Source organism: Varanus komodoensis, unplaced genomic scaffold (assembly GCF_004798865.1).
Source record: "Varanus komodoensis strain SLA01 unplaced genomic scaffold, ASM479886v1 scaffold7_3, whole genome shotgun sequence".
Lineage (NCBI taxonomy): Eukaryota > Metazoa > Chordata > Lepidosauria > Squamata > Varanidae > Varanus > Varanus komodoensis.
The window spans coordinates 16,173,792-16,421,708 of record NW_025336480.1 but is presented as its reverse complement, the minus strand read 5'-3'; the positions used below and the strand labels follow the sequence as shown (position 1 = coordinate 16,421,708).

Genomic DNA, 247,917 nt, shown 5'->3' with positions numbered 1-247,917 from the left:
GGGCAGGTGACATGTTGAGACAGCCCCATGGCCGTCATGGAGGCCATGAAGTCCTGAGCTGCCCCGGTCAGACCAGTCCCAGCATGGAGATTGAAGTCCCCCAGGACCAACATCCTGGAGGTCCTCAACACCAGATCCGAGACGATCTCCGTCAGCTCAGGCAGGGAGACTGTTGGGCAGAAGGGTGCACGGTACACCAACAGAATCCCCAATCTGTCTCGGTCACCCAACACCAAATAGAGGCACTCCAGCCCTGGCCTCGAAGGGACCGGAAGTCCCGTGAGGAAGATGGAGGCTCGGTAAACCAAAGCGACCCCCCTCCCCTCCCCTCTGGGCGTGAACGGTGCTGAACCAGATACCCGGGCGGGCACATTTGAGAGGGCGCGACATCCCCCCTCTCTCCCGCCCAGGTCTCCGTTATGCAAGCCAGGTCGGCCCCCTCATCCACAATCAAGTCATGGATGAGGGAAGATTTATTGTTGACCGACCTGGCATTGAGCAGCAGCACCGTCAGGCCCAAGGGGCGGTTGACAAGACTACCTGGCACCCTCTGGCTGGGGGCAAAACCAGAAGGAGGGACAGGTGTCAACCATCTGTCCCTCCTTCTTCTATGCGGACATGTTAAGCCCCCACCGCTGTTACGTTCATTGCCCATGACCACCCCAATGGCAGCGCCCCTGCGCTCCCCAGGAAACACAAATGTCGACATGGCCAGGGACGACTCCATAAAAACAAATTAGAACAGATTAAAATACAATAAAATTATAAAAACAATCAAAAACTCCCCAAACTAATACTCAACCCACTTGTATTAAGTGGGTTTTAAAAAATTAGTTCCAATTCCAATCTCCAATTACAAAAGTCCTCCAATTCACTAGTTTCGCCAGCAGCAAAGCCTGGAGCGAAGGGTAGCATGACATGGGTTGCCATACTGTAACCTCATTATTGCTCACCCCATTATTGGCTTAACTTCATTCTTCTGGTTTTGATTAGCAGTGGGGGCAGGTGCAAGTAGTTAGCCTTACCTAGGATGGAAGAAAGCCTGGCACCAGCCCTGCTCACCCTGAACCAGGAAGATCTGTTACCAGGACCTTGGGGAGGCAGGAACAACAGGCATTCAGGGAATTTTTTATAGTACAGAGGCAAAAGGAAGCATGTCCTCATGCAAAATTAACACTGAAAGAAAACCACTTTGGACTACAACTGCCTTTGTCCAGAGCTAATCAGACTAGAAAGTTCTCCAAAACTGCTGTATGGAATGGGGAATTCTTCCCAAACATACTCAGTGGTTCCTTGTGGGTACTCTCCACCTGGAACTTCTTCATGCCCATTTCCCGTGTCCAAATCCCATCATGAGGCACTACTTTTTAGTGTGGCCAGTTAGGTCCTATTAATGGATTTTGTCCTGATTATAGAACCAGAGACAAAGAGGTGATGCTCAGCCTTCTAGCCCACTTCAGCTAGAAAGTGGCTCATCGTTACACTTGATGCCAGGCCGGACATCTTCAAGCGCCTACTCACAATATCCGAAAATGGTATTGCCTCCTCTTTAAATGACGACACGGCACCACTGCATCACGCCATTGATAACATTCCCTGAAGCATTTGGGACTGATCACTGATGACTTGTGATAATCAGGTTTTGGCCTAAGCCACTATGGCTTTTCTACCCCAGGGAACAGAACATGCTTCAGAAGCCAGCACAGGTGGATGGGTTAGAACCACCCTGAAACCCTAGAACAGGGGTCCTCAAACTTTTCCACCAGGGGGCCAGTTGAAAGCTGCCGGTGCTGGCTGTGGGCCAGAAAGGTGGTGCCGGCAGGGGTGCCGGCGGTGCGCTTGGGCCGGTGTGGGGGCGGGGCGGGCACACACCACGGGGCGGGCGCACAAGGCAGCGGCTTGCTCCCTTGGAGATCGTTTTCTCCGAGTGAGCAAACCGCTGCCTCCCCGCGCATGGGGCAAGGTGAGCGGTGGCGGGCACACATGTGGGTGTGCGCACGGCAGGTCCAAATGGGCATGGCGGGCCGGATCCGGCCCCTGGGCTGTAGTTGGAGGACCCATGCCCTAGAACAAGCCATGGATTTGTAAACCCTCCCCACTACCTACCCTTTCCAGGTTTGGACGTTAAGAGGTAAGATAACCCTTACCCTGTAAAAGTAGTTATGCTAATTAGGCTGCTCACAACCAGCAAGTGCAAGGAGGAAAAAAGAACAATTGTGCCTTATTTTCCCTCTATGATAGTGCAAAGCTTTCTGTCTCCTTACAGGGAGATATGTTAAATTTGTGCATAATAAACCTGATTGTGGGGCAAGAGGAGCCCCCTCCATTTCCTTATTTATGGAAGAATTCTTTTGAAGTACAGTAAACAGTTTAACAGCATTTTTTGAAGCTGTCAGGTAATGCTGAATTACTGTGGCCAGGATCCAAAAACTAACAAGCCCAAACGGACTTGAGAGTTGTTTCTTAAACAGCAGACCCCATGCCGGATGGTCAATGTCTTTCAGACCGCAGGTTTCCCAATGGATGTAGGAAGAGAATAAAAATCCTAGTGGCATAGTGCAAACCCAGTCTTTTGTTTGGGAAGTTATGCCAGTCTTTGGATCCCAGCTTCACATTGCACAGGCTTCAGCCTATACTGAGGCCTTTTCTCTATGTAGGCAGCTAAATTTACATCCAATCCACTCTCCTGTGAGTCTACTTTCTTGAAAGCACAACTTGAACAGCAAGCAACAAGCAAATGCAGAGGATCAAATGTAGAACAATGGAAGTTGTTCCATTGTCATGGAAGTCATTATTTGTTTTTCAGCGCCAGGCTAAGACCTTTTTATTTAAAACTTATTTTAATTGCTAAATTATTGTATTTATTAGGATTTTAAATTAGCCGAGAATGCACCAGGAGTTTTAAATGTTTTTTTTTCTTTTAAATTGTTAAATTGTTATTGTTTATGTATGTTTTTTGTATTTTTTTGTGAGCTGTCCCGAGGCTTTGTTGTGATGTGGGCGGCATAGAAATGTTTTAAATAAATAAATGAATGAATAAGTTGAAGCCGGCTGAAAATAAAATACATGATGGGGATGGGGTGAAAGGGCTGCCCAGAACCAGCCATCCAGGCTGCAGCTCAGCACAGAAGCAGGGAACTAGGCCAGAAGGAGGCTTCTCCCTGTTGAAGAACAACAGAACAAAAAGTTATCCCTAGGAACAATCCATCAAGGCACAGTAGCTTGTAAGAAGGCTGGTGCAGTGAAAAATAAATGCAGAATATAACAAATAGCACTATGCCAAGCTGAGGCAAAGCACATGTTTTAGGATCCAGACAGACAACAAAAAGTAGCTGCCAGCATGGTGACTTTGGTTCAAGCTTTGTTTCTGAGGTATGTGTACCTGTCGCGTCTCAGCAAAGCGCATGTGTACATCACACTCTGGCGCCTCTTTCTGCCAGGTCCCCCTCATGCTGGGGAGTCCAGCTGGTTGCTTCCACCTCAGCATGTTTTCCTAGGGGGAGGGAGACACCAGGGGACAAGGGGCATAGTCGCCCACCAGTCTCCTCGCTCCCACCACATCTGCTTCCCTTTCCTCTTACTGGGACAAAGCAGCCTTGAAAGTGACGAAGCAAGATGGAAGCGGAGAATCGGAGGGAACTGGCTGGGGGCACCTTGCCACCCAGGCTGAGTGGAGGAGAGGAGGTGGCAGCAGAGTGTGGCCTGCCAGGAGCTGTAGCGTTTACCAGTCTCGGATTTGCAGATGTCTTGAGGCACAAGCTGCAGGCGTGACAGCTTTTTTCCCCTGGCAAAATGCAGCACTGAGGACAGAAGTGCAGAGATCTAAATTAGTGCCTGGAAAGCTGTGCAGATTGGTGCCTTCTGGACCGGGGCCCAAACCATTTAAGTGCCTAGCAACACCCCTAGAAGTAAAAACAGGTTACCATCTCTGGTGGCTGCTTCACAGCCGGGCTGATCTAATGCAAAGTAGTGGAAGGCCGCTTCCTTCGAAACAAGTGGCAACCTTCCGTTCGCCACGAAGCATGTGCCTGCAGACGCCCAGCTCCTCGCATCCTCTGGCTCGGAGGATGCAGTAGGTGATTGTATGTTTTCACCAAGGCATCCCGGGGACAGCTGCTTTTGGAAAGACAAATAAAGGCCTGGTACGAGAGACTCTTGTGGCTGTTTACATGATTTTTCATCTTCATGCGCTGAACATGCTCACCTTCCGGGAACCAGCTTCTTCAAGGCTAATGACAGCTCTGAGGCTTGGCCTATGCCCGCCTGCCTTCCGGTGCCTGCAGGCATTTTTAGTTTCCGCTGAGCCGCGGGCCACTCGGCATTGCTTGTGCAGGAGGACCCAGGGAGACGGTCTCTGGCAGTCCTGGAACACAGCTAGCTCCCTTGCAGCCTGCTGGCTACAGATGAAATGAAAACAGAACAGCAAAGGAGCTGTTTGTTTGAGATCTCCTGTGGGGAGGAGAAGAACAAAGTTCCTGTGGATGTTTTGTCCACGTTCAGGCCATAAGAAAAGGCGAAGACAGTTCGATTCAATGGAGATGCTGGCTGACCCACACATATGCTGCCATGGGTCTAAACAGCAAATCTGACCACTCCGCAACAGCAGAAGAGACCTTCCCTTTTCACTTTGCGAGGGTTTATTGGCTGCACAGTGATCTAGGTGAGCTGTTCTGCCTAGATGATTCTTCTGGCTGTTGCACACACAGCAGCTCATTCAGAACCGTGTGTCACAGACACGAAATCAACTCTGCAATCTGCATTGCCGCAGTGCACTCTCTCGTAGGGTTTCCTCCTCAGGACACTCTGAAAAATATTATAAAGCTTCAGACAAACCAGATGAGGTCTGTCTCTACTTCCACTGGAGAAAGAAAAGTGTGTTACATGCATTACACTAAAGGGCTCATTTATACATATGAAGTGGTTTGATTCTCAAGAGATGACTTGCTTGTGCGAATATCTCACTGACTAGAGTGCTCATGTTCAGGAATTTGTTCAGGCAACTGAAATGGCCTCCAATTGAACTTTGGAAACAACTAAGAGTGCAGTTGTTGACCTTTGAATACTGAGAGGCTTAACTCCAGGATCACTTGCTCTAATATCAATTTCCATGTCTTTAGTTCATCTCCAAAGGAGGTTCTGTACTGGATGGTGACGTCTTAAATGGGATGGGGAACCTTTAGTCTCCCACATGCTGTTGGGAATTGGAGTCCAAAACATCTGGAAAACCACATCTTTTCCATCCCTGCTTCAGTCTAACAGCTAACAGGGCATGTTTTGTGTAGCACACTCCTTTTCCTCCTTAGAGAAAGCCATCAAGCCGGTCCTTTTTGCTTCCAGGAGGTTGTTTACCCAACAGAATGCGGAAAAGCACGGCCACAGGCAATGCTTTCCAATGAAACCATAATCCACATTTGAAAAATGCATGTGTGAAGCTGCTCATACAGCCAAATGGCCAGTGGCTTGCAATACTTGTATTTAGACTCAGAGTACTCCCAGACAGTGCTATTAATCAAAAGGCACTATGTAACTCTTCTGGCTGGTCTTCTTAAGTGGACCTTCTCCTGATTTCTCAGCTCCCTTCCTCCATTGTCTGATCCCCTTTTATCCCTTTAGGAAGTTCCAGGTGTGCTTTTTTAGTGGTAAGGTAGAACCACTTGTGGTGCAAATTATTTAGAAGGAAAGATCAGAATGGTGATGGAAGAATTAAGCTTCTCCAATTAAAATTGCCTTCTCCCAGAGCTGCTTTTCACTAGGTGAAGCAGCCACTAAGTTTAAATACACATTTGGATGTCATGTGTATTTTGGTCCTTGGAGAGTAACACCTGTTCAAGCAGGAAATGCATGGTTGGACATACTGTTGTGTTACTCAGACACCACTGATCTCATTAATAACATGGTGCAAAGGTGACCTGACTTCCCAGTTCAGGGTAAATGCCCTACTGGCCAGGTCCAGCTTGGAAATGTTCTTCTTCGCAGTGATATTCTGTTGCTGCCCCCACCTATCTGCTCAGCAATTCTGGGAACAACAATAATTTGCTCTCTAACAAACTTCTCTGGTAAACCATTTCCCCGAGTGTCCCCACCACCACCAGCATTCACATGACCTCTCATTTGCCTGTTCAGCTCCCCTTGTCTCTGTCCTGCCTCTGTACTTGCTGTCTGCCCTTGCTTCCGTCTCTCAGCCTCCATGCTTGCTTGAAGAGCTGGAGTTAGCATACATTTCTGTGGAGTAGAAACATGGGCCTTGGACACGTTTGCCAGTGGCACAACATATCATGGGAATACCTACAAAATAAAAACAACTCCAAATTGTTGAGAGGCAGTTTTTAAAAATTGGAAATTACTTGTATAACTTACTTTTATTGAACACATGCAATTCTGGACAACTGTAATTTGTCCCTAAAATGACAATTTTCAAGATGGTGGCGGAACTGAAGAAAAGAACAACATCATTTCTGCACATTACGCCTGGTCTGGGTGATGGATTTCAGAAGGCATCATTCCAACTCCCAGCATGCACGCCTTTCATTCCCTCAATATGCCCTTGACCCATCTTCCTCCTGTGCAAGGAAGGGACTTGCATGGGTCGAAAACGCACCGTGGGTCAGGAGGAGAGGAAGCACATTGAAGCCCCTGCTGGGGTCACTGTCAGGAAATGAATAGCTGACAAGCATTTCAGAGAAAACCTGAACCTGTCAAAATGTCCGTGTATTCATTTGTTGACCCCAGGTAATGCCATCATCCAGGCCATATATTTTGTTTCAAAGCTGGCAATGTGGGTGCAACAATTATTTCATGTGCTCTGTGTGTGTAGAGAATGCTATAGGTGCAGCTAAAATCCTGTTTTTATTTCTGTGAGATGATAATGGACAGAACAGGACCTAGTAAAACATTCAGAAACAAGCACTGTTGTTGCACATTTATATATCACCTCGTCCTTTTCTAAAATGCATTTTAAAAATCAGCTAAAGAGTTTGTGTTTTTCCATAGCTTGCAAATGTTTTTTTTTTTCCCTGTTAACATGCTATTCACAGAGGTATCATGGAAATATTTTCTTTTTCAAAAACAAAAACAAAACCCCAACAGAAACAAAGGAAAAGAAAACAAGATGACAGTACAGGTCTGTGAGTTCTCATGTTTACACAAGCATTGGCAACCTCATTTTGAAAAGGAAAGGATTGTTGTAATATTTTTTAATGAGCCTATGTTTGAACAGTTTGGATTTTGCAACTCTGAATTATCAGTCTGAAGTGATGGCCATGACAAACCTGCAGCAGAAAAATGAAGTGAATGATAACAAGACTGTGAAAGGAGGAACTGTTAGGTTTTCTGTCAAATATGCAAGTATTGTAACAATAGGTTATCACAGGAATGCAAACAGGGAACTGCTCAGAGACTGTGTGGATCTTATTACTGGAAACCTACTTTAAGACAGAGTATGTCGTTCAACAATAAAATTAGACACAGCATTATCCTGTAATATCATGTACACAGCAAGCTTGGAATTTATTTTTGTAAGCCACCTTGGGAGGGTGAACACCCTGAAAGGCAGGAGAAAATCTGCTAAATAAAATAATGAATACATCATTTCTGTCAAAAAGACAGAAACAACTGGACAGCGCCAGCGCAAGGTTTTGGGGGTCAAGGCATCCTCAGTGGACCCCTCACTCAGTGACCTTCCTCCCTTGCCACCCTCTGCTGTTGCCTCTCACCCTCTTGCTCATCATTTCTCCAACTTGGTAAGCAGATTTTAGCTGAGTATTAGGAGAACAAGTATTCACAGGAAAGGCTGTTTGTCAATCAAATACGTTATGAAGGGTGGATCTTCCGCCACTGGAGGATATTACATAAGCATGAATGCTCCTGCTCTGACATTTCTGCACTGAGTAGGTGTTGAACTAGATGGCCTACAACCCCCTCTCCCATGCTCTACGGCACTGGATGCAAGGCTGTGTTAGCTGAGCTTGATTTCCATTGAAATCAATAGGACTTCAGTTGTCACGTCTACCTTGACCCACTGAAATAAACAGGAATTAAGTTCAACTAACTTAGTCTGGAAACAACCCCATGATTCTATTATTCTAGACATGGAGCACTGGGATTGTCTTAAATAATTTGTTTCACTTTAAAAGCCTGTATTATATCCATTATAAAACTTCTTTGGTATGTTGAGACAACTCTTATCCTTAATCAAATAATTCAGAAAGAGATTGTATTTTGCCAAAAACATATTAAACATTTGCTTTGCTTTGTTTGTATAGAATTAGCCAATGTTGCCTTTTTAATATATCATTCCTCTGTGTGTGCAGTTCCTGCCTCTCTCTCCCTCTCTCTCGTTTTGCTAACCTAATTCTAGCAATTGTCAGTATATTTAGCATTAAACTGTCCTCCTAATCAGCTCCTTCAAATAGCCTAAAAGGCATAGGTTCATCTCTCACATGGCTCAGCAAGAAATCAAGTTGCCTTTGTGCATTCCTTTGGCTTGTGCTTTTCACTGGTCTTGTGGCATTTGCCTGTGGGGAGGGACTGAACAGTATTCAGGATCACAATAGCTGAACCAGGATTCTTAGGTTCCTCTAGATCATAACAATGAGCAAGCAGTTCCTGTTGTTCACTGATTAGCCATTTATCTGTGATAGGAAGTTCTCCCTCAAAGGCTTACTTGTAAATAAAGTCCTATTTCACTTCCCGCCATTAGATGGCAGTGTGGTCACCGACGGGCATCAGACACTGGCCAGTGTCACATGGCATGGCGTGGGATTCAGCCATGCAGTGACAGATTCCAGTACCAGGTGACAAAGAGGGTCATGACTCAGACTGTCCCTGTTCTTCAGGTACCACAGAGATTTCTCCCCCTCCTGCCTGCTATTGAAGCTCAGATGTTACTCACCCCTCCAGGGAGTGCATAAATATGTGGAATTTAAGCCAAGGTCTCCTGATTCCCAGACTTTGCTTCCCTCTGCCATCAACGCTCTTTTAAATAGAATGACACTGTATTTCCTTCTGCATTAAATATATGTCCATGCCTCTCTCCATCTGTTCTTCTCTCTGTCACACTTCTGTTGCTGTCATGAAGATGAGGAGCAGGCCCGTAAGTCTTTATCCATGGCCCCATTAAACGATCGACACTCAGCAGGCTGCCCAACCATGCCAGCCCTTGATGCTGACTATAGGATCCACTGAGTATTACTTTCACCTAATTAGGCATTATTTTACCTACTGCAATGTCTGTAAAATTTTTCTTTCCCATAGTAATTTTCATTCCCATCTCTCTGCTATAGCATTGGACTAATTGGTGATATGGTGTCAGCCAGTATCCAATCTGTAGACAAATTAAGAAAAATGTATTTGAGTTCTGGTAACATAGCAAAGACATCACCCTGCCAACAAAAGTGTGTATAGTCAAGGCTATGGTTTTCCCAGTTGCAAAGTATGGCTGTGAATGCTGGACCATAAGGAAGGCTGAGCACCGAAGGATTGAGGCCTTTGAATTGTGGTGCTGGAGGAGACTCTAGGTCAGTCCTAGAGATCAATCCTGAATGGTATTTACAAGGCCAGATACTGAAGATGAAACTCAAGTACTTTGGCCACCTAATGAGAAGGAAGGACTCCCTGGAGAAGAGCCTAATGCTGGGAACAATAGATGGCAAAAGGAGAAGGGGACAGCAGAGGATGAGGTGGCTAGATGGAGTCATTGAATAAGTTGGTGTGAGCTTAGGTGGACTCTGGGGGATGGAGAGGACAGGAAGGCCTGAAGGAATGTTGTCCATGAGGTCACGATGGGTCAGACACGACTTCGTGACTAACAACAACATAGCAAAGAAGGCGCTCCTGCCTTCAAAGTTTTTGCCCTCACACCAGTTCAAGGAAATAGTATCATAGAATCATACAGTTGGAGGCCATCAGGTCCAACCACCTGCTTAATTCAGGACTCAAACAACCCATCATTTAAAAGGGGTTGGACAGTCAGCGATGGGAAAGTGATCTTCCAGAGACCCCAGAGGCACTGCCGGTCAAACGGCAGCTTCCTATGTGTTACAACTTATATGAAAAACATTAAACCAATTTTGCCAGACAGATTGGTACATGATCCTAGTGTACTCCCTGTAACCCCAGTATTGCCCAACAACAAGTAAAAGCTACTGCATGCTTCTGGTTTAACTTATGTGCATTGCCTATATGCCTCTTAGGTTAATTTCACTAGGAGGCCCAAGGGTTCTGAATACTTTTCCTTCTGAATACTTTTAACTCTGAGGTACAAAAAAGGAAGAGATAAGAACCTGCTGTAGGATGACAGGCAATTATGTAATAGCACACATGCTTGTGAACACTTGGCTAACCTTATGTTAGAATTACTTACTGATGGTGTGTGAAAATATCTGTATTCTTTTTAAACGATAGACAGGCACCGGAGGACCATGTTTTGCTTTAGGTGTAGATTAGAGAATGCTAAGAAGAATGGTTCAACTACTAAGTACGGTGACTAAAACTGGACCTGGAACCAGGAGACTGAGATGGAGGTGTAAGTCCGATCTCAACAAATCACAGATTCAAAACCCATTTAAATCTCTAAGTATTGCAGACGTTATCAGGACCAGCCCTACCACTAGACAGAGTGAAGTAGCAGCCTCAGCCAGCAGTTTCTAGGAAATGGCAGTCAGATGTTGGACAGAAATGTGCACCATGCTGCCTTCAGGCGTGCTGGAAGTCACTGTCCCAACATCAGTATTCCATTTTCAAGCCCAGTATTTGGGTATGGGTCAGGACAGGGCACTATTTTGTTATCTGCACTGGGAAGCACAATGTCTCTGACCAGTTTTGGAGGCAATTCTTTTGCATTTCTGTTTAACTGCAGACACTACCGAATCTACAAGCCATTAATAAAAGACTTCAACCATGGTCAGATCTGTATCTTACATTGAATTTTGGAAGTCCTCAGATTTGGCCATGAGTGAAACAGGTGGCCTGGTCTGGGCCACGGATGATGACCAAGTTCCATTTTAGTAGGTAAAGGGAGGCACAAGCGGTTCCCCCACCTGCTATGCTATGTTAAAAATCAGCTTTATTAGCTGGTAGAACTAAGGCCCACCACCTGTTCTTTCAACTTGTCTCTTCTGAATATTAAAAGCTTCCACAAGAAGGCTCAGAAGTAATTACCAACATAGCTGATTATGGTGTCTGCTGTAGTGGTTTAGGGTGTTGGAGTGGGACTAGGACATTTGAGTTCTAGTTCCCACTTGGTCACGAAGCTCAATGCATGACTTTGGGCCAGTCATTGATAACCTACCTAATCGGGCTCCTGTTCTAACGATAACATGGAAAGAAAAAAAGGATATAAATGTAATATTAATATTAGCACCACCTTGAAATCTATGTCTGAGCAGAAAGTGTTTTATGTAGCTATTTAAAAAAATTTAGGTACTGGCTTTTAAGTTATGCTTTGATTATACTAAGCTACTTTGTAAACTGCTTTGAGGAAAAAAAATGCTTTGAAAGATGGCATATACATTCTTAGGTATATAAAATGAAGATACATGATCAGACTTCCTGCAGCTGCAGAATGGAAACAAAGTGAACAGGCTCATTGCCTAGAAGACGTGGCCCTGAGGCTGGGGGGTACTATGCTCCCATACATGTTATGCTTGGCTTGAGTGTGACTTTGTTAAGCGGCTGTTTGTTCATGACTCTTTCCTTCCCTCCTTTCAGCATTCACACCCCTCTCTTAGCTGGTCAAGCCAGGGCTTCCTTTTCCCCTATATTATCTTATTGCTTTGCTCATTCACCACTCTAGCACATTATGCATTTCAGAAAGGAATGTTTGTAGCTTTGTACTGCTATTCTTTCATTACTCCTCTCGTGCCGCCTGCCTGTGACTTAGCATTGCACGGTTACTGTGAGACAGAAGATTGCAACCATCGACCTCATTAAACATAGATGGCTAACAGTAAGAGATGGCTTGCAGGATGCCTTCCAATTCTGTCTCTTTGATGAGTAGTGCTGAAACAGCATCCTGTCCAGCTCATGATCCTATGGCACTGTCCAGGAATACAGATATCTGATTTAATGTGGGAGAAACGGCAACCAGGCAATATCAGAATGTTCCAACTGGAAATGAATTCTGGTACATTTGCCCCTGCTAAACTGGTAAAGGTACTTAGAACAGAGAAGACTTCTGGTTTACCTGGAAACACATTTCTGAGAAATGGCAAACTTGGGTCCCCTCCGTTCGAGACAGCTAGTATCTTTTCCTGTGTTTGTGAAATTAATATTGCTTCTTTGATCCTGCTGTCTGCCGAGCTGCTCTGTTTTTGTTTTTGTACAAGAAACATCCCAAGAGACACATGGCAAGCAAGTGACCTTTGTATAATTCTTTCATGAAACATATGACAGCAGTTCCCTGCTAACAGGCATTCTTCCAGACTGCGGAGCTTCACTGCCACTTTGATTCACGCAGCTCAGACCCCCACCAGCAGCTACATACTGAATTAACCTGGGCAGGGAAGAAACATGCTTTCTTGCCCATGGAGGCTGCCTTGACTAACGGCCTGGAAAGGGAATGAATGGCTAAGTGGCTGAAATGCAGAGAGAAGGGTCTTTTCAGACTTGGAAAATGACCTACTAAAACAACAGCAAAACCCAAACCTAACTATACTTAGCACAGTTCTTGGTTCTAAAGTGGGAATTGACATGGAAAATATATTAGGATTTTCTTGTGTGTAGTTCTTTGAGCACTTTCATGCAATGGGCTGAAGCAGACAAATAGGCAGACGAGAGAAATTAGGAAGAAAGTACCATAAACAGGGCTTACCTTAAATACCATTCAGCCATCTCACATTAAAAAGGGATATAATAAGCTAAAACGGTGCAAGGAAATGCAGCTAAAAATACTGGCTCAATGAATACTTCCCATGTAAGAAGGGACTTGCAGCTTAGAAAGAAGGTGAAGGGGGACAACACAGTAACATAAAAATCTTAAAGAGATGAAGAAAAAAGCAAACAGGGAAATAGTTTCAATATTTAGGAATGTACTAGAACTGGCTGGAACACAATGATATTAGCATGACCCAAATTTTAAATGATGAACAGGAAATATTTTTCACATTGTGTACTGTTATTCTTTGGGTTACGTATTTCTTGAAGACAGGAACTTCAGTAACTTTAAAACAATGATTACTTAGGCATATTTCTTTTCACTAAGGACAACTGCTCCATGTTAGAATTGATCAATGGTGATTGGAATTCACTGTTATTACGACCATATTATTTTATAGCAGGTAGGAAAAGGATGTTCTGGAGGCCAGTGTTATGCCTGGTAAAATAAGCTGGGGAAACCCTCTCCTCTAAGGCTGTGTATTCAGTAGAAGCACCCCCCAAAGTTCTGCCTCTTTCAAGAAGCTGGAAACACAATTAGGTGTCCATGATAATTTGCATCAGTGAGAATATGCATCATGTACTGCTTTTGTATTGCTATCCATCAGCTGGGGGGGGGGGGACGACTTTTCCAAAACATTCAATCTGATTAAAACAATGAAATGTCTCCCCTCCCTCCTGTAATTGTGAGCCATATTTCGCTTGTCAAGGCTTTTTCTTTCTTTTTGATTTGGAGACTGCATTTCATGATCTCAGAGGTAACAGCCCGTGACAACCCATCCAAAGTGACCAAGTGGCAAATTGGATGGGCTGTTACCGGCTTGCCCTCCCAACTCTATTTTAAGTGCAAGACACTTAAGCACACAAATGTTTTCATCTTTTCCAAGAAAAAAAAAACAGTTGGTCTTGTGGGGTCTGAAATGGGACACTTCATCTGGACAATGTCTTGAGTGGTGTCACAGTACATCAGGCACCCATTACGGACATGGACCCAAGAGGCTGCAAGCAGGTCTAATGTTCACTTTATGTTCTCTTGACATCAAAAAGCGAGCAAAGAAAAGCAAAACTGAGTGATTTTTCCTCATGAAAAGGGGTGGTAAGCCATTCATCCACTTCACAGCAAGAACCTCTGCTCTTTCATTTTGAGTTAGACCTGGCCCTTCACAACTTTTCGACCTTGCCCTGAGCTTCTGGGTGCTTGGGAAAGTGAGAAAGCGCAAGCAACCCCATTTATGGGAGACATCAGTTTTGACAGAAGCTATCAAAACCCAGGCTTCCTTTTAAAACTGCTTTTTTGAGAGCGGGAGCAGAGACATGAGTGACCATCACTAGTTTGGTGTCCTCATGTGTTCTCGGGGAGTCTTGTTGCTCTCAGACAAACCACCAAGCAGGAAACAGTCCATGCTCACATGACACAACAACATATTGAGGCTTGTCACCCATGCCAGTTGTCACATCACATGAACCCAGTCATTATTTTGATTGTACAACTTTATGTCACGGGCACTTTACCAGTATACAAGTTATTATTTATTTATTACATATTTAGATCACCCAAGAGCCAAAGCTCTTATGCTGCTGTTGCTGCTACATCTATATCCTGACTTTTTTCCTCCCTCAAGAAAGCTAAAGTGACTTAGGTGGTGCACCTCCTTTCCATTTTACCCTCAAAACAACAACCCTCTGAGGAAGGTTAGGCTTAGTTAGTGACTGGCACAAACTCACCCAGTGAGTTTCATGACCAAGCAAAGACTGGAACCTGGATCTCCTGAGTTCAAGTCCAACACTCTAACCTCTATGTCACACTGAATTGCTGTAAGTTTATTTACTATTTATGTCTGGTTTTATAATAACTTGCATTTAGTAGAGTACCTACAGAACGTGAGCGCATACGTGTTGAGATCAAAGTTGCCTTGGGATTGTCTATACTCCATTTGTCAAAGCTGAGTTAATGAAATGTAAATACTGAAACTAATATGAAATGCACACACTTGAACTGAATGGATAAGAAGCAGACTTGTTTTTAAAAAAGGGATGAGGCTGCAAAGCATACATACTTAGAATGTTTAATAAAGGAAATGAAAATGTAGGTGCCGAAGAAGGTTATTCAAGTGCTGAATTCAAAGAAAGAGATTAGGATTCAAATGCTTGCTTTACCATAAGATCACTGGATGGAGCTAATCACTCAGCCTTGGTTCCATGGGAATAAAAATTACCAACCTGAGAGAATCATTGAAAATCTAAGTCAACAATGGTTAACATCATATATGTTGTACAAGCATAAGTGACCTCTAGCCCAATGCTATTAGCATTAGTCAGCATAGCAGTATTTCCAAGGACTCTCCATTATGCTAGCCAATCCTTTTGGCATTGTGCCAGAGGCCCCTTACATAAATGCAATGTAATTTAAGTTAGCAATAGCATCCATGCCAACCAGGATACAAATCACCATGCACATAAGTGCAAAATTTTGGTACCCTGTGTTCTAATCCTATGTCTGAGCACAGGTCCCACCAACTTCAGTAAATCAAGCATAAGTCCAAAGCTGTTGAAAGAAACAAGTTTGAAATATATAATTAATAGGAGCTGTGAAACCCAGTTTGCATCTCTCTCCAGTTCATCTCACATATACCTTGTTGTTGTATACCTGGGCTTCTGAATCTGAAAACAATTCAGGTGCATGGAGCTATTAGCATCACTCAGCTACAGATGAGTGCAAACTATTAGGACTGTGCCCCAGCAATGGTCAAGATCTTATAGACAATGACAGCAATAAAGATATTTTTGTTTCTGCTGAAGAACAACAAAGCCAACTAAGTCATGCAAATTTATACGTACACAGAATTCTCTCCCACTTTCTCAGGGTAGATTACAACACTTTAAAATCAGAACATCCTTGGGACTCAGACTCCAAAGACCAATATCCTACCCTGCCCCCTTGCAGCTGCCACAGAAAGGACCCCATCAGCTGCTTCCCACCAGGTTGCAAAAGGGCCTTGGAGGGGAAAAAGGCGGTGTGCTGGCAGTGGAAAAAAAGGCATGCAGAAGAGACAGTGGCAGTGGCTGAGGCCATGGAGTTGCACTGTTTACTGGCAATGTCCCAGCCTCCTTCCCTCCCTCATCTGGCTCTAAACCCAAAAGGCAGAAAATGGCTGTCTAGAAAATATCCAGGATGTGAGGTGCGGTGGCTGCAGAGACTGCCACTGCTGCGCCTCCACGTCACGAGTCTTATAAGCATCTGCAGCAAGGGCAATACAACTCTGTCCAAAAATACATTAAGAATGCAACAACAGCATAAACCACATACTAAACATAACCTTTAGGGAAAATAGTAGTTACTTAGTAGGCAAAAGCCTGCTAGAATAAAAATCTATTTACCACTCAGTGAAAGAGAGCTACTGAAGGGCTATCCACACTCGGTGGAGCCACTGAGAAAGTGCAGTCCCTTGAAGCGATCCACTGTGTACTCATCTTGAAGTTCTTTGTCACCAATACAACATAATACATATAGATCCTCTTTCAGAAAACACATCATAAAATGCATTTGGGAATCTCTGGTCCATTAATCTAAAATATGAATGGAAGAGAAATCAAATGTGCAACCTAACTAATTCAAGTCTTACACTCGCATTATATTTATCATATATTAAATTTATATTCACTAAATGTATGTTGTCATTAAAAATGGTGCAGAAGGCACCTAGCAGTAAAATACAAATAAAAAGCACAAAGGTTTATATATATTTTAAAAAAGTAACACCAATTAAACCATGCGGAATAAAAAGACATCAATTTAAGAAAAGGTGGGAGAGAAATAGCACTGAACAGATTAAAAATGTACTTAAAGAAACTGATTGAAGGCTTATGTTTGAAATGTGGGCAAATTATTCAACTGATTGTTCAAGTGTTTAACAACACGAAAATGTACAGAAGTGAAGAATTTGCCATTCTTCCAGCAAACTCTGCATTTCCACGAAAACTTCTCTTGCAGAGTAAAACAGAGAGGTGTCATGTGGCTATTATTCAAAAAGTACTTTAAGATTTTAGCAGCTCAGACAAACCGTCAAATTTAGGTTTGTGGAAGTAGCTAACTATTTCAATCTATCCCTGTCGGAGCTAAACAATTCCCAAAAGGCAGAACACAATCTGACTCCAAAGGTGGCTAAATTGGTAGGTTGGCAAGACAACAAGCTAAAGAACAGTTCAAGTCTCAGAAAGACCTGTTCTCCTTTCTATGGTCAAGACTGTCCATAGTACCTGGAAGCCAAATGCTGGGCCAGGCTGTGCTCACAGAATTCTGTGGAAGCAGCAGCAGTTCTATTGTTCCTAAAATTCAGAGATCCAAGCTGGAAAGGGGCTCTTATCAATAGTATTCCAGACTTTGGCACCTAGATTTTGGAATTACATTCCTAAAGAAATCTATTGAGCCCACTTTTTGTTAAGCATGCTGTAAAAATGTTTTTATTTCAACAAATTCTTGTTTAATTTCTGCTGTGTTGGACTAATTTTAACCAATAATTAGCTTTTACTGCTTTTTGACAGTCTGCTTTGATCAGATAGATAGTCATATATTTGGACTTTCATTGTATTGTTTTGTTTCTGATTTTGAACACTGTGCATATTTTTCTGTACAGTGACTCTTTTTTATATTATGTTTCAAGGTGATACTGCAATGTCATTCCCATTTAGGAAATGATGTGTTAACAATTTCAGAATGAAGGATTTGTGAAAAACTTCAAAAGGGACAGCATAACCTTCCTTTTACTTGGGGATGCCTGTTCTCTAGAATGTGCCTGGCAGATAACTTACGATGGCATTGCTAACCTAAAGAGGAATCTGGAATTGCTCAAGCTATGATTAAGTAATTAATAATACAGAAAAACAGAGAATAGACTGAACAAAATAAATAACAGAACCTAGAAATCAACTCCATCATCACATCACTCACATGTCATATCAGATGTCATTTCAGAAATGGTTTTTCTCCTTTTTCCACAGAGCAAGTTAATGTCTGTTCTAATACGATTGCCATATTATTTGTATTTATAAATTTATATTTTTACAAAATCAGCTGCCTAGTTTCTTAAGATAATTTTAATTGTTCAAAAGAGGTTTCTATTGATTAAATGACTCAACTAAATGTTACGATCCTATAAAATTACATCATTTGTACAACTATTTTAGACCTCAAAAAACTTCACACAGTGTATGTATAGCTCAAACATCTCCAGTAATATCTTCACTCTCCTTTCATCACCATTTGGGATTTCAGAACTAGCACATGATGGGTATATGAAATGGTTTGGAGAGGAAATTGACTACATATGTTATTCATGCCCTTTGGAAAAATGGAACACATGTTCCTCATTCCCATCCTCTTTTTTGATGTCTGCAGCATTGTAAAATTGATAAATTTTTGTAGCAAAACCAATCCTATCTACCTATTTTCACCTCATGCTAGGTACAATATAACCTGTAATGCAAGGGCTGGTGTCCAGATTGCCAGGCCTGAATGCAACTTGAATCTGGAAATTATTAAACTGTGCCTATTTATACAAAGCAGGAACTCTATATTTACAAGCTGATAATTTAACAGTTTCTGTGTATGGTTCTTTAACATTTGTTTTTTAATTTTTCCTCTCCTTTTTTAAAAAAGAAAACTAGTTTTTCTCTAACGCAGCTCTTTAGCTGCTACAGGTTCAATGCAAGCCTCTGCCTTGGTATCACTGTGTCCTGTGGGTGGCTGAATGAAATCTGAAGGAGAGGACATGATACACTGACACAGCAATACTGATCCACCCTGCTGTGCCAGGCTAATGCAAACCACAGGGCTATTCCAGGGTGCTGGACTCACACTGCCCTCTACTCCCCCAGCATGGCCACAGGAACTCGGATGGGCACAGGATCTTAGGTCCTGAGTGCAACCCACAGCTCTATGAAGCAAGTCTACTATTTAACTCTCCTTCATGGATCACTGCCTTGTCGTGGCGAAGGGGCTTGCGTAGCTCAATGAAGCTATGAGCTATGCCGTGCAGGGCCACCCAAGACAGACAGGTCATAGCAGAGAGCTCTGTCAAAACGTGATCCACTGGAGAAGGAAATGGCAACCCACTCCAGTATCTTTGCCATGAAAACCCCATGGACAGTACCAAAAGGCAAAAAGATATGACGCCAGAAGACGAGCCCCTCAGGTCGGAAGGTGTCCAATGTGCTACTGGGGAAGAGCGGAGGGCTAGTACTAGTAGCGCCAGAAAGAATGAAGCAACTGGGTCAAAGCCGAAGGGACACTCAGTTGCTGATGTATCTGGTGGTGAAAGGAGAGTCCGATGCTGCTATACTCCATAGGAACCTGGAATGTAAGATCCATGAATCAAGGCAAGCTGGATGTGGTCAAACAAGAGATGACAAGACTGAACATCAACAGCTTAGGAATCAGTGAACTAAAATGGACAGGAATGGGTGAAGTTAATTCAGATGACCATCAGGTATACTACTGCAGGCAAGAATCCCTCAGAAGAAATGGAGTAGCCTTCATAGTCAATAAAAGAGTGGAAAAAGCAGTACTGGGATACAATCTCCAAAATGACAGAATGATCTCAGTTCGAATCCAAGGCAAACCATTCAACATCACAATAGTCCAAGTCTATGCCCCAACCACTGGTGCTGAAGAGGCTGAAGTTGACCAGTTCTATGAAGGCCTACAGCACCTTCTAGAATTAACTCCAAAAAATGATGTCCTTATCATCATGGGGGATTGGAATGCTAAAGTAGGAAGCCAAAAGATAACCGGAATAACAGGCAAGTTTGGCCTTGGAGTACAAAACAAAGCAGGGCACAGGTTGGTAGAATTTTGTCAAGAGAATACGATGGTCATAGCAAACACTCTTTTCCAACAACCCAAGAGACGACTCTACACATGGGCATCACCAGACGGTCAACACAGAAATCAGATTGACTATGTGCTCTGCAGCCAAAGATGGAGAAGCTCTATACAGTCAGTAAAAACTAGACCAGGAGCTGACTGTGGCTCAGATCATGAGCTTCTGCTTGCAAAATTTAGGCTTAAGTTGAAGAAAGTAGGGAAAAGCACTAGGCCACTCAGGTATGACCGAAATCATATCCCTGATGAATATACAGTAGAGGTGACAAATAGATTTAAGGAATTAGATCTGATAGAGTGCCTGAAGAACTATGGATGGAGGTTCGCAACATTGTACAAGAGGTGGCAACTAAAACCATCCCAAAGAAAATGAAATGCAAGAAAGCAAAATGGCTGTCTGAGGAAGTTTTACAAATAGCTGAGGAAAGAAGGGAAGCGAAAGGAAAGGGAGAAAGGGAAAGATACAAACAATTGAATGCAGAATTCCAGAGAACAGCTAGAAGAGATAAGAATGCCTTCTTAAATGAACAGTGCAAAGAAACAGAAGAAAACAATAGAATAGGGAGGATCAGAGTTCTCTTCAAGAAAATTGGAGATATGAAGGGAACTTTTCATGCAAAGATGGGCATGATAAAGGACCAAAATGGCAGGGACCTAACAGAGGCAGAAGAGATTAAGAGGTGGCAAGATTACACATAGGAACTATACAAGAAAGAGCTTAACGTCCCTGATAACCACGATGGGGTGGTCACTGACCTCGAGCCAGACATCCTGGAATGTGAAGTCAAGTGGGCCTTAGGAAGTCTGACCAACAACAAAGCTACTGGAGGCGACATTATTCCAGCTGAGCTATTCAAAATCCTAAAAGACGATGCAGTAAAAGTGCTACACTCAATATGCCAGCAAATTTGGAAAACTCAACAGTGGCCACAGGATTGGAAAAGGTCAGTTTACATTCTGATCCCAAAGAAGGGCAGAATGTTCAAACTACCGCACCATTGCACTCATTTCACATGCTAGCAAAGTTATGCTCAAAATTCTACAAGCTAGGCTCCAGCAGTATGTGGACCGAGAACTACCAGAAGTACAGGCAGGATTTTGAAGAGGGAGAGGAACTAGAGATCAAATTGCCAACATACGCTGCATCATGGAGAAAGCTAGGGAGTTCCAGAAAAACATCTGCTTCATTGACTATGTTAAAGACTTTGATTGTGTGGATCACAACAAACTGCGGCAAGTTCTTAAAGAGATGGGAGTACCAGACCATCTTATTTGTCTCCTGAGAAACCTATATGCGGGTCAAGAAGCAACAGTGAGATCTGGACACGGAACCACTGATTGGTTCAAAATTGAGAAAGGAGTTCGGCAAGGCTGTATACTGTCGCCCTGCCTATTTAACTTATATGCAGAACACATCATGAGAAAGGTGGGGCTAGATGAATCACCAGTTGGAATTAAGATTGCTGGGAGAAATATCAACAACCTCAGATATGCAGATGATACCACTCTTATGGCAGAAAGTGAAGAGGAACTAAAGAGCCTCTTGATGCGGATGAAGGAGGAAAGCACAAAATTTGGCTTGAAACTCAACATCAAGAAAACTAAAATCATGGCATCCAGTCATCTCACTTCTTGGCAAATAGATGGGGAAGAAATGGAGGAAGTGACGGATTTTATTTTCCTGGGCTCCAAGATCACCGCAGATGGGGACTGCAGCCAAGAAATTAAAAGTCCCTTGCTCCTGGGGAGGAAAGCTATGGCAAATCTAGACAGCATACTAAAAAGCAGAGACATCACCCTGCCAACAAAAGTGCATATAGTCAAGGCTATGGTTTTCCCAGTTGCAATGCATGGCTGTGAAAGCTGGACCATAAGGAAGGTTGAGCGCAAAAGGATTGAGGCCTTTGAATTGTGGTGCTGCAGGAGACTTCTGTGAGTCCCTTGGACCGCAAGGCGATCAAACCGGTCAGTCCTAGAGATCAACCCTGACTGCTCTTAGAAGGCCAGATACTGAAGATGAAACTCAAATACTTTGGCCACCTAATGAGAAGGAAGGACTCCCTGGAGAAGAGTCTAATGCTGGGAGCAATACATGGCAAAAGAAGAAGGGGATGGCAGAGGATGAGGCGGCTAGATGGAGTCACTGAAGCAGCTGGTGTGAGCTTCAGTGGACTCCGGGAGATGGTGGAGGACAGGAAGGCCTGGAGGAATGTTGTCCATGGGGTCGCGATGGGTCGGACACAACTTCGCGACTGACAACAAAACAACAACTATTTAACTGAGGCTGTTCGTGAATAAAACGTAGATCGAGGGCTTACGTGCATGCAGTGTGCAACTCTGCGCACATGAAGCCAGATGTAAGCAACATGGAGCTTTGTGGAAGTTACAGAGCAATTCTACATGTGAGGATGAGTTTTACACTTACCCATCCCACAGAATTCATTTTAAAGCATTATTTTCTTCATTTATTTTCACATTCATATCCTGCCTTTTTCTTCTTGCAAGGAGCCAAGGGAGCTTACAGTCTTCCCCCTCTCCATCTTATCCACACATTAACCCTGTGATGTTGGTTAGAGTGAGAATCAGTGACTAGCCCAGCATCATTCATTGACTGGGTTCAGACAATACAATAACCCACTCAAGGGGTTGATAATGTGTTGTTGTTGAACAGTGCGTTAGTGACAAACAGGTAACCTTGTTGCTTGAACTCAGTTGTAATAACAAACCATGGGATGGTTTGAAGGGGACCCACTCATGAAGGGGACCCATAGCCTGTTGCTGGGATATGAACCAGATTGTTAGTGCTGTTGGGTTCAAATAACAGAATAACCCACTTTTCAATGATAAAATACTGAACCCTTGATTGTCTGAATCCAGGCAATGGTTCATGGCTGAGTGGGGCCTAGAACCCAGGTGCCTCAGGTTCCAATCTAATTCTAACCACCATGCTGCAGTGACCCTTTTTTTACGCATCTCCCTCCCATTGGAACCAATAAGGGAAGGAATTAGGGGTACCAGCCCCAGGATGAAGGTCCCAATCCTGCTGCCTTTACAGAATATAAAGGAACTTTGAACTCAGCCAACCCAAGACCACTGCTGTCCAACTCAAAACACCATGTTTCAGGGCTTTGAATCCTCTCATACTAGCATTAGCAGCAACAGAGCAGTGACAGCTTTGAACCTGCAGAGATTTCCAATGGTTGATGGGCTTCCCCACTGACAGAGCTTTTCTCCACCAGTAGGTTACTTAAACATCATTTTAGCTCCCTTTGAATGCTTTGGATGGGAGCTTTTGATACGTTAACAGCAGCATGGTGAGATTTTCATTAGTACCACTGAGGAGGATGCAAGGCTTCCAGTCCTGATAAATCATCTCTGTCTATCCACACGTTTTTGTCTTAAAACTGGAACTTGATTGCTAATGACACATTTAGCCTTGTTTCTAATTTGGTCCTAATTCTGAAAATCAAATGCACCCATGTGCAAATTATACCAAATCAGACACACACAATATGACAAATATTTAATCCATATTGTTTTAGTCAGAGTTTGACAAGTTTCTCAAGAAAATTATGAAAAACCCATTTTACATAATGGCTTGTTAAGTATCGTTAATGCTGAACTTCATCAAAGCAAAATATGTATATAAATTAAACAGAAACTCAGATTTTTACAAAACCATTTTAGATGCAGATGAGATGTAATTTCACAATGACGTTTTACACTAGCTTTCTCCAACTTGGTTTCCTCTAGATGTTTTGGACTACGACTCCCAGTATTACAAACCACTGGCCATTCTGGAAGGACAGAATCCTACTAACTGGGTACTTCACAGGGATGTATGGATTTTGTTCAGTCTGTTCTATTTCATAGATTGGCAGATGTCTTCCATCCCATCTTCCACTTATTGATAAGATCAATTTTAACTGGAATTTGATTCTAACAGTGATAATATGCATTAGTATTCAGACCTGCTTAAGCTAACCTGCGTTGATTCAAATTAGTGCTACTGTTCATTAGGTAAAACAAATTAGTACTACGTGCATTAGTTAATGTAAATTAGTGGTTCATCCATCCAATGTGGTTGCAACACATGGTGGCACATGGGGAAATATGCCTCCATGTGAAGGTGCAACTACCTTTAATCCTTGGGCAGTGCAATCCAATGTGGTTGCCCATAATCCCATGCACTCAGAGGATTATGGGCATTCAGGCAAGGATAGGAGGAGCGCAAAGGTCACCTCCACACTTTTCCCACCCTACGTCTTTTGACCTTGCTCTTCAGAAAAGGCTAAGGTACCACTGGTATATCTTGTAATGTGGTGGAGCCTCACTCACTCCAAGGGTGGAGAGAGGGCACTTTGAATTCTGAGTCCCAGCTCCGACCTGGAAGTACATTTCCAAGGTTGAACCTGGGACTCCAAATTTTTCTAAAGAGCATCTACTGGTCATAGGATTGCACCCTGCTTCTAAAAAGTCAGAATTCCGTTATCTGTCATCAGACAATATTTTAAGAATGTTAGGCATCCATAAAAGAATGCAGGCAAAGCTAGCACTTTACAGAACATCAATGATTCTAAGACCACAAATAGTCAGGAATAAAATTCTTTATCAAAATGAGGTGCATATATTCTATGCTAACTAGAGTACTAGGCTGCCAATTCATTTCATAGCTGCTTTTGCAATACAACTTGCTCCTAAAAAAACACAGCACAAAAGCAGCTTGGCCCTGGATGCCAACAGCTGATTCTGATCCTTGGCACACCCTGGCTGCCTTTGTCCTAGGCTGTGCTTTGAAAGATTCATTATGCACTTATTAATGTGGGCTTTGCTAAATTTTGAAAAAAGAGACAGAGGAAGGGAAACAACAAACAGTTGGAGGAGGAAATAGCAGGTCAAGTTTCCAAGGCGCTGATTTTTGCATATGGAAAAAGATCTTTGTGTCTATTTACAATGTTCTTGCACTTCAGGAGACATTGTATGTGCTTATCTAGAAATGTGCATACACAGATATGAATGCAGATTTGTGTTTTATATGCAGTAATAATGTGCATTCTATACATGACTTTGGACATGTTTGCATTGACTAGGTCTCTTCTCATCCATGTTTGTAGTTAGCATGTGCATAAAAATGAGCATGAAAACTTTCCTCAAGGTGCAAAACAGTTTGCCATATTGGTCCATAAGAAAAATCCAGAATCTACAGTTAGGCAATACCACTATCAGACCCATCAAATGCAGTTTTGTGGGCAAACTAGAGGACTCAAAAGCTTGTTTACAATTTCGTACATATTTGCTTGGTCCTTTTAGAGATACTGCCTGACTGTAAAGGATTCCCCCCTTATATATGTGGAAAGCACAACAGCATGATTTTATAGGATCTCTAGGTGCCTGTTTGGTTCCACAAATACATGCATGCATATTCAATTGTTTTAGGCCTAGTTTAGGGAGGAAATGCCTTGGTTGCCCTGAGGAATGAGCTCTCTCAGGCAAAAGACAGCTGGAATGCTGGTTGGTTGGTTCTCCTTAATCTCCCAGCTACTTTTGATACCATCTTTTGATTGGGTATTCATTGGTGGAGGATATCTGAATTGGGGACACTCTTTTAGTTGTTTGACTCCTGCTTGAACAGCTACTGCCAGAAGGTGCTATTTGCAACTACGGTTCTGCCTGAAGGAAACCCTGCTGTTGTCCCTCAGGGCCCCATGATGTCCCCATCCTTTTAAACATGTACATGCTACTGAAGGGGGAGTTATGTGCCTCTGTGAGATGGAGTCAACTTCACTAGCTGCCAGTCAGCATCTGGGCCCTATTCAAAAGCTTGGTACAATAGCTTTACGACAGCTCTACTTTGGGAATACCTTCTGTATGTTGACTCCTGCCTTACTGTGAAGTTCTCTGAACCTCTTCTCTGGATGTTGCCACTTTCAACTGTGGGACAGGTGGCCACCAAAGAAAAAACCTTATCCGCAGCAGCTCCATCTGTATAATGCTGTTCCCAGGGAGATTTGCCTGACATCTTCATTTAGACAAAAGGTTAATGCCTTCTCCTTCCAGCTGATTATTTACTGTTGGCTCATTCATATTTTTAACATTTTAACACTTTGATATTTTCACATTTGTGTTTATTGCTTTGATTACTAGTGTTTGGTACTTTCTTCTTATAATTTTCTACTGATTTTAAGTCACCCTGAGGGAGCCTGGTTGGGTGCCTTATAAATTTAATAGGCAAACAAATATCATTTCACTTTGATTAATAGAAAAATGCAATGATTTTTACCAAATAAAGGGTTCTTCCTCTCAGAACTTTATTGTAGTACATATGGTCAGTATTATTTTCACAAGCACCCTGAGAGTAGAGATTGAGAGATCATAGCTTGCCCAAGAGTCACTCAGTCTAAGCAGAGATTTAGACCTCAGGTCCATTCCTCCAAGTCTGCCCAAAATTTCATTTCTTTCTTGTAAACTGTCTCTTGTTTTAGCTTGACTGCTTCTCAGCATCTGCATAAGGTTTTAAGCATTCAGATATCCTTTTTCAACTCGTTTACCCCTTGCAAGCAACTGGGTCCCACAAGATGGGCTCTATTAACATCTTGCTCATCCAGACCGAAGCCCATGGAGCCAAAAAACCTGCATGCTTCTTTGCTTTACTGGTTTGCTTCCAATAAGCCCTGCAGCAAGAACACGCACAACTTACAAAAGTGAAATGTATGTAGGAGGAAATATATGTGGGAGTTCATTATGCTGTTTGCCACTTTTTACTTCTAGCACAGCGTCTGTGTCTTACACAGCAGCACGACCAGCAGGCATTCAACAGGTGAAGCTTGCCCGTCACTGAATTCCCATGTCATGAAAATCTTCAAGTGTCGTATTTCTTTTTGGCTGCTGCCTCATGAAAGTAGAGGGCGCCTGCAAGAAGAAAAGACCCAACTCATCCCCTTTGCCTAAGGAAACAAACCATTTGCACTGAGAACAGCGGACGTGAGGAGCCTCTCACACCTGCTTCTTTTCCTATTTTCGTGGCTGGCCCCCACACCCATTCACTCCAGCACCACTCCCTCCTTTCTTCCCCTCAGCCTTGCCAAGAGCCCTTGTCCTTTTATTCTTGCCGGGATTCATTCCTTCCCCATCTTTCTGCAAAGTTCACTCTACCCGCCGCCACTTCCACGCTCGCGCCCAGCGTCCCCTCGAAGAATCTTTCTCGCTCTCTCCCCCTCTCTGACGGACCCATTATCCCCTGCCCTGGGCTCAGCTGGCCCCACCCCACGTTTGGGGACCGCATCCGCTCTTCCTTCCACTTCGCCCCTCTTCGCCCTTCCGCACTCAGCCCCTCACTTCGTCCACCAGTGGCTGTCTATTCCCCCTCTCGCCGCACGCACACGCACACACTCCGCCGCCCCGACCGGGCTTCCCGCCTTCTTCCTTGGGCTTCGTCCCCTCCCTCCTGCTCCTCGCAGTGGCTCGGCTCCTTCCCGCAAACCGGCCGGCCGAGCCCCTGAGCCCCGGCAAACTTGGCCGAGCCGCCCAAGCTGGACTCTCTGGCAGCCGCGAGCGGCAGCGGGAGGAAAAGGAAAGGGAAGCGGGGCCGAGCCATCCCCCCGCTCGCGGAGCGCGCCCGTTCGTTCTCCTCGAGGCGGGCAGAGGCAGCGCTCCGCTCCGCTCCGCCACGCGGGGGACGGCAGCGGCGGCGCCGGCAGCGCGGGAGCACTGCTCCGGCCGGGACCGTCCGCCGCCGCCACTTCGCGACCAGCCGCCGCCGCCCACTTGCCCATACGTGGATTCGCCTGCTGCTGCTGCCCCTTCCCAACGGGCCCGCGCCCCGGCGCTGGAAATGAAGAGAGTTTGCACGCTGTCGCTCTGGCTCTGGATCGGCATCGTCTCGGAAGCAGGTGAGCGAGCGCAGGCGCGCCGTCGACTGAGCGCACGCTGGCGCCAAGTGCGCCGGGCAGCTGCTATTGGCGGCGGCGAGAGAGCAGGACGGCGGCGGCGGCCGTAGGTGGCGGCCGCTGCGGGGAAAGCTTTCTGACCGCGGGTTGGTGCCGCGAAGGGGAGGCGGACGGCTCGCAGCCCATTTACGCCTTTCTCCGACCGCCGCCCCCTTGGGCAGCGCGTTTGCCCACCCGACCGGCGGTCGTCTAGCTGGGCATCGCCTTTTTTCGCCCTGGCGCTTTGGCGTTGCTTATTTGCCGCTAAGCCTTCAGCTCAGCCCCGCCACCTGGACTCTGCTGCCCTGCTTCTCACCGCCGTCTGCCTTCTGTCCAGTTTGCTGCCCCGCCATGCCCTTCTGCTTGCCACTTCCCCCCTCTACAAGCAGGGATGAGGAATCGGTGGTCCTCCAGATGTTTATGGACGAAGGCTCCCATCAACAGCAGTAAGCATGGCCCATGTGGGAGTTGCAGTCCAAAAACAGCTGCAGAGCCGCAGGGTTCGCACCATATTGTACACAGTGGACCACCACCTTGGATTTTGCAACCCGTTTGCTGCCCGTTGTTGTTTTCCATTTTCCTTTCCTCCTGCATTTCCCCCTTTTGTTCAGTTCCAGCGCTCCGGGCACAGCATCTGCCAAACACCCGCTTCCTTCAGCCAGTGCATCTTTTTCGGCTGAGGTTGTACAATCGGCCTCTTTCCACCACCAGAGGGCACTCTCAGGTGACTAATAATTCCTTTGGGGCAGGGAAAGGGGATTTAACCCATCCGCCTGGGCCAGCCTCGCTACAGGGATTTCTTGTAAGGCACAAATCTGCTTTGGTTCCTCAAGAAGTGTTTACCGGTTGCAGTACTAATTTTTCCTGCCTATGATTTAAAACAAACACTGCTTTTTGCTTGTGATGAGTGCAACTTTGGCAAAACTCAATGGAGTAAATAGAAGTTGGTAAGGGAATCCGTGAGCACTTCCGTTCCTCTGTTGCTGTGATCACTTCTATTCCTCTGGAAGGGGGGTATTTCACTGTGTAGAGATGATCCCTAATGGAGGATTGTAGCTACACTTAGTTCAACTTGGAGTAGACCTACCAAAATGAATGGGACTTAAGTTAGAGGAATGTTGGACACAACTCAGAATCTGTGCTTGGTAGGTACAGAGACTGGTGGAGCAGGGGAGATGCAAGAGAATGAATCATTCCTCTGTTTGCTTTTCATAAGATCATTGTTCATTAATACATAATGACATAACTATGTCATTGTGTCATGTAAGCACTACCATTTTTGAAAAAAAATCCACTCCAGTTTCCTGGTGAGGTGTTCACACACACCAGTTTCCTGAGGTGTTCACATGCATGTTCTAGACTAATTCTGGGCAGAAAGGTTTCTCAGCTGGCAAAAGCAGCAGCAGTCACTTATGAATGCCACATAGCCTGTTCCTACTTAATTTGGTTCAGGCATTTATCAGCAAAGTACACTGACTCTGCACTGTCAGATTAAATAAAAATGGCTAGGGAGGCAATCTTGTATATACTTACTGGGAAGAAAGTACTAGTGAGCAAAGCGGAATGTAATTCTGAGTAGATATGCACTGAATCAGGCTGTCTGAAATGCCAGTGAGACTTTGAAGTGGGGAGATAGTCTGTATGTTTAGGGGCAAATAAATAAAAAGGCCACATTTGCTGAGATGGAGAAAATGTCTATGTGGAGGAGTATGATACATGGTTTTCTAGAGTTCAGATGGGAGGCTATAAAGTACCAGAGACCACAGGAAAATCTTTGTGCAGGAAGCTTTACATGTGGTAAGATCAATTTTTGCAACATACGAGGATTTTCTATAATCCCAGCTCCATAATTCATCGTTGTTTACTGCACAAAAAATGAGGTAAAAGCAGAATCCTTAGTGAATAATTGTGGTATGGAATTCTATATATAGGTGTATATAGAATTCAGAACAGCAACACTGCAAGCCTAGAGCACTATAACATAGGAACAGTACTTTTAGTTCATAGTGCTCTGCTATGGTGACGGAGCATACTGCTTTCTGATACAGTGCGCAGTACTTGGATTCTTGGTCTCTTTTCCATACTGGCTTAGTGCATTAGGGTTGATAGACACTGGTTCGGAGTGACCAAGTTGCAGTGTTACTAGCTCAGGCTTTATGCAGTAATACAAAGAGAACCAAATCAGTGTGATGCATCCTTCTTAAGGGCCAGAGTTTCTGTGAGGAATGCAAGTGGTGTGAACTAATAGTTGGAAAAGAATTGAATAAGCACAACAGCATAAGAAGATATGATCAATAAACTGTGAGGGGTATGAACTTCAGTGAATTATAGGGGCGGGCAAATTTTGACCTTCCATATTTTTTAGCCTGCAACTCCTCAACTTCAGTATTGGCTATGTTGGCCAGGGATGATGACAGTTATAGGTGAAAATTTCTGCGGGAGGAAAGGCGCCTACCCCTAATTTAGAAGACGGAGACCACATTTTAAACTCTTACTCAATCCCTCCCTGGTGAACTTGGACCAGTTATTCTCTCAATGTAACCTTCCTTACAGGGCTCTTGTGAGGATGCTAAGACAAGGAAAGTTTCCAAGGCAGGGGAGAGGACTGGATAACAGTTAGGCATATTGTTTGAAGCATAACTAAATGATGACATGGGTCCTGAGTCACGTAAGCCTGAGTCACGTAAATTTTGTACAGAAATCATCATGTGCCCATAACTGGGTACACAAACAGCGATATTTTACCTTCCGGAGGTGTTTTCTGGAGTTTGTGTGGACTTCCATTTTTATGTACACTGTAGAAGCTGCATTTTAAAATATTCACATTTTATTATTTTAATGCTGCACTTTAATATTTTTATTATTTTAGACTACCTTGCAAATGGAAACAAAGGCAGAAAAAGAATATATTAATACGTATAATCACATGTTACCCTATATCTTTCCTCATGTGGCACAAGTTTTTTATAAGTCGTCCAGAAAATTTTAGTATTGGGACAGCATGTAAAAACTTTAAAATAAATAAATAATAAGTTCATTATGCACCAGTTGTGCGATAGGCACTGTGTATGTTTGTACTTGGCAGTATGTGCTTGGCCCTGAGGATTAACATGGTTTGGGTCATTTTAAGAAATGTTTCTAATGCTTTTAAGATGCAGCCCAGGCAGTAAAAAAATGGCCTACAACTCCCAGCGAGCCCTAGCCAACATTTTATTATTCTATTCTGCTAGCTGATTAAATTTGTTGTTATGAATTGTGATGGTTTTATCCATTGCTCCTTTATATTTTATGTTGCTGATGTATTGTGCAGGACCTAGGAAACTTTGGTTATTGGGCATTTTAATAGTAAGTAGTCAGATACATAAGACAAAAGGACTAGAGTTCCTTAGCTCATTTACTCAGGCAAATATGTGAAGCATCAGGATATCCAGCACAGTTCACCTTGCTGACCCAGCAGCAGTGACACCCTTGGTATTCTAGCTGACCATTCTCTTATTAGAGTATCTTATAACCACAGAATCATAGACTCTTAGAGGTGGAAGGGGCCTACGCGGCCACCAAATCCAGCCCTCCGCTCAGTGCAGGACGCCAAGTAAAACATCCCTGGCGGATGGCTGCCCAGCTGCCTCTTGAATGCCTTCAGTGTGGGGGAGCCCACGACCTCCCCAGGTAATTGGTTCATTGCTGTACTGCTCTAATAGTCGGAAAGTTTTTCCTGTTGTCCAGCCAGAACCAAGCTTCCTGTAACCCTCTTCCATTACACATCAATAGATTTTCTGCATAAAGGTCCCATTCCCCACTGCAGTAGGCATAACCAGATTTAGGCAGTGGTTCAGCAGGAGGAGCAATCACTCCTTGGACGTAAGGCCTGCTGTCTTCACATTAGCATCAGATTGCAGCACAGAAACAGCAAAGAACATCATGCAACTATGATGTGTGATAAAGGAGCTTTTCTAAAAACCTGGCAGATTTCTTAGCTGTGAGATTATTCTTTTTTAAGAAACCTAACCAAAGGAGGGGCATTTAGCATTATTACTGGAGTGTGCATTTTTATGAACCTGAAGTCGTGGGTATTATTTGTATTGTATTTATTTGATCATTTGCCTTCTGGGAAATGTAGTTGGAAATAGTGGCATTTTATTTGCCTATATGATGATGCAGGTGAACCACAACTTCACTCCAAATATATAATCAATGTGGTATAGCTTTTGAACTTAAGCAGGTGGGAAGTTTTACAGATTCTTTGTTCTGATTCTTTGTTTTCAGCTCTTTTGGCAAAGACAATTCTATGGAATCTCCTTAATTTGTCCAATGCAGCACAGGCTCTTGATGTACAAGCCTGGTGGCCTGTGCTTTTTGAGGGAGGGAAAAACCAGAGTTCCCAGTTTGTGTATCACAGTGAGCAAACCATGGCTAGAAGACCTAGCCACTTCTGTTTTCATGCTGCTCATAAATGATAAGCCAAGATTCTTATGGAGCTCTGGTTTATTATTATGTGCAGACCAGACTGTAGTATATAAACAAGTAAAAAGAAAATGATGGTCAGCCGCAGCATGGGTTGGTCAACATCACTCTTCCAAGATCTAGAAATGTAGTTTTTAAAAATTAGACTCTCAAACTTGCCTAATGGGAATCAATATGATAGAAAGAAAAGGATTAAGGAACAGAGTGCCTCTGAGCATATGGATTAGATCAAGAATTCTGGTTTCAGTGTGAGAACATGCTCACAATCTTTCCAGGCAAAAATCTACTCCTTATCCCCCTTGCACCCTATTTTGTCACTTGAGCAACCATATGTAGGTGGGAAAAGTCATTTTACTGTTGCTTCTGAAATGTTTGAGAGACAAAACCCCTTGCTGACCTACTGCAAATCACCCAGTAGATCCCATTCTACCTTGTGTCTGCCCTGATTTACAATCCAGACTCCTCAAGCCCATCTAGCCACTTCACCTGGTAAACTGTTTTCCAATTTATTTACTTGTAATACATATTGAACCTCATCAGACTGACTTGTCCAACTCTATGGCTCATGTCTCCATTTACAACAAGAGCGCTAAAAGCGTCCCTCTGGCGAAAGGCCAAGTAAACCCCAAACCCACCACTTCCAGGAATGTAGCTGAGAAAGGCAGACAAATCCTTGTAGCAGACGCAGTGGAGCAGGCTGACACGACGACAGAGGGCATGTGAGATGTATTATTGCCTCACTTGTCCCCAGTAGATTCCCAAGTGCTGTTGCACCTGCTGCAGTGTAGGCACTTATCACAATGTGCTGAACACACACACACACACACCCCACCACCCGCACTGGCACCCTGTAGCTTGTGCTTTGGTGCTAGGCATACCAGTGGATTGCAGCGCAGTCCTAATTTCTCCTTTGTGGACAGAGAAATACTTTTGCAGCTGCTCTGCTATCCAGTGACTGCAGAAATTAATCCTTGCATTTTTATTGCCTCTGGAGCTTTGTTTCTTATTTCAAGCCGATAGTCCCATGGACATATTTCCCTAAGGTTCAGATTGTGATGGTGCTTCAAAATAATATTAATGCTCCTCAGTCAGGCTTAATGGCTATTAAGTCAAGATAGTAGATTCTATATTTTAAGCCAGGCTGTCTACGCCCCACCCATAAAAGTAGTCTTTTGCAGACTGTCTGATATCCTTAGATGGACCAATAGTTTGACCCACTGGAAGATAGCCCTTGCCTGGTGGAATAGCTCAGGGTTCACATGTGGAAGGTCCCAGGATCAAATCTAGGTTATGTCTTCTCACTAGGAAAGGCTTTCCACACAGCCATATTTGAGCCTGTCAAGAATAATATTGCATAAGCCATTAGGCGCATTGCTGGGCCTGGGTCCCAGTCTGAAACCTATTTCTCAGGGCCCCAGTCCTATTCCACTGAGCTCTAAATGTCTATTAGAACCAACAGAAGGGTTTTTCTCAGCTTAATTGCTAGGCAGGGGTCAATTTCCAAGAGGGATTTCAGCTAGAGGAGCACTTTCCCTCTCTCAGATGTTGCTCTCCCACAAAAACCCATACACAAACTCTTTCCCCCACACAGCAATTAAGGTTAAGAGAAATCCTTTTTTCCAGTGGTTTGGCATGATTTGGGTCATGATACAAATTAACCGATTTTATTTGAGGGGATTTGAATAAGAATAGGCTTGTTTTGCCACCTGTGGAATATTTAAAAATCTTAATAATAATTTTTAAATGAGCACATGTACCAATTCTGTACCCATATGGGGAGGGCCCTTCGTCTTTTAAGCATATGGCAATTCTTTTGGCCAGTTGCTTGGCTTCTACATGCCGCTGGGGGAAAGACTAGAGTAGCGCACAAACGCAACAGACAACCTAGGTCAGGCTCCCTCAGTCCAGTACCCTCCAGATGTTTTGGACTTCAACTCCTGTGAGTCCCAGCCAGCCGAGCAGGTCAGGAGTGCCAGGAATTGTACCTGTAGGGCAAAGATACTTGGAGGGCGTCAGGTTGAGGAAGGCTGGAATCTCCTGGTATGGCTGTGAAAGACCCCTCTCTGAATCCCTGCCAAGCTGCTGTGAACCAGCGTCGATCGATCCATAGGCTGGGTGGAGCAGAGACCAGACCTGGGATAAGGCAGCTTCCTATTGCCTTTTGTCGCTTACCAAGGAAGATTTCCAGTTCACCTATTTTTTCTCTTTCAGTCATGTCTGTTGCGTTGTGCCAACACTCTTTTCATATGATACTAATCTTATTCAAGGCCATCGCAGTTCAGATGTGGCTACTTGGCAGTGAGATTTATCCATAGGCCAAAGAAAGAGATCAAAGAAAACCTAAAACTACCAAGTGGAAAAGCTGTTATGCTACAGTCCATGAATGCTCCCCTCTCCCCATAACACATAAAATACATTATCCTACTGCAAAATCACACAGGTGTTCAAAAACATCAGCCATGGGAGAGCAAGAAAACATGCAAGATGGTGCACTGCAGATGACAGGGCTTGATGTTCGAATAGGGATAGGGAACCTTTGTCCTGTGGATTCAATGGCCTGCAAGATTTGCGCAAGTATGCTGCTCATAAATAAGTCAGCTTTCTCCTGGAGCTCTGGTTTACCTTTGTATGCAAACCAAGCTGTAGTATACTAGCAAGGAAGACATAATCTGTGGTCATCAACTGCAGCATAGGTGAGCAGACTTAAGGCTTTTGGAGTCTAGGGCTTAACTGTTCTTAGTACTAAATTTAGAGTTGGCTAGATGTTCTTGAAAGGCAGTTTAGTTCCTTCTGGAATTACAACAGCAAACAACAGGAATCACAACAGGATTTAGTTCCTCCTGGAATTACAACAGGAATCACAACAGGAAAGAGTCTTTTCAATATCTTGGAAATGTGGGAGTAGTTGTAATGTAAAGAAGCAACTGTAAACCTGGCTGTAAAGAGTTAAAATAACTAACTCATGTCCTATGATGTATATACTTAGATTCCTTGAGTGCACTTCATAGATGTAAATAGCCATCAGTAAGTGGGTTACGTGTATGCATTGCTGAGACATGCAAGTACCAAAACGAAGTCATCTGAAGTCATTTCTTGAAATCAGACTGTGCAAAGTGTTCCTGTTTCCCAAGCTGGTGTAATGCCAAGTGGCGCACTGTCCTTTGCACAGTAAAACCAGGTATCTGCATTTTCCTGGAAATAATAGGTAGCCTCCAAAGAGTTAAGTGAAGATGTGTAGCTGTGATGCCAGGCACGAAGTCCAAGCCCTTGCTGGTGGAGGTCAGCAGTGGTTCATGGGAAAGGAAAAACTGGCAGCTGGGCCGGATGTCCTGCGTTTCCCCACTTCCTGCAGCCGCCTGAACGATGTTCCTTATTTAGCTTTCCTAATGGGCAGGAGGAATCTGACGGCGGAAACTGTCATAGCCTGATAACAACTCAGAGACCCCTTCATGATGGGTGCCATGTCAGGCAATGGGTCAGTTCTGCTTCTCATGAGGGTGGGGAAGGAGGGCCGCACGCTTGGCCGGCCACCCTTCTCATTTAGGAAGGGTTTGCAGTGGCCATTTATTAAGCAGCATTTTAAAGGCATCTGTGCGTCAGTGTGCTGGTCTGTTTGCTCGTTTGTAAGCAACTTGTATTGCATTCTACCCAGAAAGTCATCAAGGCTGTGAAATGATGACTTCCTTCAGGGAACTTTTGATGTGGGCGGCCAAGCCAGCTGATGCAGGGAGGAGTTCATGGGGAGAGGAGAGGGGGATCCTGGAGTGGAGCCTCCTGGCTGGTGTCCAGGCCTGGGCAGAGTTTTCCACTGACTTATGGTGACAATGTGTCAGCAAGGCCAGCAATAACAATGGCATAGTACATGGTGACGCAGAGCTTGTCAGCTGAAGGTGGAAGGCAGTCAGGCAAAAATCTGTGCACAGGCAGCATTAACCAAACGTTAGAACATGTCTGTTCATCATACAAAATGCTATAGCGTGATCTGTGTAACAGAATCCAGAAGGATACTAACATACAACAATCCAAAACTAGCAAACTTAATGTAGTATTTATTTCACTTGTATGCCGCACCCATGGCTGTGAGGTTCTCTGGGCTTACATTACACTCAACAACAATAAGTAAAGCAATGCCGTATGACCAATACAAAAAATTAATAAAATAGTACAATAAAAGCAACAAAATCAGTATTAACTTAATAATAAAACCATATGAACAATCACGTTAAAACAATAATGTAAAATAGTCTGGCGGCTTAAATACTAACATGGCAGTAGCAGCAATAAAAATACTAGAATGTGTTATAAATCATTCTACAACCCACATACCAAAATATTTGCAAACAAGAAATGTTTTCAATTGGCATCTGAATAAGAGAAGATGCTTAGCGGATCTCAACTGGAAGCTTGTTTCACAAGTGGGCGCAACTGCAGAAAAGGCCATTCCCCTAGCCATCTCCCCCCACATCTTCATTGTGGGGAGGAATTTGGAGAAGGGCCTCAGATGAAGACCTCAGTGATCGGGCTGGGATGCATGGAGACAGGCGTTCCTTCAGATATCCTGGCCCCAAGCTGTTGAGGGCTTTTATGTTATCATAAGCACTTTGGATTGGGTCCAGATGGCAACCAGCAGTCAGCATAGCCTGTGCAGGACTGGCGTGATGTGTTCGCGAAAGCCAGTCCTCGTCAGGAGGTGTGCTGCCCTATTCTGGACTGGTTGCAGTGTCTGTTTTCAAAGGCAGCCCCACATAGAATGAAGTACAGTGATTCTGTATTTCCAAAAAGCGTGTCTGCTCTCTGTGTCAACTTCTGCACATGGGTGTGCTCGTGGAGGGTTAGTTGTTTACAGAGCAACCCACAGTATGCCTGATCAGGCTTACTGACTCTTGTCAGTGTCCTCATTCAACATTGTCCTGAGTCCTCAGTAAGTCCAGAATGGGGAGATTATAGTCCCTCTGCTGTTTCATGGTTCCCTTTTGGAGTAGTTACACCCCCTTGCAACAAGTGTTGTTATTCTCTGCCCCTGGGTGAAGGGGCCTCCTCTTCAGAGGCCCGGCATATGTGCAGCTGAGGATGGCGATGGGATTCTGACGGGAATCAGCATAAGGCAGTCAGCGTAGTGACGGGTAGGTGGAGACATGGTGTTGGATGGAGAGCTAACCAGGTAAGGGAAACACAGGCCAGGCAATTAGTGCCTGGGCTGCACTCGGGTCCTGTTCCCAGCCATAGCTTCGGTGTTGCCCTGAAAGGCTGCTCTCTGGTCTTGGAATGTTACTTTAAATGCCAGATTGGTGCACAAGAAGACCAATTGGTGTTCATCCATGACTTAGTAGTGGATGAGGTGTTTGATCTGGCATGCATAAGACCTGGGTAGGTGAATAGAGTTAGCCCCTCCCAGGTCTCACCACCTGGGTACTTGGTACAGCATCAAGTTAGACTGGAGGGCTGGGAAACAGGGGGTTGCCATGGTCTATAAGAATTCTATCCCTCTTCCCAGGCTCCCTCTCCATCTGAATCTTAGTCTAGAGTGTTTGCATCTTGTGCTTGGCCAGCTGGACGTATCGGGGATTCTGTCCTACCCACCCCATGACACAACAGTCCCCCTACCTGAGCTGACAGAGGTTGTCTCAGCTGGGAGATGTCAACATCCATGCTGGGGGTATACTTTCTGGGGGAGCTCAGGACTACATGGGCTCCTTGACAACCATGGAGCTGTCCCAACATGTTATTGCCCCAACACATGTAGCAGGACATACTCTGGATTTGGTTTTCTCAGCTGGGCAGGGAGATAGTGATAGTGGGAGACTTTGAATTGTCCCCTTGTCATGGTCAGATCACTGCCTGCTGAGATTTAGGCTAATGGTGACTTTTCCCTTCTACAGGATAGAGGGATCCACTAAGATGGTCTACCCTCAGAGGCGTATGGATCCAGATGCTCTGGAAAATTCTCTGGAGAATTTGACTCTGGAGAATTTTCTGGCTGATATGGCTTGTGGTCCTGTCAAATCCCTAGTAGATCTCTAGCCTACAGAGATGACCCAGGCAGTTGACATGATTGCTCCTGAGTGCTTCTCTGTAGCAGAGCTTGTACAGTTCTGTGGTATACCCCAGTTCTGAGAGCAATGAAACAAATCAGGAGACGAGCTGAATGCAGATGGAAAAAAAAGCTCATAGGGAATATAGTTGAGTCCTGCTATGTGCTTACAATCAAATGTACTTTGGTTGCAAGGAACGCTTGCTCCCATATATGCCCTCCCGCCCCTTGAGGTCAGCAGCAGATGCCCTTCTCCGGGAACCATCTGTGAATGACATCAGGAGGGTGAGTACCCGGAGGAGGGCTTTCTCTGCGGTGGCACCCCATTTATGGAATGCGCTCCCCAGAGAGGTCCGCCTGGCGCCGTCGTTATTTGTTTTTTGGCGCCAGGCTAAGACCTTTTTATTTAAAACTTATTTTAAGTGTTAATTTATTTATTTAACTAGGTTTTTTTTTTAATTTTTAGCCGAGAATGCACTGAGGTTTTATTGCACTGGGGTTTTATTGTATTGGGGTTTTATTGTATTGTTATTTATTGATGTTTTGTGAGCCGCCCCGAGGCTTTATTGCGATGGGGTGGCATAGAAATGTTTTAAATAAATAAATAAATAAATAAATAAATAAAATTTGGGGGTAGTGAGAGCAGCAAAGAAGCAATATCTGATTGCCTCCATTCAGCCTTTCATTTGCCACCCAGCAGAACTCTCCAGGCTTGTCCGGATCCTTTTACATGCTGACCCCAAGCACATCTTGGAGCCATCTGAGGCCTGCTACAATATGTTCCAGGACAAAATTTTGTGCATTTGCCAGGACTTGGATTCCAGCGTCATAGCAGTAGTATTGGGTGAGATATCCAGAACACAGTCTGGTCTACCTGTATTGGACGAGTTCCAGTTAGTACAGCCTAAGGATGTTGACGGGATGTTTGGTCAGGTTTGTGCAACCACATCCATACTGGATCCTTGCCCCTCTTGGCAGTGGGGAACTGTTGGCTAGGCCAGGGAGGTGATGAATGCTTCTTTACAAAGAGTGGTCCCTGGGCTTCTCAAACAAGCAGTGGTGAAGTCCTGAACAACCCTCCACCGCTGCCCCCTGGACCCAGAACTCAACAGTTTTACGCTGGTAGCAAACATTCCATTTCTGGGCAGTGTTCTTGAGCAGATGGTGGCCAACCAGCTCCAGGCACTCTTGGATGTGACTGATTATCTGGATCCATTGCTGTCAGGGTTCAGGCCTGGTTTGCACAGAAGCAGCTTTGGCCACTCTGTGCTGGGAGAGAGACAGGGGAGTACAACCCTGTTGGTTTTCCTGGACCTCTCAGCAGCTTTTGATACCACTGACCAAGGTATCCTTCTGAGGCAACTGTCTGAGTTGGGTGTAAGAACTACTGCATTATAGTGGTTCCAATCCTACTTGGATGGTAGTCTCCCGAAGGTGGTTCTTGGAGGATATTGCTCTGCTCCTTGGACTGTGTGGGGTTCCTCAGTTTTGTCCCCCATTTTATTTAATATTTACATGAAACTGATGGGTGAGGTCATCTGCAGTTTTGGAGTATGTTGTCATCAATATGCTGATGACATGCAACCCTGTCTTTCCTTTTCATCTTCAGTGGGTGAGGCTGTGGATATGCTGAACTGGTGCTGCCTGCAGCACTGGACTGAATGAGAGCTAACAGATTTAAGCTCAATCCAAACAAGAATGAGATGCTGTTGGTGGGTGGGTCTTCTGATTGGGTAGAGGGAATCCAACCTGTTCTAGATGGGGTTACACTCCCATTGAAGAAGCGGATTTGTAGACTGCAGATGTTCCTTGCAACATCTTTGTCACTTGAGGCCCAGGTGGCTTCAGTGGCTCGGAGTGCCTTCTACCAGGTTTGGCTGGTATCTCAGCTACGTCCCTACCTGAACAGAAATAGCCTGCTATCAGTGATCTGTGCTCTGGTAATCCCTAAACTAGACTACTGCAGTGCATTCTACATGGAGTTTCCCTTAAAGACTGTTTGGAAGCTGAAGCTTGCGCAAAATGTGGCAGCCTGATTAATAACAGGGATCAGACTGTCTGATCATAAAGCTCCAATTCTGTCCCACTTGCACTGGCTGCTTGTATCATTTTGGACGCAATCCAGGGTGCTGGTTTTGACCTATATAAAGCCCCACACAGCTTGGGACTACCATGCCTGATGGAACACCTCTTCCAGCCTCTGCCTACCCAGGCACAACAATCAAGTTTTCGGGCCTTCTTCTGATTGCCACCTCCAAGGAAGGCTTGGATCATGGCACAAGGAGAACAGCCTTTTCAGAGCTGGCCACCCCAGTTATGGAATAGACTTCCCAGTGAGGCCTGTCTGGTGCCAACTTGCTATATTTTCGGTGCCAAGTAAAGACCATCTCCTACTGCAGGGCATATAATTAGTTACTGGGCACTGCTGGTTGTCAGACAGGATTTAACAGGGTCTTTCAAACACATAATTTTGTTTTTCTGTTTTTTATTTACTTTTAAATTTTGTATCACTAAGTTTTATGATGCTTATTATTCAAGGATAGGATAGGCATGCACATGGTGGGCATGTCATGAGTGGAGCTGGCTAGAGCCAGGGGTCAGACTAGATGGCCCGGGAGACCCCTTCTGACTCTCTCTGTTTCTATGTTTTTATGTTATCATTCTTAAATAAGTTGCTGTGATTCACGCAGCTTCGGGTGTTGGACAGTATAATAAGTAGGTAAGTAAGTAAGTAAGTAATAGGTCATGGTGGAGGTAAGTGATTTCATCCTCAAAGTGCCTTGTAGAAGATTTTACTCATAATAGACTTTAGAGGGTTCCAGGGCTAGAGCAGCTGTCTGCATCTTATGAACCATGCTGAACAATTCTGTTGGATGGCTTCCTGAGGATATAATCAAAGCGGTGAAGTAGGACTTCTTCACTGCTCCCAGTGTCCTGAAATTATGGCATGATTATGTGTTGCAGTACAAGGGTAGGTAGAAGGTACATCTCCAGATGTTTGGGGCTTCGATTCCTAGAAGCCCCTGCCAGCATAGACATTAGAAATGCTGAGAGTTAAAGGTCCATACACCTGGAGATCTACTTTCAGTTCACCACAACCTAATGTCTGTTCAGTCAGCTTCACAAAGACTTAACATCATTTGCACTCCAGATGATGTCTGTCCTTTTTCACTATTCGCTGCGCCTTGATTCCAAGGGGGCCATCTGGGCTCCGCAATCATGACAATGCCCATTGCATTTCACAGCCTTCCACAGCAAGGCTAGGGCCTCAAGATGATCCCCAGTTTGGCCAACGGCAGGGGTGGGGGAATTGACTTTTTTTTTAAGGAAGAATTACACCAAATAAGGAATTGGATACTGCTTAAATTTCTACATCAATGAAAAGGGTAATCTTATTCTGGTTTCAAAGCACAGCAGAATAAGGCATGCAATTATGCAAATATATTCAATTAGCATATTGAGTATTATTCACCAAATTTAAGTTTTCTGGCTGCAGGCAAAGGCATGTTTCCAGTGTCATCTTTGGTTTGTAACACTAATTTATGGATAAGGATGTAGCTTAAGGGAAGTATTACACAGTGGGAGTGAGTTCTTACATTTTTCCAGCCCACCAAATTTTCTCCACAGTCTTTGCTCCTTGTCAGATTTTTGTTTTGTCTTGTGTTTACACATTTTTTTGTTTTGTTTTGTTCCACTTAGCCCAGTGGTCAAGCAGGAAGCTTGGGGAAAGATTGCAGGGAAAGATTAATCAGCTCCACACACTCATTCTCTCTTGCAAATGCCTGTTGCTGCACAGCTATTACCTGGCAGATTTTGCTGAATAACTATGTACTAACAATATCTATGAAATTGTGCACAGTAATGTTTTGTCTACTGCAAGAAACTTCCAAAAGGAAAATCTGTGGCTGCTAGTCAGACTATGCCTCTTTATAATAGCCTCCTGCCTTCCTCTTTATCTCAGTTTGGTTTCCATTCTGTTTTTGTTGCTGATTTCTGCCACAGCAGTTAGCATCTGCAGGAAGGAATAAGGATAATCTAGCAGATGGCAGCTCAGCTACCCAGAATAGCTGATAGTTCTAGTCTCAGGAGAGGTAGACAGAGTAGAAAGAAACATAGCAGTGTCCTGCAGAGTATGCCACAGAAAGAAGGAAGGAAGTTTTATTACTGGGCTAAATCCTAAATTTGTTGTTCTGCTCTTAATGACTTCCGAGGGAATGTTGCCTGATTAAATTTGGGAATAAAGATTCCAGGAATCACTCCAAATGGCTTGGGCAATGTAAAAACATTTGGATTACAAGAAGTTTAGAAGACAAAGGGATAGAGAAATATGGCAAAAATCATACTGAATCTGAATAATCAAGAATGTATAAAACTGAGATGTATGGATAGCCATGATGTGATAAAGATGACAGAATTAACTGAATATGGTTATGGACAGGCCCTAATCAAGAAAGATGAAGTTGTTGTTATGTCTAAGTAGGGATAAGCTTAAGTCTACTGTACATAGCCTTATGAGTATTGGGGCCACGGTTTGCAAGGATTTAGTGGTGCTTCCTTAACATGTTTATAAATTGTACAATTCTGACACACATAAAACTGATGCAACAAGGGAACTGCACACTCTGTATAACCAACCTTGCTACAGCATTCTGGACCAACTGAAGTATCTGTTCCGTGTATTTCAGGTGCTTGCTTTGTTTATGGATCCACAGGTATTTGCTTACTCAGTGTATGAAAATGGATGGTTTTCCAGATTGCATTGAATAAGCACAGGATTCATGGGCTTATATGCAAACTTACCCTCTGTAGACAATACAGAGGGGTGCAAAAGTAGGTATACAGTTTTTATTATGAAAAAACAATAGCTTTATTAAGTCACAATAAGGATGACTTACAAGGATACAAATTGCAATTAAGTACAATCTCTTAAGTGCTCAAACTGCTGGCCTTCAGCATTTACACATTCCTGTAGTCTAGTTTCTACACTCACTTTGGCACAGAGGTTTTTATTGTTATCAATTTCTTGGCATGCCTCTCTTATGAATTGACTCATGTCATCAACAGTGCATGGTTTTCTTGAAAATACTTTATCTTTGATAACACCCCCAAAGAAGAAGTCCACTGGGGTGAGGAACTCTGTATAACTCTTATAACTGTATACCTACTTTTGCACCCCCCAGTATAGAGTTCCTATTCATGAAAAACAACTCTCCCACACTGCCGTCGCACTGTACCCCCCTGAAAATCTGAATCTTGAGGCCAAGGGACTGTTGTAAATGGTATGGGATTTGCTGAGGGAGGAGCAAATAACAATAATCCCCCCAAATATTAGCAACTTTAAAGCATCACAAGAAAGGCCACTTTAATTAAATGCATTCTGGAATAAAATAGTCTTTACTGCCACCGAGAAGGTGAGCAGTAACATGGGAGTAGGGGCAACATACCTTCCTAAACAAGCTGCTGCATAGTCTGAAGACCCTAATCTAATCTAAGAATGTGCACCAGTCTTGGGTCTACCAGTCATACCTCAGACAGTATATCTCCTACACAACACAAACATACACCCATTGAGTTCATGCCAAATCATGGGTTCACTGCATGTTTGAAATCTCAGCCAAACTTAAGGCAGCTAGGTTTGTGCCTGCCTGAGTGCCGTTCAGATATCTACATAGTAACTGCATGCCAAGGTGTCCTCCCTGAGGGTATTTCAATAAGAAGCTCATTTCTAATTATTTCTGCATGGGGCATTAACACTAGTAATAAGAATGCTTGAGGTAAGAATACAAATGAAAGTTTGTGAGTAGGGGTGGTATTTGAAAGAGAAAATGGACTTTGACTTTTAACTAAAGCATTATCTAAAATTTGAAATGCTCTTGGAGAACAATAAAGTGACTGCTGGTTTAGTTTGTAGCCTTCCGTATCTCTTTCTCAACCCCAAAATAATGAGCATCCTTATGAAGCTTTAACAAGCCCTGACTTTGCAATTCCATGGCAGTCAAAGAAGGCCTAAACTCCCAGGGCCTGGCATTTCCCAGTATTTACAGCCCCTTTCTGCCCCCAGCTGCTTAGACAAATAAAATCTAATGCTGACTGAAGACCTGGTGCTCTGTCTGTCCTCAATAGCAATAATAACAGGACCTGGGTGGCATTTCAAAGAATGTATCAGTAGGAGAGGCTTTGAATTAGCTAGCATTAGAATATATTTTAAATTGAGGGCTGGCAAAGGAATGAAATACTTTCTGTATAATAGACTAGAGCCTCTGGCTTAGCTGCTGTTTAGCTGTTACTGCTCTGAATAGGAATGCAACAGATAGTTCACAGCACTGACCTCATACTAACCCTCCCAAAACAAAAGCAAGTTTTATTACAAATGTAGATAAAGGGAATAGTTAATGTGATTTTGTGCATACCCTAGAAACCTTCACCAGTGTAAAATGATACATTAGCACTGAAATAAGTTTAGATTAAAAAATCAGCAACTTCCAACATGTTCACAGTTTTAGAATGTTTAAAAGAAGAGGGACACTGAATCATCAGCTTGTAATACAATCCATAGAGCTTTGCCCCAAAACTTCTGCTTCAGATTTAGATCCCTTGCTGATACATCAGGTTGGTAAGTAATTTCCTATCCCCATTTTACAAGGACTGGTTTATATTTTATTTCATCTATTTTATCTCTGTACTTCATAATAGCCAAAGCTCTCTGGGTGGTTCACAAAATACAAACACAAATGCAATAAAATACATCATACCATCCTACATAATAAAATAGATCATGAGTGGCCAATAAACTCTAAAATGCAACTCAGCGTAACAGGGCTTGTCATGGCTTGAACCACATAGCCATCCCCACCATTTCTTATTTTCAATATTGGTATCATTGCATTTTTTAAGAGCCAGTGCAGTGTAGTGATTAAGAGTGTGAGACTGGGGATTTGGGAGCTCTGGGTTCTAGGTTCCCAGGCAGTCACGGAACTTCCCGGGTAACTTTGGGCCGGTCAAAAACTCTCAGCCCAACCTACCTCACAGAGTTGTGAGGATAAGATTGAAAGGAGAAACAGAAAAATGTAAGCTGCCTTGAGTTCCTTCAAAGGAAAATGTCAGAGAGAAATATAATTAATTAATTAATTAATTAATTAATAAGGAAGCAAGCAAGCTGCTATCCCACATTTCCAGAAGCACTTAAGGTGGTAAATCTGTTTTCCTCCCTCCTCTTTCACCTTCACAACAAAAGAGTTGAGTGTGAATTTGAATCTGGCTCCCTCCAGTCATAATCTGATACTATTGCCACTTGTACTGCATTATCCTAAATAGTACTTTCTTTGGAGCTGATGTCCATCGTTTATCAGCTCATGATGATGTGAAGTAAGTCTGGGTCAGAGGATAAAACAATCATCTCTCCTATGTGCCATTCCCAAGATTCAGGAGCTGCCTGAGCCAGGGACCAAGCAAGAGCAGCAGAATATTACCTTCACCTGTTATTTGCATTTCTGCTTTTCCTATATGCACTATGACAGAGTTGGAAAGGGCCCTTTAGGCCATTGAGTCAACGCCCCTGCTTAGTGCAGGTTAGAACATCTCGGACAGATAACTGTCCAGTCTCTTCTTGAATACCTCCAGTGAAGGCCACCATCTCCCTAGGAAGCTGATTCTATTGTCTGACTGCTCTGCCCATTAGGAATGTTTTCCTTGATGTGTAAGCAAATCTGCCTTTCTATAATTAGAACCTGTTATTCCATGTTCTATGGTCTTAGATGACAGAGAAATTGTTCATAGCCCTCTTCTGTGCAATCACCCTTTAGTTACTTGTTACTTATGTTCCTCCTCAGTTTTCTCTTGGTAAGGGTAAACATACCCAGTCCCTTCAAATTTCCTCCCAGGACTTTGTTCCCAGTCCCCCGATCACCTCTGTTGTCCTTTCATCCATTCACAGTCACTATACCTGGATGGGCAACTTGTTTTGGCCTCCATTTCTCAGCAGCTCTGAACAAATAGCTGGGTTAGGGGTAGGTAAGGGGTAGAATATGTGGCGGCCTGCAAGTGACCCTCTCACTCCTGGTGTACACCAATAGAAAGGGTCATGGCTGTTCCCAAGCCTCTGAACATGTGCCCTCATTTTGTAATTGAAACTGCTGTGAGCACCGCTGCAAAATGGCTCCCACAAAGGTGCGGCTAGTCATATAACTGCTTGCATGGGAGCCTGGCTAGTCTAAAGCAAGTTAAAGAGGTGTGGAGAAGAGAAAGTGTTAGGTTAGGGGCTGGGAGGGAGGGGAAAATAGCAAGGAAAGTGGGGACAGGGGAGGGGAAGCATTAGACTAGAAAGAGAAAGAAGACCTAGTGATCCAGGCTTGTTCTTTTTTTTTGTTTTGTTTTTGTTTTGAAGGGGCAGGGAGGAGAGCTTGTGTGAGTTGCTGAGGGAGATCCCACACCGTCTAAGCTTTCATTATTGGGCCTGACTCTTTTCTGCCCTAGCTGTGCTTCATTTTCCCATTCCTTGAATGGAGCTGGTCTTGACAGAGAGATAATTTCTGGGAGCCAGATGGTCCCACAAAAGCTTAAGTGTTTTGTAAAGGACTGAAAGGACTGAATGTTTTAAAACACAGTTTGAGAAGCCTGCAGATTTTTTTCAGAAGTTTGTTGGGTCATGGAAGCAATGGCTTGTATGAAAATATTGTACAGTTCAGGGATCGCCAACCTTTCTGTTCCTGTGGGCACATTTGAGGATTAAAGAAACTGCTCTAGGCCCCACCACAAAATACCTAATCAGTGGAACACTGCTTTGGCATCTACCTGTTCCACTGATGGATCTTAGACTGCATTTTACCTGGCAAAAACCTTTGTGTCTACTGTGCACCACAAGATCCCTTTAATAAGGAATTATCTAATGTAGCTTATTGGTAGTGATGCAAATAGCTTAAATTCTTCTTGTGCAAAGTCCAGAAATTGCTTCTTTTTGGCTGCTGCACAGATAAATTTTGTACTGAAACAGTCTTTAATATTCACTAATGTACACACTCTTTCAAAGTATTTACCTGTTTAATGGAAATTAACAAATGGAAATGGTGATGGATCATCTGTGTTCTTGCATCTGCTAAAAAACTGATATTACAAAACTGGAAGGATAAACACTCACTTCCATAATGCAATGGATCGAAGAACTTACAATACTGTCAATATCTGAATTGGTGGTGTATAGATGCCAACTTCAAATAGATACTTGTTTGGATATTGGTCTTCTTTTGTGGAGTCTATTTAAAATTGCTAGAACATAATATGCATTTCATACAAATCCACATATGTATATTAAAAAGCTGGAAAATTAAACATTCAGAAGACAACTCCAGTTGCCCAGAGCAGGTGCCTTTGAAGGTGTTATATCTGCCATGGTGCCTGTCTGTGCCTAATGTAGCTCATTAAAATTGAGGATTAAGAGGCCACAGTTTGTAGATCTGTCTACACCATTTTGCTAGGTCATGAATGCATTTGACCATCTATCTCATGTGATTTTAACCCCTCTCAAGCTTAGTTATTACATGCAATGTCTTTGGTAGTCATTGCTATCCTTAAATTGAAGTAATTAGCATATCTAAACATCACCCTGCTGTTGTCTTCTAGTCGACTGCACCCCTGGGCTTTGAATTACTGTGTGTGGGAACAATTTTAAATAGGAAAACATCAATCAGTAGATTTGGCCAGGACTTTGTTTTTGGGGGGTTTTTTAAAGAAGTATTTGGAGGTTTATGATGTTCTGCAAATTCTTTCTGTCTTGTAGTTGTTTATTGCAATTCTGACTATGAATATATGATTGACAGGAAGACAGCATAGATAGCCAAAGTATGATATTTCTACTGGCAACTTTTCTTGACTGGAAAAAAAAGAATTTAATATCATTACTATCAGTGTGATTCATTACTAGTTTTAAGATGTATGCATTGTCTGTGTAGATCCTTCTCTATCCCGTTGGACTTAGACTAGGATAGTTAATTTGCAAAGATTGTGTGTGTATGTGCACACATGTGTAACATCTGTAAAGGTTTTTAGCTCATATCAAACATGGGAGCCTGCAGAGAATAATACATTAATTTCATTTAGGATTTAATAAAATGACCAGTGCCTTTTCTGTCTCAAGATAATGCTTTATGTAGCTGTATTATCTATTATACTTCAACACTGTCAAAGAATTATAGGAATCTACATGAGATTATAACCCTAAAGGACTATAAATCTGAATAAGACATTCATATTTGGGAAACATCTTATGTTTCAAACACAGAAAACAGAGGTTCAGCCAGAAATCCCATGGAGTAACACAGAGATTTTAAAATTTATTTATTATATTTATTCCCCAGCCTTTTTCCTTTCACAAGAATCCCAAGGTGGCTTGCATGATTCTCCTCTCCTTCTTGTTATCCCTAGAGCAACTCTGTGTGGTGGATAAGGCTGAGAATCAAAATTATCTTTTTGAGCTTAATGGGAACAAGAATCCTCAACTTCCAAGTCCCAGTCTAACATTCACAACTGCATCACAAAAAACTAAGTATGGCTCACTTGCACCCTTTTAATTCTCTCTTTTGGCCATTAAGAAGAAATCCAACAGGTGGTGTTTCCAGTACTGAAACGCTTCACCTTTTGAATCTCTTTCAGGCAGCAGTTAAGGTCAGAGGAGCGCTGACAGAAAAGCAGCACAGACAGTCCTAGAGAAAGAGGTGGACCATTCTGTTGCTATCAATTATTGGCAGGCCAGATCCAAAGGGAAATGAGTGCTTTTGGATGAGCAAAGAGCACCACTCCTATGACTAAAAGCAGCAAATATCAAACTCCCTAGCAGGATGAAAAGGCTGCTGACAACCCAGATCCGAGAGGAGGTCTGCAGGGTGGCCCTGGCTGACCTGCTGGCTTTAAGCCGGATGTGTGGCTACCTGACAGGCTAACTTTGGCTCAGGACATCTCCTCTCGGAGAGGATGGAGCAAGGGGAGAAAGGGCACTGGGGGAAGGGGAAAGGAAAGCTGTCAGGAGAGAAATGCAAACATGGCCTAGCAGTTATGGTGTGGGGGAGGTGTGGAGGAAGATGAAGGTAAACCTGGCAGGAGAATGCAGGAAATCAGGCTGGAGCAAAGTAAGGGAATGACAAGATAGAGTTCGTTTCCTGGAGAGGGCCAGAGAAAATGCGGACAGATAAAGAGAGAGGAGGATCAGACCAAAGAAAGGGTGCTCTTCCCTCAGCAAAATCTTAGAGGGCGCTATACAGCTGGCAACTAACCAACCTACTTTCCGGCCCCCATTGTGTCTCCTTGGGGCTTGGGGCTTTACTTCAAGGTCTTGAACACATGGTGTGAGCATAAGAAAGAGAAGATGCCACTGTCTACACACCCACACTTACTCTACTTCTTCCTAAATACTAAATATGGCTCCTGAGACCTGGCAATATGCCAAGAATACTGTGCATACTTAGCCTGAAAGCAGCATCAAGTGGTATGAATGCAAAATTATATACCCCAGGCACACCCCAAACAGACTTTTAAAAGGCTGACTCTAGTCATGCTGTCTCACATCATAGCAGTACAATATTATTCTTTCATACCCTGTGTTTCAGAACCTCAAAAGCTCCCACCCCTTTCTGAGTTGAGTCAATCCTTGTAGACATGTGAAGTAAACAGAAGGAAACTGATCTGACAAGTTACAGGGTCTGATTGTGTAAAACTCTGAAGAGCTGAGTTGGTACATACTTGGTGGGATTGCTAAAAAATCTATGACTACTCAACAGATGTTTGGGGAGTTATATATAACTCCCAAATATAAATATAAAATAAATAATATATAAATAATATATCTATATATTATTATAAATTTATAAAAAGATACAAAATATCAGTGAAACTACAAGTGATATTACTATATAGTCCACTAGTACCACATTGATAATGGCAAACATGCAGGCTGTCACCAAATGGAAGTCTGGCGTGAATCTGCCCGTTAGAAAATTGCTCAATAAAATGTAACATATGGCTAAATTCTATAAAGCTAATTAATTTTGTGCAGTATGGATACAATGCTTTCTAGGACTTTCCTTCCACTATCCTCATATCAGGACTCTTTCTGAAATAATGGAAAAATTATAATGCATGTAGCATAGAAACACAAGAATCTTGTGATTTTATAGTGTTATGTTTTTAGTAAACCTTTCCCTTTTTGTGCTCTTAGCTGTTTATATTAATGTTATGAAGAATGTGTAGATTATAACAACTCTGTATGGCTATTGTAAATCAAAAATGATAATGATTAAAACACACATATATCTCTGCAAGTAAAACTCTGTCATCTGTAAAATATTAAAATTATACTCCTGACCTATCTCATAGTGTGAAAATAAGTGTGGCTCACCATTTTCCTTCTCGCCTGGAACTTTTCTAACCCTCAAGGACTGCTGCAGGGAAGGGTCTCCAGGATTCGTTTTTCTTTCTTCAAGACTCTGGCTGCAGCATTTTTCTAGGAATCATATTATCTGGGTTCAGTAATACTCTCTACAAATGCTAAAAAGTCAGCAAAGACACACTAGCCTAGCTGGAACATGGAGTGACAAACGATGGAAGATTCAGCATTTTTCTGCGTATGGTATTTTAAAATGTTGGAAATTGGGTTGTACAAGTGAGACTTGCAACAAAACATTGCAGTCATGTGGCCCCCTAGATGTTGTCAGGCCACAACTCCCATCATTATTACTGGCTATGCTGTATGGGTCTGATGAGAGTTCTCATCCAACAGAATGTAGAAGAAGTGTGCCTGAGTGCCAAGCATTCCTGCAGGCTGCTATGAACTGTTTGGTGCTGAACCCTGTGAGTTCACTCTCACCCCGTGCTGTTAATTGCCCCTTCTTTTCCAGCTGACACGCAATATTCCACGGCCCCTGGTGACCACTGGGCAAGCAAAATTCTCATTATGATTTTTTCTGTGTGGGGAGTTGTCCCCTTTTGATATTTCTGGTTTTGTTTTTAAAAGTACTTCTGCAAAGTTTCCCCTGAGCATGCTAATATTTGCTTTTTTTTTTCTTTTTTTCTTTTTTTTTCTTTTTTTCTTTTGTTGGCGGTCCATGTTGTCTTCATTTCTATTGGCATAAGGAAGCAGAGTTATTAGAGGAGGGGATGTCAGAATCTTCATTCCAACTGGCCATGAATCCATCTTAATCCTTTTCTTAATTATCCTAGTCTGTTCTCATACTAGATAAACAAAAGGAGATGCATGCTAAAGCAATAACTGCAATGAGTTTTATCTGAGTGTGGTAAGAATACACTCTGTGTGAGGGTTGTAAGAATAAAAATTGCTTGAGGGGGCGCTGTTGTGTTACGATATTGAATGATTATTGATGAAAGCAGTTATTCTTTTAAACCAAAGCACAAAAGGTCCCACACCCCCTTCTGAGACACTTGGCACCAACAAGGTTTTTTCAATTCTGTTGATCTCCCTAGATGGTCCCATGAGTTTTTTTGTTGTAGTTTTAAGGAACCTAAACATGCAAGCTGATTCAGGTCACTCTTTCCAACTATAATAATGTTGTCTCAAGGAACAATTTAGAGTTGCCAGATCTCCTGTGTTATTATATCATATTTCAAAATATTCCAGCTTCATAAAACAAGAGTATCTTGGCGTCTTGGCATCAGTGATTATGATCTAGCAGTTCTGTGACAGTTTCTTGTACAGCATTAAAATATCCCCCTCTTCCCCACAACAGTATTCATTGCCGAGGCCAAATGTTACCCTCTTGTTCTAGTAGCTATATGCAACCAATAGTTTTACAGCTTTTCTGGTGGGATGTTGGCCTCCCTGAAAAGACTTGAGAAATTGGTAGGTTTGAGAAATGTGAGATACACAATTCCAGTAAGCGATTCTTTTCACTTATCTTGGCCAGCTTAATGCAGAACACGCTTTGGCACATGTTTACTCAAAGTAAACCCTGTAGAATTCATTGGGGCTTATTTCCAAGTAAGTTGGTACTGGATTTAAGCAGTAGTGTCCTCCTCCTGTTTACATCCCAGTCAGTACATCTTGTATGCTTTCTGTGCAGCGTGGCTGCTCTCAAAAAGATCCTGAAGGCCAATGAAGCTGTCAATTGTTTCAATTATGAATGTGAAATTTAGCATCTATGATTCACCTTCTTTTCTTCTCTTAAAACCAGCACAACCTATGTCTTCCTCTTCTGTCACTTCTGTCTGAACAGCTGTCATCCTCTTCTCCCAAGCGGACTGTCCTTGTCTTTTATTTTCCTTATCTTAGAAAAGTTTATTCATGACAAACCTTGGGGAACCCTGCTTTAGGATGCTGTGTCTACCCTGCCAAATCTTAAATGTTTACATCTGTTTGGGCTCCCATGAAATTACAGTAGCATAGGACTTCTTTTAGACTAGTTACTTGGTCCCATATTCTTCTTCCAGATACTTCAAAATAAAACTATATACACATTCTGCATTTGCTCATCCATTATGATGATCCTTGTCTTCCACTCTTTCTGTTGTCTACCTCACTACTGAAAGCTCCTTGGGACAGCACTTGTCATTGTTGTATCAGTTATTCTGTAAAGCATGGTGCACGCTGATGATAAGGTTATGCAAGTAATAATTTATGTTACTCAACTGCAAGTTGCTGAATATTCTAGCTTCTCTCCCATAGTCCTTTGTGACACTTTTCCTGCTGCCTCTTTTATCCCTGAATAGTGTCCAGTTCATTTTCTTGATAGCTTACCTTGATAGCTGTTTGTTTCTGTGGCCTAGTTCTTAATGTGGGGGTAAATCTGCATCTTAGCCAATACTCTGCACAGTGTAGGCAGGACACACATGACTGAACACTCCTACATACAAGGTAATCCCCCCCCCACATAGAAAGCAAGCACATCAGAGAGAAGGCAGTACAAAATGACAGCTATATTTCTTTAGAGATCAATATTGTTTTGTATAGAGGACTACGGAATCATGGTAGAGAATAGTCTATAGTCTGAACTGCAGCCTCAGCTAGTAAACACAGATTTACTGTCCCAGTGAGAAATACACCTTTTGAAAACAATTTATAATTTTTCTACTTTCTGTCATCAAAGTTTATTCATTAACATCTGCTGTAAAAGAAGACTAAATTTCAATAATCAAAATTTGCATTCTAGACTTCCTGAACAGGGAGTGAAGGTTGTAGCTGCTTACAACTTATGACTAGTAGGTGTTTTGAAGTTCCACCACAACATGTGTTTTCCTTTATTAGTTTATTCAAGCAATTTTGGTTCTTCATATAACAAATTATTTCTAGGTGTTGCTTAGCTGAGATAATCTCTAATCTTCATTGCAAACCCTCAGAATTATTGCGATAACAAATAGGCTTATAAGATTCCAGTTAATTTTTCTTAAAACTTCAAATTAATAGCAGCAATTTATCTTAAAACTATCATATACTATAGTAGATCATAACTGGGAAAGGAGCAGACATTGTTCAATGTTATGAATCATCTTAGGGTAGGCCTGGGAGTCTAACCATTTAATTACCATCATGTGGGATAGGTTGGAAGACATAAACTAATTCTTTATTTATTTTATTTATCCCCACTTGGGATAAATAAAATTTCTGGACTAAGTCACAGGGTGATTAATTCTGGATAGGTGGGCAGATGTACCCATGTTACAGTCAACACCTTGTAAATTATAGCAAAAATGTAACTAAAAATAGTTGTGATTAGCTGTACATTTCTAAGGGAGAGGGCATTGGCTGAAATCATGCAATTAATCTTGTAGGAGACAGGAGCAAGACAGTGATTGAAGACTTAAAATTAACCCCATGTGGAGCACACATGGGTTATTGCTTGGTGCCCTCATGTGAAAAATGGGAGGATATTAGCATTGATCCTATCAAAATAACACATAGTGTGAATTCTGCTTCTGTTCATGGTGTGAATTTACTTGTTTACATGTGTATTTAGTATACTGGAAAAATGTTCCCACTCTTATTGCAAAGGTGGTTTACTCCCTAAGAAGAGAAAGAATCCAGATCCAGGCAGACGGGGAAAAGAAGTAAGAGAGTATCTCCTATGACAGATATGACCATGGAGCTGAGATGGTTCTCTAACTCTGATTGATTGATTGATTAAAAGATTTTGTATGCCGTCCTATTATAGAAGATCTCAGGATGGCTTACAATTTACTGTATATTTATAAGGTGTATTAATTACAGAATTATATTTGTTATTCTTCATTTGCAATTTTTTTTGTTATTTAAATTACACACAGAAATGCTGTGTTATTTTCCATCCACAATAAAATGTTTTACACCTCAGAAAGTTTTTCAGTGGAAGCAAACCTCAGAGTTGGGGAGTCAAGACAGGATCTGGCTCCCCATATTTGTTTCTGACACAAGGAGACACCATCAAGAGGTCAACCCTGTCTAACCTTTCAGATCATAGAGATACATAAGACATATTCACCTAAAACAAGAAGCCAGATAAAATCTTACCTTTAAGAGTCTGTTGCATCATCTGGACCCTGTTCCATAATTCCTGTGTGGTAGGATTAGTTTTCTGAAACCTCAAAGAGAACCCATGTTTTGTTCCAAAGTTTCCATGATTCACTGTGGCTTTTCCAGTCATCCATGGAAAGGATAACCATTTAACTATGTTGGAATGGAAACACCATAGCGTCCTTTGGCAAGAGCAGCCACACTTGGGAGGCGGAAAGAGGAACCCACCTCAGGACCATGGCAGAGCAGTCAGGAGGATGTTGCTGTCATGTGGTGCAGTGGTTAAGAAAGTGGGACTGGGACTTAGGTGATCTGGGTTCTAGTCCCTGCTTGACCATGGAGTGAACTGGGTGACTTTGGGCCAGTCACAGACTGTCAGCCCAATCTACTTCACAGGCTTGTGGTTGTGGGGATAAGGTTGAGAGCAGGGAGAGGAGAATGATGTAAGCCCTTTTGAGTTCAATGTAAGAAAAAAGTGGGATATAAATCAAATAAGTAAACAAACAAATTGAGCCCTTTTCAAACCCATCTTTCCCCTACTCCACATTCCCTCAGTTGCTACCAATGCCTCTTCCTCACAACTGATATTGAAAGCACTGGTTCCTGAGTACCTGAGACGGAAAACTGCCCAGGGGATGTATTGTTAACTGTTTGCAGCTAAATGCAGAGGTGGAAGCAGCAGTGGGCAGGTGAAGGAGGCAGCAGAAATGAGGTGGGTGAGGAGGATAAAAGAACATGGGCTCAATTTGTTGATGTATTTGTCTGTTGGTATGATTGCTTGACAATTGAGTTGTGAAAGCAGGCTCAGAGCATCGAGAATGCACTGAGAACGTGCCTTGCATTTTACTTTAGCTTAGTGCATGTATAGCCCAAATGATATAGATCATTATAGGTTTATAATAGCAGCTGGTTCTTTGGAAAATGATACTGGAAGCTGGAAAAGTGATGGTGTGTGTGTTCGTGAAGTGCTGTATTGATTTGACCCTTTATTTGCCCCTATTAATAAATCTGGACCATGCTGCATTTGTGCAAGTGCTTGAGAGCAATTGCAAACATTACCATTAGAAGATAATTGTTTTTCCTCTGCCAGGATTGACTCTGTGCTTGTAACACCAATTGATTGGGTGCAGGACAGGATAGAAGCACCGCTCCAGCTACTGCATTTGTGAAGGAGAAGCAGAGGAACACACAAGCTCAGAGCCAAGGAAGCAAAGTCTGTGGCCTTGCCCTGACTCTTCTGGTGCTGACATCACTAGTCAGCAATAACCTCTGCTCTTGTTGACACAAGGAACTAACCCAAAAGGCCGTCTAGACATGGAGTTTGCTGCCAACTTATTCACTAATATCTGGAAATGCTCAGAGATCAACTTGAAGGCAAACAAGGGGGAGGCAGAGGATTGAGAGGGGAAATGCCATTTCCGTTGCTTTTGTTTTTTTTAATAGATTTGATTCCCCTTCTCAAAAAACAAAAAATAACACCACCTGGTGCTTTCTACTCTCTCCCCCACCCTCTGCTAACTGAGACTCAGAACATGGGACAGTTTAAAGACCATACATCATGTAACTGATATTCGTCTCTTTTGTAAAACGTCCTACACTGCCCCACCAACTGCCTATGGATGAGACATGAATTAGAATCTAGCTACAAGTAACTGAGACCTTACAAGAGCAGATGAATTCAAACATGCTGCACAGCCATGTAGAATAATAGACAGAGAGCTGGTATCTCATCATATTAGTCCTATGTCAAGTGGACCTATCGAAATGAATAGGATTTAAGTTAATCATGACACAATTCCCACTCATTTCAATGAGTCTCTTCTGTGTAGGACTATGTTGACGAGTACTTGGAAGCTGCTTGTAAGTGGCTCGGTTTATTTGTGTATAAAAAAAGGCTTCGTGTATGAGCAATAAATGGCAATAAATTAAACACTTGTTTATGGTGCTCTTATGGTGGCTAGAATGGGAGATTTGGCAATAAAAGTTTATACAAAGAATTTTTAAATGTCATGTTTTTGTCTTTCTTTATAAAAAATCATGACCCCTGTGGTTTAGTACTACTTGAATGAGCTTTGGGCTCATGCATTTCCCCGCTGCCCTCTCCTCCTCTTCCTTCATGGCTCTTACTAGGTCCTTAGAAGCTTTTGTTTCCACCCTCAGCTGACCAGTGTGTTTATTGATACATTCAAATTAGGCCAAGGAGTGTTTCAAATTTGATTTAAACAAAAACGCTCGCTAAACTGATTTATAATTCTGACTTGTTTAAATAAACCATAGTTGAAATTAGCCACAGTTTCCAGTTTGGTTAATTGGAAATAGGAGCAGCATAGAAGGGAAGGTAGGAGGCGGCTTGTGCATTTAACACTTCAATTTAAATTTGAAATTGCTTGAAACAGGTCTTAAGATTTATTTGTTTTCAGCTGTTGTATTTTTATATGCATTGATACTAGTTTTAAATTTTGGATGGTGAACTTTGTATGATGTTTTATACAGTTGGTAATATTTTGTACTGTATTTTTAATGTGTGGTTGTAAACTGCCTAGAGAGCTTTGGCTGTTGGACAGTATAGAAATATCATCATCATCAGCTATGGTTTAGCTTAACATTCTGTCTGAATCATGAACATGTATAAAAAGGAAAGATTCTGAGAAAAGGGAGAAAGGTAATGTGGAAGACATCAGAAATGGTACATGAGTGGGATGTGAGACCAATTAATTAGAAATTTTTGACAATAAGAGGAAAGGGGGAAGTTACATGGAGTTAAGCAGAATACTGTGAGGTAAGCAAATAAGCTATTGACATTCAGTTGTTTTTATTTTTAAAAGCTTCACATATCTATCTCAGTAAACACTGATTGAAGGCACTGGTGATAAAACAAATTATTTTCATCAATTTATTAACTGAATAGATTATAAATATGAAATGTTTATTATTTTAGGATTTACAGGCTTCTTTCAGAACAAGCTCTGGCATAGTTCACATCAACAGAACACATATTACTTAAAAGCAGGCAGAAATAAGGTTTTCTTTGCTTCGAGTTGCAGCTGGTCAACCAGTCTAGGCAGAGAAAAGGCATGTCGGGCCTCCGATGCCACCTGCACCTCCATAGAGAGTGCCAAGTCCAGGAGAAACTCCATGTTGTGAACCTGGTACTTTTTCAAGCAAGGGCTCATGTGGGCTTGAAGAATAATTAAGAAAGGGTTTGTTCTTCTAACCCTATGTCAAACGCAACTGGCTGTTTTGGTTGTTTTTCAGACTACAGAGGAAATCAGCAAAAAGGACAGAGTGTCAACTGAGTACTTTGCTGGGAAGAACCCTTGTTAATCAGCAAGTCTGACAATTTCTCTAAGGGAAAGGGAGGGAAATGCAAAGAATGCCAGAGCATTCTGGGAGCTAATGATGAGCAGGATGCAGGAGAGGATTTCCTGCTGGCAGGACTTTCAAAAATGTGTCTGAAAGGTCTTAAGCATTCCATCCTCACCTTTGAAATTCTACTCACCTCCCACCTTTCTTCAGTGATCTTCTCAGGTTGCAAAACAGGAAGATCACTGTGTCCTGCACCTTGTAGTAGTGTGAAAGGGGATTAGTGCCAGAGAGGTCAAATAAGATGCCCCTACAACAACCAGAGGAGGAGTGGGAGGAGTCTGGACATCAGCAGATATTATCTAGCTAGTCAAGGGTATGAACACTGTGGCTGGCAAGTGAACACAGAAAGGTATACATTTACCATCCTGTAAGGAAAAGCAGAAGAACTGCAGTTATAAAGGAGAGGTGAACAATGCCCCGAAAGAGTGCAGTGAGACATCTTGTCAAGCCCGTTATAGTGAACTGCCAGCATGCAAGATTGCCAAGTACGTTTGGGTCATCTCTGTAACGGAGTGTTTTTTATCTACACTTCAGTTGGTACCTAATGCTCAGTTGTGGTACAGAGATTTTTCCACAACAGGTAGAGTACAAACAATCACAGACCACAATACATTGGACAAGCTCGTTGTATAATTTTCTGCAGCAGATTATGTATTTGCTGTCAGTTTGGACACACCCTTGTTATCCAATGCAGTTGATTGCCAGTCTGTGTTTTCCTCAAGCCCCTACTTCTAACAAGCACGTGTGCCTTGTAGCACTAGGAACACATTATGCCTCTTTGAAACAAAGACAGGATAGGACACAGTGTCCAGTAGAAAATTGTAGCCTCCACATGAAGGGTGGACAGCATCCAGAGTTGGAGGCCACACACCTGCCTGCACTGTTTCTGAATTTGCTGCTGAAATTCAGTGGTGTCGCTGGAGAGGGAGATCTGGAAAATAACACCTTTTAGAAGAGATAAAATGGAAGTTTCTTGCCAAAAGGTAGTACAAAATAATGCTGGCAAAAAGGGACTATTTTAAAACAAAAAAATTTGCCTTAGCCAATCTATTCTTTAAAACAGGGTTATTTTGCCATTCTCTCCCTGTATCATGTTAACTCTATGTTCTATAGTAAACCCAAGGAATCAGATTAATGTGGGCAGAGAACTGTGAGTGCCAGTTTAGAAGGGCAGAGAAAGGCATCCCACTCTCCTCCATAGTGCTTTAAATTATATCTATTTTTTTCAGAAATATCTTTAATTATTATGAGTAACTGAAACATATTGTCTGAAGATAGAATACTTCCTTGTGATTTACCTATGTTAAAGAAGAAAAGATCTGCCATGTTGGGATTTGTATTCATCATCATCATCATCATCATCATCATTATTATATGACATTTATACCCCACCTTTCTTCCTCTTGCAAGAAACGCAAGGTGGTATACAAGAGTCCTCTTCTTTCCATTTATCCTCACAACAACAACAACCCTGTGTGGTAGTTTAGACTGGTAGTCTGTGATTGGCCCAGAGTCACCCACAGAGACCCATAGCTGAAGGCGGACTAGAATCTAGGGCTCCCAGAGTGCAATACTCTAATCGCTATGCCACACTGGTTTTCTGTTCTCCTCAGCTATAAAATCTAACCATGCATAGGATTGCATCCTTAATTTTTAGTATACTTAAGAAGTTTACTGTTTGCTGTATATCTTGACCTCACCTCTATCATCAAAACCGGAAACGCACTGGGGGAGGGGGGAAGGTTATGGTTCTTCAAAAATTTCACTCATAGCATTAACCCTATGGCCAATGGACAAAATGTAGAGGTTCGTTCCCAAGAAGCTGATAAATCGATGATCTCCACATTCTCTTCTACTCATCTACAAACCAAAAAATGGAGCTAACCTATAATGGAGCACTGATCAGGAGACTTCTCAAAAATAATTTTAAAATGCAGTGGGTTTTTCAGTTTTCCTTCTCTTTCCATTTGATACATTAGAGTAGTCAGGTTGCATGGTGTGTGTGTGTGTAAATGTGACTGTGTTTCAAAAGAACTAGAGCCCCAGCCAGAAGATTAACCCAAAAGACCTGCAATGTATTCTTTTTGTGTCTTATAGTTTGAGTATCTGATTTGCATTTCTAAAACTCAGACCTTAGTATTCACTGTTTTCCAATAGCTTAAAAATATAGGTGGGGCTCTTTGTGTGCTTGTTTTGTTCCTTTGTTTTAGCAAGAGCAAATTATGCAGAACAACATAGCAACTGCAGTGAAGCACTGGTGCATGGACCACCAGGCACAGTTTTAGCAATCTGTCAGTGCACCAAGGACTTTTTTCTGAGATATGCTGCAAACATGATTAAATGCTGTTTTAGTGAGATTAACTAAAATAGACATATCAGGAAAAAAGAGGAATGGACAAACTGGGAATTACATCTCAAACTTGCCAATAAGGATATAGTCACTGCACATTATATGCCTGAATCAGCAATCTCAAAGACTACAAGAGGCTTGGTGACAAGTTTGTTTCAGCAATGACAGATGATAAGTTCAGTCTGGATGAAGTCCCTTGTTTGCAGCTTATCCCTTTAGAACTATAAAATGAAAGGTTCGGGATAGGAAAACCAATAGGAAGTAAAGTTTTCCAGAAATAGACAAGGTGTAAGTGCCTGTGGAATCCTGCTTCCTTTTTCAACATCCCATCAGTCCAGTACTGTTTATTTTAATAGCCTGCTGCCAACTCTCTTGGAAACCATCTTGAAAAAGCAAATATTAACTGAAGTTGCAGCATGCCTTTTTAATTATACTAATTCTTTCCCCTTGTCAGCTGTGTGCATATTAGGATAATATATGCACATATGAGACACAGTGCCTGGCTAGCACTCTTTATAGGCACACATGATCATTGTATGTTAACACATGTCATCTCATATGCTCAGGAGCCCACTCTTCTAGGGAACTGAAGAAAGACCCGAAGTGTGAATGTGACAGGATATAAATCTTGGGGAAAGCAAGCCTGATGTCCTGAGAGAAGGGTCTCCCCTCACACCTTGGGATTTTACTAGAGACACAAACCATCTGTGCATCAGTCAGAACAGATCTCATTGCCAAAATCAACAGGCAGGAGAGGCAAGTTGTGCTTTACAGGCACCAGTGAGAACTCAGCTTTAGAAAGATCCTATGTAAAAGAAAGGGGTGATTTGGGGCAAGTGGGAATGAAGGTAAAAAGAGGATATGGGGGTGCATTGTATTTGGGACCGCAATGCCTGTTGGACGCCTCTCCCAACCCTGATCTACCTGGACACTGTGCTTTGCTGCCTTCCTGCAGGTGCCAGCCCCTTGAGAGACTGAAAGGGTGGGAACTAGGGAAGGGCCTTTTCTGTGGTGCTCCCCCATCTTTGGGACAAGCCCCCCACTGTAGCCAGCCTAGCACCAAATTTTCCATCTTTTCTGTGCCAGGTTAAGACAGCTGTCTTCGTGGAGGCCTTTAAAGATCTCCCTGGTCATTTTGCAGCCAGATATGATTAGCCAGGTATCTTTTTTTTTAAACTCTTGCTGGGTTCTTTTTCAAATTGTCTTTTAATGTTCTTTTATATTACTTTACATTGATTTTTAATTCTTAAAAGTTTTTATCCAAAGAGCTTCAGCTACAGGTGGTATAGAAATCAGTCAATCAATCAAAGATATTTGAAAGTGAAATCCTGTCTTATTATCTCAGTATAGAAGCTAAAATCACAAACGTGGGCCCTTTGGAAAGTAACTGCAAAATGGCTACCTGTGATATTGGAAGACTGCTAAAGTGCCATCTGCCACTTGCCAAATGACCTGCATGTTTCCGCCCCTCTCCTCATTAAAAGGATTGTCTGTCACTGAAGCAGGGAGTTAGCATGTTCCTGTCTTGGATAATGTGTTTGAATGTGGAAGATCTGAGTTAATTTATGGGAGACTTGATCCTGCTTCAATTTGCTGTTGTAAAATTTTAATAATTGTGAAGATGTCTGAGATAAAAGTATTTTGCACATAAACATTGTTCTGTAAATTATAAACAATAATTCTAAATTGTGCTGGCATACAGGATACAATAGAATTGATTTCTCACTTTATCCTCCCCCTTTTTTATTTTACACTTTAGCTTTACAGACCTCAGTATCAATGACTGTTACTTTTGGTATTGTCAGCTTTCAGTGTCACATCATTGTACTAACAGACATCATGATGAAATTTACCTCAGATGTTACAGAAGAGGCAGAGGCACTTGGTATAACGAAATCAGAAATAACAAGTTTGTAACAAAGAAATACAAATAAGTGGAAAACTACATGAATCTGAAAATATACGAGGTATAATTCAGCATTTACATGTGACCTCTAAATAGAGAATACTCAATTTTATAGTAATCTTATGTCTTTGAAATACAGACTTTCATATTAAAATGAAAAGTGGTTCAAGAAGATGTATTTTAGATAGTTCTCTAGAATACTTCCAGTATGAATCGCCTTTTTCAAACGGTACTTTTAAAATGCACTAATTAATAATACCAGGAGCACTGTCCACCTTTCAGAAGACTATGTGTCTCTTTGGACTGTTCCAAAGTTTTCTTCAAACTAAAAATTATTATAGATAAGATAGAAACATGTACACAGTGCATCTTAAAAATGCCAAATGTTTCAACAATGTTTCAAATGTGTTAAATGTACATATTGAGGGGAATTTGTAAAGAGCCATATAGAGGAATGGAATTCTTACAAATGTCCCATTAAAATGTTCTGTACATGTTCACTCCTTTACTTCCTAATTGAACCTTGGTCATTTAGCTGACTTTCCCTCACTTGAATTCAGTGGTGTTTTAACTTCCTAGAAAAAAATGTGAGTGCTTTAAAACTGCTGCTCCCCAGATTGCATTACAGCAACACATGGAATACTCTAAGCCACGTGTGCATGTGTTTGCTCTGTGCCTGCTGATCTGGCAATGAATGGGAATAGGGGGTTAATTTTTAACGCTAAAGGGAGTACATGGGAGACACAAGTGAAACCTGCCATTCCCTAATCTTGTGCCATGTGCTCCACTGCTTTAAGACCTCCCCCACACACAAGTTAGCTCACTTCTGATAGCGGAGCCATGCTGGGATGAAAGTCTTAAAGAAATACAACAGAGTGGGAATGAGTGAGAATCGCCTATCTCCAACCCCTCTTCTTTTGATCTTGAAAGCCTGGCTGCTTGAGAGACTTCTTGGTGTGGTTTCCAACCAAGAGATCGAAGCCGTAGGGAGCACTCAAACCAATTTCACAGTCTTGATTTATGGCAGACTGCAGCTTAACAAAGTAGAAGGCATATTTCAAACCTAGGTATGTGAGATGAGGAGAAGAGGAGAAGGGAGTGTTCAGGTTTATTGCTTGGCGTGTTGGTCCAGGAAAGAGATGTCTGAATTGGAACACTGTCTACATGTCAGCTCTGAATAACTGTAAATGCAAGTGCTTTTTCAGATTAATTCAAAGATGGGTTGGTGGCCATTCAAATGTTTTGGCCTACGCCTTCCATCAGCCTGCACCAGCTCATGCTGAGATATGATGGGAATTGTAGACCAAGTTGTCCACTCCTGACCTGGAGGGAGAACCTAGACATTGTGTTGGGATTATTTTATAATTAAAATAAAAATCCTGAATAAAAAGTCATTACTATGGTCCTTTAAAAAACCCCTTTGCTGCTTGCAAGGAAGAATTGAGGAATTTTTGTAAATGGGAAGGATGGTACCTTGCTGACTGGTCAGTGTGACAGACATTTCTGTCGTCCTCCCCATCCCCCCCCCCACCTTCATCCCCAATGCAACTTGTGGTGTATTCCAGTAGAAGGTTTCTTCCTTTTCCTGTTGTACTTGTGGAGAGTGTCAAACAGGATACATCTGCAGGAATCCCAAAAACTAAACCTGCACATTTTTTCTCCCCTCCACCCTACAACTCTGCTATGGTGTTGTTGCCTATCAGGTCATAAAGTTGAGAGAGATGGCTTCATTTTTGTTAGTTTGCATCCTTCCTTGTATCCTCCACCCAGTTCTGTGTCTGTCAAGAGTCTGTACACAGTCATCTGATTGTCTCTCCTTGACAAAATGGAGAGGCACCCATCTCAGTCATCTACCATTGTTTGCAGGCATTGCTGTTACCTTAGAAGAGCAATAGCTGGCTTCCTATTCTTGTCCTATAATTTAGTTTAGGAAAAGCACAGTAAAGGCCGTATACAGAATAAATTAGGGAATGGTATTCCAGTGTGGAAAAAAGTCTGTACCATCACCACATCAATCTCACTTTAAATTCTGTATCCAGCTGGGAAAGGGGAAGACCAGTTCTTTACATCAATGTTTTCTTTATTTAAGAATGTATATGCCACCTTTGAAAACAAGCATTTTCTCAGCCTATGGTCTCCTAAGCGATACCCACATCTTGCTAGTGTAGCATTCATCTTTACAAGCATCACTGAGAAAAGTAGAAACATGGAAAGGGTATTACATCTCAGTTTCACATTTAGAGCTTTTCTACATGTGGCTGTTAATTTTGCTGTACAGCTTTTTGGGTTCAGCTTTTTGGTTATATCACTTCCGGGTGGCACTGTGCGATAGCAGAATAACACAATTTTTTAAAGTAGGTAAATGTGATTTCTTTTGCTTTCAGAAATAATACACCATTTTCCCAGCTTTGAAATAAACCAGGCGAGTGATGTTAAAAATCAGAAGCAAAATGGAAAGGTCACAAACCGCATTTAAAGAAACCTTAAGCCACCATAAGACATAACAAATGCACAATAAATATCTCATGTAGAAGAATTGTAGGTTCTGTACATCAGTGTGTTAAGGAATGGGTTGAACCTTAAATATGAGGACATAAATCATCACATATTTGTCCCTAGAGAGCATTTATATCAAAATTGATTGTCTTGACATATACATTCCCTCAGTGTGGCACACACGTGTGCATATACATATACATTCATATGTATGGTCAGTGCTGTCTTATGTGTGTTTATTCAGAAGTGCCCCAATGTTTTCACTTGGGACTTTATTACTAGTGAGTATGTTTAGAATTGGAACCATATTTTATTATTTATGTTTTATTACATTTCTGTACTAACATATAGCTGAAGCTCTCTGGGCAGCCCATAACCCAATCTTGCAGCCTCATGTTAGAGACAAAGAGTACTCTAAATTTTTGTAAGTTCATGTTTCAGTTTGGGATGCTTAAGTCTTTAGATGCTTCCTCATATCCTCACTTCAGTTACTTTCATGTTTAGCTGCAAGTCTTTCCTTGTTAGGCATATACTGAGGGACCGTAAGACTCGTATTTCTGTATCAAAAGTTCCCAGCCATCTGGACACCAGAGTTTTGTACTAGAGGCAGACATGTCCAGCAATAAATTGAAATACAGATTTGTATTCAGGATGGATCAAAAATACTTTTTGTTTCAAATTATTATATTTTCAAGGGATTTCAGAAAAATGCTTTCATTTATTTTCATAACCACAGGATGTATTTTTTGTTCAACATCCAAAAGTTTTTCTCTCTTTTTCATCTAACACTTGTTAAGTGATAGTTTCAGTAAGAAAATGATACTTAACCCTTTCCATGTGTGCCTCTCCCACAGGTTTTCAACTTGCATGCGCTGTTCCAACTTTGGGGCTTGAACTAGGAACCCCTGTTCCCAAGTCTAGGAGGACTTAGTTTGTGTGCTCAGGCCTTAGATTATATAGGAGCAAGGAGTGTGCAACCTCAGCTTGGTGGGCAGGATAGATCCTTTGGATGCTGGGAGCCAGAATTTTTGCCTTTGTCTGATCTGCATCGTGGTGCATTCTGTTTCATAGCCTTTTAGCATTTAATCTTGCAGGTCAAGGACCTGCAGTATCACTGCAGTATCAAGGACTAGATTTGGATGTGGCTTTCTTTGCCACATCCAAATGATGAAGAAAAAAGTGTGGAAAACAACAGGGGAAGTCCATGTGGCTCCACAAAAAGTCTAGTGATAACCTGAAAAGGAAAAAAAAAGAACATGTACAGAAGGTGGAAGCAGGGCCAGGTCACAAAGGAAGAATATAAACAAATAGCAAGAAATTGCTGTGACAGTCAGGAAGGCTAAAGCAGGAAATGAAGTGAGACTAGCAAGGGATGCTAAGAACAACAAGAAAGCCTCCTTCAGATACATCCAAAACAAAAGACATATGAAAAAGAAAGGTGTCCAGCTACTTAAAGTGGATTACCAGACAAGAAGGAAAAGGCAGAGATGCTCAGTTCCTACTTTGCTTCAGACTCCTCCCACAAGAACATATACAACAAAGAGGAAGTACAAGCTAAAAGTGAGAAATGGCAGCCCAAGACTGACCATGGTCAAGGAATATCTAGATGGAATAAACATGTTCAAATTTCCAGGGCCAGCACCATAAAAGAGCTAGCGGAGGAACTCTCAGAACCACTGTCTGTTTTCTTCGATAAATCTTGGAGAAGTGTCAGATGACTGGAGAAAGGCTAATGTTGTCCCCATATTCAAAAAAAAGAGGGTGGGGGGGAGACAAACCAAGCAAATACAGACCAGTTAGTCTGACAGCAATTCCTGGAAAAATTCTAGAGCAAATTATTTAAAAAATCAGTCTGCAAGCATCTTAAAGAAGAAGCAGTGATTAATAAAAGCCAACATGGATCTTTCAAAAATAAATCCTGTCAGACTAATTTAATCTCAGCTTTTGACTGGGTAACCTCCCAAATGGACAGAGGGAACACTGTGGATATAATCTACCTAGACTTTAGCAAAGCTTTTGACATACTGCCACACAACTTTCTGATTAGCAAATTGGCAAAAACTGGACTACATAGAAAAACTATTAAGTACATCCAAAATTTACTGCTAAAGAGTGCATATCAATGACTCCTTGTCAAACTGGATGGAGGTAACTAGTGGGGTGCTGCAGGATTCAGTCCTAGGCCCAGTGCTCTTCAACATTTTTATTAATGATTTAGGTGAGGAAGTAGAAGGAACAATGATCAGATTTGCAAACAATACAAAACTGGGTGGAATAGCAAACACCCTAGAAGACAGAATGAAGATCTAGGGGAATCTTGATAAACTTGAACACTGGACTGAAAGCAATAAAATGAGATTCAATAGGAACAAGTTAACCAACCTTTACCTAGTTAGAACAGAATGTTCCTGCCTCTCACATTCCAATCAAAGTCTGATTCAAAGGATACCTCTCCCTCATCATTGTTGCTTCTGGCCTGGTCCCATGCTCAGCTGTGATGTCTGTCATAGGAAACCAGTCTGGTCTGTCTTGTCTGAACTTGTCTGTCTCTACTTTTTGGAATTCTGTTTAATCAAGAGGTCAACAGTGTAAACCTAAGGGCATGCCCACATAGTAGTTTCCTATGTTCCAGTTTTGGTGGTGCAGAACACAGCTGGGAGTGTGATAAGCATCCAGGAAAATATCCAAATGTTTTATCATATTTTAGCTGTGATTACATCTATATTGCACTGACACTCAGAGCATCTTCTGTTGTTCTGACCAGCTAGGTCTAGGTAGTCTCCTCTTCTTCTTCTTCTTGTTGTTGTTGTTAGTCACAAAGTCGTGTCCGACCCATCGCGACTCCATGGACAACACTCCTCCAGGCCTTCCTGTCCTCCACCATCTCCCGGAGTCCACCTAAGCTCACACCTATCAGCACTGATTAGATAGAGATGTGCTTAGCTTTAACAAAAGAACAGCATAGTACATTCTCAGGCCATTTGGCCTCTATGGACAAACCCACATTCACTGTGGGAAACTAGCATGCTACATATCACTTCCATTGTTCTGTGTTGGCCCTTGTCAATCATCATCCAATCTCCTAAATTGCAGCAATCAGAACATGTCCTAATATTTGGCTCCAGTATAGCAGAGAAATTTCAGTCTGTAGCATAGAGAAAGGTTGGTGTCGTTTGTTTCTTTCCTCTTTAGGGAATTCTACTTCACACTTTGGAAATCATGATGCTAAATGCTACAAGCAAAGTGGAAAAAAAACTTCAGGAAGAGTCTAGGGGGCTTGACTCCATCCAGTCATTCCATGTCGCTGTTGTGGCGGCTGCCACTGCTGTTATTACTGCTGTTACTTCAGCCAGTACTACAGGAAAAGCATGGTTGGGGCTTGGGAGACAAGCATGTCTGTCAGAGGTAGAAAAGAGAGGTGGCTGATGCGAACCCAGTTTCTATAGATACACCTAATCAAATGGCTGCTGTCTGAATGATTTCTCAACAGGAAGGAAGTGTAAAACAATTAAAAGGCTCAAGGATGTCTACACTGAGCTACATTTTGGGCAGGTCATTCTTATGAACTAGATGTGACTTTACATGTTTCTCAGCAGTATGTGGGGAATCTGCTCTCTAAATGCACTTTTTTTCTGCTTCTCTGGCATTTCTTACCTGCTTTCCAGATTGTAATTCAAGCTGACGGGTTTTCAGTTTCTTGTTTCCATTGTCTTCCCCTTAGCTTCCCATCATTATTAGAAAACATAAACATGTACTGGGCAAAGAGTGCAAATGTATTAACTTTTTCTGGCTATGGTGTGACTGAAAAGTAAATACTGATTTACACGTAAAGTAGCATATACAGAGATGTTCAAATAATTTTTAAAACGAGTCAGAATGTGCTTGATACTTGAATCCTCTAAAATTTAAATCTGCACTGACATTTTTCTCCTATGCAAATAGTATGTAAATACTAAATAGGAATCTGTGAGTTTTGGTTGAGAAAACGTAAATACAAAAAGTACTTCCTCCCTTTGTGATTTTTGCTTTTACAATAAATCTCAATAAGCCCCAATATTTTGAGGATTTTTAACATATGAGCTTGTAGGCCAAAGGGATCCTCACCAGTATCATACTATGAGATGTCCTATGATAAATAGATTCCAGAATGTGATAAGACTCATAAAGAAAGTGATTTGCAAGCCAGGATATGTAAAACTCTATGCCAAATGTATTTCAGAAGCCCAAATACCCCCCAAGTTGCTTAATCTAGTACTGTAGGAGGTTTTTTCCCCATAATTTTCATATCTTTTGTTTCCTACACCCCAAGGGCTAAGCCTTCCAAGACTTGGCCACCCCTGCTCATATTTTATTGTGTAGTGGTTAGATGTGAAGTGTTGCCTCTGTGGCTCACTAGTAAAATAATTTAGGGCAGCAGTGTAGTGATAGAATATGCAAAGAGGGTCCATAGCTTAGGTATAGGACACCTGCTTTGTAAGTAGAAGGTCCCAGGTTCAATCCTGGGCATCTCCAGGTAGGGCTACGAAATAATCCTTCCTGAACCTTGAAGAACTGCTGCCAGTCAGTGTCAACAGTACTGGGGTAAATAGATCAAAGCAGTATAAGGCAGCTTCCTATATTCCTAACCAGTAAAGAAGCTAATCTCTCAACCACCCCCACAGCAGACTTTATACCATGCAAAGATAAATAACGTATGTTTCTGTTATCAGGCTTTATATTTTGTATTATTTTTAGAATATTAATGTAGTTGCTTCTACACTGTGTTTTCTTTGCCGCACATATCTTAGATGATTTGGGTTTCTTTTAGACACTATATTAAGTCCTTCATTCTTCTGTATACATTTATTTTGGACCATTAGAACCTTAAATTATGTGAATGCATGTGAGAATGAATGGATAGTTTGCAAGAGGCCCTTTGCCAGAAGGACAGAGACTGCTGCTGTTTCCATATCTTACATAAAGAGCATAAGCATTGGTTACAGGCACCTGCCGAATTGCTAAGCCTCACTGAGGCTTCTGCTTCTAGGTTAGGAGGAAACAATGTGCAATAAAGAAATGGCTGAAGAACAATTGTGCATTTCCAGGACAAAAATACCTGGAAATGCACAACTTCAGAACAAGAACTGCACTGAGAGCTCTTCTCAGTGTAGAGCTGTATCTAACTTTTAGTTTAATTGCAAAACTGAAAACTCAGTTTTACACAAAGAACTTTCCCTTTTCTGCTTTTCTGCTACATAATCTCTAGGTGGCATTGTGCAATAGTGGAATAACGCAGGGACACAAGTAAGAAAACACTTTTCCCACTTCCAGAAATTATGTTTAATTTTCACCTCTCTTTAAGAGCAAGAGAAATGCTCTTAAAAACAGATGTGAAGCGGAACGATCACATCATCATCTAAAGAACCCTAAACAATTGTGAGTAAGGAATAACAAACACACAGAATGCATCGTGTAAAAAAGATCTGAGTAAAATGACACAAAACTGTGCAACCTCCCATAAGAACACCCCAAGGCTCTGCAGCACAGAGCTAACCTCTCTGTCCATGTGCTCACAGCTGGGGGTCAAGAGAACATAGACTATTAAAGGAGGGGGGTTGAGCAACCAGTTCTCTGATTGCTGCGAAAAGAGTGTAGGAGCCAATATCTTGGGGGTTACTTTGGAGCAAGACCAGTGCAACCTTGGAGAACTGATGAAGTTTTCATCAGCAGCCCCATTCCCATTGTGCATCTAGCAGTCAGAATCCCTGCTGGCAGTAACTAGAACCCCTTCTCACTTGCAGAATCAGAGTACGTGTGTGAGTAAGGATTTGGTAATGGTTATTTTTGTATTCAACACACCTGGTGCTTCTTGCCTTATATGTCTTGTTATGTCTCAGATATAGGTAAATATGCAACAGTTTTAGTTTTTTTTCAACTCTGAAACAAAAATACTGACCCACACACACATTATGATAAACCGAATTAACTATGTCTGAGATGCTGGAAAACTGCCAGGATGGCCTTTTCAGATTGCTCACTTTTCCATTATACCAGCAAATGAAAGCACATGGAGTGACTCTTGATATGCTGTTACTCATATTTGCAAGCGGTTTTAAACAGGCAACCATGAAATATCAAGCCAATTCAGGTTATGACAGGTGCTTGAGAGAACAGTTGCAGTAAAGAATAACTCCTAGGCAGGATATGAACTTGTTTTTTGTCTCTTCTTAGACCTCACAAGTGGCTATTCTATGACCCCGCCCATTCTCAGCATCACAGAAGAGGAATATGTGATCAATGCCAAGGATACATTGAATATTACCTGCAGGTAAGTGTGAAAAAAGAACACTCTTTATTTTTCTGAGTCGTCTCAAAGACAATCTGTAGGCGCTTGATGGCAAACCTCCTCCTAGGTTCCAGGAACTCATTGTGAATACTTGAACTAGGATGGTGATAGTCCATTTCTGATCGAAAAATTGGTCTAGGACCACACCTGGGTGGAGAGTAGGAACAAAAGGAGCTGGCTAGAAAGGTGAGGCATGACAAGGTTAAGTATCATGCTCCAGTCCCCTGCCTGCCTCCTGCCTGTGTTAAACTCTGTGTAGAAGCAGGAGAAGGCAGACTTTTACAAACCTTAGTGCAAGGATACACAGACTATAGCCTGCATCCCATACCCACTTTTAGGGATGGCCAGGAGCCTCTTTGTTCATCCCCCAGAGGGCCTCATGCGGATTCCCCATTTGGCAGCAGCAGGGAAAGAACAATCTTTATCAGGAAATTGGTGGGGGAGGAATTCCTGTTTATACATGGAGTTAGTATTCTTTTCATGCATGTTCACAAAATTTAGAAAGTAACAATAAAAAGTACAGGAACATATAATAACTATGGCTGGAATCCATAGCACATTCCCGCTAGCTCCACAAGCTGAAGGGGACTCTGGGTTTGTATTTCTTGGACAGCAGTTCCCCCAGTGTCACATAGCAAATCGCTTTTGAAACTAAAAGGGTTTACAGAAGGAGATTTTGAAATCACAAAGAACAATCTCACCTTAATAATATTTTCTACTGATTTACTTGGAACAGAACTTGGGTTTACAGGACATTGGGAGGCTGCCATGCAGGCGAGGCCTAAAAGTCAGTGTCCATTCAAAAATAAGCAGACATGTTTGGCCACTGCAGCATGGTCAGGCAGTTGCCCTTTCGCCGGATTTGTACCTTCCATGAGAAACTTATTACCACATCTTTTCTTCTATAGGAAATCTTGATGTACATCAACAAAACAGCAGCACAATTTGTTGGGTCTGAGTATACATTGTACCTGCACACACATGTCCTGATTCTAAACAGGTTGAAGAATGCTCTTTACTTAATATCTCCTTCCAGGGAGAGTAGAGCAGTTATTTTAGATTGAAAACTTTAGTCCAAATCAGATTAAACATTTATTTATATGTGAGAGACTCACAGGGAGAAGGAAAGTATCTTATTTCCAGTCTGGACTCTTACATGCAAAGCTGCCCATGCCAAAGCAAAGATTGGATCTGTTCTCTGAGTTATACAAAGGAATCTTGCCAAAAATTAGTTGACTATCCCTTTATACCTTACTGTTGCCTTGTACCACCTCATCTTTAGTTCTCAAAATGAAATGACCTAAGACCTCCCATGCATTAGCATAAGAGCAGTTGGAAGGACTCCGTATGTATCCCCTGAAAGAGGAAGGTGCCCCTGTCCTTGTGCAAGGTCATGGCTGCCATGCCCACTAACTGCTGCCTCCCCCAAGGTTCAGCTTCCTCTTTCTGTAAACAGCTACCATAAAGGACCCTCAGCCTTTATGGATTGGTAGGCACATTTCGCATGTTGACAGTATCCACACTTCTCTGCTCCATCACCCATTTCACAGATGAGGATGGACTGATGAGTCTCAGAGAAAAAGAACGTTGGCAAGAACTTGGGTACAAATAAGAGATGGGGTTTGAGCCCCAAATGCCAAGTCATGTACTTTCATCCATAAAGTACAACAAAATATCCATTTTACAGAATGCAAACTGGTGATGCTCAGAGAAACATAAACACACATGGGCAAAATATCCATCCAGGCAAAAAATGCAAAATACATGCAAACGCACAGCATGGGCAAAACACCCTCCTTGTTGCAGGGTATGGTCTGAAGGCAACCACCATGCTGAAGCTAAGCAGGTTTGGGTCTGGTCAGTGCTTGGAGCATGGCTCACCCGGGAACCACAGACATCTTGAGTTCCACAATGAAGGAAAGCGGAATATGAATGTAATAATTAATACAAATATGAAATAGCCATCTGTAGCTTCCCAAGATGTTTCCTACCAGACCATCTAATCCTTCCCTACAATCCCTACCACCATGTTACCTTATTCTTTTTTTTTTCTGAGTTCCAACCATCCACCAGTTTTTCTTTCCTGTCTGGGGCCCACATAGACATTGGAAGTTAATATGATGCTGGAAGACAGCAGTTCATTTTGCTCTATGTTAGCCTTCCGGTTTTAAAGATATTTTAATTAAAATGCAATTAAAATATTTAAGGAGATGTAAAAATGAGGAGAGCAGAGAACTTAGCACATGCCAAAACAGGCATCTGTGGGCACTTCAGTGCTATGGTCACAATACTGGAGATTCAGTCCACTGAGAAATGAAAACTAGTGCAAGCCTTTGTCCTGGATTCCCCTGCAAAAATTACTGTCACCTTATTGATTGCATAAGTCATACATAGACATATTTTCTTCTCTTAATTTAGAGTTAGTATTCTGTCCCTCTTCCCTTGTAGGTTGTGGGCTATTATTTCTGTAATGTCTTGAAGAAACAGTTTCACCAAAAAGGAGGTTCATCTAATGAATCTCTTTTACCTGCTATCACAATCTCTCTTCAACATTCTAATAAGAAGCAAATTCCTACTTGTGCATGCATCTTTAATCTTGCCCAGCTGCCTTATTTCATAGTGTCTCCTGTGGATCATAGACCACCCGGAATAGATATGGCTTATATTAGTGGGAGCTGGGGGAGTTGAAATATAGAAATATGCAGCATCCAGGCCACAAGGGAAAAGATGGTGGGGAGATGCTGAGGTGGCCGGTAGGTTTCTGAAATGGAGCAAAATTGTTTCAAATGAATATGAAGTAACATCTATTTTCAGATTTCGCTGGAGAATTGGAGACAGGCATGTTTGTCCATGCTGCTGCATGTAAGCAGTGTAAAAATGAACCCTCCTCTTCCTCCCAGTTCTTTTTCTAAACCTGCAAGATTTTTTGCCTCCTTGCCTAGATTCCACTAAGTCCCAGGAACATGGATGTCCTTGAAGAACTTGCTTTGATAATCACAGAATGAAACAAAATGCATGTAGGGAAAATAAAGAGAAGCATCATTTACTAGTTCCAGTACAAACATTGAATTACAGACAAGTGGATGACCTCTATTCTATTTTGTTCTGCTCCATATTTCACTCCACATGCATACACATTAATTAATTTCAAAACTTGTGTGTGTGCAGTCTGCTGTGGTTGTCCACTGCTTTTTTCCTTGCTTGCTCCTCTGTTGGTTGTGGATGTGAACAAGCTTACTGTATATTCGTATCGCTTATATCAAATCACAAATACACACACACACACACACACGATTGCACAGTTGCATCAGAATGCATGGACACATGTGCATTGATGAAATCACACTGTAAAAGGAATCTTCATGTGCTCATGAATTGTGCTATGCCTTCAACAATGTGCACATGCCATGTGCAATGTCCTGTACACCCATTAAAGGGTAAGAAGCTGTAACATGAAAACTGCCACAAAATGGTTCTGCCCAGAGGACTAAAGTCTGGAAATCAAATATTGATAATTAATCTCTAATTTATCAGTGCTGAAGCTGAAAGCTAGGGTTTTCAGCACAGATAAAAGGAATTCCTTCTTTACATAGAATATAAAGTAAGGAATTTTCTACCACAGAATTTAATGATGACCACAAATCTAGATAGCTTTACAAGGAAATTATATACGTTCATGGAAGATAAGACTGTTAGTGGCGACCAGTCATGATTGCTGAATATTACCTCCTGTGTTGCAGGCAGTATCTCTCTGAATACCTGCTGCTGGGGAACACACTCATGGATCCTCATGGGCCATATCTGCTTGTCCACTGAGGGAATAGATGCTGAACCTATGGTCTGACCCAAGATAGTCCTTCTTGCTCTACTAGCAAGATCAAGCCAATTGGATTCCCAGAATCCCTGGAAAAGTTCAGGTGGAGATAACCTCATAAGCATCCATTAATTTTATAAGCATCCATCCAAATGTTTTTCAAATCATGATTAGCAGATCTGCGCCACAGACCTAATCTAAATTAGAACCATATGCATTTACCCTGAAATAAATAAGCCAATCATGCATAGCTCTTCTATTTGTGATTTGAAGAACATTTCGTTTGGCCCTGAATGAAAGGATTTAAGACAAATTCCTTAAACATGGCCTTGGCACATTCTGGTCTTTCCAGTATAGAGAATATACAAAGAATTTCTGCAATTCTTATTCAAGAACTAAGAAGCAGACCATGTGGTATCTGGTGGCAGAACTCCAAAAAGGGATGTATGAGAAACTGGTACTACCAGCTTTTACATCATATACAAGCTTGAGCAAGCACCAACCAACTTAATCAGTAGATAGTCAAAAAGAAGTGTGAATTTCTGCTATCTACACTTTGATAATGTGACTCCAATGGATGCTTGTAACTGCCCCTACAGAGAAGAAGAAATCTGACCATATCTTTTTGGCCTTTCCTGGCAAAGACAGGCAGTAAGAAAATCTTATTTGGGGCAGGAAAGATCATATTAAGCCTGGTTTGTAAAAATGTCTGGAAGAATTTAAACCTTGTGGATTGTCATTGTTTCAAACTATCAGCACCTCTTGAAGCAGGAACCTTCCACTGGGATCTGTCTAGAAGTCAGACTCCAGTAGTTACTTTGTCCAGGTTGTCAGACATAACTTGGGGTAACCACCACCTTTGTTTCCACCTTTGGGTGATCTTGGGACTTGCCTGTGATGTCACACCGAATGTTGGTAGTGCCACCACACCTCAGAGACCTAATACAATCAAAGGAGCAAACCCAGTCTCCTTTCGCAGCAATTACTTGGGAAACAGACTTAAACCTCTACACACTAGACCATGAAGAAACTTGCAAAGCACTGGGACACCTTGCAACTTTACAAGTTCTCCATGGCCAAATTCCTAGGGTCTAGAGAAAGAAAGAAGGGATCTTTTGGACATTTCATGGAGCAAAGCCACATAGAGGCTTCAAAAGCTAGCAGGTGATGGGAAAGACTTCCCTTTGTCTGGGACCCCAGAGAACTACAGCCAGAGAAAGCAGTCAATACTGGGCTAAATGGGCACTTCCTATTTCCTCAGGATCCATCAAACTACTAGAGCCCCCAGAGGTCTTGGAAGAAACTGTGATGTGATGTGAAGTTAAAGTGATGGGACTGTGATTACAATTTTGTAGTGGAGATATTTCCCATCTCAGCCTTTCCTGACTTAGTGCCCACAGGTCTGGAGGCAAAAGCATTTGGAGTGCACCAGGCTGGGGAAAGCTGTCCTGTCCTGTGTGTTCTCAGTTTCCCCTTCCTGACCACAGGGCAAGCCCTACCGTCAGGCAGAGTGAGCAATCCCCCTTGGGGAGCAGGTGATGTGGGGCAGCACTGGCAACCCTCAGCCATGCGCCTCTCCTGGGGGATAGAGATGGGAGCTACCTGGCTTATCCTGTGCGCGTGCGCGCACACACACACGCACACTCACACTTCACTTCCTGCTGGCCTCAAGTGTTGCAGAGGATGCTATCTTGTTACCGTTATGAAGTCGGATTGAGCTGCCAGGTCAGTCAGCTTCTGTCTGTGGAGCAGAGGGGCACACGCTTATTCCTTGCCTCTTGTCTGCAGCCGCAGTCAAACAAGGCGCCATGCTTTGTGCTGTGGGATCTTCCTCAGCCTCAAATGCTCCCTCACAGTGCTTATTTTGAGATGCCAGCTTGATGTGATTTGCCAGGCAGGATCATTTCAAAGCATAGTTTAAGGTTACTAGTATACATTTTAACCATAGTTAATAACCACATTTTAGGCCTTTAGACATAACAGGCAGGTTTGCACGTCGCAAGGGACCCTGCCTGGTTACCATGGTTTCTGGGTTTTGTGATTTACCCAAAGATAATCAAGTGGTTTCTGTGTTATTGTGGTTTCCATCCTCCCTGCTCCAACTTCCCAGCGTTCCTGCATATCCCATGTCCTTGCATAATTCAATCAAGGGCATTGTTCCTTGCCTACATCACCTGCCTTCTCTTCACAGGTCCCTGGGTGTGTTCTCTCTCTGTTCCATTCCCCCTTTTTTCCCCTGCATCCCTCAGCCAAAGCTGCCTTTTAATGAATGAATCTTCTCATAGAAATCACCTTTTTGCACCACAATTCTTCTCCACATCAAAGCATCTGTACCCACATCCAATCCTGTCCCCCAGCCTTCCTTCACTAAAAATGTTCTGATGCTTGACTTTGTGAAGAAACTACAAACACCTCAATTAGGCACCCCCTCTGCCAAGTATTTTTTCCTAGATAAAGCATTTATGTATGTATATATGTATGTATTTATTAGATTTATTTCCCGTCTTTTTCTATAACAAACTCAAAGCAGTTTACATCATTCTTCTTCTCTTCCTATCAATCTTATTCCCACAACAAAAGTCCTGTGAAGTAGGTTGGGCTGCAAGTCTGTGACTGGCCCAAAGTCACCCAATTGGCTCCATGCCATGGCCAAGCGTGGGCTAGAACTCGGATCACCTGAGTCTCAGTCCTGTGCTCTTAACCACTATTCCACACTGGCTTTCATATATGAGCAGGCTTTGCTTTCCATCTTCCTGACCATGCCTGTAGGCTTGTTTGCTTGTTTCCCACTCCACCCTCAGCTCTACCTTAAGAATCAGCCATGAGGCTTGTCTTTTTTGACAGCCCACCCAACACCATCTTCTATGCCCCCTTCTCCAAGACCTTTTGCTTTCAATCATTTCATGCACTGCCCCCCCTCTCCCCCTTCTGTATTATTGCCCCTGGTCCAGGATGCTCCAGAAAGTCCTCATTCCCAGAGACAGTAAGATGGAGAGGGATGGGAACAGCCTTTAGGCAAGTAGTGACACGTCTGTTATTAGGCCGAAATGGGTAGTAGATGTTGAATGCCTGGGGAGGATCACAATCCCAGGTTCAGACATCATAGGAAACCACCATGATAAACAGAAACCATAGAGCAAACCATTGTTTCTTATCATGGTTTATACACATATACAGTGCTGAAATACCATGACTGGATTCAGATGACATGACAAACAATGCTTTAAAAAAACCATTGTGGCTTGTTGTGTTGTGTGAACCCAGTCAGTATTATACTATGGTTAATCTAAACCATTAACAGAAACTAGCGGTCTCCTAATGGCTTGGCTGGCGAAAGAAAGGGGAGGAGAGAATACACAAGTCCAAGATTCCATGTGGTTCATCCCCATAATGCTAAACCACCATTATTCATTGTGTGTGAACCATGCAATTCTTTAAATTGTTCAGGTGTTTTTTTGCAAGAAAAAATGCTTCTGTTATAGGAACAATACACACAAAGGAGAGATGTCTGTGGTAGGACAGGTTAATGAATGTGTCTTAAAATTATAAGTAAGACAGAAAATGTAAGAGGAGCAAAAATAATTGATTTACATGCTGTAGGAATCCAGCTGGCACTCTAAAATTGCTATTTAAAATGCAAGATGGATCACGATGAGTCAGTTAATCAGCCATCTAACCCAAGGTCTGTTATTCCTTTTTATCCTGATAAAGAGGACAGCATCCCCTGGAGTGGTCGTGGCCTGGAGGCAAAGTAGACACTGTCCAGATCGAAAAGGAGAGTGATTCAGTGGTGTCGGTGAGTCTCAACGGTATCCGCTCGGTCAAGGAAGAAGACTGTGAGGGCACTGACACAAAGCCCTACTGCAAGATCTTGACACTGACAGGGACCCAGGCTAACGACACAGGCTACTATCGCTGTTACTACAAGTATATCAATGCCAAAATTGAGGGCACCACTGCAGTCAGCACCTATGTCTTTGTGAGAGGTAAGAAGGGAAATAACCTGCACAGCAAAAACAGGTTAAACTCCAAATGAAAGTGCTTCATGGGCCGCATTGTATTACAGCCTTTTGGAATGTTATTGTCATTCTCTATCTGATAGTGGGTTGATTGAATGAGAAAGCTATATGGAGCTAGAATTTATTGCAAAGGAAGAGAGGTGAATTTACCTTTCAAAAAAGAAACAGTAACAACACAGGCTCGAACCATTTGCCGAGCAATGTGCAATTTGACCAGCCTTCCTCTATCCTGACATACTCCATTATGGCACTGCTCAGCATGCAGTGCTGTTGCTATTCTCCTATTCCACCATGCTGAGAAAAGGGTACCCGATTGTCTGGGTAAACTAGAAGTATTTTAACTGCATATTCTAATATGGCTGCATATGCTGACCTGGAAAGACACTAAGGAAGCAATTGTATACACACATACCTGGGAAAAAGTCTTGTTGCAATGTAAGAACACATTTATGCCTCAGATAGATGTATAGTGTTGAGAGAAGCACCACCTGCACAGCCAGAGGACTTAGTCATTTGTAGCGCAATTCTGTGCTTGTTTACTTGGAATTAAGTCCTATTGTGTTCAATGAGGCACTGACGCTCAGAACTGCTATGCTGCCTTTATAGATATATCATATTTAATGGGTTCTTGTGTTTATTTTTAGTTTATTTATATAAAATATTTCTTTACCACCTTTATCACATGAAGTTCCAGGGCAGCACACAGTATATATAAGTTAAATTAGTACATTAAAATTAATATCCATCAGCCATTATAAAAGACAACAAAAAGAAATCAATTATGATTTGCTGTAAACCCCAAAGAGCTTTAGTTATTGGGCAGTATAGAAATGAAATTAAATAACTTTCAGTTATAAAAGAATACATGGTTATACACATTATGGTTATACACATTAAAATACCTAAAGAAAAAGATAAGTTTTAACCTGATATGAAAAATGGTTGCCTATTAAGTACTAGGTTAACTCTTTTGACTTCCAAGCCATTTAGAGCATTAAAAAAGTACCAGAAACTTGAATTGGACCTGGAAAGAAAGATGAATCAAAGCAGTTCTTTTAAAATGGGAATAATGTGAACCAACCTGGCAGCAACTGTTAAAATTATGGCAACCTAAATCTGCACTAATTGGAACTTGCTAGTCATCTTTAAGAGCACTTTCATGTATGAAGCATTGCAATAATCCATGCAAGTGGTCGGCATTATTAAACTGTGGGTGCTGTTGTAAACTGTTCAGATAATTTCAGCTATGGGGCAATATAGAAGTGCATATGTACATATTTCCATACAGAATATCCTTGGAGGATGAGTTGAAGCTGGTGAAAGGTGCTCCAGGGCTCCAAGGTCTCTAAAAGACCTGTAATGACAAAGCTGCCTTTAGCAGTACTTGGAAGCTGCAAACCTCTTCTTTCAGAGGCAGTGCAATCTCATGCAGAACAGTTTGAGTACCTTTGTCCCAAACCCAAGAACTGGTTCCCCATCGTGCCTGCATCTTGTCAGGATTCAGCCTGAGCATCATCCAACTCATTACCAAATGGACCAAGAGAAGACTCTCAGCTTTGCGTCCCTAAGCTGCTCTAGGTCTTCCTGTGCCCTGGGCATTAGAAACCATGGGACTGGATGGTAGCAAAGCGTTAGAGGCTGCTGATTATGCTGAGGATATAAATATAAGAGAAAGTTTAAAAAGAAGGCTGCCCTGCCACAATTATACACATCTCTGAACGTCAGAGACTGCATGGGGTGTTTTTTCCTCCCCACAACACCTGGTCTGAGTGGAGTTCCTCCTTCATGCTTTCCAAGTGTTTCTCTGTGCATGCATGCTGGTTCCCTCCCTCATTGCACGGGGGCTGATTAAATCCAGAGGAATTGTGAAGCGTATGGGTGTCAAGCCCCCTCCTGCTGAGAACAAATCAGTGTTCATCCTCTTATGTGGGGTTGCTCTGTCTGGGGGATTCAATTACATTGGTGCCTGGAGTGAATGTTTTGGTTGGACTGGAATGCAGACATTTTCACTTCCACAGCACCCTCTACCCTACCCTACCATGGTGGCCCTGGCTAATCATTGTATTTTTAAAAAAGAAATTAAATCCATTGTTTGAGAGAGAAGGGTGAAATGTAGGACCTGGTTTGAATAAAACCAAAGCAGGGAAAGATAACAGATGTATTGCTAAATATAGTGCTAGAAGTGGATGCCGACTATCTTCTCCCCATTCATATATTGTTATGCCTTTACACCTGAATTTTAATTTGAGATAGATTTAGAGCTTCCAGCTCCCTCAGTTTTTGCCAATATGCTAAGTCTTAACATACAGCATTCTGCTTTAAAAAGAATTTACCTATCTAATGAGCTTTCAGTCAAGGGAAATTCAAATTTAAAATTAGGAAAGCCTGCCAACCCACTAGGGATCTGATCAAGAACTTTTTATCTCAGATGTGTGACTCTGTATGAGATTGAGTTAAAGACTTGTAATGTTTTAATAAGGCTTTACTACTGTGTCCTTTTTCTGTTTGTGAAAATGCCCCCATATTACAGCCAAACTAAGTGCTCCTTTATCTACACATTGTTAAACTGATTGTTTCCCCATCTCTCCTGAAAGCATACACAAATTAGGAGCCTGGGTTAAGTTACCTCCCCACATTTTTCATCCCAAAATTCCACCCTTCCATTGAGGGGGTTTAAAAAAAGGGAAAAGTCTCCATTGTTTCCAATGACCATTTTTTAAATCATCACCTGCGTTGGAAGAGGGTTGAAATTTCAACATGAAAATGTGGGAGTGGCAGCTTAAACCATCCGCCTCCAAAGCACCATGTTCCCAGTCCAGATCAGGGCTGTGTACGCTTAGAGAGGGGGAACAACCACACAAAACTCAGCTATGAGTGATTAAGGAACATTTAGTTTAGTCCTCAGTTATCTGGATCTTTTAAAAATAAACTTATTGGAAGAATCTATTGATGCTTTCCAAAACTTACGTTCATGTGATCTGAAAAAAACAATTGTTATATTTTTTCCCATTTTACCGACTCTGTTTATATAATCACGAGTAGTAAAGGCATAGCCCTATGCATGGACATAAAACTGTCCATCAGCCCCAGCATTTCCCCAGCTTCCATAATTTGGTGATTTTAAAGCAGTAAAAGCCCTGTTGGCAAGATTGTCTGGTACAGCCTTCCATAAGCTAGTGTCTTCCAGATGTTTTGCGCTTTGGCCCATATCAGCTGCAGTCAGTCGTTAGAAATGGACAGTTGTTAGGAATGCTGGATGGTGTAATTCAAAACATCTGAAGGGCACCACCTTATAGATGGCTGATCTGGTGCATGGTGACTCTTAGGAATGTTCTGGCACCCTGCCTGTGTTGAGCTGGTCAAATGCATCTGTTTTCAGCATATGTTAGAGAGTATCAAAAAATGACAACATAGCATGCGCTGTCTCTGCACCAAAATATGTCTATATGAGAGTTTACTAGAATTTCTACTGAAATGAATGTATGATGAGAAAAGTGTCTTTCAACTTGGTCCTCGTGCTTCATAATTCATGATGTTCCCTCGTTTCATTTCTATATTAGTGGCAGTTTTAAATATCAACAAGTATCAGTCTTAAGGAAGGGCAGCCTGTGCAAGCCCTGCATGCATTCGAAGGTTGTGCATGAGTTCCTTTCACTATTGCAGGAACAGTGCAAAAAGCAACAATGCAAAATGTATTTGCTTCTCATAATTTAGCATTGTAACAACTGAAGCACAGCTCCCTAACCATCACTCCATTGACAGCCTGATGACCCACGTTCAAGGGGCGGTTGTCACTGAACTGTGTTGTGTTGTGTTGGCTGAACCCAGCTGAGATAATGAACCATGGTGAATGCTGCACAATGGCTTCCTTTCAGGGGTTGTTCCTGATTAGCAGGCTATGGCTTGCTAGTGCAACTGAGTTCAAGCCACATAGTAAGGCACCTTTCAGGAACAAACCATGGTTGAATGACAGCCCTTTCCCAATCCATACTCCGTCCTGGAGTGTAGATTATTGTGTGTTCTCTGCTTTGCTGCTCCCCCACCACAGCCCCCAAACACAAAGCTTCACCTTAGCCTTCTGATGCACCATCACAGCTATTCTTTCTCGGACATATATAAGCATGAATCATCTCTTTCTCTTAAGCATGTTTCCCCATCAGCCATCTCACATGCGCTCACATCCTTCGGGTGGAAGCAGCCACACACTTAGAAAACAAGGAATTGGGTTGCTGTTTAAAGGGAAGTTGCAATTGCTTTTAAGTTATGTGGGTATTAGTGTAGATCATGGACTTGGGATATTTAGGATCCAGTCTAAATATAATATGGGCAATTAATAGTGAGCCCCTGTGGTTTGCCAGCTGAGCAACTGTTGCTGGTATTTTAAAATAAATCATTCTCCGATAACAAACTCAAAATAACAATAGCCAGAGGCATTAGAAGTTTGGCAGGAATTTCCCCACATGAATGTTAGTTCTCTCTTAATCTAATCTTCCCTTGGTCTTTGCTATGAACATCTGTGGCTGCTCTTCAAATACATCCTGGAGGAATATTTATATAAAAACACAAGAGATGGAATAAAATCCAAAACCTCTAGTCAGGAGTATTTAGCAACAAAGAAGCTGATGTACAACACTGCCCATGAAAGCAAGTCTCAATCATGACCCTGCAAGTGAAATCCGTAAGACTGGGTTTCTGTTTTGCTCTCTGGCAGCATAATAGGAGATTTTGCTGGGCATGTCTAAATGTAATGAGCCTCTGGAGAAGGCCTGGGAAAGCCAGTGGGTGTAGTGGTTCAAGCTGGAGACTGGGGTCAGGGAGATCTCGATTCAAAACCTATTCATCCGTGAAGCTTGCTTACTCTTTCTTAGCCTAATGTACTTCACAGGATTATTGTAAGGATAAAAGTGAAGGGAGGAATAATTTTCTTGTAGGCTGATATCAGCTTTTTAGAGGAATCACAGAATATAAATGTAATAACTGGATAAGCTGTGGTTTGCGAGGGAATGTGGGATACCTAATTTATCTAGAATCTCTGCATTGACTTCCTCGGATATCTGCCACAATTTCCTCATATCTATACCTCATTATGTGGGTGGATTTGTAAAGTAAGCACAAAGTGCTTGTTAACCAGCATAATGCTGATTAGACTGGATGACTGTATGGATAAATGAACGGAAAGACAGATGAGCTAGAATCCTTTCCTCATTTTAATACTTTTTTGCCACCTGGCTAGTTTTAGTTAGGGTGCCATCATGAATCAGGTGGCTTTGAACCCATCCACAGGATCTGCTGGGAGCTAGTGAGAAGTGGCAGCTAGCAGTGCGCTCAGCTCGAGAGAGCCCTGTCAGTCATCCTCTTGTTCTGGGGGATGCCACAGTAGAAGAGCAGTTGATGGGGCTTTCCAGAGCCAAGTGAGGAGACGGTGGTGGGCTCTCCAGGCATGGTTAGGGTGGAGAGTCATGCAGTTTCCCACACTTCGCCCTCTGTTGTCTGATGCAGCCAAATCAGGCTACATCATGGCAGGCCTTGACCTGTTTACAAACAACTCTGGTACCTTTAAAGAAACGGTGAGTAAGCCATCCATTCAGCTATCCTCTCCAGAGTCCGATGTCACAGCAACCTTTGTGCAGATACACTTTTCATCTGGCTATATTGGTATGCCTGTGAAATCAAACACACATCTGTCCTCCTGTGTGCAGTACTTCCCTTTCATTAATCTGCAATGCTTGCACGTCTGTATCTAAAACACAGAGCACACTGAACTGGCATTCTAAAAATTTGGACAGGTTTGCTAAACTGAATTATTTTTTACTGTTTAAGGCACAATCCTACTATGCGAGTTTAGACAGAGAAAGGGCCTACAACTCCCAGCATGCTCTGTTTAAATTTGCAAAGGATTGCACCCTTGGTTGTTTTAAGTGGTCACAAAGGGTACTTCTTTTCATTCTTGGATGGATGTTCATTGTCTCTTTCTAGCTCTTTTTGTTTGATTTTGCTCAATCTGGTCATTTTTAATTGCTTATATTAATTAGTAGCTTTCTGTACTAATGAAGAAAAATGGGATATACATTGAAATGATAAATATATGAGAAGTAATAGTTTATAAACAAGCTTAGTCTCCCATGAAAATTGGTGCATATACTTCTTTTTCCCTGTTCTAAAATTCTATACTGCAGGATTATTTTTAATTCTAAATATGCTGAAGGAAGAATATATTTTGAATGATATTAGAAAAACCATTTCCTTTAATAGCAGAAAAGAGAACAACCCAAGCTTGAATGCTAGTGGGTTAGACTAGCTTTCTCCAACCAGATGTCTCCCAGATGTGTTGACCATGTTGACAGGGATGATGGAAGCTGTAGTCCAACATATCTTAATGACACTAGGTTGAGTGAGGCTGGATTGGACTAACAAAACAAAGATTAAATGCTGTTTTTACTCCACGAATAAGAATATAAGATTTGCTTAGTCATGATCAACTTAGCCTGGAGAAGAGGAGACTCAGAGGGGATATGTTGGCAACATACAGGTATGTGAGGGGATGTCACATGGAGATGGGTAGAGACCTGTTCTCCCCTGCAGAGGAAGGCAGAACGCGCTCCAACGGAGCAAAGCTCAGGGAGCCAAGGTTTCGTTTGGATGCCAGGAAGCACTTCCTGACAGTCAGGACCCCAAGGGTGTGGAATGGGCTTCCACGAGAGGTCGTGGAGGCCCCATCGGTGCGGGTGTTCAAGGATAGGCTGGATGTCCACATGGTGGGCATGTCATGAGCGGAGCCAGCTGGTGCCGGAGGTCAGACTAGATGGCCCGGGAGATCCCTTCTGACTCGCTCTGTTCTATGTTTCTATGAACTCTATAAAGTATAGAAGAAAGCATAGTTATCTATGTTCAAGAAAGTTGGTGTCCAAATGAAGACTTTTATTTCTCTTGTTGCATCCTGCACTTCCTCCAAGGAGCTTAGGTTGATACTATGAGTGATTATCCTGTTATTCACTCAGCAACACCATGATGTACACACAACTAAAGTTTGATCCCAGGTCTCCCCTTTTCATGCCAAATACTTGGTCATTATAACACACTGGTTTGCAGACTATTTGAACTGATTTAGGACCAATACTAAAATGAACTAAAACACATAATGTAAAATGAGAACCAAGCTAGTGACTCAGATGAATTGAAATGGTATGTTTTGATCCAAGGAAAAAGTCCTGTATGCATGTCTACTGCCTGGATTAGTTAGAAAGGGCTTTTCCTAACCAGCCTTGCTTTGTCTGGATAAACATTTCCTTTACTTTGCTTTTTAGGTGACCTCTGGCTTTGAAGTACAGGAGAGATATGGTATATAAGCCTGCAATTCTGTATGACCTTGCAAGGATATAGGTTTGACTGAATTCAATGGGAATTGCTCCTGAGCACACATGCCATATATTATACCCTAAGGCTATAATCCCATACCCGTTTACCTGGGACTAGACATGTATAGAGTTTGACATATTCGTATGCTTCCCATCTTTGCCTCAGATTTATGTTTGTGTCATGCTCAGAATTGTTCGCTGCAGATTTTAGCACCTGCCCTCCACAGAACTACCTAGAAGAAGAAGAAAATAATATTGTCCTTGCTTCTTTTTTCTCCACTTCTTTTCTTCTCAGATTTTGAACAGCCATTTATCAATAAACCAGAGACTCTTCTTATCTACAAGAAGGAAAATATCGGCGTCCCATGCCTGGTATCCATTCCAGACCTTAACATCACATTGCTCTCGGTAAGAAGGCTCCCTTTGGAATGGATCTGGACTTTGCCTTGTTTCAATCTTGCCAGCCTGAAGAGGAGCAGAGAGGAAGAGAGAAACAGAGCTCAAAGAAAACCTGCTAAAGCTGAGATCTGTGGAAAAAATATCTGCAGTGATGTTTTCCAGTAACTTCTGTGTTTTTTCCCTTTCATTTTGATCTCTGCTTTCTCTTGAACTGTTGCCTTCTGGATCCCTGTGGGTTACTGCGCAATATTTTCTTTTTTCCTGAGGTGGTATGAACTACAATACATGACTTCTAGAAAAGGGATGAAAATTCTAGGAAGGAAGAGCATTTTATGCGTATTTAGTTCTCTCTAAGGGTTCTGTATCTGGCATATCAACAGCAACTTACACTGTTCTGAAAGTTGCACACCCTTTCAGCATACAGGGAGGTGAGGGCTTCTCACCCATGCAGTGGAGACAGACCCAAATAGGCAGCTGCCACCAGTCTGTTCCCTGATAAGTGTACTTGTATGAGCAGTGCCCGGAAGGTAACATTCCAGATGACTTCAACTCCCAGAAGCATCTGCCAGCATAGCCAGTAGTCAGAAATACTGGGAGTTGCAGTTTAAAATATCTAGAGATCTACCTTCTCTCTACCCCATGAATGTGTTTGGAAACACATTTGTTACATTCATGTTGTACAGCCTGAACACTTCTTAGGATGAAATTGCATTTGGTTAAATTCCAGGCATTGCTATCTCTTAAGGGGATTACCAGTCCTAGATAGGAGTTGTAGGAAACTGTAGAAAGGGCCCATTCACCAGGGCATACTGCTGCATCTGATCTTCCCATCAAATGCAAATGAAAATGTTACTCTTGGATGGCCAAAACCAAGTTTATATCCTGCAAATTCCATGTCTCAGGAAAACAGTAGTTCCTAGGCTCACACATTTACCTTTCTGCTCAGGAATTAGTGGGGGCTTTCTGGACAGAATAAACCATATTCTATATCCTTTCCACTGCTATTCCTGCATTCTTCCCACATGGAGGCCCTCCAGAATTAAAATAATTGTATGAAAACAGTCCATTTGAAAGCAGATTGTCAATGGGATTTATGTACAGAGCTGTCTGGAAACTTATGAAGAAAAACCAAGCAAATGTCTGTGATAACATACCATAACATGATGGTTTTTGTTCGTTTCTCTTTTCAGTGGATCTGAAACATTACATTGTAACTGACCCTGAGAAACCCTTGGAAGTAATAGAGGATGGAGAAGTAGTGATATCACCATGCATTTCTAAAAAGTGTTTTTCCAAATTTTTTGTTTTGTTTCTAGACAACCTCTGCCATCTATCCAGATGGGAAGAGCATTTTCTGGGATAACAAAAGAGGAATGTTGGTTCCTACCCTACTGATCAAGGACTCCCTATTTGTTCAGTGTGAAACTGTCATCGATAAAAAACCCTTCAAATCCAGTTTCTTCCTTGTCCATATTGCAGGTGAGCTTCAGAATAGAGTTGGTCAGTATGAAATTGACTGGCCAGCACTAGTGAGAGAAGACCTTCTCCACTGTGGGCCTACTTCAAGGAATTTCATTCCAAGAGATACACATAGCTGACTCCATCTGTGGCTAAGGGACCTCTCAAGAGACATTTTAAAATACATCTTTTTCATGGAAATTTATTTGAAAAAGTGTTGTGGTATTTGCTACTGCTAAACAATTGAGATTGTATTTTGTTTTAACTAGCTTATTTTAAAACTGTTAACATTTCAAAGTGTACTAATAGCTTTACATTGAGTCTTACTGCTTTATAATTTAAGCCACTGTGGGAGGACCACAGTCTTGAAAGACAGCTAAGAAATATATTCAGTCAGTCAATATTTATGGGATATAAAACCATTTTCAGACTTGAGTCTCAAAATGGATTGTGCTTCAAAATCACAGAGAAAAATAAAGCACGTGCAGCCATGTTGGCCATAAACCAACAACAAATCCAAAAATTATAATATCTTGTGTAAAACCAGCTAAAAGTCACAAAAATATTATTATGCTACATTTATGTCCTGCCCTCCTTCCTCATGCAAGCAATCCAAAGGAACTTACAAGGCTCTCGTCCTCTCCATTTTATCCTTATAACAACAACCATGTGGAGTAGTCTGAGCGTTAGCAACTGGCCCAGCATCTTCCATTGAGTTTCATGGCCAAGTGGGGACTCGACCTGCATCCCCTGTGTCACACTCCAACACTTTTAGCCACTAAACCACACTGGCTTTTGTGTGTTTGGTGATCATTCCTTTGATCTAACAAATGTTAGAATCTTCAGTGTTTTTGTAATGTAAATGTAAAATATATTATGGCAAGAAGGTTTATTTTTCATTATATTTGTCCCCCCCCCCTTCAGATCTTTTTGCCACATCAGCAACAAACAGAGTATTTTCATACATTAGGCTTTAGTTGCCATGTTCCTGATTTCAGTGTGGATGATAAATCTCCTTTAAGTGTTGTTTGAGCTCCATTTCTTGGTTTCTTCCTGCAAGAAAAAAAATCTTTAAAGGATCTTAGCTCTTAGCAATTTTTCCTCTTTGTCTCCTTTGTAATTGAGCATGTTTCCTGTAGGTGCGTAGGTGGGAGATGCTAAAGGAACAGGAGAGTTGAGCATGCACCGCTGCCCTGCCACTTGTCCAAACTGGAAGATCTTTTCACCTTTGGTTGAGAGATGTAGTTGTCATTTTAAATATCAAAAACAAAAGTGCTCATGCAATTTCAAGAGTAGGCAGTTGGTACAAAGAGAAAGAAACCATTTCTGTATTAAATTGAATCAAGTGAAATGAAATTAGAAGAGAAGAGAAGTTAGTCAAGTCTGTGGGCAAATATAGCCTCAGATTCTATCTTTCCATCGAATATCCTTGCATTCATTCATTTCTCTATCGAATAGGTACATCTTATGAGGCATATTTCTGGTCCAGAAGGCATATTTTTATGCAGTACAGCAGGGGTGCTTTTGACCGACTGCTCTCATAAGCGCTAGCCAGGGCAACCAGTGGTGAGGCATGATGGAAACTGTAGGGCCACATATCTGGAGAGCTACAAGTTGACCACCTCTATAGTATACAGGCAGTCCCTGGGTTATGAATGAGTTCCATTCTTCGTCTTTAAATTGAATTTGTGTGTAAGCCAGGTCACTTATAATTGTCCCTTCACATTTACAGGGGTTAGGGGCGCAGGACCCCCACGAAAGTGGAAAAACTATGAATATCTTTAGCCCCACCCACCCATCCGCCCAAACTCACCAGTGTTTCCTCTTTGCACCAAGGAAATGCCAGAGAGATTTCCCTCTCTGTATGGGTGGGGCAAGAAGGCCTTCTTTGGAGGCTTCCCTCTCTTCCCTTTAGCTTCCTTTCTTTCAATGTAATAACAGATTTGCACAGTATTTTTCTAAAAATTAATAGGCTCTACCACAGTTCATTCGTAAGTACAGGTTGTTTTTAACTTGGGCATTCATAAATCGGGGACTGCCTATACCTTTTCAGTTCTCTGCTTGTGGGCCACTAGATTGTGTAGGACTTTTGTTAGTCTAGAATAATAAGATAGCTTCAAGGCTGGTGGGTTGGACCAGCCAGCCCTAGAATACTACAGTGACGGAGACAAATGGCCAAAGAATTAAGCAAATCCAGGGAAGAGGGCATAGATTGCAATGAGTCTGTGATAGGTAGTTTTATTTTAATTTTTACAGTTTTGGACAATTCTAGCAAGAGTTCTGTTTTCTTAAGGAAAAGACTGGATTGTATTTATTTTAAGCAGTTGTCTCTCTTACTACTTTTTACGTTAGGAAATGAACTTTATGACATTCAGCTGTTTCCAAGGAAAGCCATGGAGCTATTAGTGGGAGAAAAACTGGTTCTTAACTGCACAATATGGGCTGAGTTTAATTCAGGAGTTGATTTCCAGTGGGATTACCCTGCAAAACAGGTATGCATCAACAGCAGTAGTGTGTAGTATGTGCTGACTGCTTTTTTATTTGTTACTCTTGTTTGGAAGCAGAATCACACTTTCCAGTAGATTCTGAGAATGCTATTCAGCTTCCAGACAAGGTGTACACTCTATGCATGCCTTATTTTTAAGCAAAACTGTGCCTTTTTCTGCCACTGCCACCACAGCAAATTCTCCAGCCTGGGGCAGCGAGAGCTCCAAAAATGGCCAGGATGAGTTGCAAGTTGCCCACCTCTGTGCTAGCTCTTTACATGTGCAGTACCTCTTAATAGAGATTGATAGTCTCTCCATACAAAATCTCATTAAAAAACTAATGTGTCAGGGAGATGCCTTCTTGAGCCTTCTCTCCGATATGATAGTTTTTTACAAGGAAAAAATGGCAGAAAATTCCATAAAGAGTACAGTGCCAGCTTCCACCTACAGTTTGAAGCGGTTTAGTCCTGAATGGAGGCAAGTTTGCCACACCAGTGAGAACTGCAGATTCTGAGGCAAGGTTATTCTTGTCTTCTCCCTTTTAAACAGGAAGGCCAAATATTTCTGTTTGGGGAGAAATGACTGTTTGGGGAGAAATGTGGCTTAATCTCACCTTTTATCTTACCTGTTTAATCCTTTCTGCGTATCACCACTTTCTGGCAGATGAATCGGAAAGTCACAGAACTGCCAGAGAGGCGGTCCCAGCAGACACATACTGAGCTCTCCAGCATCCTGATCATCCAAAATGTGAGCCAGCAAGACCTGGGAAAATACACGTGCAAGGCCAGCAATGGGGAGCAGGACTTGACGGAGAGCATAGATGTCATCGTACATGGTAAACACCATTAATACAGGGTGAAAAACCCTTTTAGCTGCTGCTGTGTCTTCATGTAGCAGAAAGCAATGTAACGACAATGAAAGAACGGCATGGCTCGTATCAGCTAAGGCTCCGGCGATGAAGCAATCCCCAGATAAAGGGGGCAGAGAAGAGCACCCTGTGAAGGTGTCACTTCTGCCCTTTACTGCTGGCCATACCAAGACTTTGGGCAGGTTCACAGGAACCGAACCCACAGTGGCTCATTTTCCTGCCCTGTGCATGCTGGTCGCAAGTTGCCTACTTATCCTAATTGCCCACACCTGGTGCCCCCTGTCATGACGGACTCTGTTACGTTGCACACCAAGCTTTCTAGAAGTGTGGTCTGGCACACTTCTAGGATCCCGTGTCCTTCATGGAGTGGCCAGGAGTGCTCTTGGAAGTGGACGGACATGATACAACTTAGACTGGTCAGGAAACCTGCTATTATTTATAGCATATAGACCATGTGATTTATAATGGAAATACCCAACCACTGAGAAGTCAGGGCAGGCATTCCTTGTATAACTGATTGGCAAGTATAATATTGGTGAGGCTACTTATTTTGCCTCCTTACTCCTATAGAGATCTAAGGTTGAATCCAGGTTTACCTTGGATCAGCTGTCTTAGTAGAAATTGGACTTCCCCACCCCTTCCTTCCCACAACAATGTCTCCTGAAAATGCTACGCATAGTCAGGGGACCTTGGTGTAGAAGGGAGGGCATCCCCAAAGTTCCAAAGTGGAGACCTCCCTCTCACAGAAGTCCCTTCTCACAGAGAAGACAGAACTTGGATCCAAACCTCAGAGACACAAGGCAAGAAATTTGCTTGGGCTGAGATAATTCTGGCAAAATTCTTGTCCCGTGGAACATTGTTTACTGAATTAGGCTCCTTAACATGTAAGAAATTACTCTGTGTCTTTATGGCTTAAAATGTGAGTTGTTCTCATCTCTCTGACTGTTCTTATGTCTGTAGAAAGGCAAATGTACATGAATCCAGTATTTAATGGGTGCCTGTGCATAAGTGCTATTTATTTTTGCAAAGTATGAATGAATGGTGTCTCCATCCTCCATTGCTTTCCCAGCCTGCTCATTTAACAGCTTTCATTCAGCTTTTCTCTCCACCCCACCCCCACCTTATCTGCCTGGTTTTACAGAGAAACCCTTCATCAATGTGGAGTGGAAAAAGGGTCCTGTGATCGAAGCCACTGCAGGAGATGAAGTGGTGAAGCTGCCAGTGAAAGTGGTTGCCTACCCACAGCCTGAGTTCCAGTGGTAATGCATTCCTCTTGGCACTCAGACCTCTACCCTTTGTATTGCAGGGGAGGGGGGAGGGGAAAGACCACTCTCATTAAGAAGGATGTCACTGAAATCTATTTTTGAGGGAAGAGAGGCCACCCCTCTGCAACGGGAAAAGTTGGCTTCATAGGCCTGTTTCCAGACCTGAGCAATTTATGTTGACTGCTAAGGTTTTTAAGCTCACCTCATTAGCCAGTATCTTCTGGTGCAGAGAAATGTGCTACTGCATTCACAAGAGGCATAAAAATTCTTCCTCATCCATTTTGCTGCTTCTTCCAGATTTCTGGAAGACATTAGACACAGGGCGAAGAGATCTCCCGCATCATTAGCTCTGTTGCCAAACACATACACGTTATCCACCCACACACAAGTGCTGTTTTGCATTCCCCATGGCTGTGTAACACCTGCTGTACTTTCAGATGGGTGAGGCTCTTCTGACTGAAAGAAAGTCATGGAATCTGCTATTAAGGGAGCAAATGTTCTGGCCTGGACTTTCGACTCTTCTTCTCTAGCCAGAGAGGATAACAACTAAACCAGTTCAGGGCAGATATGCCAATATCATTCTGATCAAACAGTTTCTTTTTGTGTACATTGGGTTTGAAAATAAGAACAACTATGAACCCTTAAATTCACTCCCTTACACACTCAATTGGCAGTGGATCAGCATAGGTAAAATGTCTAAACATTTCCAGGGGTGATTTTTGGCATGCTTTTCTTCTGGCCAGTAAATCCAGCATGTACATCTTTGCCTCCACCCACCCTGGTGGCTTCCAGATGTGCTGTAGTACAACTCCTAGAATCCCCGACCATTGGCCATGCTGGCTGGGGCTGGTGGAAGCAGAAGTCGAATATCTGGAAGGTGCTAGCTTGAGGAAGGCTGCAGTAAGCTTTTCCTAGGGGACTATTAACAAGTGAGCCTTCCTTCAAGATGTGCCTCACCACATTGGCCAAAGCTCTTTCCAAAGGAATGTGCTAATCCATACACATCGCCTCTTTCTCTGCTTCTGCCAGGTTTAAGGATGGGAGGTTAATCTCCAGCAGGCAATCTCAATATTCTCTGCAGATCAAGGACGTAGTGGAGCAGAATGCTGGCTCTTACAAATTGGTTCTGAGGAATGGGCAGGCTGGACTGGAGAAGAGCATCAGCCTCCAGCTGGTGGTCAACGGTAAGGAGGCTGCAAGGCAGGGAAGGCCCTGCGGCACTCGGCAACTTGACAGCCATTTGTCCACAACGGAGTCATATCAAAACATGTTTGAAACAGAACGAAACTAGACAGGACGTGGTTCATGCTGCTCGGCCTTGCTTGGCGGCCGCTTCTCAGCAGACGGCGGATGTGGGGCAGCTGGACTGGATTAGGGCAGGGCAGCAAGGAGGGGGCTTTCACCACTTGCTTGCCTGTGGGCGGGGACTGACGACTGGAGGGAAGCCCACACAGGTAGCAGGAGCACGCAAGAGGAAGCTGCGTTCCAGCTGGGGCTGTGATGGTGGGGCCAGTGGGCTAAAGCCCCTCCCCTCTCAACCATGCAAGGCCAATCCGTGTGGATAACCTCGTACCTAGAGAGCAACCCTGGGCTTGGTTTCTCTCCTTCCTTCTGTAACAGCAAGAAAAACATACATATAACTGAATGTACTTGGAGCAAGATTAAGGATCATTGGTTTCATTGCTGAGCAGGGGAGCAATAGAGTGCCAGTTTGGACTGGAGGAACATGGGTTGGAATCCCTCTTAAGTCATGCAGCTGCACTTGCCGTGTCTTCTGGGAGAAATAAACGTCGTCAGAGACGTGCAGCGGCCACCACTGCGTGTCTCTTGGTCCTGCTCCCTCGCAGTGACTACAACAGTACAACACGTGAGGCATCACTGGAGTGCTGCACGTCTTCCTGCCAGTACCTCCTCCCACTGCCTGGCAGCCATGGGGAGATGCTGTGTCACACATTCCCTTGCCGTGCCTGTTGCAGGAAGCAAGGGCTGGCAGGCAGGGCTGCTCCAAACCCCTGGGCTGCCTGCAGAAAGCACAAGCTGATGTGTATTGGGCTGGCTGTGGAATCTAGTTGGACACTGGTGGTAATGCAGACCCCACAGAGCAGACAGGTCCACCCTCCAGCACCAGGGACCACGCTCCTGGCATCTGCTGCTATTGTGCCTGATGGTAAGGTTGGCCCTGACAGAGACACAGACTAGTGAAGCTTTGTTGCTCTTGTAACATCTAGTTCTGCCCTTAGCCTAACCTCCTCACAGGGTTCTGGTAAGGTTGGACTGGATAACCCCATTCCTTGTTGGAAGAAGGACAAGAGCAGTAAGTCTCTGGAAAACCAGGAGTGAACCCCTGCACCATGGGGGATTCTAGGTTGTAGTCAGATCACACAGGGAGCCAGTGATGCCAGCAGTAACGTGACTGCCTGGACTTGTATGCCGCTTCCAGTATAGGGCGCATCCCTTCAAAAGTGCTGCCCCAGGTGGCTGTCAAATGTGCATGTGAGGTAAAGGAAACCAGGAACACAATCAGCCTATTTTCCAGGCATCTGGCACTGAGGCTTTGGCCCATGCAGCCATATGCCACAATCAATGTGTTGTTGTGCCCCAAGACCACTTTTGGTGGCTTTTCAAGAACACTTACCCACTGACTGGCAAGGCTGGATCTGCAGTTCGATCTCTAATATATTTAACCTATCAATCAATTAATTAATTAACTGCTGGAAATAAATACAGTATAAATAAATAAAAATATGCAAAAAAAACCCCCCAATTCTGACTGAGAAGCTCTCTCTTAGTAGGGTTGCTTTACAACAAAAAAGTGGCTAAAAATGTGACTGCAGTAAGAACACAACTGAGAGGGAGAGTTCGACTCTCCTCCATCCTTCCCTCCTTTGTGAGGTTTCTGCGCAGCCCAAGTTGGGTCATCAGAAGTTTCATCCTCTGCCAAACTACAGCTCCCATCATCAGTGGCCTTGCGGACCAGGGATGATAGTCACTGAAGTCCAGCACACATGATGGTACCAGGTTGGGGAAAACTGCTTTAAACATACATATAACTCCAGTACCTGTATCTCCGATCACTTTACCCAACACGATTCAGTGGCTAATTTTTAAAACTATAGCTGCCAGATAAGTATATGTTGCCACCTGGTACATTAGTAGTTGCTTCCTCAGTTGCAGCAAGAAACAGGTGCTCTCATTCTCAAAATAATATTTTGCAGCAATGTCAGCAGGGGAAACCCAATAAGCCCTATTTAGCAGCAGGGAGCACTATGAAAACTGCAACCATGTTTCTCCCATTCCCCTTAGGAAGTTGCTGTTACCTGGAATGATTCTCCAGTGGAAAGGAAGAAGGATAATTACTAGCAGCAGATTGAAGTCATGGAGGGAGGGGAGGAGATGGTAGAATGGCATGTGTGGATATAGGATTGGCAGAGAAAGCAGTGCAGATATTCATTTCAGTATAATCATAATTGAGAGTGATACTTTCACATTCCTTTGATTACAGTTCCTCCACAAATCCATGAGAAGGAAGCATCTTCACCAAATATTTATTCTCGTAAGAGCCGGCAACTGCTTACCTGCACTGTCTATGGCATTCCAGCACCAGAAAAAATTCAGTGGCAGTGGAGGCCTTGGACACCCTGCCGGATGTTCCCCCGGCACAGCCTGTAAGTGGCTTTCCTCCTCAGCTCTCTGCTGAATTCCTAACATGGCATTAGTGTGGCTCTTAAAGCCAGACTAACCCAGCCTGGAGACCTCTAGAGGCCTGGCCCTTCAGCTGCCATCAGTCAGACAGCATGGCCCGTGCTGAGAGTTGGTGTTGGAGAGCACCAGGTTGGGGAAGGCTGTCTCAAGGCATTTCATAGGATATGCTTACCATATTCAGAGCATATGGAGGACACTCTAAACTACATCACATGATCATGTGGCTCCTGTCTTTGCACAACAAGCTGTGTGGCTTCTTGCATATCCCGGGAGATTTTTCCTGCACAACAGCACAGTCTTTTTGGAGAGCATTTGGGGAAAGCTGCTTGTCTCTGTGGTATATGCCATGCAGAATACCGGTCTCGGTACCTTGTCCTGCTCAGGGGGAAATGAGAATGTTGGCCAGGTTCATAGGGCAGTCTGCTCATTTAAATAAAAGGCGCAGTAAGAAGCAACTCATTCTTTATAATATGCTGGCATTGCTCCCTTATTCTCAGAAAACAAGAGATACAAAACAGGCAAAGTTGGGGCAATGTTTTTAGATCAAAGTGCAGCTGGTGGTCCAACTGCATCAATTTTTAGCTCATTTTTATGAGATGAATTATGAAGTTGAATTTTATGCCAGCACTTTTCAGCTGCAGAAGAACAGGAAGTTTGGCCTAAATAATACTTTCCATCATACAGGCATGAGAGAAGTGGCAGCTTTCCTCTGTATGTTAGACTCCTCATGAGCAATACAAGGCTGTGCACCAAAAGCAGACTTCTTGTGATGATAGTGTGTGCTGCTGAAATAGCCTGCATGGGATTATCTGGTTGGGCTTGTCCACACTTTCATGACATTTCTGTGGCTGCAGAAGGACCGGTCTGAACTGCTGGCTCACGTGCAGACTAGACGTGACCTGGAAACGGCTAGCCTGCACATTTCCATGAAGCAAAGCAGCCATCCCTAACCTGGTGCCCCCTGGATGAAGTAGACTACAATTCCCAGAGTCGTCCTGTAAGGCACCGTGTTGGAGAAGGCTGAATTAGATCATCCTGGAGTGCTTTTGAAAAATAAAGCCGCCTCAGATGCCTCTGATACGGATTAGAGTTGTGATGCTGTGCTATGGATTTCAATTCCCCCTTTGCCTCTGAAGTTACCATTTTCTGAGAGGTAATGGGTGGGAGGGAAATATAGAGGCACCATATTTGTATCACTGTGACTTGCCCCAAGGGGAAAAACAGCACCTTTGGGGGCAGGTATTAAATCTGAAAAATGGCACACTGCCTTGCTACAGCATTTCATTTTTTAGTCCAAGTCATGGCTTTTGGGCTATTTTTGTAGCTATTGAAAATGTGGAAGGATATTACTTTTTAGCCAGCCCTGTATCTCCTGCATCTCATGTCTAGGCTGATCTAGGATTGACTTCTTGTTAGTCTGTAGATCCAGCTTAATTCAGAATTGAGATGCAAATACAAACAAGATGGCCTAGGCCAAACAAGCAGTTTGAGAAATGGGCTCAGCTCAGCTGTTGTTCAGACTGAGCAGTGGAAGTGATGCTTCAGTATGAGGAATAAGCTATTAATAAGTAGCCTTTTCAGCCATCTTTATCGAATCCAGGAAACCAGGTGCTGCTATGCTAATTGTGCCTGCTGCCATTTGTACTGCTACAGAGTTTTACTGTCCTCTAAAATGTTTTCCGTTCTGATCATGAAATGGCAGAAAGAACAGAAACCTCCTGTCTGTACAGGAACAATGCAAGCAGAAATTACTGCACTGGCAATTTTATGAGGTGTCTGGTTTGTTTTGCTGCATAAGTTGTATGCAGCTGGCAGAAAATTACAAGTTAGGAAATTGTGGCATCGCCACTTAAAAGAAATAGACTCAGAAGATCTATGTGAGAGTAAGGTAAAGTTTCTGAAAATGTGATTCATTGCCTTTATCACTTACTAGAACAGTATGTCAACACCCACCCACCGCACCCCCCAATACATGGGTACATGTTTGTTTCTGCTCCTCCTTTCCACCAGACAAAATGCTGCTTAAGGTGGAATATGCTGAAAAACAAGGGCAATCGTAGGACTTCTGTCAAGAGGGTTAATGTGTGGGGGTGGAACTGCACCCTCTTCCTCCACCGAGGACATTTGACAGAGAAAGTCCATTATTATTACTGAGACAGAAAGATAGAAAGAGGCCGCCAAGGTAGAGAGGAATGTGACAGGGACTCTAAAGGAAGCGGGGTGTCTGTAAAAATACTGATGCCATAAATGTGCTGTTTGACTGGTTGAGGAAACTAGAGCATTTCCAGTCCCATTAGAATGCTTTGTGGCCCTGTCAGGAGGAAGAGGAGTTGGTGAATTATGAGCACTGTCTTCCAAGGCCACAATGTTTCTGCTTATCCCAGCTCCAGAGGACGCAAGAGGCTTCATCATGATTTCCTGTTTTTAAAGCAAATTTTCACCCTAGCTACAGGACACTTATGCAGTAAAGTTATGCCCATTCTTCACCTTTAGAGAAGCTTGTCTAACCTCTCTATTCTTGAACGGGGTCAGAAGGAGTACTCATGTTAGAAACATGCTACTCTTACCCACAAGAAAGACTCTTGCCTGTTACACCTGTGCTCTTTGCTTCTCTGTACAAGATGCTCAGATTCCTCCTATAAGAGCCAGTGTGGAAAGCCAGTGTGGTGTAGTGGTTAAGAGCATGGGGCTGGGACTCTGAGGGTTCTAGTCCCCACTCAGCCATGGAGCCAACTGGGTGACTTTGGGCCAGTCACAGACTCTCAGCCCAACCTACCTCACAGGGTTGTTGTTGTGGGATAAGATGGAGGAGGGGAATGATGTAAGCTGCCTTGAGCCCTTTGTAGGAAAAAGGCAGGATATAAATCAATCAATAAATAGATGGCACGAATAGTCCATGTGGCAAAGCCTTCTACTTCCTGGAGTGGCCAACTGAATGCCTCAGAGAAGCCCATCAGCAGGACAAAAAGACAATAGCCCTTTCCTGCTTTTGTTCTCGAGAAAGTGGCACCCAGTGGCACACTGCCCCTAAGCATGACAGTTCCAGAATGACATCAAAAGTGGGCACTATCCGGAGGTCAATGCTTCATGAATGCGTCAACACACTTTAAAAGCTGGCTGTGTTTGCAGCCATTATCACATCTTACCAAGTAAATTACATACATGTGCTTGTGCAAAGGAAGATCTCATTTATCTATTCTGACTCTCCTGCTACCAGTCAGTCTCACCTAATGACCCTGAGTTTTAATATCATTGAAGAAGGAGAAAGCAATCTCCAGATCAGGAATGATTTTATAAACTTCTATGATGTCTTTACTACCACTTCAATTACCCTTTTCCCTGATAATTATATTATATGCAGCACTGTCTGCTTGTCCTTCACCCTTCTCAATAGCTGCATCCTCCACTTACAAGATCTCCTGTTTCTCTGTTTCTCTCCTCCTCCTCCTCCTCCATCATGGCTTCTGAGTAAACAGTAGCAGGAGGAGGGCTGTAAGACGACATCAGCGGGACCGGATGCCTGAATGTAAGGACTGGAAGGATGTATCACAGCTGGATGCTGTGAATCCCATTGAGAGTATTGACACCTGGACAGAGTTTGTGGAAGGAAGGAACAAGGTGAGGCCATTTCTCTGATTCTTGTCTGTGTTGGAAGAGGCTGATTTAACACCTCAAATGCATGAGATAGCATTTTGAACCAGCTCAGGCTTGTTTTGAACATGAAATCAGCCTCCATTGGCTGTCAGATAAGCAGCTATTTTCATGCATCTCCAGTGCATCTCAAAAAAAGTTTGCAGAAGTGAACTTAGCAAGGTTGTAGTGAATTTTGGTTTGGGAAAACAATTTCAGTTTGGTATGGAAAAGTAGCATTTTTGCTGTGTAGTGAAATGATATATTGAAAATTATGTACAGCTTCAGCACATGATACTTCAACTGCACCATAATAAAAATGAACCCAAAATTCTTTGGTGTGGTGGCCCAAAGAAGATCTGTATAAGACTTTGATTTGAAAGAAGCATTCTTCTGATTGTTTTGTCCATTCATGGCTCTGGCCTTAGTTTTTCCAGGGGTTCTTCATATTAACCTATCATGCCAATGCCCAAGGTTGCACGCAAGGTAAACAGGAGGCATTCAAGGTGCTTGGAACACTTGGATGGGCAATCCTTGCCCATCTTGTTACATAAGGAGAAGATGGCTGGTTAGGTTGAGGAGATGGGAAGTGGCGCCAGTCTCTTTGAAAAAGGCTATACTGATCACTCCTGAAGAAACCTAAACAAGACCCAGAAGTGGGAGATAACTGTAGACTGAGTTGCTAATATCTTTTCTTGGACAAGGTGCATGAACATATAGTTGCTGATTGAGCACTCTTGGATGAAGTTAATTTTTAGATCTGTTTTGGTTTGGCATTGGCTCAGGTTTGCGACAGAAACTTGGGCCACAGTGATCTTGGTGGATGACCTTAGCTGAGTAGCACAGTCATGTTGGTGCTCTTGACCTCTCAGAAGCTTTCAGTACCAAGACCATAGTATCCTTCAGGATTAGCTGTCTGATTTGGAGACTGCAGGTCTTCTCCATTTTGATGCACCATTTATGGAAAGCCTTCTTCAGCGGGGTTCACCTGGCATTCACTCTGGTTAATTGTTCAGTGTCAGGCAAAGACATTTCTCTTCCCCCAGGTATTCTGGACTTTTATTATTGTGATTTGATTCTAAGGCCTTTTACTTATTTAGTGTATTATTTGTTTTTAACCTGTTTTACTGAGTGAGCTTTTCTGAGAAGATTTTGTTACATGGCAGTATATAAATAACATTAAATAACCACCACCTCAAGCTGGAATCGATCTAACGAAATTGGCTGAGCCTGCAAACAAGAGCTTAACTTAAAGGCACAAAAGTCCTGGAAGGCACTAAACACAGTTTACCAGTACACAACCAACAATGCTGCAATTGCAGAACTGCTGCAGCTGCATTTTTTAACAAAGAAGTCACAAGTCAGTACTGGAAAAAAATACTGAAAACACTTGCCTACAGCAACATCATTTGGATGAAAAATTAAAGAAACAGAAAAGAAAAGAAAGAGTGGCAGTTACAGAAAAGAAGGGACTGTGTGAAAGGAAAGACTAATTCCTCTTCTTAATGAGTTCACAAAAATCTTTCCACCCATCTCCCATATTGTTAACAATCTATAATGGCACATTATTATCTAGAGTTAGATAGCACTGGAAGTTGTTACTGAAACATCCATCAAGCACCAAGCTAAGACTAAGCAACTGAGATCTTACCCAGATTGCCCTGAGAGGATCTTAATGGGTGAGGTTGCACATCATGCTAAGCTACCCTGTGAGTAAGCAACCATGGGTTGGTTGGTTGTTCACTAACCCAACAGATGATCAAATATTCTGCAGCTTTCTGTGGCTTGTTTCCCCCATCAGTCTCCCAGGTGCCTTTGACACAGAGCTCATTTCCACTGTCTGTACAACAGCAATTGGTAATTGCCAGCTATCAAAGGAAATTCCCTCCGCCACTCCATCAGATCACCAAGTTGAATTAATTTTCAGAGTCCTTGTGGACACTTTTTCCTGAGGTCTTGTGCAAGAATTCATAACCACCTGCCTTCTGTTTAGCCCAGCATATGAGAATCTTCCTTTTATCAAGTTGCTTCCTTGCATGGATCTTCCATTTATCAAGATCCATGTCAATTTTATCTTCCACTTTAGTGTTTGTCTTGCCTTCAGACATCCTTTTTTTTTAAAAGGATGCTTTGTGTTGCATCATTATATCCTCTGGAAAAGCTTCTTCTGAAGCTGCCAACTGCTTTCACCTCTCCCCCATTGTCTCCTTCATACTTATCTCTTCCCTCTGTGGGTTTCCATTGTGGGTTGTCAGATATATGGGCAGAGCAGGGAGTGAGGGGAATCTGTAAAGGTATGCAAATTTCAAGTCAGACAAGTGAGAGGACTCTTGCTCCATGAACAGTAAGTGGGATTGGTATATGTATGTACATTTCATGGTAGAGCAGTAAAGAAGAGGAAGAAATTGTGCAAATTTCATAGCCACAGACTTTGGAATGTGCACACTTATGGAAGACTGAAAAAGAAAGCTAGCAGGTGCATTTGGGACACTCTCCAATGCCTTTTCTTCTTGATTGTTAGGAACAAGGGGCAGAGGTGCTTATTGGAGTCCTATTGGCAGAAACACTACTCTTCAAATTTTGTGCTGTAATTTGATAAAACATGCATTCCTCTAGATCAGGAATAGACAGCCTTTGGCCCCGAGGGTGGCATGTGGCCATAGCATATTTTCAAAAGCCCTCTCCATGCAATCAGTTCAAATTGCAAAAGTGGCAGCCACACTGCATAGGAAAGAAGAGGGAATGAGAGAGTGAAAGTGGGTGACAGAAGGAGAAAAAGGCTGATCCACCCACTTCTGACTTTGATACGCTTTACTGCTGGCTTCATCCCCACTCACTGCCAATATGGGGCCCTGACAGATTACTCATCAGCGACACACAAAAAGATGGCCACCCCTGCTTGAGATCATAGGGAATGTGCTAACAGATTATCCAAAGCTGTGTTAGACTTTTCAAATAAACATGTGGACAGGTCAAAAGGTTATTAGGCCATTTGTCTGTCTGGAAAGTATTCAACTACGTCTGCAGACATTCAAAAATAATAAATTAATAACTGCAGGGTTGGCTCACTAAGCATTGTCACCTATAATTACGAAGCTAAGGATCTGTTGAGCACTATGTTATTCAAAGGGTAAGAACACAACAAACCTATGAGATGGGCACTCCATCCATGTAGGCCGGGTCAGGCTCCACTTTAAACCAATTGAGGGGTAAATCCAATGGCAAGAAAGTAAACAGGCAAATTGTCAAGCACTGAATTAGCAGGCAAGAGGGCATGTTCCAAGAGGAACGCCTGAGCAGCAGTCAAGGCACAAATAGGCAAGTAGTCAGATACAAACACAGAAACAGAAGAATCTTCTGCAGAAGAAGCAGAATCAGGCAAAGGGCTAAAGGCCAGTAGCACAATAGTTCCTTCACAAGGCAAGGCTGGGGAAGTAAGGGCTCAAGACACTAGAAGCTGAGATAAGGTGTTGCTTCAGCGGCTGGCAGGACCAAACTGAAGGGCTGGATGCTGGAGCTTTCTGGGCTGCTACCCAGGACTCAGCCGCATCTTGTCGGCATATGTAAGAAGAAGTTTTAGTACTACATTGCATTCATAGCCTGCCTTTACAGCCTCTCCCAGAGCCGCTGTGGGTGTCAGCATTTGACACACAGGGTTGGAGAGCTGCACAGATGCAGAACTGTCATTTGACAAGTTATCCTGGCCTGGCTTAGGCATGCAGAGCAGCCAGAAGACAGACACTCGGGCAAATTTGCAGTGGAATTCTTGGGATGGGTAAAGGGAGACACAAATTAATGTAGTTACTTACAAGTTGCTGGCAATATTGAGTGAAATTTGACTTGTATCTGAATGCAGAATAGTAATTTAAAGGATCAACATTAGATTAGAAAGTACTGTGTGAAGAAGTTATTCAAAAACAATTCCACAAGTAGACTCATAAGCAAATGATGCACTCCTCGGAAACATTTTCCTGTCATGAATGTGCAGGCAGCATTCCAAAGGCCATTCCATCAGACGGGATACGAGAAACATATTTGAATCAGAAATATCTGCAACATTTCCCTTCTCAGAACACCTCTGAGTGGAAAAACAGTGGAGGCAAAACATTTAAGGGGTGGAAACGCAGCTTGGCTCTCTCATCTCTCCTGCCTATGCAGTGCTTGAAATTTGCTCCCCATCCACCTTTCCACCCTACTTCATATTGATTTAGCCACAATCCTGACTTTAACTTACCAGTCTGCTTTTGTCTCTCTTAGCTTGGCCCTAAACATGATGCCAGGACAAATATGTGAATTAAAGTCTGTCAGGTGTCACTCTGATGTGTGAGAATCTTACACTGTATTTCCTTCTGAAAGGCACCTTCTCTCTCCTGATACATAGTCCTGCCAAAGATCAGCCAGCATTTAAAAGCAGTTTCTTTTCATCCTCCCTGGTAAATATAAATGTCAGAATCATGTGAGCTTTTCTATGACTAGCTTCCTGTTCTAGGTGACAATGTCAGTTACCAAACACATGCACATAATAGTGATGCAGGCTGAAGAAAAACAAATGGTTCCCGTTTCCTGAAGTCACTGCCTGTTTTCATACGCCCCTTAAAAACCACTTCCCGTTCCATTGCCACTGTCAGGGAGTTCCTCGCAGAAGAGCCAAAAAGGATAATAGGAAGGAAAGAAACATGCTTCTTGTTGTTCGGGTTCAACCTGGGCTAATGGTTTGCAGCAAGGGACAGACTGCTTTCAGAGCCTCCTAACAGGCCAGTGCCACTTGGGATAGGCATTTTGCATCCATTCCTTTCTAAAGTTTCTCCACCAGTTTTTTTTTTTCTTCTTTGAATGACCCTCAGAGCTGTGTTGCCTTTCATTATGTGTTACTGATTTGGGAGGCTATTCATTTTATTGTTCACCATTTTGGGCACACTTACCAAAAAGGCATTTATCATTATTTCATTGAATTTATATCCTGTCTTTTTTTCTCTTGTGCGGAATCCAAGGTGGCTTACATAGCTTCATTTTATCCTCACAAATTCAACCCTGTGAGGTAGTTAGGCTGAGAGCAAGTAACTGGCCCAGAGTCACCCACTGAACTACATGGTCAATTAAATTAATTAATTAATTAATAAGGCTTTGCTTCACAAACCTTGTTCTTCGTTGTGGCCTCTGTGCATCACACATATGGGTTCTGCGCCTGTGCCTGCGCAGTGCCTTCGGTCGGAAGATTAACAGTTAATGGTTTTTGGCGGGAACTCCCCTCCCCCTCCCCCCTAGCATTATATAAGGAGCGGATGTCTGCCATTTTCCAGTCTTTGCGACCGCCATTCGTTGTGCCTCATGCCGCTTCGCTTTTGCTAAGATTATTACTTACCTTCTTGCTCGTTCGAAAATCTCTCCTTTTTCCTACCAAGTTTGTATCCCTTGTTCTTGTTGTTAGTACTTCACTTATATTTCTTCTTAACTTTGCACCATTTTTTCCTCTTTATTGTTCCTATAAAAAAAACCCCAAAAATATTACTTTTCCGCTTTCCTATCTCCTTTTTTATTCCTTCTACGATGGCGCAACGGGCAGCGTTCCGCAAGTGCGGAAAATGCGGCTCCAAAATGCCCACCACGGACCCGCATGATCTGTGCCTCCTTTGTTTGGGGGAAGGGCACAGAACCGATAAGTGCGGCCATTGTTTGGCCTTCTCTAAACAGGCGAGGAAGAACAGGAAGAACCTCTGCAAACTCTTATGGGACCAGGCTCTCCTCCAATCGGACCGGCTGGTGGCTAAGCCTTTCATTGTTGTGGCCCCACCCGAAGGCCGTCCAACTTCGGCTGACCTGCCGCAACGCCCGGCCTCTTCCTCCATTGCTCCGCCCTCACGCCCTTCTGAAGAAGGCACTCATACCATGGCCGACCAGTCTGTTTCCCTGCCAAGGAAACAAAAGGAAAAAAGAAAGCACAGCAACTCAGATAAATATCCTGTGCATAAGAAGGCCAAGAAAGATAAGATGGGCAAGCCGGTTAAGAAGCCGAAAAACCCCGAGCAGGCAAAACACCACCCGGGCTCTGCCTCTTCCTCAATTCCGATCCCTGCTTCGGAACCGACCCCCTTGGTCCTGACCATCCAGGTGGCTATGAGGGTTACCCCACCGGGTTCACCGCACCGACAGCCAAACCCATTCTGGATTCAAGGCGTGGTTCCATCTCTGATGGGGAAATACGAGATTCTCCACCTAGAGCTCGATCACCAACCCCGATGCCTCCAATCCCGATGGATACTGAGATCGCCATCTCTCCTCCGAGAAGCCGTAGGAGTCATTCCTCGGATGCGAGGTCTGATGATTGGTACCACTCCAGGTACTCCTCCACTCCGAGACGGGAAGCATACCACTCCGTAGCCTATTATCCGACCTCCAGGGGACAATCTTCACCACCAGCACCTCGGGAACGTTTCCATTCAACTCCCAGAGACGCCCCGAGGGCCCCATCTAAAGAAAGTGGCAGATCAGAGTCACCAGGAGATTCTTCTTCCAGTGTACGACCCCCCTACTGGATGGAATCCGACGAGCCTGAGGCTGACTCGACCTCTCCGGATGCAGCGGTTGCTTCTCAGGGCCCAGGGTCGCCCAAGGAACCGTATATATCGTTTAACAATCTGATGGCCAGGCTAGTGAGATCGCTCGATATAGAAGCCCACCAACAGCCGGGACCGAGCACTGATAGTTTTTATGATGTGGTCAGGGGCGCACGATCCACATCTATTGCCTTGCCATTTATTATGACCTTACGACAGGCAGTGACCCAGCCATGGGACCTCCCAGCTCACCCACAACCGACTTCTCGTAAATACGAGTCCATGTATCGGGTGTGGGAAGAGGACATCCCGTTTCTTCTCCGTCACCCCAAGCCGAATTCGGTTGTTGTAGAATCCTCGCAGGGTCGGGAAGCCCATGGACACACCTCGCCTCGTGACAAGAGGGCAGAAAGGTTGATTCCCTCGCCCACCGGGTATACGCAGCTTCGGGCCTTGGTTTACGAATTTCTAATTATGAGGCAACCCTGGCACGTTACCAATATTTCCTTATGCAACGCCTAGACGCCATCATCGATACCCTCCCGGGAAACCAGGGCGAACTTGCTAAGACTTTTGTTAAGGAAGCTATGCAAGTGGCGGTGCAACAGCTTTCCACCGCGAGGCACCACGTGGACTCTGATTTGAGGTCGCTGGTCGGTGCCATTTCCCTCCGCAGACACGCCTGGTTGCATAATTGCAATTTTCCGGATGAGATGAAGCGAAGAATTGAGGAGATGCCGTTCGATGGTTCCAGTCTCTTCCACGCGAGGACGGATAGCAAATTGAAGAAAATCCATGAATCAAGGATGATGGCCCGTCGTATGGAATTGCAATCTCTACCCCAATGTAAGTGGTCATGGTCACGTCCACAGTACCATCAACAATTTCCGCCTCGGCAACAGCAACCGCATCAATGTCAGCAGCGTCGCAGGCAACAACCACCCCAGTGCTTCCAATAGGGCCACTGCCGCTCTGATACAGACAGGCGACAGCGCTGATGCGACGAGCGAACCTCTCCTCTCATTCCAACTCTATCCTCCCCCTTCTAATTTGGGGATCAACTGAAGAGTCGGCTCTCCATTTGGGAGTCCATCACATCTGATGGGTGGGTGTTATCTATCATTCAGCACGGATATGGAATCGAATTCGACGTTGTGCCATCACCAAATCCTATCCGCTATACTCCGACTTCCTTGGTACTGTTAGACGAGATTCACCAACTCCTTGCTAAAGGAGCTATTCGTCGCCTGTCATTATCGGAGGGATTCCACGGGTTCTATTCCAGATATTTTACGGTCCCGAAACGAGATGGGGGTCTCAGACCAATATTGGACTTGAGAGCTCTCAATAGATTCATAACACCAAAGAAGTTTCGGATGACCACACTTAAAAATATTCTCCCATTGCTGGGAAGAGGGGATTGGTTCGCCTCATTGGATCTGAAGGATGCCTATTTTCATATTTCAATACATCCAAGTTATAGGCGTTTTCTTCGTTTTACGGTGGACTCTGAAATCTTCGAATTCAATGTGCTACCGTTTGGATTAGCCACTGCACCATGGATTTTTACAAAGTGTATGGCTCCTGTTTGTGCACACCTTCGATTACGTGGAATTCGGATATACCCGTACTTTGATGATTGGTTGCTGGTCTCCGACACAGAAGCAGGACTTTCGTCTGCTGTTGAGTTTACATGTGCTCTATTGCACGATCTCGGACTCTGTTTTAATCAACAGAAATCTTCCCTTCTCCCTACTGAATTTGATGTTGGCAAGAGCCTTCCTTCCTCGGGACAGACGGCATGAGATTGCTCAGTGCATTGCTCGGATTCGACAAGCAAGAACCGTCCCCGCCCGGTCTATTCAGAGCCTGTTGGGACACATGTCTGCTTCCATCACTGTGGTTCCGCATGCCAAACTCAGGCTACGTCCCCTTCAACTGTTCTTCAATGGAATGTTTCGACCACAGACAGATCCACCTACCAAACGGATTCGACTCCCGGCTTCCGTTCTTCAGTCCCTGTTATGGTGGATAGACCCAGCCAATCTGACTGTAGGCGCTCCGTTTCGACCCCAGAACCCTACAGTAACCCTCGGCACCGATGCGTCCCTGCTGAGATGGGGAGCAATTTGCTCTGATCTACGTACCCAGGAGATATGGAGTCACCGGGATTGCAGGAATCATATCAATTTTCTGGAACTTCTTGCCATTTTCAAAGCCCTGCAATCATTCGAGGATGTGCTTCTACACCAGGTCGTCCAGGTGACCTCAGACAACATGGCGACGGTCTTTTATTTGAACAAACAAGGGGGAACCCGATCCCGGAAACTAGCCCACCTGGCCATGCAGATTTGGGACTGGTGCATACCGAGAGGTATCACTCTTCTAGCAGTTCACCTTGCGGGCACAGAAAATACAGACGCGGATCTCTTGAGCAGACATATGTTGTGGTCACACGAATGGGAGCTAGACCATCGGATTCGCGACATGCTATTTCACCGATGGGGCCAGCCAGACATCGACCTGTTTGCCACACAACAGAACAGGGCATGCACGGCCTATTGTTCCAGAGCGGGGATGGGTCAGGACTCGCTCGGGGACACTTTCATGATCCCCTGGACAAATATGACTTTTTATGCTTCCCCTCCGATCCCACTCATCATGAGAGTGTTGGCAAAGATCATTCACAAAGGGGCCACAGGGATACTGATCACCCCCTGGTGGCCACACCAACCATGGTTCTCAACTCTCCTTCACTTCTCCCAAGAGGAATTTCTCCAATTCCCTCTTCTTCCTTATCTCATTACCCAGAGGGAGGGCACGATCCGCCACCCACCCAGACTTGCTGTCACTGAAACTGACTGCATGGAGGATACGATGACCAGCTGCGATACATCGGTATCAACACCACCAACCGTCCCGGCCATTCCTGCTCAGCAGAGTCTACATCCAGACCTACAGTATATTCTCGAATCTGCGCTATGACCATCTACTAGGAAGTCGTACGTGGCAAAATGGCAGAGATTCTCTAACTTTGCCAATTTACACTCGTTTCCGGCCCCCTCAGCTTCTGTTTCACAGATACTTCAGTTTCTCTTTGAATTGCATCAGTCTGGACTCAAACCTTCGTCCATAAAAGTTTATACAGCAGCGATTTCACATTACCGGGGAACTATACATGGTCTCTCCATTTTTGCTCAACCTCTGATTAAAAGATTTTTGGGAGGATTGAGTAATCTGTATCCAACTATAAGACCTCTAATGCCCACCTGGAGTCTTTCGGTGGTTTTACAAGCGCTGACTCGATCACCTTTCGAACCCATGGCGACGATCGATCTACGCCTTGCTTCATGGAAGACTGCCTTCCTTGTTGACTTCAGCCCGTAGATCCTCTGAACTCTGCGCCCTTCGGGTAGACCCCCCTTTTCTAAATTTTCATAAGGAAAAAGTGGTTCTTCAGCTGGATCCATCTTTCCTTCCGAAAGTCGCTACTTCGTTTCACATGCAGCAGGAGATTGTTTTACCGGCATTCTTTCTGACCCCTTCGAATCCGATAGAGCGATCTCTACATATGCTGGATGTTCATCGTTGCTTAGCCTTTTATAGGTCCAGGACTGAGTCTGTTCGGCGTTCCAATAGACTTTTTGTGAAATATTCAGAACATGACCGAGGCTGTCCAGTCACTTCACAATGTCTTTCGAAATGGATAGTAAATACAATTGTCCTGTCTTATCAGTTAGCTAAGTTGGACTTGCCATCTACTCCAAGAGGTCATTCTACAAGAGCTGTTGCTGCTTCTTCGTCCTTTGCATCAGGGGTCCCGATAGAAGATGTGTGCAGGGCGGCCATTTGGGCTACCCCGTGTACCTTCGCCAAACATTATAGACTCGATGTCCGTACCAGGCAGGATTGCTCTTTTGGCAGAGCTGTCCTTTCTTCTGTCCTTCGCTGATGACACCTCCCTCCTCCATTTGGGGTAAGCTTGTTATTCTATCCATATGTGTGATGCACAGAGGCCACGACGAAGAAGAGCAGGTTGCTTACCTGTAACTGATGTTCTTCGAGTGGCCATCTGTGCAGTCACACAACCCACCCTCTGACCCCGCTTGGTGTCATGGGTGGTCCGACTATTTCTTTCGATACTATGATCTCTTTGCTATGTGTCATACCACTACTGAATTTGGCTATCTTGTCATACTGACAAACTTTATTATAAGAACAAACGTCGGTCTTTCAAAGACTGGAAAATGGCGGGCACTCCGCTCCTTATATAATGCTAGGGGGGAGGGGGAGCGGAGTTCCCGCCAAAAACCATTAGCTGTTAATCTTCTGGCCAAAGGCACTGCGCAGGCGCAGAACCCATATGTGTGACTGCACAGATGGCCACTCGAAGAACATCAGTTACAGGTAAGCAACCTGCTCTTCCACCAGCACAAGAATTCCCCTTGTGGAACAAGATATCTGCATCCTCCCCTCCCCAGGCAGCCCTGTCCTGCCCCCCACCCCTGAGCACTCGCCCTCCGAATTTGCTCTGGGGGGGTTGGAGGGGGTGTGGGGAGGGGACTACAGTGGGGAGGCAGGTGGTATTCTTCTGCTGGTGGAATGCGAATTTTGGGTCCAATCCTAAATAAATATTCCTATGAGTGTTGTGTTATAAGAAGACTGACCTTCTTCTGGCCTTCAAAGTGAGCTAGTATATACTGCTGTGGTGGCAAGAGGGCTTCTCTTGCTGAAACCATTGTTTTAGTTTGATTTGTAGCAGATAATTAAAAATTAAAAGCTGAGGAAATTTGAACTGTATCATAGGAGTCAGTGGGCAAAATCTCACTGGGAATTTAAGATGTACCATGAATTACTCCATATTCCATCTATTCCCAGAAAGGTAGGGGAATATTAAAGTAGTAGGAATAAATGAATGAGTTTTCAGGTTGAAACAAATGCAGGCATGATGTCAGGTTTTGATTACTTGTGTTATCTAGAGAGAGTGCATGTATTACAGGTGGGGCCCCTGTGTGGGATTGAAAGGCAAGATAACAATGATCTTATCAATACATTATGTAGATAAATTCTATTCTTTGTCCCAGGGTGGTCCCAGACAATCCCTCATCCCTGTGTTTTCCGGAATAGAATCACCATAGTTGCAATAGCATTGTGCATTTGCGGCCCAGTCTCTGGGTTTCTGTGTATTGTGCATGGCACTGGCGTTCTTAGCCATGGAGCTCTGGGCCAATGTCTGGGCCTTCCACAACCCAGAGGACCCCCAAGTGGCTGCCCAGAGATGAGGGTGGCATCCTCCTTGGGGAAAAGGCAGTTCATAGGTGGCAGGTATATCGTCCGGCCAAAGGCTTGTTGAGCTGGCGCAGCCATGCTTGCCACCAGCTTGGTTTCGAGAACAGCTCTGAGCAAGGGGAGTACGCTAGGAAGTGAAGGTGGTGACAGGTGCTTCTAGTCGCAGCTGGTCCATTAGGCCTTTTGCTGACATGTGGGACAAAAAGGAATGCTTTCTCATTCTGGTTCCAGCCTGGTAAGTGGTGCTGGGATGAGTGAAGATCAAAGCATTCATCCCACCCTTTCTTCCCTCCAGCTTATGAAATGGCATTGGGATAGGAAGGGAATCCCTTCTTTAAAAAAAAATAGTTGTGCACAGCAAATGAGTTGCTCAGCCAGGCATCTTGATAAGCTTTCTGCTGCACTTGGATGGGTAGCATGTTTAGCATTGCACAGCTGTTTTAGTCCCTTTTCCCTTCCCCACATCACTTAGTAAGCAGCAGGGGAAAGAAGAGTAGGAGCTGATACTTCTCTCCCCCCTCTGCCTTAGCAAGCGGCAAAGGGAAGAAGATTCCTTCCTTCTTTGCTTTCCATTTTCCCATGGTTGCAGGTCAGCCTGCCAGCCAGTTCCACATGAGTCTGTTGCTTAGCTGAGTAGTGCACCTTGCAACTGATTTTGAGAAAGGAGGAAGGGATCTCCTTTCGAGCATGCTTGGTAAGCGAGGAGGAAAAGAGAAGCAAGTAAGGGGAACAGTGCAGGGAGGAGAAAAAGGTGAGCCATCTGTGCACGTTGGCTGAATAATGTGGCAGTGGCAGCTCTGGGGAGCACAAGGCAGCCTTGCCTAAAAGCCCCTTCCCCAAGATCATCTTGCCCAGAGCCACCTTGGAGATAGCAGGGCCATTGGCTTATGCCCATATAAATTGATTAAATCAGTTCCTTTTGTTTCCAGAGAAACATTGGGCAAGAACATTAATAAAACTGGCTTCAATCATTGCACAGAAGTAGCAAAAGAAGCAGCACAGGTTAAATCTTTTCACTTTTCATGTGCAATATGAAAAAGGAACCCATATATTATCTCAATGGTGAGGAGTAACACTACGTCAGAAGCACAGGAAGAGGATGAAAAGTCACTTGTGCTTCCTCTTTTGCTGTGGATGAGTTACCTCAGTTGTCTTATTATCTGATCTCCAGAGCAATATCTCACTTCTGCATCCACACAACTTCAGTGCACATCTGCAGCAGTACAGTTAAAATTGAATCTAAATGATGCAATGTGTGCTTATGCCACATGTGCCTGTACTGCAGATTTTGTTGAATATGGTAATAGTTTGGTTGGACTGGTTATAAGCTGTGCTAACAGCTTTTATAATTAAGCAAGTACAATTTGCCTATGATCTATCCTGCCAATGATCTGAAGAAATCAGTAGAGCAGACACAGTGTAGAGCATGTACCGACCAATTGTTTTTCATGCATTTTGTTGGATTTTCAAATGCAATGAGCTTACTCCGTTTGCACTACATCTGTACACCCTCTTTAAAAGGATGGTATTTATCTTATACACACGTTTATTTGTCTGGCCCATATTCTCTGTTGGTTCAGTATGTTCTCTCTGTTTGTATAAACCCTTTTCCCTCTGAGTTCCCTAGGAGGCAGCTCATAAATAAGGGGCGCTGCCCCCTGTTTAACCCTTTATATTGAAAGGAGTCTCTTAATGCAGCAGCAGCATCTCAGCAGCAGGAACTGATGCTTGGAGATCATATTGTACAATTCTTAACAATGAGCAAATGATTGGTCAAAGTCCAGCAACACAAGAAACTATTTAAATTGGAAGCAAATTGGTATGAACTAAATGTCTCCTTAGGCAGCTCCCACAGGGTAGAGATGCAGCTAGAGCAGTTTTCCCTAATTTGGAGCCTTCCAGGTGCTTGGATGACATTTCCCATCGGTCTTGGCCAGCATGGGCTATGATCGGGGATGCTTGGCAGTATCACCCCAGACTTCCTGATGAGCAGCTGGCTGGGAAGGCTAACTGGAGAATCATCCTGACTCCTGGGAGGTTGGTAAGGAATGGCAGAAAAGGTCTGGCATCCGTTCCTTTTAACTATCATTCATGTTGTTATTCTCTTTTTTTAAACCAGACGGTCAGCAATATGATCATCCAAGAAGCCAACGTTTCTGTCATGTACAGGTGTGTAGCCTCCAACAAAGTGGGTCGTGATGAACGGCTGATCTATTTCTATGTTACTAGTGAGTATCATAATGCAAAGGAGCTCACTCCTTTATCTTTCCGCATGGCATTTGCTCAAACTGGCAATTCACACATAGGTATTTGAGGGAGTCATAGTAATGTAAACATGCACGTGCATGCACAGGAGACCATTGAATTAAGAGTGTCCATCACAGCATTACTGAGATTATGTGCTTGCGGTCAGCCCTGTGTTAGTACAAGTGTAGTCTTCCCAGAGAATGAGGAAACAGACATCATTGGAAGATACTGCTTATTCAATATCAAAAGCTAGTGCTGAACTAGATATTTGCCCATTTCAAGATCATTCAATGTAAAATTTATATAATATTCCATTCTATTATTATATATAATAATAATACTGAAAGAGAGAGAAAAAGAGTCTCAAATGCCAATAAATTTTCATTTTAATGGCAAAACTCTAATTTTGTTACTCACATTTTATTTTTGCAACCAAAATTCTGCCACTAGGACCATGTATTTGCCACCTAAAATCATGCTTCAACATCATGACAAAAATTTGAGATTATAAACTGAAAAATGAGTTTTCAACCAGACATTTCAAAATTTGAATTTGGCGATACTCTACTTGCCCATGTTGGATTTGAATTTGCACCATGTGAATTTCATATTGGTTCCATGTGTAGTGAAAATGCAATTTTTGTAGTAAACTTTATATGAAGGAATCAATATTTGAGTTATTAATAGCTAAAACCCAGCTTGAATACTGCTGCAGTTTAAAATGGGGAAAGCTGTCCTGAAACTGCAAAAATGAAAATACAAGTCCAGTTCCCCTCTCACCTTTGCTGTAACTGAAGAAACCCAAAATCTCTTCTACAAAAAGCTGGAGTATACAATTCCCCAGTGTTTTTGGTGCAGTAGCACCCCCTAGTGCCCTCCTCCATGAATTGATAGCATTATTTAGGTGTCTGGTTTTCTGGAAAGAGTGTATCATATCTAGATTTACATTAACCCTGCTTAGCTGTTCTAAATTCAAGGTTATGGCTTCCTTTATAGAGTCACTTCATAGTAGAAATACTTATTTGCTTACCAGTGGGAGCCAATTTGAAACCCAACCGAGCTGACAGTGAGATAGTGAAACTTGATCTAAGTTTGAGCTTAGTTTTCAGCATGCTGCCTATTGTCTCTCTTCTCTTAAGTATTGCATCAGTTTGTCATCATATAAATGTGAAGTCATTCTTGTATAATAGTAGCAGCTTTGTCTTGCAAGTGTTTATATTGCAATCTTATTCATGGATAGATGGCTTCTTTCATCCTTCTCTATGTCTGGACATAGCTGTAAATGCAAAACTTGCCTTGGGGCCAGAATATTTGAAGTCCAGACTTCAGGAAGCTTCTTTTGTGTATCTATTTAAGTAAATACATACAAAATCATTGGCTTTGCACAATTCTTAAGCACAGAGCCATAAGGACATAGATAAAATAGTATCCCATATGCACAATTAGAGTCTGAAGCATACATTGTCTCCTTATCTTGCTTTTTTGGTAGCCATCCCAAATGGGTTTGAAATTGAGTCACAGCCTTCAGAAGAACCCATTGAGGGTCAAGACCTCAGGCTAAGCTGCAATGCTGATAATTATACCTATGAGAACCTACAGTGGTACCGGCTCAACCTCTCAACGCTGCATGATGAGGAGGGCAACCCACTGGTCCTGGATTGCAAAAATGTCCACCACTATGCAACTAAGATGCAAGGCGAGCTGCACTTCAAACCCAACTCCAATTATGCTGCTTTGACACTTACCATCCCGAATATCTCACTAGAAGATGAGGGAGACTATGTGTGCGAGGTGCAAAACAGGGAGAACAGTGAGAAGCACTGCCACAAAAAATACATCTCTGTGCATGGTAAGGATTCCAGGGAAACTGCTCATCAGGTGGGTCAGTGGGACTGCTTTGATACTGAAAGATGTATAAGGAGATCAGATGGCCAGAACAAAGGCAGAGCGACATGGGCTTCACAATTCAGACACTCAGATTTATCCTAAATTGGGGTGATCAGAAGATAATCTCTTGTGCCGCAGATGGATCTGCAAGGCAATTCTTTGCGGAGCCAAGGTTCTTAGAAATGTGCAACACAGCTTTCTTTTGATAAAACAATAATTGTTGGGACTAGTTCTTACAGCTGTAACAACACTGGAAAATCAAGGAAGAAATGGCTGTGTTGGCAAATTAAATGCTCCCCAGCTATATGTCTAAATTATTACTGCTCTACAAGGCTTGTGCTTTTGTGAAGTAGACTTGTGATTTTAAATATCTAGAATTGGCAGTAACTGAGCTTATCATTATTTTACTAGACCAGCTAGTAACAGTAGGAATATTGCTAAACCTCTTATTAGTATTTCAAATACTCTTTGATGAAAATTAATTGCCATAACATTTTATTCTATGGATATGGGGCAAATATATTATGTTTGAAGTTTTAAGAGTCATTACAAAGTTAAAATTCCTAACTGGATATCCATAATAACTTGATCTCTAAAGGAAACCATGACTAGAAGTATACCAAGTTCCTGCATACCAGTCCTCTCATTTCCAGGCAAATAGATGGGGAAGAAATGGAGGTAGTGACAGATTTTATTTTCTTGGGCTCCAAGATCACTGCAGATGGGGACTGCAGCCAAGAAATTAAAAGACGCTTGCTCCTGGGGAGGAAAGCTATGGCAAATCTAGACAGCATACTAAAAAGCAGAGACATCACCCTGCCAACAAAAGTGCGTATAGTCAAGCCTATGGTTTTCCCAGTTGCAATGTCTAACTGTGAAAGCTGGACCATAAGGAAGGCTGAGCACAAAAGGATTGAGGCCTTTGAATTGTGGTGCTGGAGGAGACTCCTGCGAGTCCCTTGGACAGCAAGGTGATCAAACCGGTCAATCCTAGAGGAGATCAACCCTGACTGCTCTTTAGAAGGCCAGATCCTGAAGATGAAACTCAAATACTTTGGCCACCTAATGAGAAGGAAGGATTCCCTGGAGAAGAGTCTAATGCTGGGAACAATAGATGGCAAAAGAAGAAGGGGATGGCAGAGGATGAGGTGGCTAGATGGAGTCACTGAGGCAGTTGGTGTAAGCTAGGTGGACTCTGGGAGATGGTGGAGGACAGGAAGGCCTGGAGGAGTGTTGTCCATGGGATCGCGATGGGTCGGACACGACTTCGCGACTAAGAGCAACAAAGTTCCTGCACAATCCAAGATCATAGTTCGAAATGGATTACAGGTTCTAATATAAAGGGAGACTCCTGCTTAATTCTAACTATTGTTCATGTTAGTGCTGCTAACAATTAGCCTTGGCAAAGAAAATTCACACTTTCAGCAGGGACAAGGGAATGGAGTGAGTACACAGCTGTCTCACTGTAGACAATTCCTAGTAGCTTAACTACTGTGAAGCATTTGGGAATGTAATATTTACATTGACTTTGAGAGGGAAAACTAAGATCTTTATCACATTAGGCCACTTCTACCTGGAGTGCTTCTAGACAAGGAGTTTTATAAAGGATAAACAAGGAGTTTATCCATTGCCTTGCCTCCTTTATGAATGTTTACATGGGAGGTCCAAATAACATTGTCCCATCACTTTCCCCATCTTTTTAATACAGAAAAGCCATTAAGGAAATAAAAATGGAACAACTGTACAAAGTCTTATTGGCAGCACTAGGAATCAACTGTCTGGAAGCAGGCTAGGTTTCTTTTGTCATTTTGTTTTGTTTTGTTTTATGGGAGCCAATATCACATTCTGGAACTCAAGAAATGGCTTTTTCTTTTAGTCGCCTACCAAATTGTTTTCTCAATGTTATTCCTTTAGCTCTTGAAGTCCCCAGGTTGAAGCAGAACCTGTCAAACATCTTGGTGAATGTGAGCGATTCCATAGAGATGCGCTGCAAAGTGGATGGCACATATATTCCAAACATCAATTGGTACAAGGATGAGAAACTTGTAGAAGAGGTCTCAGGTATGATGGATTGAAGAGATCTTTGTGTGGGAAGATGTGGGACATAAATTGTACAAGCTCTGAAGCTTCCAGTCTGGACTGGAGAGTGTGTGCAAGTGATGGTGTGTGGATGTGTATGGTTCAATAGGAAACAAAGGGCTATGGCGCATTGGTGTAACCAGTGTGGTGTCATAAGCAGAACATTAGGCTTGTACAAGGAAGAACTGAATTCAGATGTCCCTATGCAGCCATCAAATTCTTTGGAAGATTTTAGATCAATCGTGGTCTCTCCGCCTATCATTTGCAAGTTTATTGTAATGATATAATGGGCAACTGCAGCATGAACTTACTGAAGGGTGTAAAGTTTGTGGAGATGCTTCTAAATGACAAGGAGGCAACCCCAACTTCACTTCTGCAATTTTCTGGAATTCCCTTTTCTCCACAAAAGTTAATACTTCTGATGGGCAACAATCCAAAGGAGCCATTTCCATGTATGTAAAGGAACCATAGTCAATGCTTGAGGTTTCTGTTGTTTTCACCACTGAAGTTCTTAGAGTGGTATGGCAGCATACTTTTAGGATTACACAATTTGCCTCATCAGTTCCAGGATCAAGAGTTACAGGAAAATCTCTGTTGGCATACACTGTCCCCTCACCCCCCTGGATCATTTTGGATATTTTGGCTCCTTTGGATAATTTTCATTTTGGGAACCTGCAGCGGCAAACCAGGGCATACCAGAAGATGTCTTTAGAAAGATTTATTCCATTAAGCAAAAATCTGTGAGATTAGTTCAAGTGTCCCACTGGAAATGTTTTCAAGCTTCCTCTGGCTGTGAAACTTTTTATCTGTAGCAGCAAAGACTGGAACCTTGCTTTTAATAACCCAGAAGAAAACTGTGAATTCAGACTTTCCAGGAGTAATTAGAATATTCTGCATTAGAAGCCACATTCTGTAATTTATTCCATGCATGCTTCTTTTAGTTTGATGCTGACATATTGTCTTCCATGTGGGTTCTGTCTTCTTGTGCTGCAGTTGGGTGTACCTGCCTTCACAAATAATAATTTTATGTCTGGAAGTCAGGCATGTCTCCCTGACAGGGCCCAAATGCCGACAGCAATGGTGAGATGATGGATGGTAAAAAGGGGCTGATATCGCTCACATGACAGCAAGGTTTTCATTCCAGTTCAGGCTTTTGCATTCTAGAAAGCTTCCCTGTCAGGCCATAGCATGAGAATCTACATATCTTCTCAGCACTGCTAGTTCACAATTGAAGATTCCTTCTTTGTGTTTCAGGGATTGACCTGGCAGATTCCAATCAGAGGCTGAGTATCCAAAGGGTGAGAGAAGAGGATGCTGGCCTTTACCTGTGTAGTGTCTGCAATGCCAAGGGCTGTGTGAACTCTTCTGCCAGTGTCTCTGTAGAAGGTACTGTTACTCAGTTCGACCTTTAAACCTAAGTAGAGGGAAACGCCTTTGCAAAGAAGACAGACAGAGAAGAAAGAAAGGGCACATCCAAAAGAGCATCTCTTCATCCTGTTAAGGCAACGTCTTCCTCCTTACTCAAACACAAAATAATGCTTTCCTATAAATGGCCTAACCTTAGGGAAATCTAAAATATTCTGAGCCACCTTTCTGTAGTTCTTTCTCTTGATGTGTCTTTGGATTTGTTCTGTGCCTATTTTAAGATGTCATCTACAGCTAATTCTACCATTGCTGTTCCTGACCCATAGGCTCAGATGACAGGACCAATGTGGAGATTGTGATTTTAATTGGGACAGGTGTCATTGCCATCTTCTTCTGGATTCTCTTGATCCTCATCTTCTGTAACATTAAGAGGGTAAGTCCTTGTTCATCCTGGCTTCTTTCAGAGACTGATCTGGGGAACAGCAAACAGCCTCATGAACAAATTATGCCCCCACAGCACAGCCCCCTTAACATTCCATTCTGATCTGTTTGTGCCCCTTGAGGTACCTAGTTTTCGGCATAACCAAAACATGGCATTAGTAAATGCAGTTGAGTACAGCTGGAATTGTACAGCTGGTAAAAGGAAAACCAGTCGTGCCTAGCTAATCAGATTCCTTATGTCATTTGCCCTCAGGAACTAATCAAGAGAAAACTGGAGAGGGTGGAATATATGCTGTCTCTTGTCTCTCAAAAGTTGACATCTCTCTGTCTCTTTCTCTCAAAAGTTGTCCCATTTCTGCTGGGATGGGACATAATCTTCTTGCTCTGTCAAGCAAAGCCCAGTATTAAGATTCGTGTCGGGAGAACTGCACAGCAACGTATTTCCATTGCAAAACTACAGAGATGGATTAGGTTTCTTTCTCTCCTCCCCTGCAGCCTGCACATGCTGATATTAAAACTGGCTACCTTTCCATTATCATGGACCCAGGTGAAGTTCCTTTGGAGGAGCAATGCGAGTATCTGCCATACGACTCCAGCAAATGGGAATTCCCCCGGGAACGACTTCGACTAGGTACAGTGAGGCATATGGTTTGCTAATGAGTAAGGGATACGTTTTCTTCTTTTCCAGTTTACCCTTGTCATTCGGATTGCCATTTCAGACAGCCAGTCTGCACTGCAAAATACACTTGCACAAACAGTTGCCCAGTCAGTCTCAGGATGCAGTGTTTTCCCTGTCCTGACAAAACACCCCTCAGGTTCCAGAGGAGTCTGAGCATGCAGCAACCACGAGACTGCCAAAATGTCGAGCGGCAGTGGGCAGAACAGTCATGGCACGTTCATCCTTTTCCAGCCTAGTCCAAGGAGATTCCCTCACCTTTCCCACGCGCTCCACTCAAGGGCCATAATGGCACCTCACTTTAGCTAGCTGTTTCCTTCCGCTGTTTTGTCGACACTGAGTCTGCCTCATTTCCTTCTTTCCTGGCCCTTCCTCTGCAAATGCAGCCACCTGGAGATGGTGAAAAAGCCATTCCTTCCTCTTCCTTTTTCACACCTTTTCTTGTTTTTTCCCTCAGTTTCCTGTTTTGTTTTGGTCCCATTCAAGTTACTGTTTTGTGAGTTCTTTGAATAGTCATATAAAGTGAGTTTCTCGTATTGCACCCTGGCCCTTTTTTTACTCTGCTTTTGCCATTGGAGCTATTACTTTTTTACCCTGTTCCTGGCTTCTTTTCCAGGTAAAGTCCTGGGCCATGGAGCCTTTGGAAAAGTGATGGAAGCCTCCGCATTTGGAATTAATAAGAGTAACAGCTGTGAGACGGTAGCAGTTAAGATGCTCAAAGGTAGGCAAGATAAATGGCTTTTGTAAACATCTGAGTGTTAATTACCTGTCTGGAAACATCAATCCAGTTAATGTTTGTATCTGGAGGACAACCTTCTCATCATTTAAACAAATCCCTCCTCATCTCCTGAATGCTCTCTCTCCTTATACTAGGAGTTTCCACACACCTAATATTTCTTCATTGATGTCAACAGGGATTAAATTATCTTCTTTTCTGTACACTGTTTCTTGACTTTTTTTTATGTATATTTATAGGCCACCTATAATTGCCAAGACCTTCCTAGGCAGCTTACAATGTAAAACATACTGACAGTAAAAACACATTAAAAACCAATTAAAACACAATAAAATAGATATCTATAAAAACAATTAAAAAGGACTTTTGACTCTGTTCATCTTGCCAGTATCTACTGAACCAGCCTTCTCTAACATGGTGCCCTCCAGATGCGTTGGTGTGCAATTCCTGTAACTCCAGTGGCCGTGTCCCACACACCTGGAGGGCAGCAAGTTGGGGAAGGTATTCTAAACAGTGTTTTATTTCTCACATAGCTATCAACTGCTTTGGAGCTGGCTCTTCAGCTTCATTATTTAATGGGATGGAATGAATAGTTTGAAATAGAGACTATGGCAATTCAATGATAATTCAATATTTTGAGAGTTTTCATTGAAGGTAAGTTTCACTATATAAGACAGAGCCTGGCCCTCCAAGTCTTTAAATGTTATGTCGAGGTAGGGAAGAATCCAGCCCCTGAGTGTCAGGGCAGGCAGCAGTATCAGCCGTTCCTTCCAAGCATAGCCTGATTCCCCACAACAAATGAGCAGGAACAGCCGTTTACCAGGCAATAGCTTGCTCTGGTATGAATGGGATCACCCTGCAAGGTGGCTGCTTGTCTGAATAAAAACAAGAGGTGAAAAGAGCTTTGCGGTCTTCCGCTTCCACAGAAGAGTGATAAAAATCTTCCTCATTACCTGGATGATACAGACGAGTGCTTCCTAGATAGTTACCTGATGCCAGGGTAAGTTGCTGCTAAGTAAATGGCCCCCTTTTTCTGAGCCTGCTAGGAGGTGGGGCCAGTAAAAGCAGGGCAGGCCAAGCTTGACCCACCACTGGCTTCACTTTTAAACTGTGTTCTACAGTTTAATTTGTAGAAAATCTGATTGGAATATTATCCTCCAATTTTTCCTGAATCAAGGCAGTTAGGCAAATGGTTTAGAAAATCAGAAATGAGGGTACCACCACAGAGGATTCTGCTAATTAAAATTCTATGGAAAGCCTATAGTTTTTCTTTGCATATTGACTTTTTCATTTTTAATTGGATTGACTGATCTGTTAGCAGGGCCTGCACTAAATTTAGATGCATCTGTTTGCCTCAGAGCTACATTTTACAGATGGCAGCAATTCCTGCCGAACATGAGGGAAGGACTTTTCTTTTCAGTGCCGCTTCGAGACATCATGCATGGTGTCTCCCTAAAGGCTGTCCAGGCAAGGTGGAACAGGAAGGCTTTTGTGGGATGCCAAACTCCTGGGATGAGTACCTGAAGGACAGCAAAAGCCAAAGGGAGATTTTACACAGTTTTCACCCCTCTGTTTAATAAGGAAGCAAGGCAATTTAGAAGTGGGGAGTAAGGAAGAATACAGAGAGGAAGTGAGAGGTGTGAACGAATGTTTGTGGGCCCAGCACTTACTGAGGGGCTTACAAATGGGAGAAAATGAAGTGAGCAGGGGTGCCTAATTAGACCTCAGGAAAAAAGGGAAGCCGTCTTTAGCCGTACAAGGTAGTGCCAAGGAACGCAGGGGTGGGGATGGAGGAGTAGGACAAGATTTTGATATTTTGCTCACAGTACAAAGACGCCTAAGGCTAGCTTTGGCTGTTAATAATGCTGATCAATGCTTTCAGCCTTTGTCAGTATACTAGAACGTTGATAGCCCGGGAGAATATTGTTTAATAAAATGGTTGAAGGCACATACAATTAATAACAGGCATACCTAATCAATGTAACATATTAAACTGCAGCTTTTAAATCTCTGCTTATTTTAATTCAATTCTGGGATTCTTCTAAAGTTAGCATCAGCACCAATTAGGGCAGGGAGAATATAGGAAATACTCCTTTTTCTGCTTATTTCAAAAGTCTTGAAATTTCATAATGGCTATTAAAATAGAATCAGAGTCCTGGACTTAGTATTGGTAATGGAAATCTGCATTCATAATCATTCTCTTTCCAAAATGCCAGAAAGCCTGTTAAAACTATAGAGAAGCGGTTGCAGTTCCAAGGAATGAGCCATTTTTTCTGCTTACCGTTATCCATCAGGCATGTTCCTCACATGGGCAGAGTGAGGCAGTAAAATGCTGCAGTGTGCTGTGCTGGACTGCGGGAAGCTGAGTGCACCTTCTAGTGCTGCCCTGTGTTAAAAATGCCCGGCAAAGGGAAAACCAGCACTGAGGACAGGAACCCAGCCTTCCTCCCTGATGTGCTACTTCCTTTAGAATGGATATCATAAAACAAAATTGTGGCAACAAAGCCAATGTACACATTAGCCAAGCTTTTAATATGAAATGGGCAATTTTATTCTTAAGCTTGAATGAGCTAATACACTGCAAACCATAGTTTGTTATATTACAGTTATTCTTATTATATTACACTGCATTTGTATCCCAACCTTTTTGCCCTTGTGAAGAACCCCAGATGGCTTCCAGTTTATTCCCCCAACAGCAACTCTGTAAGTTAGGTCAGGCTGGGAGTCTGTGACTGGCTCAGCTAAAACTGAGTCTTTACTTGACTCTCCTTCTCTATGGCCCAACGTGATCAAGAGTCCTTTAAAATGCATGGCATGGGTGGTATCTCTACTCGGGATTTTAGTCTGAACTGTAAAGGAGCTATCCATGCTGCTGAACCCTATCCCCAAAACTGCCAGGCATCCTGGACACTTCCTCTATCCCTACCTCTGCCCGGGTTCACCCCATTCAGCCCCTTGCATGGGACAGCTGTAAGTTAGGAAGGATATGAAAGAACCGGGGGCAGCTGTGTCTTTGGCACTTTGGCTAAGATTGGGTTTCTGTACTGGTACATAGGATAGGAGCAACTGCTCTCCTCTGCTTGACTGATCTGTGCTGCCTTATCCTATGACTTCATAACTACCATGGCTCAAGAAAATTAACAGCAGTGAGCAAAATAAGCTTAATACCTGTATTGTATTGTAATCATCTTCTTAAACTTTTATTCTTGAGGGTCAGTCCTGTTAGCTTGCTCCAGCAAACAAAATGAAAGATTCTGCATTCAGAGTATTGTGCAATTTTTAAACTCTTTTTAATGTGCACTTTAATGGTTAACAGTTGCTGTTAGTGAGACCATGTTTTTAGTTTCTTCATGCCTTTAAATGCCACTTGAAACCACATTTCAGCAAGCCTCCCTGTGGGCTTACAAGTTCCCCATTTTCCTCTCTTCTTGTAACAGTGCCCCAAGGATTGCTCAGGAACTTTCATGTCTGCTTTGATTTGCCACAGCTTGCCATGCCATCTGAACTGGGCAATCTGTGGTTAATCTATGGTTAGCTTCAAGCAAACCAGCTTTAAACCACTACCCACTATAAAGAATAACTGCAATTCCAATTCATATGACTTGGCAATGGAAATGAACAATTCTAAATGTCTTATCTCAACTATGCAGGCAGTAACAAGAGGAAGTGGGAGCCATGAGCTTGGAGAAGTTTAGGCTTGTGTTCATTTGCGAAACCATCTTTTAGCATTTTATCCATATGTTACCACTGGTGAAGAACATGGAAATGGAGCTTCTATTTGTAAATTAATTCTTTAATTAAATGCATGTTCATGCAAAGCCTTACTAAGTTCTGAGATTGAAACATGTGTATAACTTCTATTAAAACCAACAGACCACATTTGGTTGTATAATTATTATTTTTTAAAACCTACGCATGTCTGACTAACTTGGCTGATAATTGGATTTTCAAAATAAACCTCAGTTTAAAAATAAATAAAATGACCCCCCCCTTTAAATACTTTAGTTATATTCCTTATAGACAAGTAGTTTTTCATAATGCATTCCTATTGCTGTTGCAAGCCCAAGCAAAGAAAGCAGAAAATAGTAGAGGAAACTGCAAAATGTTACAAATCCCAATAGCCAGGATCATACAGATAATGACAATGAGAACACAGTAGTGAGTGACATATTCTAATGGAGCAACAATGGAGCAGTTATCTCAGTGGACATCTATCATGTTGCTACGCAAGTTCTCCAGGTGTCAACCTTTGTACAGCAGCTGTTCAAGCAAACCTTTGGGTATTCCGTATGCTTTTTATCAAAATCTCTGGGTTGTAATCCAGCAGGAAGCTCTGATCCCATCTGCTTCAACCACAGTCAGGCAAATTGAACTCCCTTGCAATTCTAACCAAGCAGAAACATTTGCAGTCAGAATCCCAGGTAGCCTTCAGTGATGCAAAGGAAGGTGGGCAGAGTAGTCACCTGGTACCATTATTCCACCTGTAGTGTTCAGTGAGGGTTTCCTCCTGAGTAAATGTGACTGAACTTGTTCTGCAGGAGGCAAATGTTGGAAGGAGAAGGTTCTGTTATGCTGGCGTGAGATCCATGTAATTTTTTTAGGCATGCAGTTACTGTTTAGAGAACTTGTCAGTGCTGTGGTGTTGCAAAAGCCAACCTCTCCTGTCTTAGAAGACAGGATGTTGAGCGAGGACCAAAATCTTTCATTTATTGTGGATCATGTTAAGCTCTGCCTTTGCAACAGCATGTCTGGTTTTTGTTTAGTTGCCTGCTTGTTTGAAATGCAAGCTGTTAATCATTTAGTGTAAGGAAGAAAGAGAAGAAACCCTTGGAGTGGCCAGAGTGCAGGACTGGGTCCTGGATTCAAGTCCCCATTCAGCCCTGAAGCTCACTGGGTGACTGTGAGCCAGCCTTGCCTACCTCACAGGGTTCTTGTGAGGATACAGTGGAGAAGAGCAGGGCTCCATGAGTTGCCTTGGATTCTGTGAAAGAAAAAAGCAGGACAAAGTGGGGGAGGGGGAGCAGGAAATAAATGTAATAAATGAATAAATAGCTATCATCGTCACTTCAATGGTTTGGGGGACTAATGTGGATACGGCTGGCTATGAGGTGAGAAATAGTCATTAAGTGACCGTTGTGACATTGCTTTCAGAGGGAGCTACTGCAAGTGAACACAAGGCTCTCATGTCAGAGCTGAAGATCCTCATCCACATTGGAAACCACCTGAATGTGGTTAATCTGCTGGGCGCCTGCACCAAACCTAATGGTAAATATGCTTGGCCAGCTTGGATGGCAACTTGGGGGTGCAAAAGAAACTCTGGTATCTGATTAACCATGGACTCTCCTCTACTGTCACACATGGAACAGTTGCTGGTAGTGTGTCTGTGTCATGAAGATTGTACAGTGTGGAAGTCAAGGCGTTTCCTGGTCTGTAGAACTCCTTCTTTCTTCTTGGCCTCCCTTCTGCAGGTCCCCTCATGGTTATTGTTGAATTCTGTAAATATGGAAACCTCTCCAATTACTTGCGGACCAAACGGGAAGGATTCAGCCCTTACAGGGTATGAGACTTACTTTGGTAATATTCCTAACACTGCTTTCCTTGGATAGGGCAGATGGGATAATAACAACAACCAGAAGGCCGTGATGGATTTAGTTCAGATCAGACTCAACTTGACCATCAAAAAGTCAATCCTCTGCTTATACTACTGGCGCTGTGACTTGGTGTGTAAAGAAGCCAGATGAGCACCTAACAGGATGAGATGGGGACATGATGTGTACCTTAAGAGCGGTTCTTCTATACAGTGGAGGAGGAGGCAATTTGAAGCAGGGAAGCAGTCCTTAGAAGCATGCTGTCACTTCCCCCAGCCAGGGGGAAGCAGGGAAAAAGCAGGAGCGATTGTGGATTGAAAGCAAAAGGCAGAGGCAGAGAAAGCAGAGTAGGTCTGTCCCCATCAGGTCCTGCAGCAGAGGGCCTTTGATATCAGTGGCCAGGAAACAATACTGCATAAAGGACATTGCCCTCATGTCCTGCCTGTGGGCTTCCCAAAAGTACCTGGCTGGACGCTGCGGGAAGCAGGATGCTGGAACAGATGGATCGTTATTACAGTACAGCAGGGCTCTCATTACATTCACACCCGGTTCACAGCTCTTTGGCAGATCTGCATTCTGGTGCTGCTTCCAGGCCGCATCAGTTGCTGAATTTCCTTCTACTAGCCAGAGTTAGATTTTCCACACTGCTTAAGCTGAACTAAGGCATGTTCACAGTGCCTGATCCACTGCAGCAGCTAGTCTGCCTCATGCTAACCTTTGTGGTCTGGCCTGCTTCCTAGGAAAAATCCCCAAGATTGCGCATCCAAGTCCGTTCCATCGTGGAAGCTGTCAGAGCAGACAGGAGGAGCCGGTCTTGTACCAGTGACAGTGCAATTCTTAATAGACTCCTGATGAACAAGAGCCAAACAGCGCCGCCGCCGCCGCCTCTTATACAAGAGGGTAAAGAACTGTAACTACCCATTTCTTCCTCTTTTGGTTGCTTCCAGATGGAGAGCTCCTAGCACTACCAACCAGAAGGCACAGTGCAGCTATTCCATCTTCTCTTTATGAGCAGATTTTCTGTGATAAGAGAAAAGATGGGTGAAGCAGTAGGGATATACAGGAGAGTTGTAAGTGAAAGATGATATTGTCTGCCTTGCTTTCCCCTATCCCCAAATGTTGTGATTGAGAAGGGGCAACAGAATGATAAAAGCCTTGCCTGGAAGCACCCTTAACGTATTAACTCATTGAATTTTGATGGTGGTATTGAAAATTCAGGGAACTTGGACTGAATTAAATTGTACAGGATTTCTTTAATGTTGCATTAGTGGGACTCCAAGTATTTCTAAAACTAGTTCAGGCCAGTGAATGAGTGGATGGCATTTCCTTTCATCCTGGACTTGGAGGCAGAAGAAAAGGAGAGAAAGCAAGGCACTGTGGAGATACAGCACACTTTACATGCCAAGTGGGAGAACCTCAAGGAACCAAAGTGAATATAGCCACATTTGTAAAGCCTTGGGCCTGGGTTGATGACCCTTAGCAGTATGAAAAGTGAAAGGAAGTATATCTGGAACAGCAGCTTACATGGTGGTTACTGAGAAGTGGAAAGGGTGAGCCAGCATTCTGCCTCCTTATTCAGGCAAAACAGGTTGCATAGAATGGGGCAAAGTCAAGAAAGGGCTGGGATCCTCTCATGGAAACATCAAGGCCTCTTCTATGGACTGTGCCACCGAATAGTCTATTGTGTGCCAGCAACCTGAAAATGAGGGAAAGTATTTCCTATGTAGGAAGTTTCATGGGAATTTTTATTATAAGCTTTATACCATGGGGTTTACAGTCATATACCTCAGAGAAGTGCACAAGCATAAATTAGTATTATAATCTATGTACAGAATAACAAGCCGGGTGAAAATCATTCAAAATGTATGCACTTTGGTGTCCATTAATAAATACAGGCATGACTTTTGGACCTTTCTCTGTCTGATTCTCTAATGTTTTGAGTCCAAAAAATCCCTTTGCAATAATATGATCTATCTCCATCCTTTACTAGTAGGCAGTTGCTCTTCACACCAGGACTACATCAAACTTTCCACAATTGGTTACTGTTCAAGTTAAGATCAACCAGCTACAAAGGCCAACATCCTGCAATGACTTTGTCAGTGCCTTGGCAAAAAGAGAGACAAAATTATTTTCTTGGAGGTAGACAGTCAGTTTCCCTGTTTGTCTGATACTGGAATATAATTTACTTCATCAGAAAAAAGATGTAGAAGCCCCACTGAGGGACATAATAACCCATCTTTATTCCTTTCTGCAGGCCTAACATCTGTTTGTTGTGTCTTTCACAATTAAATGTGTAACTCTTGGCAGGTGTCAAGCACCACTTCCCCTCTAGGTAGAGACAAGTTATAGCACAAAGGGATCTGATCACTTGTCAAAATCAAAGTGTGCTTCCAGCAACATACATGATAAATACTGATGGTTTCTGTCATTGCAGCTCTGGTCCCACTAAGTTCTCTTGAACTAGATTGTGCCTGTTGATCCTCATTAATCAACTAGATCACACTATATGTTGCCAGTAAATCTAAGCTTTCCCTGGGATATTCTCAAGTAAATTTGCATTAATATAGTCTGTTATCTTCAGAAATTCACTTTTTTTCCTCTGCTTGTAACCTTCAGTTTATTACCTCCTTTCTTGCACATTTGTACAGTGGATGATTTGTGGCAAAGCCCACTGACAATGGAAGACCTGATTTGCTACAGTTTCCAAGTGGCCCGTGGCATGGAGTTTCTCGCTTCCAGAAAGGTGAATACTCCTTTTATTTATTTAAGTATGCTTTTGCTGTCAACAGCCATGGCAGAGAGATGATAAAGGAGTATAAAATTATGCACCATGTGGAGAGGTTTTTCTCCCTCTCTCAAACCAGAACTGGAGGTCATTCAATAAAATTGGTCGGCAGTAGCTTTGGGATAGTCAAAAGCAAATGCAAGAGACAGTGCATGATTAATTAATGGAAATTTCTGCCACAAGATGTGGTGATGGCTTCAATAGAGGACTGGATGAATTCATGGAAGAATCCATCAGTGGCTGTTAGCTATAATTACTATTTAGAACAGACAGATTCTAACGGCCTGAAGGAGTCTTCTACACTTTTTCCACTTTTCTGATTCATTCTTCCTTCATCGGAATCCATCTTTTTGATGTTTCTCCCAACCACTTTCATTTCTCTTTAGTGCATCCATAGAGATTTGGCAGCTCGCAACATCTTACTATCGGAAAACAACGTGGTGAAGATCTGTGACTTTGGTTTGGCCCGGGATATCTACAAAGATCCTGACTATGTCAGGAAGGGCAGTGTGAGTACTGGATTCTGGGGATGGGTGAAGCAGAATAGGTTTTACAGGCCTGCAGTGAGCCTCTGTGTCACAGATTTGTTTGTGACTGGTAGTCATTGCAACACAGAGGAAAAGTGTGTAGACTATTCTCAGAGCAGACATACAGAGGAATGAAACAGAGAAATAAAAAGGTCAAGAAGCTTTGTCTAAGGCAATAGCCTGGTGCAAAAAATACATTTTGTTCAGAATAAGTATCTGTAGCATACACCTTCCTGCTTTCACCCATCAGCTGCAATAATCATCACATGTTGCTAACCTGAAGGACCATCGTGCTTCCAGTGTTTGGCAGCACTTACCTGCAGTCCTTAACTGAACCAACACCTACATCCATTTTCTCACAATCATCCCTTGCTACCTTAATAGACATACTGTGTTAAATTCAGCAATGAGTGAGCAGACTTCTGCTTGTGTAAAGGCACTTCCCCTTGCTCTCCCTATAGCCTCCCCCCACCTGATCTGGAAAAGATTTAAGGAAAGCAACAGGTGGGGGAAGTTGCAGGAGGGAAGGGAACCATCAAGAAAAGGTGTTGAACCTGCCTCCAAAAAACCCTCTGTCTTGAAATTCTGGTCATTTTGCCACAACAAAGTATAACTTATTTTCAGATTTCTGATAATCTGAGTATTTTGAACTCAGAGGTTCAGCTGTGTTCATTCCAAGATGGATGTTGTATATTTCCAAGCTTTATATCTTACTGCTTGCCATTTATTGCAGAAATAGTTTGGATGAGCCATTTGGATGAATGTGTGAGCACAAGAGAACCCACTTGATTAGTGGGCGGCATACAAATTCAGAAATAAGTAAATAAATAAAAAGCATTCACATCAATCAGTAACACCAAACAGCGGTTTCCAGTGTTGTTGGAATATAGTACTCGTTCACTTGATTTGCTGCCTGACTGTCTGTGTCATGCTAGGATATTGGGAAGCATTCCTGTGCTTGCCTTCTTCAGTTGCTGTTAACCTTTTTCAGGACTTTATCCACCAAACATGTCTGCTTTGTTCCTACAGGCCCGCCTCCCACTAAAGTGGATGGCCCCAGAAAGCATCTTTGACAAAGTTTACACCACCCAGAGTGATGTGTGGTCATTTGGAGTCCTCCTTTGGGAAATCTTCTCTCTAGGTGAGCTGAACACTCCACTGAACCACCCCTACTTTTATCAGCATTGGATTTTGAAGGCAGGTTGCTGAAAAGGCTCTCTAAATCTGCCTTGCTTCCTCCCACCCTTATATTTCACACCCAAATATCTCAGTGGTTAGAGTTTTGGACTGGGACTTGGGAGATTTTAGTCCCCACTCAACCCAGAAGCTAACTGGATTACTATAGACCACTCGCAGTCTAATTAAATGGAGAGGAGAGTCTTATTAGCTGCATTAGGTTCCTTGAGAGAAGGAGAAAGATGAGGAATAAGCGCAATGTAATGATAATAAAAACAACAACAAACTTGCTGCATGGGACACTGGGGTCCTCCTGAGTTACATATTACAAAGTTTGCTGTTGGGTCTGAGCCACACAATTTTCCTGGCCTCCACGCATACACCAGCCATCTCCTGCTTCAAATTCACTAGCTTTTACAGAGCCTTTTGCAGTACTCACACACACCATTTGACTTTGTTGCCTTGAACAGAAGTACAGTTTCTTGCAAAAGAATTCACCCATTCTTTGACTTTTCCACATTGTGTTGTGTTACAACCTTGAATTGAGATGGATTTCATTGGTGTTGTTGCACTTGATGTACACAAGATACCCAGTGCTGCAAATGCAAAATATTAGAGCACAAAAATTAAACAAGCAAAAATAAACTGGCACATAAGCACTTCCTTTGCTGTGACCTACCTAAAGAACCTCTGGCGCACCCCACTGCCTCCAGAGAACTAGAAGTAGTTGAATGGATATTTGGATGTGGATAATGGTGTGCAAATCCTGTGCCATGTGATCTCAGATTAATCCCTGTTTCTGGAAAGCCCTGGAGTTTATTAGAAAGCGTATCTAAACAAACAGCATCATGAAGACTAAGGAACTGTCAAAACAACTCAGGAAAAATGTTCTGCAGCAGCACCATCAGGGTTCAGCTATAAAACAAAAAAAAATCCCAAACTGTGCACAACCCCCAGAGCACCACTAAATCCATTATTACAGAAGGGAAAGAATATGGCTCGACCGCATCTCTACTTGGAGAAGGCCATGCACCAAAACTCGGTGATTGGGTAGGGAAGGCATTTTTCAGAAAAGCAACCGAGACATCAATAGTAACTCTAAGGAAGCTGGAGAGATCAGCAGTTGAAATGGGGGAAAGGGGACAGCTGTCATCCAGGCACTCCACAAACCTGGGTTTTATGGAAGAAAAGTGAGGGGAAAAGCACTGCTAAAACAAAACCATATCAAAGCCCATTTGCAGTTTGCAGGATGGGAAACACAGCAAACATATGGGGAAAGGTTCTCTGGTCGGATGAGACCACAACTGAACTTTGTGACCTTGCTGCAAAAAGCGGGTCATGCTAGAGTCAACGGTATTCATTGTTCATTGCCCAGAGAAGAGCATTCCCGCAGTGAAGCATGGTGACAGCAGCACCATAATGTCATGTTGTGGGGATGCTTTTCCTTGGCAGGGACTGTGAAATTGGTCAGGACTAGGGGCAGGTTGGATGGAGACAAACACAGGGCACATCTAGAAGAAAACATGTTTCATGCAAAGGACCTGGTACTGCGGCAGAGGTTCATGTTCCAGTGGGACAATGACCCTAAACACACAGCCAAAGTAATGCTGGAGTGGTTTAAAGACAAGAACCTGAACCCAATCAAAGCCTAAATTTCAATCCTATTGAAAATCTGTGGCAAGACTGAAAGTTGCTATTCCCCTGTGGTCCCCATCCAAACAGACAGAGCAATTTTGCCAAGAGTGGGCAGTATCCAGATGTGCAAAGCTGATAAAGGCTTAGCCAGGAAGACTCAAGCTGGAATTGCTGCCAACAGTACTTCTACTAAGTATTGACTTGGAGGGCTAACAAGTGCCAGTTGGTTTGGTTTACTTAACTTTTGTGTCACCTTCATAGTGTTGAGTATCTTGCGAATATCATGTGGTAACAAGGCCAGCTAAATCCTTTTCTGTTCCAGGCTTCAGGACAAAAATGTAGAAAAGTCAAAGTGGGTGAATATTTCTGTAAGCAGTGGAATTTTGTTAGCCTTTCCTTACTAGGCATGCCATCTGTTTTGTAGATAACTGATCTTGACTAGTTATTGAACACCACCTTGGACTCCAGTCCTTGCATTCTAGCCCTCTCTAAATAGCTACTTGAGAATCAAAGAGGATCCTGAAGAAAGAGGATCAAACGAATGAAAACAAGTTGCTGTACATGTTTTCGGAGTGTTGAAGGCAGATGGGGGTTCCTTGCAGAAGCTTCTTTCGTTGCTGGCCCTCCTCCCTCCAGACTATTGCCTAATAAAGCTATGGATTATCTTCTTCAGGTGCCTCCCCATACCCTGGAGTCCAAATCAATGAGGAATTTTGCCAGAGACTGAAAGATGGCACCAGGATGAGAGCTCCAGAGTATGCCACTGCAGAAATGTGAGTCAAAATACTTGAAAACATAGCCAACCTTGAAAATACCATAGCTCAGCAAAATGGAGATCCAGAAGAGGGTCCATATGTCTGTACGTCTTCCCTCCTCTCCACTTTTGCTGGTGTATGAAAGGCATTAAATGCTGCAGAGTTCAAATGTTTCATTTGCTGCTGTGGTAAGTCTGCTGGCGCTTCAGTACAGCACCTACCTTAAGGAATTCCCAGACATTGATAGTTAAGGGTGAAGAAGTTGATAGCTCCATGCAAAAACATATGTTGTTTTCTGCAGTTACCGTATAATGCTGAGCTGCTGGTATGGTGATCCCAAGGAGAGACCAACATTCTCTGACTTGGTGGAGATCCTGGGGGACCTTCTTCAGGAGAATGTTCAGCACGTAAGTCTTTGTTCATTAATTCTTACAACACAAGAGCCAGCTGCAATAGCCAGCAATGTCTGGCAAGTTATTTCTTGTTGTAGTGCCATGTAGACTTTTAGATCTAGTATTGCCTTACATGTCTTCAGATACAATCCAACATCACTCTGTTGTTTTCATTCCGTTCATATCAGCTTGTATGGCCACCAAATATGTATTATGTGAATAAATGACATGTCCCTCAAAAGCTTTCTTGGGAGATTTTAACATTTAAGCCAAGGTCACCTTGACAGAGGTGACTCAGGATTTTCTGGCCTCCACATCAACTGTGGGCCTGACCCAGTTAATACTTGACCCGCCACATATGACAGGACATATCTTGGAGTGGGGCGGGACATAAAGGACTCCTTTGGCATAGACAGATTACTATGTGATCAGTTTCTGACTTTTTGACACAGTAGTGTCAGATTGAATTTGATGGTCTGACCCAGGATACTGATGAATCTGAATGGTTTTCTGAGGTCTCCTGGGGATCTTCCTACAAGCTTAGCTAGTAGTTCTGCTGAGGTTCTGGTCTCCACTTGCAATAAGAGGATGACCCACACTCTGAGTAGGGTCACTTCTGAATGGTGGAGCAGCTGAGCTCAATGATATGCCAGGGCCAGTAACTAGAGCACAAATGGGAAAATACACATAGTAAGTATGACCAAGCACATTTAAGAAACAACCCATCTTAAATCCTTATCTATAGCAGTGAGGATGGCAGAAAAGACCGCATTTCTCTGCAAGTGTACTGAAAAGCCTTCTCTGAATAGGCTCTGAAAAGCACTTGAGTCCTCAAAAACCTGTGATCAGCATGGGACGTCTTACAGGCAAAGTCACTTGTATCCATACAGTTTTAGATGCTATTGTTTTAACCAAGCCAGAGCTGGATGTGACCAGAGTGCTGTCTAGTCATGTTATCATGAGCAACGTACAGCTTGTACAGCCTGAAGATAATGGACAAACTGCTTGAAGTGGTAACTTCTAGTAGTGATGGACAACACTTGGATCCAGTTGGATCCATTCCAGTTTGACTCAAAGCCCAGTTTGGGGATGAAGATAGTTTGGTCATCTTGGTAGATGACTTACTGTGGGGAACAGAGGAAGGGAGAGCAATCCTGTGGGTTCTCCTGGAGCTCTCAAGCAGCTTTCAGTACTATCTGGATCACGTACCTGAAGTCAGTGCTATGCTCTGGTGGTGTCAGGCTTTTCTGGATGAACAGGTCCAGGAGGTGGTGCTGGGGGACTTCTGCTGCACCCAGTGGCCACTGGCCTGTCAAGTGTTGCAAGGCTCCATCTTGTCCCCTTTGTTGTCAACATTGCCATGAAACCACTGTGGCAAGTAATTCAGAGGTTTGGGATGAAGTGCCGTCAGTAAGCAGATGATTCACAGCTCTGCCTCTCACTTCCATCAGATAATCTTAGGAAGTCTGAAAAATGCCTGAATGAGTATCTCCAGGTTGTCCTGGGATGGATGAGGGCAATCGAGCTGAGGCTTTGTCAAGAGAAGGTGGAGGTACTGTGGGCAGAGAAACTGAGTAACCTGAGTAGAAGGCGATATGTGGTCTTTGAGGGGTTGCACCCCCCCCAAAGGACGAAGTGAGCACTTTGAGAGTGCCCCTGGCCTTGGTGCCGACTGGGAAGTTCCGATGAGGGTTGTCAGTATATACCCTTCTCACTAGCTTATTGCTGAGTCTGGTTCAGCTGGTGAGTACAAAGGAGAGGGCATTCTTAGTGGTGGCCCCACACATCGAGAAAAAGTTTCCATCAGAGGTTTGTCAGGCCTTTGTTTTCACTGGCCTTTCTATAAAATTCTTGGGCTGCTGGTTCAAGGGAACTTCCATTTGTATTGATAGTTTTATTGGCAACATTTGTTTTGATTGGATTTTAATGAATGTGCAGTTACTGGGCTTTAATGTATGGGCTTTGTACCATTTTTATTGTGTACTATTTTTGCCTTAAAGTGGCCTAGAAATACACAAACAAAGATAAATATATAAATGGCCATTGCAACTAAGGGTCCATAGGTCAGACACAATTTGATTGACTCTTCCTATTTCCAATGAATGCCCCTATTTGAGGAGTGGCCAATGTGAAGCAAACAGCTTCTCCCCAGAGATGTGGGGCGTGTGCCTCCCGCACTGTGTCATGATCCTGCTACCAAATAGCAGTTCAAATAGGAACGAGAAGCAAAAGCTGTGTTTCAGTTGTGTTGTTACAACCTATGCAGCAGCAGCAAGACTTGTAGAAGCCCAGTGGTTCGTTCTGCAGCCCCTTGCTCTGAAACAGCTTTGTTGACAAAGCCAGACGACCACATTGCACAGGGAGCCCATGCAGAATGCAGGACAGCACGTGTCAGAACAGGAGTGGGTGACTTGTGCACAGGTATTTGCATCAGCAGCCCCTCAAGGTGGTTCAGGCCCCTAAGCAGGAGATCCTCTAGGGCTTTGCCTGTGTGATTCGTGTGGGGACATATCCTTCCCACTAAGCAAACACAGAAATCAGTTAGACCTTACACAACCAAAACCTGTGCACCAAGCGAAAAGGCATTGACTGCACCAACAGACTGCTGCACTCCGTCGGTAGCGCCTGGCTGTAGCAGTTCCTGATGCTTGGCAGGGAAGTGGGAATGAGCTGGAAGAACTCCAACCAGCCGCAGTAAAGTGATCTGGGAGAAGATTGCATGACCCTGGCTGGGCTCAGACAGCACGGAAGGGCTTGTTATTGTTGAGCCGGGCATTTGTCAATAGGTTACCCAGGCAGGGTCCTCCCCGCACTTGGGGGCTTATTTTGTTCTGACAAGCCAGCCTGAGAACCGGTGGCTTGTTCTAGAATTGTGAGCATGTGGAGAGGAAGGGCGTGTTCCTTGAATTCAGAGGAGCAGCATGGTCATGGGTGGATGAAAATTGCCCCAGGGCTGTGTGGAAGGAGGAGGAGAAAGAAACAGCTTCTCCATGTGAACCCTCCCTTCTCCCCAGCCCAGCAACAGGCAGAGTTGATCAGGCCTGCTTTTCCTCTTGCTATTCCACTCCCCTCCTCCAACACAACCTTGCAGCTGCATTTCTCAGAGCCTTTTTTTGCCTCTCCCTCAAGAGAAATTGTGTGCAATAAATACTGCAACCTTGAAGGAGTCTGTTCTTCTCCCAGTTTAACCTTCTCCGACTTACTGGCATCCTGCCACCACTCGAAGCAACTGGGCAGAAGTGCTCTTTCAAGCCCTCACCTTTTAACTGAAATTATGTGGGGAATACTTTTACAATTCAATTTCTAGTGTAACACATCTTGAATTTGAAGTCTGAATTAACTTAAGACACAGAGATGCACCAATCTCCTCGACCCTTCCTGGCCTCTTCCTCCTTTCCCACAGCCCCAACCCAACTACTCCTCCATCCGGTATCCTAGAAAGTCCATGGGAGCCCAGGGTCAGTCAGCTGGACCACAGATAAGCCCTGTCCAGCGGCTGCAGCAGGCTCAGTGACCCCCTCAGCCTGCTCTGGAAGGGAGTGCGAGCCTGGAGCCACCCCACGAAGGAGGCTGGCATCAGGGGTCCCTCCTGCCCACTCCCAGTCCCTTCACCCCAGCATCACAGGGCTTGCCATTTCTCAGGCTGGGGAGGGAAGAAGGGAGAGAGGGTGGAGTTCAGGGGAGATCAAGCTGTTTCTCAGTGTGCAAAGGGAGAGGGCTCAGGTGCATCGATTTTATTAATCATGCAGCTTCCCGCTGGCCAAAGGCAAAGACGAGTGGGAAGAGTTTCCATCGTAAGCTGGCAAAGTCCAGTCAGACTCAGAGCAGTGAGCAGACCAGTTGTGCAAAGGCCGCTTACATGGGAGAAGGACAAAGGATAGCAAGACAATGATTTCCGCACAAGGGCCCCAGGATACTAACCTGTGGTTGGACCCATGAATCATTCGGAAACAATCCCTCTATACCCTTGCAAAGACTGATCGTCTGTCAACACTGTGAAGGGTTATTAAGTGAACAGCTAACTCGCCGTGGGCAGCTGCAGTCCAAACAAGGTCACAGCCTGATGGCTGGAGTGTATTTCCCCTCCAAGATTGTTGTAGAAATCTCAGTTTTTAAGTGTTTCGAAACTTCCTCAAACATGCCTGCTTTGTCACCACTGTCACCAATAGTTACTACAGTGTAGGTTACCAGGCTCACTTGAAGACCTTCTTATCCGGGGTTCATGAGCAAATGTATAAGGATCATCTTGTGAACTTGCAAAGTATCTTCAGTATTGTGGAAAAATATTGTGCAGATCTAGGATAGATTCGGTTTCACTATTTGGCAGCTTTTTGTCTTGCTCTCTGCTGTTTCTTCTTTTTTAAAATTTCAAGTAACCTTCAGCTGAGACTAGCTTATCTTCTGTGTTTTATTCTAGACATCTGTGTCCACACAATTAATGCTGTGAATTTGACACAGTTTTAATCAGGTTCCAGGCTTGTGAAATATATGAAACCACTGACAGTTCAAAAGAGAGTGTCTTCCTCCAGTTCCATGATTTAGATGCCTCTGCTCAGGCAGTATTTGTTTTGTCAGCAGTCCCTTGGACTCAAGAGAGATGACTCTCCGGCTCTGCCAAGTTCTTCCTCAGCGGTGTGGAACTGCAGGGACCAAATCTGACCATGCCCCCTTTCCCCAGCCATAGATCATTGACTGTTTGGCAGGTTTCGCACAGGTTTTCCCCCCATTCTAAAAAGTTGAATGCTTAGATGCTGGAGGTAAGACCTGTAGGTTATGATATGCTGGTAGGTGATGAATTTGGCCTTGCCCTCTGCCCCCTCCCCATTTGCTCACTGTTGAAATGTGGTTCCTGAGAGTATCTGCAAGATGACATTTGGCATTGATCTGGAAAAGGTTCTGCTAGTATGTGGTCCAGGCAGGATACACCTTATATCAAACTACTTCCTCTCTTCAGAGGGGTTTCTCCATCTCTCCCACCTCCCACTTTGCCTTAGGACTCTTGTAATGGTTCTGGAAGAAAACTGTGCTGAAGTCTGCAATCCAGAATTGGTCCAATACAGTGTTTGTGCTTATTTGTGCCTCTTGCACCTTGGGAACAAGATCATGCAGGTGGGCACAATGTATTAAGGAACAAGAAGATACTGCAGCCTACAAACCATTAAGTGGGATGAATGATAACAGAGGGTTGCACATCTTATCTCTGCTATTTGAGAAATGCTGGGAAAGGCTAGACACTGAGTTACTTTCTGAGATAAAAAGATTTAATTTACTTGCTTTCTTCCTGATGCACCCCTGCCCATGATTCCTTGCAAGCATGTGCATGGCTTATAGAACCATTGATTAGACATTCTAAAAACAAAGCTTTGACAGGTTTTTCCCCTGAAGGAGAAAGGAAATCTGAAAATCTGCATTCACTTCAGTTGTTGCTGTTTCTTACTTGTTGACTCTTCTACTCTCCTTGCCAATAACAGTTTATTTACATTCCCATTAGGAGGGGAAGGACTATATCCCATTGAATGACTCTCAGAGCTCAGAAGATGATGGCTTCTCTCAGGTGGCTTCCTCCATCCAGCAGAACTCTGACGAAGAGGAATTTGACATGAGGATACACTGTCACAATATAGCGGCAAGGTACATCTCTGGGGATTCCTGGGACACATGGCAGGCAGAACAGCCTAGCAAAGAGCCAGTTGGCTTTTGAGCCACCACTTCTAGAAGGTCCATGTGTCTCCTAGAGGATCAAAGGTCTCTGTCGAAGTAGACTGTGCGGGACGTTTTCAGTGTTGGGGCATGCACATTGAGTAAGGGAGTCTTTACACCAGTCTTGGGTGCCCTCCAGAAAATATTGGACTGTTCTGGAGGACACCAGGCTGGGAAAAGCTGCTCTATACTCTTGAGTCAGATCAGGTTAGTTATGCAGGGCGGAACCATGGGCTGTATCTGTACTCATCCCAGGATGCATGTTTCAGCCTCGCTAGATGCTGCATGTGGATGTGTGCAGCATTCCCTTGAACTTTCCGTCCCGTCCCACCCCTGGTCTTAACAAAGAGCTCTACTCTTCCAGAGGCTGTAACTGGAAGTGGGAGAGTGCATGGGGAAAATGATATTCAAAGGACCCTGTGCAGAAGAAGAGAAAGTAGGAGATTTTGATCTGTTCAGTGAATTTTTAAAGACCCCCTTGCTCTGCTGATCTTCTACTCCTCACTGTCTCGTGAGGCTGTTTTTCATTTCTAAACAGAAAATGCAAGATAGGGATATGTGATCTGTTGGCGGTGGGTAGGGGGAGACTTGATCAGATTTGCTGGGCTTGGCTGCCTGGACTCCAGTCTGCTTTGTCACAGTCCTGCCTCCGAGTTCCTGGTACGCACAAGCAGCATTTGCAGGGTGCTCGCCAGGAACAAGCCCCGTGTTCTGCACAAGCCCTTTTGTTTGTGCTGCTGCATCTGATGCAGGGAAAGGTGGGCAGTTGCACAATCTCCACTGCACAAACATTCACAGACTTTCTCTTACCTCAGCTCCCTTTCTCAGGCTGGGCTGAGTATTAGAGGAAGACCACAAATGTGGGAGGGGCAGGTTCCGCTGTGTCTCGTCCCAACCCTGACATAAGAAACTTCCTCCAGGGCCTTTCGCAAGAGGTGTTTTGTGTCAGCTGCTCCCTAATGCATGTCTTAACTGGACGCACGAGACGCCAAGTCTGGGACCTCCGGCATGCAAAGCAAGTGCCCCACTGCTGAGCAATGGCCGTCCACCGTGCCTCCACCAGGAGGAGGACAATGTTACACACATTCCTAGGCTGGAAAGTCTGGTTTGGCTCTTAGGCTAACCTTGCAGAGTGTAGCATCTGTTTGAATAGGCTAACACGAAGCAGGGGGCAGGATTCATCATGTGAGGCTTTTGCTCTTCTCTGTGTGTCATCCACATAGTTCCTGTCACTTCACAACTCGAGGCTGCAGGCAAATGTGGTGCAGCAATTTCCCTTTGTTTTTTAGTAATTGGGTGGTATCCTTCATAACCTTTCCTGAGAAAAGTACTGCCCTGTAGGTTATGCTTATACCATCCAGATATGTATAAAGCAAAACTTGCTGGTTTATTCCAACCCCAAACTGGGAAGGGCTTCCAGAATCAGAGGGTGGAAATGTGCATGAATGATGTCCTGGATATGAGAAGTAGATGGGAATTGCGTCTGGAAGGCACCAGCTTGGGGAAGGCTGACTTAAAGGAAGGACTCCCATACTTGGAGCAAGTGTCCTAGCTATATCTTCTCTGGCCTCTTTTTCCCCCAGATACTACAACTGTGTGTCTTTCCCTGGGTGTTTGACTGGTGGGAATCAGATAAGGTGTCCATCTAGAATAAAGACGTTTGAAGAATTTCCTATGACACAAACCATGTACAAGGCACATCTGGTGAGTAAATCAAGATTGTTTGATTACAGGAGGAAAGCGGGGGAAAAGTCAGCTCAATCTGTCTTCATTTGGCACTGCAATTTAAAAACTTATCTAGAAGACTAAAAAATATACACCACACTTGCATTTTCCACCATGGTGTTAGTACTCGCAAAAGTTCACATCAGAAACCAGATGTATTGATGAGTTGAATGAAGTCTTCTAAATATAGGATATGGGTGCTGTCCAGGCTCATAATTTTATTTATTTACTTTTATACATGTAATAACTGAAGCTCTCTGGGAAGTTCACAATAATTAAAACCATAAAATACAACATAAGATACACTATAGACATTTACAAGTTTAAAAATAGCTTATAAAATAGAAGTAAATGCCAAAGTAAAACATAGAGCAATGCAAAGATTCAGTAAATGACAGGAACTGAAATACTAAAATGCCTGAAAAAAATAACATCTTCATTGGCACTGGAAAAGCACAGCAGAAGTGTCAGCTGAGCTGCTTCTGGGAAGGTTGTTCCATAACGGGAGTGCCACAACAGAAAAGACCCTCTTCTTCTTAGCTACACATCTCACTAATTATTTCTGGCTCTCAGCTTCAGGGAACTTGAAACCCAGATTTGGACAACCTACAGACTGTGGGCTGCATGCAGCCCTCAGAGGACTTCGTGTGGCCCATGACAGGCACCCAGGCTGCTGTCACCACCTTCACAACCCAGTTCCTTTCCCCACCCTGCTTCTACCTCTATTGCTCCAGTAGAACTGAAAAAGAGCAGGCTTTTCCAGTAGAACCCAAAAACCAACAGGAGGCACACTTGAAATGGGGAAGGTGGCACGAGGTGATGATCCCATTCTCCATTTTCCCCCAAGCAGTCCTGTTCCTGACAGCCCACCAAGCATCTCTCTGGCAGGCTGTTTCGATCATGATTTCCATGGGGGGCGGGGGTGGGGAGGCACCAGCCTCAGGCGTGTTCGCCCATGCAGGCTCAGGTGGGGCTTCCTGGCCCATGGCTATCCATCCTCACGTGTCACAAGCAGAGGCGAAACCTAGCCTTGCTCCAAAAGCTACTCTGCTCCAGGACAAGGATCCTCATGCCCACAGAAAGCCCGACACAGTGTTCCTGTGGAATTAGAGTAGAGCTACAGTTTATGCGCAAACCTCTTTGAACCCCTTAATGGCCCTGTTTCTACTATCAGCAACAGTAGGTGGGAATCTAGGCTTTAATCAACGGCAGGGACATGCACAGTACATGCGATTCCTCTGGTTTCCAGTTTCCCAACTCCATGCCAGGCACTTGGGCTTGTTCATGGATTAAGCAGCTAAGCAAAACCTTGGTCAACCTTGGTCTCTTTAACCCACGAACAGCCCCAAGCGCACAGGAACAGACGTCATACTAGTTCACATGCAGTGGCAATGCCAGAATAGAATAGTCACTGCCATCATGATTAAAGAGCCCCAGTGTGCCTGCAAGGGTAGAAGAGGGATTTTAGGAGAGAAGCGCAGTGAGGGAGAGCTTCCATACCACACTGATACCCACCATCCCGCTCAGCGTCTTCCCCCAGTCTTTTTTCTCATAACCTTGCTTGCAGTTGATTTTGGAGGCTGCTTGGAGTGCAGGAGAATATATTGAAAAGAACCTTTGAAGTGGAAAATTGGTGGGCAATGGAAACAGTAGGCACCTCCTACTTTCTATTCACTTTCATCTGCATCTTCCCCTCATACCACTCTGAATTTATTTTGCAATTTCTACCCACAGGAAAGGTGATTAATGGTACGAACATTTCAGTATTATTTATTTACTTACTTCATTATACTTCTATGCCATCCCATAACCTGAAGGTTCTCTGGGCAACTTACAAGATGGTAGCCCAGCATATAAAAATACAGCAAATAAAATAATTTAAAAACAATAACATTAATAAAGTGTTATACTAGTTGATACAGAATAAATGGTAATAAAGGATCATGCACAAGCACAACCCAAGTACAACCAAATAATTGAAAACAAAACCAATCAAATCAATCAAGAACAAAGCACAAATTAAATTAACCAAATGCCTGTCAGTGGAAGAAAGTTTTTACCTGGCACCTAAATAAAAGAAAGCAAGGTCAGCACCAACCGCAAGACCCTGGGGAGCAAACTCCAAGTCTGGGCACCACTGCAGAGAATGCCCCCTCCAAGCCCTCTCCCCTCTAATCTCATGGGGGGCGGTATTTGAAGGAGGACTTCAGAAGATGATCTAAGTGGGCGGGTGAGCATGTCTGGAGAGGCGCTCCTTCGGTGCCCTGGTCCCAAGCCATTTAGGGCTTTCTGCGTCTACACCAACACTTTGAATGGGGCCCAGACAGGAGCAGGGAGCCAGTGCAGCTGGCTCCAGAGCAGCATCCTGTGTTGTCGACAGCTGGTCGAGTGTATTCTCTACAGGCCTGGCTTTTGTAATACGGCTTCTGTTTTCTTGCAGGATAATCAGACAGACAGTGGGATGGTTCTGGCATCTGAAGAGTTTGAGAGGATAGAAAATAGACACAGAAAAGAAGGTGCATTCAGGTACTTCATTGCTTAGCTCTCCTGTCTGTGTCTTGCATTCCTTGGTAACATACAATAGCCACCCGGGCTCTCGGCAGCAAATCTCACTGCAGTCTCCTGTAAATGTGCTGGAGACACAGAAATGCAAGCACATCCATCCTCTTGCAACCTCCTGCTGGCGGCAGCATTCCTGAAGGCATTTGCAACAAAACGGGCTGATTGAGCTTAATGGGTTTTGAGCAGAGCCAGTTGAAACCGTGCAAGAAAGGAAAAAGAGGAAGCATCTTACGTAGGGACGAAATACAAAAGAGGATGAAGGGACTTTCTGAACAGTCAAGCAAGGAAAGCAGACTTCTCGTAAGGCAGCACATGTCCTGTAGAAATAGGGCCTCTCTGCAGTGCTCAAACTGGAGTATGTTGTCCCTGGGAAAATGCCGCGGTTCCCCGCAAGCAGGACAGCTGCATGCCAAAAGGAATGTGGCCGAGTGCCTGCAGGAGGCACACGCTGGGCAGGGAACGTGACAGCGCTGATTAACGGCAGCCCTTCTCGACCCCCAACGCAGCGTTTCACTATGTGCCTCAGCCTGCTCTGTCACTCTTATGGGACAACGCTACGCTGCGTTCTGTCCGTTTCAGCGGGGAGCGTCCCTCTGCCTCTCCCACTGAGGGAAGCAAGAGTTAAAATGTGTTGGGTCATGCATTACTGCTGCCACTGTTGTTCCTGCTTTAAAGGCTGAGCACGTCCCTCCTGTATCGCTAAAGAAGGGATGGGAGAGCCACTCGCTGATGGGGTGGCTTGACCCGCAAGGCCTCCATACTCTTCCTGCCAAGGCCCCGCCACCTCCAGGCCATCCGGCACCTCCCAGAAGAGTGCGCTGGCCTGCTGATGGAGGAAAAGACTTGGCTTCTTCCTCCTTGCTCGTTTGCCATCATGCTTCTCTGTGTGAGGAGACGGGCTGCCCCTTTCCGTGTGCAGAGAGGCATGCATAGGAATTGCCTGTGCCTTGTAAAGGGACGCCTGGTTGAGGGGGAGTCTCCAGGCTGCTGGCACGTGGTGGCCCAACATGCTTCCAAGGTACCCGTGTGGCTCTCGGGGTGATAAAGCTTCCTCACCACCACACTACAGGACCGGAGAGCCGAAGTACCTGCACAAAACTAAACAGCCTAGACCTGTGCAAACACTCTTCTCCTGCTCATATCTGTGCCCCTCTTTTGTTTCATAAAACTCACTTTTTTGTTTAAATGACTGTGACTTTGAGGGATGTGTGTGATTCCACTCTGGCACTAAAAAGCAGCAAATGGACTAAACCTCCTTACAAGGCCTCAGCGACAGTGCTGTTTTTCCACACACAGAAAGAAAATGCATGAGGACAGGTTATTTTAATATTGTTGTAGGGCAGGAACCAGTGAAAACATAACTATATGCCTGATCTGTTCATTTTTAAGCAAAACTAAGTTGAAACCTCTGGTGTTCAGATGACTGTGTGTTGCACTCCCCTGCACACTTACTCAGAATGGGGGCTTCCTCCCCAGCACGTGTTTTTAGAAGTGAGCTGTCAGGTGGATTCACTTATTAAGCTCTTGATTGCAGCTTCAAAGTTTTATATAACATCTCTGTGAGCCTCCCATTTCTGGTTCACTGCCTTCAGTTTCCCATTGGAAAGTTATTTTTGCTTCCGAACATCCTACTTGCCAGGTAGCTTCACACCTGGTCCCTAATCGCCACCTGCTAGATAGCTTGTGCTGCTTAGACTTTTCCTAGACTATTCATTAGAGCAATTCTTTCTCGGAACTGACTTCCGGCACTCTCTGTTCCTCAACAGCAGTAAAGGATCCAGTCCAACCGCGGACTCGATAGCTGAGCAGTCCGGTCTGAGGGGCAGATGTCGACCATCATTCCCTTCCCAGCTCCGGGGCCAGACTTTTTACAACAGTGAATATGGGGAACTGTCAGAACAGTCCGAGGAAGGTAGCTGCACTCCTCCCACCGAGGGTGCCAGTCCCTCCCGCCTGCACGCATCATTCTTTTCAGACCAATGCTGAAGGGGAGCAGGCCGTGGAGACACCCCACCAAGAGGCACCCCCCCTTTCTGCAGCATCGCACCTGTTCAGTGGGGCCCGCAGCACCTCCGACCTGGAAGAAACCACAATAGGGAGCCCCCGTGGAACAGATGGCGAACTGGCGGCCTTGGAAGACGCGTGCCAAGCACTTTGAGGCAGGACGCCATTCTCACATTTGGCATGAGCACAAATTCTCATCTCATGCTGGCTGGTGTTGTGCTTTGTTTTGTTAGATTTTGGATGCAGTTCCATGGGTGAAATAGAATGTTTCTGCCACCAGATGGATGTCTGTGTCGATAGCTGCAGCCACCACCCAGAATTCAGCTTCCATCCCAGTCGTTCGCCATAATAAGCTTTGTTTCAGGTCAGATAAAAATAGATGTGTCTTAGCTGAGTTTCTTCCTGATATGCAGCTCTGCTTCTGCTCTCATTTCCACTCAACTAGCAGTGGAGGAATAAAAGAACCCAGTGCATGAATTTGGGAAAAGGAAGAACTGCGTTAGTTCCAAACATAGATTGTCCTGCTTCACTTGACACAGGTAGTCCCGGTAAACACGTCAGCACATAACTATATATTACAGGCTTAATTCTTGTACAGTCTTACATAATTTTTTTTTGTAGGCACAAAAATAACCCCAGCCTTCTCTAGCTTTTACAGACAGTGCCATTCACATACCTGTGCAGACACCACTAGCTGCTGCTGTACAAAAGAGAATCACTTATTTGCATTGTTAAGGAATCTGGCAGTAACTAATTCCAGGAGGGCATGAATTTGCTCCTCTCTCTGCTGAGAGGTAGAAGAGTATGTAACAATAGGAGGCATGACTAACAATGGAAAATCATTGACTTAAGCCCATGTTTGTGGCCAGACTAATCTTTTTTTCTTATGTGAGAGGGACTGGCATTTCCTAATAAAATATAGTATACTTTCCCTTATAATTTCTTTATAGGCAATCATTTTTAGGGGATAAAAAAATTAGTATCCTCCATGATTCCATTGTGAAATATAGAAGTTTGTCCTTGTGGGAGTGGATGTGTCACTATTATACCGAAGCAAAGAAATATACTTACAGGTCTTAAAATCATAGAAAAAAACATGATGACTGCAGAGATGATGTGATAATGCTCTAAACTCTGCTCCTTGGTCTCTGCTTCCCAGCCCCTACACACTTATTTGCTGTTCCCCAGATATCATATATTCCTGATAGCAGATTCCAAATATTCTGAAGTTAAATTTTGCAGATATATCTAATTTGTGTTCTGGACATAAATATACATACTCGCCCCCTGCTCTAGACACAACCAATCAATCTTTCTGTTTCTAGTTGTAAACCACTGCATTTATGTTTTTCATTTTGCTTTGTTTGTTTGCATAAATGGGGGAATTAATATGGATGGACTCGATCTGAACCATTGGTGTCATTGCCCTCCAGTCCACCCTGCCTGCCTGTCTTTTCCTGCTCTAATGCTGATGGACACTGTCAGAGCAGCGCTTCACAAGAGCATCTGTGAAGGTTTTATGACATGGCTTTGACTCGCCTTGTGAACTTCCCTTTGGAAACCTGTACTCTGGGGTGTCAGAAACTCTCGCTCTCCATGGTGTCTCCACATCAAAGGATTTCTGCTTGCAGGCCAGGCTTCTGTTTATAGAACTGATTATTTCATTTTGGCTTATTTTATTTTTCATATCAGGCATATATTTTTCCCAGATTATATATTTTTCCCACCATAAGAGGACTTTATGCATTTATACATTTGTATTTGTCATTGTTCATGCCTTTTCCAGATTTGTTTGTACCTTGTGCAAATACACACAATGTCTTGCCTTTTTTATTACATCTCTTACCCATATGAGTGTTGTGCTTTAATTATTAGAAGATGTGGAGGGGAGGTTGTCCTTTATCTATAAAATAATCTTTTTCTGACAGAAAAAGGTGGGGGGAGGGTTAATGGCATATAAGTGATGGGCATGTGGAATGTACTTCTATACAGAAGATCTGTGATCTCATTTCTGTCATCTATGGATTTTGGTAGCCAGGTCGTTCGCACACTAGCCCAGTTTCAACTTTCAAGTATAAATCTTTGTCACACCCACAAGCCAATAAAGCTTCCCCTGAACAGTGTTGATACTGGTATGCAAACATTTGCACACATGTGCATCGTGTGCGGCCTCCAGGCTAAATTTTGAGCCTGCAGTGCGCCGGGGAGGCTGAAGACTGCAGCTGCCTTGGTTGCTTTAGCTTCAAAAACTAGTGCCTGGTCAAAACTTTAAAATAAGAGGCCGTGTGAAAGCAGAGCGAAAAGCATCTTCTGTGAGAGTCAGCTTGTGACTTGTTTGTCCTGTGCTACTGCCACTGGCTTCAATTGATCTTTAAAAGGAAAGTACTCAGGATGAAGTAATTCGAACCCTGCAGCTGCGACGTGCAGGACGTCACTTAATACTAATGTCTGAAGAAGCCACATTCATTTAAACCCAGAAACCACTTCCATTTTTGTTCACGTTTTGTTCCACTTCCTTAAAAATCTCTTTATTAACCCTGTCTTCTCCTGGTTGTGCACTTGTTTACCCATGCTACTTCTAAATTCTGCAGTTTCTGTTGTCAAAAAAGTTTGAAAAATACACACCAATGTAGTAGCAAACCCTGTAAGAACATTTACTTAAAAGCATGAAAGTTTTAAAACTATAAATCCTATTAAAATAATGCAGTATCATAAATACACAAATAACTGCAAACAGGTTTTAAGCAAATAACCAGTTACTCATATTACAGAGTGTATAGTGAAATACTTTACCTATATTAAATCCAAGTGGCTCAGACCTTAGAGTCAGTTCTTCCCTGTTGTAGGGTGTGCCCTTTCCACAGCCCTTTCCCAAACAGCAAGAAATCATGTATCATAATTTGATCTGTAGGGAGCAGGTGAAATTAACAGATCATTCACATTAAGGAGTTCCCAGTTATTGCAATTCTACAGGTGGAGTACAGTGGGATTTACTCCTAATTATATATGTATACCATAACAGTGTTTTAAAATTCTGTAGAGGAAACTTATCCATTAAGTATGATTGTGAAGATGGATAATGGCTGCTCCTGTACTTCTGCTACAAAACCCAATGGTATTGCAAAAATATCTGAGGCATGTTTTCAGGTACCTTGTGCATACTTGGCCCCAGCTTGAACAGCTGGCCCTCGTTGGTACCTTGTGGTGGACTGGGGGTGTGGTATGAACACTTGCCTAGATGTGTGCCTTGTTAGTGGAGAGAGGCAGTGCTGGGAAACCTGCCACCAGTGGAAATGTGCTCACCGTTACTACTTTCTTCACCAAGGAACTCCCGATAAATAACATTGCAGGACCTCTGATAAATGGACTATAGCACCGAGCAGAAACTTGCTGGTTCATCTTGTTCTGAGCAACAGCTGCCTTTAAATTTCACTTCTGCATGGCTAGGGATGTCAAGCCTTTACTTCTTTGTCCATTACCATCTGATGGGTTAAGTGGATGATGCACCCCCTTAACGGTGCACTTTAAATGGCACCATGTCTTGCTAAAGTGTAATTCAAGACACTCACAGAATGTACAGATTCGCAGTCTCCAAAAAAGATGGCTGCCCTGGTTCTCAATTTCACTTGTCTCTATTCTGGGACGCCAGCTACTTAAGCAAAATTATTGCTTAAGCTGAAAATATAATTGAGTTACAGAAAAAATGGGAGAAATCAGGGTGAAAATGAAAGCAAATGCTGATAGAAATGCAAAATATAGCATTCACCTGCTCTTCTCACAATGTGCTATTATTTAAATAATATTATTTAAACTTTAAGTACATGCCATCTTTTGGGTTAAGGGGTTAGTCCCTCACATGCTTTTAGGAGACTCAGTTATGTTGGCAGAATCGATCAACCTTCAAGAATATATCTTTTTGTGGAGGAAATAGATGGCACAGGACAGCCTAGTTCTGACACTGCTATTTGCTTTTCAGGGAACCCCAACATCAGAATTACATTCAGGGACACACCTGCCTCTAGTGCAGATTACACAATTTGTTTGCACATTGTGCATTTGGCCCATGAAGCATTTGCTTATCCATTATTAGCCAGCTCTTGAATTGATGCTATGTCCCAGACACAGCCTCAGTTTCTTCCATAAGAAAGATACACTCTCTGAAACTTTGCACTCATTGGTTTTCATGTTGTTGGGCCATTAAAAGCCTGGCTCACTTTCCTAATGTCCCATAGATACACAAGGTTTTGACATACTTGGAATTACTTTGTTCTTTGCACAGACAAATATCTAATCTTAGCACAGGGGCCAGCTCTCAGATAGCACAAACATATAGCAGACCTTTACAGATTAGAACAGTGCTATGAGCTGAAACCTCTGCAATGTAGTTTCAGTATCACCCCTGAAAGTTTCTTTTTACAGCATTCCTTGACCAAATTAGTAGAGGCCCTTTATTGGAGTGACTGTTGTTTAGAATGCTGGAAGCAAACCTGCACAGAACTGTGCTTTGACATAGACTTTCAAAGCAAAATTCAGTAAATAAAGTATGATGTTAGCATCAGTAGAAGAATACATAACAAGAGGTGTTCTTTAGACAAAAGCAGGGAGGTTAAGGCTGCTTTTTTATGAGAGAATATGCCAGGAGCCACTCCTAACATACAGTTCAGAATCCGTCAACAACTCTTTGTATAACAAAGTGCCTGGGTGTTCTGGACCTGTTTCCTGAAATAATAATTATCTGATGGAAGTATGTATAATTTCCTCATTCAGCTAAGCTGTATGATGGTCCTCTGGGTGAAAAAAAATACATCTAGCATTATTAAAGTTGGCTGGTAAGAATTAAAAATAATTTGGGAGGTTCCAAATGCACTTCGGGACAGAGCATGAGCTATTTATAGTATTTATCAAAGACCTGTAAAACCTTAGTTCAGTTCTCTTCCACTTCAGTGTGATTTCAGAATCACTTCTGCTTTGGACATTCTTTATATCCTGATGTTCTAATTGAATCTAGACACTCTACAAAATGGAATAGGGAAGGGGTTTGCTCCGGATCCTCTCACAATGCACTCCTAGTCACTTTGAGAGGATCCACAGAAGTACCTATGTCCCATTGAATTCAGTGGGACTTACTCCCAGGTAAGTGTATATAGATAGGATTGCAGCCAAAATTATCCCACAACTCCAGCATCGCCTTTCATAGGATTGTCAGTGGCTGGTGTGACTGGTGCATTTTGGAAGTGACTAGTCTAGGGATCTTAGCACAGATAGTCAAAAAAAAAAATGCATAAGTGTTTCAGCTGTAGTAAAAATGAGGTCATTATGAAATATAGGTTTCTTGCATTGGGAGTGCAGGAAATTAGCTGGCAGAGAAAATAGAAGGAACTTGTTCACTTGGGATCTATAAGAAAGTCAAGGAAAAACCAGATAGCTTCTGATGAGGAAAAAAATTAAAGCTACAAAATGATTGCTATTAACTTCCTGCCTAATAGTCTTAACAAATTCTAAGTTGAAGAACCATGTTCATACATAACATGAACCCTTACCACATTTTAACTAGTTTTTATATACCAAATCAGATCAGTTAAAGAGTACTAATTCTATGGATGCTTTCTTCCCTTTCATATCTTCTGGATGGACAGTGAGATTCTCACTTGTAATTCATTTAGTAACCTTAAATATAAAATAAGTGGATGCTAACATTAATTAGTTAATAGTAGAAGTATGCCATCAGATTGCTTTAGACTGCATTCCTATATTTACTTATCTAGGGGTAACTCCACTGGGTAGATATTTATAGGATTGGTGACAAATCAGTTTATGATCAGCAAGTCTCTGGAACTCATGAATCAGTGCTTTGGAACCAGACCTATATTTGCTGCACAATAAACTTCATGACTTAATCTCTCATGGTTAATTCCATCAAATTTAAATAAATGAGATTTAAAAGGGCATGACTTTCCCTGGAATGTAGCCATTATTGTTTAAAAGGAAAAAACCCCTCAGAGATTAAAATGATACTTTTCAACATACTTAACCGAAAATACAATTTAAATGGGTTGAGGGAACTCTTCTGCTTTTGGCTGGTTCTCTTGAGTGTGCAAAAGGCAGTCTGAGACCTGATGATGGATCCTTCCATCGCACCTGCAGGGCTGCGTTCAGCATTCTCATTGCCAGATTCATCACACCACAGATTTCATTGCATTAATCACCAGGTTCAGGTGGGATAACGCAATACAAACCCCACATCTCATTTCTTCTTCCAACAGGTGAGCAGCTGGGATCAAAGCTGGCAATACCAACGATCCGTTTAGCTCCACCAAAGTAACTTCTTGGGTGGAGCATAATCTTGAGGATCAGAAAATGTCAGATATGTGAATCAAATGATTCATAAGGCTATTTTAGACTATTAGTGGCTGAAAAACATTAGAGCTACTCATGGCTCAGGATCAGGCAGACACTAAAAGCAGTTTTCTTTTGCATTTACTGCATTCTCAGCTTGGACATGTATGAACCAACTTTATAACATAGCTTGCAGGAAGAAATCATCTGGCCCATCATCAATATTTGCCCATTATGCAGAGCTCTAAAAGGGGATTATACTTACAGAGTCATTGTAACGTGCCAAATTGTAAAGCATCCTGATAGCGGGGCATTTTGGTGCACTCATATTCCACCAGTGAAAATGATACCAAAGATGAGGCACAGATAATCTGAGCTCATGCCGCTCAAGAAAAGATGATTAAGTATAAATGCCCACAGATAGATTTGTGGATGACAAGGTCTTAATGGAATTAAAAGCTGTGCGTGGGAAGAAGGAGAGAAGCAGGTAGAATAAGACATCACAGAAGAAATTGGATCCAAGAGTCCAGCATCTGCTTTCCTTCCCTGGAATTAAGAGGGGTATCTAAGAGTAAATAACAGGGAATGAGAGGGTCTAGGAATTTAAACTATTGACCCCTTCTGCCCTTTAATTGAACTATTGTCCCTTTAATGAAAGGGTAGAAGGAGTCAATACTCAGCTTTGTTCTAGCCCTGCTCTCACCACTGATTTGTGAGTTTTATTACCTGACAAGTTCTACCTAAGGACTTGTTTTATTAGCCAATTAAAGTCCTGTACTTAACACCATTAGGCAGACCTACCCTCAGAAGACAATTTTGGGTGCCATGAAATGGCAGTAATTTGTTGTTGTTGGAAGGTGCAAAATATTTGTTAGATGTTCTTCCTCAGGTTCCAAAACAACAGGGCTCACCTTAGGTAGGATGGTCTTTGGCTTGTAGTGAGGATACCATATACTGTTCTGTTTCAGGCAGCAAAATATCTTAAGCAAATCCTGGTTTCTTGATGGATTTTTTGAGGCAGATAAAATAATACCAATGTGAGCATTTACTCCGACTTCTCTATGTTTGTCCAGGAGTGCTTATGCTTTGCTTAGCTGAACTATCCAGGAATGAAGTATTTACCTCTGAAAAACAGAAGCACCTCAGATTATCTACTTTGGTTTGTGCAAATGCACTCTGTGTTTCTGAACATGCTTTTCATTATTCATTCTTAATTGATGACTTGACTATATGCAGTCTGAATTCCTTTGGAAAAAAATAGTCACCACATTGACTATTTTATGCAAGCCTGTATATTATGAACCACATATGGGTCACTTTGAAAAATTCCATGTGAAAAAAGAGAATTCCCTGTTGCAAGATGTTGGCAGTCGAAAGAGCAAATTCAGTTGGAGAGTGCTGCCAGCCCTGAAGCCAAGATGGGGCCACCGAGGAGCAAAGGGTCGCATCAGCCCCCTCAGGAGAACTCCAAGGCAGCATGTAAAAACAAACTTTACAGCAGGAACTCCCACGTGGGCAAAAGGCACCAAAAGCACCAAAGCAGCCTGGTGCAGGCTGACCAGGTGGCTCAGTGGCCACAGAAGAATGAATTACTTGTAGGGTGGGAAGAACCAAAGTGTGGGGGAAAGAGAGAGGATATTCCTGAAGAGGGCCTTGCTGTCTGGCTGGAACATTGAACAGCAGCGTTCCATGTTGTGGCTTTCAATTACAGGTTCCAGTTACACTCCAATCCTCCTTTTCTGTGTTTTTCTCTATCATCTGCTAGAGGACAATGGACCATATGAGTGATCGTCATGGATAGAGACTCAGTTCCCATCAGGCTAATCTTTATTGAAAGCCCACGGTGCAGCAGCATGGAAGAATTGCTGGATGCCAGCTGGTTGGGGTGTTTTCCATGGAAAAGGCAACAGGCCAGGAGGGCAGTGTGCATCACTTGAGGCCTGAGGAGAGAAAGGCCTTCGTCTGATCAAACTTGGAAGTTTGTTTATGTGTTTGGCGGTGCAAACTACCAGCTTTGAAACAGTGGCAGTGATGACTGAATCCTAGACAAAAGAAGAAGTGTGAGCAGAGAAAGACAAGCAGAGGGAGAGGGTGAAAATGGATGCGCAGAAGCCACCCAGCACTTTATACCTGAAAGCTCAGAACTAAGCTCAGGTATGGAAAACCTTTATAATCTTTATGTGGACATTGCAATGGCAGGTACTGATCCAATAAAATGAAACTTTTTCTATATTTGATTGGAGAATGAGGAGGAGCAAGGAGTAAAACACTGTGCAAACATTCCCCAAGTCCTGTGTATTTTGGCTAAAACAACAGGGTGTTTTGATGTCCATTTCAACCAGAAAAATGGAAAGCTGGATAGTGGAGTGGCGGCAATTTCAGGTGAAGCTGAAAGCTGGAATTGGGAATGGATTTAAAGGGAACTCAGGGATGTGCTTTTAGCTGGACAGCTAAACTGAGTTTATAAACTAGAGATTGATAGGAATGTGAAGCCAGTTAAGTTACTTAAGACAAAAGTACTGGCAGCTTCAGTACAGCCCCTGAAAGTGTACAATGACAGGGAAATATGTAACCAGTAGAGAACAGTACAGACTGGATTCATAGTTTTGGTGGTGATCTAAAAACCATCAGAGAAACTGAGAATATGCATAGATGTAAAGCCTTTAAATAAAGCATCTGCATTGCCTACCACTGAAGATAAATTAACAGATCTAGCAAAGGTTAAGACTTCTCTGACTGTGATGTCACAAATGGAATCTGGCATAATTATCAGGATGAAAATTACCGTTATTTGACATTTGCCATAGTCTTTGGGAGATACCACTGGCAGAGAAGGCCAGTGGGCGTCAGTCCTGCTGCAGGGGTATTCCGGAACCATTTGACATGAGTCCTGGAGGGTTTGGAAGGAAGCTGGGCAATGGCTGAGGATGTTCTGATAGTGGGAGAGGGTGATGACCTACAGAAGCACAGCAGGGCCAAGATTATAGACTAATGGCATTTCCAAAGTCATGTGGAGAAAAAATATCAGACTGGATAAAGACTAAGTAGACTGACAATCACCAAAGTACCATTTATTGGCCATTTACTGACTCATGGGGCCTGAAGGCAGATCTAGAAATATTAAGAGCTATTTCAGGCATGGCAGGACCCCAAGATGTCTAGGGAGTCCAGAGATTTTTAGGAATGACTATCTATTTAGCTAAAATTTGTAAACATCTCTCAGAGAACCGTGAGATCCTGAGGCACTGAGAGACACTGTGGGATGGAGCGACATGAAAATGCTTTCCAAATATTGCAGGAGGCGACTGAAACAGCACCCATCTCGAAGTGTTACAAGCTAGAAGAACCATTAATGCTTCAGTGTGATGATTTCAAAACAGGTCTAGTGACTACAATGCTGTGAGGAGGACAGCCAGTTGTACAGGCAAGCAGAGCCTTATCAAAACCAGAAAACAGCAATGCCCAAAAAGAACTACTAGCAATATGTTTCGGAACATATACATTCCACCAGTACATCTATGGATGCGCAATGTTCAATGGGTGTTCAGATTCACCGTCAACCTCTGGGAAAAATACATTAAAAAAACTTTCCTCAGTGCTCCAGAATATCCACCATGCATGACAATCCATCTGTGTGAGTATGGTATGATGTACTAGTCAGCCACTGCCATGGCAGAAAGCTGGCTTTAGCAAATTCCCTGACGTAGGCATAAATATCAGATGCTACTCAGGAGGGATCAGTAGGCACTGAAGTAGAAACCATCAAGAGGCTCTAGTGTTTATCTGAAGAAAGGCGGAGATAGATTGAATGAGGAAAAGAGGAAGACAACATCCTCCAAAGTCATGATGTGTAAAGTGATGCATGCTGGGACAAGACATTCCAGCGTCCAGTAAGCTGATGGGATCTCAGCTGGCAGTGACTAACCAAGAAAGGGATGGTGGCACAGTGGCCGTGGACAGCTTGAGGGGAAAGCAACCCGAGTGCGTGGCTGCTGGGCGGGAGGCAAATCCTATGTTGGACAAGGAAGCAAATCATTGAAAATCGAAAGCCATACTGTGCTTATACAAATGTATTGCAAGGCCATTCTTAGAATGTCGAATGCAATTTTGATTGCTATATCTAAAAAGGGATGCTGTTGATTTAGAAAAAGTACAAAAAAGGGGAGCTAAAATGATTGAAGGCTTTGAGCAACTCCCATATGAGGAAAGGTGAGGGTTAGGGAAAGGCAGAAACAGCAGGGCAGATTCAAATCTAAATTAGAACATTCAGTTCCAAGTCCTAAAAGTAAGTCCACCACAAAGGTTAACGCCTTAAAAAGAGGCACTTTTACCAAAGTGGGAGGTTTGAGCCAAGGAATGCAGGAGCACGGCTTAGCGAATGGAGGAGGGAGCAGCGGCAGAGGCAGGTCCTGTATTACAACTGATCAGCAAGAGATCTTACAGGCCTAGACCAAGGGGACACAGTGGAAGTCCAACCCCTAACAAACAGTTCAGGGTATGACACAAGGCAACTACAGGCAAGTACAGACGGACAGCTGATGGATCCAGGGACATTAACAGCAGATATCTAAGAAAGGAACAGACAAATCGTGTGAGGATATGAGTTCTAATATAACCAGCGGAGAGTCCTGTAGGACGTTACGAGAAGGCAATCCTTGCCATGTGCTATCCAGGGCAGAGATGCAAGGGTATAATCCAGGGGAGATGAATGCAGAAGAGGAGACTGCAGCAAGGACACTGCTCATAGCCTGGATACGAGGTGCTATCATGCACATTTACTCAGCTACTGTACAGCTGAGCTGTCAATAAACCTGCACTTGATCAGGAGATATTATTCACTGCAGAACAACTGTGAAATTCTTCCTCAGTAGGATATTCACATGGCCTTTTCAAAGTAACTATGGAGAAGCAAGAAGGGTTTTTTTTTCCAATAACTGGCACTTTATTTTTTGTCTGGGACATACAGACTACGTGTCATTTTTCTATCAGGGCTCTAATTTTACAACTTTTATGTTGGCAAAGTCAGTATAAAGATAGTGCCAAGCCAGAAAAAGGTGGTTTCATCTTCTAGCATATGGAACTGTTTGGGGAAGGGGCCAAAGCTCAGTGACAGAACACACACTTGAAATGCAGAAAGTCCCGGGCTTAGTACCTGGGGCAGAAGAGGTCTTCTGACAGATGATGGAGAAAGCTTTTGCCTGTGAGCTTGCAGAACTATTGCCAGTCAGAACAGAGAAGTGGGTTTACATCAGAAGCGGTCCACCTGGAGTTTTCCAGACCTGACTGTACACCAAGAGCTGCTCTGCATGAGACGTTTATTGTAGTTTCCTGATTCCTCACTTCCAGCTGTTTGCAGGATCTTTTCACAGCATAACCACCAAAGCGTCTCCCATGTTTTCCAGCCATTTTTAGAGGAAGTCTGATATTAAATTTTAAATTGTGACAAGCTGGAACAATGCCTGGTGTGTTGCCACAAATCTACTCTAATATAACACAGCATCACCTTATGGTTGCTTAATAGAATGTATAGAAAGACAGTGAAATACAAGCCTCTGGGGAACAAAACTGTCTAAAGCAGTGGTTTTCACCCACCGGTCCCAAGGCTGGTGCTGGTCCATGGGAAGTTTCCTGCCGGTTCGTGGGAGGGCCGCATCCTGCTTGTCATGGACCAATGTGGGGGCTGGCTGTGCTCCACCACCTCTTCCTTGGTTGGCATCACATTCACGGGGGATGCACTGGTGCCACGGCGGAGGGAGGGGACACGAGTCAGTGTGAGCCAGCTGGGAGCCACACCACACCACACCAATTTTGGTATTTTGTTCTTCTGTTGGATTTTTTTTGCTCGGTTTCTGATGGTTTTGGAGTAATTTTATTTTCTCAGCACTGTGTTTAGAAACTAATACACAGAATACTGTATCGTGTGTGTGGTGCTTTTTGTTTCTTCCTCAGCACTCCCTGAGGTGGTTTTCCTGTTTTTGCCAGTCCCCAGCAGTGGAAAGGTTGAAAACCACAGGTATAAAGAGCATGTATATCTTCCTGCAATGAAAATGGAAGCAGTGGGTTAAATCCCTCATGTAGGGAAGCCCCCAAATCCTATCAGCTCCAATGGGCATGCCCAATGGTCAAGAAAGATGAGAATTACCCTCTAGAGGCCCACAAATCCCCCCCCCACACAATGAGATAGACAAATAGCTTCACCTGGTGTAAAGTAACAGGTGGGGAAACCTTGTAGGCAGTCAGAAGGATCTACATGACAAGCCTGGATTGGGTCGGGACCATGATTGGGATGGGAACTGTGAATTGAGAATAAAACCTCCAAGATTGTACTCTCCTTAGACAAATCTTCAATGTAACTGAAGTTAAAATACTGTGTACCGTTTGGTTCTGGTCACTGCACCTGAAAAAGAACATTACTGAGTTGGAAAAAATGCAGTGAAGGGCATCAGAAATGACCAAGGGGTTGTAGCAATTCCCCTATGAAGAACGGTTGCAAGAACTGGCTCCAACGTTTCTGCTTGGAAAAAGGGTGAGTAAAGGGAGACGTGGTAGTGGTGTTTAAAATTATGCATGTGTGGAAAAGGTGGAGACTCCCATAGTACTAGAACCCACTGGGGACATCACACGGACAAAGAAAAGGAAGCCCTTCTTCACACAGCACACGGATCAAACTAAAACTCCCAGAAATTCCCTGCCCGGGAAAGAGTGATGGCCACCATCTGGATGGCTTTGGAAGGGAATGAACAATCTCAGGGAAGTGGCTAATAGTCTGGGGCAGCAGGGCTGCTTATACCAGTTGCTGAGGAGCCGGGTCAGACAGAACCCTTCCGCCCATCCGTCTTGAAGGTGCCTGTGGCAGTTGATTTGCCACCATGTGAACAGAACCGGACTGGATGGACCATTGGCTTCTTATGAGCACAAGCAGTCACCAGGTGAGCCACCGGGGAAGGTAACATATGCAGCATCTCTCATTGACTGTAGAAGATGGAGCAGTGAGTTACAACTCCGTATTCCCTTCCTATAGCTTAAAGTCAAAGCTCAAGTTAGAAGCTTGGCTGGGCTTTCCTGTGATTTAGTAAGGCTGTGGAATACATTTGTCTTCAATATTGTCAAGCCATCTGCCCATCTAAGTAAGCTCCTGTCCCTATTCCAGGCATGGTGAGACACAGCAGTAAATATTTCCTGAGAAGGACACTAGTGAAATGTGTATATTTCTCATTTTTGTTGCCACATAGTCCTTTGGGTAAAAGATGAAGAGTTTTGCAAAATGCTAAGAGGCCATTAGTGAAATCATTGTGGTTCCTCACCCAGCATTTCCCAAGCAAGAGAGGGGGAAAATGTGATGTGAAAGCAGAACATTTGGCTACTGCTTCAAAAACATTTCCTGTATTGTATTGACATTTCTATAGAGCTTTTCATAAATGACATCTCTAAGGATTTTACAGATCCACAAGTTACCTGCCTTTGGTGTGCTCTGCAGGTCAAAGCCCCCTCTCACACGCACACGTAATGCACACTGCTTTTGTGGAAAGCCTCATAAAAGGCGAGAAATTTGGTTTTCATTAAAAAAATGAAACCAGCATGCTGGTGATCTAGTATGTCACAACGGTTACATCAGTTGCACTTGATGTAACTACAATAACCAGGTTTTTGAATGTTCACCATTGCTATCAACATGGGGCACCCCATTGCTGCTAACAAGGGAGCATCTATTTCTGCAGAATTGCCAGACAATTTGCTTAGCAAGAGTTGCCATATTTATGTCAGTTGTTTTGTCATAAGAACAATTGGAAGACTTCCCACTTTTGAGTTTCCTTTTAGGTTATTTCTGTGGCATTTATAAGAACAGAAGTGATGATTTAGAGTAGTATCATACATTTTCATTTTCTTTACTGATATTTATTTGGCTAGTTATACCCTACCTTTTTAAGAGCCTTAAGAAAGTGGCTTACAATATTAAACTTATATAAAGCTACTATTCAATACAGCAAATACACAGAAAATAGAAAATTGCCATTTAAATTAGGAATCCAATGCAACAAGGAGGAGCAATCTTCCTGAGGAGCAAGTTTCACAGTCACAGGGCTATGTCCAAGATGTGCCTGTCTCTAGCCCCTGTCATGCAGAACTTAATTAATGGCAAGACCAAGAGCAGAGTTTTAGATGCCGAGTTCAAGACTCAGGTAGGTTGATGGGGATCGGTTCACATTATATCTGAACAAAATGGCAAGAGTTTAACCATTATCTCACAGATAATACACCTATCGGGAAGGATCTGTCATATCCCTTGCTTTCCACCAAAAGGAATGACATGACAGTGGGCAAGACTGGTCAACACGATTGGTCACCCTACCCCGCAATATACCAAGTAGTTGACTGGGCGCATTCTGAGTAGCAGGACCTTTGTCCCCACTCAGTCCCCCTGCAGGTATCCCAGGAAAGGCCACAGGAGCACCAGATGTCCCCACTCATGGCCAGAATCATGCGTTGTGTTAGGCTTGGTTTGGTACAGCTTTTCTGTCTCTTGAAAAAAGGTTTTTTTCCAGTCTGCAAAAGTAAGTGGCCAAGCTTTCATGATCCTCTTTTAGACAGATATAAGCCTTCCCTGTGGGGCTCCCCATGAGCAGCTTGGAAGGGCTGCCCTATGGTTGCCAATTTTTAAAAATTTTTCCCTCCCCTAACTCTCAAACTAGTTACATTTTAAAGAAAAGATCTTAAAACACAATTGCAGTTACAGGGGAGCAGTAATGGGAGCCTAGAGTGGGAAATAGACAGGAGGGTGCCTGCTGGCAAAGTGCAGCAGGCCCTCACCCTGCCCAGTGGGACCCAGGGGGGTGCAGGCAAATTAAGCTCCACTTTGGAAGAAGCTGTCCGCGTTTGGAAGGCGGCCTGTCAAATGCTTCCAAAGCCCTGCATGCTCCCTGTGAAGGGGCGGGGGAATCTCAAACCCCTTTTCATAGCAAGATCCTCTTTTGTTCTCTTCTTTCCTTTTTGGAGGGAACTCATGTGTGCCCAGGGCCCTTGAGTTTTGCTAGCATCTTAGGAACATGAAAATCTGGTAGGAATTAAATTTACAGGGATAATACCTTTTGGACACCTTAGCTGACCTGTCAAACTACAAACCTCTGTTTTTAATGTGGAATGTCTAAGGAGTTAAACTTTTTTTTTCTTTTTTTGGCAGAAAACAATACAGGTATGTTACAGGTATACAGACTGCCTAAATAGTTGGCAGCGTAGAGAGCCCCTCCGAGATACTATTAATAAACCTTTGGAGGGACTGCCTGTAGCTGTCAAAGAGGGATTCACAGCCCATTTTCACAGTCTGAAGATTTTTATTTTTAAGCAACAAGCTATGGTAAGCTGGAAAAGGCTTGTGAACATGATTGGGAGGGGAAGCCTCTGCCACCCACCCGCCCGCCAGTGTTGCTTGGGCACTGTGGAGGCATCTGGTAAAGGTAGTTCTCTGACAGCTGCTTAATAAGGTGAACAGGCACTACAAGAAGCTACCACTTCTTATAAACAAAACTTAAGCCATCCTGATAAAACCATGATGGGCTTGGATAATGTGCTAAGCTACCATTGTTTAGCATGTCATGCAAAGCAAGTCACTAGAAACCATAAATGTAGCTTTAATTAATCCTTGCTTAAATAGGGGACCATTCAATCATTCAAGCAGGAACAGAATCCTTTCTTGGAGCCTAAAGTAAGTAGCTGCCAGGTAGGGAGGCATGCCCTGTGGCGATACTGGCAAGCAGAAGCAGACCCAGGAGGAATATGGGTGGGGTGCTATGGCTGCCTGGCAGTAGAAAGACTGTCCACAGACCAAGAAGAGAGTTGCAGGATCAGGGTAGATGCCCCTCTCTCAACACAGGTAGGCATGTAGCTGCAGGATCAGAATAAATGTACGTGTAGTGGTGCAACTTGTAGGTAACTAGTCCTGGGGTCACAATGGTCTGGTATTGACTTTGCTGTGAGGGTGAAAAAATTCTGTCTTCTTGGTCTTTTATTTTCCTGTCTGTAATCTGTACTGGGAGGTCTCTTTTACTGTTCCCAGCAGCCAATCCTCCAACTTGGTCCCTTGAGCTTCTAATAAGATCAATAGCCCCTTTTGCTTCTGGAGCAGGATGGCTAGGAAAAAAAACGGGTTTGTATTCCCCCACCCCACCCTTTGTGTTTCTGCCACACCTCCTCCTCCTCCCTCAAAAACTTTGCTCCATTTAAAAAGCCCTTCCTAGGATTCCCTCTCCTGTTTATTCCAGCCTACCTGTGACTGCTACTGTTGCTGGGCAACCCAGGAAACCGGAGGGATTGTAAGGTGACCCCTGATGACTCCTGATTTATGATCTCTAAGAAGATCCTAACAAACTTTAACTTATGTAATCTCTCCCTTGCACTCTCACTCCCTCTCAGAGAACTCCGCTACTGAGTGGTATAAAAATGAAATTAATAAATAAACCCTGTGAGGTAAATGAAGCTGAAAAGCAATGATTTGCTGAAGGCCAGTCAGTGAGTATCACAGGAGAGCAGAGATTAGAAGCTTAGCTTCCCAGTCAACATTTCTACTGCATGTAGGATAGTATGTTGATGATCCAGGGACTGGAAACAAAGCCCTGTGAGGAGAGATGGAAAGAACTGGGCATGTTTAACCTTGAGAAGAGAAGACTGAGGCGAGATAGGATGGTACTTGAAAAGGCTGTCACACGGAGGAAGGCCAGGATCTCTTCTCGATCATCCCAGAGTGCAGGACATGGCATGACAGGGGCTCAATGACAGGAAGCCAGATTCTGGCTAGACATCAGGAAAAAACATCCTGATCGTTAGAGCAGTATGAAAATGGAGCCCACTATCGAGGCAGATTGTGGGCTTTCCCACACTAAGGGCATGCAAGACACAACTTGACAGCCATTTGAGGGGGGGTGTAACTTGGAGTCCTGCGCTGAGCGGGGCTAGGACCTGATGGTCCTCTGGCCCATCCACCTCTGCTGTTCTAGGATTCTTGATACGATTCTTGCTTGGTATTTTGAGAGTCTTACAGGGACTCTTACAAAATGGCTGTCATAAGGTGAACTTGATAGGCAAATATATCCTAATCCAGCTATCCAGGCACTCCAGCTTGTCACGTATACAGTGATGGCTGACCCCTGAGTAAGCTAAGGAAGTGACCTCTCCCAAATACCAAGGGAGGGAGGATGGGGCAGCTGAAACTAGTTGGAGCCAGACTAGACTGGAACAAGAATGTGCTACTAGAACAACCGGAGGAGCAGAGGGAGGGAGAACAGATCGCTTAACCAGCTCTATGAAAGTTAGAAACCTGCACTGTTTGGGTGGCTGCTGCGTGCAACCTTGCTTTGCTTGCCTGTGCAGAGTCCCCTGTATTCCTGGAATAAAGCCGCCTCCTTCTAAAGACCCATCTCAGCTGGTTTGTTACTAGTCCGGCACACCAGGCACACTTACCACCTTAGGAGGTTTCCAAGATTTGGGTAACAAACTTACCATTCTCAAAGCCTGTTCACAATTCACCCATTTTGCACAAGGCAGACTGGCAAGACAAAACAAAAATAACTTTCCCAAGAACCTAAGTACAAGGCAGAGGTGGGGTTTGAGCTTGAAATCACAAACCACTCTCTTCTCTGCTTCAACATTCAATTTGCAGAGGCAAACAGATGAAGCTTGGAAACAAGTAACAAGTATGCTTAATCACATATTTGCCCCATAAATCAAAACAAAATACTCTTTTCACAGAATGTAAACTAGTGATGCTCAGAGAAACACAAAGACACACAACCAGAACAGCCACCCAGATAGTGGGGAAGCATCTCTCATAAGCACGGCAGAGGCAAAACGCCCCTCTTTCCTCTGCATCCCTCTACACCCCCTGCCCCAGCCTGGGGTGCTCTCAGGCACTCTTCTCCTCCTGAGGAAACTTTCTACTATCCCAGATTACTTGGTGGCTAGGCTGCAGTTACCCACCATTTTTATTTTCTAGGAATGTCTCTAAGCCCATGTGGGCCTTTTTGTACATAAATATGGAGCTGGAAACCAGCACTTCTTCTGCAGTATGCAAGCCTCCCAGTTAATTTTTTAAATTAAAATATCTTAAATCATAAAATATAAAGGAGGAGGGCAGGGAGCCTGGCAGGTGCTAAGAGAAGTGTCTGTGGACACAATAGCAGCCATGGGCACAACTCTGGGGACCCCACTCTTATACAGATACAGTTCAGAAGCACCAAGCAAGTTTTTGTGAAAGAACACTGGCCTGATGAATACTTTTGTTAGAAAATGGAATACTGTATATCAATGGCCACATATTGTATCACATCAAAGCTTTTTTTCAGTCCAATTTGTAAACTTTTCAACATGCTTCTGGTTTTTCTTCCGCTGCATCCACATTTGACAGTTTGGCAAATGTATGGGCCAACCTGAGGCATCCCAAGACGTTCTTGTAGGGAATGAGATAGAAAAGTGTTTAAATAAATAAATAAATAAATAAATAAGCAAGCAAACCTTTCTCACTCCACTATGGAAAAGCATTCTAATAGCACTAGTCCCATCCACTTTTCATCCTACAAGCTCGGATCTTTATGGCTTCATCTGTATGTTAATCCATAGTTCTGTTAAGCAGATATACTATTATTTTAGATTGTTTTAGGGCACAATCCAATGCCCTCTGCTTTAGGTGCATATAAGCTTCCAAACTCTCAGGCTTAGGTGCATACAGTGCACAGCACAAGGCACACGGATGCCAATCTGCCCTGGCACCACTTCTCACCCCCTGCATTTCATCTGGACCCTGGTTTCGGCTCCCTAATGAAGCGCTACAGAGGGGGAAGGGAAGGAGGCAGGATAGGATAAGCCCTCAGCCCCAGCCTCCTCCTCTCCCTGCTCCAAGCCTGTGTGACACACTCCTTTTCTTGCATGTTGAGGCAATTTGCAGCCTTTCAGAGTCAGCTAGCATGTTTCTTTCCTTACTGACAAGTTGGGGACTCAGCCTTCAAAGTCCCAGGCCTGAGTTCATACAGGCTCAGAGTTGGGGCTCCAAGTGATCCTATGGACCCTCAACAACATGAAGAGTCCATAGGAGGTGGGATCCAGTGCATGCTTGAACAGACAACGGTCCTACAACTCCTAGGCCAGCATGGCTGGCTGCTAAATGTTCAGAGCTGTAGAACTTTTCTGTTTGAAGAAAAGTCGACCCCATACAGCAAGCTGCCTTGCACCAGATCAAATTGTTGGGCCACCTAGCTCAGTTGTCTAGGCCAGTGGTTTTCAACCACAGGAAAACCACCTCAGGGACAGCTGAGGCAGAAACAAAAAGCACGGCACACATAATACAGTATTCTGTGTATTAGTTTCCAAACACAATACCAAAAAAAGAAAATTCTTCAGAACAACCAGAAACTGAGCGACAAGAAGTGTCAACAAAAGAACAAAATTCCGAAATCGGTGAGGCATGGCTCCCAGGCGGCTCCCACTGTGCTGTCTGTCCCCTTTTCTCCCCATCCCACGGCACTGGTGCTCCCCCTTGAACATGATGCCAACTGAGGAAGAGGTAGGTGGTGGAGCACAGCCAGCCCCGATGCCAGGCCATGGCGAGTGGGATGTGGTCCTCCCCACAGACCCACCGGAAATCTCCCATGGACCAGTGCTGGTCTGTGGACTGGTGGTTAAAAAACACTGGTCCAGATCTAGACTGGGAGCTGCTTTTCAGTGTTTCGGACAAGGATCTCCTAGCCTCACTGGAAATGTTAAGGCTTGAACCAGAGCCCTTTCACGTGCAAAACATTTATTCTACCAATGAGCTATTCAATAGGCCTGAACATTTAAAGTTTATTTCTTTCATTTAGTTCAATGGCTGAGACTCTGGACGATTAACTATTTTGAAATTTAGACACATACAAACACCCATAGCAATTGATTCAGTATGGAAGCATTATTTATTTATTTAGAAAATTTCTATGCCGCCTCATTCGCCGAAGCCTCGGGGTGGCTCACAAATATATCAATTAAAATATAATACAATAAAATATAAAACAAGTTTACAATATAAAATCAGTCGCCCTGGCTTAGAGTTGCAAAGTTAAATGCTGTAAATTGTAAATGGACATTATCTGAGGACTATGCCTAGAATTTGAATACTGATGAGGGAAATTATTCGGCTACGGGGGACGAGTGGAAGGGGAGCCCCCTCCACTCTCAGGAGAGGACCGCATCCGGCTCGTTTAACGAGAAGCACCCGCTGCTTCGAATGGCTGGCAACGCCGGGGAAGGGGGGCGCCGGAGACGTGCTGCGGGAGGACGCATCCGTCCTCGTGGTAGGCGGTCGTGTTACACTTGATCCAGGACTGTCAGGCATTAACGGGGCTTCGTAGCATCTGCGCTGGCCGCTTTTTCCTGCTTCGCTTGTGATGCCCACAGGCCCGCAGCAGCAGCAGCTCCCTCGCCGCCGCCGCCGCCGCCCTGCCTTCCTGCTCGGCTTGCCACCATGAGCCAGCTCTTCTCGCCACGCCACGCCACGCCACGCCACGCCACCCCTGGCAGGGGAAGGCTCGCTCCCGCATCCTCACTGACTCTTACACGCGCGCCTTCCCTCCTCTCAGGAGTGGGTGTGACTTTTCGCTGGAGTTCCCGCCCACCTCCTCGTGGCGGTGGGGGAGGGGAGCAGTGGGTTGGCGCAGTGCGCCTGCGCACTCGGCGCTAGAACCTAGCCGGCAGGTTGCAGTTGGTGGTTCCGCCATCAGATTCCGCTCGGGCGCTGGCGGCGGCCGTTGTTGTAATTGAGGCGAAGGGAAGGGAAAGGCCGGCGGTTAGTCGGTGGGTGGGGCCGTCGGCGCCGCGAGTTGCCCCTTCGCTTTTGGGCTCGCGACTGGGCTGAGAGGGGCCACGAACCGGTCGGAGCCGAGCCAGCCTCCATGGAGCTCTTGCTGCTGCCGCCGCAGCCGCAGCCGCTCGTCCGGGGCCGGGGAGCGTCCGTGGAGGCTGCGTGCGAAGTTGGGCTCCTCCGCGTCAGCGCCCAGCTGCAAGCCTGAGGGTGACCGTCGGCAGCGAAGCCTCCGGGCCGAGTCGCAGCAGCCCTGGTGGCGGCGTTTGGCGTTCCTTCCTTTGCTGTGCCTCGAGCAGGGCGACGACGCTACCTAACCACCACCTTCCCGTAGTACTTCTCTTCTGTTGGACTGTCGGTGACACCTTTCCCTTTTGGCCGGCGCTGGAGAAGGAGAGCCCCGCTAGAGCGGCCGGCGCCACTGGCCGTGCTTCCTTGCTTCTTTCGTCGCCGTCTTGACTGTAATTCAGAGGAAGCCCCAGGAGAGGCGCGCAGGCTGGCAGGCCCAACGCGGCGCCCCTTAAGAAATCCGGAGTGAAGGGCTGTTTGGCCTCTTGAGGTTCATCTTCTGCTTAAAGCGTTCGGATACGTGTCACCCCCACCCCCCAAATAAGCTGTTTCCGTCGTCTGTCTTCCAGCAGTTGTATTGCTTAGACTATATCGGCTTCTTCGCTCTGATTCGTTTGCACCGTTTAAATAGAGAGTGTTTCTTTCTGTCACTCTCTTTTGCCCTTCTCCAGTGTAATTTTAAGCTTCCTCAGTAATCTTAAATGGTTGAATGGATGCAAAGGGCCAAACATCCAGAATTTCTTAATTGCCTTTTCTTGCGGTTACAACTCATTTTGACACTGGCATGGAATAACATGCATTTACGCACACGATAGACATAACTATTTTATTCAGGAATATTTTTGGAGGTAATAATTTTTAGGGCTGAAAATGATCTTAAAGTGGGCTTTGCCTTACTGGAACTGTTTGTCCTCTGTGCCCATTTTGGTGCTGTTTAACTGTTATGCTCTTCTAGCTAGTGCAGATAATACCAACCAAGCATATTATACAGCTCTCATAAATGTGACTGTATTGAATCCAGATCGTTCAACACCTACTTTGCTAATACTTGAGCGTGGACGCTATGGACAAGATTCTCCCAAAGTAGCTGTTAAAGGCCTGCTTCTGGCACCTTTACCAATCAATGGAGGTAAGACTTTTCTGTTACACTTCTTTATTGTGTGATAAACTCGGCTGCATCTCTGGATTGTACAGCTTTGTTAATTGTTCATGTTTTAATGTTTACAGAAAGGAACTTTCCTACACACCACATTTCAGGTTTCACATATTTCTTTTAATTCGAAGTGCTGTAATACTTTGGAAGTTGGCTGTGGAATAGATTAGGATTACAATTTGGGCTACTTCATGCATGATACCCTTTAGATGTGCACTTAGAATATGTGACTTCTTAATTTACACAGGGTTGGGAACACAGATCTCATATTCTTAGATATTTCCATAGACTGCTACAGGAAAACCATCACCTTAATGTGGCACTTTAAAGGCTGATAAATGTATTACAGCAAAAGCATATCATAGGTATTCTCATCAGTCAGCTGGAATTGGATCGAGTTTCCTGTCAAATTGTCCCTCAGAGGCAAGTTTTGGTTTGCTCTCTTAGTATGTGAAATGGCATTTAATGGACATTCACTGGCATTGAACAGAAACCTTCCATATAAAAATCTAGCAATGCACTATACTGGCTTCTTCACAAAGGGAAACAAGTTCCTGAATATTATGTATTTGGAGAACATAAAATAAACTAATATTTCTTTTAGTCATGTAAACATCAGTTGGTGTGGATTGTATCTTAATACTATCATCCACTGATCTGAGTTAAATCAGCTGTATCTATTTAGAGTGCAATCCTATGCTTATTTAGACAGAAAAGGTCCTACAAGCCCTGGTATTTCCCAACCAACTATGCTGGGACTCACAGGGCATTTTTCTGCCTAAAAATCTATAGGATTACTCCCTTAGAATTGCAGATTTTAATTTCTGATTCTAGACAATAGAATGAAATTTCTAGGAAAGTGCTATTTTAAGTAAATTGAAGAATGTTGTGGTGTTCAAAACTTTAATTGTTCTCTCTTTCTCAACTGATGAGAATTTGTTGAGTTGCTTTGTGTAGCATTGTTGGCTCGCATATTAAAATTGGCTTGTTTATAAAGTTCCTACATGCTTCATCCTATGTATTAGAGCAGGGGTGGGCAATTAATTTTCCTATGGGGCCACATGAGAAACTTTGACAGTTGTTAAGGGCCGGACCAATACACTTAACAGCTCTGCTCAATATATATCTCTATAAAAACTGTAAATGAAACATTACAATGATACAATGAAAATGTGGAGCACAGAACAACACTATTTAATGAATATTCACAAAAACATTAACATTACATGAAAAGCAATAAATTCAATTTTACTTATATAGCGCAAATTTACAACATATGTGATCTCCCAGCGCTTAACATAGTAAGGTATAGACCTTATGAATTAGAACAGAGAAACAGAAAACTCAACAATCCAAGTTGCCTTTGGATTCCCTATAAATGCATCCAGCTTTGTTTGCATTACCTCAGTTCTTTTTTTTTTTTGTTGTTCAGTGAGAGAAATCTAGTCTGGTTTGGGCTTCAACAAGTGCACTGAAGTCAGGTTGAATATTTGCCAGTGACCTCATGTGGGCCAGTCAGGGTCAGCCATCGGGCCAGATGTGGCCCGCGGGCCGTACAATGCCCAGGTCTGTATTAGAGGATAGTTTGAACTTACCTGGTGCATTAAATTATATAGGAAGTTTAATTAGGGTTCTGCACTTAATGGATTTGGATCCATATGTGCAACTGGGCTGATTGAAACAGATTCCTCTCCTCCCTGTGGCTGCCTTTCCAACCTCTCCAAAAGCTGCATGAAAAGTTGGGGGACCCTGCTACTTGGCATAGGCTGCAGTGCAGGAAGAAGAGGAGATTGTGAAAAATTGATCCAGGGCACCTTCCATTCACATAAGGCAGTTCCTGATTCTAACCCAATCTGTATAGAAATGGTTTTGGATTTACATAAGCATGCATAATAAAGGAACACACACAGTATTTATACATTTACAAGATATATATACTCTTTTTCTGTATAAATTGAAACAAAATATAAAAAGGCAGAATAAGTTAATATAGCCAAGGGTGTATGGATACCTGTATTGGACTTGTATTCTGAAAGTACAACATAAGGTATTAACTTTGTTCGATAAAATGTTGCCAGATGGTCCTACTCCAGGTGGTCATCTGAGAGTTCCAGGACCATAACAGTAACACCGCTATGACTCATGGAGGTCATCTGGCCTCCACATACATTATATCTGTTTGGTCGACAACATAGTAATTGCATGTTACTTCTCAGTTTCATTCCCCATTCTTTATAGGTAAGCTTCCAGCCTCTCCTGATATTATGTCCAAACCAAATAATCCCATGCTTAATATTTGTTGGCAATAAGTTCATTTGTATTACCTTGTAAAACTTCTGAACCAGTTCTGAGCTCATTAATTTTACAACATATATAAAGGTAATCGTAGGAGAGATGTTCCAATGATCCATTGGGTCCAGGCTATGTAGGGCTTGACAGGCAATAGCCAGAACTTCTCATCAGGAAGAAAACTGAGTTAATGCAGTTGGAAGAAAATTAGAATAATATGGTAGTATGTCGTGCTCAAGCTTAGCAGGCAAAACTAATGGTTTTCTGCATCATTTGCATTAAAGTTTAGATAATGGTGGCAAGGGCCTTGCATTATAGGGCAACATCCAGAAGCAGCTAGATTTCTTCTCAGGTAATAGGATTCCTCCTTTTCTTTCCCTCCTAATTTTTTTCAGAGGCTCTCAAAATACTCCTGAGCAGTTTTTTGGGGGTGCCCAAAGGGCTGCAGGAGACGAGGGAGAATCTTTTCCACCAACAGTATTCATTTCATGGAGGACAGACACTGTTGGATTTCATCCTGAAAAAGTAATCAATGCATACTGTAACTGATTATAATTAGTCTGCCTGTCATGGCCATCTCTGTCTCAGAAGCAAAACTGAATCAAGGAGCATTCAGTCTATAAACCTGTTCCATCAGAGGAACTATCTATAGCAGGTAATCTAATCTACCCCAGATAGCAGGTTGCTGTAAAATAATAAAATATTGTATAAATTGATCCATTAATTATTATATTTATTTAAAAACTCTTGGGTAAGACTGAAAAGAGATTGTCTTAGTTCAGATTATGGATACCTCACAGTGTCTTTGGGTATCTTGTGAATTTTGAAAGAACTGGGAAAGTAAAGTATTCTATCTGAAGTATTATTCTGATGCATTTTGTAAAAGCTGATTTTACTCACATAAGAGTGATCCACATAGATGGATGCAGATTCTGGTATATAGTACCTAGGATTTTTATCACATCAAAACCTATTTAGAAGAACAGGGAAGCTTTTTCCACCTGGTTGTAAACATAAGGCTCAATAGCCTGAGTGCACAATAAATGTCATAAAATTCTCTGAAAAGAGTTATAGAGACAGTAATTTAAAATGCTTAATAATATTAGGGTATCCTTAACCATAAGAATCAAGGGAACAATATATAAATTAGTATATTTATGTGGTTTTGTTTTTATAACTTTCTGAGGTTTAGACCTATATTTTTCTACATCCTAATTTCATGGGGTTTTCTTATTTCTCCTTTTTGTCTGTAACGTCATTGTGCTCTTTGGCTGTAGCAATTGTGTTAACCAGTGTGATCCAGGATTACACACTGTTTTGATCCATTGAAATTAACCCTATATGAATATTTGTATTGGCTTGTACTGAGCATTTGACATTGGATCAGGATCAGTTTTAATATTGGAAGCATATTCATCCTGGAGTAATTGTTTATGGTTATCAGTAACATTCAATATTTCATAGTCTTTTCTGAAAGTAATTAATGAATTTTAAGAAATTATTGATAAGGAGAGTTTAGGCGCAAGTGCATCTTGAATCCCCTAGAAGTAGACCAAGGTCAAAAGCATTTCATTATTTGTCTGAATTCAGCTTTAGTCAGCATGCTTTCATCCAGGCAGAGTAAATGTCCAGGTTGCAGAATATGGGTTGAGTGACACTAACTTACTGAAAGCCCTAAAGTTTGTCTATTTATATCCTAGTGGTTATATATGCAAATTGAAAGGTAGGGACATAGTAGCATAAATAAAATAATTAATGGGTTACAGCCTGCATGTTTTCCTACATTGTACCAGTTGGGATGAGTGGAGTGTGAGACTGCATTCTACCTTCTTCCCTCATCTTGATGATATATACACAGATAAATCATGGTGGTTGGCACTAACAGGCAATCTTTGCCTCTTAAGGGAGGCTCCTTCTACAATTTGAAAATCTTTCTCCTGCTTTCTACTTCTCTTAAAAACCAGTGATGGAAAAGCCATATTATATATTTCTGTATTCAAGCAGATCAAAAAGGGCAAAACATGAATGCTTTTTAGGGATATTTCTTTTGACTAAACCCGTTTCTCAAACATTCTGATCTAAAAACATTTATGACAATTTGTCCACTATTTGTATGTAATATTTTGAATTCAAAACAATAATGTGGCCAAGACGTGGATTGCTTGTTTATTTGTTTTTAGCACTCCATAAATAGGTTTACATTTCTTTCCACTAATCAACATGATGGATCATGAAACTCCAGTCCTATAACTTATTGCATTTTTAAGATTGCATTTTCATTAAAATTTGCTGTCATCAATTGCCTAGGTAGTTTAATAGTTATTGGAAAAGATTGGTATACATCAGCACTTACCAGTTTTCCCTTATTTTTTCTTTTGGAACTGATCCAGCTCGTTCTATTTTATACCTGATGCATTGTTGAATAGTTCATGTGGCAGAGAAATAAAATCTGTAAATTTCAGACATGCCAAAGAAGCTCAGTGGTGCATGTGGGTGATCTTTAATATTTTTTGTATGTTCTTGGTAAACCTTAATATTTGTTGTGGTTTTTCCTAAACTCTGCAATTGCACCAGATGTTCTTTGACATTACATTTTCTCTGCTGAGTTAATTATGCAGATGTGCTCTCTTAACTCAGTGATTGAATGCTTCTTCACAAGTTGCACTGTTAAATTGGGACAGGTACATACTAGAAAATCTTATCTGCCCCCACCCCCATTTGTGTACATCTGCTCCTAAAAGTTCAGCCTTCTGTATCAATGAATACTCAAAAAGTGAAATATTTCAAATAATCCGAAAATGCTGAATCCTGTACATGCGTTCTAGCAGTCGCCAGCAGAAAATAAGCTGGAGTTGGAACTTGTAAGATTTTAAATCTGTTCTTGCATGCCTAATGGCTGTGTGAATAGTATCTGAGAAGAGAGAGACTGAGAGAGAGCCCATGTGGTATAGCGGTAAGAGTGCTAGGCTGAGAGTTGGGCGATCTGGGTCCTAGTCTCCACTCAGCCATGGAGCTCACTGGGTGACTTTGCACAAGCCACAGACTCTCAGCCCAACCTGCCTCGCTGGGTTGTTTGAGGATAAAATTGAGAGGAGAGGGGGAATTATCAGCCACCGTGAATTTCTTGAGAACAGAAAAGGTAGGATATAAATATAAGAAAGAAGAGAAGGGTGGATCTTCCTCTAGTAGTATGATTGAGAGTTGTGTGACACCAGCCAACTTATCTTTTTTTGTCTGGGAGGTGCAGGTTTCATGGTACAAGTTACAGAGGTTAATGAAATTGCAATTTTATTAATTATCTCTAAGTTTAGGAGTTGTAAAGATTATGCCTTTATGAATTCATGTTCTGGTATGTTGAATTGTCTTTTACTCATTAAATACTGAATTACACTTCATGGACACACTCTAGTTTTGAAGCCATGTGTAATCCATGAAACTAAAGGTACTGTGTATGGTGCCATTTCCAGGTGAGGTTATAAAATAGTTTACTGACAATATTTTTGAAGGCACTCATTCATGGGGCTGCCATAAGTTAGAGATGACTTGACAGTGCATAACATATTTTTGGAATGATGGGGGGGGTGACATAGAATCCCCCCCCCACTTGTAAACTGAAGTGCTTGATAGGTATCTGCTGCTTGTTTTTGAAATAGTATTTTGGTATTTTTAGTATGTCACACGTTATTTGAAGTACTTTTTTTTCCTGCAAAAGCAATCCCACCCCACCCCCAAAATCCTAGCATAAAGTGTTGAATCCTAATCCATAAATAATCTGAGCCACTGGTGAGAAATTAGCAAGTGCCAGAGACAGCACCCTTTTGTGATGGCTGCATATCTTGGGAATGCCCTTCCTTGGCAAATGCAAATAGCCCCCTCTTTGCTGCCCTTTGGGAGGCTTTTAAAGACTTTTTTATTTCATTCTGTATTTGATTGTTTTGATGTACTGTTCTTTAACTATGTTTTATCTACTGTTGCTGTCTTATGCTTTGTTCATTTATGTGTTGAATATGGTTTACTTATTTGTATTTTAAAATATTTTATAATTATTTTGTGAGGGGTTTAATCTGTAAAACAAGTTAGTAATCTATTATTCTTTATGATGGTATCACAAAAATCCCTGATGGAATCAGTGTCATCTTATAGAATAAATCTAAGATTGCAGGACCATAAGTGGACAGCTACATTAAAAATACATTGTAAATCAAAGAACTGCATTTGATTTATAAACACCAAAAACATATTGGTACTCAGTATGGTGATTTTTATTTTATGTTATTTTCTCCTGGAGATAGTTTAGGGAGATAGCTGGAAAACCTACAGCTGGCACTAGATTTGGGTTAGCCTGGGTGTAACTGAAGATTTTGCCAACAGTGGGCAGTATGACAGTTGAACTACCATTTGTTCTTGGACATTTGATTTTTAAATTATTGACAGCTGTTTATGAAAATATTGTCTGAAAGAAACATAGTATATGACAGAACACAGATAATGATATGTTACACACTTTGTATAACATAATTTGTGTAATAACTGGTTGGAGGGTGAAGTCACAGTAAAAGGTTGACCTTGAGTTATCAAAATCTGGGGTTTACATTTATTACAGTTAGAAACAGAAATGTCTGTACTCAGTACATTGACACACACACAAAATCAAGTTAAAGTATTTTTGTGTCAAAAGCTCAAACTGCAAGTTCGGTGGACTTTTTTTTTACCCTACCTTGATTGTCTTTTAAACAAAAAGTAGTCTCAGGCAAGTCTCTGAGTGCAAAACTGTGGTCAGAAGACCACTTTAGTACTTTTCTCTCCAGTCATCCTGCTCAAAATTGCTCTCCACCACCTGCTTTTTCCTAACAGAAGGGAAAGAGCTACTGGCTACTTATTTTTCCTCTCATAACTTGGCAAAAGAAACTTGGAGTGCTAAGTTAAGCCACCCTCTTCCCCACCCAATTTAACTTGAAAGTGTAAATTAATAAGATCTTGTACGAGATTAATTTGTTAACTATAAAAAACACATGCTAAGCCAGTCTTCACCAACTTGGTGTCCTCCAGATGTTATAGAATTCCAGTTCCAGGTCTCCTGACAGCTTTCAAATTGACTGTGCTGTCAATTATGGGAATTGTAGTCCAGTACATTAGGGGATGCTAGGTTAGGGAAAATCATCAGCTGAATAAACACTGCTGCTTCTTAGAACTAACTTGATAGGAATTGTGGTAAGAGTCAAATTTTCATTCTAAACATAACTTGCCTAATTGCCCCAAGTACATATAAGTATAAAGGAAAAGACTCTGGTGTCTATTTGGCATTGCATTCACAGTAAGTCATTCAAGTTGCAGTAACTACTTTAATTTTATACTGAAAAGAACCAAATATTCTCATGAGCTATAGTGACTTTCCTATGGAATGAGTTCTCAAAAACTGAATCAGCAACTTCAAAGGAGACACATCTAAGTAAATGTAATATTTATGTTCTGTTTTGTGGCAAAAATGAGAATGTGAGAAAAAGAGGCAACACACTTGTCTATAAGGTAGCTGAGTGTGTATGTTTATGTGAGATTGTTAATTTGATATTGCAGTTGAAATATTAACTCCTGAAGATGCATGCTGCTAAGTGGATAACCAGTGCTGCTGCTTCCTTTCTGTTTTTATTGATATAGCAGCAATTGCTCAACAGAAGTGGGATCTGCAACAAAATGTTTCAGGGTACAGTTTTATTTAGGTTATACCATTTCATGCCATACAGTATTTAGTTTATACCATTCCATCCCCTGATGGTCAGCTTTTTGTGTATATTAAGCATGCTCAGGTCATAAATTACCCCCTACCAGTGTATATGATGATGACTCCTTTAATACACTAAGTGTTCCCAATACATTTTTTAATATGCTTTCAGATCATCTCCAACTTAGAGCAACTCTATGAATGAATGCCCTACAGAATGCTCTGTCCTTCACAGCTTTGCTCATCTCTTGTGAACCGAAGGCGTTGGCTTTGTTTAAGGAATCTATCTTACATTTGGTTTTCCCCTTCTGCCTAGCATTATATTGTTTTTTCCTGTGAATCTTTCCTTCTCATAATGTGCCCAAAGTATGACAGCCTTTCTTCTTGTTTGGACTTGAGTTGATCTAGGAACCTCTTGTTCATCTTTCTGTCAGTCCACAAAACTCTTTTTGCTGATGAATATGAAGGCATCTTTTGTATGAACCAATTCTATGACTTGTGCAGCTGAAATACTGTAACAGGGACCACTAGAATCACACAAACCATAGTGACCATATGGGCAATCCCACATGAACACATGAATTTGTACAAAAGTTTTCCAATATGTTGGTTGGCTGAGAGCGCATCAGAAATTATGAGCTCTAATAGGCAGCATATAGGAATTGAACTTATGGCAGGTAGTATACTCAGTCTTTGAAATGGGAAGCTCTTGGGTTTTTAAAGGAGACTATGAGTAGAGTATCCTATTTTTCGTATCTTTCTTTAAAGAACTGATACTTCAGAGTCTTCAGGGATTAAATTAATTTTTTACAACAGTTTTCCACTGAAAGTAATCTATTACCTGTTTTAAACTATATTCATTTATTAAACAATGACTATCTGGAAATATACTTGGTTTTTATTTGTTAAGTAGGTATGGCTCAGTAACAATTCTTTCCTGAATATTGACTTTTCAGATTTTCTGTAGAAGCTCAGTTCAAAATAGATTTATTTCCAAATATGTATGAGATGCATTGCGGTGTTAAGGAAATACCTATACTGAATATGTAACAAGTTAATCAGTACTTGGGACCGCAGGTGGCGCAGTGGTTTAAACCACTGTGCTGCTGGGCTGGTAGATCGAAAGGTCACCGGTTCGAATGTGCACAACGGGGTGAGTTCCCATTGCTCTGTCCCAGCTCCTGCCAACCTTGCAGTTCAAAAGCATGCAAATGCAAGTAGATGAAAAGGTACCACTTCGGTGGGCAGGTAACAGCGTTCCGTGCACGTCGGTGTTTAGTCATGCTGGCCACATGACCACGGAGACTGTCTGCAGACAATGTTGGCTCCCTCGGCTAGGAAACGGAGATAAGCACTGCCCCCTAGAGTCAGGCATGAGTGGACTTAATGTCAAGGGGAAACCTTTACCTTTACCTTTAATCAATACTCTCTGCTAACTAGCTGTTCCAGTGTTATGTAGACTTTTTAAAAAATGAAAATGATTTTTTCACATTTCTACAAATTTGCATAATACAACCTTAATTGCGTCCAGCACATAAAACAAATTTTGCTTCTAGTGTGCACAGTAGCTACTAGGAGGCACACAATTACATGATTTTTTGAACACCCAAAGATGCAGGAGGGTTGCTTATTTGAATGATAGAGACACATGTTTATGTTCCGTACAAACCAGTTTCTGCAGATAATCCAATACTAATTGACTATTAGTATCAGAAAGAATAGTTTGAACACCACTATCAAGTAGGAATGAATAAGCCTATTTGCAAGATATGACCTTGGCCAGCAGTTCTGCATGTATCAGAGAGAAATGAGAGTATAGGTAGATTAATTCTGAATATTCTGAGCCTGATAAGCTCTGGAATAGGGATTTGAATAGGTGCGAAATATGTCCATATAGCTCTGCCCAAGAAGTTTATGGTCCATTGTGAGTGAGCTCTACTTATAGTAATGCTGAAATGACTTTGAAACTGAAATAGACCAGGTAATAGAATTTTGTACCTTATTAAAAAGGGAGAAACCCATTTATATATTGAGTTTTTTGTACAATTGTGAAATGACATAAATGACATCAGGTTACATCTTTTTTAATAAATGATTTGTATAAGCTGGAAATTACTCTTAAATTGCTTTTCATTATGTTATGGAGACTTTCCAGCATATCTATCCATTGTCTTCGGCTTGGAAAAAATATATTTTACAAATGGATTCTGAATAACTGATCATAGATGACAGATGGTAATGGACAACTATTGACAATTAAACTTGCTGACATGGTTGTCTGTGTCCTTTACAAAGCTATTGATATGTCTGGCACTTGAGGTGTATTGTAGTCTTTCCTAGTTTTGGCAAATAATAAGAGGAGCTATGAATAAGTCAGAGATTGCTATCCTAGTTATCTTTCCTGGCTTCCTGTTACTTGCAGAAATGCAACTTTGCACATTTTAGGTTTTTCAGATAACTTTTATGGGAAATTGTAACATGTTTAGGTCCCAACTAGTAGCATTTAACAGGTAAGATATGTTAAATGACAGAATTTGTGTTGTAATGTGCCATCAAATTGTCTCTGACTTGAAGCAACCCTAAAGATGAAAGCCTTCCAAAATGACCTATCCATGAAAGCTTCACTTAGCTTTTCCAAGTTAAGGTGCGGCTTCCTTTATGGATTGAATTAATCTCATATTTGGTCTTCCCTTTCATCTTCTGTCTTCAACTTTCCCTACATTATTGTCTTCGCCAGGAAGTCCTGTCTTCTCATGATGTGTTCAAAGTATTTGAGCCACAGTTTTGTCGTTTTTACTTTGCAGGAAGGCTCTGGTTTGATTTGAACCAGGACCCACTTGTTTGTCCTCATGTCAGTCCAGGGTATTATCAAAGTTGTCCTTCAGCACCATGTTTCAAATGGATCAGTTCTCTTCCTGTCAGCTTTCTTCACTGTGCAGCTTTCAAACCCATAGATTGTGGTTGGGAATGCAATGGTTTAGCCATCTTGACCTTGGTCTCCAATGAAATGTTCTTATGCTTGACTATCTTTTCTAATTCCTACATTGCTGCCCTTTCAAGTCTCACTTGTCCTAGAATTTCTTGGTTGCAGACTACCTTTAAAAGATGTCTGAGCTGCTGTATGTGGAAAACATTCACAATTTTGAATGTTTTGATTTCTTAACAGTAAAGTTAAAGAATTCTTCTGTTGACATGCTTTTTGCTTTCTTAAAATCTGAAGTCCTGAAGTCCTGCTTTTGTACTTTCTTCTTTCACTTTTAGCAGGATTTGTTTCAAGCCATTGCTACTTTCTGCCAGTAGTACGGTATCATCTACATATCTTAAATTAGTGATGTTTCTTCCAGCAAATTTCACTCCTTCCTCTGATTCTAATCCAGATTTATGGTGTGTTCTGTGTACAGATTGAATAGACAGGGAGATAAAATACATCCTTATCAGACACCTTGTCTATGGGAAACCATTCTGTTTCTCAGTATTCTGTCCTAACTGTAGCTTCTTGTGCTGATACAGGTTACACATCAGGACAATCAAGTGCTGAGGCACACCCATTTCTTTCAGGATCATCCATAGCTTTTTCTGATCCACATATTCAAAGGCTTTGCTATAGTCTGTAAAACATAGACTAATCTTGTCCTGAAATTATTTGGTGTACTCCAGTAGACAATGCGATTTGCAGTATGATCTCTAGTGCCTCTTTCTTCTTGGAATCCAGCTTGGTTGTAGTATTCTTGGGGAGCATTCTTTGTTGCAACACTTTGAGCATCACTTTGTGTGGGAAATTAATTCAGTGGTGTTACGGTTGCTGTACTCTTTGGCATCTCCTTTCTTAGGGATAGGAATATATATTGAACATTTCCAATCAGTGGGCCATTGTTTTTTTTCCATATTTGTTGACATTTTTTTTTTTGGATTTGGACTGATTAATTTCTGCAGCTCAGAATAATTCTTTGCAAGTGCTTTCAGAGCAGCTCTGACTTTGCTTTCTCATATTGCAGGCTCTTCTTCATAGTAGTCCACTTGAAGAAGTCTGTCATCCTTTCATCTCCTCTTTATAGTTCTTTTATATATTCTTTCCACCTTCTCTTTATTTTCTCCTAGTCAGATAGTATGCTCCCTTGTTTGTCTTTTAGCATTCTCAAACTATGCTTGAATTCTCCTTTGTTTTCTTGGATCGTCTGGAAGAGGTCTCTTGATTTTCCCCTTTAGTTGCTCTCTTCTATTTCTTTGCACTGATCATTGTAATAGTTCTTTTTGACTGTATGTGATAGCCACTGTTGCATTCAGGAATGTGACACTATTTCTTTCACCTTTTGCTTCTCTGCTGTCCTTTGCAACTCTGAGTACTCTTTCTGCCATCCATATAGGCTTTTTCTTTCTTGTTGCTACAGGAATTGTCTTTGGCATTCTTCTCTAATAATGCCTCAGTTCATGGTTTTCTGGCTCACAGTCAATTAAGTTGAGCAATGCAAATCTGTTCTTTATGCAGACTTTGAATTCTTCAGAGATGTTACCTAAGTTATATTTTGACACTGTACAGTGGTAGTTCGGCTCATGAACACCTTGGTTCATGACCAAATTGGGTCACGAACAAAAAATTCATGAAAATTTTGACTTGGGTTGTGAACTCCGCATTGGGTGGTGACCAAGATCACAGCCATCTCTCCCCCCCCCCCCACAAGTGGGGAGATGGCCACGATCGCAGTTGCATTCATGCAGAGAAGATGTGCGTTATCATGGGCTCCTGCAGGAAAAACGGCCGCAATCTCAGGCAGCCAGCATGATCACGGCCCATCTCCCCCTCCCCTCTGCAAGTGACTATACAAAAAAACAAGTGACTATAGACAAATTTTCACCAAAATTGACCCTGCAGCTAAGAGACAGAGAGGAAACCCCTGAAAGAGATCTCCCCAATGTCCTTATGGAGGGGGACTCTCCCTCAAAACAATAACCTCCCCCCCCACCTAGGTTAGTGTTCTCCACTGTACTGTACAGTACTTTGTTGTTCTTTGTCACTTTGTTTCAATTTTTTCTGATTTAAAAAATAGTTACAGAACGAATTAACCTTATTTACATTGAACCTTATGGGGAAATTTGACTTGGCTCGTGACCAAAAATTGGCTCACAACCACTTTCGGAGGGGCCAGAACAGATTAACCTTATTTACATTGAACCTTATGGGGAAATTTGACTTAGCTCGTGACCAAAAATTGGCTCACAACCACTTTCAGAGGGGCCAGAACAGATTAACCTTATTTATATTTAATCTTATGGGGAAATTTGACTTGTGTCACAACCAGTTTGGGTCACAACCAGTCGTGGAACAGATTAAGTTTGTGAGCCAAGGTACCACTGTATTTCTTTTGGTGATCTTTTTTAGCTTGACTCTGATTATTGAAATTAAGAGCTGATGGTCACTCCTGCAGTCTGCCCCTGGTCATGTTTTGGTAGAAAGAATATAGATTCTCCATCTCCGCTTCCAATTACACAATCTAGTTGATTTCTGTATTGGTCAACTGGTGAGATCCATGCATACAATTCTCTGGGTGGATGGGTGAAGTATTTGTTTTCAATGAATAGGCTGTTGGCTTCACAAAATTGTATGAGTTGTTCTCCTACTTCAATTCTTACCCTAGGCCAGGGGTCAGCAACCCGTGGCTCTGGAGCCGCACATGGTTCTTGAACCCCTCTGCTGCGGCTCCGTCGCTCAAAACACGTGCTGGCAGAGCTACTAATCTGCTTGAAGCTCCACTCAGGAATGCACTAGCTAGTTAAGTAAATCAGCTAGTTAAGTAAATCACTACATTCCTCTGCTAAACAAGCTTCCTGCAGGCTCTTATGTTACACCAAACGCTGCTGAAAAGATTCCAGTGTAATGGAATCTTACATGTGCCAATGTAATCTCCTTCATCTGAATGTTAAAAGCAAACCAAACGTTTAATGATACGTGGGTAGATTCATTTGCTTTTACTGCTGACAAACTTATAGGGTTTGCTGTTTAATGCATGTAGCTCTTTAGCACTGACTTCAACTCTTCAGGAAGCTGTTCTCCTATTCAAAATATATGAAAGGAGTCCTACTAGTTTGTAATGTAAGATTAAAAATAACAGTTTTTAGTGACTGAACAAGAGCTGCAGCTAAATCATATGAAGATATACATAGCATTAAGGTAAAAAACGATATATGCAGTGTTATCTTCATTTTAGATGTCAAAAGGGTTTTGCAGCGCCCGGTGTTTTCTTGTTTTCTTTTGTGTGGGAAACGGATCCAAATGGCTCTTTGAGTGTTAAAGGTTGCCGACCCCTGCCCTAGGCCAAATATGCCTACAACATTTGATTCTGCTTTGTTTCCTACTTTGCATTCCAGTCGCCTAGTATTAGCAGCATGGCTTATTTTGGTGTGTTATCAATTTCCTCTTGAACACCTGCATGAAAGCTTGTGTACAGCAAAATATAGTATTATTCTTAAGGATGGTTATGCATAGACTTCAACAAAGGCAGCCCAGATAACCATATGTTTAACCATTTATAGATTACACGTAAAGATCACCCATTCAAAAATTGAAAGCTTCATTAAATCCTTAACTCACTGTGTTACTGCAGTTAACTGTATGGCCTTTTACTGTGGAGCTATTCGCCTTTTAGCTGTCACAAGGGTGCAAAGATCCATTTGCAATGACTTTGCATTGAGTTCCAAGAAAAGGTTAGATGACAGGGAAGAACAAATAAATATTAAACAACTTTCCATCACAAAGTTTATCTTACCCTCCCAAAAAGAAGCAGCCATTGGGAATTGCCAAAATATGTAAGTGAAAGAAGCAGTAGCTGTATTATACTTCCAACAACTGGCAGATTTAGATAAACCTTTATGAAAAAGACATTGTCACATCCAGTTTACCAGAAATATCAGTTTTGGCCGAATTAAACTTAACTGGAGAGCCATTACCCCTTCTGAGATAAATGCCAGCAAAGCAATTCATTCATTTGTCAAAATAGGATACTCCATTCTTCCATAAGACACTGTATATCATATTTATCTACTGATAGTGGATATTTATAAATGTGGACTGTGGATCAGTACAGTTGTTTGGCCTCAATCAATACATCCAGTAACAAAGGGGGCTGTTATGCTGTACAAGTAGTAGCATCAAACCTAGATTCTGGTGAAGAATTCCACTGGGATTCCATTGAGTTGTGCTTATTTGCTGCCTGCCTGTGTCCTTAGCAGAGTAGGTTGTACTCAGCATGTTGTGTGCAACATGGATGTTGAAGCAATGTAGTGTGCCCCCCAAAATATGGAGTGCCTCTTGGGAGTCTCCCCTCTTTCATCCCCAAAGCAAGCAATCTAGGTTTTAGTGAAAACGGGGTAAACATTTATTAAGGATTCAGGAAAAAGTAAAGAATGAAATAAAAGTTGGCCAGATTCTGAACATATAGCAGTAAGCAGTTTAAAAAGGCAAATTACTTTCAGAATGGAAAAACACCATCTGGCTCTCTCAGCTGCGTACTAAGCTGCCTGCCTGGTTCCTTGGATTCACTATGTCTATGGCAAAATTCTTCTTGTGCTTGTAGGAGGGTTTCTCCCCTTTACTTGGGGGAAAATTTCACCTGGGTGCCTGTACTGGAAAAACATCGGGCAATCTCTCCACATGTATGCCTTAAGCTCCTTTACTTCCTTGGGGTACTTCATCCTGACATCTGTGCTGGCAGAAAATGATCTTGGTGCAATCTCCTCTTGGATCTGTGTCAAGTCATTTCCCTTCCTGGGAGAGTTGCTCTTAGCACTGATATGGAAGTAGAACCCCCATTTCCTTTTAAGTGGTGGTTGGGGGAGAGTCTCCCCTTCACCTGGTTGGAGATTTCAGAAGAATCTCTTGTTTTTATCTATTGACTGTCCAGTAACGATTTATCCCCAGGTTTCATGTGGATGCTAGAAGTTGAGGTATCTGGACAGTTTAGTGTTAAATAGATTAGTTAAGTGGCAGGGCTTGGCCTATAAGTATCCTCAGTCAGGTTGTCTGCATTGCAATGCTATGGCTGGGCGACCTGGCCTTTCTCTTAAGCAAAGAGTTGCAGTTGCTTGCAAAAGGGAGCTGAGTTGTTTGTACCTTTGAGTGATGCAGATATCTTTGAATGATACCCGATTTGAGTGATGACTCTAATCTTATAATCTCTGTAACTTCAATATATAGGTTTTGCATCTGTGCAGAGCATTGTTTAGAATATTCTAGAGTTGAGTAGAGTTCTGATGAGCCCATCACCTTTCCATGGTGCATGTTCAGGGTGCAGTACCTATTGTTCCCACTTAATTCCTTTTTCTCTCCCACAGAAGATTAAGAAAGTTCTCTGGCTCTTAGAGAACTTCTTAGGTCTTTTGAGGCCTGCTAAATATTTAATGATTTTCATTTGATTGTTCCTTCTATTTCTTATTATATCTTCCATTTTTGAGTTTTTATTTTCCTCAACAGGTCAAGCCCACTAGCCTCCATAGTGGGCTTACAACCTTCAAGACACTTTGCAAAAAATGCATGAGATTGAGGTAGAAAGATTTTCTCCCTCCCCCCGCTCCCATGTATGGTCACTCTCCAGAGACTGCTTTGCCTGGAATTGCTTGGCATTGCCAAGCCTTTATGAAGCATGTATGAAGAAATAGATTCTGAGGGTCCTGTTGTGGGAGCAGGCCATAATTAAAATCTCCATAGTTCCTCATTGTTGAAGTTTAAAACTGGCCCCATCAGTGCTCCTGGTATCATCGACTATATACCCTGCTTGATTCACCTTGTCCAGAGAGATTCTGCCCCTTATGTGGTTCCTTTTCTTGAACCTGATACTTGGCATCTGAGTCAGTGAAAACTGTGTAGGCATGGCTTGCTGTTACGTGTAAAGCCACCATCCATGGTACAGCATGGCCTGCTTGATTTCCATGAAAACATGAAGAGTTACAACAGTTTATTGTAAGATGTTCATGCTTCATTTTGGTTTATCATTATATGTGGTCCCAGTTACAAGGGGTCTCCAAAATTTCTAAATTTCCACCATTGAATTTGGCGGCAGGAATGGTCATGGCTGCTGCAGACTCCCCAGCCAGCATTTTTCATTGTCATGTTCTGCCTAGCAACTGCTGAGTTGCTGGGAACAGCATGGCGATTGGCTATCTCCACACAATCTTTCTTCTCTGCTGGCATGCAGCTTTCTAGTGGCCAGCTGTGGCAGTGGAATCTTGCCAGCAGTGGGGCATTGTGCCACGCCACCTCCAAAAGTGCTGATTGCGGAGATAGCCATGCTTAGCATTCCTGCTTAGTTGCTGCCCTGTGTTGGAGCAACACATTGAAGTAGCACTGCTTGTGCCACTCTATCAGCCAGCAGTCTCCTCATGTAGAAGCTAACCTGCACACAAGGAGCACATAGGCAGCACACAGGACATTGCCAGCAAGGTGAGTGTCCCAAGAAACCCACGTCTCCTGCCTTCTGTCCCACTCCCATCTTGTCCCTGACTGTCTATTTATTAAAAGCTTTTGTATGCCATTCCATTATACAAGATCTCAGGATGGCTTACAGTCCTCGGAACACCCTCCCCACAGCTGCAGGACTAACACTGTCCTGACAGCAAACTTTCCCAGGCAGATGTCCAGAAGGGCATCCTCAGGAAAATCTGTCCAGCAGAATGCACTCCATCTGTCCCTGGCATGGTTGACCATGCTTATGCCCTCCATGCACCTGGCTGCTGGGAGGGGGGAAGCCCATGGCAGTGTGAGCAAGTCCTGTGCGTGAGGGAATGTGGACACATGTGCAGGGAGGGATGGGGTGTGGGTGGGTGCACTTGTACATTTGCATGCTGTGTTTTTACAACAGGGAATATTCCTGTAGTACTACTTTGGAGCAATCGTGCTACTCTAGCAAATAGGCAGTTTCTAAACTGAGCAGCCAAAAAAAGGCAGGGGGCAGCTAGCTAAGGCCCAAGGTATATGTGGGCCAATGAGGGAGAGACAGGCAGGATCATTGCACCCTGGGATTGATTTTTAGCAACAAAAGCTGATGGGACATGTGCCTCCATTTGGAGGCAAGATAAAGAAGCATGGAAACCATGCATGCATAGATACCATGTGTCTGTCTGAACCCAGGACATAAGGTAAGATACTTTTCATTGAGTTATCCAGTACACCAAAGGTGTTTACCAAATGCATGATAACTGTAATCGCTTGTCTGGGGCTGGAGGATGTTATTATGTTCCAGTACATACAGAACATTCCAGTACATAGGTGACTGGTGCTCTCTTGTCATGTACTGGATTGCAATATGTGTACCACCTTCATTCTGTTAGAAGAAATTGGCCTCCAGGTTTTCATATTTTCATCTCTTGCAATATCTTCAATTTATTGGTGCATATCCTGGCTCATCCGTGGGATGCACTTACCTCCTTCTCAGCAGAGCAGACACATTGGTGAACCTTGTCTTGTGAGTATAGTCTGTTTGTTTATTATTAGCAGTCATATACTGCACTATCTGTTAAAACAACCAACAGTTAAGGACAAAGTAAAAACATTTAAGCAACACATTTTAAAAGACTAAAAATATGCATCTTTACACTGTAGTTTTTGAAAGATCATCTTTCTAGTTTTTGAAAGATCAAATTAAATATTTAGGGGACACATTCCCCATCTGTCACAGGCATGCTAGGTCCAGAGTCATGGGACTTATGATAATTACCACAATCTTTTGCTTGTCTCAGGACCACTCCCAGGTTGGTTTCTTCCTAGAGATAAACAATGGCTATTGTTTCCTGTGTCCCCTACTTCTGTTCTGTCAGCTTCAATTTAATCCCCCAGGTTCAACCCTGATAAGACACCCTTGTCTTTTGAGGATTCTTACAACTGACTCTTTTCCTGTGAGTTGGGGAGTTAACTGCAGAGTCTTCTGCATTCATGTGAAACAGTCTGTTCTAGGGTTATGCTAGGGTTATTTACATAACCCTTGCTTGTTGAGTTCACATGACTCAACAGCCTCCGAGCAAGAATTGGATATGCAAAACAGTAGCTGTACCCACCACAGGCTCATCCATGATGGACTGACATGATGTATAAACTGGCCTTTTTGCTTCCTCCCCCACCAGCCAATTCTCCATGTCTCTGTTTTCCTCTTACCGCTATCCTGCACCTATACACACACACTCTCTAGCTCTCCCACATTCAAGCACTATATTTATTATATTTATCATGCATACAAATATATGCACACAGATAGTTCCTTCTCAGTGCAACACATGAAAATCACACCCCTTCAAGATGCCTATAAATCCGGGGTCCTCAAACTTTTTCAACAGGGGGACTATTTGAAAGGCAGTGGCAGTGGGTGCGGGCTGGTGAGGTGGTGCAGGCTGGCGAAGCAGTGAGGTGGGGGTGGCGGGGGTGGCAAGGCGGTGGCGGGCCCACAGCGAGGCGGCGGCAGGTGCATGTGGGCGCGGTGAGGCAGAGGCTTGCTCGCTCGGAGATCGTTTCCTCTGAGCGAGTCCAAAACCTCTGAGGCAGGCCGGATCCAGCCCGTGGGCCATAGTTTGAGGACTCATGCTATCAATTCTCACTTTTCTCTCCCTCTCTTTCTTGTATACAGGCAGCAGCCATCCATTAAGACATACAAGCATCCAACCCTATAGTTTCTACCTAACTAGTTTCCACATATCTGCTGGTTCCTGCTGCTCTCCCTATCCACTTGCCTGTTGGCTTCCTGTTGCCTTCACTGATCCTCTCAGCTTTTTTACTGCTGCCCTTCCTAGTTTCCACCCAAAATTTACCAGAATAAAACTCATTTTCTCCCCTGCTACTCTTTCTTGAACATGAACATGCTGCAGAAGAACGTATTAGCCTGCAGCTGCTCACCATCTTCATTACCTGGAAATATCTTTGAGCTTCACACATGGCCTATCAACATTCATGAGAAATGAAGTGGCAGCTGCTGGAGGCTCTCACTTTGCTTTGAAGCAGTCCCAGCTGCCAGTAAGAACAACTTCCCCTTTGTCATTGTCTTTGTTTAAATGGGAAGGGTAGAGCACTGTTGTAGGTGCCAAAAAAGGCATTCTGGGTCACAGTGGTGCCTAGATGTACACATTGTAGCTGCCCTGCAGACTTGATACCAGGACAACAGAAGATGCATCATTTGGCCAGGGTGTTGTCCACTTCTGGCTTTTACCTTTCTAATCAGCCATATATGCAAGTCACAGAGAATATTAAGGCTGATAGGTTGCTTACTTGCAACTGTGCTGATTTTGATTAGATATCTATATACCCAGTCAACTTGCCCTCTTGTCTCTTTGTTGTCTCACTGGTCTTCCATCCTCCTGCTGTAGTATACTGTGAATTGAGCAGAAACAGTAGAGCTACTCCCTGAGTGTGTCAAAACTGTGATTTAAAGTGTTCTGAACACTGCTTTGTGCAGGCATAGAACCCATATGAATGAGCATGCAGTTGATCACACCAAGAACTGTAGTTCCAAATAAGTAGCCAAGTTCTTTCTTTCCTTCCCCTCCTCCAGCACTCCTTTTCTGTTACTACTCTCGTAATACAAAGCATTCTTTCTAGAAAATTCTGGTCCCTGCTTCTTCTTCTTTTAAAAGGTAGAACTGTGGTCAAAAAGAATTGTACTAAAGATATCTAATTTAGTATGTGTTGAATAAATAATTCTTGTAACAAGCTGGAGCTGCTTTAGTATTTGTCATTACAGTAGGCAGATAGGTGAGATATTCTGCCCTAGGTAGAGCAACAGTAGTAGCAACAGCAGCACATGAGGGGGAGGTTTTCCTTGTTCAGATATTATTGTGATAATTTTTCTTTAACATTAGCATGGACAGGCTAGAACTTGTATTAACAAGTTATTTTAATATATTAAAATATATTGTGTTGAATCCTGTACTTACGGGAGGTATAGGCTTTTAAAATGAGCCTTCACATGACAAAAAACAACTTATGCATAGGCTGTTGCTGAATGGGACATATCTCATTAGTATTCTAGACAGAACCTCCTGAACTGCTTTTCTTGAATACTGAAAGAAAACAGCAGAAAAGCTCTACAAGAGATCTTATGAAATGGAAAGTTGTATATGAAATTTCCTGTGATGTTCTAACTTGACATAAGATATCAGTAATGCATTTCCATCTATATTTACCATAACTATCCATGGCAGAATATTATAACTCTTTTCTATTTAAACACATTTGCTATAGATAAAATATGCATGCTAGACTAATTTTAGTAAATACAACCCAGTGGGCCTACTTTTCATAGTGCTTAGTACTGGCTTTTGTTAATCTCTTGTTTGTTAGAATCCAAGAATTGGGAAAACTACCAGTTACTGATTTAAATTATGTAATAGGACACACTCTGTGTGCGTGCGTGTGTGCCTGGGTGGAATATATGTATGCCACCAGTTCCTGCCAGAGCAACTCAATGTGGCTGTAGTATATGAACAGCTTTGCAGGCCTTCCTTCTCTTCTCTGAGCAGGTATTGGTTTAAAATGTTCACTCTGCTAACTTTCTGAAATGAAAAACAAGAATTCCTTAAGGTCAATGAGCTGTATGTAAACTAAGTCATAACCTGTGTCACTCTATGGAAATCAATAGGACTTAGGTTAGTGATTCAGTTTACACATCACAAGTAAAACCTGTGGTTTAATTAATCCACAGTGCCTTGAGACCATTGCTAACCACAATTTCAAATAAACACTCCATGGCAGGTCATGAAAACCTGGGCATCATGGGTTATTTCAGGAGTAAACATGGGTTGTTCTAGAGTTATCCAGAGTTGTTTAACCATCCCGAAGTATCTGCATTCACACAATACATAATTAACCCACAGTTCCTTAGCATAATGTCAGAACGGGCCCAATATAACAGCATTCTTCAGAATCAGTATTGATAGCATTTAATTTTCAAAACTGCTTTCAGTTATGAGATATATGTAGTCTTGTAATCAAGAAACATTTTCAGCTATCAGAGTATTTTTAGGTTTTTTTAAACTTAAAGTTTCTATTGTATTGTTTGTTAACTTTTTGGTTTTTAGTTGCAGATCGCTTAGGCTGTGATCCACGAACAAGGTTTCAGGTTCCTCCAAACACCAAACAATGGATTGCTCTGTTGCAGCGAGGAAATTGCACCTTTAGACAAAAAATACTGCGGGCAGCTTTACACAATGCTTCAGCTGTGGTAATTTACAACAATGTATCTGGTGAAGAGGCAGTCACTATGACTCATCAAGGTAAAAGCTAGGATGTTAGATCCTCCTTTCTCTTTTATTCACAGATTATCTTTTTATTTCCTTTTATGGTGTATGACTTTAAAAAGACATATTTTATTAGAACTATTTGTAGTGTTTATATATATAAGTGTAATTTGATTTGAGAAATCATGTCCAAATACTTGTGGACAGTAGACACAAAATTGTATTCATCCACTGTGGATTTTTTTTTCAACTTTGTCATGATTCTGGAGAGAGGTCATGATATAGTAGTCTCCACTAACTGGCAAGCATATCATATTACTATGTCCACTCTGTGTGTACATACATACTCCTGGTGGTGAAGGGAAGAATGGGTTGAGATAGCTGTCTCTGGGAGATTGGAAGGAAAAAGGCAGGTATTTGAAGCAAAGTATAGGCTGTCATCCCTTTCAGTATCCCCTTGCTTGCTTGGTTTAATCATGGGCAAACATTTTGAAGACTTACAGGAATCTGTAGAATCTGCTTTTGTGACAACTTCCTATTAGTGGAATGACTCAAAATACAACTGGAAGCTCTTTGGCTTCAATATTTATATTCTACTAGAGATATGGAGACCTGGGAGGAAAATAGTTTTTTGGGCAAGGGATGTTCCCTGTCTTCACCCCAAGGACCTTTTGTCTTTCTCCCTAAAATGTTTCTGAGATAGAACTTCATTTAAGTCTGTTTGGAACAAATAGCAGTACTATAAGTTTGTAAGGGACCAACTGAAGTCTGCTGGCTTCTATTCAACCTTGGCAGCTAAGTTTTTCTTCTACAAATGAGTACCCTTTTAAATGGGCTCTTTAAAGGTACAATCTCTTTTAAGAAGCCTAATTATAATTCCTGTAGAGCTACTATTGGTGATTTACTGACAAAACATTATCAGATGCATGCCTCCTAAACAATAAAGAGTTGAATATAAATAATGCTTAACAAAATAGGTTAACACCAATGATGCAATGTACAAATCTTTAATACCCTAATTCATAAATCTCAAAGAAAAATAGAAAGGAAGGTATTAAATTCAAATCTTGATTTGGGCTCCTTTATCATGAGGCTGTATGTTTATTTATTTGGCTCTTCCCTTCTTCCCTACCACCCATGAAGTAGTGGTTATGAATTATCATAAATTAAAATTGGTAATGGTTAACTGCTCCATTAAAACATGTGCAGAAATGTGTTAAATCATTACTTGTTTCAAGCTTACTATATAAATAGATGTATCTTGTGCTAGAGCTGAATGTACACTGTATGGTAGCTATAAGAAATAAGAATTATACTAATAGGTAATGCATGGCAGTCATTGGAAACATGGATCTGTCAATTTTTTGTTTTTCTTAAAAAGCAATTGTAGGTGTTTGTTGTTGATTTTTAGCAAAGTCACGTCTGACCTAGTGCTACCCCATGGACAACATTTCTTCATGCTCTCCTGTCTTCCACCATCCCCTAGAGTCCACCTAAGCTCACACCAACTGCTTCAGTGACTCCATCTAGCCACCTCATCCTCTGCCCTCTTCTTCTTCTTTTGCCGTCAATTGTTCCCAGCATTAGAGTCTTCTCCAGTAAGTCCTTCCTTCTTGGTAGGTGGCCAAAGTATTTGAGTTTCATCTTCAGTATCTGGCCTTCTAAAGAGCAGTCAGGGTTGATCTCCTCTAGGACTGACTGGTTTGATCTTCTTGTAGTCCAAGGGACTCACAGGAGTCTTCTCCAGCACCACAATTCAAAGGTCTCAATTCTTCGGCGCTCAATCTTTCATATGGTCCAACTTTCACAGCCATACATTGTAACTGGGAAAACCATAGCCTTGACTATACACACTTTTGTCAGCAGCATGATGTTTCTGCTTTTCAGTATGCTGTCTAGATTTGCCATAGCATTCCTCCTAAGGAGCAAGCATCTTTTAATTTCTTGGCTGCAGTCACCATCTGCAGTGATCTTGGAGTCCAGGAAAATAAAATCTGTCACTATCTCCATTTCTTCCCCATCTATTTGCCAGGAAGTGAGAGGACCGGATGCCATAATCTTAGTTTTCTTGATGTTGAGTTTCAAGCCAACTTTTGCACTCTTCTCCTTCACCCACATCAAGAGGCTCTTTAGTTCCTCTTCACTTTCTGCCATTAGAGTGGTATCATTTGCATATCTGAGGTTGTTGCTATTTCTCCTGGCAATCTTACTTCCAGCTTGTGATTCGTCTAGCCCTGCCTTTCACATGATGTGCTCTGCATATAAGTTAAATAGGCAGGGCGACAATATACAACATTGCCGTACTCCTTTCCCAGTTTTGAACCAATCACTAGTTCCGTGTCCAGTTCTCACTGTTGCTTCTTGACCTGCATACAGGTTTCTTAAGAGACAAATAGGATGGTTTGATGCTCCCATCTCTTTAAGAACTTGCCACAATTTGGTGTTATCCACACAAGCAAAGGCTTTAGCATAGTCAATGAGGCAGAAGTAGATGTTTTTCTGGAACTCCCTGGATTTCTCCATGATCCAGCGTATGTTGGCAATTTGATCTCTGGTTCCTCTGGCTCTTCAAAACCCTGCCTGTACTTCTGGTAGTTCTTGGTCCACATACTGCCGGAGCCTAGCTTGTAGGATTTTGAGCATCACTTTGCTAGCATGTGAAATGAGTGCAATGGTGCAGTAGTTTTGCAACAAGAAGCTCATGATCTGAGCCACAGTCAGTTCCTGGTCTTGTTTTTACTGACAGTGTAGAGCTTCTCCATCTTTGGCTGCAGAGCACATAGTCAATCTGATTTCTGTGTTGACCATCTGGTGATGTCTATGTGTAGAGTCGTCTCTTGGGTTGTTGGAAAAGAGTGTTTGCTATGACCAGCATGTTCTCTTGACAACCTTTCTGCCAACCCGTGCAAGCCAAACTTGCCTGTTATTCCAGTTATCTTTTGGCTTCCTACTTTAGCATTCCAATCCCCCATGATGATAAGGACATCAATTTTTGGTGTTATTTCTAGAAGGTGTTGTAGGCCTTCATAGAACCAGTCAACTTCAGCTTCTTCAGCGTCAGTGGTTAGGTCATAGACTTGGACTACTGTGATGTTGAATGGTTTACCTTGGATTCGAACTGAGATCGTTCTATCATTTTGGAGATTGTATCCCAGTATTGCTTTTCCTACTCTTTTATTGACTTTGAAGGCTACTCCATTTCTTCTGAGGGATTCTTGCCTGCAGTAGTATACCTGATGGTCATCTGAAGTAAATTCAGTCCATTTTAGTTTGCTGATTCATAGATCTTACATTCCAGGTTCCTATGAAATATTGTTCTTTATAGCGTTGGACTTTCCTTTCACCACCAGATACATCCACAACTTTTGGCTTTGACCCAGTCGCTTGATTCTTTCTGGCGTTACTAGTACTAGCCCTTTGCTCTTTCCCAGTAGCACACTGGACTCCTTCCAACCTGAGGGGCTCATCTTCCAGTGTCATTTTCTTTTCTTTATGCTTCTGTCCATCGTGTTTTCATGGCAAGGATACTGGAGTGGGTTGCCATTTCCTTCTCCAGTGGATCACCTTTTGTCAGAGCTCTCTGCTATGACCTGACCGTCTTGAGTGTCCCTGCACAGCATAGCTCATAGCTTCATTGCACTACACAGTCCCCTTTGCCACGGCAAGGCAGTGATCCATGAAGGGGTGTAGTTGTTTACCTAGTTGGATTAGAGTTTGGGAAGAATTAATCCCTACTGTGTGTTTTTCAACTCTTTCAACCTTCCCCACTTCAGACTCTTCCTTTGGAGCACCAGGTATGTTCAAAGGGAGAGAATCAGACCAGGCAAACAGTGCAGGCAGGAAAATACTTATTACTGTTTTCTTACTGCCATGCTTCTGATCCAGTTATGGTTTAAGAAAAAATATACCCAGTCAGTCTTCCACAGAGTGTCTGTTTTGGCCCTTACTTTACTTATATTCTAGGATCCAATTCTGTTACAAGAAGTATAACACAAAGGTGTTTTTTTTTTGCCTGAAATTGTTTTATATTTTTTTTAAAATGTGTGTTTAACTACTGGATTAGGTCACTTCTAAAAAATGTACTGAACATAAGAATTATCCTGTGAATCACATTAAAATATAGCATTTTGCTTCTAGCACTAATCAACAAGATGCTGTCACTATTACGAGAAGCAGAGTGTGACAGAGATCTGGGTTGAATGTCATTGACTATCCATGGATTGCTTAAATCATGAACAAATGGGAGCAAGTATGATTAATGATTCCTGCCTGACTGTTCCTATGGCTGTAAAACCAAACAAACAAACAAACAAAAAAACAGGAGCACACCATCCCTGGGTTGTTTATCATCCCATCTGATCATGCAATACTGGATTGTTTGGGGACAAACCACATATAGTTTGAACTTTGTTCATTTTCCAAGAACCTGGAGTTCTGGGTTTGGATGTCACAATTATTGCAGTGAGAATTTGTGTGCCTTCTGTGTGTCCTCAGTAACTGGCTGTCCTTTTTAGTGATCTCTACACTACTCATTATTGCCATGTTTCATGATATAGAAATCCTGAAAATAAGTACAGGTTGTATAGAGAAATACTACTTCGATTTGACCTTAATCTTCTACTAGTTGTTGAGTGACATTGGGTACTAGTTTGTTATTGTTGCATCTCAGTTTAGAACTCTTGATTGTTTAGGGATTAAACAACCCAGAATTAACCCAACAACAAAACATGAACTATTTAGAAAAGTGAAAAGGGCTGGCTGGCTCCCACACACTCGCAGACCACCAAATGCCCACAATTTGACCTTCTTAGTAGGGCAGCAGTTTCACCCATGATCATGTCTGTGTCATTTTTTCTGTACCTTCTCCATTTGCTTTAGAATTAGGAGACCCAATGAAAATACAGTACTTGAAATTGGTGTGCACAGTAGATGTGTATAATTCCTACCATTAGATTTAGTGCTATATCATAAGAAGATTATGATTTTGGCAAACTGTTCTCTGTAATCTCCAGTCATGTTCCTCAGAGAGAGAAAAGCAAGAGCAGGTAGTAATTATGTGCTTTCAGAAGATGTTTGGACCAAGGAACATGATTACCTTCCTGTTTACTCTCATGTGGACCATCCCCATCTAAATAGATCTAGAGTATTTTCAAGGTTGATGAGCCTTTTCTAGTCTCAGAAGTAAGGTCTTATACTTAGGAGGAAAGAGCCTCCTGTTTTGTCTTACTGCATTATCATTTGGTAGATAATCACAGTAAATGTGTGTCTCTTCATTGTGAAGAAATACCTATTAAAGACATGCATATAATAAACTAATAAAGTGATTATTAAATTCTGGTTCTTTCCTAACATCATAAAATGTCTGGCTGCTAATGAAATTGTGTGGTATTTAAAAAAAATACACTCAGCTGAATATTAATAGACAAGTGTTTTTGTTAAAATGGTCAGTCTGAATGTTTGCTTTATAACATGCACATTATGTCAGATACCAATTTTTTTTTTATTCTTTTGGTAGGAACTGGAGACATTGTCACTGTCATGATCACAGAATTGAAGGTTAAGGAGATCTTGAATTACTTAGAAAAAAATATGTCTGTCCTGATTGCAATAGCAGTTGGAACCCGCTATCAAAACAAAAACTTGAGCCGTAGCTCTCTTGTCTTCGTATCAATATCATTTATAGTTTTGATGATAATTTCTTCAGCATGGCTAATATTTTATTTCATCCAGAAGATCAGATATACAAATGCACGTGATCGAAACCAGGTAACTTCCTTTGGCTCTTTATCTTTACTATGCTTTCTCTTACTGTTTTTATATTTTTTAATTTTGTAGTTTTTTACTATTGTAAGCCACCTGAGTGCTTTTCCTATAGTGGAAGGCTGAGATATCTCTCCTAGGGTGCAGTTTCATCAATTGTACCCTCAGTGCTCATAAACCCCCATATTTGGAGGCTTCCAAGCATCCATTGTCGAGCAGAAGATGGAGACAGTTTCCACCTCTCTGTACTTCCTGCTCAACATGAAATGATTTGAAATGTTGGACAGGCATTTTATCAGACTAGAAAATACTAGGTTAGATAAGTCAGTGGCCTAACTGTATATAGGGCAGTTTTCCAACAAACTTGCTTAATCTCCATAATGTGACCTACAAGTTTGCAGCATTAGTCTATCAATCTCCAGCTGGATGTTGTAGAAACATTTCTGTGGTACCTTGTTTCGTAAATGTGAGAAAGAAAAATAGTGTAGCTAGTGTGTGTGTGTGTGTAATATTCAGTGCATTATTTCATACTTATAACAGCAGCCATAACCTTCAAATATATCCCATGCTGTTTTTCAATTTCTTTAAAGAGAAATGATGTGGGTTGCTCTCTTCAACTTACTGGTAGCATGCAGTCCTTAACACTTTATACAAAGTACTGTGGCCCCTGAAGGGGAAAACGAAACCACCCTTTCCTGGATTGGATAAATACATTATTAATATTTTCAAAGACACAATTGCCAGTGTGGTGTAGTGGTTAAAAGCATGGGACTGGGACTCAGAGGATCTGGGTTCTAGTCCCCACTCAGCCATGGAGCCAACTGGGTGACTTTGGGCCAGTCACAGACTCTCAGCCCAACCTACCTCACAGGGTTGTTGTTGTGGGGATCAGATGGAGTAGGAGATGTAAGCTGCCTTGAGCCCTTTGTAGGAAAAAGGCAGGATATAAATCACAATATAAATAAATAAATAAATAAATAAATTGTTGAGATTGGGTAGGATACAGTATGAGTTCAAGATAGTAACCATAGACATAAAAAGGACTAGCAGCCTGCTCCTCTACTTATTTTTCTCAGAAGCAATTCCAACTGAGTTGAATAGGGATCATGGCAAAATAAGAACACACAAAATTACCAAGATACTGCATAACCCATTGGTGGTATTATGCAGTTTAACTGAATTCCTTGATCTATTGCTACATATTTATTTCTACTACTATTATTGTTTATTAAATTTCTATACCATCCTTAGCTGAAGCTCTCTGGGCATTTTTATTGCTTTGCATTTATATTCCATCTCTTTTGAGGAACCCAAGTTGGCTTATATAACTGTCCTCTGCTCCATTTTCTGTTCATAACAACAGTTCTGTAAGGAACATTAGGCTGAGAGAGTGACTGGTCCAAAGTCACCCTGTGTAGAGCCAACTTCAGGAAACTTCTATACCTGAGGAATTTTTGGTGGGAACCCTTCCCCACCATTCTAGCACACATGTCCCTCCCTAGCAGATTCCCATGTTTTTCTTAACTTCCTCTTTGATCACCATGGTGGTTGTCTATGGAAAGTTTCTCTCTTCCTTTCAACTGCATATTCTTGGGTTTCTACATTTTTATTAGTCTTTATCTTTTTCTGCTGTCTTTCTTCATTCTTTTCAGTTTGTTCTATTATTATTTTTGCATGCATTCTACCATCATTTTATAACCTTGGGCCATATGGCCTTGAAAGGTCCTTTTTGGAAATGTATGTCCTATTGGAATAAATGCCATCATATAAATGGCAACTCCCTCTGCTTTTATGGTTTTTGAGGCAAGCACATTGGGGATACTTCTGCATATTATTGCTAGGTATTCACAAAGCAAGGGTGGTGAAATAGAGCTGGCAGACTTAAGGCTGTCTTATGAAGGAAGACACTGGAGACTGTTAGAAGCTCCACAGGGAGGGGGGAAGGTGTTCTTCTTCCCCCATTCCACACTTAAGGTACAGTGAGGGTGCTGGAACTTGCTACTCTCTTAGGTCAGTGCCTGGCCAAAGGTTATACCAGTACCTGGATGGTCAATCATATTATTATTGGATCTGGCGTACTGGATCTGAATTTGATCAGCAGACTGGTCACCCCTTCTTCCATGTCATTGATGAAAAGATTGAACAGGATCAGTCCCAGGACAGAGCCCTGAAGGACACCACTGATGATTCCCTACTAATGGTTACCCTCTGCTTTCAGTCAGCCAACCATGCCCCAATCCATTGGGCAGTGCATTGCTCTATCCCCAAACTCCTCATTTTCTCAACCAGGATATCATGTGGCACTTTGTCAAATACCTTGCTGAAAACCATGTAAACCACATCCACCGCATCCCCTCCGTCTAGCCACCTCGAAACCTTGTCATAGAATTCCACAAGATTTGTCTGGCTGGACCTGTTTTTGCAGAAGCCTTGTTGTGTGGCGCCAACCTCCCTTCCCTGTCTAGGGTTACTATTATGAGTCTTTCCATTGTCTTTCCTACAGTGGATGTAAGGCTCTACTGCTTGAATAACTAGTTACAGATAAGCAACTTGTTTTTACCAACTCCCAACTATTGTGCTTGTATTATTTAGTGTTACCCTCTTTTAAAATGTTAAGAGTGGAAGATATTTAAAAATGCTTTCTGATCAGTGTGTGATACAGTGATATATATCTAGTCAACCCCTGAGATCTTTTGAGGAGGCATTTACTGATTCTTCTGTAACCAGCAGAGTGTTGACAAATAGTAACTGGCAAATAGGCCTTCTTGGTAGGGCTGCCCAAATTCTGGAACACTCTCCTACATATTGTTCAAGTTGGAGAAATGTATAGCAAGCTTTGTAAGCCTCTTGAAGGCATTTTTATTTACACAGTTTTTCCTGACTTGCAGTTGATCGTGACACTGCCCACTTTATTGTTATTTTGTTAAAAAAAAACCCTATTGGCTGCTTTAATGCTGTTTTATGTTGATTTTATATTGTATTTTACATTTATTGAGAATTGCTTAGGGATTACAGAATATTATGTCTCATAAACTGAAGGTATCAGGTAGATTCTGCCAGTTCATACAAAACTTGTTGCTCATAAATTTTCAGTGGGTAGGAGGCCTTTGTCCCATTTATAATTTACCATATATGGATACATTTCCTTTAAGTTTTGAACTTATTGCTAAGGCATTCTGCAGTACTTTGTGACTTATGTATTCTTGCAGCTGATTTGTGTAGGCCAGAATCCCATACATTAGGTATTTCAGCATTTTAAAAAAATCCATAACAAAATAGTTGCTCTGTAAGTAAAAGACTTAAGTGCCTTTTTTCCTTCAAAAGTTGACAAAGGTTAGGAGAAACGTGATAAAAATTTTATGTGGTTTCAAAAGCTTGTCTTATCAAAGTTTAATGAAGAGGTAGCAACAGCTAGAGCACAACTGAAAAAGCTGAGCTATTATAAGGGGAACACTTTTGATGCAACAGCAGCTCTTTTTGTATGTTGCTTTTTTCACACAGTTCAGAACTAACATCTGCTGTTTAAAAGGGAGAGCGGGGCTACTATGACTGTACCTTTGTGGATTTTCTAAGACACGAGCATTCTGAAATCAAAGGAGAAATGTAGAACAAGAGACTAGTACATGGTTTGCATTCACAACTGATAGTAAGGAGAATTGACTCTGTTATTTTTCTTTGAGTGACCAGCATTAAATGGGTTGGCCATTGTAGAATTCAAGGAGTAATTAATAGAATCAGCTTTGAAATTGTGCAGTGTTCTAGGGCTGGGAAAATGGGGAACATAATGACAATTCTAAGCAATAGGGGTTTTCAATAAGGGAAAAAAGTGCTTTGGATAGGAAGATGATTCTCCTCAGTCTGCTTTGGGCAATACTTTCTCCATTTCAAATTCAGAAAATCTGATACTTCTGGATGTCTCCCACTGACTATCATAAGGAACACATTGCTCTAACTTTTTAATTAGTAGGAAGGATTGGATACTGTTTGCAAGTATTCCCTTCTTTTGAGTAGATAAAGCCAGATGAGCGGGCTTTTGTGCTAGGTGCCTTTAACAATGATTTGGTGTTAGTGCATCAAAGGAAAGAACTGATCTTTTCACTTCTGCTTTTCCTCCGAGACGTTTATATAGGGGAAGATATGAGTTTTACCACACTCTTTCTTCATCATTGATGAAGCTGATAATATTGAATTGCCATTTGAAATTCTATAATGTTGTAGTGTTTGTGTATCCTTGACACTGTGTACATATGTGAAAATCATAACAGAGAAAGCTGCAGATTATATTACTACTCAGATCTCCAAAATCACTGAACTTAAAATTTAATGCTACAGTAAACAGGATCAGAGTAGTTGATTTAGATCATGTAAGCTATAAATCCAACAACCAGCCTCACCTTTCCTGTTTCCCATATGTTACCTTTCTTTGTTGTTGCAATAAAAGTTTGAATGGTAACACCTGGGAATTTAGAACTTCAACCAGACCAACTGAATTAATGGACTATCTCCCCTGCCTTCCCCCCACTGTCATTATGTATAATATAGGAGGTTGTCTTCTATTTGGTTGGACTGTTTGCCCATCTGGCCCAATACTGTATACTCTGATTGGCATCTCTGCAATATCTTTTCTACCACCTACTATCTGATCCTTCTCTCTGCCAAGAATTGAAACTTGTTCTCTAGGTTATGGCCATTCCTTCTGCTTTCCAGCAGAAAACTTGCCACTGAAAATGCTTTGAACTCTAGCTTTATTTCTGGATAGCATCAGTAGTAAGCAACTTCTGGGGATCAAAAAGGTGCACTGTCTTCCCCACAATCCATTAGGGAATGCCACTCTCTGGTGTGTTCACCAGAATTGTGGCTGAATTTGCTGTTGTACTAGTGGCAGAAGCAAAACAGTGAATTTGAAGCAAAATTTTACTTCTGAGAGGCTTCAGGCATGTGATTCTCCTTGTGAGCAAGACTCCCACATGTGCCTTGTTTGTTTTTCTCTTGAATTCATAGAGAAATAGACTCATCTTTTGTTTGGAACCCAGTTGACACTGTTAAAATACTGCATAAAGCATAACAGATTGTGGGCAAATCTCCCATAACTTCTGTAAAATTTGCAGATTAGGAAAACATAAGTGTACCCCCCCATCAAATTTTGGCTTCAGCGGTTTTCAGAAAACATAAAACCAAATAACAGATCCAAGGAAACACCTCTATAAAGATACAGCCTTTCAAATAACTGAGAACAAATTTATATAAATAAGTTAATTTATTGATCTCCTCTATTTAAACCTACTCCTTATCTTTCTGGGAGTCCTAGTTACTAAAGCAAGGAAATGTGACCTTAATCTGTTCAGAGAGACCTGTCATAGTTGGCATTTTCACTTACCTTGGAAAATATTATAAAGTTGGAATCTATAGTTAAAGCATAGATTCTTGCTTGTAACCAAAATGGATTTTCATAAAACATATGAAGTAAATGTTATGACCAGAGACTTTCATTTTGAAATTTTCCTCAGCTGCTCACAGGCTATTCATAGTTCCCCTAGAGTGTTTTTCAAGTATAGTGAATAAGTAGAAATAATGTACCATTTAACTTACAGCTAAAGGAATTGTAAGATGAAGAATTTCAGGTTTTTCAATGCCTAATCATCTTGTTTGTATTCTTTTCTTTTCTTTTTAATATAGCGCCGTCTTGGAGATGCTGCCAAGAAAGCTGTTGGTAAACTGACAACAAGGACTGTAAAGAAAGGTGATAAGGTATCATCATATAAGTACAATGTTATCTTTTTATGTTGCTTTACAAGAAAAAGTTATAATTGGACTCTGATTATGTCTTCCCCTTTCAGTTGACTTGCCTCACTACAGCCATCCCTTCTGTTTATTGTGGCACTGACATCTCTCTGCTTGATCTTCTTTTGCCACAGCTTGTCACAGTAGTACTGGTGCTGTCCTTTTAAAACTGGATCAGCTGTTTCAGTCTGCATAGTTCCATAGTCTTCCTAGCTTAGGAATCAGTATCACAGCACTCTGGGTGCTGTGTATACTCTCTCTCCAGCCCTTGTTACCATCCCTGTTCATTTATTACCTATCTTTGTTTGCAGTGCCTCTCCATGATTTTAAGATTTTAATTCATTGTGTGTATAAGCAATCATTTCCTATTGTTTCTTTGTCATGCTGCTTACGTTTTAAATGAATCTGCAATGCCCCAGTATTTGTCATAGGTTTTTTGTCTATATGCAAGTCTGTTTTTTCTCTTGGTTGTCACAAACATTTTTGGTTTCTAGTTGATTACAAGAGTCTTTCACAATAGAAATATACTTGCATATACAGCGAGAACTTTATTAATACCAAGAGGGAAGTTGCTCCCTGACTTACAATATCAGTTCTGGATTAAAAGAGACAGAGGTTGCAATGCAAGCAGCAGGAAATGTGCATGCTGCCGGCAGGCATATGTGAATAAATCTGTCATTCATCAGTGTTACTCATTAGAGTTCTCTGCATGGAATATTGGCTGTCCATTACAAGCGACGAAGTTGCTGTTTTTTTATTTATTTATTTTTGCTGTGCCTTTTAAAGTCTTACCTATAAAAGCATAGGTTTTATGTTGTGTGTACAGTCCAGTGATATTGCTCTAAAAACAAGTACTGTAATTTTAAAGAGATCACGTTTCTGAAAATCTACACTGCAGAGATTTATATGTTCATTGTGTAGCTAGAGCAATTGGATTCTAACTAAAATCACTAACTTTAGTGATAGGTTTATTCAGCAAGTAATACTGTCTTCAGTTGGGAATGATAACATGTCAGGCAGGACAAACACTAGCTTTTCCAAACCATAATAAAAAGCAGTGTTACAGTTTTTCATGGTCTCTGCATCCTTCTACAAATAGGTTCTTTGCCTGTGCAGAGTGAAGTTAGGAGCCTTCTATAGCCAGGCAAAGGAAAGAGTTTTAGCACCTCACCCCAGAACTCAAGACACACATTCAGAATAAGATGGCTCCTGCCTTCCTGTTTGTTCTTTATTGCTGCAGCTGTTACCTTCTTGGAATATTCAACAAAACTTTCCATTCTTATGAAAGGAATTTTGCTTTAGTACTAAAAGACATATCACTTACTATTTTTTCAAAACAAAGCCCAAGCTAGTTTTTGTATTTAACAAAATCCCTCAAACTATCACATTACCTTTTTTTTTTTTTTAATCTTATGTAACAATTAGGCACCTTACCATGAGCCTTATTTGGATTATTCTAAAACTGAGCAAAGTTTTTGGTGAGAAGTTCACCTCCACCCTCATTGCGCACACTCAGGGTCATAGTTCCTGTTATTCCTAGACTGTAGCAGTAATGTCATTATGGAATTTTTCCGTATGCTGAAGATACTGAACTAAACTTCCTAATTGAAACTTCTGTTTTAATCTGTTTATTTTTTATACTTTATTCTCTCTTCTTGTGTATTTTCTTTCTGTCATAGTTTGCATTTTATCCTTTGCCACTACTTGTGTTCACACAACACACTGCAATATCCCATCCCGCTAATAAACTATGCAAAGGCTTATTGTAGCAGCCATTTCCTATACCTTCTACCTTGGATATACACTATTACACATCCACTACTTAGGACGTGCACTGCTCCTGGATCCAGAGTTGTCCCTGGAATACCAGGTGGCATCGGTGGCCTGGAGCACCTTTTATCAACTGTGGCTGATATATTAGTTGTGTTTAGAAGGGTGGAACCTAGCACTGGTAGTCCATGCACTGGTAACCTCATGTTTGGATTACTGCATTGAACTTTACTGTGCCTTTGAAAATGATCCAGAAAGTTCAGTTGGTACAGAACAGGACAGCCCATCTGCTAACTGGGATGGAATGATATTAATATAGAAGCCTTGTCCTTCAACAATTATTATTATTATTATTATTATTATTATTATTATTATTATTATAACATTTCTATGCCGCCCCTTGCCGAAACCTCGGGGCAGCTACATTGGTTATCAGTTGAAGTCTGGTCTCACTTCAGGGTATTCACATTGATGTATACATTCCTAAATGGCTTAGGTTCTGAATATCTAAAGCATGGGTCCTCAAACTACAGCCCGCGGGACAGATCCAGCCCGCCATGGCCATCCATCTGGCCCGCGCTGCCCGTGCGTGTGCTTGCTGTGTAGGCAGGGAGGTGGTGGCTCGCTCGCTCGAAGATGGTATTCAAGTCAGCGAGCCACCGCCACTGCCTGCCTCCCATCCGCGTGCGCTCGGAGATGGTCTCCGAGTGAATAAGCCGCCACCACCGCCTGCTTCCTGTACGCACGCGCTCGCCCCTGCCTCGCAGCGTGGGCAGGGAGGTGGTGGCTTGCTCGCTTGCTCGGAGATGGTTTGGACTCGCTGGGAGATCTCTGAGCGAGTGAGCCACCACCGCGCATGCCAGATGCCGCCTTGCACGCATCCGACAGCACCTCACCGGCCCGTGACGGTCACCACAGCCTTTCCATTGGCCCCCTATTCAAAAAGTTTGAATGCCTCCTTCCATACACGCCTACCTGGACCCTAAGATCATCTGCAGAGGTCCTATGTGAGCCAACTCTAAAGCTGCAAAGAAAGTGGACCTTAAGATGGGGGTGCACTGCCTTTCTTTTTGTTTTACAATGGTTTTGCTTTTGTCTTTTCACATTTGTCTTAGCCTGAAATATTGGGGATGCACAACGATAGTGTTAGGCTACTGTAAGAAAATTTGGTGCCAGTCAATCAAGCTTTTCTACTTTGATCATGTCATCATTTGATCTATCTTGTAATGTGCATGAGTTAGGTATGGCAATAAAGATTTTGGCATAGACCAGGTGGCCAAATCCCATCTAGGCATAAAACACTCAGTTTGGAGGATTCCTTTTTCCTTCATTTTAGGCCTGATTTTGTATAACAGCAAGATATTACAACATTGCTGTTGGAAACTGACCTCTTGTTAAACAAGCAAAATAGTAACCACTTTATTATTTTTCTGTACAACCTTTTTTTCCTTTCAATTGAGCCACACACTTAATCATAGTTAATACCGATGCATTTACATAAAGCCATTCTGAATTTGAACTCTATTTGAAAAAATATTCTTTGTTTCTATAATTGTCTTAAATCGCATACTTATTCCAAATGCATAATAAGATTTCATACATGCATGCATATATTCACTGTTTTATCTTTTACCAGTTTACAGTCTCTGATTTGCACTATTAATTCTGCTGTTTGTGATAAAATGGACCTCATGTAGATGTTCACTTTCTGTTATTTTATGCGAAGAACAAATAGCACAACGAAACTCTCACTTTTCAAAAGAATATTTGCAAATTGCACTACAAGAAAAATGACTCAGCCTTCAAGATTTTTGTTGGTTTTCTGACGGGTTGTTTCAAGGGGACGACAGGATCAAGAGTAAAGGTGCCTGATCCACATTCAGGCAAAGGGGTAGGGGGAATCAGTTGGGTGGCTATGCAGGAAAGAAGCAGTACTGCTCAGCCCCCTTTTCTTGTTTTCACTTGCCTGATAGGAAACCCCAACATGGAACCCACAGGCCTGCTTGCTTGGTAAGAGTAGCAAGCAGTTCTCTGGTTCTGTGCTGCATACCATGATGGGTTATATTTCCTAGATCCAGGACACAACAAGCCTTCATGGTATAGAGATGCCATAGAACAGACTGTTTCTGTTCCTGGTTTCTAAAGGTCAGACCTACCTCAGTGAAATACCACAGTGGTATTCAGATGACACAACAGACCAACAATAGTAAGAAATGTTTTCAGCTTGTGTTGTGCAAACCCAGTCACTATGATCTGTGCAAAGTTCCTTTGAGTATGTGAGATTGTATAAAAATATATGGAACTGTCTAATACCAGGTCAAATTTAATTTTACATGGTAGTAGCTCTCAAAAGTCTTCAGATGGGTTTTCACATCATTTGAATCTTTAACTGGGAAACTGGAAATTCAGAGATTGCATCGGGGCCTTTTTGTGTGCAAAACAAGAGCCATACTACTGATCTGTGGCATTTTTTTCTCCATATGAAGGGACAGCAACAATGTCATGGTTAACATTCTGTCCTGTGTGCAAATTTGCATACTCTACATGTTAACTTTTAATCTGATTCAAGGTTTGGTCGGTCGGTCGGTTATTTATTTATTTATAGCTTTTCTATCCCATCTCCTACAGAACATCTCAGGATGGCTTACCATAAATACCATTTGTAAACCTCCCACTTCCCACCCACCATTTCACTCTCATGCACACATAGACACTTGTTCAGGCAACTTGAGAAGTCATGATGTTTTTCTTATTGTTGTTGGTCTGTTGTGTTGTCTAAATCCATTTGTGGTATTTCACCATACTAATTTTCGTATTTAGAAATCACAATAAAAACCAGTGACTTGTTCTACGATTTCTCTATACCACCATAGCTTCTCATGTTGTTGGAATCCAAAATCATGGTTTCCATAGCCCAAGTATGCAACTACCTCAGATTGCCTGGAAGCAGCAGCAACTGCAGGAGCCACACAAGCCATCCAGCTTTCATGTGCAGTCCATGGAGGAAGTAGGAAGCAACATAGCCAAAGAGCCGTGCCCCTTAGGGTTGAATTTCAGGCACAGTGGCTAATGGGATACATGCCAACAGTGGGAGATCGGAGCAGAGAGAATGGAAACCATGATAACATAAGAAACTACATGATCATCTGTTGGTTAGAGCATGATAAAAACCACATACAGTGGCATCCTCATGGAGTTGTTTGTGTGAACCCAGCCACTTTGTAAAGCATGTTTTAGTCTTTCAGTTCATACTACTATTGTCTGTGGTAGCTCTCCATTCACTGTAGCTCATAATTGAATTTTCCCTCTGCTCATTTTAGGAAACAGACCCAGACTTTGATCATTGTGCTGTCTGTATTGAAAGTTACAAGCAGAATGATGTTGTCCGCATTCTACCATGCAAGTAAGCCAACAGTTTCTTTTTCTTTTTGGAGAATGCTTTATACTTGGCTATTATATTAGTTTTTAAATCCTTTCCTCCCTTGTCTCTTTTGTCTTCTTTTAACACACTAGAACTTGGCTTCTGAGGGTTTCTATATAATTTGTGTGCATGACTTCCACCAAAGTTAGGTGGGAGAATCATATGAAAAGGGGCTGGTTCTGGGTATATTAAAAATGAGGTTTTAACTTTGTTGCAGAGGGTGAGAGAGTATAGCTACAGCTGATGTAAGGCGATTTACAAGTTCAGTACGTGTGAAGTATTTCAAAACTTAAACAGCAAAATAATGACTGTTCTTCAACACTTCAACAAATGGAAACATACTTAAGGCATGAATGGATTAAAGAAAAAAATTATTTCGCATCCAGAAGTAAAATGTGAAACCTGCAGTGATCACAGGGAATGTATTTGTTTTCATGAACAACAAAGCCATGTAACTGTTACATGCAAAGATTATACTATAAGAAGTTTAACTCTTTCTGAAGTCTGATAGAAAACTAGATTGGGAAAACTGCATTAGAACATTAAATGAAATAGCTTTGGTATACCATTGTTACAGTAGGCCTGACTAGCAACAGTTCAAATGGTTACTTATTGCAACTTAAATTTCCAGCCATTCAAACAGGATGAATGCAGTGTTTGAAAGTTTCAGCTATGTAGTTCTATAATCTTAGAGAAAGAAAGAAAGAAAGAAAGAAAGAAAGAAAGAAAGAAAGAAAGAGTGGTGACATTCATTTTTTATGAATGCAGAGGGACCTCTGCTTTTTGTAAGAGACCTCTTTTAAAATCCATAATCCAAAGTGTAGAACTTGGCTAAGTCCAGATAAGAAAATTAATCCAGGTAGGATGTGAAGAGAATGTTTCAATGTAGCAACAGGTGGTGAAGTCTGAGCCTCACCAGTGAGCAAAATAATAGAGAAAAACTGAATCCAGCTGTTCAACTTCGGAGCATCTGGCACCTAAAAGCTAGTTTAGAAATGATGGCTAGCTGCAGCCTTAAAAAATGAGGATGACGCTCTGACTGGGTTTGCAGAACATTTGAAGCCACAGTGGTTTATAAGCCATGGTGGTTTAGTGTACTGTTGGAACCCAGTAGTCTTTCGCCAGGATGGCTTATAAGATGCCTAGCCATGGCTCATAGTAGAATTTAATGAACTCACTATGGCGTATTGTGTTGTCCAAGCCCAGGCAACAAAATAAATCATGGTCACATTAAAAAAAAACAACCTCTTGGCCAGGGGAATGTTCATGTGGCCCTGGGTTGTCCTCACTTTTCCAAGTGCAAATAATACAAAAGTACTGTAATTTTTTAAAAAGACTCTCACACTGTGGCCAGAACTAAACTGACTGGCTACAGCTTAGGGGACATCCCAGTGCTTTTGCAGTGTTTCCTGTGATAAATCAGGAAGACTGGAATGGGAGGCTAGAGGATGGAGGAGGAAACATACAACCACGGCTGTGCTTGAGACACAGAGAAATTTTAACCACAGAGCATGGTTAAAATTCCAAAGGAGGTCAATGTATGTGCAAGTCCAGCAGCAGTCACAATAAGAGATTATATTTGATTGATTGATTTTTATCCCACCCTATTAACCATAAGGCTCCCTGGGTGACTATAGAGTTAATTCCCGTTTTCTATAGAAAGAAGGCAAGTATGCAAACAATGGCTCTTAAGGCCTAAACTTAGCAAAAGTTTATTACCAAAACCCATACCTATACAAACAAGGAGAAGGAGGGAAACAAGCAAATTTTTTCTTTGAGAGTTCAGTTCTTTTTTTATTCATTGACTCCCTTAAACCAATCATGGTTCCGTGTCCAGTTCTCACTGTTGCTTCTTGACCTGCATATAGGTTTCTCAAGAGACAAATAAGATGATCTGGAACTCCCATCTCTTTAAGAACCTGCCACAATTTGTTGTGATCCAAGGAATCAAAGCCTTTAGCATAGTCATTGAGGCAGAAGTAGTTGTTTTTCTGGAACTCCCTAGCTTTCTCCATGATCCAGCATATGTTGGCAATTCGATCTCTAGTTGGAAAACTGACCTTTTCCAATCCTGAGGCCACTGTTGAATTTTCCAAGTTTGCTGGTATATTGAGTGTAGCCTTTTACTGCATCGTCTTTTAAGATTTTGACTAGCTCAGCTGGAATACTGTCACCTCCACTAGCGTTGTTGTTGCTCAGACTTCCTAAGGCCCATTTGACTTCACATTCCAGGATATTTGGCTCGAGGTCAGTGACCACCCCATCTTGGTTATCAGGGACGTTAAGCTCTTTCTTGTATAGTTCCTATGTGTAATCTTGCCACCTCTTCTTAATCTCTTCTGCCTCTGTTAGGTCCCTGCCATTTTGGTCCTTTATCATGCCCATCTTTGCATGAAACGGTCCCTTCATATCTCCAATTTTCTTGAAGAGATCTCTGGTCCTCCCTATTCTATTGTTTTCTTCTATTTCTTTGCACTGTTCATTTAAGAAGGCATTCTTATCTCTTCTAGCTGTTCTCTGGAATTCTGCATTCAATTGGGTGTATCTTTCTCCCTTGCCTTTCACTTCCCTTCTTTCCTCAGCTATTTGTAAAGCTTCCTCAGACAGCCATTTTGCTTTCTTGCATGTCTTTTTCTTTGGGATGGTTTTAGTTGCTACCTCTTGTACAATGTTGCGATGTCTCATACAATACTCTTCTAATATTAGATTGTTCAGGCACCAAAATTTTCCTCTGCTTCTCTTTAAAGTATTCGTTTCTCCTGGATTGCAAGAGCTCTGATGCTTAGGGCTCCTGCCTCGTGCCTTTTTGGGAGTCATGTCAGAGCATTTCCTACCAGTGTCTCCGTGGGGATTTTCACCTTCCTTATCAGCAATGACTTCTGAGAGGACAGCTATGGAGATATCTATTAGAGGCATTTTAGACTGACTGCTGCCTAATGGGGCAAGGAGTAGGATTTCTGAGAAATATCGATGATTTATTTGCTCTAAAATGTGGATTCCCAATCTATCTTAATAAGTTCGTCTAAGTAAGAAAAGTATAATTCCTTCAGCTAGTTGATATTCTTCCAAAAATATGAATCTCTTCTTGATAGTAGTTTTGTAGTTTCTGAGGTATCTACAGGAGCCTAACAAAACTATCTGTAATATACTGCTTTGTCACTAATGCCATCCAAGATGCCCTTTGTTTGCAGCCCTATCCTTAGTGCTCCCCTCTCCCCCAGTCACCAGAAGACCTCTCTTGCAAAAGCGTTGGAGCACTTGCATGCCCTATAGGGGCAACCTAGCAACCCTTCATTCTTCTCCGCATGCTTTCACTTCAGTGACTATAGATATTGGAAGCCAAACTGGTCCTAGCAAAGGCAGATCCCAGTCATCCTTTTCTGACAGTTCTACAGCATCACAGTAAGGATTGTAATCAATTACATTTATGGTACCAACTTCTTGGTATGGCAAAGGCTCCAGATCTCCCTCACAATCTCATGAAATTGATGAGCTATAACAACCTAATTTACAACTTTTAATGAAAAATGGGGCAGAAGAGCATCTTCTGAATGTGTTTCTGCTGACTTCTGCAGAACCTCACTGTCAACCTCTTAACCAAGAACTGGTTTATACTTTTCCGTGTATGATTTCTGATACAAATAGTGTTTTAATTTAAATGGCAGAGTACACAGCAATTGTGAATAGTTGACATGTTTCTAAATATTAGCTCCCCTCACAATAAACATGGAAGCAAAAAATTAATAAAATATTAGACCTCAGCTTCTGTGTTGGTAAAGGGAAACATAGGCATTAAAAATGCAGACACTTTTTGCAAGTGGTTCACTAAGCATGCATTTCCCCACTTGTGCTTATCTTTTTACATCAGAATTCAAAAAATGAAGGCAGGATTCACCCAATGTGTTTTGTTCTGCCTTCAGACGGTTTTATGGTTTGATCTTGGTTCACTGTATGAACTTACTTTTCCTTTAGACTTTCTGATCTTTCTTAAACTGACGATCTTAGACTGCTCTTTCTTGGACTCTCCAAGACTGACAATAATGTAATTACAGTGAAAAGATGCTGAGATGCTGGAATCTCAATAGAGTCCTGCATCATGTACAGAGATGTTTCTCTTAGCCAGAGGGTGAAAGAGGACAAATAAAGCAGGTACTGCAAATTATAAAGTAGGAGCAATCTAATGAGAACTGTACATAAACCTGAGATAGATCTGAAAACACAACACTGTGTTTTTACTCAGTGTTTTTATACAGTTATCTAAAACTCATGAATTCCATAAAGATAGCAGAAACAAGTACAATTCCAGTCATACATATATATGCGTGTGTTCAAATTCCATTCATGAATAATAAATTCTGTACTTGTTCTCTCAACAAGATAGCTATCTTGTGCTGTTTTGGCGGTAGTCTTTCATAAATCTTTGTAGAATGATGATCAGTAATATATATAATTCCTCTTTGAAGTATTTTTCTACTTTTATTTCTTGAAATAGTCAGGTAGTTCTCATCTCTTCCCTTTTCTCTACCAGCAAAGCATGTCCCTGTACACCAGTGAAATATATTTAACCTGCAAACTAATATCCAGTTTTTAAAGTGCAGCTTGGTATGCAGCAAATGTTTGTGATGTAACTTGTTATAACTAAAGAAAGAAATTACTCATTCAGCTTGACAGTATCTTTAAAAATTATTTTACTTAGTTGTAGTTACCTTTAGATCCCTTGCTAATGTTCCTAATTTTGAAACTGTTTTTTGACTCTCCAGCTGTGTTTCTTACTGAAAAAATATAATTATAAATAAAGCATATACTCAAAACAAATGACTGAATTGTTCAGTTAAAACTTTGATAACAACTGTAAATAACTCATATAAAACTCATATAAAGAACAGGAAACTTACTTTGTAAAGGTTGTATTTACTTTATAAAGATGTATTTATTATGCATCTGTTTTAATGAATTCCTTACCTAACATATTGTAAGTCATATTTTAAATGGTTTAAATAATATCATCCTGTAGAGTACATTTACAGCATGCTAATCTCCTTAGTGACTGTCACAAATCCCGAGAAGCCTGTTCTTTTAAATCTTGCATACAGTAGTTCAAATAGCAGCCTGCATTCACCCCTCCAAGCCCTGTCTCAAATCCTGATGGCTTTTTGTTTGATAGGAAATGATAAGATATATCCTTGTCAATTTTCATTCCCTTGCAGTAAAAAGTAGTACTGAATTCTTGTCTGTAAGCTTTCTCATCTATGCAGACCTCTCCTCATTGGCTGGTTTTCTCTCAGCTGTAAATCAACATCATCTCAAGTAAACTGTTTATAACATGACATAATGCCCCATATATTCCCCCCTGCCCATTTTGGCAGCCATGTACATAAAATCATCTGCTCTGATACATCACTCAATATACATTCAGAGTTGGTTTATATAGGATTGAATGCTCTATTATTGTGTATACTCTAGACCTTGCTTCTCTTCTCCTGTTCTTTAATGAACTTTAGTCAAATGGCTATTCAGGCTGGCCTAGATTTTAATCATACATTCAAGTACCAGGTCGTTCTCTCCACCTGCCCTGCCCCATGCATGGAACATTAGCAAGAGACCTAAAGGTGACTGTGTATCTAGAATGTTTGGACTATACTTTAAGGCTTATGCTACAGGAGGGGAAATAGTATAATTGCTTGGCCAGTAGAGATTGGGGATTTAGCTAGCTGACTCCTACTCTAGTATACGTTATGACTTAAGTTTGGCTATAAGGAGAGAGGGTAAAAAAAAAAAAAAAGAGTAAAGTGGATACTTTGTCAGTGAGCTACCCTATTGGGCTAGTGCTAGAATGACTGTTTTCTGTCTTCATAGTGAAATATTCTCTAAACAAGATGGCATCAAAATGATAAATGGATATTATTAGTAAACAAGCTTGCTAGTGAACATCTTTAAGTAACTTTGCAATTACAGCCTTCCCAAATTTATGTTAAATTGTGCTCTGTAAGTAATTTAAAAAGGCATACTCCAAGCCAGATGTATTACAGAAACTGCCTAGAAAAAGATCTAGTGCTATTTTGAACAAGATGGCCCAAAACGAAAGATTTTTTTCCTATGGTGCCTTTTAGTTAAGCTATAATCATGTCCGGTGGGTTTTTAATAACAACAGCAGTACAATTTTTTGTTATTGGACCATCGTGAAACTGGTACTTTTTTTAACACGGCAGCATTCCGCTGAATTTTAGTAGGATTCCGTTAGCTGTGATTATGAGAAATCTTGTTTGGGACAGATTTTATATCAGCAAAGTCCTGTGTACTTTGTATCAGGTTGAAACTAAATCCTGCAAGATACATTTCTGCTACATGGTTGTGCATGAATTTTATGACCAAGTAGAAGCTGATAACTTCATGCACATTTTAAAAAGGAATACAAACAATATACTTCAACATAAACTTCATATTAGATGAAATTTCTTTTTCTATCTAGCATCCTGCTCACAGAGAGGAGCTTAACATCTAACAAATGAGGCAGTTAAAAGAACCCTACACATTTGGCTTGGGATAGATAGTCCCATGTAACCCAGCTGTATTCTTTCCCAGTAGCTGCTATATTTGCATATACCTTTTTAACATAAGCAAAATTACTAACAACCTCCTGTGGTCAGATTTTGATGGATAGTTGAATGTTTTTCTTTCTTTTTTTTTCTTGTTGGTCTTTACTTGCTTCTTGAGTTGTTTCAGGTAATTGTGAGAAGATAATAGCCTGATTAACAGTTGAGGTTAATACATCTCATTGATTTGCAGATCAGCATCTGTCCTGAAGTGGTATGGTATTTCTGTGCACATGACAAACATATAGAAAAGGTGTTTATTGTTTACATGTAAGACAAAGCTAGGTTTCTTTTTTAAATAGGCATGTTCTTAAAACATGTTTGCCTTAATAACTATTTGAAATAGAAGCAGGGCAGTTTCTATAGTTGGGCAGTTTTAGAAAGAAAAGTAGTTCTTGCAATTTTTTTCCTGAATTTGTTTAAAAGAAGCATATTAATGTCTGAAGGGTTTTGTAGTCATGCAGTCAGTTTAAGGTTTCTAAGTTTCAGGCACTCATTCAAGACAAGTTTCTCAAAATTTGTATGTCAGCCACATGTTGCAAAAATGGGGGGAAAGATATTGCGATTGACCAGGTTTAGACAACACAATACCGCTCACTGTGGATTGCATATCACATCAGGGTTTTGTTGTACACCCATTCAGTATGAAATATTCAAGGGTTGCACAACCTTCACATAAACCTGAAACAGACTAATGATTTATGGTTTATGCATAGCTTGTTTAACTCTTGCATAAGCCACACTTACTGGATTTGCACAACAACCCCCAAGTAGGAGTTGCATATCCAAATGGCAGCCATCTGCACCACAGTGTCACCATGGGTTAAATAACCCACCATGTGCTGGTGTGTTTCTAAACAGCTTATTAGAAGTTTATTATAATATCAATATGCACCTTATACAACATGGAATATTTCCTGTTCTGAAGAAGATGGTTTGCTGTTCAGATGAGTGAATTTCTTGAGAATTGTGATACTTAAATTAGCAGGCTAACGCTTGACTGCTGGTGCTGCAGTATCTGATGCTATAGCTGTGTTACTCACTGCAAAGCCCAAGGGCCACTGCCAACTCCCAGTCATCTCAAGTTTAGCTCTCTTCCTCTACCTTGCACTTAGTTACTGTCTCTCAGCAGAGGCTCTTTTACTTTGCCCTCTTGTTTTCTTTAGTGGTAGGATAGTTGCTGTGATTTGAATTACCAGTGAGAATCCAAGTCAGGAGACCTGCCATTCCTCAGCTGCAAGGTGGCTACAGAGGAGGGTGGGAAGAAGAGATTATAGGAGCAACGATCTGATTAGCTATAGTAGGGAGGAGCTCAAGACACAAAGAGCAGCATGCTTACCTAGCTGCACTTTTGCACCTTTATAGCCAGTGGAGATTGAGGGAATTGTTGAATATGCAGGCAAGATTGAAGCAGCGTGGACCTATACTAAGAGTGGCCCCAGCAGTTGAAAGTGCCTGGAACTAGAGCAGCTCCTGCTTGAAAAAACAGTCAAGATGATTGCACTCTAGGATTGTTCAAGTGAAGTGGATATGAATGTGATCAAAATGTGGGTGCTAGCCTTCTTCCATGAACTGCCCTGCATTTATTTACTTAAAATATTGGCCTGCTGTCTTCTATTGGTGATTTCAAGGTTGTTTACAAAAGCAACTGGGATATAAAGGTACAGGAATAACCTTTGCTTGTGTTTGCATTGGTATACTCACGTACTGCTAGGAAATGTGTGAATAAGCAATCAATGCAATTATCCCTGGGAATAAGGACAATGTGTGGGTGAGATGCCCCCCCCCCCCATGCTTGCTTATATACTTTGAGCAGTGTGAAGCAGGGAAACAACTCTTATGTGGCCAGGTACACATGTGCTGGGATTCCAAACATTTCCTATGAACATATTCAGAAGTACTCTCCTCAGTATGTCATACATGGCCAGTTGCTCTTTTTTCTCTCCTAATTTTTTTAATGATTTTTTTTCTTTCAGAGAAGAAATTGGTACAAGCAAAAGTTATATGTGAAATATGGAAATAAGAGACCCAAATGGCTCATTAGTATTCATGAGTGCCTGTTTAGTCATTCAAAATTGCTAATAATATTCCAACCTTTCTAGAATTTCTAGTCATTGTAATGGTTTAATCTTTGTTGTGCTTGTTGGTTTATTTTTTAGGCATGTTTTCCACAAAACCTGTGTAGATCCATGGCTCAGTGAACACTGCACTTGCCCTATGTGTAAACTGAACATTTTGAAGGCCCTGGGAATTGTGGTGAGTTAAGGCTCATTTAAACAGGAAGATAATTTATTTTCCAAAAATATCACAAATTACTAAATTTACCCAAAAGAGGACAGGGATTTGAGGGTGTTTAGCCATTCAATCATTTGTGTGTAATTGTGGTATAGTCCCAACTTTCAATTTTGGAAGTAATGACCAATAGAATTTAAAAGTTTGTGCTTATATTCAGCTAAAACCAAGATGTAGAAAACCTTTTCCTTGTTTGTAGCTTGTTATCTTCTGATTTTTCCCTTGGTCATGGAATCTGATTGTTTCAGGAGAAGTACATAAGCCTTAAATAATGACCCCCTTTATTTCATATGTATTACTGTTAGCTAAATATGTTCTATGGAGATTCTAATCCAGTGGTCCCTTGGAGAGTATCTCATGGACCATAAGATGGCTCATAAATGCCTTCAGAGATCTGAAATCTCACAAGTGGGAATTGGAAATATCACTCCAGACCCCTCTTTCTCATACCTGGCAGAGAAAACAGTGCTAGCTGTCTTTCAAGGTTAGAAAAAGAGCCTGATAAAGAAGATGTTCTGGGGGTACTGAAGGTGACTGGAGAGGCTATAATTTTTTTTTGTCCAGTTATAAACCCCTAGGCTTCTAAGGCTTGCATTTAGAGAAACCTTTCCTACTATTGTTAGCCTGAGGTGAACACTTGCCAAGTTTTGGCTGAACCTCATTTATTTAAACTTAGTACCTCCCTGACTACCTGATCTATCCTTATAGGAACAAAGGGGGACAGAAAGATGCTGCGTTTAGATAAACCTGGAACAGCCCAATTCATTTGTTATTATTTTGTCCATAGGGTGGGGGAACAAAGCATACATGCAACTGTGAATAATACATTTCTGGGAGAAACTTTCAGCATAGTCACGTCTGAAGAACGTGTGTGGGTCCTAACCCTAAATTCTTGCTTCTTAACTCCTGTTGCCTTGGATGTAAAATGTAAACTGGACTCATAGAGGAGGAGACTTGGTTGGATGAGTGATTTAGATATCGGCCGTGCCATGGGGTACTTTAGGTTATTTCTCAATAAATTATCTTTGCTTTTTGTTTTTTACCAGAGGCATTGAAGGACAAACTAACCTCTAATTAAAGAGATAATAGAGAATTATGTTTAGCTTCTGTCAAGTCAGACGCATTTGGGAAGAAATCTGTCATCATTCTTAGACCTCTGTCAAAAGCTTTCAGCCTATTTTAGAGATTTAGATCTTATATCAAAATATATTATAGCATTACCCATAATGAGTTTGTGCTGTTGATGACAAAGATGTACAGATATATTTTGGCTAAATTAGCACATTAAGGACACAAAGTCCAAAAAGGAAACCATTTTTATGACACGGCAGTTAAGTGACTAATTGCTAAGGTAAGCACTCTTCTTGACTTCTCATAGATTTACAGAATGTTGCTGCAGAATTTTAGTAACACTTGGAATAACAGCATATAAGGTAGCTCATATCTTTGCCAGCAGCTGCCAAAAGGAAAGGGTGTTTGGCATCAGTATTATGCAGGCATGGGGCTGAGTTGGTTTGGACTTATCCACTATAATATACAGAAATTCAAGAATGTACTCCCAAGTATATCTTGCCATCTCCTTCTTACTTTTGAGCTGGACAGCATATACATCATATGAATAGTTTAAACACTGACACAACAGCATATGATTACAGGGTTTAAAAATCTGAATATGTGGTTGGTTCCTGCCTTCCAGTTGCTACTAAGCTGAAACAGTTTGCACCACCCCACCGCATTGTCCACTGTTGAGTGCTTGTATAACCCACAGTCAAAAGACAGCTAAACATTTCTGTAATTTTATTACATACCCTGAAGTATGCCTCATTTCCCAGCAGCTTACAGTAATGAATTATGTTAACATAACAATACTGTATTTTCAGACAAATGTGCCATGTGCTGACAATATGGCCTTTGACATGGAAAGGCTCACCAGAGGCCAACTAGGCAACAGGAGATCAGTACTTGGTGATCTTAGCAGTGATAGCTCGCTCACTCTGGAGCCTTTGCGTACTTCTGGAATTTCACAATTTCCACAAGATGGGGAGTTGACTCCAAGGACAGGAGAGATCAACATTGCTGTGACTAGTAAGTGAAGCATGGTTTTAATTTGAGAATGACAGGTTTTTCTGCATCTTTAGAGGTGTTCTTCATTAACAGAACACATATATACACAGCTGTTTTTAAAAGCAATTTTCAAGGAAAAATGTAAAAATATTGTGTTTGAATAAGATTAGACTTGAACAGGATCAGTAAGAAGTCTGTGAACTTGGAAATGGTTTTAGCAAAATCTAATGGTTAAAAATTATCCCATATTGGTTAGAAATATAGGTACCATGAAGGAGTTGTTTAAATGGTTAGCAGTTAAGACGCTTAAAGTATTAAGTTGGTGCTTCCTTCCATTGGCTGGATCTAAACCTTCAGGTGACTAATCAAAGCATGCTGTCATCTTTTTCTTACATTTTTGCATTTGATGCACTTAAAATAGTTCATAAAATGATAATTGTCAGAACAATCATATGATTGCTTAAAGAGTGCAACAGTCAGCCTGAGAAGACAGACTTGCAGTAAATAAAGTCTAGTTTATTAATTGTGATAGGCCTCTGGCTATGGGGTGGCATACAAATGTGGTAAATAAATAAATAAGCTACGGAGTACGTTTTGTGCAAATTGTGACACTGTACAGTGTTTAAATCAGATATGTAGAACCTATTTCAGCCTGAGAGCTAAAATTTATTTTGGAGAATCTCAGTGACTGCTTTTCATTAGTGATTCTGTTGTCCTGTTCTAAACTCTGGCAAAGTTCACACATAATGACTGATCAGGGTTGTTGGATTCTGGGTTGCCTTGTGGTGTGAATCTAGATGCACTATGGTTTGTTAACCACAAACAATTCAGAAAAAGAACTGTTGGCTTTTCATGGGTTGTTTCACCAGGCCACATAGGTTCTACATGCAAGTACTACAGCACTGCAAACGTATTTAGAATACAGCGAGGGGAGTGATCAAAGGAGGAGGGAGACAAATAACTCCCCCAGGACAAATACTGTAAAACAAGTGAACTTTCTGCTGGACAAACTGGATTTTTTTCTGTCTCTTGGTTGCAGAATCTAAACCCCAGCTGAAAGAATAGAGTCCTAACTTTGTTTGATCTTGCTGCAGTTTCTCAAGTATATTGCCAACCTGCCTTTCCTCTCTCTCTCTCTCTCTCTCTCTCTCTCTCTCTCTCTCTCTCTCTGTGTGTGTGTGTGTGTGTGTGTGTGTGTGTGTGTGTGTTCTCTCCTCTGGTGTTAAGCTTGGCCTGGCCTGTTCTTTGCTTAGTACAGTAAATGTATCCTCTTTCAACCTTGCACACCAGATAATACTGCAGGTTGTGAGTAAACTGCAGTATGTGGTTTGTCAAATCAGCATCAACGGTTCTTGGAGTCCTCCCTTGGTGCATGTTGTAGAGTGTTATCGTATTTTATTAGCTAAATGCTTTTCACATGCTATACATTTTGAAAGTTTTAGAAGGTAGATGAAAATAACCTGAGTAGAAAGATTTTGCACATTGTTTGAGTAGCAGCTAATTACAGGGGGGAGTGTTAAAGCTAACATGACATGTTAGTAATCTATGCTTTTGCATAGTGCCAAGCAGTTTGCAAGAACCACCTTATCCCCAATATTTCCCACCTTACTCACATGGGTTGCAAACACCCAGGGTGTGACACATTTTGCTTTGCTAATTTAAGAACACAGAACATTCAAAAGCCATGCTGGATCAGACCAAAGTCCATCTAGTTGGGCACTCCATACACATGGTAGCAAATCAACTATCCACTGGATCTCTCAAGTAGAATGATTGTAAGACCTCCATTTGCCCAAGCAAATCAGCAACTGGTGTATGCAGACGTGCCATCTCTGCTAAAGAGGTAGCACATAGCCAGCAAAGCTGGTAGCCACTGATAGCCTCTTCCTTCATGAATCTGGCCAATCCCTTTTTAAAACCATCCAAGTCGATGGCCATCACCACATCCCATGGCAGTGAATTCCATAGTTCTTCTTTGTGGTCTTACACATAGGGGTACTGTATCCTCACAGTGCCTCTGTTCAGGAATATTCTCCTAGCTAAGCCTAGAATTTTCTCCCCCTGTCTCCTAGTAGGAAGGGTTCCTGCCATTACCCCCAGTTTGCTTTCAACCACCATTTGTAGGGCCTCGGGATTCCTAGCAGCGCTTTTCATTACTTCCCTCAGCTATGTCTTACACTATTCTCAACTTTGCTGTTTCCCTAGCTGTCTTAGAAATTTTTCCCTTGAGTTAGTCTTTTCACTATTCCTTCAAATCTTTCAAAACTTTCATAGTTTCCCTGTTTTTTAACCTACCCCACCATTTACCTCTCAAAACAAACAAACAGAACCTATCATCTCCCTTTACCTTAGAAATTCTGTCCTCTTCCTTCTCTTTCCCTCAGTCTCAATGGCCATCTATGGATGGACACTCACTTTGCTTGTTCTGCCTCAGCAAGGAGCACTGAGTTGACTCATGCCCACGTTGCCAGGCATTTATGAAGCAAGCCCAAAAAAATATGGCTGCCACCTGAAACCTGAGATGTGGACAAAGGCTCCTGGTGTTATGCTGGCTGTCACAGGTGAACCCAAAGACTATCCATCCACCTCCCATGGAGTCTTGGAAACTTACACCCCCTCTGCAGCAGTAGGTGTACTGAAAACCGCTCCTTCGGCAACCAAAAAGCCAATGAGTGCTGACAACACGAGAAAGCATAAGGATAAAAGATGGTAGAAGAGCCCGGAGTGGCTAAAAATCAGGCAAGGAAAAGCCTGCCATAAAACTGAGACACTGCTCTCCAACCACTGCAGAGTTTTATTTTGCCTTTCCTACAAGCAGCCCTGGCTACCATTACAGTGAAGACATAATGGGAAATTGTAAAGTCTTTCTCCTTGAGCAACAACAGCAACTCACCAGAGTGTTCATATCCAAGGCCATGCAGCTGTCCAAACAGCAAATAAACACAGCACATGACCACGTTGACTGTGACTCGAGGGCCTTTGTTGGCACAGTGGCAATCCGAAGGCATGCATGGTTATATGCTGCCAATCTCCCACAAAAGACCTCATCTCACACAGAAAATATGTCATTCAACGGGGAAGAGCTCTTCCACTCCAGAATGGAGAAAGAACTGGACACTACCCAGAAAGCCAGGGTGATTGCTAGGCAGATGCATTCAGCCCTTTCTGACCTCCAAGAGCACATGAGTGGCCATGTGGCCAACCCACACAATACCAGCCCTACCAGAGCTCCATTCAGTTTTCTGGAGACCACCACTGACAGCAGCTTCCGATGGCCCAACAGTGATGCTGAGATACCAAACTCAACCCTCTAAAAGAAGACTAGACACTGCGAGGAAGCAGCATTGACAGGTAGTGGCAACCAGTCTCCCATTCTACCAACTCTATTTGGCGACCGTGTAAAAGACTATTTTCCCAATTGGGGAACAGTTACATCAGACTGGTTAGTACTATCCATAATATAAAACAGAGGCAAGATCTGATTTGAGACCTTACCACTCTTCAGGATGGTCTGCCCAACTCCTCCTTCTCCAACCCTAATGGAGGAAATTAATACTTTATTAGCAAAGAGAGTGATCCATCCAGCTGACTGATCTGAAGTACAGCATGGTTTCTATTTGAGGTACTTTCCCATTCCAAAGAAGGATGGTGGTCTTCATCCGATATTAGGGATGGAGTCAATTACTTTATCCCAAACAGAAAACTCCAGAAGGTCTCCCTACAAAATATTTTGCCACTGTTATGGCAAGGGGACTGGTTTGCATCAATAGATTTAGAGGGCACATATTTCCATACTGCTATCCATCCAGACTATTGCCATTTCTTGTGTTTTCAAATTGGTTCTGAACTTTTTGAGTTTTGAGTGCTACCATTCAGACTGTCAACAGCGCTAGTATTTATGATATGTATGGCTGTTGTCTCTACCCACCTATGGCTAAAGAACGTCCAGTCTACCCTTATTGGATGTCTGGTTGTTAGTCACCCCGTCCAAGGACATCCTCCTACTCTCCATCCAGAAAGCATGCAGCCTCCTGCATAGACTCAGACTGTGCCTTAACAATGAAAAAATTATGCTGCATCGCATAGATGGGGGGGGGCTGAAGTGGACCCTTTCTTAGCTTGGGCCTATCTACCTCTGAACCATGTGTGGAAACTTACCAAGTCAGCCTGCTACCTCCTGTCCAAGCCAGCACCCACCATCCAGAGAAACCAACAATTGCTGGGCCATATGGCGGCAACAGTAGCAGTAATCCAATGTGCATGATTCCGCATGAGACTAATTCAGTTGTGGTTTATTCAAACATACTGTCCCCACCACAATTCACCTTGGGAAGTTCTGGAACTCCCCTGTTCTGTGAAGACCCTTTCCTGGTGGACATGCAAGCTCATTTTGACTCAGAGTCTATCATGCCTGTCATGTCACCAGAGCCAATGCTTACTTACTGTGACTATGGACACATCCCTCACTGACTGGGGTGTCCACTGTGGTCATTACCAAATGCAAGGCCTATAGACTGGTCAGGACTGAGGAAGGTGTATCAGCCATCTCAAACTCCTTGTGGTCCACAAGGCACTAATTTCAGTCCAACAGATCGTTTGTTATGCCATTGAATGACAAACATATGCAAGTTGCTTCAGATGACACCACTGTAATTTTCTACCTCAACAAACAGGGTGGCACTAGATCCACATCTCCAGCTCAGTTGACTGTCCACATATGGGACTGATGCATCCATAGGAATATAACCTTAATTGCCATTCACCTGGCAGGGGTTTGGAACACCACAGCAAATGACCTCAGCTGGGTACCATATGGGATGTATGAGCATGAATTGAACTGAGAAGTCAGGGACAACATCTTTGCTGTTTGGGGCACACCATCCATTGATCTATTTGCAATGACAGGCAATGCAGCATGCAAGGCTTACTCCTCGTGGGCCAGAATCAGCCCCAACTCTCTCAGCAATGCCTTCCTCATTCCATGGAAGGGAATTCTTTTCTATATGTTTCCACCCTTTCCTCTAATTACAAGACTAATTTCCAAAATCAGAAAGGACAGAACTTGCTGCTTCATTATAACACCATGGTGAGACAATCTTGGTTCACAAGTCTACTTCACCTGTTGAATCACACATTTATACACCTTCTGGACACACTAGACATTATATAGCTGAATTGAGGCAAGATTCTGCACCACGATGTGAAGATGTTCCACCTGACTGCTTGGTGGATCATTTGGTAGCAACAAGGACTGATCTAGATCCACAAGTCCAACTCTCATACTGCAAGCAGCACTGCAACCAAATAGTAGTTGATCCTATTCCATTAAATGGAACACTTTCAAGAATTACGCTAAAGAATGTGTTTTCAAGCCGGCAGAGTCCCCAATAAATAAAATTCTAGACTTTGTTCATTCCTTACATGTCAGAGGTCTAAAACCCTCTTCTATCAAAGTTTACCTTTCTGCCATCTCATTCATGAGAGTCCCAACCAATGGATTGTTAGTATTTTCTCATCCCCTGTCACAGAGATTAATAAAAGGACTATACAATTTAAATCCACCCATCTGGACAGTAGTACCCAGTTGGAGTCTATCCATTTGCATTGTACACCTTGACAAGAACCCCTTTTGAACCACTTGCTACTGTGGACCTTAGGCTGCTCCCTTTGAAAGTTTCATGCCTTGTGGCTGTCACATCAGCCCAGAGGGTGAGCAAGCTTTGCGCTCTATGAGTAGACCCTCTATACCTGACTTTATACAAGGGAAAAGTAGTCCTTCAACTAGATCCAAACTTTCTTCCAAAAGAAGGCATGTTTCCACCTAAATCAGAATATAGTATTCCCAGCCTTTTTCCTGGCTGCATCCACATCAGTTGAAACTGCACTGCATACACTTGGCTTATGAAGGGCACTGGCCTTCCATGGACCCCCTAATGAATCAGTATGACAGACTAAAAGCGCATAACATAGGCAAACTATTCCAAAGGTAAACCGATCTATCCACAGCATCTGGCCCACTGGATCGTGGAAACAATTAAGCTAGCTTACCAGTTTGCACAACTAGAGGTCCTGCACCTGCCAAAAGCCCACACAACTAGGGCTGTGGCAATTTCCACTGCTCTCCATGTGGGCATTCCTCTACAACACTTCTGTAAAGTGGCTACCTGGTCAGCACCATCAATATTCCTGAAACATTATTGACTTGATGTTAAGGCAAGGCAAGACTGCTCTTTTTGCCATGCAGTACTGTCTTGCATTCTTCAATGAGAACACCTCCCATCTCCATATTTAGTAAGTCTGCTTGTCACCCATAAGTGTAGTGCACAGAGACCACGAAGAAGGTAAGGTTGCTTATCTGTAAATGTCATTCTTTGAGTGGTGATCTGTGGCTTTCACACAACCCACCCACTGGCCCCACATCAGTGTTGGTGGTTACTTAGGAATTCCCTTCTAATCTGTAGGGCAGCCTAGTTCCAAGGCCAAATGTTGGTCTCCTTGTGAACTGAGGGAAATGGCAGGAGCCCCGCCTATTTTTAGTAGGGGAAGTGGGCGGGGCTCCTGCTGAAAATTTTAGATTTAGCTAGGAGAATCTTCCCAAATGGAGGCATTACACAGGCCCAGCATCCATATAAGTGAATGCACAGATGATCATTTGAAAAATGACAGTTACAGGTAAACAATCTCTCTTTTTACTGTACATTGTATAAAGAAATACTTCCTTTAATCTGCCCTTAACCTCCCACCAGTCAGCTTCATGGGATGACTCTGGGTTCAAATGTTATGTGTGTGAGAGAAAAATGTCTCCCTCTCCACTTTCTTTATACCATGCATTATTTTAAACACCTCTATTATGTCTCCCTGTACTTGCCCTTTTTCTAAACTAAACTGTGCCAGAAGTTGTAGCCACTCCTAATAAAGGAGTTGCTCTGGTTAGATAGGTAGTGTTGGAAAACCTCATACATGTCAATATGACTTTGATTAACAAAACTAGCTTCAAAATAGTGATATATTGAAATATTCCTACATACCCAGTTCAGTTACTTTATAACAGAATGGCTCTGCCATCTTGAGAATGAACAATACATCTGTTATATTGTACCGTCTTCTTTCTTTCTGATTGCTTGCATGCCTAGAGTGTGTTTTGAATAGTGAGTTAGCAACTCTAGGGAGATTTTTTACTAGGCAGAGAAGACTTACAATATCCTTAACCACTTAGCTGATTGTCCAAGTATTCTAAAACATTTAGTCACTGAAAAATAATTGAACACACACCTTCAAAAGCAAACACATTAATTTGGCCTCCTGAAGCCATTTTGTGTCTGTCCTGACCATTCAAAAAATAGAGATCCCAGTAAAGGAGAAGAAATGCATTGAACATGTCAAGTGCTGCTGTGTGCAACATTTTCAGATTAATTTTGATCTGTGTACCAATCTGTTGTGGTGGTGAGAGTGTTGGACTGGGGATCCAGGTTCTGGTCCCCACTAGGCCATGAAGTTTACTCTCAACCTATCCTACCTGACAGGCTTTCAGTTGTGAAGATAAAATGGAGTATAGAAGAGATATATAAGCCACCTTGAGTTCCTTGCAAAGGAGAAAAAGGCAGGATATAAATGCAACATAAGCATCATCATACATTACACTCATTTCTGCGGCACAAAAAATTAAAATGCATCAACTAATTAGAAACAGTATACAAATCATAATCCTTTTAAGATGTCACTCCTTTAATAATTTTAAACAAAATTATACTTAAAATTGTGCATGATTGACTCCACATCGAATTTTGCTTTTTAAAAGAGTTAAATTAATTTCTTTGTGGATAAAGGAGATCAAACAATGAAAGTGATTCCATGTGTATACATGGGTGTGTGCTGTCAAACACCTTTAAATACCGGCCTCATTCGAAGATACTCAATCTTGGCATACTTTAATTGCAGGTAAAACTTTTGCTTGTACTTTCCTTATTTTGCATTTCACATTAATAAATCATTTATCACCAATGGCTGGGCTCTACTGATGGATATTATTGTACCATGCCTATTTTTCTCACTTCTCCCCATAACTTCTTTGCTGGCCTTCTTCATTTAGTTCCTTCTGTGGCTAACCTTCTGCTTTCCTCTGGAGCTTCACTTCCTGGTTTCTCTCATACCTAGAATTGTTGTCTTTTGCCCCTGATCTTTGAGGGCAATGTTGCCATCGATTTGACATAAGCCTTCTTCCACGAGTGACTTCCTCCTTTCCTTTGTCAACAGAAGAATGGTTTATTATTGCCAGCTTTGGCCTCCTGAGTGCCCTGACACTCTGCTACATGATCATCAAAGCCACTGCTAGCTTAAATGCTAATGAGTAAGTAAATGTTTAGATTATGTGCTTGTGTGTGTGCATAACAGAATTGGGAAAAAGTGACAAGTGGAGGAATAGAAGACATTTGAAATCATCCAATCTACAGTGTTCTCCCATTGTCCTTTTGGTTCTAATATCAACTGACTACAACACTGAGGATATTGATGGATTGGATTGGAATGCCACCTTTCTACCTGCCCACCCCAAAAGGGCACTAGGATGCTAAGAACAGGCTTTTCATAGGAAAGGCCATAATACATTCAAATTGACTTTGTCTTTTGGTATATTTTTGCTTTTTAGCTCTTTATTTATATATATGTATGTACACACAAATTTAGTTTTAGCTGAGCTTGTATTACCTTGCCTACCATCAAAGGTCAGTTGTAAGGTTCAGTGCTTCTGTAGACTAAGCAAATCTACCCTAAGAACAACTGTTTGTTCAGACTCTTTGAGAAAGCAACAGAATAATATTTATCCCCCTCATCACAGCAAAATAAACTTGATCGGAAAAGTTATAAAGCACAAGAAAGCAATTGGGGCATTATTTGTTACTGCCTATTTCTATTTCATTGGGTATATATTAAAAATTGTATGAGTAGTTTCTGGTCCTGTGATCAGTCTGCTGTAAATGGGATGGAAAAAGTGTATGGGCCTATATATCTTACCTAACTGAACATACACAACAGTTTTCATGGCAAGTGATGAATGTATGAGCTGAAGGCTAGTCCATATACCCTGCTACATATAGGAAGCACATGACCAAGCCATGTCTGAGAAAGGTTACCAATTTTAGTGCTCTCTGGAGCTGGAAAAATGATAATGTATAGCCCAGGTATTTAAAAAAAACTTTCATTGGGCAATTGCAGGAATAGTCTGGTAAAATGTCAGGTAAGACACTGGAGTTCCACTTTAGTTTAGCCACTAATTTCTTTCAACTTTATAGTCATGTTTTCCATTCCATTAGTACTTGTGGTTTCAAGTTGTTTCACTGAAACATACGATAGTTAACATTAAACACAGTCAGTTTAGATGGTATGTCAAGCAAACACAGAAAGCTTCTAAACTCCTCCAGTAGGGGAAGTGCACAAGCCTGAGGCTTGTTGTGGATCATTCTTGTCATGCTAAACCATGATTTAACGTGACTTTCAAAAAACCATCTTTATGCAGTAATTTCAGTAGCTATTAATACAGAATTCTGTTTGAATGGTTTCATGTCCTTAAAAAAGTCAGGAAGAGCTCATAAATATTTCCTGTTGCTGAAAAAAGCTACTTTTAAGTCGATTCTAAGTAGATGGATCTCTCAGTGGAGACACAGAAATTGTATATTTTATATGATTACACAGAGGTTTGGGAAGCATAGAGAATATCTGCAGTATGCCTTCCAGACACTGAGACCATGTTCATACATAACCGTAATTCACATTTATTGAACCCATGAATTATTGACTTCTGGGTGGTTGTGATATGTTAACCCAATAACCCAGAAAAAGAACCCATGGTTTATTCTTGAGCTGTGAATTCTGAAATATTTAAATCTGTCACTGCATCTGTAGCCAGAACTATGGGTTTCTCATGGGTTGTTTTGCTAGGCTACAAGGGCAGTGGACAGGAGTGGTTCAGCTGTTCTACATGCCAGTACTACAGCACAGCAAAGCAATAGGGGACAATAGGGAGAGAGCTGGTAAAGAAGAACTAGCCACAGTTTGTTTAATTGTCTCACAGACAAACTCTAAGTAGGACAACAGCCTATGGGTTAACCATGAGTATGGGTTAGTGTCAAGCATGAGCCATTTCTAAGTTTGGAGGTAGAGATGGTAACTAGAATTCATTGCTTGCTCCTGATTTTTCTGAACCTGTCTTTTGACTCTTTGAATATCAATGTAGTTACTATTTGTAGGAATATATATATAATTTATATATATGCCTTCCTTTCCATTGGTTGGAAGCATTTAGTATGAAGCAAATATTTTTACTTGGTAGTTGGTTCAGATATTTAGCTCATAATTGATTTAAACATTTGAGTTATATATTAACAGTAAAATATTATTACTGATGGTTCATTATTTTACTTTCTTACAGAGCTGAATGGTATTGAAGAAACAGTCCTACCAACTGCTTCGGAGAGAACACAACTTTTTTATGTATAATATACTGATCATGTTACTTGAGCATATGCTTAGCGCTATTTTCATAATTTGCTAATGCCAAAGCTTTGTATTAAGAGAAGGATCAATAAAAATTTAGTTATAAAAACTTAGTCTGAGATTTATTATTGTGCAATCATTTTGCAATGAAAGGTGTGTGCCTTCTAATCCAGTGAATGCTTCAGCCTGATTTTACTAAATGTGCATGTATAGATTGGACCTTTAACTTTCACTTCTCTTCAGTGCACATCTGTTTGAGAAATTAATGTTCACTTGGTAGAATCCAATGAAACACTAGCAAAAGCAAGACAATTCTTCTTGCTAAAGGTAGGCAAAACTGACTTCAATCTATCCCCCCCTCCTCTGCAGTCATTACAGGTCTTGTCTTTGCCACATCTCATTCTCTGGATGTCCTCCAGCTCTGAGGCTTCTTAGGGTCTGTAGCTGGAAGGAGGAGGCAGGAAATTTCCATTCCACAAGTAGAAATGCACACATGAAACTTGGAGCAAAAAACTTTAATTGAAGCCAGAATTTGTATGGAGACAATAACAAACTTACGTTACAGGAAACCAGATTCAGGTTAGGTACCAGGAAGAGTTTTCTTACTGTCAGAGCAGTATAACAATGGAACCTATTACCTAGGGAGGTTATGGGCTCTTCCACACAAGAGGCATTCAAGATGCAACTTGACAGACATCTGAATGGGATGGTGTAACAGTGTAATTTGGTGTCCTGGACTAGCAGGGGGTTGGGCCCAATGACCTTCTTGGCCCCTTCCAACTCTACTATGATTCTGTGATCTGTAATACCAAGTGAAAGCATAGCATTTCTCTTGTAACATCACATAGCACATTATTTGCCATTGATTGATTCTTCATAAAAGTTTAGATAATACAGGGTAATTTAAACATTTTAGTGGCTCTATAGCTTAATTTCTTGTCTTTTATTTCTTATTTTACTGAAAGCAAAGGGTGATATCGTCTGCCTTAAACAAGTTATTTCAGAATTTGGTATGTTGTCTGTTAAGCAGTTTACCCAAACAGTCTTCCCTTAAATGCAGCAAGAAAAAGATATATCTGGTTAATTCTGTAAGCTTCCATTGTCATTAGATCTAGCCTTTGGGTTGGACAGAATAGTTCCCCAAAAATTACATCAATAAAGAGATGGCATGCATGCATATATATTTTTTTATTGTATGAGCTTCTGGTATACTTTCAGTATATGAATGGTACCTGTGTACTTACTCTTTCCACTGCTCTCCTTTTTATCCAGCTCAGGTTCTGCAATCTTAAGAAAAGCCTACACATTATATATCATTCATTTGTTTGTATTTTGTACAAAAATTTTGTATTTCTTTTTTTCATAACACGACTTTTGAGACTTTAGTTGAAAGGGCTGGCATGGGAGAAAGAGGGTTTCTATTGCTTCTTAAGCTATTTTCCTGCCTGACATTACCTCAGGCAGCTACTTTTACTACAATTAGGGGAAATATATGGGTATCCATACTCATAAAAAGCTATGCTTCAAATTCCATACAGGTAAGCCAGTTCAAGACACATGCATCTTCATTCACTGGTTGAGCTAGTTCCATAAATAACCTAGTGAAGTATCTGTCTGACAGTGTTCTTACTTGGAGGTACTTAGTAATGTTCATGCTTTGATACATACATCTTTTCATCACCCTTTAGATGCTGTTTGAAATGTATAACTTCACAGATTCCAAGTTAAAGAGTTGGCACTGAACAAAGAATTCCACTGAAAGGGTTTCAGCTTTATCACTGATGTAAAAACAAGTTTACTTATACTCAGGGTAACCATCCTGCAAGAAGCTCATTGTTACACATTTATTATATTTATACCCCACTTTTTTCCTTCCAAGGAACTTGAGGCAGCTTACATAATTCTCAATGTCATTCACACAACAACCCTGAGGGTAGCTTGGGTTGAGAATCTGTGACTTGGCTCAGAGTCACCCAATGAGTTCCATGGCTGAGTGGGGACTAGGCCCACTTACAGCCTTTATAACATGTTGTCTAACAATGCAGCAAACTGTGACCATTTCTCCAGTTTTTTGGATAGGATGTGGATTGTATATAAGTTTCTTGCTTGACCAAATTCATTAGTTTTTAATTTGGTCGTTGACACTGAAGATCTATATCCTTGCCTCTTACTACATGTCTATAGTGGTCTCTTGCTTGTTTGCAGGCAGATGCTTATTTATTTTCCTAGAGTAAGAAATCATTCAACTCTTACCTTTAAAAAAAAATGCATAGTGGCTTTGTTAGTAAATATATAGCTGCTGGGTTCTGGTTTCCAGCCAAAAGCTAATGACAAACTTAATGTAATTGATTATTGAATCAGACAGACAAAAACACTTAAACCAATGAAAGCCAGAACCTTTTGTATATTTATTCAAACAAAGCTTAATATATTTGTGAATTTAATTCTGTGTTTAATTAAAATTTGTCCATTTGCATTTCTAGTTATAAAAAAGGAAATAGTTTTCTTATAATAGGATTTTCTTTTTAAGAAACATTGGGAATGGGGACTTAAAGGTGCTTTCTTAGGTTTGGGAAAGCAGCCAAAATCTATATTAAAATAGTTGCTTCATTTGTAGTTGTCAAGAAGCCTTCAGTGAGAAGGCAGCTTTTATAATTAGAAAAAAGTGTGCTAAATTTTCCATAATATAATTTATATTTTAAAATGTCCTTGTGAAATTTCACAAGAGACAGTAATTTTGCTTTGGAACATTGGACCGCAGAAGGAGAAAGAAGATAGTGATGTCTATCAAATTTGGAATCTCTTTTTTTTATTGGCTAGAGAAACGGGACTTGGTTTAGATCTAAAAATGTTTTTAAGATGTCATAAATGGATGGGAATATGATTACAGAATGTTAAAAGATATGTAGTAAGGGGCTGACCCAGTAGTTCCGATGTTTGTGATGATTGATGTTTTTAGTATCGGTTTAAATTTTAATTTAAAAATTATAAAAAAAAGAAAGGAAAAACTCAGTGGAAAAAATTGGCAGAGAGAACCCTGAATTTCTATGCTTTCAGTTTTGTTTTTTATTTTAAAAAGGCAAATAACTTGTAGAACAGAACTTGCAGCAGTAATTTAAGTTAGACTAGAATTAATACTCTTACTGCAATGTTTCATTTAAGTCCAACTCAGTGAATTCATGGAGTGGGCATTCTCTAACCATGATGAGATAAACTCCAGGAAATAATATTATATAGAGAGCCAGTGGTTAAAAGCACAGAACTGGGACTCAGATCTGGGGTTTAGTCCCCACTTTGACCATGGAGCTCACTGGGTGACACTGGGCTTGTCACAGATTCTCAGCCCAACCAACCTCACAGAGTTGTTGTGAGGATGAGATTGAGAGGAGGAAAGCTACATAGTTCACCTTGACTTCCTTGAAAGGAAGAAAGGTGAGGTATAAATACAATAAATAATAAGTAGGTTCTCAGCATGTAAATAGAGGTTTTATATGAGTCTGGTTGTTTGGTAAAAAGCTATATAAGCTTAAAATCATGTTGAGGCCTACTGGAAGGATTTGCAATGTTTGTTGCATTCAATACGATCTGTTCTATGCACTCACAAATATTTCATCACAGATTGAAGGGAGATAGAACATGGTTGCTTCAGAAGATCTTCCTTAAGGATGTCTCTCCTTTAGAAGTCAGTCCATAAGCTGCATTGAGTTTAGGCTGCATAAGAATTGTGACTAGAAGCAAACTAGCTGCCAATGGAGTATAGAAAGAAGAGACTTACTATTTCTTCTGTACCCAGCTTTACATAGATTGGAATAGCCCATTGTTATAGCTGCTAACTTGAAGATATTGTGCTTAGCCATTCTTTTGCCATGACCACTGACACCCCTAGGCATGTTCATTTCTATGAAGGGGCTGTCCCAAAGCAGAGGGGAGGAGACCACCATATAATTCTGGACTCCTCCTCTCTGGTTCCAAATTCACTTGACTGCAAAGCTGTTGGATGGTTAGTGAGGGCTCCCACCTAGTGACCAAAGACAGTACTGCAAGCATCACATGGATACATGCAAATTACCTAAAATGAACCAAATAGCCCTGCTGTGCACACTGGAAAGGTTTCCTTGAGAAACTTGCCAAGTCTCATGCACTTAGGTTTCATGGTCTTGTAGCTACAGCACTGACAGACACATCTTTTATTACGAATGACTTGCCAAAAGATCAGCACTTGATTCTGTACCAGTTAATGCTTCTGAACAACCTTCAAGGACAGTCCCAAGCTAAGTAACTTACAGTAATTGTTCCATGTAGTTACGAAAGTATAAATGAGAATGGTAAAATCCCTGTTCTCCAATGAAAACAGGGAGACATTACATGCAAAGCAGGTCTATGATAAAAGTTCCACAGGGGCGCAGTTGCAACTCTCAATTTCAGGTTAAAGTTCTCATAATAAAGTATATAATTTATTAAAATACAGCAGGACCCTCATATCCATGCAGATCAGTTCCAAGCCTCCCAGTGGTTGCCTGAAACTCCAGATAATAGCCAACATTATGCAATACACTATACATTACCAAGCAATAAGTGGCAAAATAAACTCATACATATATTCAAAATAAATAAACAATATACATCTCTTGTTCCCATTCATTCTTGGCTCTGTACTTTAAGACTTTCTTTGGCACTTTGCAGCACTTTACAACTTATCTTTTAGGCCGAGGTCAACTGCAGTTAACTGGAAGCACAGCAATCGAGCCAGTGGGTATGGTGGTCCTGCTGTATATGCTAGGAAAACATTTCAGAGTTGACATAGCTGGTTCAAGGATGTTGAAAAATAAACATCTGGAAACTGATTTATGGGCCATTGCTTTTAGATCCAGTGTTTGCAAAATCAGTGCAAGCAGCTTGTGACCAACAAAGTAACAGCATATTAATAAGCCATGTGCTTTAGCATTTGTGCATTGGGAGCAATTTGGCTACAGATCTGAGACTACCCACTAATTCTGCATTATTTATAAAACTCGTAATACTGCACTAGTGCAGGCCTGAATTCATTATCTTATTAATTCTTTCCAGATTTTTAGCTATCTTATTCATAACATGTTTTCAAGCCATATTATGCATTACATGTTTAGATCAGACAAAAAACTTTTAAATGAGAAGGAGAAAATGGAAGGTCAGTCCTTCTCCTGTCTCTTGAGATCAGCTCATCTTGCAGCCTCCTGCCAAAGACAAGAGGACCTCTTATTTGTATGCTCTTACTAGGCTGTTTGTTCCATTTTCCACAATTGTCGTTGCCAAAAGAGACTGTGGTTACAAGCAAGGTCCAAATTGATGCAACAGTATAAGCTCATAAGAAGTATATTTGCCCTTTGTGCTAATAGCAGCAAGATTGGAAATGGATTCATCTGATATTTGATAAGAGCATTTTCCTTAGTTATACTGTAAAAGCAGGCATATAGTCTTCATTACTGAGATAAGGAAAAGTGAAACAAAGTCAAGTCAAAAAGCCCATGGCTATGTTTAAATTTAGCACAAACTGCTGCTTTCTCTGCAATGAATAGTAAACCTTTGATAGAATTCATTTCAAACTGTCGGTCAGCTAACTACAGCAGAAATGTTTTCCCCAGCATCTTGTTGTAGTGTTATAAGAGGCATAATAGGGAAATAGTAAAATTAAAAGCTGAGGGGGTAGGGAGCGAAAGGCCCTGAAGCTTAAAGGAATTGCTGTTGCAAATCAAGTTGTGAGCTCTTGTTGAGTCTGTAACTATTACAAGAGAGGGTGGTAAAAAGTATAACAAGACCACCACCCCACCCCAGCACTGCTGATGCCTCTTGAAAAGTAACAGCTTGAGCAGTTTGTTCTACTGCAGAAATGCACAATTTAAGAGGAAAGTTTCAGCAATGTTTCACCTAAACCTTCCTATAGTATCTGTACTATTGCTATATCTTTCACAGAAAGAGTGGGCCATTTTGTTCACAGTTGTATCTGTAACTGTGAAAGCTCTATCAAGCTCCTTCATCCTTTTCTCTTAAAGTTTGCTTTCCATGCTCTGTACATCTCCAAAAGTCTTAATGTTGATGCTCATTTAACACTGTGCTTCAAATGATGTTGTCCCAATGCAGGATAGAGCTGTAGACTAGCTTCCAATGAGAGTTCATGCAACCTAAATGTTGACCAGGAAGTCATCCTTGTGTACATTTGTAGTCTAGATTGTTGGTTGTTCTTATGTGGCATCAAGTTATCTACAACTTATGACAACCCTAAGAATGAATGTCCTCCACATTTCCTGTCCTTGACAGCCCTGTTCTGATCTTGTAAGTTCAAGGCTGTTGCTTCAAGGATTATAGAATCAATCCATCTCATAGTTGTTCTTTTTCTTCTTCTGCCTTCGACTTTCCCTAGCATAATGACTTCTCCAGTGAGTCTTGCCATCTTATGATGTGCCCAAAGTACAACAGCCTCATTTTTGTCATCTTAGCTTCTAGGGAAAGTCCTGGCTTGATTTGATCTAGAACCCCCTTGTTGATCTTTCTGTTTGGTTCAGTATTATGCCTGAAACACATCAGTTTTCTTCCTGTCAGCTTTCAGCACTGTCCAGCTTTTAAACCTGTGCATAGTGGTTGGGAATAAAATAATGTGGATGATCTTAAGCTTGATCGCCAGTAAAACATTCTTACACTTGAGTCACTGTTCTAGTTCTTTCATTGATGCCCTTCCAAGTCTCAGTTTTCTTCTAATTTCTTGACTGCAGTCTCATCAGAGCTGATGATTCAGCCAAGGTAGGCAAGAGCTTTCAATTTCAATTTCTTCTTTGTTGACACTAAAGTTCTGTAATTCTTCTATAGTTATGATTTTTTTTAATGTTCAGCTGCAGTTCTGCAATACATTTGCAATATATACCATGTATATTTGCAATATGATCTCTAGTCCCTCTTCCTTTTCAGAATCCAGTTTGGATATTGTATTCATGAGTTAGTTTTCTTTGTTACCACGCTTTGAGCATCACTTTGCTTGCATGGGGAATTAATGCAGTGGTCCTATGGTTGCTTTTGCATCTCCTTTCTTAGGGATTGGAATATATATTGAACATTTCCAGTCTATGTGGCATTGTTTTGTTTTCTATATTTGGCATGTTCTTGTTAAGATTTGGACTGTTTCAGTCTCTACAGCTTGGAATAGTTAAATTCATATCCTACCTATTCTGGTAGTTTGTTCCTTCCAAGTGCTTTCAGAGCAGCTTTCACTTCACTTTCTAATATTATAGGTTTGTGCTCATAGGATTCCTCTTTGAAGGCATGTCATCTTTTCTAATTAGTTCTTCCTTATATTGTTTTCATTTCTTTTTATTTTATCCTGGTCAGACAGTATGTTCCCCTAGGTCTGAATTTCCCTTTAATCTTTTGGCTTTTCTGAAAAAGGTATCTTGTTTTACCTCTTTTGTTGTTTTCTTCTATTTCTTTGCACTGTAGAAGTCATTGTAGAAGTTCTTTTTGTCTCTGCATAATTGTTGCTGAAAAGTTGCATTCAGGATTCTGACCCAATTTCTTTCACCTTTTGCATTTCCTTGTCTATTTTTAGCAATGTTTTTTCTTCTGTCAAGCATCTAGACTTTTTCTTTCTTTTTGCTACAGAAATTCTCTTTATGCATTCTTCCCTAATAATTTCTCTAGTTTCAGTCCACAGTTCTTCTGAGTCATGGTCAAGTGAGTTAAGTAATGCAAATCAGTTTTTTATGTCAACATTAAATTCCTCAGAAATGTTATTTAAGTTGTATCTTGGCATTGTGCGTCTGTTACTGAGTTTTTTCAGTTTTCAGTTTCTGAAATTTGATATTAATTTGAAATTTGGCAGTGAGAATACAACCTCTGCATCTCTTACTTCCAGTTACACAGTCTGTTTGTTTTCTATATAGGCCATTTGGTGATACCTATGTATACAGTTGTCTGAGCGGTAGTCTGAATTATATATTTACATTAAACAGATACTGGAATTCACAGAATTATGTGAGTCATTCTCATGCTCTGTTTTGTACTTTTATGTTCCAGTCACCTGTGATTATCACCATGTCTTGTTTGGTGAGTTATCAACTGGCTCTTGGATGCGTGCTTAAGAACTTTAAATTTCTTCTTCTTCAGCATCAGTGTAAACTTGAATAATTTACACTCCAATAATGGTTATATTGATAGTTGAATAATGGCTATATCGATAGTTTTCCAAGAATTGTGATTGATTTGATTTGGTCTGACTTTGCATTATAGCTCCATTACTGCCTGTGCTACATTTTGCCTCAATATTGGAGCCACTCCATTTATTCTGAGTTTGTCCTTTCCAGAGTAAAACATTTTGTACTTGCCTGACTGAAAATTTGCCACTCTGGTACACTTTAGTTCACTCACAGTAAGTACTGTGATATGTAACCATTTAGTTTATTGCTTTCTGGTTTCTAGTTTGCCATGATTCACACTTCTCATGTTCTGTGTTCCAATGGTGTGTGTTGTGCAGCATCAGACTTAGGATTCAAATGGTGAAGCAATTTGCTCAGAGAGCTGTTCAGTATCTAAATGGAGGGCTGCTGCACATGTAGGGCTAAGTTATGCATGTGCATGATGAATCTGAGTTTGGAAGGGCTGGGCTATGATTCTGAGGGAGTTATAGAAGAGGGGTTAGACAAATTGGGATCCCAATGCCTTCTGTACAAGAAAAAGAAACGGGGGGTGTGTGAAAAAGAAGAGATTGCCTCCTTTCTGATTATTGTGGCTACTCTAATCTTGGAATGAATTGATGGAATCCTGTTGCTAAAACTTGGCTTTAATATAAGATCAAATGCTAATGCCTTCATAACAGATGTTTGCAGAGTACTTTTTTTTATTCAGCCAGGACCATCTTTTTACCTGGTGTTAAGCTGAACTTCTGAAAGTGACAATATGATGTTATACCAAGTACTGAAATGTCTCTGTGATTCCACACTGGGTAGCCTGCCAGCCCTAGACATCACTGCGTATGTTTTTCTGAAGAAAAAAATTGAATAGGCTGTGAGATAAGCACTCAAGAGTGGGGTGACAATATAATTTTCTATAGATAATGTCTTTTATTATTTGTCATAGCAACTGTTGTACCAGTTTGGAATCAGCAGAGCAGAACAGCTGCATGTCAGAATTATGTACACAGACACCTGGTTGGCATATAGCTGTACAACTTCTGTCCTACCCAGTTGTATAAAGAGGCTTTGAATTGGGTTAGCATCCTGTTCCTAGTAAGCCTTGCTTATAAGTCTTGCTCTACTTTTAATCATAAAACAAATGTTTGAGATCAAAAGGAATAGTAACTCCGCCTTTTAGGCAATCTATAGCCTTATTTTATGGCATACTTCTGATTAGGCTATCAAAAGTGATAGTTTTGATTGGTCTGTCTTTACTGAATGCCCAACTTGTTTATCATTTCATAAGGCTATCTCAGAAAGTAAAATACACAAGTGTAGATTATTATTTGACAGCGTGATGTCATTAAGCATAGCAAAATAACTTCCCATCAGAAATCTGGCTGCTCTGGTTTCAGGTGGATGTCTGCCTCTGATCCACAGAAATGTACATTCAAACATGCAGTAGTCATGCTCATTTCTAGAAAACTGGCCATTGTTATGAAGTATGGAGGTTCTGACTTACATGGTAGGTGTTGGTGACAGGAGTGAGAAAGTAGAAGACAGATTTTGCTCCCACTTCAACAGTGCCCACCCAATGCATGGCTTTACTTTTTCACTGTAAGAGCAAGGAGTAGTCATTTAGCTTTTTAAAGAAAAATGTTAAAGAAGTATGCTTAGTTCCATTCCTATGAACAATTATGTCCCTAATTCTGCTCACTATCTCTGATCTCCCTGGATACACAGGGAGAACAGGTTCTGATCCCTCTCTCTCACAATCATGCCAACTTGCTTACTTCTTCCCAGAGAACTGAATGGAGCCCTTGAGAATTTAGTCCCCTACTTTCTGCATGGTTTCTCACTTGATTCTATTTCTCAGGCAAACCAGAATGTTGTACTGAATGTTGACTGAACCCTAAGTACTATGTATGGCAGTCACACTGGGCAAGTTCACATAGCACAACAAGCAACTGTGGTTTTTTACCTTTTTTGGTTTGTCACGTCGTCCAAATGCCTTTGTGGTATTTCAGCATGGTGCATCTGGTTTTGTGGAACCATGAACGAAAACAACAGTGTGTTCTGTAGTTCCTTAGGACCGCAATTTCTTGTGCTGTCTGAACCAGAAAACACAACTTATCATGGTACCAAGGCCAGAGCTATAGAGGCACTTGGCCAAGTGGCTAACCAGAAAGCACCACTGCCAGCTGTCATTTGGCACAACTTTCAGAGGTGTTTCCACTCTTCCCGTCTCTTGCCCTAAAGATCTTCTTTGGGGCAGGAGCGGGCAATCAGCTGGTTACCACTGCAAAAAAAGCAGCGCTACTCAGCTGATCCCCCCACTGCCACGCCTACACAAGCAGGATTGGCAGGAATCTGCTGCCCAGTGGTGCCTGGCTGAGGGCTGTGTGCTGCAGCAGATTCTCCTGGATGCTTCTTGGAGAGAGACTCCCTGTGCCTCTCCTCCTGAGCCAACACAGGGACCCTGGAGAGTGCCTGGGAAATGAGCAGGACTACTCAATTGGTTCCCCCCTGCCCTTTTGCATGTGCCAGAGTGAAGTTCCTCACACACACTAATGAGCCAGGAGCAAGGGAAGAAGCAGCTGGGCAGTGGTGATGAGGGGTTAGCGTTAGAGCAGTGTCCCTCCCTTTCTCACTCTGGCTTCCAAAAGAGGTGTTCCAAAGCTGGTGCCCGCTTTCTGGGCTCTGGGTTATGGATGCCTCTCTGGCAAGCTAAAGCGAGAAAGGGGGAGCACAGTTGCTCAGCTGCTTCTTGCCCCCATGGCTGGCTTGTTCACTTGAGTTTGATGCAGAGGAGAAATCAGTTGAGCACTACAACTGAGCATCCTTCCCACAGTATTGCCCCATTGATCCTATCCCTTTTGGCTGCCCCTTAGGGTGCCTGATCAGCTCCTTGTCCTTTCTGCTAGCTTGGCCCATGATCATATATGTCAAAGTGAGCAGCCTTATTTCTCCCAGTGGTGCCTCTTGGGATACCACCTGGCAGACTGAGAGGGAAGAAAATGGCCAATAAGTGGGGAGTTACCATGAAGAGCCTCATTGTCTTTCAGGCACACAAAAAACACCCACAGTGGAAACTGCACAGTATTGCTTGTTGTGACATGTGAACTCAGCCACCATTTCTAACATAACCTGAGCGGAGCCGGCTGGAGCTGGGGGTCAGACTAGTTGGTCTGGGAACCCCTTCTGACTATGTTTCTATTACAGCTGGGGACCTGGGGATATTTTGGAAATGAGGGCTAAATGAGCTTCTTGGCCTTAGTGACTGCAACTGGTTGCAAAGTAGCAGGTCTGGCCATTTTTCTTACTCCCATAGCAATGTTCATCTAAGAGTCATTGGTGATACGACCATGCTAATAACTAAGCTTGATTCTGTTCCATAGCATGCTAGAGTGTGGCAGACAAGACATTGGAAACAGGTATAATGTTTAATCATATTTTAAAAGCTACTTGAAGTTGATGGCCAAGCTAGCATCCTGAAATTTACATTTCCTCTTCCATATTGTATTGCTGAATGATATACAACTAAAAGATGCTTCTGATTGACTGATAAACTGATTTATATTTAAAAACAAACAACCTTTAATAGAAGTTCTTCTAAAAACTGTAGGTGTTAAGCGCTGTCTTAAGAGCTGTACCATCCAGTTGAGGGAATGGAGAATGACTTTCATTTCATCACTTAATCAAGTACTGCAATTAAATAGCCAAAATTCCTTTATATTATTATTTTTGTACAAACTTTTAAATTTGTGTCTGTGTGAAATCATGTACCACAGGAGAGAGGTTGGTCTTTCTGATTGCCAGATGAGTCATATAGTCTAGTAATGCTTGTTTGCCTTTTTGAAATGGAGCTCATTTCTGATCTTGGAATGAAAATAGCTGAAAAAGAATGGGCAAACAGTTAGCAAAGTCTCTTTTATCTGATCCATCTTGTTCCTAATGGGATTTCTTTTCTTGCTGCTTCTTTTGTAGGTGGCCATTTCTTTCACCGCAATTCTCTGTCTCCTCGGAGTCTGGTCTATGAGAATGACTTTTCTTCCATTGAGCCTGCCTTGGACATGTATGATGAGAACAAGACCTGAAGGGGATCTGCATTCTTCTTGCTTTGCTCTCTTTCCCTTTTCCTTTTCTGTTTCTCATCCCTATTGTTGTGTACTCCTTCCATGGGTGTCCTTTGTCTGAAGAAGAGCTGCCTTTTCCAGAACATGTGCCTGGCTGCCAGGCTGCAAAGGTGAAGCTCAGCTGAGGCAATATCTGAGGATGACATCTGTGAATGGATGAAGTAGGTGCACAAAGTCAGCTGTTGGAGGTAGCCGAGTGACAGAGTTGTCATTAGTAGTGCCAGTATGATGGTGTCGGTATGCCAGAGGTTTTGCCCTACTCGGTTTTAATTTTATACAACAGTCACCTCTCTTGAGTAGGCACATGGTATTTCTCTTTTTAAAAAATCAGTGTTTGCCATCTTAGTTGCCTGATGGAGGAGGTGATAGGCTAACTGCCCGACGCACTCCAGTTACTCTTCATTCTATCCTTAATCTTACATGGAACATTCCCATTCCAAAGGGATCTGTGAGAAATGTATTAACATTCCAACTTGCCATTTAACAGGCTGATGGCAGAAGAAGCCACCATTACAGCAGCATTACAGCCTTCAACATTCATTCAAGATTGGGGAATTTTTCACACTTCATTGCTGAGGCTAAATATGGACAAAAGCTCCTTAGAAAGAATGCAAAAAAAAAAAAAAAAAACAGAAAAACAGCCATTTTCCAGCCTTCCTACTGAAGGAATCTCTGACTTAAACAATGCTGCTGACATTTATAAATCCAATATTTGGCCTTTTGATTACTGACTTCTTAAGAAGACTCCAGGAATTAAAAATAGGTTATTGCTTGGTTTTAAAAGATGTGTGCTTTTTCACTCTAATTTTTTAAAAAGCCAGTTATGTTGGTGTTGTATACTAAAGGAACTGAAAGCTTGTTTCCTACATGTTTTTAGCTAAGATAACTGTTAATCATGAAACAACAAACAGTTTTCTGAAAGTTCCAGAGGACATCAGTACTATGAAGGCAGCAAAGAGGAAGAGTGGTGACTGCTTTGTCATCCAGGAGCAAATCAATTTTTACTAGAATGGAACAGATGCAGGAGGAAATAAACTGTAAAACTGATGCAAGAAGACATAAAGGACAGCTGAAAGACATAAAGGCTGTATTTTTTAAAGCAATTAATGGTATTGCTTAAGCAAACAACAACCAGATCTGAACTATAAAATTGTGCATCTAATGTAGCTTTTCTTACCAAGGATGCTAGATAAAACATTAACATTTGACAAAAGTTATTCTTTTTTCCATTGCAAATCTGAGCTCTAGAGAGATAGAAATGGTACCGTTATAGTGTAAACACAATTCTCTAATGAATCTTGATTGTTGGAGTAACTGAAAACCCAAAGAAAAGGTAAGAACTGTTGTGGGGGGAGTCTTGTGGCATTCAGACAGCTTAAGCTGTAAGCACACAGACAGAAGCATCTCAATATTTCCCTACACAAGCTGGGCTTTCACAACATCTCTCCTGCCCTGGAAGGTGGTGATGCTGAAACTTTAATGCAAAGACTTGAAACTAGCTCTATGAAGCTAAGTGATTCTTTGGTAGTAGTAATGCTTAGTCTGTGTCACTGAGATGGCCATATTGTGCATCTGATCATTCTTGACTGGATGATACAGAGCTTAAGGATGTAGCACTGGCAGCCATTTGTTATATGTGCCAGGTAAGTTTTGCTATATTCTACTAATCATGAGAGATTCTGAGCAAATTCTTTCTAAAAGCACAGTCTTGAAGTGTTGTGGATTAAATGTAGAAGATTTGGTGAAGAAGATTAGTAATATTGATTACAAGACTACAGTGATATTACTTGAATACACATGTGCGTGCACACATACCTGCAGTTACACACACACACACACAAACCCAGCATTCATTTTTCCTTTTCTAAACTGCCAATATCTGGATATACTTGTCTATTGGTAAGGTAACATCTTATGAAACAGTTGTCACTTTATGTGAAGTGCTCTGTTATGAAAAGGTATTTAGTGCATAGTTAGAGCATTGATAGGAAAAGCTTAATACAAGTTCAGTGCTCCTGCCCTATTAACTATAAACCTGCAAATGCTCTTTAAGTAATAAATCACACATTAAAATAATTAGTTGAAGTTAATTTTAATACTCTGAATTGTTGATTGCTCTGGATTGTCTGAATTCTTATGGCAGCCAGAGCATTAAAGTCTTGTTTAACTTTTGTGAGTTTGGTAGGGTGGGGAGGAATGTTCAAAGATCATTGTTGTTTGGGTAGATCTGAGCTGAAAGAATATTAATTGAGTAGACCCTGAGAAAGTATTATTTGGAAACAAAAGAGCCCCTCCTTCCAAAAAGTGTGCAGAGAAGACCCAAACTAAAGACACAAGTTCTATTGTTTTTCATGATGAGAGCATTTTAGTGGATGAGAATGTATTGCTTTTATTCTAACATTCCCTGGATATTGCAATGTTTTAAAATTGTGCTAGTTGGTAGAAGGTATATTGTACACAAAGAATATTATGAATAGATACATAGATATTATCAGCTTCAGTTGATAAAGGTGATGCCTTCTCCCTTTCCTGTTATTATTCTGGGATTTATTTTGCAGCTCTAGGGAAACTGACAATGGATCAGCTTCACACACTTATCAGACTGCAGAATCTCTTCAGATGGATGGAGGAGTGGGTTTGCACTCTTTTCCCCACAGAACACATCATGTACCACAAACACTTCATGCAGAGGACCATGAACACAACCTGCTTCCAATGATTTTTCTCCCTGCCACTGCATGAGGCACCTTTGGCATCTTATGTGCGTGGGGAAATGCAAGTCAGGGAGAGGAGTATGCAACTTCCCTAGAGAATTGCTGGCCTAGTAAAAACATGAATGAGAGCAAGTTTTCGCTCTGTTTTTAAATGTCAAGTGTGGACTTCTATTAGGAAGGTTGGTTTTATGTGTTAGCTTCCAGGGGAGTGACCTATGTCACACAATCAACAAAAAATGATCAGAAAATTGGAATACTATGAAAGGGAACAGTAACCATATACTACAGCACGTACTGTGGAAAAATGGTCATTTTTTGCTTTGCTGGAATTGTTCCTAAGTACCTAGTAGGTAAAGAATAGTTCAAGACAAAACCATTATGTTGTATGATTTATTCATACTGAACTAATGCAATTGTAGAATGCTTCCCATGTTTAAAGATGGAGCATTCATCCTCCCCTTTCCTAGATTTTGGTCAGCCACTGTTCTTCCTTCTTATCCCTGGCAGGTATGCTTTTTGGGGGGATGTGATGTACTCAAATGGACATGTCTCAGTAATCATACTTTAAAAATAATTATAGCTGAATGTCTTAAGACATCAAGCTTGCTGATTTTACCCCTAACAATTACCTAAGCCATAACTGAGAATATTTCTGCAACTTCATTTTTAGAAATGCCCAGTTGAAAGAGACTCCTTCTGTAGCTTGTTCCACTGCTCATTGATGCTTCCTAGTTATTCCCGCTATGGAAACATTTTCTTATTCACTTTGAAGCATCATGTCCTAACCTATCCCCATTTCTCACTTCCCCCTCCACCAACACACAAATGTCCATCATTCTGTTCCTCACAGTAGGTAGGTGCTGTTCAGTCTCTATTGAAAGGGCATATCATCTTCTTTAAAATATGTGTGTGCACATAAAGACAATGTTATCACAGTAAACTGCATGTATGTTGCCCTAACTGAATGTTCAGAGATTAAACAAAGGAATGCAGAGACATCATGGTGGCCCATAATTTTCTGTTTACAGTGACATCTAGTGGGGAAGAACAGGGCAAATCTACTCCCCAATAACTCATCTGATGTTTTAACATAATGAAGGTATCACCTGCTGACCTAGTCATATCTTGGGCTTACTCAGAAAAGAAAATTGGATGTATAGCATGACTTAAAGTAAGCGTTCAAGCTGACAATACAATACTGTATTCACCCAATAATCAACTATTGTTACAGACTTGCTCTGCTTTTGGCTGCTTCTATGCTCTTTTCCTCAGTTGATCATTAATTTTATTAAATCTATGTATTATTGATGGCCTTGAAGGACTGCTCTGCTAAATGAAGGGGACATAGTCCTTTCCACACAGATCTTAGCAGTTAAGAAAGAGAACAATTTGGATGTATTGTTCCTTTTTAAAGCTGCATATTTGCAGTAAAACATTAGAAGCAGAAATCATGTCTACAGCAATGTCCCGAAATGGCCAAAAGAGTTCCATCCCGGATTACCTTTATTTATTGCAGTTGATTGGTGCAGTCACATATGTGCACAACTGCACAAATTGATGCTGCTGACTTACACAAAGTTTGAAAGTAAAAATAGCCACCGAATATTTACCCTGATGAAAAGTATGTATATTTGCCTGGGCTATCACATTTTTGAGTCAAGCAGAAGGCAAAGATAGTCATGGGGAGGAGCAAGGGCATATCCATGTGTTGATCTGTTGGAATTGTATTTAATTGGAAGAAAGTGTGTCCCTGCATATTTTGCATCATTTTCCAGTTCAGCAGGGATAGTTGCCCCTCTTCAAAACAAGAAACTTGAGCTAGATGGCCTATTTTTTGTGGTGCGCAATTTGTAAAGCGCATCCTGCCTTAGAGATGTGCAATGGGGGGAAGCTGTCCCTCCTGAATGTCCTTCTGTCATTCAGCTAGTTAACAGGATAGCTTCCCTGATATTTCAACTTAGACTGCAGAGGAGCAACATCGATTGTAACTCAGACTTGACCCGCAACAAAAGCAGCAGTGTGCGAGCCCAGAGTTTGCTGTGATGTGAGATGAGCAAATCAGCAGAATGTGCCTGACATTCTGCTTTAGCACAGCAGTGCATTTGCTGTAGGTGGGGCCTTGGCCTTTCTGTTCAGTTGAGCAAAACCAAGAAAGATGACCCTGCTGAGTGACTCACACACACACCAGACTGGAAACTAGGAGACTTTGAACAAGCGATACATTGCTCCACCAGACATTCTAAGCAAGTAAGTTATGTTCAATGCCTCCATTTCCTCATGTACAATATGGTAATGATACCTACCTCACAGGAATTTTGTGAGACTTCATATTTATGAAGAATGGCAAGCTTCTTGCATGGATGGTGCTGTGTAAATGCTTACATGTGTGTCCACTTGTTCTGAAAATCATGGCTTGTTTGTGTCTATGTCTCCATCATCTGCCAACAGTTTTCCTTATAGATGTCAGTCTGAACCATGTTGGCTCAAGCTTTGTAATCTTTATGTATATTTATTCTGATGAACTGTCTACCTTTCCCTTTATTCTTCCAGTGTTGGTTCACTTATGCTTGCTTAGCTTGTAGTACTTTAACTCCTACTCCGTTTTTGTAGACCCAGACAACAAAATACAGTGGAATGTCATTTTAAGAGGTTTATTGGTATTGTTCTAATGATGCTAGGATGTCTGCACTAGTGTAAGAAGTCAATGAATTATCCTCTTAGAATTGGCAATCTGTCAATGATTGAATTTAGCAGTTACTAACTATTGGAAATGTGATCCTTCAGGCAACTGTATTGCTAAAAGCGCATGTTCTTGCTTTTGGAACTAATGCTCAAATTATGGTGGGAAAGCTAGGTGGTGGCCTTCATGAAGTCTCCAAGTCCCAGTATCTAATTCCACCCAATGTTGGTCAAATCCTGGGCCCACTGTAGCCTTCCAAAAGCAGTTGGGGGTAGGCCACCTCTGACCCTTTGTAATTTTGAGCACTGCTGATGACCCCAGAAGAGGGTATAAGAATCTCTACATAGCCAGCTATCATGTGTGTTAACAAGCTAATGAGGCTAATCTGCATTAACAAAAAGCATGTGTAAAATAGCTGTCACTTACCCAACTCCATAGCTTGGTGCAAAGTTGTCATTTTTCCAGCACTCAAGCAAATCACATTTGGAATGGCTCTGGTTCACTCTCTTCTAAGATCCAAGAAGTTCTCTTCAGTTATGGGAACTGGAGAGAGAAGAGATGTTTACTATGAGCTAGTAAGCCTATGTTGTTTCAGATGGGGTGATGGTGATTAGCAAGAGCATAATAATGCTTGTTTCAGGAATAAACCTCCCCGCCCCCCAGAACTGGGCTTATCCAGTCACTGTTTGCCACCAGGCACAAGGCTTGCCATGGTTTATTCCCTGACAAACCTTTAACAGCTGCATGCTAGGCCAAATTCAGCTTGAACAGTTCATCCTGACATAAAGAAGTGGTGGAAGAAAGCTATTCCTGTTGAGTTCCTTTGTATCATGCAGCAACTAAAACCACAGGAGCTTTGCCAAGAAAAAGAGCAAAAGGAGGCAATCTGGATATTTATGGAAATCTATGTGGATTTAAGAGGAAATGCTGCTCCCAGAATGAAATGTTTGTCATGCTTTCCTTTCTGCTGTATATCACTCACTGTACTGATTAAAATTACTACACTAAGCCTTACGTGGGGAAAAATACTTTTCAGAAGTAAAACATGAGCAGTATCTCAAATATTTGGTCATCTTTGCAGTGAAGGAAACAGATACCAGATAGATGTTCTTTACTGTGCTTCTTAAGGGCTATGCATGCAATCCTTAGGTTTGTGTCTATCCATAAGAAACGCCTTTATGGGCATTCTGTTACAAACACAACTGTTGGTTCAGGGTTTCAGTATCTATTTCAATGGGCATAATTAATTGTAATTTGAGCCTACAGAACTACAGTCTTACAG

The 247,917-nt window shown here is 42.0% G+C and overlaps 2 protein-coding genes across 3 annotated transcripts; both read left to right on the top strand.

The window, feature by feature from the left end:
- The first annotated feature begins 27,349 nt into the window (after positions 1-27,349).
- FLT4 (fms related receptor tyrosine kinase 4) lies at positions 27,350-148,069 on the top strand. Of its 2 annotated transcripts, none has more exons than XM_044454113.1 (30): positions 27,350-27,639; positions 70,982-71,078; positions 78,622-78,896; positions 86,580-86,692; positions 88,000-88,162; positions 90,494-90,633; positions 91,291-91,462; positions 92,637-92,754; positions 93,790-93,944; positions 96,263-96,425; positions 99,939-100,080; positions 114,055-114,163; positions 115,672-116,031; positions 117,984-118,130; positions 119,403-119,534; positions 119,840-119,946; positions 120,450-120,585; positions 121,247-121,351; positions 126,518-126,631; positions 126,835-126,923; positions 127,695-127,854; positions 129,603-129,697; positions 130,126-130,248; positions 131,296-131,407; positions 133,751-133,850; positions 134,134-134,239; positions 139,716-139,855; positions 141,508-141,628; positions 144,090-144,175; positions 145,981-148,069. In XM_044454113.1, the coding sequence occupies exons 1-30, from the start codon at positions 27,582-27,584 to the stop codon at positions 146,195-146,197; spliced, it is 4,155 nt and encodes a 1,384-aa protein (XP_044310048.1). In that variant the 5' UTR covers positions 27,350-27,581; the 3' UTR covers positions 146,198-148,069. The 2 variants fall into 2 exon arrangements, with proteins under 2 accessions (XP_044310048.1, XP_044310047.1); XM_044454112.1 differs by having other exon boundaries at positions 27,353-27,639; positions 145,978-148,069.
- Positions 148,070-167,252: 19,183 nt separating this feature from the next.
- Positions 167,253-229,079, top strand: RNF130 (ring finger protein 130). Its single transcript, XM_044454246.1, has 9 exons — positions 167,253-168,564; positions 190,643-190,837; positions 196,317-196,567; positions 202,238-202,309; positions 207,433-207,515; positions 216,286-216,382; positions 218,299-218,503; positions 226,736-226,829; positions 228,906-229,079. The coding sequence occupies exons 1-9, from the start codon at positions 168,306-168,308 to the stop codon at positions 228,919-228,921; spliced, it is 1,272 nt and encodes a 423-aa protein (XP_044310181.1). The 5' UTR covers positions 167,253-168,305; the 3' UTR covers positions 228,922-229,079.
- Positions 229,080-247,917: the final 18,838 nt, after the last annotated feature.

Coding starts and splice junctions, on each gene's coding strand:
- RNF130 (XM_044454246.1), top strand. CDS start 168,306: ATGATCTTAAAGTGGGCTTTGCCTTACTGGAACTGTTTGTCCTCTGTG. Junction 190,838..196,316: donor AGTCACTATGACTCATCAAG/GTAAAAGCTAGG, acceptor TTCTTTTGGTAG/GAACTGGAGACATTGTCACT. Junction 216,383..218,298: donor TGAAGGCCCTGGGAATTGTG/GTGAGTTAAGGC, acceptor CTGTATTTTCAG/ACAAATGTGCCATGTGCTGA.
- FLT4 (XM_044454112.1), top strand. CDS start 27,582: ATGAAGAGAGTTTGCACGCTGTCGCTCTGGCTCTGGATCGGCATCGTC. Junction 126,632..126,834: donor CGCCTGCACCAAACCTAATG/GTAAATATGCTT, acceptor TCCCTTCTGCAG/GTCCCCTCATGGTTATTGTT. Junction 131,408..133,750: donor TTGGGAAATCTTCTCTCTAG/GTGAGCTGAACA, acceptor TATCTTCTTCAG/GTGCCTCCCCATACCCTGGA.